Genomic DNA, 288358 nt, shown 5'->3' with positions numbered 1-288358 from the left:
CCAAGAGGAGAAGTGACTAGGATTTCCACCAAGGGGAATTCCTTGGTTGGTGTGCTCCATCTTTTCAACCTAAAGATCAACGCGGGAATAAAGGGTGATTGTTCCGTTTAAAATAAATTTTTAACGACGCTTTAGACACAACTTGCTTTTTCACTTTTAAAGAGTCGAGAAAAAGCTAAATATGACTCTAGTCTCCTTCGATGTTTTAACGAGCCCGAAGTGACAAATGCTCGGATGGACTTTTTCTGTTATAGAGTCTGAAAAAGGCCAAAAGAAACTGCTCTGGAGTTCTAGGCAGAGGGTGTGCCAAACTTTTCGCAAAACCGCAGAATACTTTTTAAGGTACGGGCGGTCGATCTTCCTGAATGCTGTGTTCAGTGCATTGCGATCAGTAGGGCGGCCGACACGGCTTCCTAAGGATAAAGGTTATATTCCTATAGGGGTCTCCCAATATATACGCAATGGTACGTGGGAGCACAATCCGTACTGGCGCTATCGTCCCTCAGGAGGAATCACCCACCTTCCACGAGATCGACAGTCACCAGGCTTAACGACGTCGGAACACGTCTCTAGCCTAGACCTCTATGTTGTGTGTTATGTTGCAAAGCGTTGTTAAGTTCATTCAGTTTATTTTAAGTTGATCTTTTTAGAAGTTTGCCTTTCTGGATCACCACGAGATGTATGGTACAATTCCTAAATGCAGTCTAAGATGATAAGCAAGCTTTATATCTTTTCAACTTTGAAAATCCTAGCTACTAAGGGAAAAGAAAGACACCATCTTTTCTCAAAGAGCAATCAGCACACTCTAATGCACTTTTCCTAAATCAAGCATGCAAACTATCAAAATGCAAATGCACAGTGCAGGTGTTTGTTTTCCGCTTTCTTAGTATTGATGCCTACAAAGAAAGCTTTTTGTACAACTTTGAATTTGCTTTTAAATGACAAGTACAAACAAGTTTACTTTTTCGAAATCAGAAAGGGTAGAAGAGATTACAACACTTTGTGACTTTTGAAATGAACACTTGTTTCGACACTTAAAAGAGACAAACTCAAACCAATAAGCAAAAGCAAATGTATAATCAACTGTAAACAGTCAATGAACTCTCTCCTAAGATCACAATCAACAAATCTGAATCAAGGGCTACAGGATGATTATTTCACTCATGCAAAGGAAAACTGTAAATGACGCCACAAACACATAAAAACACTCACAGTCTTTTTGTACAAAAGGAGGCGGAATTTAAGCAAAGAAAAGGAGTTATCAGACTGGTACCTATGCTAGTTACAGGCTGCAAAAATCAGAGATCAAAACAGGGCAACAGAGAGTAGAGAACCTCAGCTGCACAAGGCAAAACTGGTTCAACGCAACCTCAACACTGGGGTTTTGACATTCAGCGTAGGTGGCCTTCACGGGACCTGCGTTGAAATGCAGAATCCTTTCACAGGGTTCGCGCTGAATGAGAAATGAGAGTTTCTCACTGGGTTCTGGGTCACAGATTGCTAATTAATCAACGGTTTCAGGCCAAATAAAAGCAACAAGCAAGGTACAACCAAAGGGATGCTTTGAGGGGGTACTAAGATCTATCACAAAGTATCATCAAATCATTTGTGAGTCCATTGTTCAGATCATAGACAAATCCAATGATTGGATCAAGGCAGCAACTGTCTACTTTGCAACTGAGAATAGCAGAAGCAGTTCAATTGTTGTTGTTGAGTCTATGAAACAAACAATGATAGAGACACAAATAAAATGACTAAAACAAATCTCGCCAGTGGAGTCGCCAATTTGTTGTGGGGAAAAATGCCTATGCAGGATGATCCTATCCACCTAAGGTGTGACAGTGCCTTAGCAACAAACAGAGACAGCTATTCTAGTATTCTTCCTTTATGAATTAAGAATGAAGAGAGATGAATGGACTAACCGGTGTCTTCCGTTTGTCCCTCGATCTAGTTTCTCTTCTCTTTGGGTGTTCACAGCTACTTGCCTTCTCGCTCGCCCAGCTTCAACAGGTCTTTGCAAGATTACAAGAGAAGAACACTACACAAAGACATAGATTCATAAACATAACTAGTTCAGGATTAGAAGTAAACTAAACATACTAATGCAATCATACATCAAAGATACATCAGTATATAGGAGAAAACCAAGATAGATTTATTGATGAATAACAAGGTTCAGGAAGAGATACAACCCAGAGGGCTCCAATCCAGCATCTCCTTCCCAGCAAAATGGAATTCCTATCTTCACCTCCCTTCAAAGCATTAAGCACCCAATGATTCCAGTCTCAAACCAACAACAATTCTTTGCAATAACAAAATTCCAGCCTCTAGATCTCATGGAGGAGAGATCCATATATAGATGTTTGGAGAGAGGATGAGTCAGCTTGAGATCTGACTAGTGTCCTCTCCCTCTGTCAATTCTTGATTCCACTTGGAGGTTCTTGCTTCCACTTGGAGATTTGGAACCTCTTACTCATTACCAGTCGAATTCCCTGAGGCAAGTGTCATTTTGGAAGCTTCCTGGGTTTTGACACCTTGAGAAATGAGCTTGCCACATGTCCACTCTCGCTCAGCGCAGGTAGCCAGTGTTGGCTTTGACATTCAGCGTAGGTAGTAAGTGTTGCCATTGACATTCAGCGCAAACAGCCAGTGGAGCCATTGACATGATCCTGAATTGACTTGTTTTTGAGCAGTTTCTGGTGGAGAACTTCTGTGAATTGCTGTGGTTTGTTAGCCTTGTTCCTCTAGGGGTAGGAACAACATGTTTAGGGACTTTGGATCCCTTAGATTATGGAAATTTCATGCTCAATGCTGTAAGGCACAAAAATGTCTATAACAGTAGTGGGGGTGGGGATAAGCAACAGAATTTGAATTTTGGCCGGATCTACCTGAATTCCAGCTGCTGAGACGAAATGTCCTAGAATGAGCCCTTCAGTCATCATCATATAACATTTTTCATGGCTTAAACAAAGCCTGGTATCAATGCAACGCTGTAGGAATTTTTCTAAAGTGTCCAGAGCTGGATCAAAATCATCTCCGTATGGTGTAAAATCATCCATGTATACTTCAAGCCCATCATTTATTAAATCTGCAAAGATGCTAAGAATGGCCCTTTGGAATGTGGCAGGAGCATTACATAGGCCAAAGGGTAGAACTCTATAGGCGAACGTTCCCCAAGGACAAGTAAAGGTAGTTTTATCCTGGTCTTCAGGGGCAATCTGAATCTGATTGTATCCGCTGAAGCCATCCAGGAAAGAAAAGAATTTCTTTCCTGCTAACGTGTCCAATACTTGGTCTATGAATGGGAGGAGAAAATGGTCTTTTTGTGTGGCTTTGTTTAACTCTCTATAATCCACACAAATCCTCCATTTCCCATTCTTCTTAGGTACAACCACAAGTGGAGAGACCCACTTACTATCAGAAATAGGATAGATAAAATTAACATCTAAAAGCTTCTGAAGTTCTGCTTTTACAACATCTTTTAGGTGAGGATTGAGTATTCTTTGCGGTTGACGGATAGGTCTTGCATCTTTTTCTATATAAATATGGTGGGTGCACAATTGGGGGTCAATCCCTTTCATATTGGGGTAATCCCACGCAAATGCTTCTTGATGCTTTCGTAACAGGTGGATGAGTTTTATTTCTTGGTCCGGTGTAAGGTTAGCATTGATGTTTAGTGTTTTTCCTGGTTCAATTTCCACTGCTTTAGTATTGGCAACAGAGGTCACAGGTATCGTTTGGTCATGTGTATCTTTCAAGGGGTCTTCTTCTAGTTCGTTCTCGAATGCAACTTCTATCATAAAACACTGTGCATGAGGTCTAGATTCAGTTTGACTAACAAATTTATTGATGGCATCATCTTCTGTTTGGTCTTTAAAGTCTAGGGCCTTCTGTATAGTCAATGGTGATCTGATATTGTCAGTAAGGTATGATACAGGGTGTTGGTTAGTTTTTATCATTGTAAGACTTGGCTGTGCTGGAGGGTATAGAACTAGATTTTTAATATCTGGTCCTCTGGTTATGGTCATATTCCCTTGCCGGCAACCAATGTAGGCATCGGCGGTAGCAAGCCAAGGTCTACCTAAAATTAGCGGGTGTCCATCCAGTAGGATTTTTGGATTAATTACCAGGAAATCAGTTGGATATTCCCAAGAATCTATAGAGACCATAACATCGTATAGAGTTCCTTCCGGTCGAACTACAGATCGGTCAGCCAATTCTAACAAAGTAGAAGTGGGTTCTACTGATGTAATACCGAGCTTTTGGCAAGTAGAAGTTGTCAGAATATTGATTGCGGCTCCTAAATCAACTAAAGCATTAGTCAGGGTCTGACCATAGATTTGGACAGTTACGATTAGATTTCCTGGATTGTCATATTTAATGGTTGATCCTGTTAAAAGGTCGGATAAAGTACCGACTACTTGGACTCTTGGGTTAGTGGTTACATTCCTCCTTGGTTTCTTTATGCACAATTCTTTTATAGTTTTTGCATATATAGGGATGTCTTGAATGGCTTGGAGGAAAGGAATTCGTATGTACAGGTTTTGTAGCTCTCCCAGAATGTCAAAGTCTGAATGTTGTACAGGTCGTGGTATGACTAATCGTTCTGGGAAGGGAGGAGAGGGTGTATTTGCTTGATGATGAGTCTGTTCCTTATTTGCACCCTCTTGTTGTAACGGTTGTTCTATTGGTAACTGATCTTCAATGTGAATTGTTTTATCTCCCTCTGTTTCTATTATACGTCCAGATCTTAACTGAAGATCATTGCACTCCCTTAGTTCAGGTCCAATTTCTGCTGATTCAATAATTTGAAGGGATTGGACTGGCCTATTATTAGGATTAGGATTGGGTTGGGTTGGGAGTTGCGGTCTCAGATTAGACTGGGGATTTTGTTGCAAAGTTGGCAGAGTCGGTTGAGGGAGCAGAATAGTTCCTGTTGGCTGATATGTCGATCTTGGCCAATTTGTCTGCCAGGGTGAACTTTGTGAAGTAGGGTGGGTCCATTGTGGAGGGTATGAGCCATTCTGCCAATATGGTCGGGTGTAAGGAAAATTCGGCCAACCAAATTGGCTTGGCTGAATTTTCCATGGATTTGGAGATGGAAATGGTTGCGATGTCCAGTTCGGGAATGGGGGTTGAGATTGATTTTTCCACATACTATATTGCTGAGCATTATACTGTGGAGGCTGAAAAGAAGAAGTTGGGTCTGAAAACATACCTGATTGCCTTTGTTGCCATTGGCGACGCTGGTTAACGAAGTATGCTGATTCTGGCTCTTCTTCTGCTTCCTTATATACTGCTTTCAATCCAGGAAGTGAGGGGCAACTTTCAGTAAGATGATCTTTTGTACAGATGGCACATGTTTGAACTGCATCCAGCGGACATTCCTTGTGGCTATGTTTTCTTCTACATCGGGGGCAGAAGATCGCCAAATTCTGTTCTGCCTCTATCTGCTTCTGTTTAGCCTGCACAATATCAAGTTGTGTAGTTAATGTCCCCAGGATATCAGTTTTAAAATTTTCTAATAAATTCCCAAGTTCTACACGTGTTACTCCTTCTGTTGATATTTTGTTATCTCTGACAAACCGATCGTTATTTGTTGATTTTATCCTCGTTCTGCCTCTTGAGCTCCTGATACATAAATCAATGATGTCAGCAAAATTTTCCTGATAGATATCCCCTTTTCCCATGATATTTAATGTTTCAATCCATTGTTCCTTCATGCCTCTAATCAATGTTGTTTTTAGCACATTATCAGGCAGAGGTAATGATGCATATGGAGATCTCTGCAAATTATATTGAAAACGTTCTACATATTCTTCTAGTGTTTTGTTTGGTCTAGCTGCCATTTGAAATATTTCATCCTTCAGTTCTCTAGACCTACAATAATCTTGATATTTCTTTAGAAAGGATTCTTTCATTTGCTCCCAGTTATTTATAACCCCACCACCTAAACCCATAAACCATCTTAAAGCTGCTCCTTTCAAAGTGGAGGGGAACAACTTTAGTTTCTGGGGGTCAGTGGTGTAATCATATCCCCTGCATAATACATCAAATTCAAATAAGAATGCATCAGGATCCTCTGATGTAAGTCGATGAAATGTAGGAATGTGTTGAAGGGGAATTGCTTTCATAGGAGCATTTGTTGCGGAATCTACAACAGGATATTGTAATGTAGAAGTTTGAGTATTTGGCTGATTCTGTGCCATGGGATCGAATATGTGCCAGTAACCTTCCTGGATCTCTAAGAGGGTGTTCTTAGGCAGAGAAGGAACGGCTTTAACAGGGATTATTTTAGTAGCACTTCCTTTGTCTGGAACAACGAGAATCCCTATTACTTGAGGGGATTGAATCCCTTCAACAATGGTTTTTACAGCACTTCCTTTATCTGGGCTTTTTATTGGATGGATTATCCTAAGAGGAGATCCTGGCTCCTCAACTTCTCCTGTTTCCCCTTCTCCTTCACAAAGATTGCTTAGATTCCCTTCCTGCAGTCGTTCTGGAATAGAATTTTCAATTTCTTGAAAGTCCTGTTCATCAGTCTGACTATGCACCTCAGCGAAGGCTACAGATGGTGATCCTGCAGCCTGAAGGGGGCTAGTAGGTTGTTTAGAATTGGTTTTCCTAAACCCTACTGATGGCTGAGATTCAGTTTTCTTATAGATTTCGTCTATGAAGGTTGTTCAGCCAAGGGTCACCGGCCCTTTGGCTTTTTCGGGTTTGAACGGAGGTTTGATAATTTTTTCTGGCTTTTTCTGCTTAGTCATGCACTCGTTAACTACCAAATTCTATTCAACCCACAATTCTGCCAGGAAAGCGGACGGTGGAGCAGGGCTTTTACATGCTCCGTACGCAGGTTCTTACCTTCCGTTTTTAAAATCCAACTCTCCCCTAGCAGATTTGTACACTACTCTGTAAAAGACAAATGGTTGTACTCTTTCCCTGGCAACGGCGCCAAAATGTAGAGTTGTAACAAGGGTCTCTTTCACCTCTGGTTATGCCACATTAATAAGTCAATCCGGGAATGCTTTGTTATTGCAAAGAGTATCTCAATCCGAGGATATTCGTCAGAGTAATGCTTCGTAGTACAGTGTCTAGGAAATACAAGGGTAAACGGATGCTAAACCTACGACTAAATTACTTAAAAGAATAAAATCACACAAAGTAACTTATCAGTCGAGGGTGCGGAAGCGATAACCCATCCCTCTAGAATCTGATGAAAAGGAAATTAGAGCATGGACCATAGGTCTGGGAGCTAGGCAGTGACTTGCTGAGGCTCTCTACAGCCTTAGACCGTCTCTCACACCAAAACAGTAAGTGCAAGTAAATGGAACGGCAGAAAGTAAAATGGAACAGCAAACAGGAAATGGAACAGCAAATCTGAAATGGAACAGCAATCCAATAAACAAAATCTCGCGAGTCAGACTAGCTTGCTCTATTGAATTAAACTCTCATTCTGCAATCAAACAGCAATCCTTTCTTGAAAACAACTTCAATGAATCATACTTCATGGAGCAGTATTCACAAATGAATTATGGAACAGTAATCATCAAACATATATACACAACATGCGTACTATAACAACCTGACTTAAAGAGAATGTGACTATGCTTCCAAATAGAATGATATCACTTTAGGATTCCAACAATTGAGATTTCAAATGAATCTACTACAGCAATATTCAATATGAAGGCTCTGCAACGGAAATGGTTGGCATGCAATCAACTTTGAAAAGATTCACTCATACAATTCAGAATTACTTCTTGAAAGAAACCATTAATGAATTAATTGTAACAGAGCATGGAATAGCATATGAAAAACGCGTCAGATTACCAAACTGTAAAGATAAACAAACCACACGGAAACCAAATTATAATGATACAAAAGCAAGTGTCCTTCGGAGCCGGGCCCTTAGCTTCCAATGGTACACCGCCTTAGATTACTTCAGACGCAGAGATGAAATAAATACCAGGTCTTTTGTATTAACACATCAACAATTGTACAACAAAACAAGTCTTAGTAAGAGTCGATGATCAAAGTCGAATCTGAGATTCACAGTTACATATATCAAAAAAGGTCCCCTTGCTTAACACTGTTGTCCCTTTTTATATGAGTAACGACGGAGGTATCTAGGTAGCAAAAATAAGCAAAATAGCGATCCCTCAGGATCTTTGATCCTGAGGGATTCGCCAATCCGTTAGCCCTTTACTTTTCTTCCCCTGTTCCGCCGAGCTGATGATCCTTCTTTCTTTCCAGGGTCATCTTGCTTCGATTTGTTCGATCTTTTTCGCATCCGGTTCCCTTCTAAAGGGACAGCAATTATTGCTTCCTTGTCTTTTTCTTTCGAATGGCAGTCCTTCGTTTCCACCCTTTTCTGCATGGAAAAATAACGATTATCAACAATTAAGCTTTCCATACTAATTCTTACATGTTCTATTAAAACTCTTTATTTCTTTAAGCTCGTTATGCAAAAAGGGTTACAATTGCTACTGAAAAGTCACTAAATTGTTCATCAAAAACATACTTTTCTAGTGCTCCACAGTTATTCACATGTTTATGGAATTTTTTATTTAGTAAATGAAAAAGTTTGGGAAAATAGTATTATACATACTTTTAGTTAAGTCACTCTTGTTCTCAATTATTTTATTTTATTTTTCAAACAAAAAAGAGATTATAATAGCCTTTTTTTCAAACAAAAAAAAAGATTATAATAGCTTCTCCATTGTAAATGAAAAATCACATTTTATGAAGGAGTCAATGTAATGAATCAATTCCTTATTGGAATAAGATATATATATGTTTCATGAAGTCTCTTTATTCCACTTAGAGGGGCTTTAAGTACAACTACATCCCTCAACCAATGAAGTTCAAGATTCAAATCTTCTACTTTATCTCGTTAGGAAGGATTGGGATTCCCAATTAGTGCTTATTGTTGCTAATTTGCCTCATTTTAATCATACTCATAATCCAACACCAATTATTCCAAAATATTTCAAATTTGTTTATTTTCATTTGGTGTCATTTTTTTGGATCCCCACTTAGTGCTTCTTGTTACTAAATGGCCTCATTCTAATCATAGTCATTATCCAACACCAATTATTCTAGACAATTTCAAGTTTTTTATGTTTAGTTGGTCTCTTTTTTCTTGAAGGATGATCTTATACATGGAGACAAGTATCTTTTAGATATTATGTACGTAAATAGATCTAACACCAAATTGTTATGTTCTCCTAATTGAATACTTGACTTTATTTATTTATTATTATTGTTTTTTAATTCGAGAATAATTTTATAAACACATCCAGTAAGGTTTGTCTCAACATAAACACTAGCTTCATGTGCACAATCTCACAACCGCTCTCTCAGTCTCACCATAGCTCTCCAAGACATGATTTTATGTAGGTATCCAAATTATTCCCACTGTTAAATATAAAATTGATAAATACTAGAAATGTAATGGCCAAATGGGGAGGAAAAATCAAATTGACATTCTAATAATTGACATAGAGTTAGAATTAAATTATGTAAACCAAGGGTTTATTAAAAGTTTTACTCCTACCAAAAAACATGGACCCTCCTCAAACACTTTCTTATGATTATCATGATTATATAACTAACCAATACAAAAACCTTTGGAATAATGGAGGACCTCCCAATTGTTTGTCCAAGTTGAGTGGGTCCATTGGTACAAAGCCAATGAAGTAGGTGAATACCCATTAAATATGCAAAAACTACATCGATTTTAAACATTGAATGTAGATGGGGGGATATTTCATGCTCAGATCTCCACTTTTCTCCTCTTCATCTTTTTCCACTATATGTGCACCAACAGAAGAGGGGATTAATGAGTTAAAGTGGACTATTTTTTTTCCTAACCACATCTTTAGAAGACATAGTGTGGAGATTGGAGGACCCCTAAAAATAGGCATTCCTCCACACAACCATAGCACCAAAAAGAGAGTTGAATATTTACCACATAATAGATATAGAATGGATTTTGATCCTCAAGTTGTTTTCCTTCATAGAGAAAACTTTGAGCCACATGAATTCCTTGTGGTAGCTCCAATTTGGGCTTGATATCCACCACAAAATCAATAGAAGTTACCCATAGATAAAGGATTTTCCTAGAAAGTGTTTGTCATTGGCTAAAATATTATTGTGGCATTAGAAACTAGTGCCTTGTTAGTATCCTTGAGAGCAAGCTAAATTGGCATATATTTTTCATATAGGCATTGCATCAAACACTTTGAATATAAATGTTTCATGAATCCCTTTGCATGGGTCTTTAATACCAAATTGTATTACCACCACCAACACCAAAAAAGTGTTGAGAAACCATGGCCTCCTTCTATCCATGAGCACCTTCACAAACCTTGGTAGAAAAAACCCTCCACTGAACAAGAAGAGTATCTATTACCAACCTCCTTGCAACAAAAAATTCATAAATGGTAACAACCTATGGAAAATAGATTATGTCTCAACCTTTGACAAGACTTGTCCCACTCTCACCTTTATGGGATAAATAATGATTGTTACTATCCCCTTTTGTTGAAAAAACATGACCCTATGCAAACCAATATGTAAGATCTCATTCATTTTAAAAACATCAAACACAATCTTAATTCATCGTAATAACCACCCCACTATCACCACTAAGGCTCTCATCCTTTGTAAAAAGAATGGACTCATTGTCAATCAATGGAAATACACATCCTAGTATCACAAACCCTCCAACAAGTTCCTTTTAATGGTTTTGTTTACCTATTTTAAATAGTTCTCATTCTAAAATGGGTATATGAGGCAATAAAATTTTAATCTAGTGGAATACATCCAAGGTATTAATTTTGAAAGGCTATTCCCCACGATGGGTGCCCATTATTGACAGATTTCAGCATGCATTCATGGCTGGAAGTGATCAGCAGCCATATGGACACAATGATATCCCTCTAACATGCTTGGAAGAATGTTGAAATGAAACCCACAATGTTGAAATCTCGGTCATCGTACATTATTGTCCATTCGCCATGTGGGATCATAATGGTTGATCATGAGAGTTAGCAAGACAAGGGTGGTTTCATGGCATGTTGACGCCCTCCCTCAAGTTTATTTCTATCCAAATCCGCCTCAATTGGAAGCAAGTGATCTGAGAAAATGTTGGGTGTAAGTTTAATGCATAACAAATATTCCTCTGATGTTGCTCCTTTCATCACACTCGGTCATTGGCCCGTTCCTGAGTATTTTATGGTTGTCTTGGAGGTGGAACTTTCGTATTGAAATTGGGTGGACTCTCATCCCTCCCCAACCTCTAGTTTTTGTAGGATGATTTTGGCACCTGTAATGGCCTCCTAGGCTCACAATATTTTTCCGACCCTCCAAAAACCTTATATGTTTCCTTATCCTACACGAGATGTAGTTCCAGAGAGCCATGGCTCGATTTAGTTCATCAATTTCCCTACTTTTAAGTCGATGGAGAAATTTGATAAGAGACGATGAAATGGGAGCAAGGTGATAGAGCTCCATGGGAGAAATTGGGATTAGCTCAATAACTCAGAAAGATCACATAAATTTGCGGCTTTCAAATTCCACTCTCTGGCTCATAAACACACATGGTATGCACCATGACACAATCAATTTCAATTTACCATGTCTAGTTTGCTCATGGGACCATGATGGTGTTGGTTGGAACCACACGAAACACCCTCTCTACACATAATCTGGAAGAACTACTTGCACTACAAACAACTGCAATGAAGTCCCAATGGTTGCTTAATGGTGTCTGGTCATGACTGTAAGGAAATTCATGGAAATCCATCTCAAGGTATCAGTTGGAAGCACTGATAGAATCTCTCTCTTTAGACACATTGGCCTCAAAGGACATGGATATCACTTGGGTCTCAGATCTCCATGCGATGGTCCATGGCAATGCCTCAAGGGTCCAACTTGACAACGATAGAAGGTGGATGGTCAAAGACCCAAGTCAACAACAACCTTCGATGAGTGATCGTTGGTCAATACCTATTTAGTTTTTTAATATCGTTAGTCTCTAAAATGTTTCAAACTAGCTATGGAATGGTTAATTTCTTTTTTGTCCTAATTCATGTGACTCTCACGAGAAGAGCCACACTTTTTGTACCGAAATGCATAGTAAATCATGTAAAGGTCCTCCTTTTTTGTTTGATACATTAGTTAAGATTCTTGAAAATTAGTAATCTCAAGAAACTCACTTTGTATTACTGGGTTGATTTCCTAGCTTGACGACCAATAGTACAAAAGAAAACCATATGTATCTTTTGGACCCAGTAATATAAAGACGAGCATTACACACAAAAAGAAAGGCTACGATAATGTGAGATATTGATATAGTGGGAGGATCCAAATCATGAACTTGATCTATTTTGTTGAATGATCATCTAAGTTTCATGTGAAATCCTAACTACTATTTTACCTTAATCTCATCTCTCTACATCATGACTCTTAAGTTTAAGATACAAAATGAAAATTCTTCCCATAAAGAAGAATGTTTTTATATTATCTTAATATACCTAACCAATACTTATTTTAAATACGATGACACATATAATTTAAAATATTTAACATTTATCACATCATAAACTAATCTAATAAAATATATTCATTCTAATAACTTAAAGATAACACATAAATCATTTTAACAAGTAAAGCTAGACAACTTGGTCCCTGCCACTCAAGATAGAAACCAATCGAGTTAGAAATTATGCTCTTACAAAAATTGCATATAAAATAGTTTGTCCAAATTATCTTAGAATCATTTGATGGGTATGCAAAATTTGAGCTTGAGCTATAATTAATAGGAATTTTGAAGAGTTAGCGGAATTAGAGAATGCAAGAAGATTGAAAATATTAAATGATTATGTGTTAATCACAACACAAAAAGTTTCTAACAGAGTATATTCCCAAATTCTTCTTTCCATCTTGTGATGTCTTTCAGCTCGTGTGTTCCCTTTCAAGCTACGTGCTATCATAGGCTTCTAAGGGGCGCACTCTTCTCCCCTTCTGTGTATTATAGCTTTTTATGTATCTTCCCTGACTTGCTGCAAGGTCACACCCTTGCTTCCAACAAGGACATCTTACTTACCTCTACAAGCAACCGCAGTCAAGGCAATCCCATACTACCCACTGTTAGGACTCCTACTCCAAATGGTTTGAGGTCGAGTTGAGACTTCTTACTGGGGATATCCCCTGGCAAGTTGGTGGGTCTAGCACCGTCACCACTCCTACAAGTAGTAGTGAAATCACAATGATGTAATTTGAGAACTGTCTTATAAGGCATAAAAACAAATAACGCTAGTGATATAGTGGGTTAGTTGGAGGAGTTAGGATGAATGATCCAAAACACACTCATGGAATAACCATGACCATTGATGGCCCATCACATATCATCTCTACAGAGGCATAGCTAACACAACAAAAAAATATGGAAAATGTATGATTTGGTAACCATCGAAAACAATCATGACCGCTATGGGTGGCGATGAATTGGGAGGAAGCTATTTCTCTATAAAATCATTTTCTTGTGAATATGAGAATTGATGTTGTTGACAAAGTCGTTTCACATCGTTTGATTTTATAATGATTGATTGTCCAACATTGTTATTTTCAAACTTAGTCTATAATAAGCAATAGGGGAATTTTGAGGTCTAAAGTGGGGCTCTAAAGAAATTAATAGAATTATAGTTAAACTAATAAAATAAGAAATATATATTTTTAAAGAAAAATAAAATAAACTACTTTTTAATTATTATTTTGGTTGATCTCTTTATATGTTTACTCAAATGTCAAGTGTAAACACTCGTTGAACGTAGAATCAAATTCCATATCCAATGAGTATCCACTCCACATACTTCTAAGCTGACAAAAATTGAAGAGAACAAAACGTTGGAGCAGAGGACTTGCTCTTCTCAGTATTACAAATCAGTTAAATAAGATTACATTGGAAATATCAGTAATAAATCACTGGAGTTAAACTTGACTTACACTCGACTAACTCAAACTAAACTAGGACACTTGGATGGACGGTTTTGACACCTGACAGGTGGTTGGAATTATATTCTCCAACACTCCCACTCAATTACAACTACATAAAATTTTAATTAAGATACCTACTAGTCTATGTCTCAGCTAGGCTTACAATTAAAAAAATTGACTTCAACTGCATTTACTTTTCTTCTTGTCTTCTTCCAAATCTTGTAGCCTCTAAATTGTTTTAACTCTTTCTTCTTGTTGTATCCTTCAAAGCTCAGTTTCTTCATTTACTAGTGCAGGTCTTCCATTCTTCTAGGTTGTTTAAGCATATCCTGAACTTCTTCAAAAAACAACTTGTATGTGGGTTGCTACTACATATCATCTTCTGTAGTGCACTTTTCATCATCAATGTGTTGCAACATAAGACCATAATACAATTTCATCTCTTCAGGACTCCAATACCTAAATATTTCATTAATTTCTTCATTATGCATGTTGTTTTCAACATTCATTTCTGCAACTTCTATGCAGACTTCATCTAGACATGGTGTTGCAAGCCATGCTTCAAGGAAATTTAAATGTTATTCAACATCATTCTTTGTACCTGCACACTCGAAATCAATATTAGAATTAAAAATACTTACAGAACCAGATTGGTTCTGTTTCTTCTGCTCTACAATGAGAGTTTTCTCCTGTTGTGCTTCCTTCTGTGCTTATGTTTCTATCTTTGTTTTCTCTTTATGGGCTTCTTTCTTTGTCTTTATCTCCGTTTTTGTTGTCTCTATCTCTTCCACTTTTGTACTAACCTGTGTTATTGTAGACATGGTGTCTTTCACTATCTCACCAAATATCATCATGTTGATATGATGTTTTTGTTGCATCACATGCAACCATTCGTCATTAGTCAATACATCTTCATCAAACTTTACATCAGGAATATTAATTCCTGGATCCACCATAACATTGACTTCTTCAATGATAGTTTCATTGTCATTCGCAAGCTCTGTTACTGGATTCACCAAACTTTTATGAACAAGCTTTGTTGTTGGATTCACCATATTGTCATCAATAAGCTCTGTTGTTGGATTCACCAAACTTTCATCAACAAGTTCTATTGTTGGATTCGCCATATTGTCATCAAAAAGCTTTGTTGTTGGATTTACAAAGTTTTCATCAACAAGTTTTGTTGTTGGTTTTACGAAATCTTCATGAGCAAGCTCTGTCGCTGGATTTACCAAACTTTTATCAGCAAGCTCTATTGGTGGTTCTACCAAATATTCATCAGCAAGATCTGTTGCTGGATTTACCAATTTTTCATCCACTTGCGGTTGTTCATAGTGGGGTTCTTGCTTCTACGACTTCTTCACAAACATCATCCACTTGTGATTGAGCATAGTGGGATTCAACGATCCTTTCATCTAGATGTCGATCTGCAACTATAGATCCACCTTCATCTTCAACTTCAATGCTCCCCCTTACACCAAAACACCTCTCAAGGGAATCTCAGGCCTCCTTGGCTGTCTTGGCTTTTGAAATCAAGGGAAGCCTCTTGGATTTTCCCATTTGTTGAGTGTTGGCTCACTACGACTAAACAAACTGGAGACGTCACATCTAACTGCAATAAAAACGCCTATGCTTCTTGGCTTCCACAAACAAATGAGTCTACAAATTTTCACAAACGATTGTACAAAAACTTTTACAAAAAAAATCACAATGCCCAGAATCAATTGAAACAATACACCCTTTTTCTTTTTAATCTCCTTTTTAAAACTTAATAAAAAAAAAAAAATTCTATACCTTTCTAAAATAAACTTCAAAAAATCGTTTCTTAAAAGATTCCACGACTCTTTAACAATACCACCACATTTCAAATATCATACAAACTCCTTTAAAATAACATTACATGCACCTCCTTTAAAAAAGGAAAAACTCTTTTTTTAAATCATAAGTCTCCAAAAAGTTCATTAAACAAACAAACCTATTTTGAAATGACTCACGAGTACCTTTCTTAAAACTCGTGAACTTTGACTTGTCAATAAAAAACTCGAGCATTTTTTGTTGGACCTTTGTCATATGTAACTATAATGCACTGTTCGTGGTTTGGAAGGAGCGTTAGGCCGGAAAACATGCAAGTATAGTCGACTAACACGACTCTTAAATCTTCTTTGCTGCGTTATAATGCTTAACGCTTCTGCTAAATTTTTAGATTGTGTTAATAACGCAGTGGATTAATTACAGTACATGCAGGTGAATTGTTTTTTTAAATCTCGACTCTTTTCAAGTCTTCTTCTTCGCAGTAGGCTTTTTTAAATTTTCGCTGCTCTGTCAAAGAGTCTTATGCTGGCTCACCTATTCTCTGTGCTTCTCTCTCTTCGCTCATGTTGCTGATCTCTCAGCGAGTCTTATGCAAATTAGCTTATCTTCTCTTCTGCTATTCTCAAGGAATCTCACGCAAGCTTAGCTCTGATATCATGACAATAATTGAAGAGAAAAAACGTTGAAGTAGAGGACTTGCTCTTCTCAGTATTACGAAGCAGTGAAATAAGATTACATTGGAAACTCCAGTAATAAATGATTAGAGTTAAACTCGAATAACTCAAACTGAACGAGGACACTTGGAGGGATGGTTTTGACACCTAACAGGTGGTTGGAATTAGATTCTCCAAAATAAGCATACCCACATAAAAAAAATGAAAATATATGAAAAAAAGTGTGTTTATATAGTTTTATTTTTCAATGTGAATCTACTAAAAAATATGCAAAGTGGGTACTCTTTGAATGTGGATTTTGGTTTTACTTTGAATAAACCTCAAAAAAGATAAACAAAAAATACAATTAAAAAAAAAAATTCTTCTTTTAATTATTTTAAAGCCTCTTTTTACATTAAATTTTTCCTAATAAAACATAGAGTGTCTCTCTTACCCTGCAAAAATTGCCCCCAAAATTGGTTGGAACTTGAAGTTAAAATTCGACCCCATTACTGTAAGCATTTTGCGTACACCATTTCCCCAAAAAAATTTGGTAAAATGTGATTTCAACGCTTCTTATGAAATGCCTCACATGTCTCACCATTGTTCTAGGCAATTATTAGAGACCAAGTCAAAAACAAGCCAACGCTTCTTACCAAATGCCTCACATGCCTCATCATTGATCTATGCAATTATTAGAAACCAACTAAAAAAAGTTAAAAATAATTAGTATTATTTTTGTATTAATGGAGAAAATGGTTACATTGTTGTAACTTTCTCCCTAGTTTAGGATTAGTTCCTATAGTTATGGGGTTTGGGTGCAACTTCCTATTTCCTAGTATTCTATTTAATAATGTAATCTTTGATTGATTGGATATAGAGTGGACGAGAGTGATCTCTCAAGTTTGATGAGTGTAGTCTCCAGGTGCAGGCCACACCTGAGAGCTACATCTCTTTCTTTTCAATTCTATTCACATTTTATCTTCGTATCAGAGCTCAGATTGAGTGAGCCTGATCTTTTGTCACCTCTGAGGCTGAAGTGCCTGTAGTAGCTAGCTTGCCTATGTGGCTGGAATAGCCTGTATGGCTTGAAGTGCCTTTGTGGCTGTGTGTACACGAGAGCTCTGTGCTCGATTGAGTAGGTGGACTGCAGAACACCTGGCTCCGACTCGAAAATTTTGGCGTGGATTTTGCACGGATTGGCGCAGATTTTACGCTGACAGTCGCGCCAGAAGAGGAATTAGCGCGGATTTTGAGGAATAAACTATGCCAGAGTGCCAAAAAACCCGATTAACGTGGGATTTTACCGGGAAAGTCGCGCCAATTAAAATACTCTAAGCGATTTTGAATTAGCGCGGATTTTTCGCTTGGGGTAGCGCCAAGGGGATCTGTGAATAGCTTGAACTTCATTTGGCGGTCTGCAAATGGTGTAGATCGGCGGAGTTGTAGATCCGTCCGGGAGAGACAGATCGGGAAAGCACCAGAGGAGATCTGTGGGAAACCTCGACTTCATTTGGCAATCTGCAGGGAGAGCAGGATCGACGAAGTGGCAGATCAATCCGGGAGAGGTGGATCGGATCAATAGTGATCAGATCATTGTTTCGGCTGTGTTGGAAACACCGAATTTGCTCATTGGAGCGGGAGTGCCAGACACTGCAGATTGGTGGCAGAGGTGACAGATCGATCTGACAGGTATTGTTTTTGTTGTTAAGTAGATTCACAATGAGTAATACGATGGAATCTTACCTTAACGAGTCTGGTAAACTCAACGGGTCTAAATTCACGAATTGGAAGTTTAAGATCCAGACCCTGCTCGAAGGTGCGAATGCTTGGACTATAGTGACAGGCGATGAGCAAAAGCCGACTGCAACCACACAGAAGGAAGACTGGGAAAAACGAGAAAACAAGGCCAAAGTCCTGTTGAAGATGTCTGTGAAAGACAATGCCATTGCACACATCAGAGACTGTAAAACGTCCGCAGAGATTTGGATGAAAATCAAGAATCTGTATGAAACCCAAAATGCAAACAGAGTTTTGGCTCTGAAAAGAAAGCTATTTTCAATGAGGATGGACGAAAGGGAGTCTGCTACTGCATTTGTCACGCGAATTAAGGATGTTAAAGACGGATTGGTGGCCATTGGAGTGGCGGTGGCTGATGAAGATCTTGTTGCAATCACAATGAATGGTATGCGTGATGATTTCCAAACCTTCATCACTGGAGTCTCGGCAAGGGAGAAAACACCCAAGTTTGATGATCTCACTGCGATCTTGCAGCAAGAGGAAGAGCGACGGCAGAACCTGAATCTGAACCCCCAAAGTGGCGATCTCGCGCTGGTGGCAAAACGAGGACTATCTAAAGGGAAGCAGTCACAACAGAAATCAATCCAGAAAGGAGGAACAACACACAAACATCACTGCTATAAAGGTATGCTTGCAAATCAGTCTGAAAAGAAATGCTTTTATTGTGGAAAGAAGGGTCATATACAAAGAGATTGTTATTATAAGAAGCAGGCTGATGAGGCAAGGAGGAGACAGGTAAATCCAAAACACAGAGGATATTTTGTTGAAGAAGAAGACTTCAGTCATGAATTTCGACTGTTCACAGTCGACTGTGCCCTTTCAGCATCGAATGAAGATGACATCTGGTATGTCGATTCCGGAGCATCCTCTCACATGACAGGTAATAAGGAATTTTTTGATAGTCTTGAAGAAATTATAAATGGATCAAAAATATATCTAGGGGATGATAATGGATATCAAATTAAAGGTCATGGGGTGATTTCAGTTAAGTTACCAAATGGAAAAATTAGTCACCTTTCAAATGTTTTATATGTACCTGGAATAAAGAAAAACCTGATATCTGTATCCATGATGGCTGATCAAGATATGCATGTCGAATTCTTCAAGACTCACTGTGTGATAAAGGATTGCAGGAATGAAATTGTTGCAACAGGCATGCGATTTGGAAGCCTATATAGATTGGATGCAAAAATTATATCAAAGCAAGCCATGGTTGCAAGAGAGTCGACAACTGAACAACTCTGGCATCAGAGGTTTGGTCATCTGAATCTGCAGGATCTCATGTTGTTACAAAAGAAAGGTAAGGTCGAAGGTCTCCCCATATTTCGTAACATTCAGTTAAACTGTGATGGTTGTGCCTTAGGAAAGATGCACAGAGAACAATTCCTTGTGCATGATAGGAGGAGGCAAACAGAAATCTTAGAGCTAGTGCACACTGATGTATGTGGTCCCATGCAGAAAAGGTCGCTAGGGGGAGCATACTATTTTTTGTTGTTTACTGATGACTGCACTAGGTATTCATGGATTTATTTTTAAACAAGAAAAGTCAGACTTTCCAATGTTTTATAGATTTCAAAACCCTGGTGGAAAAACAGTTTGGAAAAAGTATTAAAATTATCCGATCTGATCAAGGAGGAGAATACAAATTAAAAGAATTCATGAAATACTGCAAATCTCACGGGATTGTTCAGCAGTATACAGTGCCACACACACCACAGCAAAACGGAGTTGCAGAGCGTAAAAAAAGAACCTTAGTAGAGTGCACAAGGAGCATGCTGCAAGGTAAGGGTCTATCTAATACTTTTTGGACAGAAGCGATAAATACTGTTATATATTTAAAAGATAGAAGTCCTACTAGGTTTCTTGGCTTCAAAACCCCTTTTGAAGCCTTATATGGATTTAAACCAGCAGTAAACCACTTAAGAGTCTTTGGGTCAAAGGCATTTGCACATGTACCCAAAGCTGATAGAAAGAAACTAGACCCTAAGGTAGTCAAATGCATCTTTGTTGGTTATGGCACAGAGTTTAAAGCATACAAACTGTTCAATCCTGAGTCTCGTAAGACATTTGCAAGTAGAGATGTAGTCTTTCATGAACAGGTACAGGAAAGGAAAGCTGATGTTGGAGATGATTGGCACATTCCATTGCTGTTGGAGGAAAGCAGCAAGGATGAAAGGGAGCAGGAACAGGAGCAGAAAGAAGAGAATGAAGAAGAACAACAAGAAGGTGAAAAAGCAGGCCCAGTTATTGCAGAGGAAAACAAATTTGAGGTAAGTCCCCTACCAAGGAGGTCAGGTAGGAAGACTCAATTACCATTGAAGTTGAGAAACTATGCTTTGATGTCAAAAGTTTTGAACATTATAGAGCCCTCTAATTATAAAGAAGCTAGTCAATTTAAGGAATGGAGAGCTGCAATGAATGAGGAAATGGAATCAATTCTTAGAAATGATACTTGGGATTTAGTTGAGCTGCCTAAAAACAAAACACCCATAGGATGCAAGTGGCTGTTTAAACCCAAAATTAATGCAGATGGAAGTATAGATAAGTTAAAAGCTAGGTTGGTTGCAAAAGGATACTCACAGCAGGAAGGTATAGATTTTGATGATACTTTTGCACCTGTAGCAAAGCTAAATACAATCAGAATGCTTATTGCTTTAGCTACTAAATGTAATTGGGAATTACACCAGCTTGATGTTAAATCTGCATTTTTAAATGGTGATTTAAAAGAGGAAATTTACTTAGTACAGCCAGAAGGATATGTAAAGCAGGGGCAGGAACATCTTGTTTGCAGATTGAAAAAGGCTTTATATGGTTTAAAGCAAGCACCCAGGTCTTGGTACGAAAAGGTTGATTCTTTCTTTGTAGAGTATGGTTTCCATAGAAGCTTAAATGACCCAAATTTGTATACCAAGTACAATAATCAGGGGCAGATTATTTTGATTTCTTTGTATGTGGATGACATGATTATAACAGGAAATGTAGATGATTTAATCAAAGGAATCAAAAGGCTTATGGCACAAGTTTTTGAAATGAAGGATCTCGGAAGCCTTCACTATTGTCTGGGATTAGAAGTATTCAGAGATACTGGGCAAACTTTTCTTACCCAAGGGAAGTATGCTAGAAATCTGTTGGAAAAGTTTGGTATGGATCAGTGTAGAACAGCAGCGACACCTTTGCAGCAGAATCTGAAATTGAGCAGTGATGATGGCACTAAGGAGGTTGATGCCACAATGTACAGACAACTGGTTGGTAGCCTGATATATCTTACAACAACCAGACCCGACTTGGCATACTTTGTTAGTGTGTTGAGCCAATTTATGTCAAAACCGCTTGAAAGTCACTGGATAGCAGCAAAGAGCGTGTTAAGGTATCTTTGTGGTACTGTTAATTATGGTATTTTATACACTGATGTATCTGATGTTACTCTAGCAGGTTTTTTAGACTCAAACTGGGCAGGTAACCTGGATGATCGGAGGTCCATCACAGGTTATGCATTCAACATAGGTTCCGGGGTCATAGCTTGGAGCAGCAAGAAACAGAGTATTGTAGCTCTGTCGTCATGTGAAGCTGAGTATCAAGCATTGTGTGCAGGAACGTGTGAAGTGATCTGGTTGAGAAGGCTTCTTAAAGATGCAGGAAAAGAACAGAAAAATCCCACTTCCATCAAAAGCGACAACCAGAGCACCATTAAATTAGCATACAATCGAGTGTTTCACAAAAACACCAAACATATAGGCACTCAGTTCCATTTTGTTAGAGAGAAAATACAGTCTAAAGAAATTGTTGTTGTATATTGTAAAACTTGTGACAATGTGGTTGATATTTTCACAAAGCCTCTTGCACGAGTGAAATTTGAATTGTTTAGAAAGATGCTAGGAATCCAGGAGAACTCTTTCTCCATTAAGAGGGGGAGTTAAAAATAATTAGTATTATTTTTGTATTAATGGAGAAAATGGTTACATTGTTGTAACTTTCTCCCTAGTTTAGGATTAGTTCCTATAGTTATGGGGTTTGGGTGCAACTTCCTATTTCCTAGTATTCTATTTAATAATGTAATCTTTGATTGATTGGATATAGAGTGGACGAGAGTGATCTCTCAAGTTTGATGAGTGTAGTCTCCAGGTGCAGGCCACACCTGAGAGCTACATCTCTTTCTTTTCAATTCTGTTCACATTTTATCTAAAAAACAAGCCACTTGTTGCCAATAAACCTTCCACCAAAACACAAAGTATAATAAAAAAATTAAGTGTTTCAACCATGTTTCAACTTTGCTGTAAACCTCATGTACATTCTTCCGTGTGCCTTTTCATGCCTTACCCTCCTCCCTTACATTTCGCTAGAACGTCTACGCACTAGCAAAAAGTCATTGTGTTGTGTCCCTTGCATTCAATTACAACACTGCCAAAAAGTCAAGATGTTACCTTCGTCTTTTCTCCTCGACTTAGTCATCGTGTCATAGGCTCGAGAACTAAAGTGAATGGCCATGCAGATTCACTTCCACGCAAATTATATTACCAGCAACAAAACTCATTTTCACACCATTACAATTTGCAACTTACATGCAATTGATGGTATTAATATCGGGCAAAAGCATTAATACAACAATATATTTGTTGACTAAGAGTATCTTTGATAGAATTGTGTCAACTGCACCTTTACAAAATGCAGTATATGTGAAGTAATTGTCCTATGACTAAACTGGATAAAAAGAGACAAGTGGGTCAATATCTTAGCTGGGTCATCTTAATAGATCCTCTCTTGATCGCTAAACGCCTTGTAACCATTCAGAGAACATGAACATAGATATCTACATAAACCTGAGAATAGATAACATAAATTTGTGTCGGTGTTGTTGGTAGAGCAAATGGATTACAAGTTCTTAGTTTTACGGTTCCAGAATGATTAATAGCTATACACATGTTCTGCCATAGTCAATGATTTGTTCATCGTCAAATACATATTTGTCAAATGAGGGTTCTTGTGAAAACATCTCCATAATGAAGTTTCAAACTGCCGTATAAGGTTTCCGAGAAACTTAAGTAATGCTGCTAGACGTGTTCACTGCGTTTATTTCCAAAGATGTTCAATGCCATTGACAATGAAGTGTACAACGCGTGTGTTTATTAAGTTGATATTCATACCTATTTCAACTTGTGGATGTTTGTGTGCGAAACTTAATGTGTTTTTTTAATCAATGGACGATATTGGATTTCAAAGGAATATGTTTAGTTTGATAATCAGGTGAAGATATCTTTGCATAGTTTCATTTCTGTTTCATCTCATTGCCATTTTTTTACGCTGTTTTCGTTTCATTGTTATTTCTCATTGCCATTTTTTTACGCTGTTTTCGTTTCATTGTTATTTGTTTATGTTTTTTCTTTACACCAAAATTAGCAGGCAATAATAAATTTTTAGTCCAAGTGATTGATTTCCAACTAGTTGAGTGTGAAAATCCAAGACACTTCACTGATTTTCAACTAGTTGAGTGTGAAAATCAAACCGCCACCTAATTGATTCCCAACTAGTTGAGTGTGAAAATCAAACCGCCACATGATTGATTCCCAACTAGTTGAGTGTGAAAATCCAACACCCTCCCTCAAACCCAAATAAAGGAATCAAATTTGGGCCAAGGCTCTCATACCATGTTGAGTTTTCAGTTACATCAAAACCAGCAGGCAATAGTAAACTTCCAAACCATTATCACTTTTATGAGAGGTCCCAAATCCCATAGTGGCGATTAGTCCAAATGATCAATTCACAAAAAAATGATTATAAAAATTAAGATGCCTAATCTTCTACATTTTCGTGTGCAACAATAGTTTAAGATAATCTGTGCGATTGTTCCATATTCTTTTCTAACCGATTTGGTCAATCCGTGACGCAGCTCGGTTGCTAGTTGCCATTGCAATTTTGTAGTTCTTTGATGCATAAGCATGTCTTTGAAAATAGGAAAAACGTTGCAATTTTGTGGTGAAAACACGAGTTTTCATAAAGATTATAGATCATGTGTCAAACATTGTTTTTTTTTTTAAATCAATGGCTATAAATGTAATTTTAAGGATTGCCACAACTCTTCACATAATTCTTTAAATTGTGCTTGCTCAATGGAAGAGCATCTGCCTTACAAGCAGGAAGTTGGTGGTCCGATTCCACTATGTGCTAACATGAATTAATCAACAATTTTGTAGTTTATTTTTAATTAAATGTTTTTTATAGCAATTTATTTCAATGGTGAGATATTTCTTGATTCGTTGTTTTATATTGTCTCTAAATAGAAAAAAGTGATCTTTAAGTAAATTTTTTATTGTCTCCAGAGAGAAAATAGCTAGTATTAAAGATACATTGTCTCTAATCCAAGCGTTGTCTCTAGAGAGACAAAAATGAAATTGTCTCCTAAGAGACAATAATGCTTGTGTTATATATTGTCTTTTAGAGACAATATTTTTTAAGACAATAATCTTTAAGACAATCATTTTTAAGACAATCATTTTTGAGACACCCGCTTGAAGACAATATTTAAGACAATACACAAGCTTTTTTTTTGTCTTAAGTTAAGACAATTTACCCAAAAATTGTCTCAAATATTGTCTTAAAACCCTCATTTATGTAGTAGTGACATTTTTGTGACAAGGATGAGATACTTTACAGCATCATGGCTCGTTGAACTTCATGGCATTGCCAAAGAATGGGGTATGCCAACAACAACATATCTCTTCTATCTGAGCTCACCAGAAATATTAACAAGAACAATAAATGACCATTTGTTTTCCTAATTAAATCATGCTATTAATATTTGTGAAAACTGGTTTTTAGTGCAACCAATATATATTTACGCCCCTCTGAAATGAACTCCCCCAAATGCCTTTCTATCCTAATCTTAATCGTTAGATCCATTGTTAGACAATTCAAAAATAATATGTCGTCCAATTTAATTAAAAAACATTAAAAAACTCTTCACGTAATTAGTTATTAGTTAATATTTAATTAAAAAAAATTAATCAATTGTCATTTTCGTTCTATTACCCTACCCAACCCGTTCGTCTACCCAGCTAGTCCGTCATGTGCACGTGGATAGCCGCGTTTTATCCAGAGGAGGGTGGGGGACATGCAGAGGAGGGGGTAGGTGAATACTTTTATTGTGGAGGATTGCTACAGGAGGATGAGGAGGGCTAAAGAGGATGGGGGCCTTCTTCTTGGCTGCACGAGGATGAGGAGGGCTGTGTAGGCCGCTTTTTTGTGGTAGGAGGAGGGCTAGGGGGATGAGGAGGGTTAGAATGAGAATTAATCAGTTGATATTTTTTCCCTGCATTTGAATTTGGCGGCCTCTACATCAGGATCAGTTATGGTGGTAGTTATTAGGTTATGGTATACATTATGGGGTTACTGTTCTCATTTCTCATCTCATATTTTGCTTCCTGTTGCCTGCCTTTACTATTGTCAACCACTGTTCCATTTTGATTATATGCATTGCTATTCCTGAGAACCTGCAACTCAGCTGTATGGAGTGTTTTCTTGTCTTGTTTATTTAAAATTTTGTTATTTTGTTGTTTGAAACCATTGAAATTGATTATTGGACATGAGGTTTCCACTCGGTCTATTTCCTAGTTGTCGGTTTTTTTATGCGGCTTCTTTAAACAATGTTTGCAATATTCAATGATCAGGTTAAATGTCTATGTTTTGTAGGATTGTAAATCTTTTATGGAAATCAAGGCTCAGGTTAATTGTTTCTGTTATGCCTCAGGACAAAGCTCCAGTTCTTTTCGAAAAAATATCTTCACCAATGTATTAGGAATAGGAAAGTTATTACAAGATACCTACTGATAAGCTTCCCTCTTCCCCTGAAAGCCTACGCCTATACTCGCAACAAGCTAGAAACAAGAAACAAAACTAAACAAGTGTGTGTTTCATTTTGAACCTAACACATTTTATATTCTAGCAATTGCACATGAGGTTGCCACTCGGTCCGTTTCCTGGTTGTGGGGTTTTTTATGCAGGTTATTTAAAAAATGTTTGCAATATTCAAGGCTCAAGTTAAATGTCTATGTTTTCTATGATATCAAGGCTCACGTTAAATGTCTATGTTTTGTAGGATTGTAAATATTAGGTCATTTTTACATAGTCACTATTGTATACCTATCTTCCTGTCATTTTTATCCACAACTAACTTGCATACGGTGGGGAGCCAACAACCTAGCTCTGTCAAGTAGTTCTCCATGGGCATCAAATAGGAAAAATAGCTAGAAACAACAAACAAAACTAAATAGGTGTGTGTTTCATTTCGAACCTAACATGTTTTATATTCCAACATGCTAATATATCTTCCTATTCTAACATAGGCATAGTACGTCTAATTCATTCTCTATACTCAAATATAAGAGACTTGGTAGAAGGTATTTTCTATTCCATCCAAACTTACCAACTAAAAATGCATTCGTTTAAACCCTAACCACATTTTTATATCCTGGTTATGGGCTTCCAAATCTATCCCAGGGCATTTTTACACAGTCACTATTGTATAGCTGTCCTCCTCTCCTCTCTCTATGGGAGATGAGACCAAGTAAATTGATTGATAAGTTAGACTATGTCTATCTCATCTCATATGCTTCCAAATAGTAACCTTAATCATCTTTGAAGTGGTGTAATTACAACATCCAAACTTTTTTACACAGTGAGAATTATTCTCCACCTAGGATACTTAGGGAACATGGGAGTTTACTTAAATAGGTTTGGTTTACTTAGATGGACTCATCAAAATAAAACACCAACAGTTAGATACATTAGATAGCTTAGGTCGTGATGATCCTTTGAGTTTGGCCATATTCATTGAATCTAAGAAGTATATGGAGTCATTTTAGATAAGTATGAGGGATGATCCATGACCAATTGGCAAATTCTTTGTTTTTAGGTGTAAAATTTATAAGATTTAAATCTCTTCAACATGTCAAAGGTCAAGGTTAAAAACTAAATCCACACAAACAACAACTGGGTATCTATATGGATGGATTTGGGAACCAAACCCATTGTACAATTCAGTACGTTTTACCTATGGTACAACAATTGACCTATTTTTATTTAATCAAACTATCAATGTCTAGAGGAGCTTATTTATGCATGATGATATTGCTTTCATGAAAAGCAACACAACATTCAACGAACATGGGAGTTTATTTAAATAGGTTTAGGTTTAGAAACAGAACCTTCACCAATATAGAGAATCAAAGAGAGAACCATCCAGTTCTGTTTCTTCTGAAAGTTGTCTCCTCCGGAAGCCAATATGGGGATATTCCCTAAGAATCATCACAATAAAGTGAATAATTTTTAAACAGTCACTATTATATACCTATCCTCCTCTCCTCTCTATGGGAGATGACACCAAGTAAATTGACTGATAAGTTAGACTATGTATATCTCATCTCATATGCTTCAGAATAGTAACCTTAATCATATTTGACACTTTAATAACATGATATAAAACTTAACAATATAAACATAAAAATATTAAATAAAGTAACATAAATATAGAGATATTGATTGGTTTCATTATTTTCATTATTTTACTTTTGGTGTGATTTATATTTGTTTATAAAAACATTTTGACATTTTAAAGTAATATATGGTAAAATTTAGAAGTATTGGTTAATACATTTATTTTTGTATTTATATAAAATATATACAATATTTATTTGAGAAATTATTTCTGTAAATAAATTTATATTAGCTAAATGTTCAAGATAATATAAAATCTTAAATAAAATAACATTAAGCTAGACACTTTAATAATGCAATATAAAATTTTATACTATAAACATAAGAAATATTAAATAAAGTAACGTAAGTACAGAAATATTGCTTTTACTCATTAGTTTCATTATTTTATTTTTGGTGTGATCTAAATTTGTTTATAAAATAAAAATTGACATTTTAGAGTAATATATGGTAAAATTTAGAAGTATTGGTTAATATATTTATTTTTGTATTTATATAAAGTATATAAATATTTATTTGAGAAATTATTTATGTAAATAAAGTTATGTTACCTAACCATTCAAGATCATATGGTGTTTTTCTTAATTTGGTATTTTGGTTTCATAAAGATAGATATTTCATATCTTTATAACATGAAATGGCTTAAATCTAAATATGACATTTCTAATTAATTTGCAAAGTGAATTTCTAATTAATATGTAAATTGAAGAGTCTTTGAATTTTTACATAGTAAAAAGATTATTAAAATAATTTATTTATAATGTTCATTAATTTAATATATTTATTATAATTTTTAATTTAAAATAATAAAATAAAATAAAATATTAAGTGTATTATATTTTTCAATCCACATAATTATTGTTTTGATTTTTTGAAAGTGAGAGTAATTAGAAGTATTTAAATAACTCACAAAAGTTATTTAAATGAGCTTTGTGCATAATTCTATACTAAGGTTGTCATATGCAGATTTAATGGTTTTTGGCCCAAATCAGATGCATTACATCAATGGATCTATACCACATGGACTACAAATTGTGATATCCATCTATGCTCTAAGGGGTTTTTTATTGTCAAATTCGACACAGTCAAAGACAAGGAATATGCACTCAATGAGGGACCATGGTTCTGGGGCAACACAGGACTTTTCATGATCCCTTGGTTCCTAGGATTTGATGCCAATACTATGGTGGTATCTAAAATACCTGTCTGGGTCAGGTTACACAATCTCCCACTACATTTCTGGCACCTCAAAGTATTAGAAGGAATGGGGAATGCACTAGGCAAATTTCTCAAGAAAAAGTCTCAAGAGGCATATTCACCTTCGCCAGAATATGTGTTGAGGTAGATCTTAGTCAAGGATTACCTGACAACATTATTCTGATCCATAACAATACACAGTGGAATCAGCCACTAGATTATGAAAACACGGCATTCCGGTGCCATGGCTACCAACAAACAGGTCACCTTCTCAGCACCTGCCCACATGCTAAAAAATACACCAAAAGAAACAAGAAACCATCACAAAAACCAAAAGGTTGGCAATGCACAGAGCATCCAGATGAAACAACAGAAGAAGAGGAGACAACAAAGAACACTACAGACAATATGGAGCAGACTGTACAGATTAATCCACAGAAGGATAACACAGAGCACAACTCAGCATTAATACAACGATCCAACAATACTCTACAGCAGTACGAGCAACACACAATAGAAGCTAGTGGCAACAAATGATTACATGGTTCAAAAGGATCTGACTCTGACAAAGAAGGACAAGCTAATATCAATGAGAATCAAATGTCTATTGTAACATCCACTCCCAACATTGGTGGTTGGCGAAAAGTGGAAAAAAAGAAAGGTAGGAAAGAATAGATTAGTCTTTTATGGATTCTGAGAAATCAGAACCTGCTATTATTGCATATGCTCTTCAGCATCTACAACATGTAATTTTGATCATTTTTAATGAATAAAATTACGATTTTTCTAGGGGAAAAAACTCACAATTTTTTTTTTTTTTTTAAATTCCCATCTATTATTATTTTTTTAAGCTTTATCCACAATATTAAATTTGTGTCATTATGATTTTTTAAACAATTTTAATAACAAAATTATTAATATCTTAATTATATTTATTCTTATTTAAACTAAGCGGCAATACTCACTACTAATGATACAAATTTAATATAGTATATAAAGCTTAAAAAAATAATAATAGATTGAAATTTAAAACATTAAAAAAAGTTATAATGATACAAATTTAATATTGTGGATAAAGCTTAAAAAAATAATAGTAGATGGAAATTTAAAACATCAAAAAATAATTAAAATAACTTTGGTGAATTATTTAAATAATTCTAATTACTCTCACTTAAAAAAAATCAAAACAATAATAATGTGGATTGAAAAATATAATACACTTAATACTTTAATTTATTTTATTTTATTATTTTAAATTAAAAATTATAATAAATATACTAAATGAGGCAACATTATAAGTAATTATTTTAATAATCTTTATACTATGTAAAAATTCAAAGACTCTTCAATTTACATATTAATTAGAAATTCACTTTGCAAATTAATTAGAAATGTCATATTTAAATTTAAGCTATTTCATGTTATAAAGATATGAAATATCTATCTTTATGAAACCAAGATACAAAATTAAGAAAAGCACCATATGAATTGAACTGTTAGGTAACATAAATTTATTTACATAAATAATTTCTCAAATAAATATTTTATATACTTTATCATAAATACAAAAATAAATGTATTAACAAATACTTCTAAATTTTACCATATATTATTTTAAAATGTCAATTTTTTTTTTTATAAATTGGTCAATGCAAGTCATTCAAACAAATTTGTAAATACCTTTTAGTATTTTGAAAACAAATTCACAAATTCGTGGTTGTCGTGAGTGGGGTTGTCTGCTAGAATAGAATTCATCATGCACCTTTTTTATTTCTTAAATAAATTTCAAAACTTTTAAACTTAGTGCTCTCCTATATGGTTGTTATCTTCATCATCCATTCAGATGCCTCTCTTCACACTTTCACAGTCGGTATTCTTTTGGTTTCTTGCGCTAGCAATGCTGACTTAACATGACATGATGTACTAAAGAAAAGTGAAAACGTATTTACAAAGAAAATATCAGAACCCACTTTCTAATTAAAAACTTCATGTAAAGTAGAATTGTCTCTCATTACCCGGATGCGGGTGATCATAATGCAATTAATGTTGATTAGATGGAAGGACGGCGGGTGGCTTGGCCACATGGCCGCTCGCGTCCCCTCCCAGGACATATTAAGGCACATTCATGGCGACTTGCAGGCATCATTAATATGGTGCTCAAGTCGAGAATACTGTAATGAGAATAAGGAAATGGCCTCCATAAACCATAACTCATTCTTCCCTCCTCTGATAAACAACACTTTCCCTCCTCAGGCTGAGAAGCCAAGCTCTCACACCGTCACTAGCAGACGATGTTGGCTACTCAGCTGCGTGGATGTGGGAAATGGGTATCATTTCTCCCAAACGACGCACTGTAAGTTGATTCAAGCTCAAAACCCCTTTGTTTTCCCTCTGAACAACCATTCTAGTCCCAGTAATTCCTCTGATTCCCCAAGTGTTAGCTCTGAGACTAATTCAGTCATGGCGCGCATTCGACACCACATGCGCAGCAGAAGAGGGGGCAGTCGTGGCGGAAGCATTCGTCCTCCCGCTACGCCCAGCCCTGAATCTGCTTCTCCCTCCTCTTCTCCAGACATTACTCATCCCCATGGCACCTTCTCTGACAGATATCCAGACACGCGCAGTGGCAGAGGGCGGTTTCAGCTCCAGGGTGACCGCAGAATGAACGCAGTTATCCATACTGCCAATTTTCCCCTTCCCCCTCATCCCTCTCCTCATACGACTCAATTCTGCTTCTAGATATCTCTTCACCGGACCATCATCACCGCCACTATTACCATTACCTTCACTAAGGGAATTGATCCGTAGGAAGCTCAACCAGGAAACAACGGTGAGCAGTAGAGGGCCGCTCAACGGAACAGGAATGCCCGAGATCCAGGAAGGCAGCAGATGGTTGAGTACTCTGCCACCCCGCATGGCGAGGAGTTGGTTGGCAGCCAACATGCCACAGATGGTAGAGCAGGAGACACAAAGGCAATTGGTGACGTCCAGGACAACACGTCAGGCAAGCATGCAGCAAAGGGCAGCTATGCTGGCACCCAACCAGTTCGTGGAATATTGCGCGGCACGTCAGCAGAGGATGAGGAGTGGTACAAGTATGCATGTCGAATTGTTGAAGAAGCTGCTACAAATGACCTCCAGGGGGTCCATCCTGACTAACAACTGGACTGCCAGGTGTTGCCTTGCTGCTAGCTGGAAATCTCATATGTTGTTGTCTCATTTTTTGCTACGTTATGTTTTGAAAACATTCCTTCTGTTTTTTATGCTAAAACTTGTGACCCCTACATGGGTCTTTTTTTCTGGTTTCACGGACTGGTTTCCCCCTTGATGGGGCGGCCGCGTTTAGGTTTGTGATAGTTTTTAACAAATTCTTTTAAGCACTGCAGAGGCCAGCGCCTAGTTGTATTTTTATTTTTTTCATATCAATAGAATAGTATTACTTAGAAAAAAAAAATTGTCTCTCATTGAAAAGTTTATGGAGTACAACATTACGTCACAGAGTGTGTAAAACCATAACTGTCTAGTCAAGGTATTTTCTTTAATGAAAATATTCATTAAACTCTCCAATAAAAATGTTTATATTGGGGGATCGTTTCTAGTTTTATCACCATAAACAAATTACCTTATTTACATCTTCAATAATGATCTTTAATCATATAACTAAATGTATGCAAAAATAATGTTTTAAGAAGCTGTAACATGCCTACCATAAACTCTTATTTAAAACTCATATATTTACTACGTTTAATATTATGAAGAATCAGTTGAAATCAATAACCGTTTTGATTAGTTTAGTACTAATTTAGTTTGTCATATTTGTCTTTAGTTTTCGATGGCTAATATGGTGGGATTGGTTGGGAACGGATTGGACAAATAATCGAAAATGATATTATAGTTATCATCTTGCCCAAGAAATTCGTTGCCTCAACTATCTTAACAGTTTTTTTTAGTCTCAACATAATGAGCCATCAATGAATTTAATAGATGGGATCAATGCCACCAACGAGACCTTATCAAGACAGACGTATGTATTCTCCTCAGTGCTCTCCTTACTCGAGCATCGATTCTAGAAGAGATCGATTCCATAAGAGATCGTTCACGCATTTATCCTTCTTAAGAAAGTCGAGTGCGAGGCCGTAGCGGTTATCATTCTTTTTTTGACAGATGAAGATAAACCTTGCATCAAGGAATAAATTACTGTGATCGAAGATGTGATCTTAGTTGCAAGGCTAATTTACAGAGGTAGAAACAGATCTTTATATCCCATGGACATGTTCTCAGTAAAGCTCAGTAAGATGGTTATTTGGTTGTCTTTCTTAACTATTATTAACTAGGCACACCTACTCTTTTTACCTTTACTTACATGTTTCTTTATATTTCAAGATTATACATGCACCATGATCTGATATGTGAATGTGTATAAGGGGAACTCACACTATTTTTCTTAGTAAAGAAAATATATCTCTACATATAGATCAAGATTGTGATTATATATTTTTTCTTGTTAAAAAAAATATATTACTACATGTAGATAAAGATTGTGATTATATATTTTTCTTGGGTAAGAAAATATATTATTGCATGGAGATAAAGATTGTAATTATATATTTTTCTTGGTTAAGAAAATGTTGTGATTATATATTTTTCTTCGTTAAGAAAATGTATTACTGCATGGAGATAAAGATTGTGATTATATATTTTTTTTGGTAAAGGAAATATATTACTCCATGTACATAAATATGGTGATTATATATTTTTCTAGGAATAGAAAATCTATTAGATAAAGATTGGTATGACTATATATAGAAAAATATGGCTATTATATATATTTGCAACATTAAAAGATAACATTTCTCGTCATTATATAACACACATATGTCTTTTATGTACGAAAAGATAGGATGAATTCTCTTTTCTTCAAAAGGGATTTCATAGTCATTTTCGTGGAAGTGAATATAGATTAAAGAGGGTAATTTGTGAAATATTCTCATGGGTAAGAGAGTTTTTTTGAAAAAGAATACTTAGTTATGAGAAAATATAATAACCTATGCATAGATGAAATGCAAAGAGATAATATAATTCATAGGAATCTTCTTTGGAAAGAATATATCTTTCTTTGCGTGAAAGATAAGTTAATTGTGTTAATTCCTTTGCAAGAGTTTGCAAAAGTTACATGTTTTGGTGAGTAAAAAGGTAAATGATTTATGTGTTGCATATTGGATAGTTTGATTTAATTGCATGATTTAATGCATAAAGGGTTACCATTATTGTTATCTTATTTCTCCTACTGAAAAGAAAGGTTGATTATGATACTCTCTTGAAAACATATGCATGAGAACTTTCTTATGATACTTTCTTGGAAACAAATGCATAATAACTTTGTACATAAATGATAGAGAAACTATGTTGGGTCCTTGAAAATAACTATGTGAAAAGAACACATATGCAGAAGCATAGAAACAATAGTTTATTACATGTATGAAGATATAACTATTGTGTTATGTATCTTAAAGAGAAACATGGATTTGTAGAACTATTGGGTTAGATATTTTAAAGAGAAATATGGATTTGTGTGAATAAGTATTGTGGAAAGTAAAAAAAGTATTTACTTGAATAAATTTACTATCTTTCCTATGTAAAATACATATATCTGCATGCAAGAAATAATGACTAACACAGTTCTGCTCTAGAGTAATTCATATCTTTGTGCATACAATAGATTTTGTAAATAGCTCTATCTTGGGAAATATTCTTTTCGAAAAGATTGCTTGCACAATAATAATGTCTATCACGTTAGTATTTCCTTATAAGGTAAATGTATTTTTATGTATTATAATAATATCTATTGTATTGGAAAGATTACTTAGTTACATGCACAAAGAAGAAGCTAAGGGGTTAGTTCTCTTTGAATAATTTTTTATCTAATTACATGCACGAAAAACAAAGGTAAGTTGCTAGTATCCTTTAATGGAAAGATTACTTAGTTACATGTACAAAGAAGAAGCTAAGGGGTTAGTTCTCTTTGAATAAGTTTGTATTGGAAAGATTACTTAGTTACATGCACAAAGAAGAAGCTAAGGGGTTAGTTCTCTTTGAATAAGTTTTTATCTAATTACATGCACAAAAAACAAAGGTAAGTTGCTAGTGTCCTTTAATGGAAAAAATGGTTACAGTGGTATCCTTTGGATATGAACATGTGCTGGTGCAAGAATGATCATAGCAACATGGTAATTATTATGACATGCTTGATAATTATTTGTTTATACATGCACAATGTTGTTAGAAGAAGCATGTTGTGATATTATATTTACATCTCATGTATGCACATGAATAGATGTTAAAAGATCGCTTTTAGAGATTGATTATTGATTGATTAATATTTTATCTAATCTTGTTACCAAAGCTTGTTGATGACAACAATGATAGGAAATGATGGCGGTTTGTGCCAAAGACAAATTATGTTTAACATTGTAGTAGATAAAGAACTAACGGTCCATGCTCATGAGTACGAGTTGTAGGATGGTACATTGATGGAGCAATCATGCCACAAGGATGTAGAGAGTGGTGATATGTAGGTAAATGGTTTCATGACAATTGTAATAGCTTTTAGCTAGGTATGTGGTATTTTAATGATATTTCATTGTAATATTTTATAACAATGGATAAGGGATGGAATCCCTTATAAGCCATTAAGTGAGGGGTGAACACCCTCATGAGCGTTTAATAATAAAAATTAAATGTTTGCTGGTTTTCACCCTACGAGGTTTCTAGGGTATATCGGTGTTCAATGATGTGATTGATTATTGTGTCAGTTTGATGATGTTGATTCCTTGATGACATTGATTCCTTATCTGATGTGATAATCATAATGTCAAGTATGTGATTAATTAATTTGGTTAAGGGAATCATGAAATGGATGCAAGGTTCATCACACAATTTATGTTAATATACTACAATAGTACTACAACAGTGGTTGTTAATGGTTATGCAACTTATTGTCTTCTATTGAAAGTTACTTTATGTACTAATGAACATTCTATCTAATGGTTAATGAGGAATGTGGAATAGTGATTTGGATAATTACTTGTGGGTAATTTGTGTAAAAAAAATTCTAACTCCCTGCATTTTCATGTGAGGTTACCGGGGTATGTTACAAGTGGTATCAGAGCTAAAGGTTGCAGCACTGGTGCCTTTGGGAATTTTTAAGCAGAAAGGAAATCGAGGTATGCTACTAGTGAGCATTAACTCAGGTATGAGTCTAACAACCTACATATTGATATATGCAGTAGACTACTTTTGACATGATATGTGTGATTCATGTTTATAACTGCAATGAGTAGTAAGTAATAAAGTTTGTTACAAAACTATGTTCATGACATTTAAATCCTTATGGCGATAAAGGACAATAAAAATTTTGTCACACTTATGCACAATCTTGAACACTCACTAAGGAAAGTGACAATTAACTACCAAATTTTGCAAATATGGAAATATTAATGATACTTTTGATGAGCATGACCGAAGTTAGAATGCACTACTTTTAATGAGAAAATGCATGAATGTAAATATGGGGAACATCCTTGAATAGGAAGATAGAGTGTTTTAAAAGGGACGCTGGAAGAACCCCTTTAGATATTGAAAATAAGCAATAAGTCAAGTAGTGAGACTTGATTGTAATAACTAATCGTTGATTAAGTTTTTCCATGGCTGCATTAAGATGGTTGGTAGATGTGATTGGTTAGTGTTGCATGAATAACTAATAAAACTTATATGCATGAATTGAATTTGATTTAAGCTTATTACAATTTGTAAACAAGTGATTATGGTAGTTACTTCATGTATCGGTTTGTTAATGACAATACACTGTGGAAATTGGAAATGATTTAGAATGTGAATACTTGTTAAATGATGCATATTTATGACTAACATTGCTGATGGGATTAAGTAGTGGTAGCTTAATGGCCACAAGAAAACTTGTCAAGGTAAAATCACATTGCAACCGTAAATGAGAAAGTATAATGTTATATGATATGCATGATTGTGTTACTTGGAAAATCAGAATGAATACAACATGTATGTTTCCTGTCAATCTAGATATTGTGGACCCATGTTGAGGGTTAAGTATAAATCCATGGTGTACATGAATGTTTCTTTTGTTAATGCTAATGTGCATATGGTTCATTATGTAAATTATTGTGGAAAAGAGTGCTAAAAGATAAATTTAACATGCCAGACAGTTGTTGACAATTGTGAAAGGCCATAAGGCCTTGGGTTGATGGCGGTTGCCTACCCGGAGGGGTTGATGGAACTTGCCTGCCCAGATTTCCTCTCCCTAGAGATAAATGATCTTAGTAAGGGAAAAGAGTTGGCCAAGATGGTGAAGAGGGTAAAAATCCTAAGGCAACTCTGTTGATTTGGAGCCTATTGGAGGAGGCCCAAAATTCCTCATAGATGGTATGTGATCAGAGGAATAGGTAGGGCGCTGCCAGAGGAATCCTATATTGGATCCTATGTGATCATTGGAATTCTTGAGCTAGTTGGCCAGTCGAATTCCGTACTAGACTTGGTATGGTCTTTGTTAAAGAACAGTTTGGCTGCGAAAAATGACTCGATTTGGTTGGGGAAACCAGTTCCCATGGGTTTGGGGGAGCATTCTTTAGCCTATTATGGTTCTCATAGATATATTTTTATTCTTTTTAACTAATCAACTATGTGTTATGTTAAAAACGAATTTTATATATAATTATGTAAATATTTTCTATACATTTTTGACATAAAAGGAGCTTAGTGCTCAGTAAGGAGTTATTGGAATTTTAGTTCCTTTATTGTCTTACCAATCTTGTGAACGTCTTAGTAGGGGCTAAGACAATTTGCACTTATTGCAATTATTGATTGTTTTGATGATTAGAGAGTTAGGTTCTCTTGGGGTACTTTTAGAAGTATTGTGTGGATGTCTTTAGCGGAAGTTAAGACAGTGTGCATGTGGTGCAGTGATTTATCATTTTGCTTATTCAAGTGTTAGTGCTCTCTAAGTACTTGTAAAAGCACTGTGATTTAAATATCACCTGATATTGCATAATTGATTGATAGTTAAAAATATTCCATTTGATTAAAATGTTGTGACTAATGTGATTGAATTTGTTAGTCATACATTACAGGCTACTTGCCATGGAATATTGATGGGTCATCTAATCACTCTTAAAGTGCATACATGAAAGTGATCATGATTTTCAAGAGTAATTGGTAAGTAATGGTAGGTTGATATAGACATTGTTTTTGTATAGTATGACTTTGAAAAAGCGTCAGGTGATGTCTTTTGAACTTGCATATTTTTGCAGTTATGAATGCTTATGACTATTGATTTTTATTATGTTATAACATTACTATTAATTATTTATTGGCATTTCTTGGAATGAAATATTTCATTTTAAAGAGGAAGGATCCCCTTTTGTGTGCTTTAGATTGTTATATCAGGAGTAAAAGCTAAAGTTCCAATGAGAGATGAACACCGAGGACACTATTTTCTTAGGGGGGGAGTATGTAACATGCCTACCATAAATTCTTATTTAAAGCTCACATATTTACTAAGTTTAATATTATGAAGAATGAGTTGAAATCAATGACCGTTTTGTTTAGTTTATTACTAATTTAGTTTGTCATATTTGTCTTTAGTTTTCGATGGCTAATATAGTGGGATTGGTTGGGAATGGGTTGGAAAAATAACTGAAAATGAGATTATAGTTATCATCTTGCCCAAGAAATTCGTTGCCTCAACTATCTTAACAATTTTTTTAGTCTCAACATAATGAGCCATCAACGAATTTAATAGATGGGATCAATGCCACCAATGGGACCTTATCAAGACAAACATATGTATTCTCCTCGGTGCCCTCCTTACTCAAGCATCGATTCCAGAAGGGATTGGTTCCAGAAGATATTGTTCACACATTTCTCCTTCTTAAGAGAGCCCAGTGTGAGGCTGTAGTGGTTATGATTCTTATTTTGACAGATGAAGATAAATCTTCCATCGAGCAATAAATGAATATGATCGAAGATGGGATGTTAGTTGCAAGGATGATTTACAGAGGTAGAAACACATCTTTATATCCCACGAACATGTTCTCAGTAAATCTTAGAAACATGGTTATTTGGTTGTCTTTCTTGACTATTATTAACTAGGTATGCCTACTTTTTTTACCTTTACTTGCATGTTTCTTTATATTTCAAGATTATACATGCACCATGATCTGACATGTGAATGTGTATAAGAAGAAATCACACTATTTTCTTAGTGAAGAAAATATATCTCCATATAGATCAAGATTGTGATTATATATTTTTTCTTGTTAAAGAAAATATATTACTGCATGTAGATAAAGATGGTGATTATATATTTTTCTTGGGTAAGAAAATATATTACTGCATGGAGATAAAGATTGTGATTATATATTTTTCTTGGTTAAGAAAATGTTGTGATTATATATTTTTCTTGGTAAAGGAAATATATTACTCCATGTAGATAAAAATGATGATTATATATTTTTCTAGGTAAAGAAAATATATTAGATAAAGATTGCTATTACTATATATAGAAAAAGATGGTTATTATATATATTTGCAACATTAAAAGATAATTAACATTTCTTGTCCTTATATAACATGCATATGCCTTTTATGTAAGAAAAGATAGGATGAATTCTCTTTTCTTAAAAAGGGATTTCGTAGTCATTTTCTTGAAAGTGAATATAGATTAAAGAGGGTAATTTGTGAAATATTCTCATGGCTAAGAGAGTTATTTTGAAAAATAATACTTAGTTATGAGAAAATATAATAACCTATGCATAGATGAAATGCAGAGAGATAATATAAGTCATAGGAATATTCTTTGGAAAGAATATATCTTTCTTTGCATGAAGGATAAGTTAATTGTGTTAATTCCTTTGCAAGAGTTTGCAAAAGTTACATGTTTTGGTGAGTAAAAAGGTAAATGATTGGTGTGTTGCATATTAGATAGTTTGATTTAATTGCATGGTTTGATGCATAAAGGGTTACCATTATTGTTTTCTTATTTCTTATGCCCGAAAGAAAGGTTGATTATGATACTTTCTTGAAAGCAAATGCATGAGAATTGTTATGCTACTTTCTTGGAAACAACTTCATAATAACTTTGTACATAAATGATAGAGAAACTATGTTGGGTTCTTGAAAATAACTATGTGAAAAGAACACATATGTAGAAGCATAGAAACAATAGTTTATTACATGTATGAAAATATAAATATTGTGTTATATATCTTAAAGAGAAAAATGGATTTGTAGAACTATTGGGTTATATATTTTAAAGAGAAATATGGATTTGTTTGAATAATTATTGTGGAAAGTAAAACATTTATTTACTTGAATAAGTGTACTAGCTTTGGTTAGATCTTTTAAAGAGAAATATGGATTTGTGTGAATAAGTATTGTGGATAGTAAAACAAGTATTTACTTGAATAAATGTACTATCTTTCCTTTGTAAAATACATATATCCACATGCAAGAAATAATGACTAACACATTAGTTCTGGTTTAGAGCAATGCATATCTTTGTGCATACAATAGATTTTGTAAATAACTCTATCTTGGGAAAGATGATTTTCGAAAAGGGACTTGTAATTGCTTGCATGATAATAATGTCTATCATGTTAGTCTTTCCTTATAAGAGACATGTATTTTTATGTATTATAATAATATCTATTGTATTGGAAAGATTACTTAGTTACATGCACAAAGAAGAAGCTAAGGGGTTAGTTCTCTTTGAATAAGTTTTTATCTAATTACATGCACGAAAAACAAAGATAAGTTGCTAGTATCCTTTAATGGAAGGAATGGTTACAGTGGTATCGTTTGGATATGAACATGTGCTGGTGTGAGAATGATCATAGCAACGTGGTAATTATTATGACATGCTTGATAATTATTTGTTTATATATGCACAATGTTGTTAGAAGAAGCATGTTGTGATATTATATTTACATCTCATGTATGCACATGAGTAGATGTTAAAAGATCGCTTTTAGGGACTGATTATTGATTGATTAATATTTTATCTAATCTTGTTACCAAAGCTTGTTGACGACAACAATGACAAGAAATGATGGTAGTTTGTGCCAAAGACAAATTATGTTTAACATTGTGGTAGATAAAGAACTAATGGTCCATGCTCATGAGTACGAGTTGCGGGATCGTACATTGATGGAGAAATCATGCCACAAGGATGTAGAGAGTGGTGATATGTAGGTAAATGGTTTCATGACAATTGTAATAGCTTTTAGCTAGGTATGTGGTATTTTAATGATATTTCATTGTAATATTTTATAACAATGGATAAGGGATGGAATCCCTTATAAGCCATTGAGTGAGGGGTGAACACCCTCACGAGCGTTTAATAATAAAATTAAATGTTTGCTGGTTTTCACCCTATGGGGTTTCCAGGGTATATCAGTGTTCAATGATGTGATTGATTATTGTGTCAGTTTGATGATGTTGATTCCTTATCTGATGTGATAATCATAATGTCAAGTATGTGATTAATTAATCTGGTTAAGGGAATCATGAAATGGATGCAAGGTTCATTACACAATTTATGTTAATATACTACAACAGTACTACAAGAGTGGTTATTAATGGTTATGCAACTTATTGTCTTCTATTGAAAGTTACTTTATGTACTAATGAACATTCTATCTAATGGTTAATGAGGAATGGGGAATAGTTATTTGGATAACTACTTGTGGGTAATTTGTGTAAAACAAATTCTAACTCGCATTTTCGTGTGAGGTTACCGGGGTATGTTACAGAAGCTAATGAAACTGGCCATATGTCACTGACGCAATTCAAATGTTAATGTATTCAAAAATATCCACGTGTCATAAATGTAACATTTATATTAAAATCGTCTTTGATCGCTTATTGTACTTTCTTTTAGTTATGTAGTTATTCTCTAAAATTACTTACACAAAGAAGCATCTTGTAATGCAATACAATTGACAAATTATAAAATAAGATAAATGTGTCATAAAATAAAATATTATCATTATGTCTTTGTAATTTATTTATTATAATTGGTTAATATTACTATTATTGCCATCTATGAAACATGATTTACTCATATTAATAAAAAATACACATTTAATATTGAGTAAACAAAATTGATTATTAATATAATACATATTTATAATCATTGAATTTAATTAATAAAAATTGGCATATGTAATCTCAATTTGAGAGCATTCTTGCACATTGAGTTGAGTTTTTTTCGAACAACAAGTTGATGAGATCAAATGACACCAACAGACCAGTAACTCCATGCTTCATGCCATTGTTTTACTTAACTATTGATGGAATGGAATTGCTAAGATGACAAAATGTCAAAGTAAAAGATTATAAAGATTTGGAAAAATGGAAGTCTACAAAATTATGTGGAGAACCCTACTAAAGCTAGAAGAAAAAGAAGTAAAAATGGAAAATAAGAGATTAGTAAAAAAAAGAAGGGCTATTCAGTTGTTCATAAATATTCATCAACTAATTATTAAATGGTTATTGGGTTATTAACCATAAAATTGAATAAATAGTTATGAAACTTGTAATATGAATATATGTGATATAGATATTGTTCTTAATTTTATAAATTAAAGCCCAAAACAAAATTGGTTTTAATTTTAGCAAAATTCTTAATTATATTGGATTTAATTTTTTGTTATTATATAAAAATTAAGTAATTTTTAAATGGTTATTAAACATGTAAATTTAAAACCTAACATATTTTTCAAAATTTATGTTCTAGGTTGTAATTTGTGCATTTTCTTTCATTGTAATATTTTATATGTATGGTTTTTATTTTATTTTTTATGTTCTAGGTTGTAATTTGTGCATTTTCTTTCATTGTAATATTTTATATGTATGTTTTCTATTTTATTTTTTATTTTTGGATATATTTTTGAATTAATTTTGTCTAAATTTTAGTAAGAATTTGTTGAAATTGTAAATTTAAGTTATATAGTTTTTACCATTCAAAATTTTCAATTTTTTTGAGTTAAATTTATTTGTACATTAAAAATGCAATTTAATTAACTAAAAATTATAATTAAATTATCATACCATAAAAAATAAAAAATTGTGTTACCACATTTCTATTAAAAAAAAAACATAAAAGAATTAGACTATATTTTTGTCTTTTCATGAAATTCAATTTTCTAATAATTAAATTAACTGAAATTGCATATGTTTGGTAGAAACACATATTCCACAGTTTTGAAAATTTTAAAAACATAAACATTATATCATTTATAAATCTATTATTACATAGGATTACATTATTATTTCAACATATAAGTAAAATGTGGTACATTATTTTACTCCACCAAATATATATGTGAAACAATTTGTCTGAGGTTGTTTACATTGTATGTACTATGGATATTAGAGTAGTACAATGTAAATGAATGAATCTCTAGAAAAGATAAGCGAGTAGTTGTATTTGTCTTTCTTTTAAGGAAGAGACCTAGATGATGGTTGGTTGGCCAATGTTAGTATTTGAAAATTACCTTAATATGTCAAAATGACAATTTCAAGTCTTTGACCATGGCTGCAGAGTTGGAAAATCCACTATAATATAGGGTATATTTTTAAGTGCAATTTATTTAAATTTAGTTAATAAACATATAAAAACATAATACTTATAATAAACTCTATAAAATCATAACATTTCATAATTTTATGTTTAGAATTAGTGAATAAAAACATAATACTTACCATAAATTCTATATATATATATATATATATATATATATAATAATATGTTATTTATAAATTGAAAAATTAAATTAAAAATATATAATATATCAAAAAAAATATTTTATTTATATATATTAATTAAAAGAAATCTATATTATATAATAAACATTTCAAAAAAAATTTACTCATTTTTTTAATTTAAAAAAAGCGTTATATAAAATAAATTTCAAAATCTATTTTTTTTGCCATTTTAATGAAGTAAAAGCATTATTTAACAGACAAAATAAAATATAATATAATAAACTCAAATGTTTTATGCTTTATATGTATCTAAATTGTTTAAGTCGTTCAATAACACATTGTTAAGTGCCAGAAAATAAATTTGCCACTGACGAGATAGTGCACATAAAGAGGCAACGATAATACAACAATGTACATAAAGAGGCAACAATAATATAACTAATTAAATCCAAAAATATGTTAACAGGCAACGATAATACAACAATGTACCTAAAGAGGCAACAATAATATAACTAATTAAATCCAAAAATATGTTAACAAAAAATTGAGAGGAAAAAACCTAAAACCTTCCAATTGAGCCACACCATCAAAATCGAGCTAGGTTGGTATAGCTAGTTAGAGATCATTGTTTTATTATCTTATTCCTTTGGTTTCTTGCGCTAGCAATGCTGACTTAACATGACAGGACAAGTGGAAAAGTAAAACTTAATGCTGACTTAAAGAAAAGTAGAAACATATTAACATGACAGGACAAGTGGAAAAGTGGAAACTTAATGATGACTTGAAGAAAAGTAGAAACGTATTAAGCCCGACTTTCTAATTAAAAACTTCGTGTAAAGTAAAACGGTTTATTAATAAAAGGTTAGTAATAATAGTAAATAAATCAAAAGCTTATTAGTAGTCATAAATAAAATGGGTTAAAAAAATAAAATTTTGAAATCATAAGATACATTTAGTTATTATATTTTTTATTGTTTTTTTAGTGAAATGTGATAAAATAATTTTTTATCAAATTATAATAATCAATATTAATCAAATATCATAAATATTTTAATTTCTTAATATTAATATTTTAATTCACAAAATTTTATATTAATTATAATATTAAAATTAAAATATAATCACTATTTAAATTAAAATACGATAAATATTTAAAATATTAAAAAAAATGGTTTATAACTTTAATAAACTAATGATTCATCAAACATTTAGATAATAATCACAACATTAAGAAATCCTCCCTGTCATAAACATAACGTTCATATTAAAATCGTCTTTGATCCCTTATTGTACTTTCTTTTAGTTATGTATATCTCTAAAATTACTTATACAATGAAGCATCTTGTAATGCAATGTAATTGAGAAATCATAAAATAAGATAAATGTGTTATAAAATAAAATGGAATGAAATGAAATATTATCAGTATGCTTCTGTAATTTATTTATTATAATTCGTTAATATTACTATTATAGTTATTTATGAAACATGATTTACTCATATTAATAAAAAATACACCTTTAATAATGAGTAAATAAAATTAAATACACATTTAATAATAGTAAATAAAATTAATTATTATGTAGTATATATTTATAATTATTAAATTTAATTAATAAAAATTGGCATATGTAATCTTAATTTGAGAGCATTCTTGCACATTGAGGTGAGTTTTTTTGAACAATGAGTTGATGAGATCAAATGGCACCGACAGAGCAGTAACTCCATTTTTCATGGCATTTTTTTATTTAACTATTGATGACATGGAATTTCTAAGATGACGAAATGTCAAAGTCATCAAACTCCATGCTTCATGCCATTTATTATTTATTATTTAACTATTGATGGCATAGAATTTCTAAGATGACAAAATGTCAAAGTCATCAAACCTTTGTTTTAGTGGCTTAAAATTCAATACAACATTACACCATCTTGGAGGATACACTTATGCTCTTTGATTCAACTATGTTGACATTCAACGTCTTTAGCATTATAAATAACAAAGTTCATGACACGAGGAATGGCACCAAAAAGTCTAAGTTTATTAAATATGACCATAATGTTGTTATACACAATTTTATTACAATTAAAATTATATATATATATATATATATATATATATATATATATATATATATTAATTAGATTATTTTAATTGATAGACATTTATCATATAATCAATTTCCAACTATATGATTATAAAGAAAGAAAGACAAAGAAGGAATAACATATTATTAAATATATATGATAAGTAACATTTAAACAATAAAGTCTTACCTAGTTTTTCTTTAAAGTAAAATAATAAATAAATAAAGTTTTCAAATAATATATAAATGAGTTCTTACTGTCATTTTCATTAGAATAGCAAAAAAAAATATGTTTTAAAATTTACTTTATACAACATTTTTTAAAATTAAGATTTTTTTAAATGTTTATTATATAATATAAATTTCTTTTAATTACAAATTTATTGGAAATTAATTTTTTCGGCAATATATATATAGAGAGAGAATTTATGGTAAGTATTATGTTTTTATGTTTTTATTTACTAATTCTAAACATAAAATTATGAAATGTTATGATTTTATAGAGTTTATTATAAGTATTATATTTTTATATGTTTATTAACTAAATTTAAATAAATTGCACTTAAAAATATACCCTATATTATAGTGAATTTTCTAACTCTGCAATTCCTACTTTCATGGTCAAGGACTTGAAATTGTCATTTTGACAGATTAAGGTAATTTTCAAATACTAACATTGGCCAAGCAACCATCATCTAGATCTCTTCCTTAAAAGAAAGACAAATACAACTACTGGCTTATCTTTTCTAGAGATTCATTCATTTACATTGTACTACTCTAATATCCATAGTACATACAATGTAAACAACCTCATAGAGATTGTTTCACACATATATTTGATGGAGTAAAATAATGTACCACATTTTACTTACATATATGTTGAAATAATAATGTAATCCTATGTAATAATAGATTTATAAATGATATAATGTTTATGTTTTTTAAATTTTCAAAACTGTGGAATCTCTGTTTTTGTCAAACATATGCAATTTCAATTAATATAATTATTAGAAAATTGAATTTCATGAAAAAACAAAAATACAGTCTAATTCTTTTATTTTTATTTTTTTTAAATAGAAATGTGGTAACACAACCTTTTATATTTATTTATTTAATAGAAATTTGGTAACACAATTTTTGATGGTATGATAATTTAATTATAATTTTTAGTTAATTAAATTACATTTTTAATGTACAAATAAATTTAACTCCAAAAAAATTGAAAATTTTGAATGGTAAAAACTATATAACTTAAATTTACAATTTCAACAAATTCTTACTAAAATTTAGACAAAATTCAAAAATATATCAAAATAAAAATAGAAAACATACATATAAAATATTACAATGAAAGAAAATGCACAAATTACAACCTAGAATATAAACTTTGAAAAATATGTTAGGTTTTAAATTTACACATTTAATAACCATTTAAAAATTACTTAATTTTTATATAATAACAAAAAATTAAATCCAATATAATTAAGAATTTTGCTAAAATTAAAACCAGTTTTATTTTGGGTTTTAATTTATAAAATTAAGAACAATATCTATATCATATATATTTGTATTACAAGTTTCATAACTATTTATTCAATTTTATTGTTAATATCCAATAACTATTTAATAATTAGTTGATGAATATTTATGAATAACTGGAATAGCCCTTCTATTTCTTCCTAATCACTTGTTTTTTATTTTTACCTCTCTTTCTTCCAGTTTTAATTTAAGGTTCTCCATACAGTTTTGTAAGCTTCCATTATGCCAAAACTTTATAATCTTTTATTTTAATTGAACTATATTTAAACAAAACGACAGATACTTACTACTATGTAAATTATTGTAACCATACGACAGATACTTACTACTATGTAAATTATTGTAGCTATGGTTATGTAGAATCACTTTAACCACTTTTCTTTTTTCAATAAAAAAAAATCCTATGAAAACTATTTTAGGAAAACTATTTAATTAAAAATAACTATTTGTAAAAATTATATATATTCATTTGTTCCCATGTACAGACACTTTTCTTTTTTCAACTAAAGAAGTCATGTGAAAACTATTTAACTAAAAAAACTATTTGTAAAAGCTATTTATATTCCTTTGTTCCAATCTCCAACCACTTTTCTTCTTTCAACGGAAGAAATCGTGTGAAAGCTATTTAACTAAAAAGATTCTGGAAGAATAGCTTTCAGGTATATAAAATTCTGCTCGACATTAAACTACAAAATTTGTAAGACTAAATCTCTTTACTTAACTATTAGCCCATATCCAAAAACTTACAACCACAACCCCTCTATAGTCAAATTGATCCATAATACTCAACTAATTACATTTATAAAACTCGACTAATTACATTTATAATACTCTTGACAGCAAAGATAGTATAGGTGAAAATTAATAAGATTTAGTTGTCAGTGACGGTGGGAAATGAATAATCATCTACTACACCTTTTCCTTTACTATCGAAATCCCCAGTTGATTGTAATGCGTTTACTATCTTATTTCCCCTTTCAGTTGTTACGCGTTTGTTACGCGTTTCCACTTCGTGATTGAAAATGTTTCCTTTGGTAATCTGTAAGCAGCTCCATCATTTTATTCGTGGGTCCATTATCTTATTTTTTTATCAGAAAAAGTGCATTTTCAATATTTTTCACATATATATTTTATTCATAATTTTAAAAGTTTCAATTTTTTTATTAATAATAATAATAAGTCTTTTGTATTGGTAAGAAAATTTATTATAGTTTAATTGTTAAATTAATAGTGAAAATTTATTATAATTTAATTGTTAAATTAACATTGAATCATCATCTTTTTACTGTTATTTATGACTCATTACCCATTATTCTCATGCCATTTAGAATGAATGACTTTACTGGTTATCCATAATGAGTCAGGTTTGATACATTCTGTACCATTAACTTATTTTTTTACATCCGACAAAAAAAAAACCTTTTAACTAAACTATAAACAATTTTAAAACAAACTCTCAACTTTCCTTTTTATTACACGTGAGGAGGTTTTCCGAAGCTATGAATGTTTTTGATGTTTTCCATCTGAAGGCTGAAGCAATGTAGTTTTATGGTCGGCGTGAATCTTGTGAGAGGCCTATTGAACAAAGAATCCCACCTAATATTGTTTTCACATGAGTTTCCACTTGGCATCGATGAGCTAGGTAAAACTTATCGTTCAATCTTATTATGCCTCCCTCCAGCGGGTATTACGCATTTGATTTTAGGCTGACCATCTACTATTTTAGTCAAACATGTATCCTTTTGAATTTAACAAAGTTTAATTTCACAAATTATTTTTGTATTTATTATAATATTTTTATTAGTATCTATCTCTAATTCTATTTGCTATGACTTTGAAGATGTTATTGGGGCATGCTTCTTAATTCGTGATAGAATATTTATGATGCAATAAAAGTACCTGGTACTTGTATATTCAACTTTATTCTTGGTACGTACACAAACTTTAATACTTACATCCAAGATTAAACATCCAATCATAACCGCGAACGAATTATAGACAGCTCCACCAATTATAGCTGCAAACCAATATTATATCAAGGGTTGCAATGAATGAATATTATATCAACATATAGTTATATATTATTGTTATGTGGATTATGACCGTGGTCGCATCCTTATTACGGTTTGTTGTTCCACAAAAAAATGCATGACTTGGCTCAACATTCATCGGCTAAATAATCACGTTTGGTGTTTTTATATATATACTAATCTTCCCTAAAGTTTAATCCCCTAGCATCCTCCATGCCATTTAAAGATACCAAGTTGAAGATGTGCATTCTTAAAGATATATACCCAATTTCTTCTATACACGAAAGCTATGATTCATTTGAACACTTTTCACTTAATGCACTGCTCAATTACATCTATGAAAAAAAAAAAAAACTTATGGTTCACAATTTAGAATATATAATCAATTTCATTCATAGTAAACCTAAAGAATAATAATAAATGGTGCATTGTTTAAAGTTCACAATTATATAAAAATAATCATTTAAATAAAATTTATAAAATTATTTAAATAACATCTCCCTAAAAAATTGAAGGTTAACTTTCATCTTTAGTGAACCTATAGAATAAGAACAATGCAAAGTTGAAAGGATAGGTCGCCATTTCATATTTTGGTGAAAATAAAAAATAGCGTTTTATAATTTTGATTCTTTAAAGAACATTTACCTATACATTCTAAAATTCGCTTTCATTTTTAGTAAATATGAAGAATAATATGCAATGTTTAAAATATATATAGATACCTCAATTTACCAATTAATAGAATCTAAATTGACATGATTCTAAATATTAACACTAACTTGAATTTAATATTTTTTATTTGAATTTAATTACATTTAAATTAAGATAGAAGCACTAGCTACTATATAACCCTTGTTTATAAATGAAATATTATCCCTCAAATAATCTTTGAAAGAGCGTCAAAAAATAATTAATATAGGATATCAAGAAATTCTAATGCAACTACAAATTGAAGCGTGATAAATATAGTAAAGCATGTCGAGGCCACATAGAGAATATTATCATAATATACTTTCAAGTGTTTCCATAAATGTAATGAAAAATGAAAAATATTTTCACACATATTAATGAATGCAGCAAAGCACAACCAAAGAGATGATTTTCAAAAAATTGTCAAATTGGATAGAAAACAAGCTTTTGTACATGCTTGAAGCATCTAGTCCAACACTCACGTAGGGAGGTCAAACAAAACAACATAAAGCATTATATTAATCATCACATTACCTCTGAGGAAATTGTTTTCATATGTAATGTTATACAAGGAAACTAAGTTGAGCACCATAACATACATCTTCCCAAATTGGAACACCCTCTTCATGAAATTCAAGAATGAATAGTATCTTGAGTCAACACTACATAATGACCTTTCTCTTAGGGAGATAGATGATTAGGTTTCTACAAATATTAGGAACTATAGCTTACACTTAGTAAGAGCAAGGGAACTAGTATCTCCTTGTCTCAAAGATCTAGAATGGATCATGAACCACACTAACTACGAAAATTGTTTTGCTACATTCAAAGAGGAGTGTATCAAGACATTTCCTCCATAGAGGTTCACCAAATACTACAAATTTCGTGATGTTGATGACTTACTTAAGAATGATTTTATAGTTACTTCTACTAGAAATATGATACGGGAAAAAATTTCTCCAACTAGTGGAAAGAAGAAAAAAAAAATCTTCAAGGGGTCTAAAGATTGATATACTATGACAAGAGTAGAAATTCAATGTGTAGATATGTAACTGCTCATGTAATTTACTAAACCACAAGACTCAAATCTACTTTCCTCATTTGCGGAATTTAGTTCACGATCGCGAGCACAAATCATAAAAATGCATCAAGATTAAACACAAATACACAGAGATTTATCTAGGGGAAAACAATTTCTCAAAACCTCTTCCTATCTGTATTGCATTAATCAATGAATAGAGATGAAGTGCAATTCTTTCCCAAGCTTGAGAACACCCTACAAATGTATAGTCCATCTGTCTGCCTAACTAACTGACTCTGGTCAATACTTAGCCAATTTTTCTGTCGTCCAAGTTCCTATTTCCTTGCGTTCTTCCTATAGGAATTAGGCCCCTACTAATTAGGCATTCCATCCACACTGATCCTCTAACTACATGCACCACCTCTACACTTTGGAATAGTCTACAACTGATAGTACCCTACCTTGGAACCTTCACCTCATCGAGTAACTCGTATTCTCTACATGCAACAATTATTTTGGGTTGATTGATTAGTTAAGTGGTTGATCATTGAGTGTGGCTGAAATCACACTTCACAACTTGACCTTCCACTAGTTCCTCTAATAGTTAGAACTAGTTTAACTGACAATAATGCAATTTAACTGATTTAGTTTGATAGAAATTAGCAATCACTCATACTGAACTGACCTAAACTCTTCCAACTTGAATTATCTAAGCTAATTGGGTGACACAAGCCATGTCACTCAAGTTATTTTATCCAAGTTGTATGTTGAAATGGAAATTTGATTTTCTCTAGTTTGACTAAGGCAAATCAAACTGAGAATGTTCTTGTTGCATTTTAAACACTCCCTCTCAACAAGAAATGGATTGTCATATACCCCAATCCTGCCTCTATGGAACTCAAATTTACCCTTTTACAAAGCCTTTGTCAAAATATTTGGATCTTGTTCCTTTGTTGGAATGCAATCAAGCAACATGATCCTCCTCTGCACATAATCCCGTAAATGGCAATACCAGATATATATATATATATATATATATATATATATATATATATATATATATATATATAGATATATATATATATGCTTGGATTGATCGTAAAATATTGGGTTTTTCAGAGAGTTTGATGCAACTCTGATTATCACAGTAGGATCCATCATCCGACCAAACAATCCCACGAGAATCTATCTCATCCGGATTGCCTCACATGTTGTTTGACTTGCAACCATGTATTTTCCTTATGGTGAGCTGAGTGCCACTGATATTTTCTTCTTTCCATACCAAGAAACCATTGCAAACCCAACACTAAAAATTCCTCCTTGTGTATTCTTCATGTCTAGTGGACTCCCCTCTCAATCTACATCAGTGAAGCCACATAGCTTCACAGACTTTGTTCATCTGTACCATAGCCCAAACTGGGTGGTGCCTCTAAGGTACCTTATAACATGCTTAGCTTCGCTCCAAAACAATTTGGTTGTCCTAACCATAGATTGACTATGTTGGTTCACTGCATAGCATATATCTAGTCATGTGTTCACCAAATACAATAGTAAACCCACAAGTTTTCGATAGATGGTAGCCTCCACTACTTCCCTGTAAGATTCTACCTTGATAAACTTATGATTTTTCTTTAAAAAATTCTACGTTTGTATAAGTTCGTATGTGAGACCTTTCTTCGAACAATTTGTGTGAAAAGTGTTGTAAGTTTTTTCTTAATAATTTTCACTTCAGAAAATATATATAGTGGACAAATAACATCCAAATGAGGCCTCTAAAGAGTCAAATATGACATCTTCATTACTCAGAAAATTACTCACTGCCATTATACATAATTATGGCCATATTATTATCACAATACCACAGTAAAAAGATGTAGGATTCCCTCATGTATATTCTCTTAATTTCCAATAAAATTTTGAGTCTGTGCGAAGGTTACAGTGATCCCTTTTTCACATCAGTTTGTTATCTGTTGATTGTAGGTGCACAATGTTCCACTATATTTCCAGTTAAATGATAACAAAACCAAACAATTGAGCTCAAGTGGTTATATATACCATTCACAATTATTCAACAAGGAATACACTACTATTAAACACCATGTGATGAGGAACTGAACATATTTCATCAAGGAGAATAACCAAAAATTGCAACAACCATTAACTCATTCATATACAGGCATATAAATAATTGATATAATGCATAGAACTTAAGTTTGGAACCTGGAATGTGCTCTGGCAACAGATCTAGAAACAATATTTCACTTGATGTGGATATCAGCTCCTTGGTAGTGAAATAGTCAATAGGAACCGATGCATAAAAATTATCAGATCTATGGAATAATGCTCCAACACTTGCATAGGATATATGTTTCCTAGAAATTGATACGCAGGTTCACACTGTACTCAGGTCTTTGTATCAAAACCAGGCCATTCAAATATGTCCCTGAGGTAATACGCATACCCTCCAGTAAAGCTACAACAACAAATAAAGGTGAGGAAATGGCTTTCGAACTCCTCAATATGATTTTCAGAACTCGTGGGCCCACACAGCAATAGAATGCAGCCTCTTTAGGGATTAGTTTGTGCACAGATATGAAATACGACCTGCCTGAGACAGTACTTCACCCTTGCAACCCATACGCTACAGCCATTGAGTGATACGCAACCCAGATAGAAGGGAGACTCAGTTAGTGGTGAAGTGTGCTCTCAGCCATGACTGTAAATTAGAACTGTTCATCCCAAAAGGTGAATCGAACCACCAGCACCTTAAAATATCCTTCATGTTGTGAGCAGCACCTTAAAAAAAAACAAACTCGACCTCTGCTTGGCTAAGGGACTTGATTTCCAAGGCTCAAATTTGGGCTTGTGTGCTCAAACTTTCATGAAATTATTCTACCTGCCAAAATGATATAGACATACCAACTAAGCTCCTAAAATCAACTGATAAAACTTGGGTACCTTAATATTTTTTGCAAATCTTGTTCTCAATTGAAGCACAATGGTGAAATTTGAGTGATTTCACTCACAAATCCCAAACTAGGGTGCCTTTTTGCAACGCCAAAGTCTCTCCAAGAGCTCTTTCTCCAGACTCACACACAATGCATGAATGAGGCGATTCTCCTCATGTTCCTTATTTAATGAGTTTATGGTTGTCTTTTCACCTTCATTTTTCCCTTTTTTTGTCTTTTTTTCTTTTTTTTTTAATAACTTGCTTACCTTTTCCCTCCAATTAAGTATTTAATTAAAAGCACTTTTCCTTTCTTTATTTAATAAAGTGACTTTTATAAACTAATTAAAGTCACTTGTAATGCTGGAAAAAAATGCTTAATTCGCCTATGCGGTCAAATTGGCCACCCAAAGCCCATTTTTATCATTCTTCCCTGTAGATATTTTCACCCTGATTCCAATGATCTATTACACTAAGGTGTTTCTCCAAGTAATCAACCTGAAACAACACCTTAAGCATAAATAATTAAAATATGTTTGTTATTAATTCCATTTTACGAAAAAACGTTGAAATGCAATGTAACTAAGAGAAAACCATGCGGAGTTGATCTCGATGATGAAATATGGTAATTGATCCTAGTCTCTACAACCCTCTGGGCCCACAAATGGAGTAATCCTGCTTCGATGACTAAGCTGACACAAGCTCTGGAAAACCCTCCTAACCACATCGCCTAGTAATCCAAAATTTGGGGACATTACAGTCTCTCCTCACAAAAATTGTGTGCCTTCAAGCAATGGGATCGCATGTTGTCGCTCCACAAGTTTATCCAAATGAATACCAAGTTCCCAAACCATCCTACTCATCGTGAAGCATCTCTCACTCCACTCACTCACCAACAAGGAATACAAACTAGAGGCCCTCTACATATTGCCAATAAGTAGAGCATCTTGATACTGTGAAAATTTGACCAACTCCTCAAGAATTTTCTCTACAAGAAAACCAATCTCGTGCACCTCACAAGTGAAATCCTCCAAGTACCTTCCAAAACCTACTAAAAATGATCCTCGCCCACAACAACTAACCACTACCACCTTTGATACTCCCAATGAATCACTGAGAAGTGAAATTCCCTCCTCTAAATTGAAGTCCAATGGAATATCCGAATGATCTTCCCCTGTAAAGACCAACTCACCCATAATGGTGGTTGAGCTGTCAAGTATTGTAATGCTAGGGTCCCATGCAAATCCCAAAAGGAAACAGCCATGTTGTCATTGCACCACTCTGATCGTAACTAACTACTACATAAAAGCACTACTAACTGTTGGCTTTCATCTGTGCCCCATCACTAATCCATGTATTAAACCAATAGATGGACACCATGTATCATGAATCAATCTGATGCAAGATAAACTTCCCTACTCTTGCCTAATCAGACATCAGACTATGCTATGTTGTCTCTTGGTGATGTAATCAATTATTTCCTGGAGACCACATGCCTTCTTGTAAAAGAGGCTTGCCATCCACTGTGCCCCATACTCATAAAATTCCTTGAAATGTCCTACCAAAGGTATGTCATGTAACTCTATCTTGGTCATCTCCCTAAGTGTGTACTCAAGGGTAGGACATATGTTGCCTCTGCAGTGGGTGACGCCAACCCTAATCATGTATCTGTCAACTCACACTCCTACCATATGCCTTAGCTGGGAAGTCATTATCGTGTCCATGATGCATTGTGTCTCACCCAACTGCCTCAGGTGATACCCGTGTGTCTTTCTATATGTGATGAGAGCATCAAAGAGCAACATCAGAAGCCTCTATAATAGTATGTTGGATTGGAAAGTGTCCAATGCATGGATCAATCCCAAAGGCGAGATCAAGAACCCATATGGATACCCATGGGTAGTCATGCGAGTATCCTGCTCTCTAACTCTAATCAGGTGATGCTCCAATTGAAGATCAAACTTCAAGGAATGCAATGCTCCTTGATGCTCATCCATCCATTCATCGATCTCGGTTAAGCCATGCCCATTGGTATGCCCGATGTCCCAATCAATTTGTCTCCCCAGAAGAAATGCTCTGAGATCTCATTGTGCATCACCATACACCACTACATAAAACCATGCATCACCGTACTCCTCTACATACCCCTGCACACCATGGCATATCCATGTACCCCACTAGCTATCTTCATCTGCTATTGATGCACCCTGTATGATTCAGTATCCTAAATGTATCTGCCATCCTACTGGTGTACCCACCATGATGTGAGTCGTATCTCCGCTATCCTGGTCAACTTGAGTGGCATGACTCCTCACATGCTAATGGGGATTTCATTGTTGTGCAGATCCTCAGTGGCTCATGTGCCCAATACATCAATGGAAGAACATCATCCCCATATACCACTCTATTTGGTGGCACGTAAATGCCATACCATCTTAATAACTCCTATCAGGGCATGTTGACCACCCTGCAACCGCCGATGTACCAAGACATCTCCCGAAGTATACACACTCCTACATCAAACAAACTCGCCACTAGCATTGAAAATAACTCTGATGGAAGTGTGAAGGAACATGAATGCTTGGTCACTAGGCCAATCACCCTATCAATGCCATAGTCATCTTTCATACCTAGTAAATGATTGAAAACCCCACATAGATCCCAATGCCAACTAGGGTTTCCAGTATCCGCTCCACTCATGGAAATTGAACCTGGATCCTAGATGGATGTATCCTCATCTGAAATATTTTTATATCTACATCCCGTGGGTGTATAATCATAAACCTCTCAAACATGCATCTCTACAAGTGTCAGTTCATTTGGGCACTCCTCATGCTCCATTATCACAGGAGGCTCCTCTATCAAATCATGAGTGTCCCTAAAAGCCTCTTGTGTGATCATTTCTGTAGAAGAATCTACACAATTCAACTCCATACAAAGTTGTTCAACCTGCAACTCTAATTCTTGAAGGTCCACTTGAGCGTTCTTCAAGGACTCTTGGGAAATCTTAAGCTTATAAGTAATATTTTTTACTTCCTCCTCTTTCCCTACTAGTGCATCATGATATATCTCAGTAAGCATGAGTAGGTGATCTCTATCTGAAAGGAGGTATAGGTAGTTAGATTTCATCTCTACCAATGCCTTCCTAAGAGTCTGAAAATCTATAAGTGAAGGCTCTCCTCCTAAACTGTCATGTGCCACTGCACTTCTCCAACAATAATTTGTCACCAATACCAGTGCATCATCATATTGCCTTGTGGCTGCCCTAATCTTGTCTGTGTCCATCTTCAATTGGTTTTCCAAGTTATAGGCATAAGTAGACTTGTGAGCAACATTTACCTCATCAACTGATGGGACTGAGTTTGCACCATCGACCACTTGTGTGTTATCATCTTTGCACACCTCTTGGGAATCATCAATTGTTGTGGCCTCATGATTTTCTTTGTACTCATCATCTAACTCAACAATCTCGCTAAGTGATGACAAGCATTCTGTAGCAATTTCTGATTCCCTTTCATCCCAAACTCTTGTTCCAACCTATTGGGGTGAACCTGTGATAGCTTCATTTTCAATGGGTGTGACTTTTCTCAAATTCATCTTGGAAAGTTTTTTTATGGTTTTCATCTTCAATCCTTGTTTCCTGGTCCTTAACTACCTTTTCATCTTTGGATTTTCTATTCCTTTTCCTATTTACTGCATTTGATGACACCCATGCATCCATGTCCTCTACCACATTTTCAAAGGTTTTGATATAAATTTCAAATTGTTTGGAAAATAATTATTCTTGACTTAGAATCACTTTTCCCTTGTTCTAATCTTCCCTTTGAACCCAACAACTATATCTTGACACCTTCGAAATAAATTCCCTGAACTTGGATTTTCAAAGATAACCCACAGTTAAACCAAGATCAATGCTCTGACACGACTGTAAGATTCCACCTTAACAAACTTATGATTTTTCTTTAAAAAACTCTGGGTTTGTATAAGTTCTTCTATGAGACCTTTCTTTGAACAGTTTGTGTGAAAACTGATGTAGATGTTTTCTTAATAATTTTCACCTCAGAAAATATATATAGTGGACAAATAACATCCAAATGAGGCCTCTAAAGAGTCAGATATGATATCTTCATTAATGACAACTGCTATACATAATTTTAGCCATATTATTATCACAATACCACGGTAAAAAGATGTAGGATTCCCTCCTATATATTCTCTTAATTTCCAATAAATTTTTGAGTCTGTGTGAAGGTTACAGTGATCCATTTTTCACATCAGTTTGTTATCTATTAGTTGTAGGTGCACAGTGTTCCACTAAATTTCTGGTTAAATGATAACAAAACCAGACAATTGAGCTCAAGTGGTTATATATACCATTCACAAATATTCAACAAGGAATACACTACTATTAAACACCATGTGACGAGGAATTGAACATCTTTCATCAAGGAGAATAACCCAGAATTGCAACAGCCATTAACTCATTCATATACAGGCATATAAATAACTGATATAATGCATAGAACTTAAGTTTGGAACCTGGAATGTGCTCTGGCAACAGATCTGGAAACAATAGTTCACTTGGCGTGGATATCAGCTCCTTGGTAGTGAAACAGTCAATAGGAATGGATGCATACACAATTATCAGACCTTTGGAACAATGCTCCAACACTTGTTTAGGATATACGTTGCCCAGAAATTGATACACAGGTTCACACTGTACCCAGGTCTTTGTATCAGCACCAAGCCATTCAAATATGTCCCTGAGGTAATACGCATACCCTCCAGTAAAGCTACAACAGCAAATAAAGGTGAGGAAATGGCTTTCAAACTCCTCAATATTATTTTCAAAACTCGTTGGCCCACACAACAATAGAAGGTAGCCTCTTTGGGGATTAATTTGTGCCCATATATGAAATACTACCTTCCTGAGACAATACTTCACCCTTGCAATTCATACACTATAGCCATTGAGTGATATGTAGCTTAGATAGAAGGGAGACTCAATTAGTGGTGAAGTGTGCTCGCAGACGTGACTATAAATTAGAATTGTTCATCCCAAAAGGTGAACTGAACCACCAACACCTTAAAATATCCTTCATGTTGTGAGTAGCACCTTAAAATAAATAAACTCAACCTTTGCTTGGCTAAGGGACTCGATTTCCAAGGTTCATATTTAAGCTTGTATGCTCAGACTTTCATGAAGTTCTTCTACCTGCCAAAACAATATATAAGTACTAACTAGGCTCCTAAAATCAACTAAAAAAACTTAGGTAACTCAATGTTTCTTGCAAATCTTGTTCTCTGCTGAAGCGCAGTGGTGAAATTTGAGTGATTTCAATCAAGATTCAAAAATCTCAAACTAGGTGTTGAAATGTGGCAACAAGAATTTTGACTTAATTAGTTGGAGAAATTCAAGTTAGAAGTCTTTCTGAAGTCATGCAAGAGTTATCCGTTAAATTAAGGAAATAAGTCTTAAATTAAGGAGATAAGATTGAGTTATATTTGAGTTGTAATTAGTTAAATCAGTTTACTGAGTTAAGTCTAGTTAAATTAGTTCCACACTGGTTGAGGAACTAATGGTGAGTTAACAGTTAGTTGATGCATGCATGTACTCAACTAGTGTACTCCAGTTAACTGAAGATTCCCTCATCATAAACTCATGCATGTCTATTCTAAGAAAGACCTAGTTCAGATTAAAGTCAAGGACAGTGTACTATTAGTTGCATGTGTTTTCTTATAAAGAAAACTCATGCCTGGTCAAGGAATCAATTCCTTGAGGATTGTGCAGTTCTCACAGTGTGTGAGATCAGGTGATCATCCACTGGGTAGAAGAGATTTTCCACTTGGTTGAAGGAGAATCATCCCAGAGGAACTGCGCAAGGAAATAGGAGCTTGGAGGGCAGAGAGGAAGGTTGATGAGAAGCCAGGATTGCCTGTGAGCATCTTTGAGGATTGTACTGAGAGCTAAGGATTTGTATAATTCCTATGTATTTTCACCTTGTATGATAATACAGATAGTGGGGTTTTTAGCTGAGGCTTTCCCCAAAGTATTTTCATGTGTATTGTGCATTGATTTTTCTTCTTATGGTTATATTGTTCAGCTCTATCTTTAAGCTTCTGCAAATTGATAGTAGAAGCAGGTTATAGTATTTTGCTTTGATTTATATTGCATTATTGGGTTAACCTACATAACATATTTTCTACACTAGGGTGTCTCGTTGCAACACCAAATTATACTATGGTATCTAGGGTTCCAAACTCTCATCTTCTCCTTCAAACTCACTCCAAGAGCTCTTTCTCCAAACTCACACAGAATGCACGAATGAGGAGAGTATCTTCAGGTTCTTTATTTAATGAGTTTAGGGTTGTCTTTTCACCTTCACCTTTCCCTATTTTTTTCTTTTTGTTTTTTTATAACTCACTTACCTTTTCCCTCTAATTAATTATATAAAAGCACTTTTCCTTTCTTTATTTAATAAAGTTACTTTCATTGAATTGAGGATTCTTTGATCCATATCAAATTTTTAATTAACTAATAGAATTAACTAATTAGATTAAACATAATATACTATATTATGAGTTATTTTATTAGTAAAGCTAATGAGGGTAATCAAAATAATTTTAATTAGATTTATTTAGGTTCATATGAATTAAAAATGATTATTAAAGAGTTTAGACTTCTGTGATCCATACTTTTATTGTGAGAATAATTGTCACGATCTCAACTCAATATGCCAACACACATAAAAAAAAAAAAAAATTATTTACTTATTACCTATCTCTACCTTGAGTCATCGATACAGATGATACCTGGTCTATAAAGTAAATAGTTCTTAACATGACTATAATCATCTATGTTTGAAACCCTTACACGCACATATGTATAAATCTTGGCATGTTAATATATGTTCACTTTAAAGACCCTTGCACATTCATATGATACGTGGGTTACACGTCTATCACCCGCACTTTCACTTAACTGTACTGATATTTGATGGTATGCATTAATTTGAATGCCACTTGGTGAGCGGAGGGAATTCCAACTCACTGCTCCGTGGCCAGGTGGCTGTGAGCCATGTGAACGCATGTGATCAAGCGGGCGGGTTGACCTTAGGTATACGAGCCACACTCCCGCTCAAACGAAGGGCGGAGATCTCTTTTCCAGATTGGACGGTGCGGATCATTCCTAGGGTTTGGTTGACAATATATGTTGCCGGGTTCTTCGGTTTTGGCTCATTTTCAACAACGCTTCAGCCTCTCCTCCGACAGTGCCCTTCCCTCTGCAGTATGGTTTCTTGCGCAGGTATGGAAGCATCCGCCATGGCAATCCTCCAAGAGTTATTGATAGCTGTTTATGTTTTGATTTCGGTTCTTGCTATGCTCGTTATTTGCCTGTGCCGTTGCTAACAATGACTATCTCGTGCAGGAAGTTTGGTCTCAGCGAGATTTACTGATAGCTGTTTATGTTTTGATTTCGGTTCTTGCTATGCTTGTTATTTACCTGCGCCGTTGCTAACAATGACTATCTCGTGCAGGGGTTTGGTCTCAGCGTCTGCCATCATCCGGAAAGGTTTCAGGTCACTCCGCTTACTACCGGGTAAGTCTTTGGCGTTGGGTGTATTACCCCTTAGGGTTTATTGTATTGAAAGGTTGGCAGCTCCTTCTGGCCGAGACTAGGCTCATGCCTGTGCTATTGTGTCTCAGGTCGAATTACCCTGCTCACAACTGGGTATGGCTTTACAGGCGGCGTTTCATCCTGTACTGTAAAACCATGAATCCCTGTGGTGAAGTCGCTCTCTGTTTACGCCCTCGGGCCCTAATGAGGGTTGACTGTTTGTCTTAAGTTTTTAATCAGTTGTAAAGAGTTTTATGTAGTACTTCTCCTTATCTGTGCATTGTTACTGTATTCGGTTTTACCCAACCGACATGTTCTTAACCGTTCTCGATACAGTTATTATTTTGATTAACTGATGGCCTTACCTTACGGCCCCTTTACAGTAATGAATATATATTCGGAATCTGCTTATTTGTTCTATTCTGGACATTTCTTAGTTTCTAATCCGCTCTTGTATCATGTATTATGTCTTATTATTCGTACTCATGGTTTTAAACAGTTTATGTTTCCATTCTCTTTACGGCGGAATCAGGGTTATGGCTTGCTCCTGGAATAATGGGAGCAAGCATCCCCTTCTCGCTCGCATATATGTTAAAGGAATGGTGTTGTAATCCTAATGGTTAATAATGTATGCAATTCCAGTTCTCTGAATTCGTTTCTGATTCCAATATTGTTATTTGTGTTTGTTGGTCCGCGACTAATTTCATTATTATCTCGCTTGTTATATATATAAATTCGTTCACAGTGTAAGAGTAAAGAAGGGTTTACCTGTGGATAACCCTTTTCAGCGAACCGGCCTCGTTGCTCTACCAGCAACCTAGGCTTGCCAGCCGAGTTCTTACAAATTTCTGTTTAAGCGAATAGCTCTCGATGTTAAGCACTTGCTACAACTGTAGGTTAAATCAAGTTATATCTGAGATACTGGTTCCTTTTCTTGCATGCATTCGTATCTTTATGTGAACGCACCACTGTATTGTTTATTTCATACATTATACAGTCACGGCCGCTTCAGATATAACCCTGTTGTCTTGTCTCTCATAACCGTTTCTACGTTTAGTTTGTTTATACACCCAGAGACTGGGTGTAGGGTAATCTTGTTATCGGCTATGGTTATTGAAACACTTCTGTCGAATAGTTATTTACTTGTTCACTACGACTGTTGTTATATGATATCATTCACTGTTATGTTAATCATTTGCTCAGTAGCGAATAACATATTCTGCTATTAAAAGTCTTCTATGTGTTAATAACCAGGGTGTCACAGTCCACCGTATGTGCGAAAGCTGTATTTTCTTGAAATTATACAGGAACTTGACATTTATAATTTGTATTTAAATATTTCCTACTTAATGCAGAGATTCATCTACCCGCATTACATAGTTCTATTTCTTATGTAATAAATGAAACTCAGACATTCATATTTGCTTACATAATCTCTTACTTTACTAGGAATGCTACACCACTGTAGTTTGATGGTATGCCGACTTTACCTGTTTCTCAATTAACTGTTAAAGGTACATACCTGGTAGTCTGCTACTGTTGCTTGACCTTCAGCTCCCACCTGTTACAATATAGCTCTTAACCTCCCAACCTTGAGATCCACTGCACTGGATTCTCCCCCCGAGCCGTCTTGCAGGCCTGCAGCCTCCACAAGACTCATGCACCACTGTGCTGGTTATCTGATCACAATCAGACTTAACCTCAATTATGCATTCTGCTCTCTCTGGAATCTTTCCCTGCCTGTTCATCAACAGCCCAGGGGTTTTCCTCCCCAGGACCTTTTCCTTGGGTCAGAGGCAGTTTCTTTTTCAGTTCCATAACTGATTTTATTTTCTTTTAATAGAAAATCCTCCTTTTTGGAGACTGCCAGCATTTCATCATTTCATCAATACACATGTGCAAAATAATCTCTTATATTTATATTAAAACTAATAATGTCTTTAATAAAACAAATTATCACTCATATTGTTTTACCACAGTAACTATCTGGAATTACAAATTACCGAGTCATTACATCTTCCCCCCCTGGGATTGGACATCGTCCCGATGTCCTTTCTCATTAAATAAATTCGGGTAGGCCTTTTTAAAAGGTTCCTCGTCTTCCCACGTAGCCTCCTCAGGGCCATAGTGCTGCCACAGCACTTTAATTTGGGTAATAACCCGTTTCCGCAGCCGCACTTCTCTCCGGTCGAGAATGCTCTGTGGTTCGACCAGAACCTCGCCTTCCGGTTCGACCTGCAAACAACCAGCACATAATCAATCTCCCATTGAATAAAGCTGCATAATCGAAACAACCGGATTAATTCTTACCCGCACATCTTGCCATTGAATAACATGTTTTGGGTCATATACATATTTCTTTAGGACAGAAACATGAAACACATTGTGAATCCTAATGTGACTGGGTAAAGCTAGTTGGTAGGCCACAGGCCCCACTCTAGCTAAAATCTGAAACGGTCCAAAGTATCGAGGAGCCAGCTTGGCGCAACCACTCCACTGTAGTGTACTCCTTCGGGTTTGAATCCTTACAAACACATGGTCGCCAACATTGTACTCTGCGAACCTTCTTTTCCTATCTGCAAAGCTTTTCTGTCTGTCTTGTGCAGCCTTTAAATTTGCTCGCACTCTTTTTACCATTTCTTCCATATCTTTCAACATTTCCGGACCCAAACTCAGCTTATCCTCCAGTCCACTCCAACTTGAGGGTGTGTGGCACTTTCGCCCATATAGGACCTCAAAGGGACTTAGCTGAGTTGAAGTATGATACCCATTATTGTAGGCAAATTCAATCAAATGCAAATACTCTTCCCACTGTCCAGGCTTTAACATTACATTCGCTCGCAACATGTCTTCCAACACCTGATTGACTCGCTCGGTTTGGCCATCGGTCTGTGGGTGATAAGCCGTGCTGAAATTCAATCGAGTGCCTAACTCGGCAAACAATGTCCTCCAAAAGGTGGACGTGAATTTCACATCCCGGTCTGATATAATTACCTTTGGCATTCCATGCAAGCGGAACACGTGTTGCATAAAGAGATGCGCGATTTGTACCGCCTTGTAAGTAGACTGCACCGGTATGAAGTGCGCTGCTTTACTCAATTTATCAACCACGACCATAATTGAATCATTGCCCTTCTTCGTTCGTGGTAGCCCGGTTATAAAATCCATAGAAATGGTTTCCCATTTCCATTCCGGGATAGGCAGAGGCTGTAACAGTCCCGCTGGGTGTTGATGTTCAGCCTTAATTTGCTGGCATTCCAGACATCTTGCCAAGTATTCCACTATCTGCTTTTTCATTCCTGGCCAGTAATACTCCTTCTTAAGTGCTGTAACCATCTTTTGGTACCCTGGATGACCAGTGTAGTGACTGATATGAAACTCATCTAAAATCAGCTTCTTAAGGTCATTTGAATCGGGCACATACATTCTTTTATTAAAATACAGCATTCCAACATTATCCAATGTGTACCCTTGTTGTAACTTTTCATTATCAGATTGCTGAACCTGCTGTTTTAGATGCTGATATTCAGAATCATCATTGGCTGCTGTTCTTATCTGTTCAACCAGCGTACTTCGCCATTTACTGGCTGAAAGTTCACATAAACAGTGAACCTTTCGACTTAAGGCATCTGCTACTCGATTTTCTTTGCCCTTTAAATGCTTTATTTCAAAGTCAAATCCACTTAGAAAATCTGCCCAACGACCTTGCCTTGCATTCAAGGTAGGTTGGCTGAAATAATGCGTCAAACTGTGATGATCAGTTAACAACAGAAATTTCTTTCCAAGAAGATAATGTCGCCACATCTTTAGTGCGTGAATCACAGCAGTTAACTCTAAATCATACGCAGAGTATCTTTGCTCATGTTCTTTTAGTTTCCTTGATTCATATGCTATAACCTTTCCTTCCTGCATTAGTACTCCTCCCACGCCCTCCTTGCTTGCGTCGGTACACACCACATAGTCCTTACTAGGATCAGCAATCCTCAGAATAGGTGCGGTGGTGAGAAGATGCTTTAAACGGTCAAAACTCTGTTGACACTCTGCTGTCCATTTGAATATTTTTCCTTTCTTTTGCAAGGAGGTGATAGGATAGGCTATCCTAGAAAAACCTTCCACAAATCTCCGGTAATAACCAGCTAACCCCATGAAGGATCTGATATCAGCAACGTCCTTAGGTATAGGCCACTCCATAATAGATTTTATCTTCTCAGGGTCGACCGCAATTCCCTCCTTCGTAATCACGTGGCCCAAGTACTGAATTTCTTCTTTGAAGAAATCACATTTGCTAAACTTAGCATATAGCTGATGCTCCCGGAGTGTTTGCAATACCAATCTAAGATGCTCCTCATGTTCCTGTTGGGAACGAGAATATATCAATATGTCGTCAATGAATATCAATACAAACTTGTCCAAAAATCTGTGAAACACGCTATTCATCATGCACATAAAAGTAGCAGGTGCATTGGTCAGCCCAAAAGGTAGCACTACAAATTCGTAGTGCCCATAGCGTGTCCTAAAAGCAGTTTTGGCAATGTCCTCATCCTTAATCCTGATCTGATGGTAACCAGATCGCAGGTCAATTTTGGAAAACACTTTTGCCCCTTTCACTTGGTCAAAGAGTTCATCTATTCTGGGCAAAGGGTACTTGTTTTTGACCGTAAGCTTATTCAGCTGCCGATAATCTATGCACATGCGCAGAGTTCCGTCCTTCTTTTTTACAAACAATACTGGTGCTCCCCAGGGTGACACACTGGGTCGAATGTACTGTTTCTCCAACAGCTCCTGGAGCTGCATTTTCAACTCTGTTAACTCTGGTATGCTCATCCGGTATGGTGCTCGCGATACTGGTGCCGCCCCCGGTATCAACTCTATGGTGAAGTCTATGTCCCTTCTTGGAGGCAAACCCGGTACCTCTTCAGGAAAGACATCTGTAAATTCCTGTACCACAGGAATGTCATCTATTGCAGACATCTTATTCTTCTGATTCGCATAGCCTACTTGTATGGCATAGACCTGACATTTCTTCCGAATGCATTTAGCTAGCTGAGTTGCAGTGATAGGTCGTATCTGAACCGGATGTTTAATTCCCTGCAATTCTTGTTGCTGCCCCAAATCATCTTTATAGTATATGGTCTTGGTTTTACAATTTACCAACGACCAGTGCTTTTCCAACCAATCCATACCAATAAGAATGTCGTAGGAGCCTAACGGAAGTACATTCAAGTCTGCTGTTACAGGCTGTCCGGCTATGCTGAAAGAACAGTTATTGACTTTAGCTAAAACCCGCCTTTTGGCTCCCGTAGCTAACTGGACCAACCATGGGTTTTTGAACTTTTCTGGTGGTAGCTTACAGTGTTCCACTACTTTTGGGCTAACATAACTTAAAGTAGCTCCTGGATCAATAAGTACAGCTACAGAAAGGTGGGAAATCTTACCTTCGAATTCCACCATGGAAGGTTGGTATTCCGCCTGCCGGTCTTCTAATGCTGCATTGATCCTTGGTACGCTGCGCGCCACATCCCCAACAGTTGAAGCTTCATGAACTTGAGATATTTGCTCAGTTCTTTTACGCTGTGGACAATTCCTAGCATAATGTGGTCCTTCACATATCCAGCACTGAACTGAAGGTCTGTTCCCTTCACCTTCCGATTTAGCAGGAGGTTCGCTGATCCTGCTCTCGCTTGGCTTAGGCCGGAAGGTACCCTTGTTTGTGCTTCTGTTAAGTTGCCCCTTTCCAGCTCCTTTACCACCATCTCTGCGGCTGCCTTTGTTGTTTCCAGCAATTCTGCTACCTTTTCTTTCATTCCATTTTCTGTTTGGAACTTCTCCCTTTAGTTTGTTCTGTTGGTAGCAAATTCTAGCCTTCCGAATTGCCTCATCCATAGTCCGGGGATTGTCAAATTCAATCCGTTCCCTTATGTAGGCCGGTAAACTACTCACGAACCTCTGTACCTTAGCCTTCTCCTCTTTAATGTAAGGCACATAACGAAGCAGAGAGGTGAAACGATTTATAAATTCATCCATGGACTGCTGTCCTAGGCGTAAGTCATGGAATTCTCGCGCCTTCTCATCGTAAAAGCGCTCAGTTAAATACCTTTCCTTAAAATATTTCTGGAATTTCTCCCAGGTTATGCTCTGCTCACTTACTCCCTTCACAATTTTAATTTCTTCCCACCATAAGGTGGCCTTGCCTTGCAACTGAAAGATAGCCAGCCGTGCCTTCAGATTTTGGTCATATTCGTAAAGTTGAAAATATTTATTAATATTAATCAACCAGGCTTCTGCTGCTTCTTCCTGCTCTCCATCAAAGAGTGGAGGTTTGATTTTTCGGAATTCCCCTTGTAACTCCACTTTCTGCCTCTTGAAGGTTTGTTGTTCTTGTACATTATCAGAATGATCTTCCTGCTCTTCAGAAAGCCCAGGTGCATAATCCCGTTCCTCAGTGCCCCTTTGCTGTTCTGCACTAGGGCTGGCCAAGGGTGGGTTTTGTTTATCTGACAAGCTCTTTAGTATCCTTTCTTGTTCCATAGTTAATCGCGCATTATCCTCTCGCAGGCGTGCCATCTCCCCTTTCAGCTCCTGAACAGTTTGCAATATTGCTTGATTGGTACTTCGTGTCTCAGCACCAAGCTGTACCCACAACCCTTCATTTTCCGGAGGGCTGCCGCCAGCTCCCGGCATTTCTTCCATCTTCTTTTACTGTTAACAGGTAACTGTCTTTATTTGGTTCTCCTGGTAGTACACAAGAAGGACAATTAATTACTTGTTACTATGTAAACTTTTCAATTAGTTTTTGCTGTCCCAGAGGCCACAGTTTTGAAACCTCTGCTCTGATACCACATTGTCACGATCTCAACTCAATATGCCAACACACATAAAAAAAAAAAAAATTATTTACTTAATACCTATCTCTACCTTGAGTCATTGATATAGATGATACCTGGTCTGTGAGGTAAAGTTCTTAACATAACTATAATCATCTATGTTTTGAAACCCTTACACGCACATATGTATAAATCTTGGCATGATAATATATGTTTATCTTTAAAGACCCTTACACATTGATATGATACGTGGGTAACACATCTACCACCCGCACTTTCACTTAGCAGTATTAATGTTTGATGGGATGCATTAACTTGAATGCCACTTGGTGAGCGGAGGTGATTCCAACTCACTGCTCCGTGGCCAGGTGGCTGTGAGCCATGTGAACGCTTGTAATCACGCGGGCGGATTGACCTTCGGTATACGAGCCACACTCCCGCTCAAACGAACGGTGGAGATCTCCTTTCCAGATTGGATGGTGCGGATTAATCCTAGGGTTTGGTTGACAATATATGTTGCCGGGTTCTTCGGTTTTGGCTCATTTTCAACAATGCTTCAGCCTCTCCTCCGACAGTGTCCCTCTCTCTGCAGCCTGGTTCCTTGCGCAGGTATGGAATCTTACCACCATGGCAATCCTCCAAGAGTTACTGATAGCTGTTTATGTTTTGATTCGGTTCTTGCTATGCTCGTTATTTGCCTGTGCCGTTGCTAACAATGACTATCTCGTGCAGGGGTTTGGTCTCAGCGTCTGCCATCATCCGGAAAGGTTCCAGGTCATTCCGCTTACTCCCGGGTAAGTCTTTGGCGTTGGGTGTATTACCCCTTAGGGTTTATTGTAATGTAAGGTTGGCAGCTCCCTCTGGCCGAGACTAGGCTCATGCCTGTGCTATTGTGTCTCAGGTCGATTAACCCTGCTCACAACTGGGTATGGCTTTACAGGCGGCGTTTCATCCTGTACTGTAAAACCATGTAACCCTGTGGTGAAGTCGTTTTCTGTTTACGCCCTCGGGCCCTAATGAGGGTTGACTGTTTGTCTTTAAGTTTAAAATCAGTTGTAAAGAGTTTTATGTAGTACTTCTCCTTATCTGTGCATTGTTACTGTATTCGGTTTTACCCAACCGACATGTTCTTAACCGTTCTCGATACAGCTATTATTTTGATTAACTAATGGCCTTACCTTACGGCCCCTTTACAGTAATGAACATATATTCGGAATCTGCTTATTTGTTCCATTCTGGACATTTCTTAGTTTCTAATCCGCTCTTGTATCATGTATTATGTCTATTTATTCGTACTCATGGTTTTCAACAGTTTATGTTTCCATTCTCTTTACGGCGGAATCAGGGTTATGGCTTGCTCCTGGAATAATGGGAGCAAGCATCCCCTTCTCGCTCGCATATATGTTTAAAGATTGATGTTGTGATCCCAATGGTTAATAACGTATGCAATTCCAGTTCTCTGATTCGTTTCTCAATCCAATATTGTTATTTGTGTTTATTGGTCCGCGGCTAATATCATTAATCTCTTGCTGGTTATAATATAAATTCGTTCACAGTGTAAGAGTAAAGAAGGGTTTACCTGTGGATAACCCTTTTCAGCTAACCGGCCTCGTTTCTCTACCAGCAACCTAGGCTTGCCAGCCGAGTTCTTACAAATTTCTGTTTAAGAGAATTGCTCTCACTGTTAAGCACTTGCTACGACTGTAGATTAAATCAAGTTATAACTGAGATACTGGTTCCTTTTCTTGCATGCATTCGTTTCTTTATGTGAACGCACCACTGTATTATTTATTTGGTACATTACCCGGTCACGGCCGCTTCAGATATAACCCTGTTGTCTTGTCTCTCATAACCGTTTCTACGTTTAGTTTGTTTATACACCCAGAGACTGGGTGTAGGGTAATCTTGTTATCGGCTATGGTTATTGAAACACTTCTATCGAATAGTTATTTACTTGTTCACTACGACTGTTGTTATATGATATCATTCACTGTTATGTTAATCATTTGCTCAGTAGCGAATAACATATTCTGCTATTAAAAGTCTTCTATGTGTTAATAACCAGGGTGTCACAGTCCACCGTATGTGCGAAAGCTGTATTTTCTTGAAATTATACAGGAACTTGACATTTATAATTTGTATTTAAATATTTCCTACTTAATGCAGAGATTCATCTACCCGCATTACATAGTTCTAATTCTTATGTAATAAATGAACTCAGACATTCATATTTGCTTACATAATCTCTTACTTTACTAGGAAGGCTACACCACTGTATAAGTTTGATTGTATGCCGACTTTACCTGTTTCTCAATTAACTGTTAAAGGTACATACCTGGTAGTCTGCTACTGTTGCTTGACCTTCAGCTCCCACCTGTTACAATATAGCTCTTAACCTCCCAACCTTGAGATCCACTGCACTGGATTCTCCCCCCGAGCTGTCTTGCAGGCCTGCAGCCTCCACAAGACTCATGCACCACTGTGTTGGGTTATCTGATCACAATCAGACTTAACCTCAATTATCCATTCTGCCCTCTCTGGAAACTTTTTCCTGCCTGTTCATTAACAGCCTAGGTTTTCCTCCCCAGGACCTTTTCCTTGGGTCAGAGGCAGTTTCTTTTTCAGTTCCATAACTGATTTTATTTTCTTTTAATAGAAAATCCTCCTTTTGGAGGCTGCCAGCATTTCATCATTTCATCAATACACATGTACAAAATAATCTCTTATATTTATATTAAAACTAATAATGTCTTTAATAAAACAAATTATCACTCATATTGTTTTACCACAGTAACTATCTGGAATTACAAATTACCGAGTCATTACAATAATTTTGGCAAAATCACATAAAGAATCATTTGTCGACACGTTTCGAACCAACTAGTGTGGTTCATCGTCAGGACAAGTTGAGGAACAAATTTTAGCGATCAGTTGAGCGATCAGTTAAATAGTGCATGCAGGTCCTCCAACGGCTAACGGCTAGATTAGACCAAGGTCTAGGGGAAAGGGTCAAGGTTAGTTAAATTATTCAAATAATATTATAATTTCTAATCTTATGGTAAATCATAATTAAAGAGACTATAGTTTAATTTATTATTATTATTATCACAGTTATTAACTTCTCAAATAAATCTTATTAATCTAATAATAGACTAAATTTTATCTTATTTTATTTATTTATTAATTAATTATTTTTTTATTTTTATAATATTATCGGTAGCAATATTATTATATTAATATCAAATTTATATTAAATTATTATTATTGATAGTAATATTATTTAACTTTAAGTTAATAGTAATATTATTATATTAACTTCAGGTTAATAGCAATATTATTATATTAATTTCAAATTACTATTATTAATAATATTAGCCTAGGGTAAATTTTTTATTATAATATTATCGACAGCAACATTTTTATATTAATATCAAATTTATATTAAATTATTATTATTAACAGTGATATTATTGTATTAACTTTAAGTTAATAGTAATATTATTATATTAACTTCACGTTAATAGTAATATTATTATATTAATTTCAAATTAATATTATTAGTAACATTAGCCTAGGGTAAATTTTCTAATATATGAATAATTTGAATAATATTACAATTGCTACTATTTTACTTGTCGTTTGATGATTACTAAATAACAGTAATATTATACTTAAAACTAATAATACTGGTCTAGGGTGAATAATTAAAGATTATTAATTAATAAAGTGACTAATGTTATTAAAAGAATGAAATTATTATTATTAAACTATTGTTATCATATGAAAACAACAGACAGCTAAACAAACAGAGAGGGGTCAGGTGAAGAAGAGGCTAAGATAAAAGGGCTGGGATCCAGCAACTACTAATCTTCCAGCCGTCATCCCTATTGAGATTCACAGGTCTCTTCTCGATCTCAAGGGCTTCTCTAAATTTATGATGGTAAAAATGATTATTTTTGGTAAACTAATAAATATTTCGACTATAGTTCTTAGGTTAAAAATATTTTTAAATTAGATTTATTTAGGTTCATAGGAATTAAAAATAATTATATCTAACAAATTAATTAATGAATTAACTATCTCTTGGACCAGTCAAATATAACTGTTATCCTGTCCCTGTGGTCAATTATAGTTGTTTCTTGGTGAATTATAGTTGTTTTTTCTAACCGTTTGAAGATATGCATTCTTAAAAATATATACCCAATTTCTTCCATAAAAAAAAATCTATGATTCATTTGAACACTTTTCACTTAATGCACTGCTCAATTACATCTATCAAAAATTTTAAAAAATAATTAAAAAAAAAAACTTATGGTTCACAATTTAAAATATATAATCCATTTTATTCATAGTAAACCTAAAGAATAATAATAAAGGGTGCATAGTTTAAAGCTCACAATTATATAAAAATAATCATTTAAATAAAATTTATAAAATTATTTAAATAACATTTCCCTAAAAAGTTGAACGTTAACTTTCATCGTCTTTAGTGAACATATAGAATAACAATGCAAAGTTGAAAGCATATGTAGCCATTTCATATTTTGGTGAAAATAAAAAATAATGATTTATAGTTTTGATTCTTTAAAGAACATTTATCTATACATTCTAAAATTCGCTTTCATTTTTAGTAAATATAAAGAATAATATGCAAAGTTTAAAATATATATAGATACCTCAATTTACCAATTAATAGAATCTAAATTGACGTGATTCTAAACATTAACACTAACTTGAATTTAATTATTTTTATTTGAATTTAATTACATTTAAAGTAAGAGAGAAGCACTAGCTACTATATAACCCTTGTTTATAAATAAAATATTATCCCTTAAATAATCTTTGAAGGAGCGTAAAAAAATAATTAATATAAGATATCAAGAAATTCTAATGCAACTACAAATTGAAGCGTGATAAATATAGCAAAGCATGTAGAGGCCACATAGAGAATATTATCATAATATACTTTCAATTGTTTCCATAGATGTAATGAAAAATGAAAAATATTTTCATGGATATTGATGAGTGCAGCAGAGCACAACCAAAGAGATGATATTCAAAAGAAATTCAAATTGGATAGAAAACAAGCTTTTGTACATGCTTGAAGCATCTCGTCCAACACTCACGTAGGGGGATCAAACAAAACAACATAAAGCATTATATTAATCATCACATTACCTCTGAGGAAATTGTTTTCATATGTAATGTCATACAAGGAAACTAAGTTGAGCACCATAACATACATCTTCCCAAATTTGAACACCCTCTTCATGAAATTCAAGAATGAATAGTATCTTGAGTCGACACTACATAATGGCCTTTCTCTTAGGGAGATAGATGATCAGGTTTCTCCAAATATTAGGAACTATAGCTTACACTTAGTAAGAGCAAGGGAACTAGTATCTCCTTGTCTCAAAGATCTAGAATGGATCATGAACCACGCTAACTATGAAAATTGTTTTGTTGCATTCAAAGAGGAGTGTATCAAGACATTTCCTCCATAGAGGCTCACCAAATACTACAAATTCCGTGATGTTGATGACTTACTTAAGAATGATTTTATAGTTACTTTTACTAGAAATATGATATGGGAAAAAATTTCTCCAACTAGTGGAAAGAAGAAAAAAATCTTCAATGGGTCTAGAGATTGATATACTATGACAAGAGTAGAAATTCAATGTGTAGATATGTAACTGCTCATGTAATTTACTAAACCACAAGACTCAAATCTACTTTCCTCATCTGCGGAATTTAATTCATGATCGAATTCAATTCACGATCGCAAGCACAAATCATAAAAATGCATCAAGATTAAACACAAATACATAGAGATTTATCTAGGGGAAAACAATTTCTCAAAACCTCTTCCTATCTGTATTGCATTAATCAATGAATAGAGATGAAATACAATTCTTTCTCAAGGCTAAGAACACCCTACAAGTGTATAGTCCATCTCTTTGCCTAACTAACTGACTCTAGTCAATACTTAGCCAATTTTTCTGCTGTCCAAGTTCCTATTTCCTTGCGTTGTTCCTATAGGAATGAGGCCCCTACTAATTAGGCATTCCATCAATTGGAATTGTGCATTCCATCTAGGTTGATCCTCTCGCTGCATGCACCACCTGTACGCTTTGGAATAGTGTATAACTGATAGTACACTGCCTTGGAACCTTCACCTCATCGAGTAACTCGTATTCTCTACATGCAACAATTATTTTGGGTTGATTGATCAGTTAATTGGTTGATCACTAAGTGTGGCTGAAATCACACTTCACAACTTGACCTTCCACTAGTTCCTCTAATAGTTAGAACTAGTTTAACTAACAATAACGCAATTTAACTAATTTAGTTTGCTAGAAATTAGCAATCACTCATACTGAACTGAACTAAACTCTTCCAACTTGAATTATGTAAGCTAATTGGGTAACACAAGCCATGTCACTCAAGTTATTTTATCCAAGTTGTATGTTGAAATGGAAATTTGATTTTCTCTATTTTGACTAAGGCAAATCAAACTGAGAATGTTCTTGTTGCATTTTCAACACTCCCTCTCAGCAAGAAAGGGATTTTCATATACCCCAATCCTGCCTCTATATAACTCAAATTTACCCTTTTAGAAAGCCTTTGTCAAAATATTTTCATTTTGTTCCTTTGTTGGAATGCAATCAAGCAACATGATCCTCCTCTGCACACAATCCCATAGATGGTAATACCTGATATATATATATATATATATATATATATATATATATATATATATATATATATATATATATATATATATATATATATATATATATATATATCTATATATATATATATATATATATATATATATATATATATATATATGCTTGGATTGATCGTAAAATATGTTGAAAAGTGTGCAACAAGAAATGCTTGTTGAGAATGCAACAAGATGATGGAGCTTAGTGGAAAGGAGTCGCCTTCACTAAGTGGTCCTGCAGGCAAGTTTTGGATCAAAGTCTATTTTTAGACTATGTCTTTTTTTAGACATATGGATCATGGTCTATGAGTTGCAGTTTGTTGTTTATGGATGATTGGTCATGTTGGGAAAAATAGATGGACTTCTATTTTTGGATCACAACAGGAGTGATCAGAGTCTATTTTTAGATTGCTAGTCAAAAATAGAAAAGTCAAATATTATTGTCTCATAATAATATTTAGACTATAAACTTTATCTTATCCTCTTGGAGCACTTCAGTTTGAGCTACAGATGTGGCACATGCAACTGTCAGAAGGAAATACGCTTTCTTTGTGGGTCAGTTGAGCTATTGCATGCAGGACATCAGTTAGAACTCATGTGGTTGAGTTCTGTGGAGTTGGATGAGCAGTTAATGGAGTTGTGTTCAGTTTGACTTAGTTGAACTAGTTGTATTTAGTCTAACTGGCCAATAGACTAAGTGATGAGTTGTGTGAATTAGTTATTAATTAATTCACTAATTATTAACTCATAATGCAACTGAAGAATACATCAGTTAACTCAGTGCATGTACAGTTCAGTGGAGACAGGTGTTAGAGGTTGAGATTGCTATCAGTTGTGACTATAGTTGTGCATGAGATCTTGCACAATCAAAGGATTGAGTATGCCCATGAGAATTGCATATGCCCAGTAATATAGCCTGTGCTCACGTGATTTCCAGTGTGAGTGATTTTCCAAGGTAAATAGAACTTGGAACGAGTTTGGATTCATTCATTCTCTTGCAGGATTGTGCAGTGGAGGTAGGCAAAGCAGCGGGGGAGATTTGGAGATCAGATATGAGTTGTATTGTGTGTAACAGGTGGAGATAGTACTGAGTACTTGTGAGGAGTATTGTACTATGTATTGTTGCATGTTCTCAATCATTATAATATACAGATAGTGTGGGGTTTTCCGCTGTAAGCTTTCCCCGGGTTACATACTGTGTTAATGTGCGAATGAAATTGATGTTTCATTGTTTTTGATGCTGCTAAATTGATGATCAACGTAGAGGAGGTTATGTATTATGCATGTATTCCGCAATAGTGTATAATCGGGATAATCTCTGTTGAATATGTGTTTATTATTCAAAATTTCTACAAAATAATGGGTTTTTCAGAGAGTTTGATGCAACTCTAATTGTCATAGTAGGATCCATCATCTGACCAAACAATCCCACAAGAACCTTTCTCATCCAGAATGTCTCACATGTTGTTTAACTTGCAACCATGTATTTTCCTTATGGTGAGCTCAGTGCCACTGATATTTTCTTCTTCCCATACCAGGAAACCATTGCAAACCCAACACTAAAAATTCCTCCTTGTGTACTCTTCATGTCTAGTGGACTCCGCTCTCAATCTGCATCAGTGAAGCCACATAGCTTCACTGCCTTTGTTCATCTGTACCATAGTCCAAACTGGGTGGTGCCTCTAAGGTACCTTATAACATGCTTAGCTTCCCTCCAAAAAAATTTGGTGATCCTAACCATAGATTGACTATGTTGGTTGACTGCATAGCATATATCTAGTCGTGTGTTCACCAAATACAATAGTAAACCCACAAGTTTTCGATAGATGGTAGCCTCCACTACTTCCCTGTAAGATTCTACCTTGAAAAACTTCTGATTTTTCTTTATAAAATTCTAAGTTTGTATAAGTTCTTTTGTGAGACCTTTCTTCGAACAATTTGTGTGAAAACTATTGTAGGTGTTTTCTTAATAATTTTCACTTCAGAAAATATATATAGTGGACAAATAACATCCAAATGAGGCCTCTAAAGAGTCAAATATGATATCTTCATTACTCAGAAAATTACTCACAGTCGTTATACATAATTTTGGCCATATTATTATCACAATACCACAGTAAAAAGATGTAGGATTCCCTCCTGTATATTCTCTTAATTTCCAATAAATTTCTGAGTCTGTGTGAAGGTTATAGTGATCCCTTTTTCACATCAGTTTGTTATTTGTTGGTTGTAGGTGCACAATGTTCCACTATATTTCCAATTAAATGATAACAAAACCAAACAATTGAGCTCAAGTGGTTATATATACCATTCACAATTATTCAACAAGGAATACACTACTATTAAACACCATGTGACGAGGAACTGAACATATTTCATCGGAGAATAACCAAACATTGCAACAGCCATTAACTCATTCATATACAGGCATATAAATAATTGATATAATGCATAGAACTTAAGTTTGGAACCTGGAATGTGCTTTGGCAATAGATCTAGAAACAATATTTCACTTGGTGTGGATATCAGCTCCTTGGTAGTGAAATAGTCAATAGGAACGAATGCATACACAATTATCAGATCTTTGGAATAATGCTCCAACACTTGTATAGGATATATGTTTCCTAAAAATTGATACGCAGGTTCACACTATACTCAGGTATTTGTATCAGCACCAAGCCATTCAAATATGTCCTTGAGGTAATATGCATACCCTCTAGTAAAGCTACAACAACAAATAAAGGTGAGGAAATGGCTTTCAAACTCCTCAATATGATTTTCAGAACCCGTGGGCCGACACAGCGATAGAATGCAGCCTCTTTGGGGATTAGTTTGTGCACAGATATGAAATACGAGATGCCTGAGACATTAGTTCACCCTTGCAACCCATACACTACAGCCATTGAGTGATACATAACCCAGATAGAAGGGAAACTCAGTTAGTGGTGAAGTGTGCTCTCAACCATGACTGTAAATTAGAACAGTTCCTCCCAAAAGGTGAATTGAACCACCAGCACCTTAAAATATCCTTCATGTTGTGAGAGGAACCTTAAAAAAAACAAACTTGACCTCTGCTTGGCTAAGGGACTTGATTTCCAAGGCTCAGATTTGAGCTTGTGTGCTCAAACTTTCATGAAGTTCTTCTACCTGCCAAAACAATATAGAAATACCAACTAAGCTCCTAAAATCAACTGATAAAACTTGGGTACCTCAATATTTCTTGCAAATCTTGTTCTCCACTGAAGCACAGTGGTGAAATTTGAGTGATTTCACTCACAAATCCCAAACTAGGGTGTCTTGTTGCAATGCCAAAGTCTTTTATGGCAGCTAGGGTTCCAAACCCTCAACTTCTCCTTCAAACTCTCTCCAAGAGATCTTTCTCCAAACTCACACACAATGCATGAATGAGGCGATTCTCATCATGTTCCTTATTTATTGAGTTTATGGTTGTCTTTTCACTTTCACCTTTCCCTTTTTTGTCTTTTTTTCTTTTTTTTAATAACTCACTTACCTTTTCCCTCCAATTAAGTATTTAATTAAAAGCACTTTTCCTTTCTTTATTTAATAAATTGACTTTTATAAACTAATTAAAGTCACTTGTAATGCTGGAAAAAATGCTTAATTCACCTATGCGGTCAAATTGGCCACCCAAAGCCCATTTTTATCATTCTTCCCTGTAGATATTTTCACCCTGATTCCAATGATCTATTACACTAAGGTGTTTCTCCAAGTAATCAACCTAAAACAACACCTTAAGCATAAATAATTAAAATATATTTGTTATTAATGCCATTTTATGAAAAATCGTCGAAATGCAACGTAACTAAGAGAAAATCATGTGGAGTTGATCTCGATGATGAAATATGGTAATTGATCTCAGTCGGACACATAAAACTCCTCTACAACCCTCTGGGCCCACCAATGGAGTAATCCTGCTCCAATGACTAAGCTAACACAAGCTCTAGAAAACCCTCCTAACCATATCACCTAGTAATCCAAAATTTGGGGACATTACAGTCTCCCCTCACAAAAATTGTGCACCCTCAAGCAATGGGATCACATGTTGTCTCTCTGCAAGTTTATCCAAATGAATACCAAGTTCCCAAACCATCCTACTCATCGTGAAGCATCTCTCACTCCACTCACTCACCAACAAGGAATACAAACTAGAGGCCCTCTACATATTGCCAATAAGTAGAGCATCTTGATAATGTGAAAGTTCGACCAACTCCTCAAGGAGTTGCTCTACCAGAAAACCAATCTCGTGCACCTCACGAGTGAAATCCTCCAAGTACCTTCCAAAACCTACTAAAAAGGATCCTTGCTCACAACAACTAACCACTACCACCTTTGATACTCCCAATGAATCACTGAGAAGTGAAATTCCCTTCTCTAAATTGAAGTCCATTGGAATATCCTAGTGATCTTCCCCTATAAAGACCAACTCACCCATAATGGTGGTTGAGCTGTCAAGTATTGTAATGCTAGGGTCCCATGCAAATCCCAAAAGGAAACAACCATGTTGTCGTTGCGCCACTCTGATCGTAACTAACTACTGCATAAAAGCACTACTAACTGTTGGCTTTCATCTGTGCCCCATCACTAATCCATGTATGAAACCAATAGATGAGCACCATGTATCATGAATCAATCTAATGCAAACTAAACTTCCCTATTCCTGCCTAATCGGACATCGGACTATGCTATGTTGTCTCTTGGTGATGTGCTCAATTATTTCCTGGAGACCACATGCCTTCCTGTAAAAGAGGTTTGCCATCCACTATTCCCCATACTTGAAAAATTCCTTGAAATGTCCTACCAAAGGTGTGTCATGTAACTCTATCTTGGTCATCTCCCTAAGTGTGTACTCAGGGGCGGGACATATGTTGCCTCTGCAGTGGGTGATGCCAGCCCTAATCATGTATCTATCAACTCACACTCCTACCATATGCCTCAGCCAGGAAGTTATTATCCTGTCCATGATGCATTGTGTCTCACCCAACTGTCTCAGGTGATCCCCGTGTGTCTTTCTACATGTGATGAGAGCATCAGAGAGAAACAATAGAAGCGTCTATAATAGTATGTTGGATCGGAAAGTGTCCAATGCATGGATCAATCCCAAAGGTGAGATCAAGAAACCATATGGATACCCATGGGTAGTCATGCGAGTATCCTACTCTCTAACTCTAATCAGGTGATGCTCCAATTGAAGATAAAACTTCAAGGAACTCAATGCTCCTTGTTGCCCATCCATCCACTCATCGATGTCGGTTAAGCCATGCCCATTTGTATGCCCGATGTCCCAATCAATTTGTCTCCCCATAAGAAATGCTATGAGATCTCATTGTGCATCAACATACACCACTACATAAAACCATGCATCCCCGTACTCCTCTACATACCCCTGCACACCATGGCAAATCCATGTACCCCACTGGCTATTTTCGTCTGCTATTGACGCACCCTATATTATTCAGTATCCTACATGTGCCAATGTATCTACCATCCTACTAGTGTACCCACCATCATGTGAGTCGTATCTCCTCTATCCTGGTAAACTTGAGTGACATGACTCCTCACATGTTAATGGGGATTTCATTGTTGTGCAGATCCTCAATGGCTCATGTGCCCAATACATCAATGGAAGAACATCATCCCCATATACCACTCTATTTGGTGGCATACAAATTCCATCCCATCTGAATAACTCCTATCGGGGCATGTTGACCACCTTGCAACCGCATGCATGAACGATGTGCCAAGACATCTCCCGAAGTATACACACTCCTACATCAAACCAACTCGCCACTAGCATTGACCATAACTCTGATGGAAGTGTGAAGGAACATGAATGCTTGGTCACTAGGCCAATCACCCTGTCAATGCCATAGTCATCCTTCATACCTGGTAAATGATTGAAAACCCCACCTAGATCCCAATGCCAACTAGGGTCTCTAGTATCCACTCCACTCATGTCAATTGAACCTGGATCCTAGATGGATGTATCCTCATCTGAAATATATTTATATCTACATCCCGTGGGTGTATAATCAGAAACCTCTGGAACATGCCTCTCTGCAAGTGTCAGTTCATTTGGGTGCTCCTCGTGCTCCATTATCACAGGAGGCTCCTCTATCAAATCATGAGTGTCCCTAACATCCTCTTGTGTGATGGTTTCCATAGAAGAATGTACACAATTCAACTCCATACAAAGTTGTTCAACCTGCAACTCTAATTCTTAAAGGGCCATTTGAGCGCTCTTCAAGGACTCTTGGGAAATCTTAAGCTCATAAGTAAGATTTTTGACTTCCTCCTCTTTCCCTACTAGTGCATCATGATATATCTTAGTAAGCATGAGTAGGTGATCTCTATCTGAAAGGAGGTATAGGTAATTAGATTTCATCTCTACCAATGCCTTCCTAAGAGTCTGAAAATCTACAAGTGAAGGCTCTCCTCCTAAACTATCATGTGCCACTGCACTTCTCCAACAATAATCTGTCACCAATACCAGTGCATCATCATATTGCCTTGTTGCTGCCCTAATCTTGTCTATGTCCATCTTCAATTGGTTTTCCAAGTTATAGGCATAAGTAGACTTGTGAGCAACATTTACCTCATCAACTGATGGGACTAAGTTTGCACCGTTGTCACCTTGTGTGTTATCATCTTTGCAGACCTCTTGGGAATCATCAATTGTTGCGGCCTCATGATTTTATTTGTACTCATCATCAAACTCAACAATAGACTAATTGATGACAAGCATTTTCTGATTCACTTTCATCCCAAACTCTCATTCCAACCTATTGGGGTGAACCTGTCATAGCTTCAATTTCAATGGGCGTGACTTTTCTCAAATTCATTTTGGAAAGTTTTTTTATAGTTTTCATCTTCAATCCCTATTTCATGTTCCTTTACTACCTTTTCATCTTTGGATTTCTATTCCTTTTCCTATTTACTGCATTTGATGAAACCCATGCATCCATGTCCTCTATCACATTTTCAAAGGTTTTGTTATAATTTTGAAATTGTTTGGCAAATAATTCTTCTTAACTTAGAAGCATTTTTCTCGTGTTCAAATCTTCCCTTTGAACCCAACAACCATATCTTGACACCTTCGAAATAAATTCCCTCAACTTGGATTTTCAAAGATAACCCACAGTTAAGCCAAGATCAATGCTCTGATACCACTGTAAGATTCCACCTTGACAAACTTTTGATTTTTCTTTAAAAAATTCTGAGTTTGTATAAGTTCTTCTGTGAGACCTTTCTTTGAACAGTTTGTGTGAAAACTGATGTAGATGTTTTCTTAATAATTTTCACTTTAGAAAATATATATAGTGGACAAATAACATCCAAATGAGGCCTCTAAAGAGTCAAATATGATATCTTCATTACTCACAACCACTATACATAATTTTAGCCATATTATTATCACAATACCATGGTAAAAAGATGTAGTATTCCCTCCTGAATATTCTCTTAATTTCCAATAAATTTTTGAGTCTGTGTGAAGGTTACAGTGATCCCTTTTTCACGTCAGTTTTTTATCTATTAGTTGTAGGTGCACAATGTTCCACTATATTTCTTGTTAAATGATAATAAAACCAGAAAATTGAGCTCAAGTGGTTATATATACCATTCACAATTATTCAACGAGGAATACATTACTATTAAACACCATGTGACGAGGAATTGGACATCTTTCATTAAGGAGAATAACACAGAATTGCAAGAGCCATTAACTCATTCATATAAAGGCATATAAATAACTGATATAATGCATATAACTTAAGTTTGGAGCCTGGAATGTGCTCTGGCAAAATATCTAGAAACAATAGTTCACTTGGCGTGGATATCGACGCCTTGGTAGTGAAACAGACAATAGGAATGGATGCATACACAATTATCAAACCTTTGGAACAATGCTCCAACAATTGTATAGGATATAAGTTGCCCAGAAATTGATACACAGGTTCACACTGTACCCAGATCTTTGTATTAGCACCAAGCCATTCAAATATGTTCCTGAGGTAATACGCATACCCTCCAGTAAATCTATATCAGAAAATAAAGGTGAGGAAATGGCTTTCAAACTCCTTAATATTACTTTTAGAATTCGTGGGCCACACAACAGTAGAATGTAGCCTCTTTGGGGATTAGTTTGTGCCCATATATAAAATACGACCTGCATGAGACAATACTTTACCCTTGCAATTCATACACTATAGTCATTGAGTATATGTAGCTTAGATAGAAGGAAGACTCAATTAGTGGTGAAGTGTGCTCGCAAACGTGACTATAAATTAGAATTGTTCATCCCAAAAGGTGAATTGAACCACCAGCACCTTAAAATATCCTTCACGTTGTGAGAAGCACCTTAAAAGAAATAAACTCAACCTTTGCTTGGCTAAGGGACTTGATTTCCAAGGTTCATATTTAAGCTTGTATGCTCAGACTTTCATGAAGTTCTTCTACCTACCAAAACGATATATAAGTACTAACTAAGCTCCTAAAATCAACTAATAAAACTTGGGTAACTCAATGTTTCTTGCAAATCTTGTTCTCCGCTGAAGCGCAATGGTGAAATTTGAGTGATTTCAATCAAAAATATCAAACTAGGTGTTGAAATGTGGCAACAAGAATATTCCAATTTTAATTTGTCCTTGAATTAAATTGTGAATTAAAATTGAATTTAATCTTAACATCTACTTGAAAATAATTAATTAAGTTATTTTGACTTAATTAGCTGGATAAATTCAAGTTAGAAGTCTTTCTAAAGTCATGCAACAGTTATCCCTTAAATTAAGTAGATAAGTCTTAAATTAAGGAGATAAGATTGAGTTGTATTTGAGTTGTAATTAGTTTGTTGAGTTAAGTCTAGTTAAATTAGTTCCAAACTGGTTGAGGAACTAATGGTGAGTTAACAATCAGTTGATGCATGCATGCACTCAACTAGTGTACTCCAGTTAACTAAAGATTCCCTCATCAGAAACTCATGCATGTCTATTCTGAGAAAGACCAAGTTGAGATTAAAGTTAATGACAATGTACTATCAGTTGCATGTGTTTTTTTATAAAGAAAACTCATGCGTGGTCAAGGAATCAATTCCTTGAGGATTGCGTAGTTCTAACAGTGTGTGAGATCAGGTGATCATACACTGGGTAGAATAGGTTTTCCACTTGGTTGAAGGAGAATCATCCCAGAGGAACTGCACAAGGAAATAGGAGCTTGTAGGGTAGAGAGGAAGGCTTGTGAGAAGCCAGGATTGCTTGTGAGCATCTGTGAGGATTGTACTGAGAGTTGGCTAGCTGTGAGAGCTAAGGATTTGTATAATTCCTATGTATTTCCACCTTGTATGATAATACAGATAGTGGGGTTTTTTAGCTAAGGCTTTCCCCAAAGTATTTTCATGTGTATTGTGCATTGATTCTTCTTCTTCTAGTTATATTATTCATCTCGATATTTAAGCTTCCCCAAATTGATAGTAGAAGTAGGTTATAATATTTTGCTTTGATTTATATTGCATTATCGAGTTAACCTACATAGCACATTTTATACACTAGGGTATCTCGTTGCAACACCAAATTATACTATGGTATCTAGGGTTCCAAACCCTCATCTTCTCCTTCAAACTCACTCCAAGAGCTCTTTCTCCAAACTCACACACAATGCATGAATGAGGAGAGTCTCCTCATGTTCTTTATTTAATGAGTTTTGGGTTGTCTTTTCACCTTCACCTTTCCCTATTTTTTTTTCTTTTTGTTTTTTTATAACTCACTTACCTTTTCCCCCCAATTAATTATTTAAAAGCACTTTTCCTTTCTTTATTTAATAAAGTTATTTTTATTGAATTGAGGCTTATTTGATCCATATCAAATTTTTAATTAACTAATTAGATTAAACATAATATACTATATTATGAGTTATTTTATTAGTAAATATAATGAGGGTAATCAAAATATTTTTAATTAGATTTATTTAGATTCATATGAATTAAAAATGATTATTTTTGGAAAACTAATAAATATTTTGATTTAAATTAGATTTATTTAGGTTCATATGAATTAAAAATGATTATTTTTGGTAAACTAATAAATATTTCGATTATAGTTCCTAGGTTAAAAATATTTTTAAATTAGATTTATTTAGGTTCATATGAATTAAAAATAATTATATCTAACAAATTAATTAATGAATTAACTATCTCTTGGACCAGTCAAATATAGTTGTTACCCTGTCCCTGTGGTCAATTATAGTTGTTTCTTGGTCAATTATAGCTGTTTTTTTCTAACCATTTGAATGATCTCTCTCTATTTAAGCTATGCCTAGATCTGGTTCTTCATCTTGTCCTGATGATGAACCACACTTGTTGGTTCGAAACATGTTGACAAATGAATTTTGATGTGATTATCACTGAAAACTTGTCTCAAAAAAGTTACTTTTATAAACTAATTAAAGTCACTTTTAATGTTGGAAAATGTTTAATTTGCTTTTGTGGTCACACTGGCCACCCAAAGCCCATTTTTATCATTCTTCCATGTAGATCTTTTCACCCTGATTCCAACGAGCTATTACACTAAGGTGTTTCTCCAAGTAATCAGCCTAAAGCAACACCTTAAGCATAAATAATTAAAATATGCTTGTTATTAATGCCATTTTATGAAAAATCATCGAAATGCAATGTAACCAAGAGAAAACCATGCGGAATTGATCTCAATGATGAAATATGGTAATCGATCCCAATTGGTCACATAAAACTCCTTGACAACCCTATGGGCCCACCAATGGAGTAATCTTCCTCCTATGACTAGGTTGACATAAGCTCCCGAAAACCCTCCTAACAACCTCACCTAGTAATGTAAAATTTGGGGACATTACGGTCTCCCCTCCCGCAAATTTCTTGTCCTCAAGCAATACCATCGCATGTTTTCGCTCCAAAAGTTGATCCAAATGAATACCAGGGTCCCAAACCATTCTACTCATCATGAAACATATCTCACTCCACTCAATGAACAACAAGGAATAGACACTAAGGGCCCTCTGCATATTTCCAATAAGTAGAGCATCTTGATAATGTGAAATTTTGACCAACTCCTCAAGAAGATGCTCTATGCGAAAATGAATCTCGTGCACCTCACGAGTGAACACCTGAAAGTACCATCCAAAACCTACTAAAAATGATCCTCCCCCACAGGAACTAACCTCTACCACCTCTGATACCCCCAATGAATCACTGAGAAGTGAAACACCCTCCTCTAAATTGAAGTCCAATAGAAGATCTGAGTGATCTTCCCCTATAAATACCAACTCACCACACATGGTGGTTGAGTTGTCAAGTATTGTAATGCCAGGGTCCCATGCTAATCCCGAAAGGAAACTATCATGTTGCCGACGTGTCACTCTGATCATAACTAACTAGTACGGAAAATCACTACTAATTGTTGGCACCCATCTGTGCCCCGTCACTAACCCCTTTATGCAAGCAATATATGGACACAATGTATCATGAATCAATCCAGTGCATGCTAAACTGTATTACTCCTGCCCAATCACACATCAAACTATGTTATCATGTCTCTTGGTTATGTACTCAATTATTTCTTGGAGCCCGCATGCCTTCTTGTAAAAGAGGCCTACTCTCCATTGTGCCCCATGCTCGTACAATGCCTCGAAATTTCCTACTAGAGGTGTGTCATGCAACTCTCTCTTTATCATCTCCCTAAGTGTGTACTTAGGGGAGAGATATATGTTGCCTCTGTAGTGGGTGATGCCAGCCCTAATCATGTATCAGTTAACTCGTACTCCTACCATATGCCTCAGGTGGGAACTCAATATCATGTCCATGATGCACTGTGTCTCACCCAACTGTCTCAGGTGATCCCCATGTGTCCTGCTATATGTGATGAGAGCATCAAAGAGAAACAATAGAAGCCTCTGCAATAGTATGTTGGACTAGAAAGTGACCAATGCATGGGTCAATCCCAAAGGCGAGATCAAGAACCCATATGGATACCCATGGGTAGTCCTACGAGTATCCTGCTCTCTGAATCTAATTAGGTGATGCTCCAATTGAAGATCAAACTTCGAGGAATGCAATGCTCCTTGATGCTCATCCATCCACTCATTGATCTCAGTTAAGTCAGGCCCATTGGTATGCCCGATGTCCCAATCAATCTGTCTCCCCAGAAGCAATGCTCTGAGATCCTGTTGTGCATCACCATACACCACTGCATAAAACCATGCATCATCGTACTCCTCTACATACCCCTACACACCATGGCATATCCCTATACCCCACCTGCTATCCCTGACTGTTGCTGATGCACACTGTACCATTCGATATCCCACATGCCCCAATATATTTTCCATCCTACTAGTGGATCCACCATGATGTGAGTCGTGTCTCCTCTTTCCTGCTAGCTAGGGTTCTAAACCCTAAGCTTCTCCTTCAAAATCTCTCCAAGTGCTCTTTCTCCAAACTCACATGCAATGCATGAATGACGAGATTCTCTTCATGTTCATTACTTAATGAGTTTAGGGTTGTCTATTCAAGTTCACCTTTCCCTTTTTTCTTCTTTTTTTTTTTTTTTTTAGAACTCACTTACCTTTTCCTTCCAATTAAGTACATAAACCATTTTTCCTTTCTTTATTTAATAAAGTGACTTTTATAAACTAATTAAAGTCACTTTTAATGTTGGAAAAATTTTAATTTGCCTTTGTGGTCACATTGGCCACCCAAAGCCCCCTTTTATCATTCTTCCCTGTAGATCTTTTCACCCCGATTCCAAAGAGCTATTACACTAAGGTGTTTCTCCAAGTAATCATCATGAAACAACACCTTAAGCATAGATAATTTAAATATGTCTGTTATTAATGCCTTTTTACGAAAATCATCTAAATGCAACGTAACCAAGAGAAAACCATGCGGAATTGATCTCAATGATGAAATTTGGTAACTAATCCCATTCGGACCCATAAAATTCCTCTACAACCATCTAGGCCCACGAATGGAGTAATCCTGCTCCTATGACTAGGCTGACACAAGCTTTGGAAATCCCTCCTAACCACCTTGCCTAGTAATCTAAAATTTGGGGACATTACATTCACCTCAAGTATCATCCTCTTTCCTCCAACTGGTGGCTAGAGGTGTCTCTGTGGTTTTTCTACTCTCCATGTGAAACTTCTTCACTATATCATTAGCATACTTTCCTTAAGAGACAAACATTTCCCCATCTCCTTGCCATACTTCTAATCTGAGGAAGTACTGCATGAGTCTCATGTCCTTCATTTCAAATTCTCTTGCCAAGTCCTCTTTGCAAGATTTGATCAACTTCTCATCACTAGTTAAACTCAAATCATTAGCATATAAGACAATAATCAACAATTTTCCTTCTACCATAATATGATAAAGTTTTGTATCTACTTCAATTTTGGTGAAGCCCAAATCAGTGAGATAGATTTCAATCCTAGTGTACCAACCACAGGGTGCTTGCTTGAGACCATACAATGCTCACTTGAGTCTGCACACATGCGACTCTCAATCAAAGGTCTCAAAACTATCATGTTGCTAAAAGTACACATCTTCCTCAATAGCTCCATTGAGGAATGTTTTCTTCACATCCATCTGGTGGATCTTCCACCCCAACTACACTTACAAAGCCAGTATAGATCTAATGGATGAATACCTTACGACTGGCGCAAAGGTTTCCTCATAGTTGATTCCCTCAACTTGAAAGAGTCCCTTGGCCACAAATATGGTCTTATACTTCTCTGATATTTTGTATATTGCACGCTTTACCTCGTAAATTCATCTCGAACCCACCATTGATTTATTTGTTGGTCTTGGGACCACTTCCCAAACATTGTTCTTTACTATGGAATCATACTCCTCTACCATTGTATCAACCCATACAAGTTTCTCTACTACTTCCTCGAAAGAGGATGGATGAGTCTCAACTAACTTAGTCATTAGAGCCATGTAGCCATTGTACTGATCTAGTGACCTTCTTTGTCTGTGCTTAGAAGTGGGTTCTCCCACAATCTCTCTAGCATCATGCAATAGCCTCTTAGCTTATCTGGTTCATTTTTTTCCTTCTCTATGTTTCTATTTGAGTTTCTGTCTCCACTATTTTCTCCTCAACTTGTGGATGTTCCACAACTTCTTGAGGTTCCTCCTTTGGTGCAAAAATCTCCTGATTTGGGTACAACTAAATCTCCCTCTCAAGAGAACATCTCATTTCCTTCTCCTCATCAAACTTCACATCCCTTCTAACAATTTTCATCTTGAGGGATGGAAGGTACACATGGTACATGTGAGGAATTTATGTGTAACCCACAAATGCCCTCAACTTAGTTGCTGACTCAAGCCTCTTCCTGGAGTCTTTGGAGACGTGGCAGTAAACAAATGATCCAAAGATCCTGAAGTGAGACACATCCGACTTTCTCCCCAAAAAATCCTCCTCTAATGTAATCAGTCCTATAATTTGATGAGGACTCTAGTTCTGCAAGTATACTATTGTGTTGCATGCCTCTACCCACAAATGCAGTAGTATTCCTTGGTTATCAAACATTTCCCTCATTTCTCCCACAATGCTACGGTGCTTTCTCTCGGCTAGCCCATTTGGTTGTGGGTTGTGGGGTGCTTTCAACTCTCATCGAATGCCTTCTTTTGGAAAAAAACAATTTAAATGCATTCGACACATACTCACCTCCATTATTGTTCCTAAGATTCTTTACCTTCTTATCAATTTCCTTCTCTACCAGTGCTTTGAACTCTACAAACTTGGAGAATGTCTAATCCTTCTTTCGCATGAAGAAGATCCAACACTTCCATGATAATTCAGCTGCAAAGATAACATAATATATATTGCCTGGAAGTGGAGGCTCTCAATAAAGGTCCACATACATTAGTGTGGATCCTTTCAAGTACTGCATGTGCTTTGTTGTCCCAATCATCATGGAATGAGGCTTTTGTGTACTTACCCAAGGTACACCTTTTGCATGTATATTTATGATCAAATGATCCTTTGGGAAGGCATGTGGTTATATGTTGCATAATCTTCACGGCATCATGATGCAAATGGCCAAGTTTTCTATGCCATAATTCACCAACATCGCGACTTTGCACCTTCATGCCTAATGTAGAATAGTCTTCCACATCTATTTTGTACAGGTTCTTGACACGAACCTCGATCTGCTTCACCTGTCCGGTGGCTATGTGTATTAGGAATGCTTTCCCTTTGCTGAAGATCACATCTTAACCACGGTATTCCAACACAGCAATTGAAATGAGATTTTTCTTTAGGCCTAGAACAAACATGACATCCTTGAGTTTGAGAGGGGAGCCCAACTCCCTCTTAAAAGTAAGGTACCAATACTGGTTGCGCTATGCCTTCCATCATCTCCCATATCGATGTGCATCTGGAGGTCTTTCTCCTCCAACTCACTGAAAAATTCTTTGTTTCCCGTCATATGGAATGAGGCACTACTTTCCAAGTACCACATGCTCCCCATCACTGTTCTCACCATGCATGCAATAAGACTGAATTCAAGCTTGAACTTTGAAGCGAAGAATTCACATGTCGGTCCTCCTGAGATATTATTTCTTGTCTTCTTGTGTGGACACTTCATGGAATAATGCCTAAATTCATGACAATTGAAGCATTTGATTTTGGACAAGTCCTTCTTCTTGCCCCCATTGACTGGACTTTGGTTTGGATTGGCATTTCTTCCCTTTCCCCTTATTTTCCTTTCCATCCAAAACACAATTTTCCTCATCCTAACACTTGTATGAGTTTCCATCTCTGGTATTGTTATGAAACCAGCTCACAAAAAGATAGAAAAGATAGATCAACGCCTTAGAATTCAGCCTCTTCGAGGGGGAAACCTCCTTTACATTAAATAAATGAACAATTCTTACATGATTCAAATGACAAGACCTCCTTTCTATATATAGGATTCTAAGGGATCATAATATAATCAGAGCTGACATAACAATAATAATGTAAGGGAAAAATAATAACAATAGTGGGCTTCTATGGGGCACAATAGTAACAATATGGGGACTACATGGGTACAAAAATATAATAAGGGGGTTGTACTAATAACAATAAGGGGTTACACTAGTAGTATAGGGGCCTAACATGCCCCTCTCCTTCAAAAAGTGTTGTCCTCAATGCTTGAGTAGTTCTTGATGCTTCTGTATAAAATTCTTGTCCTCCCATGTGGAATCTTCAGCGGGTAAGTTCTTCCACTTGATGAGGTACTCTAAAATTGATCAATTTCGTAGCTGTTGGGTTCTTGTTTCTGTGACTGCTCTAGGTTCCAATATGATTTTTCCTTCCTCTTCAATTTCTGGCAATATTGTTTTAATTGGGATCTTTTGCAACTTTTGAATAACTGGCCATACTTCTTCGTCCTTCTTCCATTCATCCCTTACTTCATTTATCCAATCTGGTTGGATAATAGAAATAGTACAAAACAATGCTTCCACATCCTCATCCTTTCTTGAGAGTGCATCTGCAACAAAATTTTGCTTCCCTTTTCCATAGATGATGTCAAAGTCATAACCCGACATATTTGTGACCCATTTTTTTTTGTTCTTCAAAAGATAATAGTTGTTCTAAAAAGTATTTAAGACTATCATGATCCATTTTTACCTTGAAGTGTCTTCCCATTCGGTAAGGTTGCCATTTCTTAAGTGCATATAGTATTGCCAACATTTCCTTCTCATAAATAGCTTGCTTGAGATGTAGTAGTAAAAATACCCAATCACCTACATCAAAAAAATTTTCACTACGATGTTGATCTACCGGTTGTTTCATTCAATTTTGCACCAAAGTGGCGTTATCCTTTAAAAGTTGCAGAACTTGTTGTTGATGTTCGATGTGATCTTTCACTGCTTGAACCTTTTTCTTCTTGATATGTCCTTCTATCTTTAGAGTTTGAGGAGTGGTAATTTCTTCCAATCCTTTACAAGATATGGTCGAATTCATTTCTTGATGCTTGATGTGATATTTCACTTCTTGAACATTTTTTTTCTTGATAAGCCCTTCTATCTTGATAGTTTGAGGAGTGGTAATTCCAACCAATGAATTACAAGATATGGTTGGATTCATTTCTTCTTTCTCGATGTGATCTTTCACTTCTTGCACCTTTTTCTTCTTGATATGTCCTTCTATCTTGAGAGTTTGAGGAGTGGTAATTCTTGCCAATGCTTTACAAGATATGGTCTGATTCATTTATTCTTTCTCTGGGGTTGGGTCCTGGCGTATATCCTCCTCCATTGATGTTTCTTGATTATTTTCTTCCTCCTCTCCATACTCTATGTAAAATAATTTCTTCTCAGCACACTTATGACTTTTAGTGCATTTGCTATCACAATTGTAACAAAGCCCTTTTTCTCTTTTTTCTTCCAATTGTTGTGGTGTAACCCTTGTAGGTTGTGGAAGGCTAGAAGAAACAACACTTCCATCGTTATAGTTGTGAGGGGTAGACTTCCTTGTTGCCATAATTTTACTTTCCACACTGTAACAAAGCCCTTTTACTCTTTCCAATTGTTGTGGTGTTGCTCTAAAGAAGGTGTTGCTCTTTGTATCCTCATAATGTGCTATCATTTCCTCCGTGAAAATTGACCATGTAACAAGTTGTTTACGAGAACAAAGCCCTTTATACCATAAAAATTGATCCGGTTCTAAATATGAAGATGCAATACATACCTTTTGTAACAGTGGTACACCATGTAGATCAAAATATTGCTCCATCTAAAGTATCCTTGCCATCAAACTTCCTCATCTTGTTTTTTCTTGATTTTAGGAGCTCGATCTTGAAACGACTGTAACTCTGTACTTTCAGATCTTTAAGTTCTAAAATTGCGACCTGTGGTAACCCTCTGCGTCCTCTTTCCAATGCCACCAGTCTGATCGAATTTAGATTCTCCAAGAAAGAGTTATGCACAATCTCCCAAGATGACCTGATTATATACCTTTTCAGAAGAGCAAACTTGTATGAAGTGCCACGTGTCACTGTTTTGACCTTAGGATCTAAAAACTATATACAGGAAACTACAGTCCATCCTCTTTCTGTAACTTCTTATGAAATTTCAATCTGATGCTCAAAACAAAAGTTATGACTATTTTCCCCAGGTCACCTGTTTGGAATGTAATTAAGGAGTCTGCAAAAAGACCGACTTCCTCAGATCATATCTCCATAAATATTGCGCGAAAAGCTCTAAAATTCGGGCCCAAGGTTCAACGTAATTTCTTCTCAAATGGGTTTTGTTTGTAGCATCTGAAACATCGCAAACAAAAGTTATAGCGCAAATGCCACGATGACCTGTTTGGAGCCGCGAAACCCTAGAATTCAAAGCTCTGATACTAAACTAGCTCACAAAAAGATAGATCAATGCCTTAGAATTCAGCCTCTTTGAGGGGGAAACCTCCTTTACATTACATAAATGAAAAATTCTTACATAATTCAAATGACAAGACCTCCTTTCTATATATAGGAGTCTAAGGCATCATAATATAATCAGAGCCGACATAACATTAATAATGTAAGGGTAAAATAATAACAATCGTAGGCTTCTATGGGGCACAATAGTAACAATATGGGGACTACGTGGGTACAACAATATAATAAGGGGGTTGTACTAATAAAAATAAGGGGTTACACTAGTAGTATAGGAGCCTAATAGGTATTCCGCCTTATCTCCTCTTGTACCAAAGTGGACCATAAGTGTTCCCAATTTGGTAGTTTCTCCCTCCCATTCATCGAATCTTCGTAGCTATGCTAGCTCTTGGGAAGGCCTAGAAGGACTAGACTTACCAAATCATCATCTACAACAGTAACACCAAATCCACCAAGTTCATCACAACATTATGTGAACCTGCTCAGGTACTGCTAAATATAGTCATTCTTCTACATCTTGATATTACGAAGTTGATCCTTGAGCGCCAGTTTCATTTGGTCATTGTTGTTCTAGAAAAAATTTGTCAGTGCTTGCCACATTGCTTATGGGACTTCTTTACCATGGATATTGGATATAATGTGGTCCTTTACTCCCTCCAACATGATTATCCTCGCCTTGGATACACACCTCCTCCATTCTGTTAGATCCTTGATTTCAGCTGATCCTAGTTTTGGAATGTCTTGCTCGACAAATTCCTTCAACCTATTGTCCTCTAGTACTACCTCCATGTCTTCCTTCCAAGAAAAAAAGTTTGAGATGCCCTGAAGGGCATACTCATACCTTAGTCCATATAAAGCCATCCTGCTAGCTCTAAAGAATTGATCTTACAAATTCGATACTTTTGCAATAACAACTTCGAATTTTATGTTCTACTGTGAATCCTTCTCATAATGTGTAGATATGAAATGACTCATGTAATTTACTAAAACATAAGACTCAAATATACTCTACTCATCTGTGAAATTCAATTCACGGTCGTGAGCACAAATCATAGACATTCATCAAGATTAAATACACATACACAGAGATTTATCTAGGGGAAAGTGACAGCTCAAAACCCCTTCCTATTTCTATTGCATTAATCAAAGAATAGAGATGAAATACAATGCTTTCTCAAGCCTGAGCACACTCTGCAAGTGTATAGTTTATCTCTCTTCCAAACTGACTGACTCTATTCAATACTTAGTCAATTTTCCTACCCTCCAAGCTCCTGTTTCCTTGAGTTGTTCCTTGAGGAATTATTCCCATATTAATTAGGAATTCCCGCAATTAGAATTGTGCAATCCATTTAGGTTGATCCTCTAACTGCATGCACCACTTGTACACTTTGGAATAGTCTAGAACTGATAGTACACTGCCTTGGAACCTCCATCTCAAATGGGTAACTTGTATTATGTGCATGCAACAATTATTTTGGGCTAATTGATCAATTAACTGGTTGATCACTAAGTGTGACTAAAGTCACAGTAAGTGTGACTAAATTCACACTGCACAACTTGGCCTTCCACTAGTTCCTCTAACAATTAGAACTAGTTTAACTGACAATGACTCAATTTAATTGATTTAGATTCCTAGAAATTAACAATCACTCATATTGAACTGAACTCAAGTCTTCCAACTCAAATTATCTAAACTAACTGAGTGGCACAAGCCATGTCATGAAAGTTAACTTATATAAATTGTCTGCTGAAATGGAAATTCAATTTTCTCTAGTTTGTCCAATGCAAATCAAACTGATATTTTTCTTGCTACATTTTCAACAACAAGATTGCAAGAGTAATACATGAACATCATGATCCTACTTTGAATATTTATATGGATAAAAAGATTGCTCCAAGATCATTAATGTATGTCTTCCACTAGCCTATATAGTGGCCATAAATGAGAATAAATTCAAATAGGGATCCATAATCTCTACGTAGATCATGTAGGAATTTACAGGGTAAGTTCCTCAGAAAGAACACCAAAAGGACACCGCTCACAACCAGATCACAGATCAATACACCAGTATTTTTGACATGGTTAAAACCCTCAAAGAGGGAAACAGTCCACGGCCTGCGCCAATGTGGCTACTACAGGCAATTTATTAATCAAAGAATTAAAATTTACATAAGCTTCTCTCATGCACGGATTACCCGAACAATGACCCTCCATGCGCTTTAAATAGAACTCATGGACCAATCGGGTGTCAAGCCACGGATCAAGTGTTGGTAATACCGAGGAGAGAGTGAACCGTCGGATCACTACATATCGTGACCGTCGGATTGTAAGTTACAAAATGTACAACGGTAAAGAAACACACTTTACCTAACTCTACACTAGACCAAGTTGAACTTAACTATATCCTATGTGTCGGAATATCCTAACATCCCCCCTTAAGAACAACTTGGGATAGGATTGAAGGATTTACAAATATGACACAATAGGAGAAGGAAGGAGGCACTAGAGCCTATCCCCCCTTAGTGACAACTTCCTGAACTCCAAGCATATATCGAAGTTTAGTGAACTTCGCCTCTGTAAGAGCCTTTGTGAAGATGTCTGCAACCTGATCATCTGTTGAACAATATTGCACTTCAAGAACATGGTCATGAATGAGCTTTCTGATGAAGTGCATGTGTAGTTCAATGTGTTTGCTGCGCTGATGCTGGACTGGATCTTTGCATAGCTGAATGGCACTTTGATTATCACACCAAAGTGTGGTTGGATGCTGCTGCTCAAAGCCAAACTCTGATAGGATCTGACGAAGCCACAAGGCTTCCTTACTAGCTTCCACGGCACCACGATACTCTGCTTCTGCTGACGAAAGAGAAATGGCAGCCTGTTTCTTACAAGCCCATGTAATAGGTCCTGAACCAAGAGTGAAGACATAACCGACAGTAGACTTCCGATCATCAGGGTCACCAGCCCAATCAGAATCAGTGAAACCAACTAATAGAGGAGCTGCTTTGGCACTGTAATGAATCCCAAACTGTACTGTACCTTGAACATAACGAAGTATTTTTTTAGCTGCTTTCCAATGACTTTCACGGGGGTTTTTCATAAAACGATCAACAAGGCCAACATCAAAGGAAAGGTCAGGACGAGTATGGGTTAAATACAAGAGTTTTCCTACAAGTTGACGGTATAAGGTAGCATCAACTTCAGGAGAAGTACAAGAGACTGAAAGTTTGACTCCAGACTGAAAGGGAGAAAGGGTTGGTTTACAGTCTTCCATGTGAAAATCACGAAGAATATCACAAGCATACTTGGACTGGGAAAGGAAAATACCCTCCTTGGATTGCAAGACTTGAAGACCGAGAAAATAGTGTAAGTGTCCTAAGTCTGTCATTTCAAATTTCTTTTTAAGGCTGGACTTCACATGGTTTATAAGGTTGGGATCACTACCAGTAAGAATAAGATCATCAACATAAAGAACAAGGATGATAAGAGAGTTGCCCACTTTCTTGGTGTAGACAGTATTGTCAGAATAACACCTAGAAAAGCCAGATTCTAAAAGAAAGCTATCCATTTTGGCATACCAAGCTCGAGGAGCTTGCTTGAGACCATAAAGGGATTTCTTAAGTCGACAAACAAGGCTGGAGTCTGTTTGTATGAAGCCAATGGGTTGTTCCATATAGATTTCTTCCTGCAAGTCCCCATGCAAGAAGGCAGATTTAACATCCATCTGATGGACTTCCCATTTTAAAGAGGCAGCAAGGGAAAGAACAAGGTGGATAGAGTTCATTTTGGCAACAGGGGAGAAGGTTTCAGTGTAGTCAATGCCTTCAACCTGTGAAAAGCCCTTAGCAACAAGACGAGCTTTATGTTTATCAATTTTCCCATCTGGTCCATACTTGGTTCTGTAAACCCATTTACATCTAACAAGTTTGCGTCCCTTTGGTAGAGGAACAAGATCCCATGTATCATTTGCCAACAATGAATGATATTCTTCATTCATAGCTGCTTCCAAATGTGGATGGCCTGAAGCTTCTGCAAAAGTGTCAGGATCATGATTTACTGGAGCTTGAGCCAGTAAAGAAGAGGCTCTTTCAAACTGAGAACGTGTACGTCATTGATCTGTAGGATCACCGGCAAGATCACCTGCTGCATCCCGAGTAGCACGGACCCATCTTGGAAGTTGAGGATCCTGAGAAGGTGGGGGAGGATTATCATCCTCACTTTCATCATCTGAAGAAGAAATGTTTTCAAAAGTAGAAGAGATAGGAAGAGGTGGCACATCCGCCGGACTAGGCTCGCAGGCCGATTTATTTTCATCAAATTTTACATCTCTTCTAATGATAACATTTTTGGACTTAAATGGAATAAGTCTATAGCCTTTTACATCTTCAGAATATCCAACAAAAGTACATTTCTCACTCTTAGGTTCTAAAGCTTTATGCTTTTCATCTGGAATATGGGCCCATGCTTCACTTCCAAAAACACGAAAGTGACTTACATCTGGTTTAATGGAACTCCAAGCTTCTTCTGGAGTGATATTCTCTAGAACCTTAGTAGGAGTGCGATTGATTATATAATTTGCACAATTAATTGCTTCGGCCCAAAAACTAAGACTGAGTCCTTTAGATTGCAGCATACAATTAGCCATTTCCTTTAAGGTGCGATTTTTTCTTTCAGCTACACCATTTTGTTGTGGAGTGTATGGAACAGTATGTTGCATTTGAATTCCATTTTCGGTGCAAAAGTTGATGAATGTGTTTTTAACATATTCTCCACCATTATCAGTTCTTAGCTTAAGAATTTGATGTCCAGATTGTTTTTCAACAAAGGCTTTGAAGGCCAAAAAAGTGTTAAATACTTCGCTCTTGAGTTTTAAGAAGTATACCCAAGTGCGTCTGGAGAAATCATCAATGAAAGTTAAGAAATACTTGCAGCCAGAGAATGAAGCAACAGGAAGTGGACCACATAAATCACTGTGCACAAGCTGTAAAGGGGCTGAGGCGTGCCAAGAGGCACGTTTGTCAAAACTGTCCCGATGATGTTTTCCGAGTACACATCCGGAACAAACACCATCTCTGCAAGATACCATAGGAAGACCTGTCACCATATTTTCTTTACATAGATGCTGAAGGGAGCGATAGTTTAAGTGACCAAATCGCTCATGCCAAAGTTTGCTCACTTCATCATTATGAGCAACAAATACTGAGGGAAGATTTGATGACCCAAAGTTGTGAAACTTATACAACCTTGTGGAATCATCAGCAAGACCAGTAGCTAGAATTTGTTTAGGATCTTTTAGATCCTTGATTACAACATCATGAGGTGAAAATTCAACAATTTTACCTTCACCTGAATGAGTTATCTGATATACAGATAGAAGGTTGCAGGATAAGGTTGGAACACATAATACATCATTAAACTGACCATTGTCTAGATGAACAGTTCCAGTCCCTACAACATTAAGAGATCTATCATCACCAACATATATATTTTTTGCGTTACAATCATTTAAAGAAGAAAACATGGCTTGGTTTTTGGCCATGTGATAAGAGGCTCCAGAATCAATGAGCCACTCATGAGAATGAGAAGAAGAAGATACATTTAATGCATAACCAGACTGAGATGATTGACAACGACATGCAGAAAGTGCCATTCCTGAAGATGAAGTTGAAGTTGAAGAATGCTCCACATGGATGTTATGTTTCTTCATTGCGGCTTCCAAGGCTTCCATCTTCTTAAAGCATTTAGATTCTAAGTGGCCATCTCGATTACAAAAGTTACAATGTCTATCAGTCTTCTTCCATTTGTTTTTATTGGTCCTATCATTTTGCTGAAATGATCTTTCATTTTGAGGCTGAGTTGGTTTAGGACCATTCTTTTGAGGATATGACTTCTTAGGATTCTTTGAATTTGGTTGCTGCTGGGCGGCTAACGCTTTCGTGGAAGAGTTTCCAAGATTAAGAAGACCAAGGTGTAAGAGTTTTTCTTGTTCTCTTATTAAAGAATCACAAAAAGAGTCAAAGGAAGGGGTCTTGTAGTCTTTTCCTTGACAAATGAAAGCTTCCCTTGTAGAATGGAAGGTGGAAACAAATACAGAGTAGGCTGGTCCCAACTTAGTAAGGATGGAATAAATAAGGTTACTATCTTCTTTCTTAACCTTAACACCTTCCAAAAGATATCTAAGGGTTTTGAATTTGGACAAGAAATCTTCAATGCAAGAAAAATTATTAGGATCCAATGTAAGCAACTCATTTTCAAGTTGATGGGCTCTAATTTCATTTTTAATCCCAAAAACTTTAGTGAGTTTTTCCAATGCTTCATGAGGAGTCTCAAGTTCTGCAATATGGAATCTAAGATCAGGAGAAATAGACATCCATATCAAACCACGTGCTTGATCTTGTCTATTTTCCCATTTTGCAGCCTTGTCTTCATCTTTTGGTTTCTTCTCTTGGTCTGTGGCTATTCTGTAGAGACCTTTACTTCTAAGTAAATCTTCCATGTAGGCTATCCATTGGAAGTAGTTAGTGCTGTCAAGAATGACTTGGCATGGACTTTCCATTTTTTTTTAAAAACTGAAGCTGAAGATGCTGAAAGTAAGTGTTCCAATGGATAGATCTCGAAAAATTAGGCTGTTTTAAAAAAAACGTCTCTGAAAAAGGCTTCCGGATGAAGAAGTTATGGCTTTTTGAAAAAAATTTGTTGAAGTTGCCGGCAAAGTGCGCGAATGTGCGGGAATGAAAAAAATCCGCCCCCACAAAATGGAGACTTGAACCCAAGACCTCTACTCTCTTAAAATAGCTTTGAACCAATTGATCTATACAAAAAATTTGAGAGAGAGAGAGAGAGAGAGAGGGGGGGGGCCTTGGTTTGCGTGCTTGCCTTGAGAAAGCTCTTTTTCCCTACAAAACGCAAAACACAAAACCCAACACGAATATGCAAAGAAAAACGAACCTTGCGGCTCGAAGTTAGTTTTAGCCAAAAAACTAGATATTTTTAAAAAAATCTCAAAGTTAGCTTTAGCCGAAAAACTAAATATTTTTCTCAATGTTTCTGATTTTCCGAGATCACACTAAGGTGCAGGGAAAAGAGCATACGCATGAGAAAAATCATTCCTTTCTGTTTCTGATTTGCCCAGATCGCACAGAGTCGCAGGGCAAAGAGCATACGCAGAGATGAAAGGTATAGATCCGGTTTAAAAAAAAGGCTAAATAAACCGAAACCGAAATAAACAGAGAGAAAGTAACAGTAAACTGCAAAAACACTGTATACCTCCCGATCTGAAAAATGACGCAGCTAGGGCTACCGGAAACCTTTTCGCGTGAAACGAAAGGGGTTCCTCACTGGAACAGATGCTCCGAATGCACCAAAGCAGTCCTCTCGGCCCGAAAGCAGTCAGAAACAGCAGATCTAGGAAACGACAGCCGCATGCAGTTCTACCGGCTTCAGATTTGGATCACCAACGGACGTGGCCCTTAAAAGCTTTGATACCATGTAGGAATTTACAGGGTAAGTTCCTCAGAAAGAACACCAAAAGGACACCGCTCACAACTAGATCACAGATCAATACACCAGTATTTTTGACGTGGTTAAAACCCTCAAAGAGGGAAACAGTCCACGGCCTGCGCCAACGTGGCTACTACAGGAAATTTATTAATCAAAGAATGAAAATTTACATAAGCTTCTCTCATGCACGGATTACCCGAACAATGACCCTCCATGCGCTTTAAATAGAACTCATGGACCAATCGGGTGTCAAGCCATGGATCAAGTGTCGGTAATACCGAGGAGAGAGTGAACCGTCGGATCACTACATATCGTGACCGTCGGATTGTAAGTTACAAAATGTACAACGGTAAAGAAACACACTTTACCTAACTCTACACTAGACCAAGTTGAACTTAACTATATCCTATGTGTCGGAATATCCTAACAGCTCAACATTAGAAATGAACAAGTTTAAAACCTAAGATAGGTGTGGTGCCCTTCTTTTACGCGGATTCTTGTTTGATGAATGCGGCATGTTTGACGAATAGTTTTCTTCTAGTCTGTCTCTCAACTGGAATGTCTTAGAGTCTATGATCCACCTCTACTTTAACATCTTAGGTGAGATGTATAAAAGGGTCATATGACACAATCGATGGGATATGCCACTGGTTATATATTTGTGTCCATGATGAGAATTTGAAATTCCCTTAGCCGTGTTGTTGGTGTATCTTTCTCCCATAATGTTGCAATGGATTAAGTATACCATTGACCTACAACTATAGCAGTAGAGTAGATTACTATGGAAATTGGCCACATTCTCTCGGTAATGGGTTGGTTAGGATGTCGACAATGTCTATTGTTTCAATAGCCTAAAAAAATATCTATGAAAATAAATTGAATTGAGGAGAGGGATCTTTCAAGAATGACAAATATTCACAGCGAGAAAATAGGACAATCTAAGGTTGTTGTGAGTACTATGGAGAGTAGCTTGTAAGCACCAATAAAGGAGAAAGAAGTTTCCTAGGCTTCAAAAATAATAAGATCTTACAATAATCAAAGCTTTAAATGAAAGTTAAGTAGTAGGAGGATCTTCCAAGTCAAATAATTTGTGTGGAATGATACTTATTTCATAAAAGTATTATGCCTTAAGAAAAAAGACACATGAAGCTGAGGATAAATTATAAAGCATGATTCTTAGAAATTTTAACTCTTTGGGGATGATAATCATATTAATGTGCTTGTAGAAGTGATGGATATATATGAGTTTTTTATATTCAATAATTATTAAGGAAAAAGGGTCAAGATAGCACTCTGTAAAAAAATTGAGTAGTAGATTGAAGTGATAGATAGGACAAGGTAGTTATCAACACACTAGAAAGGAATCCCTAAGAAACATAGTATGTAACTTCAAGATAAATGGGAAAGATCGACATAGTAGTGGTGGGAGTAGTAGTTTCATTGTTATAGGAAAGAATGGAAAAAATGGGATTGCTAATAAGACGTATGGCACAACCATGAAAGTTGATTACATGTGAAAAAATTGGTGACTCTCTATTAATAGCTCTACCTTGTTTGCATGACGACATACAAAAGTGCAGGCATGGGGGTTATATGTAGGGTCACCAGTTGCCCCCTTTTTCATTAACTAAAACATATAATTTTAATCATTTCACCTTATCTCATGTAGCAACCCTTGGTTGATTTCCTATGTAAATAAATAAAAATAATAACCGAGGTCATGGGACATGTATTCCAAGCCGAATTTTGGGCAAAGACATAGTGATGGGGATCACTCATGATTAATAAATGACTATGGAAATTGAAAAGGCATTGGCAAAGGAAAATAGGTAATAATTGACATTTATTTATGTAAATAATGGAAAATAGGAGAAAAGGAAGGTGAAAGGTCACAGAATTGCATGTGAGGAAAATTGAAGGAAAGCTGAAGGGAAATGAAGAAAATAGAGGCCTAAATGATAAAAAGGCTTATGAGAATCATTTCATATCTTTTGATGGTTTAACCTTTTGTTAGTTCAGTTTTCGAGCTCTCTCTATCATACTCCTACACACTTAGAGAAATCATGGAGCATGCTTGGAGTAGTGTAGTTTACATTAGATTTGGAGAAAGAAGGCAAAGGAAAAGTAGGAAAGCACAAGGATAGTTGTATCAATAGCTAAAGCAGGTTTGTTTTCCAGATATCAAGTTGCATGTATGATTTCCTTGTTGTTTTTGGCATGCATGGTATATATATGTGGTTATTTGGTTATGATCTGTCATTGGCATGGAGGATTTCCTAGATTGACAGTGGTTTTCCTAGCCTTGCCATTTCCTAGAAAGCCATGGTTTTGTGAGTTTTTCCACTCTTGTTTCTTATTAGCACTAAGGTTCCTTATGGATGTGGGTTGAGTTATTATTTCTTGGATCTGTTGGTTCGAACAAATGCTTTAGAGCCCTGGCACAACATGGGTTGAGTTACTAGTCCTGGAGCCTTGGTTGGACAAACGCTCTTGAGCCCTCTGTGGGTTGAGTTACTAGTCTTGGAGCCTTGGTTGGACAAACACTTTGGAGCCCTGGAAGGCTATGGGTTGATTTATTAGTTCTTAGAGCCACAGTTGGGACAAATGCTCCGGGGTCCAGGAAAACTTGGGTAGAGAGTGATCTGGTTGGTGTTAGTGATGTCCGACCGTGATGTGGAATCAGTGGTTGAGGATTGAGGTGGTTTGACCTCTGGAATCCCTAGTTTGGTTATGTTTGGTTTATTCCATGAGATCCCACATTAATGCTTGGAATATTGCATGGGGGTGATTGGCTAAAAGAGAGATTTGGTTCAGCCCAATCTATGGTCGGGTGGTACACGGAAGTGCCTGTCTTGGTTGGATTTTGCATATGTTAATAACAATTATTTTCCTCTTGTATTTTCATGAGTAATTGTACTTGTTATTATTTGGATTTGATGGTTGTTGTATCATGGTGTATATTTTGTTCATTTGTTGGTTATATATTGGTTATGGCTCTTGATGTGTTTGGATATGCGGATGAATCATTAATGAATGGATGAGATAATAGATGTTATTATAGCTATTTTGAGAAGGTGTTAGACCTTGCTAATGATTCTCAAATAATTATCAGACCCCTATGTTTAGATATGCACTCATGACCTGTAGATTACATGTTCTCAATATGTTTGACAAAAGGTTTATCATGGTTAGGCCTAGTTAGGTCAGGTTTTTTGTTAGGGGTTTTTTCCTTGTGTCATTTATTATTCTGGAAAGTCTCGTAAAGTTCTGGGCAGTGGTCTAAAGACTAGCCCTAAAAAGATGGCTCAGATTTCGTAACTCCACCCTCAGAACCTGGAAATCGAGGTTGCAGTCACTTGGAGGTAGTGTTATGTATGGGACTAGAGGGTCACAGCTGCTAGCTTGTAGATTTGTGGATGCATTTAGGATCTCAAGTCAATGAAAAAAAAATCCATCTTGGGATTTGGGCACCTGGAGTGGTTATTTAGCTCTTGGGGGTCCTGAATCTCCTAAGGAAGATCAATAAAGTTTCAGTTTGTCGAATCCACTTCCTTAATGAAGCTAGGTGGTCAGGTCATTTCATACTAGTTATTCCTCTCATGTTTACCCAGGAAGGATAGTGAAACTAGGTAAATGTGGGAGGGGGTGTTACATAATGGTATTAGAGCTCTCAAGCTCAACACTTGGACTGGATGAGTGGAATGTGTTTGTCATGCATGCATGTTAGTGTGAATATGTTTGTTATGCATGTATTTTTATGGTTATGATTGTAATGTATGAGGTCATTGTATGAAATTGGTGTTTTCATGCATGATGTCATCATATTGATATGATTATGTACATATACATGTATTGTGCTAATCTGGATCTATTTTGCAGACGAGATAGCCTCCTTTGATCTTCATTGAGGTATGTTGATTATTTTTATGTTTAGTTTTTCTACTTCCTACAAGCATAACATGTTAGAACAGGAGGAAAGGACTGCCATCAATTGATAAAGAAAAAGATCAAAGATGAAAAGAAAAATAGTGGACTACAGTTCATGTGACTCTCCCTACGAATCAAACGAGAAGAATGGTGATGAGTATTCCCCTGACAGAGCAAATACATTAAGAAGTTTGAAAGAAAAGTTCAAGAGTTGTAAGGAGGATAATGACAAAATAATTCAGTCACGCGAAAGAATTTCTAGGGAACATAATAAATAAGCATAGGTTAATGCAGTGATCCTTCAGAGTTTGTCATACTTGTAGAGATAGGGATCGCTTAGGAATAGTCATGAATAGGATGAAAGTGTTGAAAAGTGTGAAACAAGAAATGCTTGTTGAGAATGCAACAAGATGATGGAGCTTAGTGGAAAGGAGTTGCCTTCACTAAGTGGTCCCGCAGGAAAGTTTTGGCGCAAAGTCTATTTTTAGACTATGTCTATTTTTAGACATATAAATCATGGTCTATGAGTTGCAGTATGTTGTTTATGGATGATTGGTCATGTTGGGAAAAATAGATGGACTTCTATTTTTGGATCACAACAGGAGTGATCAGAGTCTATTTTTAGACTGCTAGTCAAAAATAGAAAAGTCAAATATTATTGTCTCATAATAATATTTAGACTATAAACTTTATCTTATCCTCTTAGAGCACTTCAGTTTGAGCTACAGATGTGGCACATGCAGCTGTCAGAAGGAAATACACTTTCTTTGTGGGTCAGTTGAGCTATTGCATGCAGGACATCAGTTAGAACTCATGTGTTTGAGTTCTGTGGAGTTGGATGAGTAGTTAATGGAGTTGTGTTCAGTTTGACTTAGTTGAACTAGTTGTATTTAGTCTAACTGGACAATAGACTAAGTGATGAGGTTTGTGAATTAGTTATTAATTAATTCACTGATTATTAACTCATAATGCAACTAAAGAATACATCAGTTAACTCAGTGCATGTACAATTCAGTGGAGACAGGTGTTAGAGGTTGAGATTGCTATCAGTTGTGACTATAGTTGTGCATGAGACTTTGCACAATCAAAGGATTGAGTATGCCCATGAGAATTGCACATGCCCAGTGATATATTCTATGCTCACGTGATTTCCAGTGTGAGTGATTCTCCAAGGTAAATAAAACTTGGAACGAGTTTGGATTCATTCATTCTCTTGCAGGATTGTGCAGTGGAAGCAGGCAAAGCAGCGGGGGAGATTTGGAGATCAAATCTAAGCTGTATTGTGTTTAATAGGTGGAGATAGTGCTGGATACTTGTGAGGAGTATTGTACTATGTAATGTTACATGTTCTCAATAAGTGTTGTCCTCAATGCTTGAGTAGTTCTTGATGCTTCTGTATAAAATTCGTGTCTTCCCATGTGGAATCTTTAGCGGGTAAGTTCTTCCACTTGATGAGGTACTCTGAAATTGATCAATTTCGTAGCTGTCGAGTTCTTGTTTCTGTGACTGCTCCAGGTTCCAATATGATTTTTCCTTCCTCTTAAATTTCTGGCAATATTGTTTGAATTGGGATCTTTTGCAACTTTTGAATAACTGGCCATACTTCTTCGTCCTTCTTCCATTCATCCCTTACTTCATTTATCCAATCTGGTTGGATAATAGAAATAGTACAAAACAATGCTTCCACATCCTCATCCTTTCTTGAGAGTGCATCTGCAACAAAATTTTGCTTCTCTTTTCCATAGATGATGTCAAAGTCATAACCCAACATATTTGTGACCCATTTTTTTTGTTCTTCAAAAGATAATAGTTGTTCTAAAAAGTATTTAAGACTATCATGATCCATTTTTACCTTGAAGTGTCTTCCCATTTGGTAAGGTCGCCATTTCTTAAGTGCATATAGTATTGCCAACATTTCCTTCTCATAAATAGCTTGCTTGAGATGTAGTAGTAAAAATACCCAATCACCTACATCAAAACATTTTTCACTACGATGTTGATCTACTGGTTGTTTCATTCAATTTTGCACCTTCTTTGTCTCTTGCAGGATTGTGCAGTGGAGGCAGGCAAAGTAGCGGGGGAGATTTGGAGATCAAATCTGAGCTGTATTATGTGTAATAGGTGGAGATAGTGTTGGATACTTGTGAGGAGTATTTTACTATGTAATGTTACATGTTCTCAATAAGTGTTGTCCTCAATGCTTGAGTAGTTCTTGATGCTTCTGTATAAAATTTTTGTCCTCCCATGTGGAATCTTCAGCGGGTAAGTTCTTCCACTTGATGAGGTACTCTGAAATTGATCAATTTCGTAGCTGTCGGGTTCTTGTTTCTGTGACTGCTCCAGGTTCCAATATGATTTTTCCTTCCTCTTCAATTTTTGGCAATATTGTTTGAATTGGGATCTTTTGCAACTTTTGAATATGTGGCCATACTTCTTCGTCCTTCTTCCATTCATCCCTTCATTTATCCAATCTAGTTGGATAATAGAAATAGTACAAAACAATGCTTCCACATCCTCATCCTTTCTTGAGAGTGCATCTGCAACAAAATTTTGCTTCCCTTTTCCATAGATGATGTCAAAGTCATAACCCAACATATTTGTGACCCATTTTTTTTGTTCTTCGAAAGATAATAGTTGTTCTAAAAAGTATTTAAGACTATCATGATCCATTTTTACCTTGAAGTGTCTTCCCATTCGGTAAGGTCGCCATTTCTTAAGTGCACCTTCTTTGTCTCTTACAGGATTGTGCAGTGGAGGCAGGCAAAGCAGCGGGGGAGATTTTGAGATCAAATCTGAGCTGTATTGTGTGTAACAGGTGGAGATAGTGCTGGATACTTGTGAGGAGTATTGTACTATGTAATGTTACATGTTCTCAATCATTAATATACAATCATTAAAATTTACAGATGGCAGTGTATAAAAAGAAAAAATATGTTGTTTTTTATATATAAAAAGAGAATTCATATATATAGTTTTTCATCTAATGAAGTTTTGTTTTTCTCATGTAATATTTATTACTTACAATCTGTCAAAATAGACTTTTTAAGAGAATTATAGTATTTTAGAGGCATGAATAGTCCTTTCAAAAAACATATTAAGTATTCAAAACCAAAATTAGTAAGATTAGAAGATATTAAAATTGTCGAAGTCAATCTTGTTGTCATGAATGCATGAAGTATATGAGATGACCCCTGAAGTTCTTGTCACACCTCTTTTAAATACCACATCTGAAACATGGTTTTGCTCCAGAAAAATGTGTAAAAAAAAAGTGTCAAAAGTAACCCACCATATATCAAATGGGCTTTCATCGAGTATGACATCCTTGGAGGTTGAAAGCAATTTATCCTTTATAGTGTGCTCTTTCATTGGTTACGATAGATCCATCGAGATTTTAAGTGTATCTTCTGCGCACTCCATGTTCAATCTACGACACCCACCAAGTTATTATAAGAATTATTAAATTCGAACAGAAACCCAAACAAAATTTAGAACGCTTTGCGGGATTGTCGATGTGTTTCAGGATGATGCAGTCCTTTTGTCATAACTAGAATGATCCGTGCGGTGAAACGGTTTGGTGGGCATAACTCTCACCAAATTTTCTGTTTTGTGGAGTATACATGGACGGTGGATATATAACTCGCTAGGTTTGAACCATTCCAGGATTACAAATTATTGCATAATTTGACCATGATGCATTAACTTGTGTTCCCATATTTGCGACTTAACTTACATAAAATCTAACGATCGTATTTCACCTCACACGTGCATTAATAGAACAAATCATATTAAGCCATTCATTTAATTCGTCGAAATATTCATCAATAAATTTAATGAAACAACTAGCAATATCATCAACACCTGGACGACATTCAAAATTTAAAACATTTGCAGTGAATTAAAAAAAATGATGATTAGATTTATTGGTCATTTAATTGTAATGATATCAATGATATATTTCGTTTGAAATTCTTGGCAGTTTAAGTGCAGCAATGTAGTGGAAGTTGGGTGAGGTGAGGTATGTGGAGGGTCTCTTGGCCCATTGTAACACTAATGATTTCCTTTCCTGATGAGTTGAAACTGTTGATAACCCGAAGATGTGGCATATTCTCATTTATGTGGATCTCCTTAGGATACCCCATTGCCTTCAAGATAACTGCAACTTCACCTGGTTTAAGTGGACAGCGACACTCGTTTTGTTTCTGCAATGCTAGTGGCCATAAGTGGGAACAATTTTTATAACGGCCAGGCCACTCTTTTTGTCTGTAAGAAACCATCATTGTATTTTCAGCAAGGGAGCCACATTTTGATGTACTTTGAGCTTTGAAACCTCCTCTAGAATAAAAACAATCTTCTACACAAATACCCTCCTGATAAAGTGAAAATAGTCCAAAGAATATGGACTCATTGGCATTTAGGACACTAAAATAGAGTGGCAAATAGGAAGTGGAATTTATAAATATACATTGATTTAAAGGTCCTGTATATATAGTTGTTTTTCCAGAAAGATTATATTATGAAATTTTTAACTTTCAAGGCCAATTTTGAGCTTTGAAACCTCCTGTAGAACAGAAACAATCTTCTACACAAATACCCTCCTGTAGAATGAAAACAATTTTCTACACAAATACCCTCCTGATAAAGTGAAAATAGTCCAAAGAATATGGACTCATTGGCATTTAGGACACTAAAATAGAGTGGCAGATAGGAAGTGGAAGTTATAAATATACATTGATTTAAAGGTCCAGTATATATAGTTGTTTTGTGAAATTTTTAACTTTCAAGGCCAGTGATTAATTACCCTCATCTGATACCTACCTCCAAACAATATACCAATAAATAATTGTACACATTGGCCAAAGTTACAAAACCTCTTCTCATGAGAATTAAAGCAGGTAGCTTACGTGAAAACTTTTCATGCATTTCGGCACATGGTTTGCATGAAGTTGTTGCGGAGTGTGGATTCTCACTAATTGTTAGGGAAAACAAAACTATGGAATATAATCACTGAAACTTTCAATAAGGTCAGAGACAAGCCAAGTTAGAGCTAAAGCAAAATTAATTTCAAGCAGAGATAATTATCTCCTTCCCCGATGCAATTTCAGTGGACAGTAAAGAGGCTCCCAAAATTAATATTTGATTACAATAACCGGAATAAAATCATAACCTCGTGATCCTAAAAGCCAGTTATGGTCATATTTGTTAATTTGAATAAACTTTTTCATAAAGTGTGTTTAACAGAAACCTAATAGCCTGGGAAGAAGAAACGACCTACAAATTTACTTAATTAAAATCTAGCTTATTCTAGATTTATTAAAAACTTGCATAAAAGCAAAAAAATAGTTTCAGGCGCAGTCAATTCTATAAATCTGCAGATGCAATAGAAAATTACTTTTCCTGATCCAGAAAAGCAAATTCATGGGTTGATTGGTGAAACAATTACAGTCTGGAAAGAAAATGAACTTACATGTGGACAACGAAGAACAATTCCTTCTTGCACAAATATGGAGGATTTTGCACAGATCGCGTGGATTACTTCTCTATTGAACTCTAATCTAGGTGAATACATTCATTATCTCCATGTAAATATACTCCAACCTAACAAATGACTAATCGTTGGTCCCAATTTGTTAAAACCCGGTAACCTAAGTGTGATTACATGGCTAAATTTCACTCTTGTAAGCCCAGGGAGAGGTCGAGGATTGGTATCACCACTCCAGACTTCAGGGAATGGCTCCCAAGGTGTAGTGGCTCTTCCTCTACTTCAGAATGTGCCACATTATCTGAACTTTTCCCTGCTTCTAGGGTGGAACGTGGGCGAGGAAGCAGAAAACCAAACCCCCATCTGCAGAAGAGAATGAATCAAGACCGCTACAAGAGAGCCTTTCCGGGGCTCCCATGAAGGCTATTTTTGTCAAATGGTTGGAGCACCCGTAATGCCTAGCTCGAAAGAAACTGCAGAATTGACGCCATAAGAAAATCTCCGTAACTAAATCATACCAGATTTTAATCGGATGGTACACATGATTTCTATCGTCTAACATTTAAATCAAAGGCATACAAAAAGACAGGTGGCATCGGAGGGAGTTCTAGGGAAACGCCTTACAGCGTAAAAATAATAACTTGATTATAGATTTTTATATCGTTATCTCCGAGTAAGAGTATATTTCCATCAAATTTTAGATTATAAATGTTTTTTAAAATATACAACGACCTTTTTATCTAGATTATCTTTTTTATTAAAAACTAAATAAGGAATTTTATGTAAATTTTATTAGCATGAATATATGAGATCCTCATCTTCATGTACTAATGAAAATGGTATTTTTTATAAAATATAATATGATGAAAAATATTTTTTTTTAATATAACAAGCTATATCTCTAACCTCTCCATTGTAAGATTTCTTATTCTATTCTAGAGACCTTAACTTCTTAGCGCACTCAAGCTTCAAGAAGTTGTATATCAATTTTAGTTGAGAGCCAATCTATACTGCATGGAAAACTATGAAAGTTCCATGAGAGGATTTAGAGTGTTTCTAATTCATATTTATTATTGTCTCTATAGTCTTTAGAGAATTTATTATTATCTCTATAGTCTTTATCTCTAGTAATAACATTTTTATTCTTAATGTTTACATTTTTTTTTTGAATTTCTTTCTCAATTCAATTTAGTCTTCTATAATAACATCTTCATTTATAATTTTTCCCTATCCTTTTAAAATTAATTTTTTACTAAGTATAACATATTTATGGCTATTACAACTTATCTTAACTCTATTTAAGGTAACTCTATGCTCAATTACTTATCATGTTTTTTTGATTCTTTAAAAAAGTTGTATTTATAGACATTAGAACTTACATAAACTCGTAAGCGAGATTATGGTGTTTGTGGCCGAGATCCTGATGCTTCTGTTGCAGATTAGACCCTGATCTTGGACGTATTGCTGCTGAGTTTGATCCTTTTGTGCAAGACAAAAAGAAAGATTTCCATATTATCTTAGAATTGGTAAAAAGAATGTCTCCTTGTGCTTCTTGCTTGCTCGCTAGATTGATTTGATTTTTCCATAAACCCCTTCTCAACTGCAAACTGATCCAACCACTAGGTTTACCCCAATAAGGAAGTCCCTATAGCATCAATTAAACCTGTCTCTATTTGATAGAAAATAATATGAATTAACTTATATTTATCTTTATTTATTTTGTTTTCTCTATTTGCTTCTTTCCATTTGTAATTTGTTTACCAATATTTCTTTAATTATTATTATTATGTTCTTATTTTAGTGTAAATATTTTACATTTCATTAATATTTGAACTTTGCATTTCTTTAATTTTAGATATAAGAGAAAATTAAAAACATGATGAAATAACATAAGTGATGAAGATCATACTAAAAAAGATAAAAATAAAAATTGGGTATTGTAATCTTCCCTTCTTGCACAACTTTGTTGACGAAGGATTGATGGGCAGAGTCTGAGTGGAGAAGCGCCGCATCACAGCCAATCATCCAGGGTTATGGTGGACCAATTATCTTATAGCAGATGCGCGGGTAAGCTACATAACACGCATTTCTGCGCTGCATTCTCGTATTGGACACCTCTCCAGCCGTCTTCAAGGGTCGCCTCCTGGGCCTTACATCTGTAAGTATCCATTCTCCAGAGTCCCCCATTTAACATATGGCTACTTTTTGATATTATACCTCCACCAGCTTTCTCTGTGCACTCTTTCACAAGCATACATATTATGCAATTTTGTGCTGCATTCTCATTTTCGACACCTCTCCACCTGTCTTCAAGGGCCGCCTCCTGGACCTTACATCTGTAAGTATCCATTCTCCAAATGTTTCATTGGTCATCCTACTTTACACACCTGGCAACTTTTTGTTACATTTCCCCCTCGGTTCGTTTTCCTCAGCTCGTTTTCCTTTCGCCTCTATACACTCTTTCACAGGGACTTTGTTCTATTTCCATCTAGTTCACTCCTTATAACTCCCTCAGACCATAGTTCCAGTTTTCTTTCTGGGAAATTTTCGGGGAATGCATCAGTCCATTACTGTCTCTGGCGGGTGATGTTCAACTGTGGCGCTTCTCCCTCGGCTCTGGCTTCTAAGAAAGGTTAGTTTCCTCCCACCTCCTTCTGTTAGTTTCTTTTTCAGCTTTCATAAAAGTTACTGGGGATTATAGAATCCTAGAACTAGTAGATACTGGAATTCTAAAAAATATCTTTATATTTTTTAATATACGCCTGTTTACCTCTCTGGCTCCCTCTCAATGAATCTAATTATAGACTGCTGTGAGAATATGAGATAAGATAGATGAATATGTCCTGGTTTTATCCTTCAGAGAGGTTATGGTCGTCTGTGGAATATATCAAAAAGTTCTTTTTTGTTTATAGGCCTTGCTCTGATATTAGATTCAAGGTGTGCCAATGGTGGTGCATTCTTGAATTTTTCTGCTGCTGTATCGTCTGTCCCGACTCTTCCTCGTAGAACTCGCTGGTCGTTAGCACTCTGTTTAGCATCCGTTGTCGGGGGCTCCCTGTGTTCTCAATTCTTAATATTATATTTGATTGAATGTATGGGATATGATTGATACACAGACCTGGATCATTTTTATGAGAGTTTTGGGTCGTCTGTTGATTTTATCATAGATCTCTCATTGAATTATAGGCCTTGCCTGGTGTTTAGATCCATGGTGTTCCATTGTATGGAGCATTTTCGATTGTATCTACTGTTTGTATCGTCTTTTCAGCTTCGCTCTTCGCAGCTTGAATTTTCCGATCGGTCCGAACTCTGTTTTTTTTCCGTTGTCGGTAATTTCAGCTCCTGCCCATTCTCCAGCGTATTGACGTGGACTCCATTAATATCCCCTTCCTACTTTCTAACCACCATACATCGCCATTCATATTTTCCATCCTCCTTTAGGGCTTAAGACCTCCGTCATCTTCCGCATATTGACTTTTTTAGTCATTTCACAATTATCCTTTCTACCTTCTATAAATGCCTGGTGGACATGAGCCTTACCTGTTTTAGCTCCTCGTTTTTGTTGATGGTACTTTCGATCTTTCCACCCAGATTTTCCTTAAATAATACTGCCTGCCGATATCCCGAGGTGGCTTTTTGAAAACCTTCTGGTATTTACTCCCATGATCATTCTGAAAAGATTTTTCCATATTTCGATCATCCTGCCAATCAGGGGTTAAATTTGACGGGTGACCCTGCCCGTCAAGGAATTTTTTTATGACGTTTTTATTTCTAAACTGCCCATCATATGACTTTTAAAATTTATTTGTACAAGTTTCATCTAATTTCAAATTGTACTCATGATTGTTCAAATTTTTCATTTTTTTGTTATTTTGTTATAGAGTATGCATATACCTAGACATTTAATGCCTATGACACGCTGTTTAGCCCTTGCCCATTTGCGTAACTTACCGAAATAAAAAATAGAATTATTATGCATTGCTGGCCTTCTTTGACATACACATGTCGGGCTGCGGGCATGATGTGGCTTACGTTTCCAGAAAACATCTTAGAAATGGCGTATCGATAAGTATATTCCAGGTTGGCAAGACACCGAAGAAACTGCATTTAAAGACTTCACTAAAGAACAATAATTATTAATGATCTCTGAAAGAGTCGAACTCTAGACCGGTGATGATCTTCAAAAGTTCAAACCCGAGCATGCATGGTCGACTCGCGAATTGAATCTACTTCTTAAATATTATTGCATTTCACCGAGTTTTCAAAGCTGTGGAGCCCTGGGAACTATTACAGAGTCAACGGGTTCCTGCCGATCCTCCCCAAGTTACAGAGATGGTAATATCTGGTTGGAACCCTGAAACCAAATTTGATGCCATTGAAAATCCCCAACACTCTTACTAGTCATAAACCAAGGCGAGATATATTGATGTTAAAATTGAGGAAAGGGTTAACACCGGAATCGTTGGGAAGAATTTTTTTAATTGTGGATTTTTCTGCCCTGTTTCCAACTTGTGAGGCGCGGAAGGTTTAATTTCAAAATTGTTGGGAGGATAGTTCAGAGGATTACCCTAATTTAAAGTGAAACTAAAGGATGAGAAATGAGGGCCACAAGAAGCGGGAATGGTCATTTATTTTCATTTCTACGAAATTTGTTGCTCTGGGCTGATATGGGTTTTGTTTTAGATTTATAGGGTTCTGTCTTAGATTGATTTTTCTGCTTATAATCATTAATTTACGAAAAAATACACTATGATTATTTTACATGCAATGTAAACTAGTATACAGAATTTACAGATTCATTTGGGTGTTGTCTGAAATTGATTTTTCTACCGATAATACTAAATTCACTGATAATACACTACAAATTTACATCCAATCAAATATAGTATACAAAATTTATACACAGTCAGATTCATTTATTCCCTTCTTATCATTATTATCCGAATTAAAGTAGAAAAAGATGTCTGAGAAAAAAATGTATACATACCTGTAAAATGAGACGATCCATTTTTATTCTCTGCAAATTCTTCACAGCTCCTTTTTCTTCTGCAACCTGGCAGATAAGCCATAACCAACCAACACAATAACGGCCTCCTGTGTTCCATAATTTAATATTAGAATTCAATGACATTTGCAACTTATATCAAATTGTTAGAACAGGGATAAAAACACTAAAAAAAATGTGAAAATAATCATACCATTGTGCCCTGCCTCCACCGTTAGTGTTTCTTTGTCTCTCTCAGGGTTCACAGAGATAGGGTTCATGTACATAGAAATGAGACAAATCACATATTGAATACATCAATCACAGAACAATACCCACAAAAACAAACATGCAACTCCAGCATAATTAACACTCGATACGATGATGTTTCCTCCACCTGCAAGCAAAGCCCATTACCCATTACTCAAAAGGATCTTTGCGTATCCATCGGAGAACTGTGAACAATCGATGTAAGGAGATGACAACTCAAAATCGATTCAATCACGGGATAATAGCTGCAGCTGAAAATGAAACTCGCGCGGGAAACCAATTCAGATTCCACCAATTCAAATTCCAAATTCAAATCGCTGAACGAGGACGCGGGACCGCGGGTTCACGATTCGTGTGGGGAATAACAACGACTAGGGGTATGACATAAGGTTAAATATATATATAAAAGAAATTTATAAAAAAAAAATGTAAACTTTTAATTTTTAAACCTGCCAGTCAATATGACGGTTTTGGAAATTAATGGCAAGTTGCCCATGACGTGGAAATTTAAAACTCAAACATATTTTACAGGTAAAAAAGAGAAATACGGGCATACGGGCGTCAAATTTAACCCCTGCTGCCAATTTCCCGAGGTCACTCTTTATCTGGCTGTCATTTATTCCTACCTGCTTTGGCATTAACTCTCCCTGATATTGGCATTGACACGTCCGCTTGCTGACAGTAGCCATTCTCTGTCTCTGAATGGACATTCTCAACGGTGAGTCCGACACGTCGGACCTGGTAAAAGCTGCGATGGAGGCTGAAGCAAAATATCAAGGTTCTGCCAAATTATCAGACTGGAAAACTAGTTTGGTTGAGCACCTTCTTCCGACCAATCTTGTGGCTGATTTGAATGAATCCTCTCCCTCGGCTCACCGTCGCGATAAGGTTTTCTGTCCTGCAAAAATTACTCCTCCCCCTTCAGCCATATGTTTATATGGAGTCAAATTGACGAACTGAATCATTAGCCTGCAATCTAGGGCTCTCATTGGGAAGTGGCATTTTCCAGACATGACGGATGAACAGATAAGAAATTGGCTCTCTGCCAGATGGAGCCCTCTCATAGGTTATACTCCCACCATAGTCCGCCTTATGCGTGACTGGTACAACTTCCATTTTTTGGAAGTTAAAGACCTGTATATCATATGGGGTCTGTTGTGGGTTCATGGGCGGAGTTTCTTAGCACTCCACAGGTGGTCTATTGGTTTCGACCCGCTCAGAAATACTCCACAGAACAATTTCATATGGGTTAAATTACCAGCACTGCCATTAGAATTGTGGACGAAGGAATCTCTTTCCTTCATTGGAAATGCTATCGGTAAGTTTATATTTGTCGACCCCAGATGTCTAGGTGCAAAAGACAAGTGCGTTGCGTGGATTTTGATTGAGAGGGACTATAGAGATGGTTTTCTCGACCACATTGTGTTGAATTGGGGTAATTTATCTGCCAGACAAAGGTTAGATTACTGGGGAGTACCTTTTAGGTGCTCCATTTGTCATAGGACGGGCCATTTAAAAGATGGTTGTCCCCGGAAGCAACAAGGAAAGGTTTGGAAAAGAGTTAACAAGATGGAACATCTCTCCCGAGTTGCAGCTTACTCTCCTAAAAAGGATGAGGGAGATTCCTGCTATTTCAATGAAGCGACTCCCTCAATACATAACATCTCTCCACCTGTTTGTATTAATGTTCATAATTCCCCGCATTTATCAGAGAGTCTGACTCATCATCCGTTCCTTTCGCCCAGGATCATAAAATCTCCTTCCATCCCCTTCCCTAGATCATTCTCTATGGGCAATCTTAATGCTGCAAGTGACTCGACTTTTTCGCCCCAGCCTCCTCCACCGGAACCCCCGCTCGATATTCCTGTTAAATCTCCATCTTCGGTTCCATGTCTCAATGGTCTGCCCCGTATGAATGACCCCATCCATATTATCCCCTCTTCTTCATCGTCGCCTGACAGACTTGAACGCTTATTGCCGAATCACTATGATCCTAAGGGGAAAGCGCCCTTGTCCTTGATTTCCCCCTCCGCCACTCCATGCAATTCCCCCACCAACTCCATTGGGAGTGATATTGAAATGCTCCTCCGGAAATAATCTCTTCATCTGCTCCCCTTGACTATCCATAAACCCTGCTGCAAATCTTCTCCGGTCATAAGTCCCAATTCGGCTAAAAATATCACTGTGCACAGGAAAAACAACAAGGGCAGTAGACACTTTAGGGGCAGATGTGACTCTCGTAGTCTCACTTTCCAGGAGTCTTCCCTCATTGAAGTCCCCATCTCGAATTATACTGAACCCGGGCCTCTTAGAGCAGAATTTCCCGTGAAGACTTCCAGATGATGAATATTCTTTCTGTTAACATAAGGGGTCTTGGAGCTGGCCCCAAATTTTTAGCTCTAAAAGAACTTTTTTACTCTGCCCCATACAGGTTGATACTTGTCTAGGAAACAATGCATGACAGACTGGATTCAATCGCTTTCTTCAGGCGTATGCTACCATCATGGTATATGGCGGCAACGGAGGCGAATGGCCTTTCAGGTGGACTTGCTGTATTATGGGATCCGAGATGGATTAAAGCAGTTACTTTCCGTTGTCTTGGGGGAATTTTGGTGGTCGCCAAATACAGAGGATTTGCTGAAAGCTTCCACATTCTCAATGTTTATGCTCCATACAAGAACAGAGAATCCTTTTGGAACTTGTTTTTTGCCTCTGGTATTTTGGAGATAGAAACTCTCCTCATCGCTGGAGATTTAAATTGCACCTTGGGACCAGATGAAGTGTGGGGAAAGGGGAAAAATCTAATCCTATTGGGGAAAAAATCAGGGAAGCTTTGATACAAAATAATTTGATAGACATATGTCCTAACCCTTTGGCTCCCACCTGGGACAATGGTAGAGCGGGGGAAGCCTACATTGCTAAAAGGTTGGACAGATTCATATTGCATGGAAAGCTGCTAGAAAATCATGGTATTCCGAGCTCTCTCACCCTCCCTGTGTTCATTTCGGACCACAGACCGATTTCATTACAGTGGATGGAACATAATCCTCGAAAAAGCTATCCTTTTAAATTTAATAGGTATTGGCTGGAGGATGAATCTTTCAACTGCATGGTCCGTGATGTTTGGAGAGCCAAATATCCTTCATCGAAGGCTTCTTCGTCTGAAAACCTGATCAATAAAATGAGGATCCTCAGACACAGAGTTAAAGATTGGCAGATACAGAAAAAGAAAAAAAACAGTCTTGAACTGATGAAGATTGAAGAAGAGCTAAAAGAAATAGCTGAGGGTATGGCGTCCCATAAGTTTCCATGGAATAGTAGAGTGCAGATTTGGGAGCTTCGGAAAAGAAAACAGAAAATATTGCAAATGGAAGAAATATCATGGAGGCTAAAGAGCAGGGTCACTTGGCTGAGAGAAGGTGATAAAAACACAAAATTCTTCCATCGTTTTGCAAGCAAAAGGCGGGCTACAAATTCCATATGGAAAATAAATAATGAAGAAGAGGCTTACTTTCACTCCCAAGAATATATATCAAACGAAGCAAACAAATACTTTAAAAAGGCATATTCCCGGGATGCTAACAGAAGTATAGAAGATATAATGTGGGGCATTGAACCTTTCCAAAAGATGTTTGATGATGAAGATAATTTAAGGCTTTATGCAGATGTTTCAGAGGAAGAATTACTTTCTGTAATGAAATCATTTAAAAAAGACAGATGCCCTGGCCCTGATGGTTGGACCATAGACATTTTTATACATTTCTTTGAAATGATGAAATATGACATATTGGGGATGGTTGAAGAGACCAGGATCAAAGGGAAGATTCATCATATCATTTCTTCCACCTATATAGCTTTGATACCGGAAAAAAAAGAATCCTCTACCTTTGTAGATTTCAGGCTGATTTCTCTATGCAATGCCATCTATAAAATTATATCAAAATTAATAGCTAAAAGAATCCGTGGCATCTTAGCAACTCATATCTCTAAAGAACAGCATGGATTTCTGAGTGGAAGGAACATCTTAGATGCAATGGCTATTGCACAGAAAGCCTTACATTCTATGAAGACAAAAATAATTGGAGCTGCCATCCTTAAAATTGATCTAAAAAAAGCATACGATTGTTTAGATTGGGGCTATCTGAGATGCTTACTTATAAGAATCGGGTTGGATGACCGATGTACCAAATGGATCATGGCCTGTGTGGAAGAGGTAAACTTTGCCATTCTCATAAACGGATATCCCACATCCTTCTTCTCAACGGAAAGAGGCCCGCGCCAAGGTTGCTCCCTATCACCACTCTTATTCATCCTCGTCATGGATACTCTCAGTCTTCATATAAAAGAAGTGGTTGCTGAAGGAAATATTGAGCCTCTTTCAATATCTAGAGGTAACTCTTTTACACACAATCTCTTTGTGGATGATGTCTTACTCTTTGCTATGCTTTGTAGACATACATGGCTTATTATGCATGGGTTATTATTATCATTTCAAAAAGCCATGAGACTAATTATAAATGAAGTGAAATCCTCATTTCATTTCGGTGATGTTAAAATGGAGGAGATGGAATATATATCACAACTATATAACATTCAGGCGGTTTCCATTAAAGAGGGTATCAAATATCTCGGTTATCACCTCAAGCCCACGGGATACAACATATCTGATTGGGCATGGATCACCTACAGATTCTACAAGAGAATTTCGGGGTGGGAATATAAATGCCTATCCTTAGCTGGCAGAATGATACTCTCTCAATCGGTTCTAGCTTAGATTTATGTTTATTGGGCACATCTGTATTTCATACCCTCTACTATTATTAAGAAGTTAAATAGTCTAATTGCTACTTTTATTTGGGGTGGAGGTAAGGAGAAGAAGAAATATCATCTCACTAAACTTGATAACATAACTCTCCCCCAAAAAAAGGGGGATGGAGCTTAATGAATCTTCGTATTTTCGGCTTGGCGCTTCTCTTCAAAAGGTACATAATCTGGAAATTGCATACTGGAAACAATATCCTTATTGGATCTGATGCTATCATGGGGGTTGAGATGGAATCCCCGTTTCCTCCTACACTTCTCGTGCTCCTCCACCAAAAGGGTCTCTTTTATTGGGCACAAGTTATTGAAGAATGGAAGGATGCTATTCCAATATGGAAATCGGATAGAGTGTTGGGATTGCAAGGAACAATGGCTGCCCAATGAGAGAAGATTATCTAGACAATGAAAAATGCAGGGATATACAAAACTGAAGACAGAGACAGAATTGTTTGGCAGGTTAAGAAAGGTCAGCCAAATGTGTTAGTCAATGATATATATTTTTCCTTCATAGAACAGAATAGAGTATACACTCAGAAAATCTTTCCATACTCCTTTTGGAAAATTGGTTGCCCTATAAAAATAATTTTGTTTTCATGGCTTGTTTATAATAACAAAAATCTCACCTGGACTAATCTACAGAAAAGGAAATGGCAAGGTCCTGCCATATGCATAATCTGCCTCTCCAATACAGAAGATAACATGCATATTTTCTTAAGCTGTCCACTATCTCAGATTTTATGGAAGAAGATGGCATTATTCTTTGGTTTTCCTGTAGTTACTCATCCCTCCATAACAGAAGCATTCGAATGGTGGGCCTCTCAGAAATCAGTTTGGCGTCCCATTCCTTTAATTGTTAACTGGTTTATATGGAAATGGAGAAATAAGAAGATATTCCAGAACAGCAAGGAGGACTTTGGGCATATATTTGATAAGATAATCCCATACTACTATTCGATTCTTCCAATCATCCCTCAACAGAAGATGCAACAAAAAACTGTTAATGATGCCCGTCAGCTTCTTATGCCAAGGGCGCACTTCGATGGAGCAGCAAAAGATGGAAAGTGCGCATGCGGAGTATACATCTGCCTTACAAGAGAACTTCATTACTACATGTTTTGGAATGGTGGCAAAGGGTCAAATAATAAAGCGGAGGCCATGGCCCTTCATGGACTGCTTACCTTCTGCTCTTTTATGGACATCGGCCCCATTAACATCTATGGGGATTCCAAAATAATCATTGATCTTGTGAAGGGGAACCATAATATCAAAAATGACAACCTCTCGGATGGATTGGCAGGATTAAATCACTATGGAGGCCTTCACAATTCCCTATCACTCATATAATGCGGGGTCAAAATGAACAAGCAGACAAGTTATCAAAAAAGGCATTCAGTCTTCTGATGAAAAGTGGAACCTATGCATCTCTATAGAACATTTTACATGTCATACAACCTTTTTTTATGCCAGGCATATAAAAGGGCAATATCTGGTATGCACCTGGTTTCATTATTTTGGTATATGTTTTTAAAAAAAGGGTTAGGCTGTAAAATCATCTTATTCAGGTATACTCTCCAGTTTTTGAATAGGACTATAGACAGATCTCATTTCGTCTTATATATTATGGATGTAATGCTGCAAACATGATGTTTTTTTGGATACCAATCCGAGGATATAGTCGTCACATATGTATATGGAACATTTTTGAAATATAATAGAAATACTATAGCTTTTTCTTCTGAAAAAAAGAAGAAGAAGATCATACTAAAATCATATATGAAAATTTATGTTAAATTTTATTAATTAATGGAATATTTTTCTTATTTAATATTTATATGTGGGAGAGAATTTTATAATTTAAAATTTTAATTTAGATAAATGAAAATTCTAAAAAATAATGATAATAAATAGTTTCCAATGTAATATATACAAAGACATTTACCATCACTTAACATAAATATTTTTTTAGGGTGAAGAGATGAATCTCCACAGTTATTAATAAACTTTATAAATCTTATGGTTATGTTTTATTGCAATTTTTTTTTAGAGATATTCATTAAAAAATAATTCTGAACAAAAAAATTCTAAAATTTAAAACCAATTTAGATTTATTTTTACTTTAGATTTATCAAGCACTTAGAGGGATCAAATTTCTCAAGGTGCAAACTTTTCCTAAGTTTTGCACTCAAAAAAGAGGTTTAAAGATTGAAATTGAGGAAAGGTTTGCACCCAGAGAGATTTGATCCCTCTTGGGGCTTGATAGATCTCGATTTAAGATGGATCTAAGTTGGTTTACATAATGGATAATTATACTAAAATAAAGCACAGATTTTCAGATATAAAGACTATAATTACATGAATCAAAATCATTGAAATGAGATTCCTTAATTTTTTTTTTCAAAGCTTTGCCTATAAGACACCAAGGCTTTCCTAGCTTTTCAAACATAAGGACTTTTCTCAAAATATTGTTAGGAAAAAGTTAGTTCTGGATTTAAGATGGATCTAAGTTGGTTTACATAATAGATAATTATACAAAAATAAAGCATAGATTTTCAGATATGAAGACTATAATTACATGAATCAAAATCATTGAAATAAGATTCCTTAATTTTTTATTTTTTTTCAAAGCTTTGCCTATAAGACACCAAGGCTTTCCCAGATTTTCAGACATAAGGACTGTTCTCAAAATATTGTAAGGAAAAAGTTAATACAGTTTTATAAAAACACTCTCAATGTGTGAGAGGACAATAATAAATAGAGATATTTTTGGTCTGAAAATTTTATTATTATTTATACATACAGTTATTAAAAATATAATTTAAAATGAAAAATAAAAATTTTTTACTTTTATTTTAAATTTAAGAAATTATAACAAAAAAAATTATCTCTCCTTTTTTTATAAGACATTCTTATACAAAAATAAAGTCTAATTTCATGTTCTATAAGACATTCTGATACAAAAATAAAGTCTAATTTCATGTTCTAAACTGGAAGGCTTACATTTACCAATAATGACTACATACGAGATTGACAACTCAAAGTCCTAATCCCTAAATAAATTTGTGAATCTTTATGTCTATATATAGCCCTCACACCAAAATATTCAAATATCAAATTTGGCACAACTAATTGAATTTTTTTTTAAATTTACCTATAAGGAACTTTGATAGAAAAATAAAGCTTAATTTTTTAGACACGAGGACTATAAATATATGAATCAAAATCATTGAATTGGAAGATAAAAGAAATTATACAAAATTATACATGAAGACTATATAAACAGTTAAACAAAATCATTGAAATGAGATTTCCTAATCATTTTTTTTAAATTTTGCTTTGATATGAGAATTTTCTTTTATTTACACAAACTTTTGGTAAAAGATTTAAAATATAATTAAAAAATAAAAATAAAAACAAAGAATCACTTTGTGAATCTTTTGTGTCTATATAAAGCATTCACAGGAAACAAATTAAATATGACACAACATTAATTTTATTAGAATTTTATGCCTTTAAATAAGTTACATTAGAGAAAAATACCATGGAAAAAACCATGGGCTGTGAAAACCATGGGTTGGGAAAACGATGACTCAAAATGTTTACATAATGGTAAATTGACTATTTTATTTCAATTGGATAATTTCATTTTTTTTATATATATAGGCTACATTAGAGAAGAATACCATGGAAAAAACCATGGGTTGTGAAAACAGTGAGTCAAAATGTTTCAAAAGGGTAAATTGACTATTTTATTTTAATTAAATGAATTTATTTTTTTATTCTATTTTATTTTTATATTATTATTTTTTGGCTATTTCTTGTTTTATTATTTGATTTTTTGTATGTAATTATACCACGTCAAAATATTTTATCCATAATTATAAATATTATTTTTTAATTTCATTTAATTAATTTTATTTATTCAATTTTAATTTTATCATGTTTTTATGTAATTTAAGTGAGTCAAAATGTTAAATATTACATTTTAGTGTAGAGAGTTTTTAAATTTTATTTTATATAATTTGATATAGTCAAAAAATACTTAATGAGAGAACAAAACAAGACAAAATATTACAACATCTCTTTCACAACTCAAAAACACCTCTCAATATACAAAATAATCATGATTATTGATAATGTGCTTCCTCCCGTTACATTGATAATAGATATTATGCTTCATCCACGTTACATTAATTTTATTATAATTTTTTTAAAGATAAAACGTATGTCGTGCAAATTACCACTTTCTCCCTGTCGCTTAAACCACGGTGATTATAGGTCAGGTGATATGTTGATCTCAATTCAACGGCTCTCCCTGAAATTTAAAAAAATTAACTTGCTCTCCGTATCAACCTTTTATCTTTTCAATTCTGAAACCTACAATTTCTGCATAAAAGCAGACATCGGTCATGAAATAATTTCCTCGTGACCTCAATCTTGGTCAAGGTGCCAATGATGTTACGATGTTTGGTTTGCCATTGCGGTTCTTTCATTGGCATCAAAATTGACAAGATACTGTTTTCCCTCTCCAAAGTTAGACTCAGCATTATATTATTATATAACAAAAAAAATAGTATATTGTGCTTTCTAATGTTAGTGGTGTGGTACATGCTAAACTATATTAGTTACAAAGAAAACATGTTTTTGTCTATGCTGGTAGAATGTGTGATTATGGTCACCTGAAAATTGATAAAAATATTTGATAGTATTTAAAATTATATCAAATTAGTTTAATTACAAAGAAAACATGTTTTTGTCTTAGAATGTGTGATTCTTGTTACTTGAAAATTGATAAAATATCTGATAGTATCTAAAATGATATCCAAAAGTTGAGTTTTATCTAGTGAGTGAGAAACTAGTGAGTGAGAAGTAGTTTCGCTATTTCTATGACAAAATACAAATCAAACAAGACAAATATTTAATTTGATGATGAGTCCATTAAATGGTGGTGGGCAATTTTCTATTTTATATATAAGCGAATTTCATGTAGTTTTTTTTAACTTTCGTCAAGTATTTTTTGCATAATGGTTTTGCTTGTACAATTCCATGGACTAACTCTAACCAATCTTATACAAATGTTGTTAATCTTAGGGTCCAACTCCCTACTTGTTCCTTAATTTCATCTTCTGAGATAAACCTCCTCTACACCCTTGCCTCTTCCTCTATCTAGTGTCTCCCAATGAATTTCTGACACTAATAACATAAATCAAAATAGAGTTCTCTACTATACATTGAGCATGCATGAAGGGGAGATTTGATTCAATGAAGACCCCTATATCTAGTAATATGGGGAATCAACGGCATACTAAGATAGGATCAGGGAAAAAGAAATGAGGGATAGGAGTTAAAAGCTATCAAGAGAAGAAAAACTGGCCTACTACGGCGAATGGAACTTGTTTACTCAAATAAAATAGAGAACTTTTAGAGGGGGTCCTAGAGGAGCCTCAATTTGACAACCCTACTAAAAACATGACTAAAAAATACCAAGTCAAAGTCCAAATCAAATAATTCAGATTGACAATATTACTTTTGAAATGAGGTGCAAAATACATAGATTTAAATAGGAAAATGCATTTGGACATCACCCAAATATATAAACTCTTAGAACTAAGACAAATAAAACCACAAGAGGTTGCTTTGAGAGAAAATAAAGCTAATAGAACCATAGCTAGGGAGGAGAGGACACCAAAACCAATCGCCTAAAGAAGTCTATGTATAATGAGACCTGAGATACGTAGACTGAGAATGAAAATCTCAATGATCCAATGAAGTAAATAGCATTATCCAAAGGAACACACTAGTTTCCTTGACCATAAAATTCCTTTTACACCAAATTTCAACCTACACTTGAAACACATCATAGAAACCACATCAAAATTTCCTTAGCACATGCAAAAAAACTACTCTAATTAAAAAATAAGAATACAGAAGAAGCAATAATACCACATGGGGCATATTTCCTTTCTCATGATCTTGTGATTATTATTAACCATGTCTCTCTCCATCTTCGGCACCATGCTTGTGAAATCATCACTACCAATATTGGCTTCAAAGAATTAGAGAGGACCTCTAAACACACCATCTACCTTAAATTTAATGATCAATACAATTGCCTACATTAACATCTCGAGCGTTCACCAAATGTATGGATGATTGAAACCCCAATCCCCACTCTTCATCATATCTTACCCACATCTTACCCACTGTCATGGCTATATGTCACATTTGATAAGGAGACAAAATTCGATCTTGAGAGAGAGATAAAATAATAACATCTATGCTAAGGGAGATTGAGCATATATATATATATATATATATATATATATATATATATATATATAGATATGGTACCATAACATCATCATTCATTCGTTGGTGACATCTTATCCTAAATCACAAATTTTAGGAATATTTAGATGTTAGCCAGGTGTTACTATCTATCAAATTCTAAGACATTCTCCAAATCTATAATCTAAGATATATATATATATATATATATATATATATATATATATATATATATATAGCGAGAGAGAGAGAGAGAGAGAGATGCATTGACTCTGCACTGACTAGGCGAGTGGAAATGATGCACTTAGGCATCCAAACATTTGGGGATTTTTTGAAAATCATCTCCAGCAAACCTTAAAAGTACAAAATTGATTGAGATTACAAAAAAAGAAGGTGATTTGGTTATTTATGAACATTTTTTGATAGCAAGCCCCTTCGAGGCCTGCATAATTCTTTACCCAAGGTCCTTCCTTTTATTCTTCTTCATGTGGTGACAACCCTTTCTTTATGATTTTAAATCTTTATCAATGATTTCCTCCAAAACCTCATCCTCATACTTAAGAAGTGGCCCTTCTTTTCTTAATTTTCCACTTTATTTATCTATTATTTGCCCCAAGGAATCATCCTCACATTTAACTCAAAAATTATTTTATGCATCTACTCAACTCAAAGTGCCAACACCCACAAAAATAATAACAAAGTCTCGTGACTTATTCTTCCCACAATCCAAACGCCCATATAAATAGAAGCCTTATCAAAGTGGCGATGAAAACCAAACTTGAAACACTTAATTTAAACTCGCGGCGGGAGACCCTTTTTTTATTACAACACCACAGTCAACTTTATTAAATGATTATATGGTGGACCTTGCAAGGGAAAGTTAGAGGTCGGTATGTTATTCACTTGCAATTCTCTTCCCACGAGCCCAGTCTCATCAGAGGCTGACTATACTAACCTTGGGTAAGACCTGACTAGTTTCCTTTGAGGACAAGGTTCAATACAGTGACTTAAGTCAGATTCGAGGAGTTGATTTCCTCTGACTCTCTTTCTTTGCAATCAAAGCCTAACTTTTGATGGCCGCTTATGCTTTCCACAAGATCTCCTTTTCTCTTTTATTTATCTTTGAGCAAGCTAGTTATGTCCCTAGGCTAGAACATCCTTTGTTTGAGTTGGAAACACTTCCTCTTTCTCAATCCTTAAGCTCACGGGACACCATCCGATTTAGTGCCATTAATGAATCACTCTTTCAGTCACATAATATAGGGCCGACATGTTCAAGAAATTCTAGTTCCTCATGGCTCCTTCTTGTGATTTGGACCTTCAATCATTCCCCCCCAATACATTTGTCTCTACATGATCACTACCTTTTTTTTGTGCACTCCGTGATCCTCCAAGAAAACTTATTAATCCTGCAACCTTTCCAATCTATTCCCCTTTGCAAAGGTGCTATATCCTTTAATTTGGCACCTCAATGAAAAATTCCAACTATGGGATAATATTATTCTTTTCGAGAGGACCAATTTTGACTATTGAAGTGCTCAATTTGGACAAGCGAAAGTGTATTTTCGAATTAAAGCCCACATATGCATATTTGATAAGGTCGGCTCTAAAAAAAATTGGACACCCTTGGAATTCTATAAATACAAGTGAAGTAAACTTCATTTCAACATGATCGTGAGACATTATTCTATTCTCTTCTTTGGTTTGGCTCGCATAGGCCTGAGGAAAATTCACGGAGATTGGTTGGCACATGTCCGAAACTGCAGGGTTTGAAGCTCACATCTCTATTTTTAGGGTTTTGGGTCTCAGTTGTAGGCATGTCATGGAGAAATTTTGAATGTAGCCACAGGCAAATCATGGTGAAATTTCAACCGAAGAAGCCACATGCATGACACATATTCCTTGCGATTGGAACCTAAAGGTTGAAATTTTTAGTTGACCAAAGTTTTCACCCATTGACCATAGAGTTTGGCAGTTGACTACAGACAATGACAATTGACTACAAGTTCCTAAATCATGTTTTTTGGATTATTAACATGGTTAGGTTCATCGTATGGACATTTTTTAGTTGATTTTATTGGATTGTTGTATGGATGAAGATATGGATCATTGTACTCTCTTTTTATGAATCATTCAATGACAATCTAATAAGAAGAAGAATTTGAAATAGTTTTCCCCGTAGTGGGTTTTTCCTTGGTCTCTAACCAATCTTGGTGTCTCTATGTGTGAATTCTTTTCTTCCATTATTCCTTTATGTTCCGCTATATTGATGATGATGTTGTTCTTTCATATAATTGCATATGTTGCTGAATAATGTTATGATGTTATGGGGTGAATTCTATATGTAAATGATGAAATTTAACTATCAAAGCAAAGAATAATATATCCCTAAGAAAAATTAACATGGTATCAGAACTAGGTTGAATAATAGTCATTAAAGATCACCCCTATGAAGACACCATTGATGGAAGCAAGAGAAGATGGCAGAGACCTAAAAGAATACTAGGGTTTGAAGGAAACCTATGCAATTTATACATTAGGGATTGGTGGATGTTACGAGGTTAGGTTTGGAAGAAACCCTGGATTATGACAATTATTTGAGATATGAGATCTAGAAACCCTAAGATGATCAATGTGAATATGTTCAAGCACTAGTGACAAGTTTGATGTAGCCTTAGATGGGGTAGTCTCAATTAGGCCTTCATTATTGATGAAGTTGATGAACATATTGAAGGTAACAATGTTATATGGTCAATGAAAATTCATGACTCTTCAAGGCTAGTTCAAGAGGGAGTTGATATCCTCTCATTAAAAGATAAGTACCTTTTAGGTTTATGTTACCTCGTAATTTTATTCCTATTTGAGTATATTACTTTGATTATTACTTATACTTCCTACATGTATATTTGAGTATTTCGATACTTCTAACCTCTTGATGAGATGTGCTAAGTGGATCCTTCTTGGGGATCATTTGAGATGCAGGGAAAGATGGATAGTGTAGGAAGAGAAGAGCTAGCGCTAAAAAATAAGAAGGAAAGGAGGCATGTGATGGAAAAATTGAAAAATTTCTCAAGCTACCATTATCAAGGTGTACATGTATCTAAATACTACAAGATATATATGATACATTATTTCAATGTTATGTTTCGGCTGCAACATTGGATGGCTAGGTAAGCCGTAAGGTATGATGAATATCACCTTCACAAATGGCTCATGCATGCATGTGAAAGTAAGTTTGATTCATGGTACTTATGATGCGATGGTGCACTTGGTATTGGAAAAGTATATTACTTTGTATTAAGTCATGGTAAAACTACATAGAAACATTACTTTTTTGAGATATTGGTATATTATATGTTTGGAAAAGCATCTCTCATTTTAGACATAATGGATTTCCTGATCTTATAAATAATGCTAGTGGTGAGCACCAGTATTGCAACAATAATGCTGCAACTCCTGGGGCTTCCTACTTTACTTTTATCAACTCGGTAGTTCATAACAAACTTGGAAGTGACGGTGCTGTATGCACAAGTACTAGTTTTTACTGCAGGTTGTCACTTGGTCATCTGGTGCAAGATCACTAGGAGCTCAAGCCAACTTCTATGGATTCCAGAAGAAGCTTTAAATGTGATGAAAGAAAGGAAAATTTATTCTACAGAGGCTATTCTACTTGTATAAAGAGAAAGAAGACTGGAATGTAAAGCACAACCTAGCAAACCCTAATTTACCAACTAACCCTACTTTTGCAGAAAGAGAGATGAAAACCTATGAAATGAATGCCATTACCTACTGAGGAAGTAAACTACATCTATTCAAGCTATCTCTAGAAGGAAATGAGAAAAAAACATCTTTTTGGAATTTTTTTTGTATTTTATGTGAAATTGTCATGCACGTAATTTATCTGTTTGTGGATGTGGCAATGATTAGGTGGCAGTGGAGGCGACTTTGGGATTTGAAAAGGTGTAGGAAGGTGTGGAGGGATCCTAGGAGGCCTCTGGAAACCTTCTGGAGGCTTTCCTTGCAATTAGACTTCAAAAATTCACTTACAGGAAATTCTACAGGAGGCTGCAGGGAATCTACAGGAGCTTAGTGGAAAGGAGTCGCCTTCACTAAGTGGGCCCGCATGCTATTTTTGGCGCAAAGTCTATTTTTAGACTATGTCTGTTTTTAGACATATGGATCATGGTCTATGAGTTGCAGGATGCTGTTTATGGATGATTGGTCATGCTGGGAAAAATAGACGTACTTCTATTTTTGGTTCATAGCGGAGTGATCAGAGCCTATTTTTAGATTGCCGGGCTAAAAATAGAAACAATCAAATATTATTAGCCCTTAGTAACATTTGGACTCTAAGCATTATCTTATTCTCTTGGAGCACTTTAGTTCGAGCTACGGATGTGGCACATGCAGCTGACAGAAGGAATCACGTGGTTTCTTATGTGTTAGTTGAGCTATTGCATGGAGGACTTCAGTTAGAACTCATGCATGTGAGTTCTGTGGAGTTGGATGTGGAGTTGATGGAGTTGTGTTCAGTTTGACTTAGTTGAACTAGTTGTATTTAGTCTAACTAAAGAATACACTAGTGATGAGTTGTGTGAATTGATTTTTATTTAATTCACTAATTATTAACTCATAAAGCAACTAAAGAATACATCAGTTAACTCAGTGCATGGACATTTCAACAAAGACAGGTGTTAGAGGTAAGTGAAAGGGTGAGTTGTGACTATCAGTTGTGCATGAGATTTGCACATGCATGGGATTGAGTTATGCCAATGAGGACTGCGCAGTGTGGGTCAATATCAAGGCAATTGTAGCATGTGCTCACGTGCTTTTCACTTGGGATTGCGCAGTGGAGGCACGCAAAGCAGCGGAGGAGATTTGAACCTGTGACTTGTTCAGATCTGAGCTAGTTTTGTGTGTAACAGGTGGAGATAGTACTGAGTACTTGTGAGGAGTATTGTACTATGTATTGTTACATGTTCTCAATCATTATAAGATACAGATAGTGTGGGGTTTTCAGCTATATGCTTTCCCCGGGTTACATACTTTGTTAATGTGTGCATGCGATTGATGTTTCATTGTTTTTGATGCTGCTAAATTGATGATCAACGTAGAGGAGGTTATGTATTATGCATGTATTCCGCAATAGTGTATAATCGGGATAATATCTGTGAATAAGTGTTTATTATTCAAAATTTTTACATGGTATCAGAGCTGGTTGATTTGTAGAAAAAGTTATACATGATATCAAAGCGGGATTGATCATCAGATCTATTATTCAGAAAGTGTTTACATTTTATTTCTTCAGGCAGAGTCTGTAATCGGGCCAAGTAGCTTCTGGATTCATCCTCCTTTTGGAAGGTGAAATATCCCGTGAATGCCCATACAGTCAAACTCTGTACAAGAAATACTTTGTTCTCACGAATTTTAGATCAGAAGCGGTTGAGTTTTGAGTTGGTGGAATGGCGCTCAAGGATAAACTCAGAAACATCAAAGCTGAGAATGGAGATGCCACATATTGTCTGCAGAAGAAGAAAAATAAGCAAGTTGTTGGATCTACAGCAGGAGAGGCCTTAGCCTCGTAGTTTGAGCTAGATTTTTCGCTGATCACATGCTTGGTATCAAGTGTGATGGGATCTGTATGGTTCTTGGACAGTGGTGCGTCTTCTCACATGATAGGAGATCGAGATTTGTTTTCTGATCTGGATGAGAAAGATCTTGGAGTGCACATCGAGATGGGCGATGATGGTAGGTACAGTGCGACCGGTATCGGTACCATTTCCTTTGAGAGGGATTCTGGTAAACCCTTCATATTGAAGGAAGTGATGCATGTTCCAGGATTGAAGAAGAATCTTATCTCTGTGGTGATGTTAGAAGACAAGGGATATGATGTTGTCTTCAGCGAGGGAAAGGCTTTCCTACGTAGCAAGACAACTGGAGAAACCCGGAAGATAGGGGTTCGAGTCAGGAACCTTTATCAGTTGCATGTAGATGCATGAAAAGCCTTGAGCAGCAAGGCAACTGATGGAGACTTGGTGGTTGAGAGGGAGGGTATATTACCTCTCAACATGCAGAGCCATAAGAAGTCTCAGACGATTGTGGAGGAGCCACGATTGGTGCAGCAACTTCAGGAGGTTGTGGAGCAGCCACAATAAGGGAAGCTGAGAGGAGATCGAGTAGAGACATATACTCATGCAGAGATCTCCAGTAGGGGGAAACTTCGAGCCAGGTGGGCTGAGGGATCGCATGCATCCATACCTCCAGGTAGGAGGTGGGGTGATGTGGATTGATCGTCCCAAGGAGGAGGGGCAAGATCCTTGAGGTACCCAACCTCTTGGATGAGACCTTGCTACGAGAGCCCCGATGTGGAGTAGCAGGAACTGACTAATTGGGTAGAGACAGATGCAGATGGAGCGGCAAAGAGAGCGATAGTGTAGGGAATCCTAGGACAGCGCATAGCTAGCAGGCTGCAGCAATGCGAGAGGCACAAGTGTTTTGCACAGTGCTAGGTGGCACAGAGAGGTGTGCAATGGTGCGAGATGCATTGAGATGTTGCAGTATCACAGATGTCAGAGAGGGAGCACTTTTTAGCAGCAGGTAGAGCTTTAGCATCAAAGCATGTTCCTAGCCCAACGGAGTGGTCAATTGGGAGTGTTTTTGTTCCAAGTGTTGTTGGAGCAAGTGGACCGGGCAGATGTCTTGCATGCAGAACATTCCATAGTTACAGGATAGGGGTTGCTGATAATCCATATCTTGTTTAGAGGGAGTGTTGAAAATTCAACAAGATGATGGAGCTTAGTGGAAAGGAGTCGCCTTCACTAAGTGGGCCCGCAGGCTATTTTTGGCGCAAAGTTTATTTTTAGACTATGTCTATTTTTAGACATATGGATCATGGTCTATGAGTTGCAGGATGTTGTTGATGGATGATTGGTCATGTTGGGAAAAATAGATGGACTTCTACTTTTGGTTCACAACGGAGTGATCAGAGTCTATTTTTAGACTGCCAGGCTAAAAATAGAAACAGTCAAATATTATTAGCCCTTAGTAATATTTGGACTCTAAACATTATCTTATTCTCTTGGAGCACTTCAGTTCGAGCTACGGATGTGGCACATGCAGCTGATAGAAGGAATCACGTGGTTTCTTATGTGTTAGTTGAGCTATTGCATGGACGACTTCAGTTAGAACTCATGCATGTGAGTTCTGTGGAGTTGGATGTGGAGTTGATGAAGTTGTGTTCAGTTTGACTTAGTTGAACTAGTTGTATTTAGTCTAACTAAAGAATACACTAGTGATGAGTTGTGCGAATTGATTGTTAATTAATTCACTAATTATTAACTCATAAAGCAACTAAAGAATACATCAGTTAACTCAGTGCATGGACAGTTCAACAGAGACAGGTGTTAGAGGTAAGTGAAAGGGTGAGTTGTGACTACCAGTTGTGTATGAGATTTGCACATGCATGGGATTGAGTTATTCCAATGAGGACTGTGCAGTGTGGGCCAATATCAAGGCAATTGTAGCATGTGCTCACGTGCTTTTCACTTGGGATTGAACAGTGGAGGCAGGAAAAGCAGCGGAGGAGATTTGAACCTATGACTTGTTCGGATCTGAGCTAGTTGTGTGTGTAACAGGTGGAGATAGTACTAAGTACTTGTGAGGAGTATTGTACTATGTATTGTTACATGTTCTCAATCATTATAATAGACAAATAGTGTGGTGTTTTCAGCTGTATGCTTTCCCTGGGTTACATACTGTGTTAATGTGTGCATGCGATTGATGTTTCATTGTTTTTGATGCTGCTGAATTGATGATCAACGTAGAGGAGGTTATGTATTATGCATGTATTCCACAATAGTGTATAATCGGGATAATCTCTGTGAATAAGTGTTTATTATTCAAAATTTCTACATTGTCCAAAACTTTTCCTAGGCTAGATAAATCTTCTAGGAAGTTAGAACCATAAGGAGTAAAATCAACCATATATATGTCCACTGCATCATGAACTAGTTCAGAAAATATACTCAATACTGCTCTGTGGAAAGTGATGGGAGCATTGCACAAACCAAAAGGAAGGAACCGATATGCAAAGGTACCCCAAGGACAAGTGAACCCATCTAGGAAGGAGAAAAACTTTGTCCCTGCCAGACCATATAACACATGATCTATGAAAGGCAAAGGAAAAAGGTCATTTTCAGTGGCCTTGTTCAATTCCCGATAATCGACATAGATTCTCCACTTACCATTTTTCTTTGGCACTAACACCAAAGGAGAGACCCATTCACTGTCAAAGATGGGGTAGATGAATCCTGCATCCAGTAACTTTTGCAATTCTTCCCTGACAATGTCTTTGAGGGCTGGATTCATCCTCCTTTGAGGCTGCCTGACTGGCTTGCAATCTTCCTTAATGTAAATGTGATGAGTACAAACTGAAGGGTGCACTCCCTTCATCTCCTTATAGCTCCAGGCGAAAGCATCTAAATGTTTTCTCAATAAGCTACACAGTTCCTTCTCCTGGGAGGTGGATAGGGATGAGTTGATTTTCAAGGTTCTTTCTGGGCCGAACTCTATATTCTTAACACGGAGAGAGGTCAGGTCAGCCCCACAGAGATCAGTTAAGGGATTGTCTTGGGTTTCTTTCACTAGATCTTCTAATGGCAAAACAGAGGGAGGTGGATTCTAAATTAAATTTTCAATGATATCATCCTCAATTTGCGGTTCCCCCCCATGACAGTTTCTATTGCACACAGTGGTGTAGAATAGACTTCATCCTCATCCTCCTCCTCCAACCAGAGAGGTAGATCATGTTCTAGCAAGGGTTGGGCAGGAGGGTATAGGATTAGCTGCTTGGACATATGCCCGTTCTTGATAGTCATGTTCCCAGCTTGACAATTAATGTAAGAATCGGCAGTGGCCAACCAGGGTCTTCCCAGGATGAGAGGATACCCAGTGAGCTTTGCTTTCAGCTGGAGAACCAAAAAATCAGCACGGTACTCCCAAGAATCAATGGAGACCATCACATCCTCCACAATCCCCTCAGGGGTCACGGTGGAGCGGTCTGCTAGCTGCAGTACTGTCGTGGTTTTTCTCAAGGAGCCCTGGAGTTTGAGCTTGAGCATGGTGTTCTTTGTCATCACATTAATGGCAGCTCCCAGATCAATCAAGGTATGTGGGATCATGGTGCCATTGATGTGGACATCAACTATTGGACTTCCACGGTCTAAATATTTCGGACAGATTACCTGCCCCGACATTAGGTGAGACAATTGTCCTATGACATTGATGGTTGGGGAATCTCTCTTGCGCTTGCCTGGATGCCTGAAGCACTTCTCTTTGCTCATATTATTGTATATGGCACATCCTTTATGGCTTGGCGAAGTGGTATCTTTATACATAATTGTTTCAATTCTCCCAGAATTTCAGTTTCTTCTAGGGTGGGTTGTGTTGTCCCGGATAGTCTCTCAGGAAAGGGTAGATTTGCTTTTGGTTCACTTTCCTCTTTATCTTCCTCAACCTCCTGAGGGGGAGGCTGGCTATGTGGGAGGACCTTCCCAGATCGTAAGTTAATCTCCTGGATCTCCACAACATAGGTTGGGCATGATGGTCCCCGTTGTATACTTGTTGAGCCTATCTTTCTGTTGGGGTTTGGGTTCGGTTGAGCAGGCATTTGGGGTTGCCTTGATGGAGCAAGAGGCAATGGTTGCGGTTGAGCAGGTGGTGGAGGTAAAAGAGTGGGAGGAGAGTTGTAGTGGGGCCTCCATCCGTGATGAGATGCATTCCACTGAGGTTGTGGCTGAATATAGGAGTGGAATGAATGAGCTGCTAGTTGAGCATGATATTGAGATGGATATGACCAAGGAGGAGGTGTGGACTAGGAAGGATGAGCAGGAGGACCCCAAGAAGGTATGGAAGTGGCTTTATTGGTGTTATAGTATGCCTGAGATGTCCCTTGCATTCCCTATTGGTATGGTCTAGGTCCATGCGGTCTCCTTTGGTTCATGAAATAAAGTGGTTCAGTAGCTCCTTCGACCCCTTGGTATACAGCTTTAAGTCGAGCAAGGAAGGGCACTTATTTGTAGAATGATATTCTTCACATACTGAGCAAACCTCTATGGAGTTCAATGGACATTCGTTCCTAGGATGCCTTCTGGTGCACCTAGGACAAGAAATGGCCAAAGCCCTCTCTGCTTCCTCTTGTTTCCTTTTGATATGCAAGGTATCCATTTGCATGGCAAGAGTTTGCAACATCTCACTCTTGAAGTCTTCCAGCATGTTTCCAAATTCACCTTTGAGGGATGAACTGGATGAGGAGGTATTGGCCATGGGTTGACTCCCCCTACCTCTCTTTCTGGCTGCCCTAGAATGGTTTCTAAAAACAGTCTTTATGTCTTCATAAGGTAGTTGGTAGATGTCTCCCCCGGCTAGTAAATGGAGGGTGTCTAGAAGGTCTTATGGAATTCCTTTGAGCAGGACCAACTTCAAAGATCCAGGGTCAAGTGTGCACCTGGCCCTTTTATAACTAAGTTGGAACCTTTCTTCATAATCTTCCAAGGATTCATCACTTCCCATGGTCATTTAGAAGATTTCTTCCTTGGCATATTTTGACCTACAATAGTCTCGATATTTGTTATTAAAAGATTTTTGCATCTGAGCCCAAGTTGTGATTTTTTTTCCACGTAACCCCATGAACCAGCGCAATGCTCCATCCTTGAGGGTATAAGGAAACAGTTTCAACGATTTCCTCCAAAAACCTCATCCTCATACTTAAGAAGTGGCCCTTCTTTTCTTATTTTTCCAATTTATTTATCTATTATTTGCCCCAAGGAACCATCCTCACATTTAACTCAAAATTTATTTTATGCATCTACTCAACTCAAAGTTCCAACACCCACAAATATAATAACAAAGTCTCGTGACTTATTCTTCCCACAATCAAAATGACCATATAAATAGAAGCCTTATCAAAATGGTGATGAAAACCAAACTTGAAACACCTAATTTAAACTCACGACGGAAGACCCTTTTTTTAATACAACAACACAGTCAACTTTATTAAATGATTATATGGTGGACCTACAAGGGAAAGTCAGAGGTCGGTATGTTATTCACTTGCGATTCTCTTCCCACGAGCCCAATCTCATCAGAGGCTGACTATACTAACCTAGGGTAAGACCTAACTAGTTTCCTTTGAGGATGAGGTTCGATACAATGACTTAAGTCAGATTCGAGGAGTTGATTTCCTCAGACTCTCTTTCTTTGTGATCAAAGTATAACTTTTGATGGCCGCTTATGATTTCCACAAGATCTCCTTTTCTCTTTTATTTATCTTTGATCAAGCTAGTTATGTCCCTAGGCCAGAACATCCTTTGTTTGAGTTGGAAACACTTCCTCTTTCTCAATCCTTAAGCTCACGAGACACCATCTGATTTAGTGCCATTAATGAATCACTCTTTCAGTCACATAATATAGGGCCAACATGTTCAAGAAATGCTAGTTCCTCATGGTTCCTTCTTGTGACTTGGACCTTCAATCATGGCCCCCCCCAATACATTTGTCTCTGCATGATCACTACTTTTTTTTTGTGCACTCTGTGATCCTCCAAGAAAACTTATTAATCCTGCAACCTTTCCAATCTATTCCCCTTTGTAAAGGTGCTCTATTTTTTAATTTGGAACCTCAATGAAAAATTCAAACTATGGGATAATATTATTCTTTTCGAGAGGACCAATTTTGACTATTGAAGTGCTCAATTTGGACAAGAGAAAGTGTATTTTCGAATTAAAGCCCACATATGCACATTTGATAAGGTCGGCCCTAAAAAAAATTGGACACACGGAATTCTATAAATACAAGTGAAGTCAACTTCATTTCAACATGATCGTGAGACATTATTCTATTCTCTTCTTTGGTTTGTCTCGCATAGGCTTGAGGCAAGTTCACGGAGATTGGTTGGCACATGTCTGAAACTGCAGGGTTTGAAGCTCACATCTCTATTTTTAGGGTTTTGGGTCTCAGCCGTAGGCATGTCATGGAGAAGTTTTGACTATAGCCATAGGCATATCATGGAGAAATTTCAACTGAAGCAGCTGCATGCATGACACATATTCCTTGCGATTGGAACCTAAAGTTTGAAATTTTCAGTTGACCAAAGTTTTCACCCATTGACCATAGAGTTTGGCAGTTGACTATAGACAATGACAATTGACTACAAGTTCCTGAATCATGTTTTTTGGATTATTTACATGGTTAGGTTCATCATATGGACATTTTTAAGTTGATTTTATTGGATTGTTGTATGGATGAAGATAAGCATCATTGTACTCTCTTTTGTTTAATCATTCAATGACAATCTAATAAGAGGAAGAATTTGAAAGAGTTTTCCCCATAGTGGGTTTTTCCTTGGTCTCTAACCAATCCTGGTGTCTCTATGTGTGAATGCTTTTCTTCCATTATTCCTTTATGCTCTGCTACATTGACGATGATGTTGTTCTTTTCATATAATTTCATATGTTGTTGAATAATGTTATGATGTTATGGGGTGAATTCTATATGTAAATGATGAAATGTAATTATCAAAGCAAAGAATAATATATCCCTAAGAAAAATTAACATGGTATCAGAGCTGGGTTGAATAATAGTCATTAAAGATCACCCCTATGAAGACACCCTTGATGGAAGCAAGAGAAGATGGCAGAGATCACCTAAAAGAATACTAGGGTTTGAAGGAAACCTATGCAATTTATGCATTAGGGATTGGTGGATGTTACAAGGTTAGGGTTTGGAAGAAACCCTGGATTATGACAATTATTTGAGATATGAGATCTAGAAACCATAACATGATCAATGTGAATATGTTAAATCACTGGTGACAAGTTTGATGTAGCCTTAGATGGGGTTGTCTCAATTAGGCCTTCATTAATGACGAAGTTGATGAACATATTGAAGGCAAGAATGTTATATTGTCAATGGAAATTGATGACTCTTCAAGGCTGGTTCAAGAGGGAGTTGATATCCTCTCGTTAAAAGATAAGTACCTTTTAGATTAATTTTACCTCGTAATTTTATTCCTGTTTGAGTATATTACTTTGATTATTACTTATACTTCCTGCATGTATATTTGAGAATTTGGATACCTCTAACCTCTTGATGAGATGTGCTAAGTGGATCCTTCTTGGGGATCATCTGAGATGCAGGGAAAGATGGATAGTGTAGGAAGAGAAGAGCTAGCGCTAAAAAATAAGAAGGAAAGGAGGCACCTGATGAAAAAATTGACAAAGTTCTCAAGCTGCCATTATCAAGGTGTACATGTATCTAAATACTACAAGATATATATGATACATTGTTTCAATGTTATGTTTCAGCTGCAACATTGGATGGCTAGGTAAGTCGTAAGGTATGATGAATATCACCTTCACAAATGGCTCATGCATGCATGTGAAAGTATGTTTGATTCATGGTACTTATGATGCGATGGTGCACTTGGTATTGTAAAAGTATATTATGTTTTATTAAGTCATGGTAAAGCTACATAGAAACAATAATTTTTTGAGATATTGGTATATTTTATGTTTGGAAAAGCATCTCTCATTTTAGACATAATGGATTTCCTGATCTTATAAATAAGGTTAGTGGTGAGCACCAGTATTGCAACAATAACGCTGCAACTCCTGGGGCTTCCTACTTTACTTTTATCAACCTGGTAGTTCGTAACAAACTTGGAAGTGACGGTGTTGTATGCACAAGTACTAGTTCTTATTGCAGGCTGTCACTTGGTCAACTGGTGCAAGATCACTAGGAGATCAAGCCAACTTCTATGGATTTCAGAAGAAGCTTTAAATGTGATTAAAGAAGGGAAATCTTACTCTACAATGGCTACTCTATTTGCAGAAAGAGAAAGAAGACTGGAATGTAAAGCACAACCTAGCAAACCCTAATTTACCAACTAACCCTACTTTTGCAAAAAGAGAGATGAAAACCTATGAAATGAATTCCATTACCTACTGAGGAAGTAAAATACATCTATTCAAGCTATCTCTAGAAGGAAATGAGAAAAAAACATCTTTTTGGATTTTTTTATGTATTTTATGTGAAATTGTCATGCATGTAATTTATCTATTTGTGGATGTGGTAGCGATTAGGTGGCGGTGTAGGAGACTTTGGGATTTCCAGAGGTGTGGGAAGGTGTGGAGGGATCCTAGGAGGCCTCTGGAAAACTTCTGGAGGCTTTCCCTGCAATCGGACTTCAAAAAGTCACTTACGGGAAATTCTACAAGAGGTTGCAGGGGATCTACAAGAGGATCTACAGGAAGATGCTGAGGGCTGTTTTAGTGGCTTTAATGGTAGAAAAATGGTGGGAAAGGGTAACTGAAGACTATAGGGAGGATTTATAGTGTCTGAATTTCATCCAGGATGATTAGGAAAGAAAATGATGGTTGGATTTGTTCAAGGGATGAAAGGGAAGATTATGAGAAAAGTGTAGAAATTAGGGCAGATTTGTGAAGGGCTGCGAATGACTTGTGAAATATGTAGAAAAAGAGATGGTGATGGCTGATTTATTGGCTTATTATGAGCAGAGATGTACTGTAAGAGAGCTGCAAATCAAACACTAAAACTGAGCAAGAAAAGAACTAGTTGTACCAAGAAAAACAGAACTATATCTCATGTCAACCTAAATTCTGATCTAGAAAAATAAAATGTTGAACAATGCTTATATGGAAAGGAAACAATGGAGAGAGATTTATTTCAAAAATAGAAATGAGTATGGCAAAATGGATCTGAAGCAAAACATTAACCTCTAAATCAAACTGTAACACTAGAAATTGCATGGAGGAAGAAAAACTGTGTTTTTGTGGCAGCAAGAGTGTCTTGACCTCAGCTCATGGTCCCAAAGGGAGGAAAGGAGGTCAAGGCTCTGTTAATGGCCTTTTGGTATCTTTTCCTATCACTATTTAACCTACTTCAGCAAACTGAAATGGATACAGTTATGTAAATCACCAAAAAGCAACCTATTCTAACCAAGGAAGAAATCTATCTAACAACAACTAATTCATAAACTGAAACAAAAACATATAAATACAAAAAAAGAGGTACTGGGTAGCTTGGGTTGGGCCCTAACCCAAGAGCTTCAGCCCTCTGAAAGAACTCAGTGCTGGCTCAGAAAATATTTCATCTCCATTATCAAAATAACTGTCACGTTACATAAAACTGTTAACAAAAGTAAGCTCGAAATGAGCTGAGCAAGAGCTGCAAAAAAAATTGAAAAAATTTGATTAACATCAAACAACCTAATGACACCCTAAGCCTCTCTATTTATGCAACTGGAGCCCCCAACAGATCTCCTAAAATCAAGGAGGCTTGGCTCCCAAGACTTGAGATATATAGCAGTTATTCTTCACTTGCTCGACTGCCCCTTTGATGCATTGATGTGGTTGCTTGTGCTCTGAGCTTTTTGAAGGAGGATTTGAAGGAGGGATTCATCAATGAGGGGGACACCCTCCTATAAATCCTCTCCCTTGTCTTCCTCGAATATTGACTGCCAAATGCTCATTAAACCTTTGACTTTGTCTCAAAATTGACCAAAAATCTACATAAAGCACACATTAGACTTCATGGCATAATGACTAACCCAACTCACTCTATTAGCATAAATATAATCCAAAACATACAATAAACTAATGAGAATGGTGGATTAAGCTAAGTTAGGAGGCAAAATGAGCCCATATAATTACCCATTTTTTGGGCTCATCATCACCCCCTACTGAATGCGTTGCTCATCCTCTGAGCAACTAGTCCATCTCTTCGTCTTTGATGGCCCTGATGGCCTCCCTGACATTCCATGCTTCTGATGTGAGATCCTCTTCTTTATCATGAAATCCTGCCTTTCTGTCTACTTCTTCCCACTGCTATTTTTATTCTTCCTCTTTTCTGTCCTCTAGCAATCCTAGCAACAGTGGGGGACTTAGTTTGAGGCCAATCTAATTGGCCCTCAAACTTTGCATAGAGTGCTTGTTTCATCCTAGTTGGGGAGTGATACTCCCTAATCTGCAAGCTCTGTGGCAGTGTATTCCACCTCCTCATGCAGGCATGGATGCAATCATCTCTAAGCAATCTTTCCATGTCCTCAAAATGATAGTCTGGGCCTGATCATTGACGTACTTACTAGCCCTTTGAGGATCATTTGCAAAAAGCTGGTGGGTGCTAATGAGAGCCATAGGGTCTAATGGCTCTGCTCTAATCATCAAGGGCTCATTTTGTTCTTTTTCCATCAAATTCTTGACTTTTGTTGCCCTTTTCTCCTCATGACTCATCCATGATGCCATGGCCATTAGCTGCAAGTCCCCTAACCTAGCATTGGGGTCCCATAGGTTCATATCAGTGAGGGCCATGTTATTCAAATAAAACTCTGCCAACTCTGTCTTGTCTTCCTTTGAACTGTGATCACATAGATCCATGAACTGTCTATAATCCTGAAAAGGCATGGTGCCCTTCTGTGCCAGAGTCTTGATCTGGAACTGTAGCCACTGGTCTTTGAGGTATACCCCATATGATTTGACTGGTTGTCTGCACTGCAGTGCCTTCATAGACCAGTTGGCCATGCATGCCAGTTGTGTGTCCTTTTCTTACAGCTTTTTTCTTAACATTTCATTTTCTGCCTCCAAGTGAGATCTTCTGATTGCTTCTATATGTATTATAGTGCTTAATTCCTTACCCATTTCTCTTATCTTGTTCTCCATGTGGCCAATGTCTTCCACCCCTTTGGACTTGGCGATCTAAATCCATCAATGGCTCCTTACCCTTTCTTTTTCCAGTTCAAAGAAAAGTGGGACTGCAAATTTCTGTGGAATAATTTTCCCCCCTTCAATAAGATTGTAATAAGAGCCCAAACTAGGCCCGGCATCAAGTTCTTGTGTCTCTATTGCCTTATCCTTCCCCTTGGTCTACTCTTTTGCCATTTTCTCAAGTTTCTCAGTATCCTGTAGCTTTGTTAGGGTCTCTTGTAGAGCAGTTTGTGCCTCCTGTAGGATTGTCTTTGAGTCCTGTAGCTTTATTCTTTCCTTCCAAGTGGAAGATCTAGGGTTGCCTCTTTCATAAGTAATGGGGGTTTTGGATGGAGATTCTTCCCTTTTGACAGTAGGGGAATCTTCAATTATGATAGGCTCTTTTGATGATGGTTGTGGCTTCCCTATTTTTATTCTTGTGCTTTTTCGAGCCCTCAAATACATTGATGGTTTCCTTTTCCTCTTTTATTTTGGTTTAATTAGGGTGCTAAGGGCAGCAAGAACAGTTGTTGCCTCCCTTTCTAGTGTCTTAGGAGACACTTCTATCTTCCTTGCCCCTTTTTCTTCTTCTTTTGTCTTTTCTGCATTTGCTAGCTTTGTTTCCTCTAGCTCTAGTTTGGTTTCCTTCTTATCTTGTTTAGTTTCTGCCTTTTCTACTTTAGTCTTTCTCTTCTCTGGTTTAGTCTTTTTCTTTTCCATTTTAGTCTTTTTCTCTTCTATCCTAGGTTCCTTCTTCTCTGCTTTGGTCTTTTCCTCCTCTATTTCAGGTTCTTCCTTCTCTGTTTTGGTGTCCTCTTCCTCTATTTTGGTTTCCTCCTCATCTTCCCCTTTTTTCTCTTCCCCCTCACTTTCAGAAGGACTGAGGTCATATGTGAGGGCTTTTATATCATCTTCTCCTGTCATATTTCTGAATATCTCTCAGGCTATGGGGACTGTGAAGGTGTGGAAGGCTCCTTCCATCAGTATTTTAATTAGTCCTTGGTGAGCCAATTGATCTGGACCTCCTGCCTTCAATTTAATGCTGGAATCTATAAGGCACTGTAGGAGAAAATAGGGAATACTGAGTTTTTTGGGTGCGGGAGTATCCATTCCATATCTCAACTCATGCAGAAGTCTGAAATGGTAACCATAAACTATGTTATACCTCCCTTCATGGGAAATGTACTTGATAATTTGGTAACTAACCTCATCCCAAGGGTAAGGTATGCTTGTTCTTTTGATGCCATTTTTGTCCTCTACAGGATGCTCATTTGGTTGGAAGAAGGTTTTCTTGGCAACTTGACCTAGTGGATTTTCTTCTTTGCTCCAGGGTAGTCCAAGTGGAAGACTGGTAACCCTAATAATAAACTCTAGGGTGATTTCCATGGTGAGACCTCTGAAAGTAATAGTGGCATGGGTCTTTGAATGGGGTACCAAGGAAAGGGAAAACTCCTGAGTCATTTCTTCATCATACCCTCTAAATTTTTCGAAGAATGGCATCCAATTGGCTCTGGTAAAAATGGCTACTACCTTAGGATGTTCATGGAGCCTGACTGAATTTAGGGGTTCCTTCCTCATGAATCCCCCTATCATTATGTTTATAATCTTTTGGAACACCTCAGGTGGAGAAGGAGACAACAATTTTTCAAAAATAGGAAACAGAGAAAAAAACTGTGTTTTTCTTTAAGAAACAGGCATAATTTTGTAAGGCAATTCCTCTTCTTTTCAGGCTTAATTCTTCCCTAAAACTTTATCACTCCTTGTATATATGAATATCCAAGGTGGGTTTGTACAGAGCCTACCTCTTCAGGTCCAAATTTGAGCGAAAACCCTATGTTCTCTCCTAGAAAACTACTTACTGGCCCTCATGTAGAAATGGTTGGAGGTTCTCCTGTAGAACCTGTTCCTGCTCCCGTAGAGCCCGATAAGAGGAGTTCTGAAAATGACAGAGAGTGATGGGTTTGAGGCTATGGAGGTGGTATGGAGCTTGTTGTAATCATGGGGACGATGATAAAATGGAAACAAAGGTGGTGAACAAGTTCGAGAGAGAGTACTTATGCTGACATGAGATATTTCCGGCGATGATGTGAGGTGGCAAAAGGGGCACGTTGCCATTATTTGGATCGTTGGCCCCCACTGCTGTGTCATCATGAGTCTTCATGCCTTCTACCTGCAATCACTTCCCATCATTTGCATCTGAGTTTATGCACCCGCCACTACCTGTCTTTTTTTATTTTTTTGTGAGTTTACTAGGCACACGTGTGTGGGATCTCCGATAAGTGCAGTTGAACTGGATGAGGGTGGCCAGTTAAATAGCCACTTTTCTGGTTTAATCCCAACCATTTCATTCATTCATGCAGTTTTTGAATTATACAGATGCAATAGAGAAGAGGGTTAGACACTTACCTGTAGGTTGAATGCTCAAGCTGCAGTGCTACTAGGTTCTGTTGCTGCATGCTTGTATCCCCTCTGCGATATGCTTTTTTGCTTCTTGATATGTGCTCGTTTGTCTTGTACAGGTGCCCCTTAGCTGAATCTTGCTTTGGACATCCTCTGCATTCCTGTGGCTGCACCTATTTTGCTGTTGTAGCTTGATTTTAAGGGGATCAGCTGCTACAAGAAATCCTACAGGAGCTCTTGTAGCTGCTTCTCCCTCTAAAATTTTTAGCTAATGCTTGTGTTGGGAGCTGTGAGGATACTACTAAGGATTCTGATGGAAATGGAGAGGGATTTGGTAAGCTGCAGGTGAGTTGTGGAGGTTTTGTTATTTTATTTGCTTATTTTTTTTAAAACTGGTCTCTGTGTTTTCGCTGCAGTATTGAAAGAAATCAATGGAAATGATGTAGTGTAGGGGTGGGATGAAGGGTTAGGATGGTGGATAGTTGTAGGATGGCCTACATGCCCTCCAAGAAAATTCCCCAGCTCCTCAAACTGTTACTAGACTTCATTTTGAGCTCTCTGTGATTTATACAGGAGCCTCCTGTAGGATGCACAGTCTTCAGAAAAAACACAGAGAGGTAGAGAAAAAAATTAGAAATGATTGGAGAAAATTATAGGGGATGCGTAATAGGCTTTATGGCATTTCCTTTTTCTTCCTGTGGTCCACTTGTAACCTGCAATTCATTTTAAAAGTCAATTTCTTGTTCCTTTTTTTTTTTTGAAAAAGACAACTAGGGCGCCTCCAGGAGGTTTTCACCCTACTTTCCTGCCTAGGCGCCTCCAAGGGAGGTTTTCACCCAGGGATCTTATTCTTCCTCTCTTTTTTTGTTTTTGTCATCACTGGGCCACCTCAAAAGAGGTTTTCAACCCAATGATGGGACTCAAGCACCTAATAGAGGTTTTCACTTGAGTCCTTCTTATTTTTTCTTTTTTCTCTCAGTGAGTGGGTGGAGTGGAGGCTAAGACTTGCTCCACTACCAGCACTATTTTATTCAGATCTTCAATGAAATCTCACTTGGAGAGGGGCTTCTTGTAAATTTTCAACCTATGTCCATTGACAAGCATGGGGATGTCTTCCTCATCAATGGTTCTGATCAAAATTGAACCATTGTCATTGCATTTTTCTACCTTGATTCATAGAGCAACGCCCAATCTCCTTCTTGGAATTGCTTCTCCTTGATATTTTTTTCGTGCCATATCTTCCTTTGAAGCTGGACTACCTCTATGTGGAGAAGGGCCTGCAATCTTTGTTCATCCAATCCATTGAGCTAGAGTAACCTTTCCCTTTGTGCATGGCTGAGGTCTAGGTCCAGCTGAGCTACCATCCTTAGTGTATTGTATTCAAACTCTATTGACAGCAAAGCCTTCTTCCCATATACCAGTTCATAGGGTGTAAACCCTGTGGTGGTCTTCCATGTGGTGTTGTAGGCCGAAGTGGCCTCAACCAGTCTATCTGCCCAATATTTTCTGCTGCTGCTCACTACCTTCGTTAGAATTTCTTCCAAAGCTCTATTAGTGACTTCCACTTGCCCATTGGCTTGTGGATGGTAAGGGGTGGAAGTTTTGTGCTCGATTTTATGATGTGTGAGCAGGTCTTCAATCAAATTGGAAGTGAATTAACTGCCTTGATTTGTAACTAGTTCTCTTAGATACCCGAACTTATAGAAGATGTTCTCTCTTAAAAACTCAGCTACTTTTTCTTCTGTTGCTGCCTTGATTGCCTTTGTCTCTGCCCATTTTGTCAGATAATTGGTGCACACAATGATGTATTGCTTCTGTTTTGAAGGAGGGTTGATAGGACCCACAAAGTCCATGCCCAACTTCTCAAATGGCTCAAAATTCACTTGAGGTTGCATGGGCATCTCATCCTTTGGAGTAGGTTTCCCCATCCTTTGGCACCGATCACATTGGCTAATATATCTCTTCACATCTTGATGAATAGTAGGCTAATAGTAACCTATTTGTAGAATTTTGAAGGCAGTCCTCTTTGCTGCAAAATGGCCTCCACAAGGCTCATCATGACAGGTCAAGAGAATGTCAAAAACTTCCCCCTCCCTCACACATCTTCTCAAGATCTAATCTGGGCCAAGTTTGAAGATATTGCCCCCAATCCAGGTGAAAGGGACGCTTTCCCTCACGATCTTGCTCTTCTCTTTTGAGGACAAGTGTGGTGGGAACTGTGCTGAAACCAAATAATTTGCTATATCGGCAAACCACAAAGAGAGTACTGAGATAGAAAATAGGTGCTCATATAGCATTTGATCATCCACCATTCCTTCCTCCCCTGCGGGCAAATCTATTCTAGACAAAAAGTCAGCAACAACATTTTCTTTACGAGGATTATCAACAATGGTTAAATCAAACTGTTGCAGTAAAAGCAACCATCTAATAATGCAAGCATTTACATCTAGTTTATTCATTAGATACCTAATTGCAGCATGATCGGTGTGTACAAAGGTTTGCTAGCCTATGATGTAATGTCAAAACTTATTTAAGGAATGCACTATAGCTAGGAGTTCCTTCTTGGTTACCGTGTACTTTAACTCTGCCTTTGACAAATTTTTAATTATAAAGCATATGGCATAAGGTAACTTTTCATCAACTTACCCTAAGGCTGCTCATATTGCTTTGTTCGAGGCATCTGTGTGAATGTGGAAAGGTAGGGCCCAGTTTGGACTTCTCAAAATTGGGGCAGTCACAAGTTTACTTTTCAAGGTATCTAAGGCTTCTTAACAGTTGTCAGTCCATATGAACTCGACATCTTTTCCCAAAAGACCAAACAATAGGAAGGCTAACTTACTGAAATCTTTAATGAATCTTCTGTAATATCCTGCTAAGCCTAGGAAACTTCGGACATCTCTCACCTTTTAAGGAGGTGGGATCCTTTGGATGATGGTAATTTTGTTGGGGTCCACCTACAATCCTTGTTGAGATATTACATGACCTAGCACGGTCCCTTCAGTCATCAAGAATTCACATTTTTCCGGACTAAGGGACAGGTTCATTTCAATACACTTCTCCAAAACTTTTCTCAGGTTAGATAAAGCTTCCTAGAAGTTAGAACCATAAGGAGTAAAATCATCCATATATATTTCCACTGCATCATGAACTAGTTCAGAAAGTATACTCAATACTGCTCTCTGGAAAGTGGCGGGAGCATTACACAAAGCAAAAGGAAGGACCCGATCTGTAAAGGTACCCCAAGGACAAGTGAAAGTGGTCTTATCTTGGTCTTCGAGGCTGATTTGGATCTGATTGTACCCATTGAACCCATCTAGGAAGGAGACAAACTTTTTCCCCGCCAGCCCATCTAACACTTGATCTATGAAAGGCAAAGGAAAATGGTCCTTTTTAGTGGCCTTGTTCATTTCCTGATAATCGACACAGATTCTCCACTTACCATTTTTCTTTGGTACTAACACCAAAGGAGAGACCCATTCACTGTCAGAGATGGTGTAGATGAATCCTGCATCCAGTAACTTTTGCAATTCTTCCCTGACAATGTCTTTGAGGGCTGGATTCATCCTCCTTTGAGGTTGCCTAACTGGCTTTCAATCTTCCTTAATGTAAATATGATGAGTATAAACTAAAGGGTGCACTCCCTTCATCTCCTTATAGCTCCAGGCGAAGGCATCTAAATGTTTTCTCAATAAGTTGCACAGTTCCTTCTCCTGGGAGGTGGATAGGGATGAGTTGATTTTCAAGGTTCTTTTTGGGCCGAACTCTATATTCTTAACACAGAGAGAGGTCGGGTCGGCCCCATAGATATCAGTTAAGGGATTGTCTTGGGTTTCTTTTACTAGATCTTCTAATGGAAAAATACTGGGAGGTGGATTCTGAATTAAATTTTCAATGATATCATCCTCATTTTGCGGTTTCCCCCCATGACAGTTTCTATTGCACATAGTGGTGCAAAATAGACTTCATCCTCATCCTCCTCCTCCAACCAGAGAGGTATATCATGTTATAACAAGGGTTGGGCAGGAGGGTATAGGATTAGCTGCTTGGACATATGCCCATTCTTGATAGTCATGTTCCTAGCTCGACAACTGATGTAAGAATCGGCAGTGGCCAACCAGGGTCTCCCCAGGATGAGAGGATACCTAGTGAGCTTTTCTTTCAACTAGAGAACCAAAAAACGAGCAAGGTACTCCCAAGAATCAATGGAGACCATCACATCCTCCACAATCCCCTCATGGGTCATGGTGGAGCGGTCTACTAGCTGCAGTACTGTCGTGGTTTTTCTCAAGGATCCCTGGAGTTTGAGCTTGAGCATGGTGTCCTTTGTCATCACATTAATGGCGGCTCTCAAATCAATCAAGGTATGTGGGATCATGGTGCCATTGATGTGGACATCAACTATTGGGCTTCTAGGGTCTAAATATTTCGGACAGATTACCTGCCCCAACATTAGGTCAGATAGTTGTCCTATGACATTGATGGTTGGGGCATCTCTCTTGCGCCTGCCTGGATGCCCGAAGCACTTCTCTTTGATCATATTATTGTATATGGGCACATCCTTTATGGCTTGGCAAAGTGGTATCTTTACACATAATTGTTTCAATTCTCCCAGAAGTTCAATTTATTTTTGGGTGGGCTATGTTGTCCCGGATAGTCTCTCAAGAAAAGGTGGATTTTCTTTTGGTTCACTTTACTCTTTATCTTCCTCAACCTCCTGAGGCGTAGGTTGGCTATCTGGGAGGACCTTCCCAGATCGTAAGTTAATCTCCTGGATCTCCACAGCATAGGTTGGGCATGATGGTTCCCCGCTGTTACTTGTTGAGCCTGTCTGTTGTTCAGGGTCAGGTTCAGTTGAGCAGGCATTTGGGGTTGCCTTGGTGGAGCAAGAAGTAATGGTTGCAGTTGAGCAGGTGGTGGAGGAAAAAGAGCGGGAGAAGAGTTGTACTGGGGCCTCCACCCTTGATGAGATGCATTCCACTAAGGTTGTGGCTGAGTATAGGAGTGGAATGAATGAGCAGCTGGTTGGGCATGATATTGAGATGGATATGACCAAGGAGGAGGTGTGGACCAGGAAGGATGAGCAGGGGGACCCCAAGAAGGTATGGAAGTGGCTTGATTGGGGTTGTAGTATGCCTGAGATGTCCCTTGCATTCCTTGCTAGTATGGTCTAGGTCCATGCGGTCTCCTTTGGTTCATGAAATAGAGTGGTTCAGTGGCTCCTTCAGCCCCTTGGTATACAACTTTAAGTCCAAGCAAGGAAGGGCACTTATTTGTAGAATGATCTTCTTCATAGACTCAACAAACCTCTATGGAGTTCAATGGACATTCGTTCCTAGGATTCCTTCTGGTGCACCTAGGACAAAAAATGGCCAAAGCCCTCTCTCCTTCCTCTTGTTTCCTTTTGATATGCAAGGTATCTATTTGCATGGCAAGAGTCTGCAACATCTCACTCTTGAAGTCTTCTAGCATGTTTCCAAATTCACCTTTGAGGGATGAACTGGATGAGGAGGTACTGGCCATGGGTTGACTCCCCCTACCTCTCTTTTTGGCTGCCCTAGAATGGTTTCTAAAAACAATATTTATGTCTTCATAAGGTAGTTGGTAGATGTCTCCCCTAGCCAGTAAATGGAGGGTGTCTATAAGGTCTTCCAGAATTCCTCTGAGTAGGACCAACTTCAGAGATTTGGGGTCAAGTGTGCACCTGGCCCTTTTATAACTAAGTTAGAACCTTTCTTCATAATCTTCCAAGGATTCATCACTTCCCATGGTCATTCGAAAGATTTCTTCCTTGGTATCTTTTAACCTACAGTAGTCTCGATATTTGTCATTAAAGGCTTATTGCATCTGAAACCAAGTTGTGATGTTATTGCCAGGTAACCCCATGAACCATCTCAATGCTACATCCTTGAGGGTAGAAGGAAACAATTTCAACTTCTATTCATATTCTACATAGTCATAGGTTCGACAGATAACAGCAAACTCAAACAGGAAGGTGTCAGGATCTTCTGTAGTCAATCCATGGAAGTGAGGTAGGGTTGAAGGGCTTATGTTCTTCATTTTAGTTTCCCCATTAGTCTCTTGGATGGGAAAGGTACCCTCTACTCTTTCTCCATTCCCCCTAGCATTTATGTTTTCAGCCATTGTCTCAAGGGGGATGTTTTATTCCTCTTCTTCTTCTCCTATAGGTTCTTCAAATATCTCTGGTTGTTCACCTAAAGGTTCTTCTAGATCACTGCCACCGAAGAAGAGAGAAGGGTGGATTTGTGATGTGGTGGGGGTGTTGGGTAGGAATTTCCCTGAATTATCTATGTTCCTACAATGCATGAAATGAAATCTTTGTTGGGTGATTTTTGTTTTCTCTGCTTGTACCTGCAAAACTGAAATTGATTGAACAAATGAATTGCAACTACTAAAATAAACTTGGTGAAAGGAAATTGCAGAATTGAAATGAAAGAAAGGAAATGACTAATCTGGAATGAAAATTGCATAATTGAAAGGACTAATCTACTTTTGCTTAAATGAAAATTGCAAAATTGAAAGGGCTAATCTACTTTTGCTGAAATGAAAATTGTTGAATTGAAAGGGCTAATCTACTTTTGCTGGAATGGAATTTGCAGAATTGAAATGAAAGCAAGGAAATGCAGAAATTGAAAGAAACAACTACTCTAATTTTGCTTAAATGAACTACTTAGCAGAATGTTGCAGTAGAAAAGAGAAGAAAAGTAGTAATCACAAAATACTCTGACGCTTCCCTGGCAACGGCGCCAAAAAGTGGTGAGCATCAGTATGCAGCAATAATGCTGCAACTCCTGGGGCTTCCTACTTTACTTTTATCAACTCGGTAGTTCGTAACACTCTTGGAAGTGACGGTGCTGTATGCATAAGTACTAGTTCTTACTGCAGGCTATCACTTGGTCAGTTGGCACAAGATCACTAGGAGCTCAAGCTAACTTCTATGGATTCCAGAAGAAGCTTTAAATGTGATGAAAGAAAGGAAAGCTTACTCTGTAGAAGCTATTCTACTTGCAGAAAGAGAAAGAAGAATGGAATGTAAAGCACAACCTAGCAAACCCTAATTTACCAACTAACCCTACTTTTGCAGAAAGAGAGATGAAAACCTATGAAATGAATGCCATTACCTACTGAGGAAGTAAACTACATCTATTCAAGCTATCTCTAGAAGGAAATGAGAAAAAAAAAACAACTTTTTGGATTTTTTTATGTATTTTATGTGAAATTGTCATGCATGTAATTTATATGTTTGTGGATGTGGCAGTGATTAGGTGGCAGTGGAGGTGACTTTGTGATTTTCAGAGGTGTAGGAAGGTTTGGAGGGATCCTAGGGGCATCTGGCAACCTTCTGGAGGCTTTCCCTGCAATCGGACTTCAAAAAGTCACTTACAGGAAATTCTACAGGAGGCTGTAGAGGATCTACAAGAGGATGCCGAGGGTTGTTTTAGAGGTTTTAAAGGTGGAAAAATGGTGGGAAAGGGTAGCTAAAGACTAGAGGGAGGTGTTAAGGTGTCTGAAGTTCATCAAGGATGATTAGGAAAGAAAATGATGGTTGGATTTGTTCAAGAGACGAGAGGAAAGCTTATGAGAAAAGTGTAGAAATTAGGGCAGATTTGTGAAGGGTTGTGAATGACCTGTGAAACATGTAGCAAAAGAGATGGTGATGGCTGCTTTATTGGCTTATTATGAGCAAAGATGTACTGTAAGAGAGCTGCAAATCAAACACTGAAACTGAGCAAGAAAAGAACTAGCTGTACCAAGAAAAACAAAACTATATCTCATGTTAACCTAAATTCTGATCTAGAAAAATAAAATGCTGAACAATGCTATATGGAAAGGAAAGCATGGAAAGAGATTTATTGCAGAAATAGAAATGAGTATGGAAAAATGGATCTGAAGCAAAACATTAACCTCTAAATCAAACTGTAACACTAGAAATTGCATGGAGGAAGCAAAACTGTGTTTTTGTGGCAGCAAGAGTGTCTTGACCTCAGCTCATGGTCCCAAAGGGAGGAAAGGAGGTCAAGGCTCTATTGATGGCCTTTTGGTATCTTTGCCTATCACTATTTAACCTACTTCAGCAAACTGAAATGGAAACAACTATGTAAATCACCAAAAAGCAACCTATTCTAACCAAGGAAGAAATCTATCTAACAACAACTAATTCATAAACTGAAACAAAAACATATAAATACAAAACAAGAGGTGTTGGAAAGCTTGGGTTGGGCCCTAACCCAAGAGCTTCAGCCCTCTAAAAGAACTCAGTGCTGGCTGAGAAAATATTTCATCTCCATTATCAAAATAACAGTCACGTTACATAAAACTGTTCACAAAAGTAAGCTTGAAATGAGCTGAGAAAGAGCTGCAACAAAAGTGTGAATATTTGACTAACATCCAACAACCTAATGAGCCCCTGAGCCTCTCTATTTATACAACTGGGGCCCCCAACAGCTCTCCTAAAATCAAGGAGGCTTGGCTCACAAGACTTGAGATAGACAACAATTATTCTTCACTTGCTCGGCTACCCCTTTGATGCATTGATGTGGTTGTTTGTGCTTCGAGCTTTCTGAAGGAGGATTCGAAGAGGGAGTCATAAATGAGGGGGAAACCATCCTATAAATCCTCTCCCTTGTCTTCCTCGAATATTGACTGCCAAATGCTCATTAAACCTTTGACTTTGTCTCAAAATTGACCAAAAATCTGCATAAAGCACACATTAGACTTCATGGCATAATGACTAACACAACTCACTCTATTAGCATAAATATAATAAAAAACATGCAATAAACTAATGAGAATGGTGGATTAAGCTAATTTAGGAGGCAAAATGAGCCCATATAATTACCCATTTCTGGGGCTTATCAGCTAGCACATTGATTCTTATATATGGTAGCTTGATACTATTGATAGTTTTTGTAACAAGCATGGTAACCATGATGATAGAAGTATAATAATAAGATTGATATTCACGAACTTTTTTTTGACCTTGTTTAGGTTTTGATAAGCTTAATGAATTGGATAATGTGATAAATATGGATGCCCTAAGCTGATGATTGAATTATATAATAAAAAACAAGTGATGTAGTAATTATGATCTTTGAAGTATGATGATAAACCTGTTGGTTGCCCTAATCATAAGATTCTAACTGTTGATGAAATTTGATGTCATGTGATGATGAAGTAGCTGAAGAAAACATGTTATGACCATGATGGATATATGTTTTAGAACCTGATATAGTTGGATTTAATCATCTAACAATTCTGCTGATGCTTCACAGTGTTATAGACAAGTTGATGACTTGAATGATGATAGCTAAAGTGGTTTGCTCATTAAGGGGGAGAAAATTTTCATGAGATCCATGCACCTATTATAATTTTTATTAAAAGTATATAAGATTCTTTATTATTGAATTAAATAGACAAATATGTTATGTTGTTGGCCTGCAACAAGTTCTGCTCTAGGCATAGAAGGGTTCTCCTAGTCGAAGCCACGACAACATGGAAGAAGTCCTATGGGTGTGGTAGTGCCTATAGGTCACAATATCTGAAGCCTCATGCATGAAATCAGAAGTGCACATGGAGTATGACAACCCTATAGATCTGGAGCAGATATCAAAAGGTTCTATGAGCAGGAAAGTTTGAATATTTGACTTACTGTAGATAATGTGAATGTGTTGATTAAAATTGTGTTTGTAGGTGATCGGAATATGCATGTCAATATGCCATTTTGATTTAACCATTGAAGCTAGTGTATGAAAATATTTGATAACAATTGTAAGGTTTTGACAAGATTTCAATGATTGGTATAGATAAGCAATGTTTGGAGTTTTGACATGATGCTTGATAGTTCATAAATATGCTCTAGAACATTGGCATGATGCTTCATATGTTTTTGGCTTATGGATTGATTAAAAATAATGTGATAACAAATTAGGGTTTTGACTTGATGACTAATGATTTGACTTGATATCTGATGACTTTCCTTGATGATAGTGTTATGTGAGCATATTAACTTTCAGTGACTAATGTTGGTATTCAACAGTGATTTTGTATTGGCCTCATATTTCAAAGTATAAATAGTTTTGATTCAGTATGCAATAATATCACAATGAATGGAGCTTATATGACTAATTCTTGGTGTGCATGAAACTTATATGACTTGTCCCTAATGTATGCATTCATATTTAGTGGCATAAATGATTCATGCTATAACCATAAGGATGGATTGATGAAATTTGATATTTCTTAATAACAACTTGTTGACATGACGATAGATGAAGTCATGACTTGAGGATGTGAGCTCGACCTAATATTTGGTCTGAAAAGGTTGTCACGAAAAGGTTGTCACAGGGATATTGGAAGAAACTTTTATGATTTTGATATTAGTTTTGATTTGACATCTAAGGATTAATAAGCTAACTTAGTTGTTTTGATTTCACAATATTGATTTGTGTAAGGATGATCATATTGGTTTGGTCAAGTGTTATGTTTACAGAAAGCATTGTATGTAGGAAAGTTTCCCAAGCTTGGTATGTATACATTGACAGTTATATGGTGAAGGTAGGAATATGTCTCAATCCAACAAACCTCTACTTCAAAAGTGGTCTAATGTATGGCTTTAATTTTAACGGCCTATTCTTGACAGGTAATGAGCCTATGATGATCAAAGTAAGAGGGAGATGGCCTCTGATGTTTGAAATGAAGAATCATGACATGATGACTAACATTTTGAAGTTTGTAAAAGAAAATATATATTGTGAAGCTATTGAAGAGTTTTTGAAAGGTGGAAATCCTTAGACATTCCAATTGAATTTCTAGAATTTGTGAAGAGATATTAATAAACCTGATTTGGAAACTGACAGTTGATTGAAGCATTAATGTTTGGTGTGATCACTCATCTGTATATATGTTTTTCATAGAATCTGACTCAATTCATGATTGAGCTACATCATACAGATTGAGTTGCCACCAAGAACCGTTCAATATATTTGCATGGGGCGATCTATTTTTGGTCTGATATATTGTTCCTATGATATGTGACAACATGGATAGATATTGATGAGATGAAAACATACAAGCGTTGTAGTAGATCTTACCTGCAAATATATTATAATGCAAATATACCCAAAAACTACAAATAATCCCAAGATAAACAAAGTATAAAAACTTCATATCTTTATTAATCAAAACTCTTGAGATAGGGTAACACCATACAATTACTCCTTAAAGAAGGAGATCACTCCACAAGCCATATTCTTGTCAATACAATAATCCTTGACATCCCATAATGAAAAGTCTCTAGCATCTATATAGACTTCATACATACAACACCATGGGTCTCTCAATACCATATATCTAATACAATGATCTTATCACATTATTCCTAACTACTTGTAGTCCCTTACATTATGTGGGTTAACCACTTTAATTATTAACTATTTCCCATCACATTATTACATTATTCTCTTTGATACCTCCATATGTACCCCATAATATCCCCCCTAGGTATACCACATTCCACCCCCCTTAAACATGTTTTGTCCCTGAAACATAAGAAAAATACAAATAATAAGATGTACTCAAAAGAGAATTCCACTGGTACCATGCACGTGCATCTATCCATCCAAGAGAAAGGTGATTACTCGATCTAGCCAATGCGTCACTCGCTTGAGATGGGGGTTGATTCGGGCAATTCCTCTATGTTGATGTGTTGTGGGTGGATCGTCACACCTATTTATCTATTGTGCAGGGGTTTTTGTCCTTGTTTCTAATTCATTTCCATCTTGTTGGTTGTTTTCTTGCTAGGTGATGTGGGTAGTGATATGCTGAAGTTTTAATCAAAGGTGTATCTTTCTTTAATTCACCACCTAATGGATCTTGAATGGTATCTGGTATTTGTTGTGGCACTTGTGGTTTTTGCTTATCTTCCAGTATTACTTCAACCACAAAATCCTCATTTGATGTGTCAGTACCTGCAACATTTTCTGCTTCAGCCTCCTTGGACTCTACCTGTTTATTGATGGAAATATCCAGTAATATAATTTTCCTCTTTTATACCAGAGCTTCAAGAATTTCTTCCGCACATTAATATTGATAGTACCAACATATTCCATCCAAGGGTATCCCAAAACAACATCCACATTAGCCATATCTGAAGCATAAAAATCAGAATGCAATACATATTTATCCATAGAAATCTTCAAATCTTTATAAAATCGCACCTCCTCAGTATTAACATGTGTGTGCTCCATTTGTCTGGGTTGGACTTGCAATCTTTTAGCCAAATGAACATTAATAAAATTATGCTTGCAGTTAATATTGATAGACACAATGATCTTTTATTTTTGAATACATCCATGAACCTGTAATAAGGAGATACTAGCAGAAAATAACCCCTTATGTTTCTCATTATCCTATTTTTTAGCATGAGACCATTTGTCCAGAAGGACTTTTTCAAATTCTTCATCAGGAAGGTTTACTAACTTCTGGCTGTCAAATGAGTCCCACCATTTGGCCACCTCATTTTTCAAATAAAGTCATGTTGCATCTTTCCAAAGTGTCATCCATGCTAACTTAATATTTTTTATAAATTCTTCAATAGTGAGACCATTATCAAGTCCTATAAAAATCATCTCAGTAGAAGCCATGGAATAGAATGAGGGTTTTGAAAAAAATTAACTACTTTATGTGGAAAATTTAAAATGGTCACAACTAAGTCAATATAGTTCAGAATCGTTATTATAACATATGTTTGGAAATGGAACGGTCATTTTGCATCTTCCAATGTAATTGAAATTTCGATCTAGGAACTTTGGAACTCAGATTCGCGCTGCAACTGTCCCATCACATTATTACATTATTCCCTTTGGTACCTCCCTATGTACCCCATAATATCCCCCGTAGGTATACTACATTCCACCCCCCTTAAACATGTTTCATCCTCGAAACATAAGAAAAACACAAATAATAAGATCTACTCAAAAGAGCAGTCCACTGGTACCATGCATGTGCATCTATCCATCTAAGAGAAAGGTGATTACTCGATCTAGCTAGTGCCTCACTCGCTTGAGATGGGAGTTGATCCTGGTGGTTCCTCTCTGTTGATGTGTTGTGGCTGGATCGTCACACCTCTTTATCTATTGTGCATTGGTTGTTGTCTTTGTTTCTAATTCATATCCATCTTGTTGGTTGTTTTCTTGCTAGGTGATGTGGGTAGTGATATGTTGAAGTTTTAATTAAAGGTGTATCTTTCTTTAATTCACCACCTAATGGATCCTGATTGGTATCTGGTACCTATTTTGGCACTTGTGGTTGTTGCTTAACTTCTAGTATTACTTCAACCACAAAATTCTCATCTGATGTGTCAGTACCTGCAACATTTTCTGCTTCAGCCTCCTTAGACTCTACTTATTTATTGATGGAAATATCTAGTAATGTAATTTTCTTATTTTAACCAGAGCTTCAAGAATTTCTTTCACACATTAATATTGATAGTACCAACAAATACCATCCAAGGGTATCCCAAAACAACATCCTATAGATTTTGTAGAATTTTTCTACAAATCAGTCAACTCTGATACCATGTAGAAATTTCCCACCTGTAGATCAACCTGGTAATGCAATGTACTAAAGAAAAACACTTGATATACATCTACAAACAATTTAACAAAAGCTTAATAAACCGTGAGAAACATCAATAAGAATACATATAACTGATAAGAAGGAATCAATCACACATAACATAGAAGAATTTACCCGGGGAAAGCACCTGCCTAAAACCCCATCTCTGTATTATCATACAAGTGGAAATATAGTCCAGATTACACAAAGCCTTAGCTCAGAATCTATCCAGCTCTTAGTACAATCCCTCTGCTGCTCATAGATAGTCAAAGGCTTCTCACAAACCTTCTCCTCTTCCCACCAAGCCTCCTGTTTCCTTGTGCAGTTTCCTTGGGGTCCAGTGCTGCCACCTGTGTGAATTGGCCTCTTCACACACTCACTAACCTCTGATCTAACTGCACAAACTTGAAGGAGATAAATTCTCATCATGGATGAGCTTCCTTTATAGGAAAAATATTCATCCAACTAATAGTACAATATCCCTTCTCTGATCTCAACTAGGTCTCTGTCTGAACTGCCATGCATCAGTTATCCATGAGTGAATACTCATTTATCTGAAAATAACAGTTGTCACATGCATGCAAGCATTAACAAATTGTATCTCATTAATTTAACAACTTGTTAAATTAATCTAATTGAACTTGACTAAGTTAAACTAAGTCAACTGATCCTCTCAATATAGAACTCATCCTTAATTCCTCAATTAGTAGAGCAAATCAAGGACACATTCCCTAATCAGTGGAGAATCATTGCATGTTCTCACAAAGACTTCAAGTTTGATTTTCCTTAACTAATTAACTCATGGAGAATTAATTAATTAATATTCAAACTGCTGGTAAGACCAAATTCAAATTTTACTTCCTATTTTAGACCAAGGACTGTCTAAAAATAGGAATCCAACTTGAACTACTAAAAATAGAACTTCTATTTTTAGCATTTCCATTTTTCATTCCCTATTTCCCAATCCAGCATTGATGCCCAAACTGCTATTTTTAGCAGTGCTATTTTTAACACTTCTATTTTTAGCAATTTCTTGTTGCCAATTTTCAACACTCCCTCTCAACAAGAAAGGCTTCCTCTCGAACCCGATCCTGTACCTCTAGAATGTTCTGCATGCAACACATCTACCAAGTGTGGTTGCTCCAACAACTCTCGAAACAAAAAAAACTCCCAACTGACCACTCTATTGGGCTAGAAACATACTCTGATGTTGAAGCTCTACTTGCTGCTGACAAGTGCTCCCTCTCTGACCTCTGCACTACTGCAACATCTCCATGCATCTCGCACCATTGCACCCTTCTCTGTGCTACCCTGCACAATGCAACACACTTGTGCCTCTTGCATTGCTGTAGCCTGCATGCTCTGCGCTGTCCTGGGATTCCCTACAATGTAGCTCTCTTTGCCACTCCATCCGCATCTGTCTCTACCCAATCAGTCAGTTCTTGCTACTCCACATCGAGGCTCCCGTAGCAAGGTCTCATCCAAGAGGTTGGGTACTTCAAGGATCTTGCCCCTCCTCCATGGGACGATCACTCCACATCGTCCCACCTCCTACCTAGAGGTATCGCTGCATGTGATCCCTCTACCCACCTGGCTCGAAGTTCCCTCATACTGGAGGTCTCTGCATGAGTAGACGTCTCTACTCGATCTCCTCTCTGCTTACGCTATTGTGTCTACTCCACAACCTCCTGAAGCTGTTGCACCAATCGTGGCTCGTCCATAATTTTCTGAGACTTCTTTTGGCGCTACATGTTGAGAGGTAATATACTCTCCCTCTCGACCACCAAGTCTCCAACCTTTGCCTTGCTCCTCAAGTTTTTGCATGCATCTTGTACCTCAAGTGTATACAAGGTCTTGGCTAGCACACCAATCTATTTCTACTTTCCCACCATCACGAAATTTTCTAGAAAAAGCGCTGATTTTAAATCAGTGATATCTCCCTCATCCGAACTCCGATTCAGCCGATTTTTTTTTTTTGATTTTGGGTATTTTTCCGCAAGGAATTCAAATCTTATATTTATTTATGAAAATTTTGTACAGAAATTTTCAGATCTTCTCTGTAAACTCTAGGCCCAAAACTCAAAACTTTGAAATCTCCTCTCAGTATATTGTTCTCTCCTTGATCACCTGTCCTCTAATACCATGTAGATTTTGTAGAATTTTTCTACAAATCAGTCAACTCTGATACCATGTAGAAATTTCCCACCTATAGATCAACCTAGTAATGCAATGTACTAAAGTAAAACACTTGATATACTTCTACAAACAATTTAGTGGAAGCTTAATCAACCATGAGAAACATCAATAAGAACACATATAACTGATAAGAAGGAATCAATCACACATAACACAGAAGAATTTACCCGGGGAAAGCACTTGCCTAAAACCCCATCTCTGTATTATCATACAAGTGGAAATATAGTCCAGATTACACAAAGCCTTAGCTCAGAAGCTATCCAGCTCTCAATACAATCCCTTTGCTACTCATAGACAGCCAAAGGCTTCTCACAAACCTTCTCCTCTGCCCTCCAACCCTCCTACTTCCTTGTCCAGTTTCCTTGGGGTCCAGTGTTGCCACCTGTGTGAATTGGCCTCTTCACACACTCACTAACCTCTTATCTAACTGCACAAACTTGAAGGAGATAAATCCTCATCATGGATGAGCTTCTTTTATAGGAAAAATATTCATCCAACTGATAGTACACTGTCCCTTCTCTGATCTCAATTGGGTCTTTGTCTGAACTGCCATGCATCAATTATCCATGAGAGAATACTCAGTTATCTGAAAATAATAGTTGTCACATGCATGCAAGAATTAACAAACTGCATCTCATTAATTCAACAACTTGTTAAATTAATCTAACTTAACTTGACTAAGTTAAACTAAGTCAACTGATCCTCTCAATATAGAACTCATCCTTAATTCCTCAATCAGTGGAGCAAATCAAGGACACATTCCCCAATCAATGGAGAAATTATTGCATGTTCTCACAAAGACTTCAAGTTTGATTTCTTTAACTAATTAACTCATGGAGAATTAATTAATTAATATTCAAACTGTTGGTAAGACCAAATTCGAATTTTACTTCCTATTTTAAACCAGGGACTGTCTAAAAATAGAAATCCAACTTGAACTGCTAAAAATAGAACTTCTATTTTTAACAATTCCATTTTTCATTCCCGGTTGCCCAATCCAGCACTAATGTCCAAACTACTATTTTTAGTAGTGCTATTTTTATCACTTCTATTTTTAGCAATTTCTTGTTGCCAATTTTCAAAACATCCACATTAGCCATATCTGAAGCATAAAAATCAGAATGCAATACATACATATCCATATAAATCTTCAAATATTTATAAAATCGCACCTCCTCATTATTAACCTGTGTGTGCTCCATTTGTTTGGGTTGGACTTGCAATCTTTTAGCCAAATGAACATTAATAAAAGTATGCTTGCAATTAAGATTCATAGACACAATGATCTTCTCTTTTTGAATACATCCATGAACCTGTAATAAGGAGATACAAACAGAAAATAACCCCTTATGTTTCTCATTATCCTATTTTCTAGCATGAGATCATTTGTCTAAAAGGACTTTATCAAATTCTTCATCAGGAAGGTTTACTAACTTCTCGCTGTCAAATGAGTCACACCATTTGGTTGCCTCATTTTTCAAATAAAGTCATGTGTGTCAGTCTTTCCAGCCTTCCTCTAGTGATCAAACGTGCTCTTACAAAGTGATTTTGAAGTGACAAGGTCAAATTTTATCATTTCAGTGAGTCTTCAAGCAAAATTTGGTCACTAGGCATTAGGTCTAGGGTTTGCTTTCACTCCTTCTAAAAGTTCTCCAAATGCCAATCTATGTCACTATTCAGCTGAGTCTATCATCATTCATAGGATTTTCAGTATCATCTCAGTGTATAATGAGTCATTTTACACCTTGTTCATGCTTAAGTTGCCCCCAGGCAAGGTCATTTCCCTCTCCTAGGGTTTTGAAAGGCGATTTCTCTTGGACGGTCAAATCATCAACAAAACTAGTATCCTGATGTTCATACACCTTCCCCTATCCTTAAAGTACCTTATCAAATGCTTCCCATCACTTAGATCCCGCAAATTCCTCATTTTCACACAAACCCTTGTTTCTAGCTACAACCTGGCAATTTTCTAGGTTTGGCCTGTGTTTTTCCCTTTTGGACCCCTTCCCCTCGCTCAATCTCTGATATTCCACTTTCCCCTACTTCCTAACATCCCTCTCTACTCCAAAAAATTTCCCCAAGAATTTAGAAGCCCCTTATCCCCTTCATTTCGCTTCATTTCGACACAATTCTTGTTTCACACATCGGGATAAGTTTCACTCAAAAGATTTTTTAGAGAAATAAAAGATGAATTTTCGGAAACTGAGAGAGGTTTTGGTCCACAACATGCCAAAGAAGAAAAACCTCCTTCACTTTTTGCACAGGTGTCATGGTTTGAGAGAAATGTCAAGAATACCGTTGCCTCAGGAGAATCAAATACACCTCTGAAGTGACCTTGGGAAAATAACATTTTCTCCTAGCTTGGTTAGCCAAATGATTTTCTTGATGGGTAAATGATAAATAGACACAAATATCTTTCCAATGAGCTATCATGAGCTCAATTTGGGGTTGAGGAAGGCATTCAAAAGTTGACTGCAACAACACTCTTCCTTGAGGCAGCCTCATTTGGCACTTTTTGACCAGTCTTGGGAGATTTGATTTTTGACAGGGAAAATGAACTCCAAATTGAAAATTTCTAGTCGGGTTGGAAACTAGACTCAAATACCTTTCTAACAAGCTATCCTGCACCTGATTCCTACACTGGGAAGGCCTCTAAAAGCCTCCTGCAAAAGTGAGCGACCTGTTGGGAGCGCGCGACCTATCAGGGGGGTTCATCCAGTTAAAAAAATACACTGGCGCGACCTATCAGCACCTGCGCGTGACCTATCAGCACCTGCGAGCGACCTGTTGGGAATTCATCTAAAAAATCGCCAGTAAACTCCCAAACGACCCCAAAAATCTTCAATATTGCAGGGGTGGATTTTATATTGTCATCTGAAAGTATTGCTCAAGCAACAGGAATATCAAATGTGGGAGAAGAGTGGAACGGACAGATTTCATTATGAGCCCTTCGTTAAACCTGCCTACATGAGGTCCATAACTGGTATGTTTCCTTTCAGATTTTTGAGGGATGAGTATGCTCCCATGGTGAGGCTCATCATGCTCTATTTCACCTGTGAGGGCAGGTTTGCATATTTGTATTCGTACCATATCCGCTTGTTGATGCATTTCACACTGGTACGAATGATGAACATACCATGGTTCATGTGCCGGGATACTGAGAGGATGGTGCCCTTGGTGTAGAGAAGGAGCCCAGCACAGCAACATAGGAGCATTTATCATTATGGTTTGATCCAGCTTGTGGTCATGCATCAGTTGGCTCAGCAGGGTATCCCATGGGAGAATTTTATCTCTCAGGATTTTTTCACAGCATCAGCATCATCTCCCCCTGAGGTTGTTCATGAGGAGGGAGGGCCTTCACAGCAGCATGATAGTCCTGAGACCAGACATGTCAGCTCTCCTCCATTGGTCACTTATCAGAGAGGCCACAGAGCCTTATTTGCATCAGCTAGGCGAGTATTATCTCCACACCAGGTGGAAGGGGTCTCGCCTTCTTCATCAACACCACGAGTGTTATCTCCACACCAGGTGGAAGGGGCCTCGTCGCCGACAGCAACAGAGGTATCAGAGAGGGGAGAACAGCACAGGATTGATGAGGGGCCATCAGGTGTTCCAGACATAGAGATTGTTGACCTTGATATCAGTTCTCCTAGCCTAGAGTCAAAGGAGATCATTCAGCACCTAAGAGCTGAAAATGATTCATTGCAGTGAAGATTGGAAGGAGGAAAATGGACGATCACATATTTAGAGCAGCGCAACAAGCAGTTGGAGGATGAGCACACTCTTGATGAGTTGTGGAGGATTCATGAGGACCGCAACTTGGCTCGAAAGAGACCCTGCGATTTGGTACCAGTTGAGCGAGAGGCTATGCTTCTCCGGGTCAATGCTCATTTGGAGAGGTTTCTGGTTAAGGCCAACAAAGATAAGGACCTGCTCCGAAACATGAAAAAGCACTATTGGGCCCGAATGCACGTATGCAAGGCGAAAATGAAGGTGATTCAAGGGCGGTTGGCCAAGGCACTAAAACGACGGAGAAGGCCCGGTCCCCTCCACATCTTGGCTGAGGCTTCCTTGAAGGAGCATGATATTAAATGACCTCACTACAACACAAATTTCAAAAAATTTTGAGTATTTTTGGTCACTTATGAATTTTTGGGCAAAAAACAGGTTTTTCTCATTGATAGGTCGCGCGCCACGTGCGACCTATCCGATGGGCAACTTCATTTTGGGAAAACTCATCATTTCTGGATTTTTCATGCAAAGATACATTTGTTCAGCAATTACCAAGGGATTTCATCAAGTTTTGAGCCTCTAGAAGGTCAAAAAACATGCAAAAATTGACTTTCTGCCACCTTTTTGACAAACAGGGAGCCGTCTTGGGAGATTGCAATTTTGGAGGGGAAAATTGCCACCAAATTCAGAAATTATAGTTGGGTTGGAAAGTAGACATCCAGACCTTTCCAAAAATCCCACTTTTGCCTCATTTAAACACCTGGAAGTGCCTCAAACGGAGCTCCAAAGTGGCGCGACCTATCAGGATTAAGGGCGCGACCTATCAGGCAATTTTCATAATTTTTCACCTACAGCTCAGCAATTCGCCCAGCTTCGGCCAGTTTTGACTTGGGTTGGGATTTTTCACCCTCTTTGATGTAATTAATGTATTTTCATGTTGTTATGACACTTATTTACCTATTCTAGAAGATTCATTCATGAAATAGCAAACATTTAATGAATGAACTGGTTTCCTAGCTTATAGAGGCAAGTTGTTTTGACTGCCTAGATTTTAGTGCTCAGTTTAGAATTAGTTGAAACAGCTCCTAGAAGGATGAGCTCGACCCCTAGAGGCAAGGAAAGATGTTAGATTGCCTATATTATGTACTTTCTTGGTCATTTTCATGGTTGGACTCTTGAGGGAGAAAGCTCTTTTGTATTATTCATTGTATCTCTGCAATTTTGGCAAAGGAAGAAAGACCAGGGTTTTGCAGTCCTTTTTGGGATTCTTGTGGTCACATGTATTGATGGTGTGTTTCTCTTTGTACTTGTAAGTGTGTTATGTGAATCATTTCCTTACTTTTCTTTCTGCAAATTAGGCAAATGAAGTGTTAAAGTAGAATTCGTGACTGTCATGCTCTGCTTTTAAGTTTGCTTAATATCAATGTTTTCAACTGTTTAAGGGGAATTCAAGGTTATTGCTTGCTCTCCTTAACTCCTCACCTATCATTCTCATCCATCCACCTCTATCAAAGGCATCAATATTGTTTCCTACCTCGCCCCAAAGAACCCCCTGCAGAAACTGTGTCCAATCCCCGCACCAAAATTTGCCCTTCCCCAACTTTCCACCAAAACCCTAAAAATCCCAAATTAAACCTTTTGATCAGTTTACTAGCCTAAAATCAGTGTTTCCTCATTGGCTATCTCACCCGTTGAAGATCTTTACCGAGATAGACCGGAGAGAGCCCTCTCCTGCCCCGTAGGGCTAGCTACGAGGCTAAGTGGTTTGATGTTGCCTTGGAGTTTACCTTTTTCAGCCTGAGGTGAAATTTCAAGCGCTAACATATTGGCGACCATACTGGGGAGAACAAACTTGTCTGTGGATTGATGTGTTTGTTTCATAAGTCTTAGACGGAGCCTGAAGTTATGCCAGGTAGCCTTCGAAACGCTTTTTCTTTGCATAAGCGGAAGTAGATAAACGCTGCTTCAGTCAATCTCCGTGAGCTTGTGAATACAACACTTCATTTGCATTTTACCACAGTACATGTATCAAGTTCAAATCTGATTGTTGATGATGGACAACGATCAGACACTTGAAAGGCTGAAATCATTCACTTGGCGACTCTAAATCATTTTCGATATCAGATCCAAAGACTCCACTGGAGGATGATCCCGACCAGCAAAAACATGAAAGGACAACATGGACAGATAAGGTATTCAAGTTGGAATTTCATCCAAGACATTTTGTTCCTTGTCATAAATTATTTTTTCTCTTTTCCCAAGAATGTCAAGAAGGACTTGCAAAGTATACTGTATTTGAGAAGAGATCCTCGGCCTGTAGTTGATTCTTTCCCTTTGAAGATTGTGAATACCAAAGATTTGCATGTCTTTGAGCTTGATCAGGATCCTTTTTCCGAATTTTGTGATGACCATCTTCAAATTGATGAAACTCAAAAGACTAATTCTATACTTGTTGTACATACCCCTACACCTTGTAAAATTCCAGATCGGTATAAACCTCTTGTTTTACCTTCTGTTCTTCATGCTTTCCCCAAAAATTATGATCTATACTTACCGAGGTTTGATGGTGAAAGTAAGAATGTTAACGCTGAGCAACATGTGCAGAATTTTGAGTCTTTTCTAGACCTTTTTGAAGTTGATAGCGAATATGTTAGTATAAGGCTTTTTGCTCTTTCTTTGCAAGCCAAAGTGAAGAGTTGGTTCAAAACCCTGCCTGATGCAAGCATCTCAGATTTCCAGCAGTTCGTTAAAGTTTTTCTCGATAGGTGGATGATTGGGCAGAACCTTTTCCTTATTATAGAAGAGTATAATCAGCTGAAAAGATTGTCAGGGGAGAGAGTACAACAGTTTTCAGCCAGATTTAACCAAGTTTATTATTCGATGCCAGTTGATATAAGACCTTCTCCTAGATCTGCTCTCTTGCACTATCCGGGTGCCTTTGATCCGGAGATGGAGTTTTAGTTGAGAGAAAGGGATATTGCAATGCTTCATGAGATGCAAAACAGTGCAGTAAATGTAGAGGCGCATCTGCTGATCCGACGGGCAAGATTGAAGGAAGAAGAGATGAAAAACATAGATCCAGAAAAATCAACATCTCTAGAGGTGAAGCTTGACATTTTGGTAAGTGCTGTGGAAAAAATGATGGACAAGATCAACACAAGGAATGATTATGATGTTCAAGGCTCGCTAATTGAAGAAGAACAAGTTGTTGATCCAAAACATCTTCTTTCTTATCCCAGTTGTCATAGAGCTGATAATGATTGTCTTATAGATCATCTTGGAGAAGAGAGATCTATTGATATGACATGTATGATTGATGATGTGTTTTATAGTGATGATTTGCCTCATTTTTATCAGTATGATGATGATTATGTTCTCCAAAAAGAAGCTAATTTTGCAGACGAACCAGTAGCTAGTTTGTGGGAGGAAAAAGTTCATTTTCAGCAGCTTGAATACAATGTTCAACCATCACATATCAGCTATGACATTGACGAGGAAAGTGCATCAAGGTTTGAAGTAAGTGGTGGATCTTTGCCTTTTTGTTTTGATTCGTTTCAGTTCATCAGAGATAACTACCATGCAATCAGAAATCAAATGTCAAAAAGTCTTGATTTGAATCATCTTGAGAGCAATGAAAATTTTGTTCAAGACTTCTCATATTCAGATTTGCAACCCCCGAAAGCCATTGATTGTCAAGTTGCAGCTGAAGACTTGGAAGTGGACACACATGATTTAATGATTCAAGGTAACTCTGTACCATTCTGTTTCGAATCATTTCAGTTTTTGAAGGGTAGATTGCATAGTAGATCTTTAAATGAACAGCCTATAACAAATCAGCAATCTCTCAGTGTTAATGTTGAGGATGAGACATATAACAAAATTCTTGAGCAGCCTGTAGCATCAGATTTTCAGCCACCAAATGAAACTGAAGGGCAGATTACAGATGAAGTTGTGGAAGATGAAATACATGATTTGATGATGCAGGAAGATTCTATACCCTTTTGTTTCGAAGCATTTCAATTTATAAGGCAGAATCTTCCTAAAATCTCTCAAGTAAAAGATGAACAGCTAGAAGGATGTCATACATTTTCAATGGATACATTACAACAATCTTTTCAAGTTTTTCCTGATCCAATAGCTGATGTTTTGGATGAGGTTTGCAATCAAAGTCTTTCTCCATTGACTATATGTGAGCCTGAAACGTGTATTGATACAAATTTGATCCGGCAGCCGGTTTCTTTGTCATTTTCAGCAGAGGTCTCATCACAAGGCTCAGATCAAAGTTTGCATTCATGGTATGAGGAGAAGAGAAGTAATCCATTGGATGAGCTAAGTCCCAGTGTGCATGAACTTCAAGATCCTTATGCAGTGTTTTTGGAGGTGGATAGAGAATTCATATCATTCAACGGATCTGTTTCTAAGTTATCATGGGAGTTTCCTTTCAGTAGTTCTCTCTTGTTATTCATAAGTGAGCACTTGCAGAGAATTCAAACAGCAAATGGAATACTTACTTGGTTGCATTGGTTGTTTCATTTCACTTGATCAGGTGATGAATGAAACTGTTAGAGTAGGTTGTGATGAATAAGCTCCACTTTGAGCATCATTTTCAGTTTGTCGGTTGTGTTTAAGTATTGAGTCAGTTTTTAGTTGAGTCATGAGTCATTTGTGAGTCAATTTGTGTTGTCAATTCATCAGTTTTAAGTCATGTATTTCAGCTTGAGTTTATGACTCCATTGCCCAATGATTGTAAGGCACTGGTCTGCTCTCCCAGAGGTCTAAGGTTGTTGGCACCTCCAAGGAGCTACCATCCCCATTGGAGCCAATGTTAGTGTCAGTCTTTCCAGCCTTCCTCCAGTGATCAAACGTGCTCTTACAAAGTGATTTTGAAGTGACAAGGTCAAATTTTGTCATTTCAGTGAGTCTTCAAGCAAAATTTGGTCACTAGGCATTAGGTCTAGGGTTTGCTTTCACTCCTTCTAAAAGTTGTCCAAATGCCAATCTATGTCACTATTCAGCTGAGTCTATCATCATTCATAGGATTTTCATTATCATCTCAGTGTCTAATGAGTCATTTTACACCTTGTTCATGCTTCAGTTGCGCCCAGGCAAGGTCATTTCCCTCTCCTAGGGTTTTGAAAGGCGATTTCTCTTGGACGGTCAAATCATCAGCAAAACTTGTATCCTGATGTTCATACACCTTCCCCTATCCTTAAAGTACCTTATCAAATGCTTCCCATCACTTAGATCCCGCAAATTCCTCATTTTCGCACAAACCCTAGTTTCTAGCTACAACCTGGCAATTTTCTAGGTTTGGCCTATGTTTTGCCCTTTTGGACCTTGTTATCACTGAAAAGATTTCAAAGGAAAAAGGTAAGGTAAGAAAGATTTGGTCTTGGTTATTCTCATGCTCCTTTCATGCATAAGAAGCACTTGACAAACCTCAGATCTAGGATCAAAGTAATGAAGAAACAAATTGAAGACTTAAAGATACAATTGAGCCAGCAAAAAGAATCTCCATAAAGAAATCTCACTTCAAGTAAGGTTATGATGGTTTTGCTTGGTATAACCTTTATTGAAGAATCAAACATTCCCATTCAGTTTTGAAAGGTCTTGGAGCTGTTGAAAAAAATCTTAAATAGTAAAAGGCTCAAAATGGCAAAATTATGGTTGAAACTGTGTTTTTGAAATTACACAGCAGTTTCGTAGCGCGCTACGAAACTCCTGTAGCTGCATGTTATAATTCAGTTGATCAATTATGAGTGACAAAGGGAAAATCACTAACAAATTATCAAATCATCAGCAAAACTTGTATCCTGATGTTCATACACCTTCCCCTATCCTTAAAGTACCTTATCAAATGCTTCCCATCACTTAGATCCCGCAAATTCCTCATTTTCGCACAAACCCTAGTTTCTAGCTACAACCTGGCAATTTTCTAGGTTTGGCCTGTGTTTTGCCCTTTTGGACCTTGTTATCACTGAAAAGATTTCAAAGGAAAAAGGTAAGGTAAGAAAGATTTGGTCTTGGTTATTCTCATGCTCCTTTCATGCATAAGAAGCACTTGACAAACCTCAGATCTAGGATCAAAGTAATGAAGAAACAAATTGAAGACTTAAAGATACAATTGAGCCAGCAAAAAGAATCTCCATAAAGAAATCTCACTTCAAGTAAGGTTATGATGGTTTTGCTTGGTATAACCTTTATTGAAGAATCAAACATTCCCATTCAGTTTTGAAAGGTCTTGGAGCTGTTGAAAAAAATCTTAAATAGTAAAAGGCTCAAAATGGCAAAATTATGGTTGAAACTGTGTTTTTGAAATTACACAGCAGTTTCGTAGCGCACTACGAAACTCCTGTAGCTGCATGTTATAATTCAGTTGATCAATTATGAGTGACAAAGGGAAAATCACTAACAAATTATGAGCATCCAGCAAAGGCAGAACAAGTAGAGGAAGGACATATATGAACCATAAGCCATGTGTTATAAAAGTGATCACAGCTACTCTTGTTCATCATACTTCAGGCAGCTTTAAAGAGGTATACCAGTCAACTTCTAGAAGAGCTTCTGAGTAGTTAAAAACTCATCTCTGAAAATTGAAAGAGGTTTTCATTCCTAAGATACTAAAGTACAAAAACCTCTTCCACTTTCTTCAAATCCATTATGAGCTGGGAGAAACGGGTGACTAAAACTTGCGCTACGAAACTGCTGTAGGTGCAAGTTTTTCACAGGCATATGTCTCTGTTTGACACCCGTTTTTCAAAGACTTATTTTGGGCGGTAGGAAAGATGTTTCAAAAAACCCAGAGAGGTTTTTGTTCAGAATGGATTGTTTCAAAAAAACCTCCTTCAGTTTTCTCAAATCCATTATTATCTGAGAGAAAGTAGTGACCAAAGTTGCGCTACGAAATTGTTGTAGGTGCAGTTCTTCATCTCCTGTTTGACACCTGTTTTTCAAGGATCGATTCTGGGCAGCTGGAGTAGTGTTTCAAAAAAAAAAAGAGGTTTTTGTTCCGCATGAATTGGTTCACAAAAACCTCCTTCATTTTTTCCAAATACATTTTGTACGAGAAGTTATGACCTCTGTCCAAAGACCTATTTTTCAGCCAGAACAGAGCAAGGGACAGTTACCTGTTTGACACGTGTTTTTCAAAGACAGATTCTGAACAGCTGGAGGAATGTTTTAAAAACCAGGAGAGGTTTTCGTTCTAGACAACATGGGCTACAAAAACCTCCTTCATTTTCGTAAAATGTGTCATGGATGAAGAGATAAAGGCTCTGTCCCACGTGCCATTTTCAGGGATCCTAAACCTAAAAACAAGGAAACATGTTCCCTAATTTCTAGGGTTTGTCTTCAGCAGTCAGATGACCACGTGGGAGGCTTCATCAAATTCGACTTCTTGTGGTTTCAAGTTGTCAAATAATGCTTTAAATGCTTGGATAAGGTTGTTGAATCATGATAAGGAGTTACACTCCTAGTTGTATTAGGTCTCTAGGACTACTAGTTAGGTGTCATTTGCATTTAATAGTTAGTTTTGAGTGTCATTAGGTGTCATAGTAGGATGAATTTGAATTCCCCTCATGTTGGAGGAGGAATCTTCGTTATGTAAAGAGCTCTATATATAGCAGAAGAGCTGAGGTACAAAGGGTTGGAAATTTCATGAACATAGCTTGTATTTGGCTTATGTAAAGACACATTTCAGTAATATAAGTTGGCTGCTTTTCTTCTCAGGATTCATAAAGGATTTCCATGTTCAGAATGGTGATTTTATTATTTCCTTCATGTCTTTCACAGTTGCATATATGTGTAATCACTCAGAATTCATTGATCATGCTTTGACTTCCTGTATGCATGTATGAATTGTAGTTTTATATGAGTTGTGTTCTGAACATCTAAATGCTAAGTGCCCTGACTTCTATGTAAAGGCAGTCTCATTATTTACTGAAGTATGATTGACTCCATAGGCCCAATGGAAATTAGTTTAATGTTTGTCCAGCCTTCATATTTGTTAATGTTATTCCACAAGGGTTAGCCATCTTATTAATAGTCAAAATCAATAACCCTTTGAGAGAGCCCTCTCAGGCTAAGGAGGCTAAGCCTTAGTCAAAAGATTGGTTTGAAACAGTTACTTGAAGTCCTCCTGGTCTGCAGCCTTCCAGGGTTTGATTTTGAGATAACATTTTGGTGCGTCTGCCGGGAGTCTGAAGATTATTCATTCCCAAAATCAATGGCTGAACTTCTGAAGGTAGCAGGAGCTCAAACATCTTTTTGAGGCTGCAAAACTACCTTGGCGACTCCACACATTGAATAAGAAATTGGAAGGTGACTCCACTGCTAGAAGATCAGTAGCTTGATGAAGTTTCAAGATGAGTTCCACTGCAAGAATGAATGCCAGGTATGCTCCTATGAATCGGTCTCATATCCCTGGTTTTCCAAATCCTATGCCAAAGGTTGATTGGTTAGATGATCTTCCAATATTCAAAGATGAAAAGAAGGACAATGCTGCTCTTCATTTGGTTAGATTTCATATGCATGTACGCAGTCTTAAGGTTCATTTCCCTGAAGATTGTCTCATGAGGATGTTTATGACCACTTTAGAAGGAAAAGCATGGTCTTGGTATAAAATTTTGGAAAATGGTTCATTATATTCTCTTGCTGATTTCCATGATGTGTTCTATGACATGTATAAAGAGTGTCATCCCTCCTTATTGTTGCTCAAAGATTGTTGTAGACATTATTTAAGTCTTATTCAGTACTTGGAGGATTGTTATGATGATGATGAATTTATGGATGAAGAAATTTTAGAGGCTCTTCATAACAATGCATTTCAACACCAAGAAGAAAGTATAACATCTCATGAAACGCAACATGAAGAGCAGCAGGGATTTACTTGTGAAAACCATGTTTCATCCTTTGATATGAATGAAGAGATGCAGTAGTATTCTCAGTCTTCGAATCATAATGAAGATAAAAATGATTACACACAACAAGAAGAAATATTGGAAGAAAATTTTTATAGCCCTCAGGCAGAGGAAAAGGTTGTTCAATTTTGTAATTACTTGCAGCAGCTTACTTCAAAGAATGATCATAATAGTGAGGAAAATTACATTGTTTGTAGGCATCATTCAGAAAAGAAGTTGGATAGCATATCAAAAGAATCTTGTGTGGTTGAGAATCAGTTGTCTGAATATGTAAAGTGTTATGATGATCATCAAAATAACCATGTCTTCTTTGACCCTATAAGTGAATACATGGCAAAGCTTTGCACACCAGTATTTCATTTTCATTTGCATTATGAAGATCAAGCATATTATGAGTTGATTTGGTCATCTCACTACCATGGTTATTTTGAGGTTGAATGCAGTCAAGAGCCTCCAATATCAGAGAAGACAATTGATTGGCTTTATTGGAAATATCATGTTGCTTGAGCTACAAGTGGAGCTTGCAGCTGATAGGGTAGGTAGATAGGAAAATGCAAATAAGCTCAAGGTTGACTGAGCATTTTTTTTAGTAGATGTAGATTTCTTTTTCCTATAGTGATCATCAAGCTTAAGCCTGAGGTGAAGGCCCAAGAAGTTGGAAAGGAATGCTCATCAAGCAAGTAAATCTAGGTTTTTCATAAAATGGATAAGGCACTGGACCTGCGAGTTCTTAGTGTACCACAAGGGCACACTATCCCAAGTGGAGCCACTGTTATCACTGAAAAGATTTCAAAGGAAAAAGGTAAGGTAAGAAAGATTTGGTCTTGGTTATTCTCATGCTCCTTTCATGCATAAGAAGTAATGAAGAAACAAATTGAAGACTTAAAGATACAATTGAGCCAGCAAAAAGAATCTCCATAAAGAAATCTCACTTCAAGTAAGGTTATGATGGTTTTGCTTGGTATAATATTTATTGAAGAATCAAACATTCCCATTCAGTTTTGAAAGGTCTTGGAGCTGTTGAAAAAATGCTTAAATAGTAAAAGGCTCAAAATGGCAAAATTATGGTTGAAACTGTGTTTTTGAAATTACACAGCAGTTTCGTAGCGCGCTACGAAACTGCTGTAGCTGCATGTTATAATTCAGTTGATCAATTGTGAGTGAAAAAGGGAAAATCACTAACAAAATATGAGCATCCAGCAAAGGCAGAACAAGTAGAGGAAGGAAATATATGAACGATAAGCCATGTGTTATAAAAGTGATCACAGCTACTCTTGTTCATCATACTTCAAGCAACTTTGAAGAGGTATACCAGTCAACTTCTAGAAGAGCTTCTGAGTAGTTAAAAATGCATCTCTGAAAATTGAAAGAGGTTTTCATTCCTAAGATACTAAAGTACAAAAACCTCTTCCACTTTCTTCAAATTGATTATGAGCTGGGAGAAACGGGTGACTAAAACTTGCGCTACGAAACTGCAGTAGGTGCAATTTTTTCACAGGCATATGTCTCTGTTTGACACCCGTTTTTCAAAGACTTATTTTGGGCGGTAGGAAATATTTTTCAAAAAACCCAGAGAGGTTTGTGTTCAGAATGGATTGGTTCAAAAAAACCTCCTTCAGTTTTCTCAAATCCATTATTATCTGAGAGAAATTAGTGACCAAAGTTGCGCTACGAAACTGCTATAGGTGCAGTTTTTCATCTCCTGTTTGACACCTGTTTTTCAAGGATCGATTCTAGGAAGCTGGAGTAGTGTTTCAAAAAAAAAAGAGGTTTTTGTTCAGAATGAATTGGTTCACAAAAACCTCCTTCAGTTTTTCCAAATACATTTTGTACGAGAAGTTATGACCTCTGTCCAAAGACCTATTTTTCAGCCAGAACAGAGCAAGGGACAGTTACCTGTTTGACACGTGTTTTTCAAAGACAGATTCTGAACAGCTGGAGGAATGTTTTAAACAACAAGGAGAGATTTTTGTTCTAGACAACATGGGCTACAAAAACCTCCTTCAGTTTCGTAAAATGTGTCATGGATGAAGAGATAAAGGCTCTGTCCCACGTGCCATTTTCAGGGATCCTAAACCTAAAAACAAGGAAACATATTCCCTAATTTCTAGGGTTTGTCTTCAGCAGTCAGATGACCACGTGGGAGGCTTCATCAAATTAGAATTCTTGAGGTTGAAAGTTGTCAAATAATGCTTTAAATGCTTGGATAAGGTTGTTGAATCATGATAAGGAGTTACACTCCTAGTTGTATTAGGTCTCTAGGACTACTAGTTAGGTGTCATTTGCATTTAATAGTTAGTTTTGAGTGTCATTAGGTGTCATAGTAGGATGAATTCGAATTCCCCTCATGCTGGAGGAGGAATCTTAGTTATGTAAAGAGCTCTATATATAGCAGAAGAGCTGAGGTACAAAGGGTTGGAAATTTCATGAACATAGCTTGTATTTGGCTTATGTAAAGACACAATTCAGTAATATAAGTTGGCTGCTTTTCTTCTCAGGATTCATAAAGGATTTCCATGTTCAAAATGGTGATTTTATTCTTTCCTTCATGTCTTTCACAGTTTCATATATGTGTAATCACTCAAAATTCATTGATCATGCTCTGACTTCCTGTATGCATGTATGAACTGTAGTTTTATATGAGTTGTGTTCTGAACATCTAAATGCTAAGTTCCCTGACTTCTATGTAAAGGCAGTCTCATTATTTACTGAAGTATGATTGACTCCATAGGCCCAATGGAAATTAGTTTAATGTTTGTCCAGCCTTCATATTTGTTAATGTTATTCCACAAGAGTTAGCCATCTTATTAATAGTCAAAATCAATAACCCTTTGAGAGAGCCCTCTCAGGCTAAGGAGGCTAAGCCTTAGTCAAAAGATTGGTTTGAAACAGTTACTTGAAGTCTTCCTGGTCTGCAGCCTTCCAGGGTTTGATTTTGAGATAACAGACCCCTTCCCCTTGCTCAATCTCTGAGATTCCACTTTCCCCTGCTTCCTAACATCCCTCCCTACTCCCAAAAATTTCCCCAAGAATTTAGAAGCCACTTATCCCCTTCATTTCGCTTCATTTCGACAAAATTCTTGTTTCACACATCGGGATAAGTTTCACTCAAAAGATGTTTTAGAGAAATCAAAGATGAATTTTGGGAAACTGAGAGAGGTTTTTGTCCACAACATGCCAAAGGAGAAAACCCTCCTTCACTTTTTTCACAGGTGTCATGGTTTGAGATAAATGTCAAGAATATCGTTGCCTCAGGAGAATCAAAGACACCTCTGAAGTGACCTTGGGAAAATCAAGTTTTCTCCTAGCTTGGTTGGAAAAATTATTTTCTTGATGGGTAAATGATAACTATACACAACGAGCTTTCCAATGAGCTATCATGAGCTCAATTTGGGGTTGAGAAAGGCATTCAAAAGTTGATTGCAACAGCACTCTTCCTTGAGGCAGCCTCATTTGGCACTTTTTGACCAGTCTTGGGAGATTTGATTTTTGAAAGGGAAAATGAACTCCAAATTGAAAAGTTCTAGTTGGGTTGGAAAGTATACTCAAATACCTTTCCAATGAGCTATATTGCACCCGATTCTGACACTGGGAAGGCCTCCAAAAGCATCCTGCAAAAGTGCGCGACCTGTTGGGAGCACGCGACCTATCAAGGGGGTTCATCCAGTTAAAAAAATACACTGGCGCGACCTATCAAGCGCGCGCGACCTATCAGCACCTGCGCGCGACCTGTTGGGAATTCATCTACAAAAATCGCCAGTAAACTCCCAAACGACCCCAAAATTCTTCAAGATTGCAGGGGTGGATTTTATATTGTCATCTGAAAGTATTGCTCAAGCAACAGGAATACCAAATGTGGGAGAAGAGTGGAACAAACGCAAAGTGTTGGACAGATTTCATTATGAGCCCTTCGTTAAACCTGCCTACATGAGGTCCATAACTGGTATGTTTCCTTTCATATTTTTGAGGGATGAGTATGCTCCCAAGGTGAGGCTCATCGTGCTCTATTTCACCTGTGAGGGCAGGTTTGCATATTTGTATTCGTACCATATTCGCTTGTTGATGCATTCCACACGGGTACGAATGATGAACATACCATGGTTCATGTGCCGGGATATTGAGAGGATGGTGCCCTTGGTTCAGAGAAGGAGCCCAGCACAGCAACATAGGAGCATTTATCATTATGGTTTGATCCAGCTTGTGGTCATGCATCAGTTGGCTCAGCAGGGTATCCCATGGGAGAATTTTATCTCTCGGGATTTTTTCACACCATCAGCATCATCTCCCCCTGAGGTTGTTCATGAGGAGGGAGGGCCTTCACAGCAGCATGATAGTCCTGAGACCAGACATGTCAGCTCTCCTCCATTGGTCACTTATCAGAGAGGCCACAGAGCCTTATTTGCATTAGCTAGGCGAGTATTATCTCCACACCAGGTGGAAGGGGTCTCGCCTTCTTCCAGCACCACGAGTGTTATCTCCACACCAGGTGGAAGGGGTCTTGTCGCTGACAGCAGCACATGTATCAGAGAGGGGCAAACAGCCGAGGATTGATGAGGGGCCATCAGGTGTTCCAGACATGGAGATTGTTGACCTTGATATCAGTTCTCCTAGCCTAGAGTCAAAGGAGATCATTCAGCACCTAAGAGCTGAAAATGATTCATTGCAGCGAAGATTGGAAGGAGCACAATGGACGATCACATATTTAGAGCAGCGCAACAAGTAGTTGGAGGATGAGCACACTCTTGATGAGTTGCGGAGGATTCATGAGGACCGCAACTTGGCTCGAAAGAGACCCGGCGATTTGGTACCAGTTGAGCGAGAGGCTATGCTTCTCCGGGTCAATGCTCATTTGGAGAGGTTTCTGGTTAAGGCCAACAAAGATAAGGACATGCTCCGAAACATGAAAAACCACTTTTGGGCCCGAATGCACGTATGCAAGGCGAAAATGAAGGTGGTTCAAGGGCGATTGGCCAAGGCACTAAAACGACGGAGAAGGCCCGGTCCCCTCCACATCTTGGCTAAAACTTCCTTGAAGGAGCATGATATTAAATGACCTCACTATAGCACAAATTTCAAAACATTTTGAGTATTTTTGGTCACTTATGAACTTTTGGGCAAAAAAAAGGTTTTTCTCATTGATAGGTCGCGCGCCGCGCGCAACCTATCCGATGGGCAACTTCATTTTGGGAAAACTCAGCATTTCTGGATTTTTCATGCAAAGATACATTTGTTCAGCAATTACCAAGGGATTTCATCAAGTTTTGAGCCTCCAGAAGGTCAAAAAACATGCAAAAATTGACTTTCTGCCACCTTTTTGACAAACAGGGAGCAATCTTGGGAGATTGCAATTTTGGAGGGGTAAATGGCCCCCAAATTCAGAAATTCTAATTGGGTTGGAAAGTAGACATCTAGACCTTTCCAACAAGCCCACTTTGCCTCATTTGGACACCTGGAAGTGCCTCAAACGGAGCTCCAAAGTGGTGTGACCTGTCAGGATTAAGGGCGCGACCTATCAGGCAATTTTCATAATGTTTCACCTACAGCTCAGCAATTCGCCCAGCTTCGGCCAGTTTTGACTTGGGTCGGGATTTTTCACCCTCTTTGATGTAATTAATTTATTTTCATGTTGTTATGACACTTATTTACCTTTTCTAGAATATTCATTCATGAAATAGCAAACATTTAATGAAAGAATTGGTTTCCTAGCTTATAGAGGCAAGTTGTTTTGACTGCCTAGATTTTAGTGCTCAGTTTAGAATTAGTTGAAACAGCTCCTAGAAGGATGAGCTTGACCCCTAGAGGCAAGGAAAGATGTTATATTGCCTATATTATGTACTTTCTTGGTCATTTTCATGGTTGGACTCTTGAGGGAGAAAGCTCTTTTGTATTATTCATTGTATCTCTACAATTTTGGCAAAGGAAGAAAGACCAGGGTTTTGCAGTCCGTTTTGGGATTCTTGTGGTCACATGTATTGATGGTGTGTTTCTCTTTGTACTTGTAAGTGTGTTATGTGAATCATTTCCTTACTTTTCTTTCTGCAAATTAGGCAAATGAAGTGTTAAAGTAGAATTCATGACTATCATGCTCTGCTTTTAAGTTTGCTTAATATCAATGTTTTCAACTGTTTAAGGGGAATTCAAGGTTATTGCTTGCTCTCCTTAACTCCTCACCGATCATTCTCATCCATCCACCTCTATCAAAGGCATCAATACTGTTTCCTACCTCGCCCCAAAGAACCCCCTGCAGAAACTGTGTCCAATCCCCGCACCAACATTTGCCCTTCCCCAACTTTCCACCAGAACCCTAAAAATCCCAAATTAAACCTTTTGATCAGTTTACTAGCCTAAAATCAGTGTTTCCTCATTGGCTATCTCGCCCGCTGAAGATCTTTACCGAGATAGACCGGAGAGAGCCCTCTCCTGCCCCGTAGGGCTAGCTACGAGGCTAAGTGGTTTGATGTTGCCTTGGAGTTTACCTTTTTCAGCCTGAGGTGAAATTTCAAGCGCTAACAGGTTGGACTTGCAATCTTTTAGCCAAATGAACATTAATAAAAGTATGCTTGCAATTAAGGTTGATAGACACAATGATCTTCTCTTTTTGAATACATCCATGAACCTGTAATAAGGAGATACCAACAGAAAATAACCCCTTATGTTTCTCATTATCCTGTTTTCTAGCATGAGATCATTTGTCTAAAATGACTTTATCAAATTCTTCATCAGGAAGGTTTACTAACTTCTGGCTGTCAAATGAGTCCCACCATTTGGTTGCCTCATTTTTCAAATAAAGTCATGTTGCATCTTTCCAAAGTGTCATCCATGCTAACTGAATATTTTTTAGAAATTCTTCAATAGTGATACCATTATCAAGTCCTGTAAAAATCATCTCAGTAGAAGCCATGGAATAGAATGAGGGTTTTGAAAAAAATTACCTACTTTATGTGGCAAATTTAAAATGGTCACAACTCGGTCAATATAGTTCAGAATCGTTATTATAAACTGTTTTTGGAAATGGAACAGTCATTTTGCATCTTCCAATGTAATTGAAATTTCGATCTAGGAACTTTGGAACTCAGATTTGTGCTATAACGTTCTGTCGTCACAAAAATTCTGAAAATAAATAAATAAATAAATAATAATAATAATAATAAAATAAAAATAAAAATAAAATGAAGAAGAAGTTGATTTTAAATCAGCGATATCTCCCCCATCCGGACTCTAGTTCAACCGATGTTTTTTCAAATTGGGTAATTTTTCAAGAGGAGGTCAATCTGTTTTTTGAAATTCAACACAAAAACTCCAAAAATTAAGAAGAGATCTGTCGTCCACGAATTGTCGTCAGAAAAATTTCGGCAACGCAATTGATTTTAAATCAATGATACCTCCCTCATCCGGACTCCGACTCGGCTGATTTTTTTTTGAATTTGAGTCTTTTTCTGCAAAGAATCTAAATATTCTATTTTTGTTTGTAAATTTTTCACCAAAATTTTCATATATGATCTGAAAACTCTCCTCCCAAAAAATCCTACAAAAAATGAAAAATAGAATAAAAATTGCTTCCCCTCTCCACCAAAGAAAGTGATTTGATATCACTTGTAGTAGATATGACCTGAAAATATATTAAAATAGAAAATATACCCAGAAATAACAAGATCAATCGAAAAATATAAATATAAATACTATTTTATTAATATCAAAACCCTTGAGGTAGGGTAACACCATACAATCACTCCTTAAGAAAAGAGAACACTCCACAAGCCATATGCTTGGAAATACAATAATCATTGACATCCCATAACAAGGAGTCTCTAGCCTCTATATTGAATTCATACATACAATATCATGGATCTCTCAATATCATACATCTAATACAATGGTCTTATCACATTATTCCTAACTACTTGTGGTCCCTTACATTATGTGGGTTAACCGCTTTATTTATTAACTATGGCCCATCACATTATTACATTATTCCTTTGGGTACCTCTCTCTATACCCAATAATATTCCCCCTAGGTATACTACATGCATTGCCTTAGTATGAGATCTTCCATGATATTTTTGACGGGAAGTTCATAGCTTTAAGCACGACCAAGGTTAAGTATGATGTTGCCGGCATGGATAGCTATGAGGCAGGTTGAAGAAGCTCTTTCAGAGATGTTTGAGCATATTTTGGATATGATAGGGATACATTTCAATAATATTGAGTGTGATCTGGTGGACAGAGAATCGCGTAAATAGTGGATACCTTCTTATATTGAGACAATGTTGTTGTACAATACAAGGCTAGGCTTGTGCTTGCTGCCTCCATGAGAGGGAGTTTGAACAAGGTATCCTTTTCATGATATATATATATATATATATATATATATATATATATATATATATATATATATATATATATATATATATATATATATAGATATATATATATATACATAGATATATATATATATATATATATATATATATATATATATATATATATATATATTAATATTATTTGATTTGATGTCCTGTATGAACAAGACACTGCTTCTATTGAGAGAGGATGATTACCATATATGAGCACGATGATATGTTTCTGATCTACAGAGCGCAGAACTGATCGAGAACACTAAGCTAGTCCCCCCCCCCCCCCCCCCCGTCTGAGCTCCAAGGGTGAGGATTTGAGATAGAGGTATCTTGAGGTTAAGGAAACTATGGACAATAGGTGTGTGTGATCCCTACTCTTACAGTAGGTCGAGTATATCCCTTATTGTTGCCCATAGGGTGTGTGTGATACTTGTACGTTTTCACAAGTTGGGTATCTCCCCCTATCTCGGTCTATGCAGAGTATACCCAAGTTGACATCATACCCACAAGTCAAGCTTGTTTGGATTGTCCCTCCCCATTTGGTCAATGGGTTGAGGAGGTTTGGGGGTGTGTGATCCTTAACTTTGGTAATTTAGGTATCTCACCCAAGCTTAGATTATGATGCAAGTGTTCTACCACATAGCTATTGAGGGTCATTGTTGGGAAGATCATTAGGAAATAAGATGGGTTGAGATGTGCTGCCCTATATGACATATTTCCCGATGTGGAGTTGAAGATTTTTTTCTCCCCCATGAGATTTTGGGTTGATATGTGCTCCTCAATGTGTTTTTGGGGTTGAGATATGCTCCCCTATACTATTCTGGGTTAAGACTAAGCTCCCCAACATGGTTTTAGGTTGAGATGTGATCCCAATGTTGTTCTAGATTGCACTAGGCTCTTTGATGTTCATGTGCGTCATAGAATTGGCTTCCCAATGATGTTTCCTGGGTATAGAATTGGGCTCCCCACTGGCAGTGATTTCGGGTGGTAGCAATGGCTCCCCAATGAATAGAGGGTGGTAGGTTAGTCTCCCCTTCAACATCAAATGATTCTTCCTTTAGATTCAAGAATGTTCAACATATGAGCATAGACAAGCAAGAGATAAGTAGGAAGAAACATAGATGAACTGAGATTACTAGTGATGACATTTGATGTTGAGATACTTGAGGTTTGATATGATTTGATGAAAGGATACTTGCAATGATTCATGATGTAGTTGGAATTTCTCCCTAGTTGAGAGAGAGAGTTAATTTGGAAGCTTTGTGACAAATTCCAACCATGCTATAATATTCCTCTTTTCGAGAGGAGCAATTTTGGCTATTGAAGTGCTCAATTTGGACAAGGGAAAGTGTATTTTTTATTTAAAGCCCACATGTGCATATTTGATCAGGTCGATCCTAAACAAATTGGACACCCTTGGAAGGCTATAAATGCAATTAACCTCAATCTCATATGGACATGATCATAAGACATGCTTCTATTCTATTCTTTCGTTTGGCTCACACAGGTCAGAGGCAAGTTTGCATAAATTGGTTGGCATAGGTCCGAAATTGTAGGGTCTGAAGCTCACATCTCAATTTTTAGGGTTTTGGGTCTCAATCGTAGGAATTTCATGGAGAAATTTCGACCGAAGCCTTTCAACTGTATGCATGATACATATTCCCCGCGAATGGAACCTAAAGGTTGAATTTTTTAGGTGATTGAAGTTTTTTCCCATTGACCGTAGAGTTCGACAGTGACTACAAACAATGACAATTGATTGTAAGTTCCTGAATTGGGGATTTTGGATTATTAGCATGGTTGGGTTCATCTTATGGATATTGTTTATTTGATTTTGCTGGAGAGTTGTATGGATGAAGTGATGGATCATTGTGCTCTCTTTTGCTAAATCATTCAATGATAATCTAATAAGAAGACTAATTTGAAAGGGTTTTCCTTGTAGTGTGTTTTTCCCTGGTCTTCAACCAATCCTAGTGTCTCTATGTTCAAATTCTTTTCTTCTGTTGTTCCTTTATGTTCCGTTGCATTGATGATGATGTTGTTCTTTCTGTATAATTGCATATGATGCTGAATAATGTTATGATGTTATGGGGTGAATTATATATGTAAATGATGAAATTCAATTATCAAAGCAAAGAATAATATAGCCCTAAGAAAAATTAACACTACAATCCTTCTACCATTATGTATAAACACACCCACCCTGTTGTAATTCCTTCTAGAATAAGTTTTTGGAACTTGGAACACAAAGTAGTCTTCTCCTCTTTCTTGGTCTCTCAATATAAATTAAAACTACGCCAAATACACTACTCTAAGATTGTTTCAACATAAGATACACACCCACTCGGAGAGGCCTCAATTGTATAATCCTTTTCTCATGAAAAGTAATACAAGACACATTAATTTTGACACGAATCAAACATAATAATCATTCTATTAAAATTCAAAAGGAGTATTTACAAGGGATTCATGACTCGCTACCCCGAGCTTCTATGTCTCTTGGAGAGCTCTTCATAATATTTAAAACAAGTAAAATATATCAACAAAAATTTAGACAAATTGGACACCTATTGGCTACTCTAAATTTATTTAACACCTCAATTGGCCTCAAATAAAAACTCATCAAACTAACTAACAACTTGGGAATCCCTAAATTCTTCCAGAATTTGGATACTTGGCTCTAAAATAAACCCTGCTAATTTTAATTTAAACAAAAATTATAATTGGAAGAAATTTGGAAATGTACATGACCCCTTTTGGGTCTAGATCAAAATGTGTTGCTTGGAGACGGATGCTCCTACATCAAACTCCCCATGTAAATAATTTTTGATCTCCTGGTCAAATGTATTTAATTTGTCGAATCCTCTAGGGTCCCAAACCTTATGTTGTAGTTGACTACTCACATCGTTGTCTTGTTGTCACTTGCCAAAATCCCAAGTTCTATGTTTTAGCTGAGTGTCCACACTTTGATAATATTTGATTGATGTTAAATATTATGATTGTTCTATGTTGTATCAATTACTTTAGCCCAATATATCTTTTCATTAACAATGCATCTAATTATTAACAATATAATCAATCATAAAAGTAATTGAAGAAAGAACATGTATACAACGAAAAATAAGACAACAACACAACCATAAAAGGCAACAGATTGGTCCAAGACTAGGGAAAAACCCCACTAGGGGGAAACCCTTTCAAATCTTCTTCTTTAGTAGATTGTCATAAAAAGATTTCAGTAGAGAGTACAATGAGCCCAATACATGTAATTGCAGTGGATAATAACAAATTAGATCTACAGATCTGTGTAACAACAGATAGAAACCCAGATCTACCAAATCATTGAAGTTAACTGAAGCCAAGATGTCAAAGCTTAGATATGAATTGGGTCGCTCTCATCAACACTGTCAGTAAGAAAATGAAACTCTTGGGTCACTCTCTCGGATATTGTATGCGAGCCACTATGACTGTTGAGTCACTCTCAAGAGGCCTTCAGGTGTGAGACTGTTGCATAATAAGGCTGAAACCCATAGTCACTCCCTTCTTGTTATTTTGCGTGCAACTGAGGTGGTAGGGTCACTCCCTTATTGATGTTGTGTGATTGACTAAGATGGTGGGGTCACTCCCAGGGCTACCATGTGCGAGCAACAGGGGATCAGAACCTTCCGATCTTCCTCTGAACCCAGAGTCACTCCCATTGAATTGTCTCTGAGTGGCTAGAGAGCTAGAGTCACTCCCTTGTCTACTCTGTGCCTGAGATTGGGGACGAAAAACTTCTATTCTGAGCTAGTGTCTGAGATCCAGAAAACCCTAACCCAAAGTGAACCTTTCTCCTGTAATTTCAGACCCTGTGCGAACTCCTTTCGACGTACGTGTACGAGCCAAGAGAAAATAGAAGAATAGAAAGATGATGATGTGTATTGAAATGAACTCAAGGTTTCCAAGGTGTATGAGTTCCTGAGGGTTAACTTGGGGTTAAGATTGACCCAAGCAGTTGCCCATGTGGTTAGGGCTAACCCATTCCATATTGTATGCATGAATAAAATAATTCAAAACTTAACTTCTGTTTAACCAAATTAGGTCATATTTAGGTCAATTTTAGTCCTCTCGAAAAGAGAGATTTAATGTAGACATCATCTTGGTGATTTGAGTTTTCCAATGTGGAATTTTACCCTAGTTTCAAAAATTAAAACTCCCTCTCAACTAGGAAGACTTCCACCTCTTAATATCTGTCAGTTGATCAACTTGTCAAGACTCTCTGCTCAACTCTATCTTCTGAAACTTTCTCAGGTCTAGAAAAATAATCAAGGAGTAATAGGTTCCACCCTTATCTAGTAATAGGATGACTCATCATACAGAGGAGTAAACACTCAACCCTGGAATCTCATCAGGGAGCTTGACCCTCAACCCAAAATTTCATCGGGGAGCTTTACCCTCAACCCATAATTTCATCGAGGATCTTTACCCTCAACTTGGAATCCTATTGCCTATTGATCTTCCCAACAATGACTCTTAGTAGTCATGTGGTAGAACACCTTCATCATAATCATCTAGGGTTGTACACCCCAAGCACACCCTCAAGTCGTTGGCCAAACAAGGAGTAAAATTCCCAACAGCATTGCTTGTGGGTATGATGCCAAATGGGGTATACTTTGCAAAGACCAGATAAGGGAGTAAATCCCTCAGGTCAATGGGTTAAAAATAGGGGAGTGCCCTATTTTCTAGAGTTCCCTCAACCCCAAGAGCCATTTTCCCTTGATTCCTCACCATGGGAGCTCAAACAAGGGGGAAGCGTTGGCTTAATGTTCTCAATCAGCGCTGCCCCTTATTCGGAGGGGCCACATCCATCAGTCCAAGCTTCTCTCTGAAGACCAAGAACTTTCCTTTTGGTAATGCCTTGGAGAGAATATCAAAAATCTGTCCATATGTCAATATGTGATGGAGCTTGACAGCTCCTCTCTATACCATGTCTCAAGTGAAGTGACATTGAATCTCAATATGCTTGGACTTTTCATGAAACACGTGCTTTTCTGCCAAATGAATCCCACTCTTGTTGTCATAGTATATCACTGTAGTATCCAGAACCTGTTCAAATAGCTCTCCAAAGATATTTCTCAACCAAACTACTTTTAGCTAACCATGCTAGCAACAACGTATTCTGCTTTGGCTATGCTTAATGCTACAAAATTTTGTTTCCTACTCATCCACGATATCATGGAAGATCCAAGGCTAAAGCAACATCCATATGTACTTATTCTGTCGATAGCATTTCTGGCCCAATCAACATCAGTCTATCCATGAAGTTGAACATTTCCAACAGAATATCTTAGGACAAGTGTGATCGACCCCTACAAATATCCCAATATGTGTCTAGCAGCTATCCAATGTATGTGGAGGGGCTTGGTCATGAATTGACTCAATGTGTTTATTGCATAACATATGTATGGACAAGTGTTCACAAGGAACATCAGAGCCCCAATCAATTGTTTATAATGGGATGTGGTTTCTAAGTATGTGTTGATGCCTCTAAAATCCTAGCACCAACATTGGGGAAAACCACCCAGTCCAGACCTTAGTACAACTCCTTTTCTGTTTGGTGTGGTGGCTTCGACTGGATATGGGACCAATTTCCCATATAATGAATGGTTTGATGGGTGATTGGTTTATAATGTATAATAAGGATGATAAGTGTTTTAACCTATGACTTAAAAATATACAAATATTCTTATCTAACTTGGGTAATGTATTAACAATGTGATTTCTGATTATTTCTAACAGACAAATAATCATATAGATGAATTACTAATCGATAGAAAGATGCATTCATAGATAATGATTACTTTGTTTAAGAAATTAAACAAAGTAATTATTAATAAAAACATATCGCATTCATAACAATGTATATATCGCTGACATATATCTGTAAAGTATAACAATTCTAAATCTTCAAAAATGACATGATAAAGAATCAACAATAGCAACTTTTAAAATGAATGCTTCATCACATAAGGAAACAAGACAGAAAAATAGTGATAAAAATACCGCATGCATTTGAGTCTTTCCAATGTGAATAACACTCCGATTCCACTTTCTTGTTTGAGAAAACCTTCTAGGAGATAAAAAAGTGCAAGTCTTTGAAAAGATTTCTTCACAAAATTGTAGAACCTTGATCCACTATTGATAAAAATATATAGAGAAGTACAAAAGTGCAACTTCTCAAGTCAAATCTTATACAAATTGAGGACCCTTTCTTCAAATACATGAAAGGGTTTAAATAATAAAATAGAAACTAACTATGAATACAAATCGCTTTGTGTTGTTGAAACTGCAAACATGAAAATCTGGAGTTTGATTTATGAAAATATCAGTGTGATAGCCTGTTAACTGATCCGTTGTATCTACTTCTCCTCTTGCACCTGCAGCTGACAAATTGAGAGCATTTTCTGAATTTCCAGAGGGTGACTCAGCCTAGAATGTAGCTGAGATGTGTACGTAGCATCTGAAAGTTTGAGAATCATGAGATTGATAGCATGGGAAAGGCATTTGGTGGCCATCTGCTGGCTGTGTGGCTTTACAAGGAAAAACCGAAATGCATCCCTAGTCAAGTTTTGCACTTTGCCGATTTGTTCCTCTCTGTTGGCCAGAGCCTGTCTCCATTGATCTTCTAGCACTTTTGCCTTAGGGAGCTTTCCTAGAGAGCAATCAGATATCAATTTAGTTAGATATAAGCTGTCATTTACCAACTTGATCACACTGTTCTTTGTAGCCCTGGCTCTGGAAGTAGCTCTTTCGACCTTTATTAGCTATGATTCCCACTCCGAAAACAAGATTTCTTTGTGCGATTCTTGGATTTTCGGTAGATTAGCAGCCATGCCTTCTTTTGAACTTTGCCAAGAGAGGAATTTTGTTACCTTATCATCTACACTTTCAAATTCCAGCCTGGTGTCAACTACTTATTCAATGAGTGATGCAGTGATAGTACATAATGGGTCAACCAATGATATCTTATGGCAAAGGATATTTAGTTGCCGAGATAAGGCTTTAGTCACTTCCAGGGCTTCTTTCTTGAATTCATCAACCTTCGGATAATCCTTGAATTTTTCTACCTGTAATTGCAGTTGTGCAAGTTGTTCTTCTTTAGTTTTCTTTTCCTGCTGAATTGCCATTCAAAGCTTGTTGAGTTCTTGAGACAACTTTTGTTGTTTCTGGAGAGCCTGCTGGTCGATATTTTGTTTCTCCATACTTAGCTTTTCTTTTAGTTGCTCATTCTGCTATTTTTGCTCTGCTAGCTGTTGCTCAAGCTGACTAATCTTATGTTGTTCTTCTGCTATTTGCTCTTCAAGTTGAGTGATCCTTAGATCGTTTTCCTTGATTAGTTGGCTAACTTCGAAAGCCTTATTCATTGTGGCAGCTGAATGGGCACCTACATATTGGGAAAGCTTGGTTAAATCCTTAAAAGGATTGACTTTTGAGTCTTTCCATACCACATTCATCAGTTTAGATTGAGGAATTGAGAATGGTCCCTGGTCAATTTTTCTCTTTTTCCTCTATTTTTTAACCATAGCCCTATGCTTTGGACTGTAAAATACATCCAGGGGTGGTATTTCCTCAACCTTCAATACAATATCTTGGGAGGGATTCTCCGGGATTATTTCAATATCATGTTGAATATTCATTGTGCCGACTGCTCCTTCAACTATAGTACTAGTAACACTAGGTTCCTGAGTTGCGGGAAATTTTGGCCTAGCGATGTTTTTGGAGTCATTCTTATTCTTGATCATTTGATCAAACTGCTCCCATTCCTTGATTAAGTTGGAATCAATATTTACATCAGTGTCTAGGAGCTCGCCGGTCTTTTCCTTTGTCTGCTCCTTTTCAGGACTCTGCTCCTTTTCAAGACTCTGCTCCTTTTCAGGAGTCTTCTCCTTTTCAGGACTCTTCTCCTTTTTAGGAGACTTCTCATTTTCAGGAGTCTTCTCAGCAGTTTGTTCTTGAGTGTGGCCCTCTTGCTGCACCATAGGGGTAGTGGCCAATAAATCCAAAGGGAGTGTTTGTAACCTCTGTGTTCTGAACTGCATAAACTTATCTACTTCCCCTGCTCCTAATTTGATCTTTGCTAAATGTTTTATCCTTGAAAGTGACTGAGCTGAAGAGAAAAAGTCATCATAGTCATCTTTCTCATGTTCAAATTTGGAAATTTTCACCTGAGTGGTAAAGTTGTAAGCCACTGCTTTTGGATCATATTGTCTTTTAGGAATGACTGCCAACTTTAGAATTTTTATTTTCCCTACTTCTTTCTCTGCATGTTTGAAATCATGCAGTGAATAAGTACCACATCGTAGGGGAAATGAAGGCCACATTTGTTTCTTGGAATCTTTGAGGTTCTTGGACATTCCTGTTTCTGTTATCTGGTAAGCTATTTCTCTAGCCAATAACTTATCAGGAATGTACAAGGGGAGAACATGTGGATCTGTAGTGCTGCCAAAAATTCTGATATAGGTGAACTTTTCTTCACAAAACCAACTACTGATTGATGTTAGGTCGATGTTGGCCTCATCGAATAACCTAGGGGCAAGTCTGTTGAATATGGCCTGATGGACAGGTAAAACAAAACCATGGCAAATTCTATATATATGATCTTTATAATGGGCCTTCCACAAATACTTATGATAAATGTGAATAGGAGTTGGGTCTTGAGGAGTCCATTTCCAACCTAGAATGGGGTAGTCAGAATTGAAACAAATGGTATCCATGATGTAGGCGCTCATATAAAATGGGGGTATTGTCCGGGTAATTACAAACCTATTTCTTCTATAGTCAAAAATTTGGTTGGCCATTTTATCTGATAAAATGGTTGCCTAGTCCATGATATAATAATTAATTGCTGCTTCCATTAAAGGCAACATTTCAATTGAAAACCTCGCTGAATCAGAGTCTCCAAAGAGTCTACATATCATAACGCCAGCATAGCAATAAGGAGATGCTAAGGATTCTACAGAGTACATACCAGAAGATTCGTGCTTATGCTTGTTTGGGAAATGCCTCCGTTGCCTGATAGGGTTCGACTCTATATCGTTCTCCTTGGCGAAAGCTTCTAAAAATGCTTTGTTGTAATGTTTCTGCGGGTCCAGAAAATGATACATCTTCTTGATATCTTCTGCTTTGAATGCCCCGAACATCCTTCCATCAGCTGTATAGAAGGCTCTGTTGGTTATGTTGATACTTTCTATAACCCGTCTCACCAAGTCATTGTATGGTAACACTTTCACGCGGGTTGCTATTCCATGGAGGAAGGAGCTGGCTAAATCATTAAGAGTATTTTCTGATTTATCAGTTGAACCAGCCATTGCTTCTTCTTCTTCAATTTCAGATGGATCCTTGGCTTCGAGTAGATTATATATGCCCTCCCATGAAGTCTTTCCAAGGCCTGAATAGGTAGTATCAACTATCAGTACCAACTTCGCTGGTTCATCTTTCGCTATGACGAGGGCTTTTCCTTTCCGAGATTTCTTAGACATTTTTGCTGGACTGATAACTTCTGAGTCGCTCTACAAAATGAAACAGAAGGACATAATAGTGGAAAAACTTTTTCAAGGCTAATACATAGTGCACTGGACTAACATCAATTAAGCGTAATAGATGTTATGGATCTATGATATGTTAAGTCCCCACAGATGAATTTCTCGAAGGATTCGACCATAACTGCTTATTAATGATTTCCCCGTAACTTCCAATGTGTAACATTAATGCTGTGATAATATGTCGCATCAAAAATTTATAACAAGCCTTTATAATATGGGTATCATGACTTTCCGATCAGCGATTATCAATAATCGCATATCGCAGATCGGGAGTTACAAGTACCGTGCTTAAATGTTTCCTTTGCATGGTTGTGATTGCGATCATTGGTGAGTTGGCATGGGGATACGGCATGTTTTTTAAAATTAATAAATCGTTGAAATTTTCTTTATAATTGACTTATAACTCTAAACAGCACAAGTTCGTGATATTTCATGTTTTGCCTTTTATTGAAAGCATGCTTTACAATAATAATATCGCATCGGCAGATTTCAATGAAACTTTTTGGGATGTGTTTTATGATTTTGGCAATGTGTGATTGCGATCGGCTTATCGCATCGCAAGTTCTCAAATGGGACACTTGACGCGATTTGTTGATGAGTAGCGATATGTGATTTTCGATAGAGTTATCGCATTGGCGGATCTCAATGGAACACTTTGAGTACAAAAGGATGTGCGCAATGTGACATATTCTTTTTATAATCGTTTTCTTAAAATAAAGCTTTATGATAAGGTTTTATTATATTTCAAATTGGATCAGGCCTTATCAATAGGATTTTCATGGGTTTTATAGATTTTCAAATTGTGATTGCAATTTAACCTATCCTAAAAGTAAATTTTATATGATCTATGATAAAAATTTATTTTCAAACGTTTTATTGATTTTATTTATATTCTAAAAGGGGACCCATTTCTTACTAAAGTTTTATATGAAAATTTTGAAATGGGGAGGGTTGTTGTATAGCACAACAGTATGGTCCCGCAACATCTCCACATAACTTCTTGAAGTTCATTTCCATCGGTGTAACCATGGATCTATATTCATTCATTCCAAATATTTTCAGTAATTTTACAAAGTATTTTACTTATGAAAGGAAAATGTCACCGTGTCTTTGCCACACCTCAAGTCCCAAAAAGTAGTGCGTGGGACGAATATCTTTCATCATAAATTCAGAGGCTAGCTTCCTCTTACACTCGATCATCAAAGGCTCACTACCTATCAAGAATAGATCATCAACATATAAAACCAAAATCAATGGCATACCTTGAACTATCTTGAAGTACAGGTTGGGATCGACATTTATTTTTGTGAATCTCAACTTCACTAAGTAAATTCCATTGCATGCATACCAAAGTCGGGGAGCTTTCTTCAAACCATACATTTCCTTCTTCAACCTCCAAACATGAGTTCTTCGATCTTCCGCTTCAAATCCCTGTGGTTGTTCAACATATACTTCTTCTTGTAACATGCCATGGAGGAATGCAGTCTTTACATCCATTTGATAGAGAGTCCATCCCTGACTTGAAGCAAGGGAAATTATAGAACATATGGTTGTATATCGAGCTACGGGAGCAAATATGTCATCATAGTCTTGTCCCTCTTTCTGAGAGAAGCCTAGGGATACGAAGCTGGCTTTATATTTCTCAATGTTGCCATCAATTCCATGTTTGATTTTGAATAGCCATTTTGAAGTCGGAACAGATTTCCCCTTCGGCCTAGGTACAACATCCCATACATTGTTTTTCATAATTGATTCATATTCTTCAGCCATAGTATCCTTCCAAACTTTTTCTTTTATAACTTCTTCGAATGAGGATGCTTCAGCTTGAATCATAGTACTCATAGCAGAAACATATTCCTGATACTTGCATGGTTGTTTCCTTTCTCTGAATGATCTGCGAATGGGGACATTTCTTTCAGTATATTATAAAGTATCCTGGAGCCAAAGTAATCTCTTTTCAGAGGTAGGATCACTTGGAGGAGGATCTAACAAATCCATAGGCTCTATGGACTCATCAACCATATCAAACTCAGGCATGGACGAACCATCCAGAATATCCCAGTCATCATTCTCTTCCTTGGGAGGAGGAGGTGGAGGAAGATCTCTAGCTTTTCCAAGAGTTGCATCTTCATCAAATGTTACATCCCTACTAATCTCAACCTTCCTCTGACCAGGAATATAAATTCTACATGCTTTAGAATTTTCACAATAACCCACAAATGTAACTTTTCTTCCAGTAGCTTCCAATTTGTTCCTTTTGCCTTTCAGCACATGAAAATATACAAGGCATCCAAATATATGAAGATGACTGATATCGGGCTAAATACTTATGAATATTTCTTCAAGAGTCTTGTTTTCTAATGCTTGATGAGGCACCTAGTTCTGAACATATACAATAGTAAATGTTGCTTCGGCCCAAAGTGATCCGAATTTAAACAGGAATGCAAAAAATTATGGATATAACCATAAATACATAGATTCAACAGAAATAACACTTCCTTTGATGAATATCAAGTAATGAAATATTCTTACAAACAATATGGAAATGAGACTAGCTCGGTGATGGTATCTTATCTCTGAGAAGAGATGTGGTGGCAACACGCTCTGAACTCTGTTATAATGAGGCTCAAGGGCCTTTTTATTATTTAACAATAAGAGCAAACCCTAAACAACCAAAACCCTAACCCGAGGAGATGTAACACCAAGAGTTTACAAGCCCCGTTGGTGTTAGTTGGACAACAAACTTCCTGGGGTCGTGACTTGGTCATATTATATTTGTTTGACATGCATGATAACCCATTGGAAAGATCTCTCTGAGGACTATGACGGAAAAAATGATTTTATAAAAAAATCAGTAGTGGTAGATTGCAAAAAAAAATGTCGTTTAGGGCCTCAAAACAGCTCTAGAAGTTTAGGACCCAAAAAGCTGCTAAAAATAGTAAACTATGCTACAATTAAAGAAACTAAAAAAATGAAAGAAACAATGGTGGGGGTCCAAGTGGAATTGGCGGGAGGCCACCAATATCCACCTAGATCATTCCTCCTCCCTTAGGAAGCAATGGTCCCCACTGTGTTGAGTTCCTCCATGAGATGAGGAAACTTCTGCTGAACTTGGTCTTAGTAAGCCACTTGCCCTAACGAAGGAGTTGGCCTGCTTTGACAACTTGATACAATTGGATCTTCTGTTGGCGAGTGTGCTTGATCTACGTGTCCATGATCCGATCAGTTGTAGCTTGTTCCATGCAATCTGGATTTAACTCTGTTGGTGTGAGTTGTTCTCTAATGTCGTATGTGTCTAGTAATGGTGGAAAGTATGGCCGAAGGCGATCCACATTAAACACTAGGTGTAGGCCAAGGAATGGGGGAATGATGAGCTCAAAAGAATTATCTCCCATAGTCTTGGTGATGGTGTATGGCCCATATCAGAGCGGGAAAATCTTGCGGTGGGGCCCAACGAGGCGCTCCTTCTGCAAATTCAGCCATTATCGCCCACCTGGAACTTTTGTGGCAACCGATGCTGATCATGTCAATGCTTGTACTTAGCATTGGTTTTGTCCAATATGTCATGGAACTATTGGTAGATGTGTTGAATATTCTCAATGAACTTATTTGCCTTGTCGGCTTCAGACTGGACATGAGCCGAATCTCCCTGAGTTGCCACATCTGGTATGGCCACATCAATGGGACATAGTGGTTGGAATCCCAATCCCACCTGAAAGGGGTTGTGGCCATTCGAGCTGCGGAGAGCCCAATTGTAGCTATGCTGGACATAGGGGAGGCTCTCATCCCATGTGCATGGATGCTTTGAGTTGTACATGCACAGAATGTGTATGATCATCCTGTTGATGACCTCTGTCTGGCCATCAGTTTGGGGATGGAAAGTTATGGACATAGTGAGCTTGGTGTCCAACATCAACTAGAGACTAGACCAAAATGTACTGAGGAACCTGCTGTCTATGAGATGATAGACTATGGGATCCCAAAGTGTACCGACACTCGTTCAAAGAAGAGATTAGGAGTGGATTCTGTTGTGATACTCTTCTTGCAGGTTTCCATAATGGCCATCTTCGAGAATTGGTCGACAATCACAAAAACACAGTCATTGCCATACTTAGTAGAAGGAAGGCCTAACATGTAATCCATGGATTCCGAAGGACAACTAGGGGTAGGCAATGGAGTATAGATACCTTACTTCTTGATGGTCGGTTTGGAAATGGCGCAAGTAGTGCAGGATCTGATGTACTTCCTGACATCTTGTCGAATATTCGGTCAATATAAATACTTCTGTAGTATTTCCACTGTTTTTTTGACCCCGAAATGCCCACCATCCTGACTGTAGTGTTCTTTCCAAATCATCTTCACATGCTCGATTGAAGGAACACAAAGGTGTCCCATATGACAAAACAACGCATCCTAGAGGTGAAAACCCGGAACTTGCTGACCCCCCAAGAGAATATGATATGTGTGGCTGAATTCTGGGTTGCTTTTGTAGAGAAGTGGCCAATCAGAAGTCTCATGCCCACAAGAGTTGAGCACAGTAGTTAACGCCATGATCGATGGTCGACTGAGGCAGTCTGCAACATTATTTGTGCTGCCCTTCTTGTACATGATATTCAAATGGAACTGTTGCAGGTATGTGGACCATTTCTGATGGCGATCATCATGCAACTTCCCTTGCGTCTGTATGAATTGCAGGGGTTGGTGGTCTGTGTGGATGACCGTTTCCTTCCCTAAAATGTAATGCTTCCATTATCGATAGTCTTGCACAATGGAATACATCTCTTTATCATAAGTGGGATAATTTTGGACTGTGTCTGAAAGTGTCTCACTGTGATATGCCACTGGATGCCCCTGTTGGGTAATGATTGCCCCAATATCATAGTCAGAGGAACCTGTCTCAATCTAAAATGGTTGTTGCAAGTCTAATAATGTGAGCACAGGTGCAGAGTAGAGGCGATGTTTCAACTCTGCGAATGCCTTCTTTTGAGATTCAAACCAAAATAATTTTGCTTTTGCTCCTCCTTTGGTGACTTGAATCAAGGGCCGAGTGATATGAGAGAACCTCAACACGAACCTACGGTAGAAATTGGTAAGACCCAGAAAGCTGCAGATCTCTATCAGAGTGGTTGGGGCTGGCCAATCCCGAATGACTTGGATCTTGGTTGGATCCACTGCACCCCCCATTCATGAATAATGTATCCCAGATATTGAACCTGGGTCATGCCAAAAGTATATTTCTCCAAATTGGCACACAACTTGTGTTGCTGTAGTGTTTTGAGAACCTGTCGGATGTGGTGGAGGTGCTCTTCCCAACTCTAGCTAAAGATCAGGATGTCATCCAAGTATACCACTGCAAATGAGTTGGTGAATGGTTGTAAGATGTCATCCATGAGTCTCATCAAGGTTACAAGAGAATTCGTCAATCCGAAAGGCATAACCAACCATTCGAAAAGGCTCTCCTTGGCTTTGAAAGCAGTCTTCCACACATCAGAAGGTTCGATTGGTACCTAGTGATATATGAACTTCTTGTCGATCTTGCTGAAATATTTTTTTCCCATGAGTTGGTCTAGAAGGTCATCAATCTGTGGGATCGGGTACCTATTCCGGAAAGTGATCTTGTTCAGCGCCCGATAGGCAATACAGAGTCTCCAAGTCCCATCCTTCTTCTATACCAACACGATCGGGCTCCCACAGGGTGATGAACTTGGCTGAATGTGACCTTTCTGCAGTAGCTCCTGAATTCTCCTCTTGATTTCATCGTTCTCTAGAATGGAGCATCGATAGATTGGTCCATTGGGTAATGGTGCACCTGGGGTTAGATCAATGGAGTGCTTGATTTGATAGTGCAGAGGCACCCCTACGGGGGAGGTGAAGATGTCCTTGTACTCCTCCACGACCTTGTCCATCTATTGTTGTCATGTAGAGGGGCGTTGTCTGGAGTTCGTGGCCACTATCTTCTTATTTCCTTGAGGGCGTATCATCAGGAAAACAAATTTCACTATTTTTGAAATTAGTCTACTGCATTGTTTTACAGTAACCAAAGAGATGGCGGTAGGCGGGGCTACCTCCAGTATCTTGTACAACTTATTTCCTAATGTAACAATAACATCGCGGGGCCTTGACTCATACACAACATGTCGCTTCCACAAGTATGATTGGCCTAATAATACATTACAAACATCAAGGGGAGCAACGTCACATAATACCTCATCCGTGAAGGGATTAATGCTGTATGGAAGGCGGCATTGTTGGCTCAAGCGTAGATCTCATCCTTGGTGAAGCCACCCGATGGTGTACGGTTGTGGGTGTGCTGTGGTTGGTAAGCCTAGCCGCTTCACGACCTCTGCTGCAATGAGGTTATTTTGGCTCCCGTTGTCGATAATGAATTGTAGTGGGTGATGAGCCCCATAAATGGGTAATTATATGGGCTCATTTTACCTCCTAACATAGTCAAATCAACCATTCTCTTAGCTTATTGTATGCTTTTTTATTATATTTATGCTTATGGAGTGAGTTGAATTAGTTATGATGTCATGTGGTATAATGTGTGTTTAACACAGCTTATTGTTGAATTTTGAAGACAAAGTCAAAGATTCAGTGGAAAAATGGTAGCAATAACTCGAAGTGGACAAAGGAGAGGACTTATAGGAGGGAATCCCCCTCATTTATTACTCCAAACTTCGAATTCCCCTTCATTCAGCTCGGAGTACACACAACCAAATCAATGCACTAGGAGGCAACCAAGCAAGTGGAGGATAACTGATGATTATCTCGAATTTTGGGAGCCAAGCCTCCCTAATTTTAAGGAAGATGTCGGTAGCTTCAATTGTATAAGTAGAGAGGCTTAGGGCCTCAATAGGGTCAGATTTTTGTTGGATTTTTGCTACAGTATTGCTTATGTAAACTCTGCTCAACTTTGAACTTATTACCTTTGACAATTCATGTAATCTTGTTATTTTTTGATAATAAAGATGGAATACTTTTTGGGCTAGCACTGAGTTACCTTAGAGGGTTGAAGCTCTTGGGCTAGGGCCTAATCCAAGCAGCCAAGCTCCTCTTTACTTGTATTTGTATTTTTCATTTAAGTTTGTAGAATAGGTTGCTCCTAGATGTATTTGTTTCATGGTTAAGAATAGTTTTTTTTTATGGTTCAATAGTTTGCTTTCATTTGTGCTTTCTATAGCAGATTAAGTAGTGATAAAGAAAAGATCAAAAAGGCTAGCAACAGTGCCTTGGCCTCTCTTCCTCCCTTTGTGTTATAGACAATTTTGTGCCTTGCAGCATCAGGCATGAATTGTCAATAATCCAAGGGATCCAAAGTTCCCTAAACATGATGTTCCTACCCCTAGAGGAACAAGGTCAGCAAACCAACAGCTCTCAGATCAGTTCTCCACCTAAAAACACTCAAAAACAAGCAATCCTGAAATCAAAGCAGGTGCTCCACTAGGCTTCTGCGCTGAAACAAAACTCCTCCATGGTGTACCTGCGTTGCAAAGCAGGTAGAACAAAGGCCACCTGCGTTGAGTGAGATTGGACAAGTGGCACACTGAGTCATTGCTCCAAAAATGACACTTGGATTAGGGATTTCGCCTTGTGATGAGTCAGAGGCTCTATTTCTCCAAGTGGAAGCAAGGTTCTCCAAGTGGACTCAAGAACTGAAGATCAACTGAAGAGAGAGAGGACACAAGGCAGCTACACATCAATTGCAAGCTGACTCATCCTTTCTCAATTCATCTATATATTGAGCTCTCTCCTATGAGCTCAGGAGGCTGGAATTTTGTGCAAAGTAATGATATGCTGTTGGTTTCACTATAGAGCTATTGGGTGATTGCTTGAGGGAGGTGAAGAGGAGAAATTCTTTCTGCTGGGAGGTGTTGCTGGATTGGGGCCTTCAATGGTTGTAACACTCTCAGAACCTTTACTTCTTCATTAATAAAAGCTATTGAGGTTCTTCTATATGCTCTTGTTTCAATGATGTATTGCGATAATTGTATATTTGGTTTATACTAATCCTTGAACCAGTTATGATTGCATGCTTCTTGTAGTTTCCTTCTTTTTTATTTTGCAGGATCTCATTGTAGCTGGGTCAGCAAAAGAGCAAGGAGCTGGGAGCAAGCAGCCAAAGAGAAGAGTTTGGATTCGACATTAAGCGCAAGGCAATGGTTAGTGCATTTCTCCATTCTCTTTTTCTTTCATAAAGAAGTAAACCTTCAGTAGTTTTCTTTACAGTTGTTGCTAAGGTACTATCACCCTTAGAGTGGGATAGGGTCATCCGAATCGGATACTTTTCCCTACAACAAACTGGCGACTCCACTAGGGATCGTATCTGTTTGATTGTGTTTGTAGTATTTTGGTATTCATTTCCTGAACAAAAGAGTACCAAATCGAAAAGCTTTTGACTATATCAAAAGCGAAGTAGAGGGCAGCTACTCTAGCTCATTTCTGAGCATGTTCATGATTTGAAGAGCTGATCTACAAGGATCCTTGTAAGCTCTTAGTGATAGCTTTTCACCTTCCTTGTCATCCCTTTGAGTGTGCTTGACTGATTGCTTCTGATTTGAGCAAAAACTGTGCATTTTTTAGAAAATTGTGACCCGGAAACTGGGAAAACGCAACTTTCGTTTTCCAAAGCAGGTAGTACACAAGCTACCTGCTCTGCAACGCAGGTCCCGAAGGGGCTACCTGTGCTGAGAGCTAGACTGGCTGTGCAGCACCTGCGTTGGCCCAATTTTTCCTAGTGCAATTGGGGTTTCCTCCCTTTCTCTTGCCTGTTTCCACCATAGATTTGGCTGCCAGTCACCAGTCTTGTACCTGTTCTGAAACCAACATTACTTGCCATCATTCCGCCTCTGTTATATAACGAAATTGTACTTGTTCTTTTGTATTTCTTATTTCATTTATAATTTCCCATAACGAAGAGTAAACTAGTCTTGCTTTGGCCTCTTAGATCTGAACATGTGTTAGGCATTTTGCTGGTCTAAAGAGTTAGCTTGTTTGTTGTCCATAGCTGATTAGTCATTTTACTTTCGTCATTATGGTTTGATTTCATGCATTTCTAGTGATTAAACAAGTAAATCTTAAGGTGTCTTTTGATTTTGGACAAGCTTGTTTACTTTTCGCTTTAAATCGAAATCAAAGTTATATAACAACTTTCTTTTTGTAACCCATCAACATTAAGAAAGGGAAAAGAAAATACATGCATTGTGCATTTTGCATTTGACTGTTTGCTTGACGATTTAGGAAAAATTTGCATTTAGTGTGTGCTCTATGATCTGTGTGAAAAGATTTGCCTTTCTTTTCCCTCAGTAGTTAAGATTTTCAAAGTTGAAAGATTGAAAAGATTGCTTCTCATCTTAGACTGCATTCAGGAATTTGTTACATACATCTCGTGGTGATCCTTAAAGGCAAACTACTAAACAAGATCAACATTAAAATAAATTCAATTTACATAACAACGCTTTGTAACATAACGCAAACATATACAGGTCTAGGTAGAGACGTGTTCCGGCGTCATTAAACATAGTGACTGTCGATCTCTACAAAGGTGGGTGATTCCTCCTGAGAGTCGGTGGCACTAATACAGACTTGTGCTCCCACGTACCGTCGAGTATATATTGGGAGACCCCTATAGGAACAAATCCTTTATCCTTAGGAAGCCGTGTCGGCCGCCCTACTGATCGCAATGCAGTGAACACAGCATTCACGAAGATTGACCACACGTACCGTAAAACGTATTCCGTGGTTTTGCGAAAGGTTTGGCACACCCTCTGCCTAGAACTCCAGAGAAGTTTCTTTTGGCCTTTTTCAAACTCTATAACTGAAAAAGTCCAACCGAGCATTTGTCACTTCGGGCTCGTTAATACATCGAAGGAGACTAGAGTCATCTTTAGCTTTTTCTCGACTCTTAAAACATGAAAAAGCAAGTTTGTGTCTAAAGCGTCGTTAATAAAATTTATTTTAATCGGAACATAATCACCTGTTATTCCCACGTTGATCTTTCAGTTGAAAAGTATGGAGCCCGCCAACCAAGGAAATAACCTTGGTGGAAGTCCAAATCCCTTCTCCTCTTGGGGAGATGTTGGTGTGCCTCATATGGCCACATTGTCACTTCCAGGATTGACAATTGGCCTACCTGTATGGCTCTTTTCAACTAATGTAGTTCAGATCACCACTAATCCTGAGCAGTCGAATCAACAGTCAAAACAGTCTAGAGCCACCCACCAGCCTTCCACTTCTTATAATTCTTCCTCTGATCCTTCATCTTCACAAGGTAGAGCCGGCAAAAGTCAGCCTCCCATGGAGAAGAAGGAAAAGAGGAAGAGAGAAAAGAAGCAGAAGGGGCCTATGGCGAAGGCGACTGGGGGCAAGCAAAAGACATCTGACAAAAATCCACACACTGCACCGACCGGGCCTAAATCGCCATGTGTCATTTGCAAAGGGACCCACTTCCATCGTGATTGTCCTTGTATTCCCCGGATACTAAGGGACTGGTCCCCCAAGTTGCACAATCCGGTAGCATCAACCTCTAGTAGTCATGTTGATTGCAGTCCGTCAACTAGCGAGAGTGAAGGACGAAAAGGGAGACCAAGATCACCCTGTATGTTGTGTGAAGGCGATCACGCCATCCACCGATGTCCATTCTTAGATGAGGCAAAGAGAGTTTTGGAAGATCGTCCGGTTTCACCGTTACGACTTCCTCCTGGATACCAAAAACTCGCGCCTAATCCATCGATAGTTGAAAATCCAGCTGACCCGCTCAAGTGGTCAGCTGAAGTGTCGGTCATTGAGAATGAACCTACTGAATCCAGACCAGACGAAAGTCTAAAGTTCAAAACGGCAGTTGACCCGGTTCTTCCTTCAGAGGTTTCATCTTCCAATGACTCCGTCATTGAAGACCCATCTTCAAATGACACTCTCACTGAAGAGGATAAGGATGACACCGTCCATATTCTTTTCATCAACATAGACTCTGATGAGCATCAGGGCAATGTGCCCATTCCTTTATCGCAGGAAGGAACATCGTCAGGGTCGTATCTGGCCGTGTATTCGGTCCCACCACCAAGCAACCTGGTTGTATCCTTTGATTGGAATCAACTAGGCAGATCCCGGTTACCAGCCAGTATCCCATTCAGAATCATAGTCCAAATCTACAGAATGGTGATGGCTGGAACTATCATTGATGAAGGGGCATCTGTGAGTATCCTTTCCTCTATTGCTTGGAAAGCACTGGGTTGCCCGGCGCTTTTACCTGAGGTGAGAAATCTATCAGGTTTTGATAAAGGAACCAGTCACCCGTTAGGGATTCTCCCCAATGTTCCAATTACATTGAAAGGGAAGACAATTCATATGAACGTCATGGTCGTCCAGGGACCCTTGGTGTATAGCTTACTCCTTGGACAAGACTATATATATTGCATGGAGGCAATAGTGTCCTCGCTCTTTAGAGTCATGTGTTTTCTGCACGAAGGAAGAATGGTCAAGCTCGTAGACCAACTTTCATTTCCAGGATCACGCATCGCAACTAGTCAAATACGATCCCTTAACGGTTTGTTCACTCAAGGAATGCCTCCACCCCCGGTTCTACTTCCCGATGAATGCGAGTGATTCGGAAAGAAAGAACTAGGACCCAGGGGGCATGCACCCTGGCCTGCCTTGGGCAGAGAAAACCTTGGGTATAAAGTTAATTTCCGCAGAAGAATGGACTAGTCCGTACCCCGTCCGAAAAAAGGAAGAGAGGGTTGTTCTAGGATAAAATTCTTTTGTCAAAGTTATGTGAGCGAAAAGATCGACTCCCTTTGTCTAAAAAAGTAGGCTCTCCTAAGGAGGAGATCCATTTGTGGTGGCAAGTAGCCACCATCTTTGAATGTCAAGCCTCACCCATTAAAACATATGTTTTGAAGGATGAGTAGGGGCAGTCTCCAAAGAAAGAGATGAAATTGCTGCAACAAGTAGTCACCATCCTTAGCAACCTAATGATAGACATCGCCGAAAAGAGAGTTTAGTTTGCGGCAGCAAACAAAACCATTTTTCGGATAATAAGTAAGAGGAAAGAACCTTGAAATTATACTTTATACCTGGGGGCATGCGAACCTTTTGGAGTGCAAGCACGGGACGACTATTTATTTTTTAAATTTTTAGGTCCTCCCTTTAAACCTGTAGGTCTAACCCATTAAACTCGTAGGATTAGCCGTTTCCAGCTTGCATAAAGAAAGGATGTGGGGCAAAAGTTAAAACTTGCCAAATTGGAGTAATTAGTGAGGTATCGCTCCTTAAATAAGATTACCTCACCTAAGGCATTCCTTGTATTAAGACTGGTATAATTGAGCAAGGTTTGAACGCATTCAAGCTCGTTAAAAAATGAACTGCCCCTTAAAGTTTAGGGGGCATATGCCTCGTCTGCATTATTATGCTGGGGGCATCTATAATCGAGCAGTTTTTGTACAGAGTTCATGCTCGTTAAAAAATAAACATAAATTGTGAGCAATCTTTCCCTACAGTTCAAGCTCATCCAGAAAAAATGAACCGGTAAATAACCTTGAGAAATGTAACCTTTGAAAGCCATATTAAAGCCCTTGGTCGTGTTCTTGCAGTCTCACCTCCATCCGTTCATTTGGCCAATCGTTCATCTCCATATGTTTGTTTACCCTTTTTGAGGAACAGCTGCGAAGAGTGATTTCACTTAGCCATCCTTGTGACACTGCCGTGATTGGAAAATTCCAACCTGTACCTGGAATCTGCTGCTATCCCTGTTCATCACTCGTTCCTCAAAAGACGAGTCTTCTTTGAGCTCTTTTCACTGACTCGTAAAAAATGAAAAGTTTGCCGAGTTTTGGCCTTCCAGCTCGTTAAAAGGACCGGAAGAGCTGTCCCTCCTCTAGATTTTAATCTTTTTGGACCTGAGGGATTATTGCGCAAAAAGATCGAGCGCTTGTTTTGTTCGGCTCGTTAAAGAAATCGAAAATTCATCCCTTCTGTATTGTTTTATACTTTTTCGGACTTAAGGGATTAGATGACGAAAAAGGAATTTTGGAGTTAACTTTCCGTACCTTTTCAGACTCTCTAAAAATGAAAAGGACCGAGTTTTCCTTATCGTTAGACTCGTTAAAATGATTAAATAGCGACAAACTTGTCTTTAGACGAGAACGAGTTTCCCTATCGCTAAGCTCGTTAAAACATAGCGATGGGCTTGCCCGAAGGGCAGGTTATAGAACAAGCATATGTTATCCTCCTCAAGCTTGACAAAAATAAAGAGGTACTGGTCAGCAATGACTGGGGAAAAATTGGGAGAACCTCACAGCTTCAATGGTAGCAAGTCGCTCTTGAACATGACACTTTGTCCTCCGTATCACATCGGGTTGGGTTGTTTCATTCACCGGTCTCATAACCATGGTCCTCGCCACACCATCCACATTTGGGGTAATGCTACCAATCCATCACATCAGTGTCGTTATATGTTCAAGAGATGTCGTTCTGCAAAGAGTCAACCGTGTCCCATCCACTGCCATACATTATCCTTCATCCATTTCATGACCGCCACCCTGAATCATACATCACAGTTTGTTTTCACCTCATCACAATCACTAGCTCCGTTCCGTGTCACTGACGTGGGATTCATTAAGGCCCTCCTTTGACGGATCACTCCTTGTCGACATCAGCTCATTATCCAAGGAGTTGATCTAGGAACACACCCTTCAGTACTTTGAAGCTTGCATGCCTCAATGGCAAGTTTCTCAATTCCGGCGACAGGTATACATCAATGACCTTCGACCAGAAGATTTTGCATGGTGGTCGACGCCAAGTCCTTTATTCCCACCATGTGAATTGTACTGTCGTACCTTGAGGGTCATCATCCTTATCGGTGATTCCTCTCGCGCTTGTTAACGGTTTACATCATTGACCGGTAATCAAGCGATGTCTTTCCATGTTCGACTTCAAGAAATTCTCACATGGATCAACTTGTACATCGAGTGAAGATCGGAAGAGATTGAAGACCCCGGATCTAGTTTCATCCATCCGGGCTGCGATATATATTCAGGATATAAAGACATTTGATATGTACATCATTACAGCAGATGATCATCCTTCTCAAAGGATGATAATTTCAGCAGAGAATTATCAGTCTACCATCAGACGATCGTCTGTTCTATGTACCAAAATGTATTTATAAAGCTGAGCATGGGAATGCCCGCCTCAGCTAGATCATGAAAATGTATGAAAAATAATGTATTGTATTGTATCTTATTACAGGACACTTCTCAGCAGATTGAATGAACTTCGGATCCTCTCAATAAAGCATTTCACCTGATAAACGACCTCATACTTTAGGGGGCATCTGTTATAGACAATTTTGTGCCTTACAGCATCAGGCATGAATTGTCAGTAATCCAAGGGATCCAAAGTTCCCTAAACATGATGTTCCTACCCCTAGAGGAACAAGGTCAGCAAACCAACAGCTCTCAGATCAGTTCTCCACCTGAAAACACTCAAAAACAAGCAATCCTGAAATCAAAGCAGGTGCTCCACTAGGCTTCTGCGCTCAAACACAACTCCTCCATGGCGTACCTGCGTTGCAAAGCAGGTAGAACAAAGGCCACCTGCGTTGAGCGAGATTGGACAAGTGGCACACTGAGTCATTGCTCCAAAAATGACACTTGGATCAGGGATTTCGCCTTGTGATGAGTCAGAGGCTCTGTTTCTCCAAGTGGAAGCAAGGTTCTCCAAGTGGACTCAAGAACTGAAGATCAACTGAAGAGAGAGAGGACACAAGGCAGCTACACATCAATTGCAAGCTGACTCATCCTTTCTCAATTCATCTATATATTGAGCTCTCTCCTATGAGCTCAGGAGGCTGGAATTTTGTGCAAAGTAATGATATGCTGTTGGTTTCACTATAGAGCTATTGGGTGATTGCTTGAGGGAGGTGAAGAGGAGAAATTCTTTCTGCTGGGAGGTGTTGCTGGATTGGGGCCTTCAATGGTTGTAACACTCTCAGAACCTTTACTTCTTCATTAATAAAAGCTATTGAGGTTCTTCTATATGCTCTTGTTTCAATGATGTATTGTGATAATTGTATATTTGGTTTATACTAATCCTTGAACCAGTTATGATTGCATGCTTCTTGTAGTTTCCTTCTTTTTTATTTTGCAGGATCTCATTGTAGCTGGGTCAGCAAAAGAGCAAGGAGCTGGGAGCAAGCAACCAAAGAGAAGAGTTTGGATTCGACATTAATCGCAAGGCAACGGTTAGTGCATTTCTCCATTCTCTTTTGCTTTCATAAAGAAGTAAACCTTCAGTAGTTTTCTTTACAGTTGTTGCTAAGGTACTATCACCCTTAGAGTGGGATAGGGTCATCCGAATCGGATACTTTTCCCTACAACACTTTGGGACCATGATTTGAGGCAAAGTCCCTCTTGCTGCCCCAAAAACACATATTTTCTTCATTCATAGGATCTCTAGTGTTTGCAGCTTCTTAGTTGGTTCATAATCTAGTTTAGCTTTGCTTCAGAACTTCTTCATCATGCTTTTTTCCTTATTTTTAACAATCTTCTTTCATGCTTCATTTTCCTGCAATGGTTATCAGCATTCCCTTTCATAGATCATAGTTTACTTGATGCAAAATCTCTTTTTTATATATACTTATTTCCTTGCTTGCTTAATCTCATTTGTTGCCTATCAATTGTTTATGCAGTAAATATCTTCGAACAGTAGGCCAGCCTATCAGCCATTCCATTCTCCATCTGATCCATGCCCTACAGGACACCCAAGTCTCCCCTCAATTCTGCCTTAGTTTCCTGCATTTTCCATAGAATTCCTTCTTCTCTCCTTGAGTAGATCCTATCATATTTCTCTCTCTTAAAGATTCTTGGTAGACCCTAGGTGCCCTAACACTTCATTTCAACCTTCATTCACCTTTTCCACCCACTCTCACACCCTCAAAATAGCCAAAACTGCTCTCGACCTCCTCCTGTAGACCCCCTGTAGATCCCTTGTGTCCTCTTGTAGATTTTCCTATAGGCTTTCTTTTGAAGGCTAAGTGTGGGAAAAGCCTCCAGAAGGCCACCTAAGACCTCCTAGAACCCATCCACACCATCCTACATCCTCTCATGTCCCAAATTCACCCTTCAACCCCACTTCTTCGCTGCCACATTCACAAACAAATAAATTACATGCATGACACATTCACATAAAAATCCAAAAAGATGTTTTTTTGATCATTTACTTCCAGAAATAGCTTGAGTAGGTGTTGTTTACTTCCTTGAGTAGGTAATGGCATTCATTTCATGGTTTTCATAGTGCTTTCTACAAAAGTAGGATTAATTGGTTAATTAGGGTTTACTAGGTTTGCTTTACATTTCAGTCTTCCTCTCTACAAATAGAATAGCATCAAAAGAGTAATCTCTCTCTTTTTCCTTTCATCACATATAGAGCTTCTTCTAGAATCCATAGAAGTTGGCTTGAGGTCCTAGTGATCTTGCCCCGGCTGACGAAATGACAACCTGCAGTAAGAACTAGTACTTGTGCATATAGCACCATCGCTCCCAAGTTTGTTATGAACTACCGGGTTGATAAGAGTAAAGTAGGCAGCCCAGGAGCTGTAGCATTATTACTGCAATACTGGTTCACACCACTTTTTGGCACCGTTTCCGGGGAAGCATCAGAGTATTCTGTGATTACTGCTTTCTTCTCTTTTCTTCTTGCAACATTCTGCTAATAGTTTATTTCAGCAAAAGTAGAATAGTCATTTCCTTTCTTTCAGTTCTGCATTTCCTTGCTTTCCTTTTCAATTCTGCAAATTTCATTTCAGCAAGAGTAGACTAGTCATTTCTTTTCCTTCAAATTTTTCATCTCCTTGCTTTCCTTTTCAATTCTGCATTTCCTTGCTTTCCTTTTCAATTCTGCATTTCCTTGCTTTCCTTTTCAATTCTGCAAATTTCATTTCAGCAAGTTCATTTCAGTTAGTTGCAATTTGTTTTGTTCAATCAATTTCAGTTTTGCAGGTACAATCAGTGTGGGGAAAATGAAACAAAAACCAACCAAAAATATTTCCTTTCATGCCTCGTAGGAATAGAGATAATTCAGGAAAAAAATTTCCCAACACCCCCACTACCTCACACAGCCAACCTTCTCTCTTCTTCGGTGGCAGTGATCAAGAAGAACCTTTAGGTGATCAACCTGAGATATTTGAAGAGCCTATAGGGGAAGAAGAAGAAGAAGACATTCCTTTAGGGCCAATGGTTGAACACAGAAATGCTAGGGGGAACGGAGAAATAATAGAGGGTACCTTTCCCATTCGGGAGACCAATGGGGACATCAAAATGAAGAATATAAGCCCTTTCGCCCTACCTCATTTCCATGGTTTGACTACAGAAGATCCTGACATCTTCTTGTTTGAGTTTTTTGTCATCTGTCGAACCTATGACTATGCAGAAGACGAGCAAAAGTTGAAACTATTCCCTTTTACTCTCAAGGATGCAGCATTGCGCTGGTTCATGGGGTTACCTGGCAATAGCATCACAACTTGTGCTTAGATGCAGCAGGGCTTTAATGACAAGTATCGAGACTACTGTAGGTCAAGAGATACCAAAGAAGAAATCTTCCAAATGACCATGGGAGGTGTTGAATCCTTGGAAGATTATGAAGAGAGGTTCCAACTCAGTTACAAAAGGGCTAGGTGTACACTTGACCCTGAATTTTTGAAGTTGGTCCTGCTTAGGGGAATTCCGGAAGACCTTCTAGACACCCTCCATCTGCTGGCCAGGGGATACATCTACCAACTATATTATGAGGACACAAAGACTATTTTTAGAAGTCATTCTAGAGCAGCCAGAAAGAAAGGTAGGGGAGTCAACCCATAGCCAGTACCTCTTCTTCCAATTCATCCATTCAAGGAGAAATTGGAAACATGTTGGAAGACTTCAAGAGTGAGATGTTGCAGACTCTTGCAATGCAAATGGATACCTTATATATCAAAAGAAAACAAAGGGAAGCAGAGAAGGCTTTGGCCATTTTTTTTCCTAGATGCACCAGGAGGCATCCTAGGAACGAATGTCTATTGAACTCTATAGAGGTTTGTTCAGTCTGTGAAGAAGATCATACTACAGATAAGTGCCCTTCCTTGCCCGAACTTAAAGTGGTATACCAAGGGGCTGAAGGGGCCACTGAACCACTCTATTTCATAAACCAAATGAGACCACATGGACCTAGACCATACTAGCAGGGGATGCAAGGGACATCTTAGGCATACTACCACCCCAACCAAGTCACTTTAGTACCTTCTTGGGGCCCTCCTGCTCATCCTTCCTGGTCCACACCTCCTCCTTGGTCCTTCACTTCTCCATATCATGCCCAACCATCCAACCATTCATTCCAATCCTATGCTCAGGCGTAGCCTCAGTGGAATGCATCTCATCAGGGGAGGCCCCAATACAACTCTTCCCCCACTCTTTTTTCCTCCACCACCTACCCAACCACAACTGTTGCCTCCTGCTCCACTAAAGAAACCCCAAATGCTTCCCTAGCCAAACTCGAACCCAAACAACAGACAGGCTCAACAAGTGTATAGTGGGGAACCATCATGCCCAACTTATGTTGTGGAGATTCAGGAGGTTAACCTGCGATTTGGGAAGGTTCTCCCAAATAGCCAGCCTCCACCCAGGGAGGTTGAGGAAGATAAAGAGGAAAGTGAACCCAAAGAAAATCCACCCTTTCCTGAGAGACTATCTGCAACAACACAGCCTATCCCAGAAGAAATTGAACTCCTGGGAGAATTGAAACAGTTATGTGTGAAGATACCACTTCTCCAAGCCATAAAAGATGTGCCTATCTATAATAGGTTGATCAAAGAGAAGTGCTTTAGGCATCCAGGAAGGTGCAAGAGAGATGCCCCAACCATCAATGTCGTAGGACAACTATCCGACCTAATGTTGGGGCAGGTAATCTGTCCAAAATATCTAGACCCTGGAATCCCAGTAGTTGATGTCCACATCAATGGCACCATGATCCCAGATACCTTGATTGATCTAGGAGCTGCCATTAATGTGATGACAAAGGACACAGTGCTCAAACTTAACCTCCAGGGCTCCTTTAGGAAGACCACGACAGTACTGTAGCTATCAGACCATTCCACCATGACCCTTGAAGGGATTGTGGAAGATGTGATGGTCTCCATTGATTCTTGGGAGTACCCTGCTGATTTCTTAGTTCTCCAGCCGAAGGAAAATCTCACTGGGTATCCTCTCATCCTGGGAAGACCCTGGATGGCTACCGCTGATGCCTACATTAGTTGTCGAGTTGGGAACATGACCATAAAGAATGGGCATATGTCCAAGCAGTTAATCCTATACCCTCCTACCCAACCGTTGCTAGAACATGATCTACCTCTCTGGTTGGAGGAGGAGGATGAGGATGAAGTCTATTCTGCACCACTTTTTGCATTAGAAATCGTCATGGGAGGAAAACTGTAAGATGAGGATGATATGATTGAAAATTTGATTCAGAATCCACCTCCCAGTGTATTACCCTTAGAGGACATAGTGATAGAAACCCAAAACAACCCCTCAACTAATCTCTATGTGGACGACCTGACCTCTCTCCGTGTTAAGAATATAGAGTTCGGCCCAAAAAGAAACTTGAAAATCAATCCATCCCTATCCACTTCCTAAGAGAAGGAGCTGTGCAACTTACTGAGAAAACAATTATATGCCTTCGCCTAAAGTTATAAGGAGATGAATGGAGTGCACCCTTCAGTATGTACTCATAATATATACATTAAGGAAGATTGCAAACCAGCAAGATAGCCTCAAAGGAGGATGAATCTAGCACTTAAAGATATTGTGAAGGAAGAACTGCAGAAATTTCTTGATGGAGGATTCATCTATCCTATCTCTGATAGTGCATGGGTCTCTCCTTTGGTGCTAGTGCCAAAGAAAAATGGCAAGTAGAGAATCTGTGTAGACTATCAGGAATTGAAAAAAGCCACTAAAAAGGACCATTTTCCTTTACCTTTCATAGATCAAGTATTAGATGGTCTGGCAGGGAAAAAGATTTTCTCTTTCCTAGATGGGTTTAGCGGGTGTTTAGTCAATTTAGTGTTCCTAAATTGATATCATTAATTGTCAACCCGGGGCTCGTAAGCTGATGAAGTGAGGGTGTACTATATGTACTTAAGCAACTTTCTTAGAGCTTTTGTCATTTGGGGGGTTGTTTATGGTTAACTTATCTTCTTAATGATGGAGTGATGATTATAGACAGATGAGTGCAAGTGTGTGAAAAGTGAGTTCTAGATGAGTGAAAGTGTGTGTGATTAGTGATTTCTAATTACTTGCTGAATTTGTAAAGGAAAAGAACTTGAAAGAAATAAATAAATTGAAATGACTTGAAAGTAAATGACCACGTTCTAATGGCATTAGTCTCTATCCATATTGCTGCAAATAAAAGAAATGTTAATGATTATCTCCTCCTAACTCCCTGCTTCTACCACATAGTACTGCGTAAAACACGATTAGGAGGTAGCTGAAGACAAATCCAAGAATTGATAAAAACTCTAATCTACTCTAATTGACAAATTGTAACACTACTAAGCCTTTTCCAACATACTGCTTCCTACATATGTGATTATGTGTAACAAGTGGAAAAAGTGTTAGTATCACAAGTCAAGACTACTCAAATACAAGCTGCAATTAATTAGTGTTCTGTTCTCTTGAAATATAAGCCATTCATGATAAAGAGAGCATAAATTAGTTACAATCCAACTTGTAAAACTAAGCTAAAACTAGTCTAGAAAACAGAGTAAAAAGGGCAGCATCATGAACAAGACAACTGCAACTACCATTAGATATTAAAGAAAACGCAACACACCTAATCCCGGGTGAAAACCTGCAAAGAAGTAAATCTGATCAGTGAAAATAAAGGCTGCAGCAATGAAAAGAAATCAAGTTGTACATAACTCAAGAAAGGAAATTCTGTTTGTAAAATAAAGAAATTGCAGAAGTATAAACATAAAAATACTTTACACGGCTAATACGAACAGGGGCCCTCCATTCATATCATCCACAAAAACTCAGATGCTCTTAAGTCTTCAAAACAGCGTTTCCATTACTTTATATGCAAGGATACATAATAAAAAAGTGATGGAACAGCTCTTATAAAAATAGAGTTTGAAAACGTGCAAAAATTCTCACGAGTACATACACTACAGCATCTAAAAAGGGTAACATAAGCGTACGCAGACGCAAATATATATAGGCATCTGCAAGATAGCCTGATACGTAAAGCATAAAACAGAAAATAACTGAAAAGCATGCGTATTGAAGGTGCAGTTAACACGTCATAGGTTTCGTGGTCAAGCTGGAGGTCCTGGTCGATATGGGCAATGAATCTAACATTAGATCATGTCCCCCACGGCTTTCAAAACACGGACAGGTCACCTTTTCCACTGACGTGATCAAACAGCTTACGTATCCACGTTAAGCTGCCTTTATTTGACCGAAACTTGACCCCCTTTGACCGGAGGTACAAATGACGTGGCCGGCTGAACTGATGGCACAGGAACCTCGAGCACGTATATTCCAACATGCCCACGTGGCTCATTCTGCAAAATAGCACGTGGAACCTTGAAATCAACAAAATGGCTGCGGGATCATCAGATGGCTGCGAAATCAGCAGATGGCTGCGGAATCAGCAGAAAGCTGCGGAATACCTGCAAGTATGTCAAAAACTAAACAAAACAATCACCCATTAGCAAAGCTCACTTGATCATGTTTAATGACAACTAATGTAATGATCTGGGTGGAAAATGAGGCAAAAGAGAGAGGAAAGTGATGAAAACAGTAGGTAATGATGGATGATAAGGTGTAAAGTAGGGACTCTACATACCCCCACTACGAGGGCATTGCATGTCCTCATGCAAAAACACTGATCAATCAACCTGCTGTGATGCTTCTGCCAAGACATCCAATCTCCTCTTCTTTCTCTGTGTAGACACATTTACCCTTGGCTTCTTTACTAAGCATCTGAACTTTAAGTTGATCAAGGCTCTGTTTAGCTTTTTGCATCTCTTTCTTAACTTTTTGTTATTTCTTTGCCACAGGCCCAAATGTAACATGGTGTTATCATGAATCATCTTATCCAATTTGTCTTTCTCTTTCAACTTCTCATTTTCTTGCATGATATGTCGATTTAGAACCTTAATCTCAAAAAGTTCCTGTTTCAAGGAGTGGACTTGTTGTTCTAAAGGCTGAACATTACTAGGGCCAGCGGCTGCTTGCTCTAATGTTTCCAGATAATTATACACTTTTTGTTGCTCCGGGTCCACTTCAGGTGACTTTTTGGGACTTGGTTCATAATCAAATTCAGATCCAGGTTCATGCTCAAGTTCATGTTCAAACGGGCTTTCCTCACGTGGAGGAGTAGTCTCAATGTGCTCAGCGTGTGGAGGACTTGTAGCACCTTTTTGAGGTGAGCTTAAGTCAATGAAGAATGACTGTTTACCCTTTGTGGCCCCTACTTTTCTATTTTGCAATCTGCTGCTCCTTCTTACAGAGGTGGTACTCTGTTCTCCTTTTGGTACTTTCTGCTGTTTTTCTTTTGGTACTTTTTGCTTCTGTTTTTCCTCCTTTTTGGAAAGAGAAATTTTGTGAAGTTTGGCCATTCTCTGAGCTAAGGATTGAGTGTCTTCCTCACTAGTATCCTCAGGAGTGAGGGGAGTTTCTTGGACTACAGATTTACCTTTATCTTGCTTACGTTTCTTCTTCCCTTCCTTCCTTTTCTGAGCAATTTCTTGAGCAAGTTCTGAAAGGGTTTCAGAGATAATTCCTTAGGCTGCTTGGTTATCACCTTCAGTAAATCCAGGATCAATATCCTGTTCAGAATGCTGTATATCAGTTTCCTCATCAAACTGGTCTTGAACTGTTTCCTCTTGGGCAGTTGTTTCAGGCATAGTAGTATCAGGAACAGTGGTTTCTGTTTGGGCAGTGGTTTCTTGGTTAACCCCCTCTCCTCTTTTCCTTCTACTTCTTTTTGGAACTTGAGGGGACCCTACAAAATTTTCTCCTAATTCTTGAAAATGGTTTCTTATGAGAAACCTCTCCCATGTGTCTCTTTTTGATTTTAATTGTTCCTCTACCAGCAATTTCACAAGACCGTGATGACATAAATGTGCTTCAACATTTCTAGGGTTCTTTTGGACCATTGCACACATTTTCTTAAGACTTGAAAATAGAAAGTAAGGGAGGTTAATATCATCTCCTAGAAAATGCATCATCACCTTTGCATGATAAACATATAAGACCCCAAATATTCCTTCACAAGTGAAAAATTTCTGCACTAACAAGAGTAAAGTGGTCCACTCTTCTTTAACATAAGAAACCGGAATCCCTTTGGTAAAGATACTTGTGTCCATACCTGGGGTTTTCAAAATTCGTTTCCACTGCTGATCTTGAACTGCCCGGTTCTTAAACCACCTTTCTCCGGTCTGTGGAAGTGAGGTAGCTTGAGCTATGCTGCTTTCATTGACTGTGAATTGTAAGTCTCCTATCTCCACGTGACCATCTTTTTCTCTGAAGGACCTTGCAAAGGCCTTTGTCACCTCCTTATGGTAGCCTTTGAACTTCTGTACGCATTGTAACCAATTTGCCTTTTGTAATGCCTCCTTGACCTGAGGATAACCCTCCAAAAACTTTGAACCTTCCGGTTCTGCCCTCAAGAGCTTTCCCATTGGCTTTTACGGCTCTGTTCTAGTTGAAACACGGCTTCAAAACGGCTTCACACAGTCAATTCACGGCTTTGGTTTCAGAACACGGCTTCAACAAGGGTTTTACACAGTAAATTCACAGCTCTGTTCTGGAACACGGCTTCAACAAGGGTATTACACAGTGAATTCACGGCTCTGTTTTGGAGCTCGGCTTTAAAATGGCCTTACACAGTGAATTTACGGCCTCAACACAGTGGATTATGGGTTCAGCTTTGAATACGGCCGTAACAGACCTCCACTGGTGTTTAGAATTAGCGGAGAGGGAAAAACAGAGTATGGTGAATGGCAGCGTAGTGAGCACAGCATAACAGAGTGTGGTGAATGGCAGCGTAGATGGAATGAAACATATGAGTGGAAATGGGAGTGAAATGATATGAGCGTAAGAGGGTAGAAGGGTTAATGAATGAACAACGGCTATGTCCTTAGATCTCAGCTTCAGAATTACACTTGGTTGCATGAGTTAATGTCGTGGAGACGTAGTACATTAGGTTACGTCACCTAAGTACGAGATCTTAATGAAAGAAGCAGCCGCAAGTGAAATTTGAAATCATGGTAATCAAGGACTGATAGTCGTGGATGATACGTGGGTATATGGTCTCATGGCTGGTAATCATTACACTTAGTGGCAAGAAACACAACTTAGAAAACTTTGCATAATGGAATAACTGTAAGCTTAGGATTTGAAACATACCTCAGATTCCCGCTTAGATTTTCCTTTGATGACTTGCCACTTAACCCTTCACTGACTTATGACTGTTGCATGATTATTTTCCATTTATTATTGATGACTACTGCTGTAGAGAAATTTCAAACAGACTGTGTTTTTTATTTATGCAGGTACAGAGAGCTGCGGAATCGTTAGTTGGCTGCAGAATCCTCAGATGGCTGCGGAATCTGCAGTAGTGGCCTCCGATTGCACAAAAAACTTTAGTTGTAAAAAAAAATGACTTTATTGATGGAATGGAGTGTAGTGGGTGGATGGATGAATGAAAACAAATGAGGTGGAGTGGAAAATGAATGAAATGGTGGGTGAAATGGTGGTGATGATGAAATGAAATGAAATAAGGGAAGAAAGAGAATTTTTTTTTCTTTTAGAAAACATGAGGTGTCAGGTGACCCTGATTTTCACCTCAAGTTTTCTGTATGAGACTGCCAATCAGAGATTGGTTTTCAGGCTCATACATTTATTCTTTTTTTTCCTTTTTTCTTTTTCTTTTTTTTTTCTTTTTTTTTTCTTTTTTTTCTTCTTTTTTTTTCAAAAACCAAAGCTTTAGGCTGATGGAGGAGAAGAATCCTTCTCCACCAGCCTGATTGCAGAATCTTCCTTGAACAATTTGACAAACTCTTCTTTTGAGAATGGCTTCTAGTAGATTTTCAAGCGGTGGCCATTCACAATAAGAGGAGTATGAAATTCATCGATAGTTTTTACTCGAACTGCTCCATTGCTAAAGACTTCATCGATCTCATATGGCCCAAGCCAATGAGTTTGAAACTTTCCTTTGAAGTCTTTGAATTTTGAATCAAACAATAGAGCCCAATCTCCTTTCTGAAACTTTCTTTCTTTGATATGACGATCATGCCATTTAGATCTTTGGTGTTGAACTAGATCGGTCCTTAGAATTGCATCTTGTCTCATTTCATCTAGCTCATTTAGCTGGTCCATTATGTGTCTTTGAGCTTCTAAGAGGCTCATTCCCAATTGGACTGCCATCTTGAAGGTCTTGATTTGGAACTCAATAGGAAGCAGGACTTCCTTCCCATAAACAAGTTCATAGGGAGAATGTCCTGTTGTGTTCTTCCATGTGGTCCTATAGGCCCATAAGGCTTCAGGGAGCCTTTCCACCCAATCTCTTCTATGAGGATGAACAGTCTTGGTGATAATGCCTTCAAGAACTTTATTGGTAGATTCCACTTGACCATTAGATTGCGGATGGTAGGGAGTAGATGTTTTGTGCTTGATCTTATATTCCTCCATCAGCTTCTCCATCAAATTAGATGTAAACTGGCTGCCTTGATCTGTCACAATTTCCCTTGGGACACCAAAACGAGTGAAGATATCCTCAAAAAGAAATTGAACAACTGAATTTTCAGTGGCAGAAGGCAATGCTTTTGCTTCTACCCACTTAGTAACATAATCAGTACAAACCAGTATATATTTCTTTTGCTTTGATGGTGGATTAATTGGTCCAACGAAATCTAGAGCCCATTTCTCAAAGGGTTCGATGCATACCTGAGGCTATAGAGGCATTTCATTTGAAGGAGTTGGTTTCCCAACTCTTTGGCAGCTGTCACACCTTTTAACATACTGCTTTGCATCTTTAAAGAGAGAAGGCCAATAATATCCTAGAGAAAGGATTTTATAGGCTGTCCTCTTGTCCGCAAAGTGCCCGCCGCATGGTTCATCATGACATGCCTTAAGGATGTCAGGCATTTCATCTTCCCGAACACACCTTTTGATTATACAATCTGGCCCTGTTTTGAACAATTCATTAGAAATCCAAGAATAATGTGAACTCTCCTGAATGATTTTATTTTTCTCATTAGGAAATAAGTGTAGAGGAAGTTTCCCTGTAACAAGATAATTAGCCATATCTGCATACCAAGGTGTCTTGGTAGTCACTGCAAACAAGTATTCATCTGGAAACTTATCTTCTACTGGAGAATCCTCATTAGTGTTTTGGATTCTAGACAAGAAATCAGCTACTGTGTTTTGCTTTCCAGGTCTATCTAACACAGTAATGTTGAATTCTTGCAAGAGTAAAAGCCATCTTGTAACTCTACCATTAGTGACAGGTTTGTTCATTAAGTATCTTATGGCAGAGTGATCAGTATGGACAAAGGTTTCATAGCCGGTTATGTAATGTCTAAACTTGTTGATTGCATGTACCACAGCTAAGAACTCTTTTTCTGTAACAGTATAATTTAACTCAGTAGGAGTCAAATTCTTACTTGTGTAATAAATGGCATAAGGGATCAAATCCTTTTGTCCCAAAACAGCTCCTAGAGCTGTATCTGAAGCATCAGTAGAGATGTGGAAAGGGAGTTTCCAATTTGGCCCCCTTAAGATGGGTGCTTCAGATATTCTATACTTTAAGGCTTCAAAGGCAGATTGACACTCAGGATCCCATTTAAACTCACAGTCCTTGGTAAGCAATTTGAAAAGAGGAGATGTTATCCTAGTGAAGTTTTCGATAAATCTTCTGTAATACCCAGTAAACCCAAGAAAACTTCTAACATCCTTTTGGCAATTTGGAACAGGTAACTTAGAGATGACTTCGACTTTGGATTTATCAACCTTGATCCCATCTCCTGAAATATGATGTCCTAAAACAATCCCTTCAGTAAACATCATAAAACACTTTTAATGACTTAAAGAAAGATTTGTTTCCTTACATCTTACCAGTACTTTTTCCAAATTTTCCAAAGCTTCTTCAAATGTATTACCATAAACTGTGAAATCGTCCATGTATACCTCTACACAATCATGAATCAGATCTGAAAAGATTCCTAATACAGCCCTTTGAAATGTAGCAGGTGCATTGCACAATCCAAAAGGGAGTACTCGGTAGGCAAAATTTCCCCAAGGACAAGTAAATGTGGTTTTGTCTTGATCTTCAGGTGCTACCTGAATTTGATTGTACCCACTAAAACCATCCAAGAATGAGAAATACTTTTTACCTGCTAAAGTGTCTAGTACCTGATCAATAAAAGGTAAAGGAAAATGATCCTTTAAGGTTTCCTTGTTCAATTCTCGATAATCAATGCAAACTCTCCATTTACCATTCTTTTTGGGCACTATAACCAAGGGAGAAACCCATTGGCTATCTGAGATGGGGTAAATGAAGTTTACCTTGAGCAATTTCTGCAGTTCTTCTTTCACAATTTCCCTAAGGTTTGGATTCATCCTTCTTTGTGGTTGCCTAATAGGTCTGCTATTCTCTTCAATGTAAATGTGATGAATACCAGTCTTAGGATCGATTCCTTTCATGTCAGTGTATTCCCATGCAAAGGCAGTGGAATGTTTTTGCAACAGTTTAGTTAATTCTTCTTGTTGTGGTCTTCCCAAGTTTTTGTTAATGTTTAATGTTTTTCCTGGGAGGATTTCAACTGTAGAACTACCAAACTCTTCCATTGAGAAGAGAGACATTTGTCTAGAGGAGAGATATTCAATGTTTGCATCTATCTGAAAATGTTCAGAGTCATATTCTAAAGATACTTCAAAATTTTCTAATGTATTTAGAATTTGACTATCCTCACTGATCTCAGAGATGGTTAGAACTGGTTGTATAGTATCTTCATCCTCTACCCATTCATCTTCTCCTATTTCTGTTATAGCTTTTGCTGGGGGATACAAGTTGAACTTCTTGGTGGAATTACCATCTGATATATACATGTCTCCAGACCTACAGCTTATGAAAGCATCAGCTGTGGCCAGCCAAGGTCTTCCTAAAATAAGAGGATGTCCTCCTAGATTGTTCTTGGGAGTTAAAATCATAAAATCAACAGGATATTCCCAAGAATCTAGAGAGACTGGAATGTCTTCCAATACACCATCAGGTTTAATGATTGATCTATCTGCAAGCTGCAGTAGAGTGGGTGTAAAGAGAAGGTTAGGAAGCTTTAACTGATCCATGGTCTGTCTACTCATGATGTTGATCGCGGCTCCTAAGTCAATCAGAGTATTTGGGATTTCAACCCCATTAATATGAGTTTTGACAATAGGGCTACCGGGATCTACATACTTTTGCATGGTAATCTTACCCATCATTATGTCTGCAATTTTTCCAACTAGATGTATCCTTTTAGTATCTCTGGTTCTTTTTACTGTTTTCTTCAAACTCAACTCCTTTATTGTCTTCGCTAGAATGGGAATTTCCTTAATGGCCTGTAACAAGGGGATCTTGATACATACATTTTTTAATTCATCTAGGAAGTTATAGTCAGGCACCCATATCTGCTTTTCCACCCCTTTATCAATTTGCAATCTTTCAGGAAAGGGAGGTGTAGCTGTAGGTGTAGGTTGCTCAACTAGGGGAGTTGTAGAGATTGATTCTTTTTCTTTTTCTTTTTGGATATTTTGATTTTGAAGTGATACTTCAGAACCTTTATTGACTTTGAGAGATTCCTCCTCAGAAATGCTTGGTTGTTGAACACTTGTGGAAGGTTGATCTAGGATTCTACCTGATCTAAGTTGTACTTCATTAAGAGGAACAACCATATAGGTAGGGAATGGTTGACCTTCCATCATGTAAGCATTTTGAGGGTTCCTATTATTTGGATTTGGTAATGGCTGAGAGGGAAGTTGATTAGATTTCTGCTGGGATTGAAGTGCTAATTGAGAATTTTGATTTTGTGGAGGAGTTTGTTGTTGTTGAGGGTATGGCAATGATAGTTGTTGACCTTGGTTTGGAAGTTGTGGAGCTTGCTGATTATCAAATGATGGAGAATATTGATAGAATTGTGCAAATCTCCCATAAGGATTTTGCATGCTTTGCATCCACGCTTGGAAATCATTTTGAGGTTGAGGCCAAGGTTGTTGCCAAGGATTCCAACTTGGTTGGGATTGAGAATTCATAGAGTTGTTAAACCCTTGATTCTGTTGTCCTTGCCAAGGTCTCCTTGCAATAAAACAGAGAGATTCGAGTGTATCTGGATCCTCTTGAAAGACTGCTTTGAGGCCAGGGATTGAAGGACAATCCTTGGTCTCATGAGTTTCTGAGCAAATTACACATATTTCTACAACGTGTGCATCTAAGGGACATTCCCTTAAAGCATGTTTCTTTCTACATTTCGGGCAAAAGATAGCCAAAGCTTCAGCTTCTGCTTTTTGTTTATTGTGAATCTTAAGGGTATCAAGTTGTTCACTAAGACTCCCTAAGATGTCAGTTTTAAATTCATCAAGCATACTGCCGATTTCAGCCCTACTCACTGATCCTGTTGCAGATTTATTCGCCCTAAGGAGAGAAGGATCTCTAGGCCCTTTTTGAGTTTTTTATTTGCCCCTTGAGAGATGGATACAAAGTTCTGCTATGTCATTGAGAGAAAGTTGAGAAATATCCCCTTTCCCCATCATGTTTAAGATGTCTATCCATTCATCCCTGATGGCTTTTAATAAGAGGGCTTTTAAGGTCTCTTCATCCAAGGTATTCATTTTTGCTCTTTTCAAGTTATATTGAAACCTTTCAAGTAAATCTTCTAGACTCTCATCTTCTTTTTGTACCATTTTAAAAACCTCGTCCTTGTGATTAGTAGGCATGCAATAGTCTAAATACCTATCCAAAAATGTCTGTTTCATCTCATCCCAAGTCCTAATGGATTGAGTGAGTAACCCCATGAACCATTTCAAGGCTTGATCCTTCAGTGTTGAAGGGAACAACTTGAGTTTCTGAGAGTCATCCAGGTAGTCATAAGTTCGACACACCACTTCAAACTCAAATAAGAATGTTTCAGGGTCCTCAGTCCTTAACCCATGGAAGTTAGGGAGGACAGATGGTGATATGTTTTTCATAGTGGCTCGGGAATCCTCATTAACAATGGGAAACCCAAATGAATTATCCCCATTTCTATTTCCTCCTCCTATGGGACCTCTACCTCCATTATTGTTATTGTTATTTCCTCCTCCTCCTCTACCTCTACCTCTACTTCCTCCTTCTTCCTCTGCCATGATGATTCTCCTAGGGATTTCAAAATCTTCTGGTTCCTTTAAAAAAGGTGAATGAGAAGAGATTTCTCCTTCTTCTTCAGATGATTCCAATTCCTCAATTACAATTGGTCTTCCTGTAGGAGAAAGAGAAGAGTCTCTTCCTGGTTCAAACTCAATAGAAGGTGTAGGAGAGTCAACTCTTGGCTCTTGAATTCCAGGAATTCTAGGACTAGGAGTTTCGGTTGGAGATAAGGGGGGTGTCTCTTGTCTATCCCTTGAAGCAGGTGGACTTGTAAAAATTGAACTTCAAGCTCTAGCTAAAAACCGTCCTCTAGAATCTCTAGCTCTATGCATGTCATTTTTTATTTTTTCTTCAAATCAAGTTAATAGTTCTTTTTCTGATCTTCCAGTTCACTCTAGGTGCAAGAAGAGAGCATACTCAAGAGACTACTAAATCAATAACTTTCTCCTTTCTGATCCTCCAGATCACTTTAAAGTGCAAGAGGAGAGCATACTTGGATAGGTTATTAACTTCTTTCCTTGAAATTTTTTTATGTTTTTTTTTCTCTAAGTATGGCTACTTAATTTCACTTCCCCGGCAACGGCGCCAAAATGTTTAGTCAATTTAGTGTTCCTAAATTGATATCATTAATTGTCAACCCGGGGCTTGTAAGCTGATGAAGTGAGGGTGTACTATATGTACTTAAGCAACTTTCTTAGAGCTTTTGTCGTTTGGGGGGTTGTTTATGGTTAACTTATCTTCCTAATGATGGAGTGATGATTATAGACAGATGAGTGCAAGTGTGTGAAAAGTGAGTTCTAGATGAGTGAAAGTGTGTGTGATTAGTGATTTCTAATTACTTGCTGAATTTGTAAAGGAAAAGAACTTGAAAGAAATAAATAAATTGAAATGACTTGAAAGTAAATGACCACGTTCTAATGGCATTAGTCTCTATCCATATTGCTGCAAATAAAAGAAACAAGAAAATCACTTCAAGGATTGATGTTAATGATTATCTCCTCCTAACTCCCTGCTTCTACCACATAGTACTACGTAAAACACGATTAGGAGGTAGCTGAAGACAAATCCAAGAATTGATAAAAACTCTAATCTACTCTAATTGACAAATTGTAACACTACTAAGCCTTTTCCAACATACTGCTTCCTACATATGTGATTATGTGTAACAAGTGGAAAAAGTGTTAGTATCACAAGTCAAGACTACTCAAATACAAGCTGCAATTAATTAGTGTTATGTTCTCTTGAAATATAAGCCATTCATGATAAAGAGAGCATAAATTAGTTAGCATCCAACTTGTAAAACTAAGCTAAAACTAGTCTAGAAAACAGAGTAAAAAGGGCAGCATCATGAACAAGACAACTGCAACTACCATTAGATATTAAAGCAAACACAACACACTTAATCCCAGGTGAAAACCTGCAAAGAAGTAAATCTAATCAGTCAAAATAAAGGCCGCAGCAATGAAAAGAAATCAAGCTGTACATAACTCAAGAAAGGAAATTATGTTTGTAAAATAAAGAAATTGCAGAAGTATAAACATAAAAATACTTTACACGGCTAATACGAACAGGGGCCCTCCATTCATATCATCCACAAAAACTCAGATGCTCTTAAGTCTTCAAAACAGCGTTTCCATTACTTTATATGCAAAGATACATAATCAAAAAGTGCTGGAACAGCTCTTATAAAAACAGAGTTTGAAAACGTGCCAAAATTCTCACGAGTACATACACTACAGCATCTAAAAAGGCTAACATCGGCGTACGCAGACGCAAATATATATAGGCATATGCAAGATAGCCTGATACGTAAATCATAAAACAGAAAATAATTGAAAAGCATGCATATTGAAGGTGCAGTTAACACGTCATAGGTTTCGTGGTCAAGCTGGAGGTCCTGGTCGATATGGGCAATGAATCTAACATTAGATCATGTCCCCCACGGCTTTCAAAACACGGACAGGTCACCTTTTCCACCGACGTGATCAAACAGCTTACGTATCCACGTTAAGCTGCCTTTATTTGACCGAAACTTGACCCCCTTTGACCGGAGGTACAAATGACGTGGCCGGCTGAACTGATGGCACAGGAACTTCGAGCACGTATATTCCAACATGCCCACGTGGCTCATTCTGCAAAATAGCACGTGGAACCTTGAAATCAACAAAATGGCTGCAGGATCATCAGATGGCTGCGGAATCAGCAGATGGCTGCGGAATCAACAGAAAGTTGCGGAATACCTGCAAGTATGTCAAAAACTAAACAAAACAATCACCCATTAGCAAAGCTCACTTGATCATGTTTAATGACAACTAATGTAATGATCTGGGTGGAAAATGAGGCAAAAGAGAGAGGAAAGTGATGAAAACAGTAGGTAATGATGGATGATAAGGTGTAAAGTAGGGACTCTACAGCGGGTACAATAAGATTCAAATCAACCCGAAAGACCAAGATAAGACCACTTTCACTTGTCCTTGGGGTACCTTTGCATATCGGGTCCTTCCTTTTGGTTTGTGTAATGCTCCAGCCACTTTCCAAAGAGCGGTATTGAGTATATTCTCTGAATTAGTCCATGATGCAGTGGAAATATACATGGATGATTTTACTCCTTACGGTTTTGACTTTCAAGAAGCTTTATCTAACCTAGGAAAAGTTCTAGACAAGTGTATTGAGATGAACCTATCCCTATGTCCAAAAAAATGCAAATTTTTTTATGACTGAAGGGACTGTGTTAGGTCATGCAATATCTCAACAAGGACTACAGGTGGACCCCAACAAGATTGCCATCATCCAAAGGGTCCCACCTCCTCAAAAGGTGAGAGATGTCAGAATTTTCCTAGGCTTAGCTGGGTATTATAGAAGATTCATTAAAGATTTTAGTAAGTTAGCCTCTCCTTTATTTGGCCTCTTAGGCAAAGATGTAGAGTTCATATGGTCTGAAAACTGTCAAGAAGCCCTAGATACCTTGAAGAGCAAGTTAGTAACTGCCCCAATTCTCAGAGGCCCAAACTGAGCCCTACCTTCCCACATTCACATTGATGCCTCGAACAAAGCGATAGGAGCAGCCTTGGGACAAATTGATGAAAAGTTGCCTTATGCCATATACTTTATAAGAAAAAACTTGTCAAAGGCAGAGCTAAACTATACAGTCACCGAAAAGGAACTCCTAGCTGTCGTACATTCCTTAAACAAATTCAGACATTACATCAAAGCCTATCAAACCTTTGTGCACACTGATCATGCTGCAATTAGATATTTAATGAACAAACCGGATGTGAATGCTCGCATTATTAGATGGTTTCTTTTACTGCAGCAGTTTGATTTGACCATTGTTGATAAGCCTGGTAAAGAAAATGTTGTTGTTGACTTTTTGTCTAGAGTAAATTTGCCTGCAGGTGAAGAAGGAATGGTGGATGATCAAATTCCAGATGAACCCCTGTTTGCTATCTCAGTACTCTCTCCATGGTTTGCTGATATAGCCAACTACTTGGTTTCAGCACAGTTCCTACCAAACTTATCCTCAAAAGAGAAGAGCAAGATAGTAAGGAAAAGCGCCCCTTCACCTGGATTAGAGGCAATCTCTTCAAACTTGGCCCAGATCAGATCTTGAGAAGATGTGTCAGGGAGGAGGAATTTTTTGACATCTTCCTGACTTGTCATGATGGGCCTTGTGGAGGTCATTTCGTAGCAAAAAGAACTGCTTTCAAGATACTGCAAGCAGACTACTATTGGCCCACTCTTCATCAGGATGTGAGGAGATATACCAGCCAGTGTGATTGATGTCAAAGGATGGGGAAACCTACTCCAAAGGATGAAATTCCCATGCAACCTCAAGTGACCTTTGAGCCATTTGAGAAGTGGGGCATGGACTTTGTGGGGCCTATCAGCCCTCCTTCAAAGCAGAAGCAATACATCATTGTGTGCATCGATTACCTGAAAAAGTGGGCAGAGGCAAAAGCAATCAAAGTAGCGACAGAGGAAAAAGTAGTTGAATTTTTGAGAGAGAACATATTCTACAAGTTCGAGTATCCAAGAGAGTTGGTCACAGATCAAGGTAGCCAGTTCACTTCCAATTTGATTGAAGACCTGCTCACACATCATAAAATCAAGCACAGGACTTCCACCCCTTACCATCCACAAGCCAATGGGTAGGTGAAAGTCACTAACAAAGATTTTGAAGGGATCCAGACCAAGTGTTATAGACATTTTTGTGCCTTACAGCTATAAGCATGAAATGTCCATAAACCAAGGGATCCTAAGTCCCTAAAGATGTTGTTACAACTCCTAAAGAAACAAGGTCAACAAATTACAGCTTCTCCCAGAAGTTCTCCACCATAAACTGCTCAAAACTAGTCAAAACATGATCATTTCAAGTGCTCCACTAGTTGGCTGCATTGCAAAGCACCCAAATACACTGGCTAGGTGTGTTGCAACGCACTTGAATGCACTACCAGGGTGTGTTGAGCGGGAAATGACAAGTGGCAGAGTCATTCAACGAGGTGGAGAGACAATGGAAGCTTCCAGAATCTTCTCCAATGACACTTGCCTCACTGAATTCGACCAGTGATGAGTAATAAGCTCTCAGTCTCAAAGTGGAAGCAAGAACTGACAGAGAGAAGCCACTAATCAATTCATGAGCTAACTCATCCTCTTTGCATACATCTATATGGATCCCTCATCAAGAGATCCAGAGGCTGGAATTTTGTACATTGCAGAGAATTGTTGTTGGTTTTGTGATTGATATCAGAGTATTAGGTGATTTATGCTTTGTTGGAGGTGAAGAAGGGATTCTATGTTGGGAGGCTGATCCTGGATCAGGACTCATCGGTTGTAACTCCTCCTGGATCTTCTTGTTTTATCAATAAAACTACCTGAGTTTCTCCTACATGCTTGTATATCTGATGTGTGTTATATTTGTATGTTTAGCTTAAATCTGATCCTAAGCTTTTTATGAACACAAATCTATGTCTTTGTGTAGTTTCTCTCTTCTGTGAACTTGCAGGAACTTGGTGACGCTGGGCAAGTGAGGGAGCAGATCGGTGGAAGCTGGCAAAGAGAAGATAGATTGAATCGAACAACTAGCGCAAGGCACAGGTCGGTTCATCTTAATCATCTTCGTTTATAGTTCATAAAGAAGAATACAAGAGTAGTTTTCCTTGTTTGTTTCTAAAGTCTCTGTCACAACCCTGTGGGATAGGGTCATTCTGAATAGACACTTTTCCCGAAAACAAAATGGCGACTCCGCTGGGGATCATGTCTAGTTAGTTTATTTGTGTTTCTATTGTTGTTCATCTCATAAACTTAGGAGTGGTGAATCGAACTGCATTTGCCATTTACAAACGCAAAGTAGACATCTGCTACTCTAGTCCATTCACTGAGCCTGTTTATGATCTAAACAGTTGACTCACAAATGATCTGATTACCCTTTGTGATAGCTCTCAAACCTCTTGTAAATCAACCCTCTGATTGTGCACATTTGATTGCTTTTATCCGGCCAAAAACCATAGATTAAACTGCAAACCGTGACCCAGAACCCAGAGAAAATTCTCGTTTCTGCTTCAGCGCAGGCTCTGTGAAGAGACTTTGCATTTCAGCGCAGTTCCCGAGAGGGCTACCTGCATTGCAATTCAGTTTCTCTATGTAGCAGGTGCATTGATCAGCCTAGCCCTGCCTAGCTGAGGTTCTTTTCTCATCTTTTCCAGTTTTGCCTCTGATTTTTGCAGCCTGTGATCAGTGTGTTTGTCTGTTTAAAAGCCCCTTTTCTTTGCCTTAATTCCGCCTCAGTTGTATAAAAGAAATTGTATTTGTTTTTGTGTATTTGTTACGTCATTTACAATTTCCCATTGCAAAAGTAAACTGGTCATACTGTCGCCCTTAGATCTAGATCTGTCGTAAGTGTCGTTTTGATCTTAGGAGAAAGTTTATTTGCTGTTGACAGTTGATTACGATTTTACTTTTGCCTTTGGTTTGAATTTGTGAATTTCTACTGTCGAAACAAGTGTTTACTTCAAAATCATAAAGTGTCATAATCGTCTCTACCTTTTGATTTCAAAAAGAAGCTTGTTTGTGTTTTTCACTTGAAATCGAATTCAAATTTGTGCAACAAATTTCTTTTCAGGCATCAATATTAAGAAAGTGAAAAACAAATACATGCACAAGTGCATTTACATATTGACAGTTTGTATGGCTTGATTTAGGAAAAGTGCATTTACGGTGTGCTCTTTGCTCTTTGAGAAAAGATTGTGTCTTTCTTTTCCCCTTGTAGCTAGGATTTTCATTGCTGAAAAGAGATAAAAGCTTGCTTATCATATTTAGATTGCATTTTAGGAATTACATCTACATCTCGTGGTGAACCCAAAAGGAAAACTTCATAAGAAAGATCAACCTAAAATAAATTCAATGAACTTAACAATGCTTTGTAACTTAACGCACAACATCTAGAGGTTTAGGCTAGAGACATATTCCGGCGTCGTAAAGCCTGGTAACTGTTGTCCTCACTGTTGGTTGGGTGATTCCTCCACTTTGAGACGATAAGTGCCAATACGTACTTGTGCTCCCACGTACCGTCGAGTATATATTGGGAGACCCCTATAGGCATAAAACCTTTATCCATAGGAAGCTGTGTCGGCCGCCCTACTGATCACAATGCACTGAACACAGCATTCAGGAAGATTGACCACCGTACCCTAAAAAGTATTCTGCGGTTTTGCGATTGGTTTGGCACTCCCTCTACCTAGACCTCCAGAGCAGTCCCTTTCGTTCCTTTTCAGACTCCTTAATGGAAAAGGTCCATCTGAGCACTTGTCACTTCAGGCTCATTAAAAATCGAAGGAGACTAGAGTCATCTTTTGTTTTTTCTCGACTCTTTAAAACTGAAAAAGAAAGTTGTGTCAAAAGCGTCTAAAATTCATTTAACATGGAAACATACTTTCCCTTTTATTTTAGTTGATCGAGTAATCCGCAATTGTGGAAGAAAGTCAATTGAAACCCCGTCGTTCGCGGAGGCTTACGAGTCAACCGTCTTTGTCTCCGGAAGCGAAACCAGTACGGACAAATCGGACTCGTTTAACCGGATCCAAGTCTCCAATCAAAGTTAGAACAAGTGTTTCAATGACATTAGAGACTCTGGTTACTCCAAGCATTTCTGGAATCCCTGCCTCAACAGAAGAAGTTCGACAGCCACAGAAGGACAGTGATACTGATCCTAGTTTGAGAACAAGCACTTGTGTTACTGAACCAGTTCCATCTATAACCGGTTCAGAGAGTCTTACTTTTCAAACATCTGTCGCTGCCTCTTCGGCACCAGAAATATTTTACGAACCTGACGGTACTCCCCTTCCACCTAGTTTGATTACGATAGAGGAAATTGTAGAAGATCCGCAAGCAAGTACTCCAACACATTTTGGAGTCGGGGTCACTCTATTTCCTTCAACATCAGAAGTTAGTCTACCACAAGCGGAAGTTCCTATAGAATCGCTAGGTAATCTTTTGGATAGACTACAAATGTCTGAACAACCGTCAACATCTAGGACTGTGTCTTCTGACACAGCGACGGTGGAGCTCCCTGCTGTCACTCCAACAATGTTTGCCGGCGTACCATCTGTCCCAACTAGCTCACAACTGCTAGAAGGAGTCCATCCAGGGGCTATTTCGACAGTCTGGTCCGTTCCTATTTGTTCATCCGGAATTATACCCGGAAACTCTTATGTTGATTCTCAAAAAATTGATCCATTTGGAGGTCAATTTGGGCAGTCCGGTCCCTAAGGGCAAACAATTCCCTTGAGTTCTGGATTACCACCATATGGGGGGCAATACGCCCTTTCGTTACCACCTCCGGGAGGATATCCATACGGGAGTTCACAACAGCATTCAGGTTATACTGGAATTACATCAAGTGGTTGGGTACCTATACTACCCCAACAACCAAGGGTTGTATATTCGATGCAACAATGCGTACCTGTGTCGAACATACCCACTACGCCAGCTATTGTGACTGTGTCGCAAGTTCAAGCACTGCCTGTTGTGTGTCAACCTCAAGTTTCTCAGGTTGTAATACAACAGCCTGTTGACCCTGCGACTCAACCACAATCGCCAACTAGTGGGGCGACACAGGCCCAGACGGGTACAATTACCCCTCACCTTGGTCAAACGGTTAGTATCGGGCAACAACACTTGGCTTCACAACCGTGGCTGGTGCAATACCAACAACCACAATTCCAACAAGTATACCAAGGTGCTGAGCAACAGATCTTTGCAAACAGTGGACAGTCGTACATTCAAAACGGTTAAAATCAACCATTTTATAATGGTCAAGTCCACCAACCTTACCAAACATATCAGCATCAAATGCATTATGCTGGTATGCAAAGACCAACTGCTCAAGCAATTCCGTCGTATCCTGGGTATGCTTCACCTAGCCTGAATAAACAGTTACCATTCGTGGCAACGTTAGAGTTACCTGATTTAAACCGGCTAACAAACGATCCAATTGCTTACGCCCCTTGGTGGCTAGCGATTCCACACAAACTTCCATCAGATATTCCTAAATTTAATGGAAATCCGGGTGAAGATCCATCGAATCACGTGATGACATTTCATCTATGGTGTTCATCAAACACTTTAAATGATGATTTGATAAGGCTTCGCCTTTTTCAGAGGAAATTAACAGGTCTGGCGGCAAAATGGTACATTGAATTGCCTAGAGCTTCGTTCGACAACTTCAGCACCTTAGCCACAACCTTTTTAACCCATTTTCAATTACCGATAAGGTATGAAACGGGAACAGAACTGCTTACCAACTTTAAACAGACAACAGCCACTCACATATCTGATCATATACAAGAGTGGCGGCGTCGTCGTAGGATGGTAAAAACGTACATTCCCGATCAGCTATTAGCTGAATGGTTTATCAAGTCATTACTGCCTTCCATCACGGAAGATGTGGCAAAGGGGGGGGTCGTAATAGAAGAGCAAGTGATCGCTCGTGCACAATATCTGGATTTTATTTACACTCAATCCGGCACGCTCTACGACAAAATACCTGATGCCCCTAGACCGGAATCCTCGATTCCTCCTCCTCCTAAATCAAACAATGACTCTCATGCCAGCGATGGCATGATTGGCACGACAGACGCGAAATTGACAAAGGCCACATCCAAAAAGGCCCGTAAGGTTTCAGGTCAAAATGCAAAAGACGAACCTCTTGCTTCGGAAGTAAATGTTGTATCGACAGATAAAGGCAAAGAAACCAAACAACCAGGAAGCAAGAAGAAAGGAAAAGGGAAGAAGAAGAAACGGGATGAGAAATCTCCCGAAAAATCTTCTTCAAACCCTCCTGGAAATAGGAAACCCTCTACAGGATGCATGATATGCGACGAGGATCATTGGACAAGAGAATGTCCATATAAAGTTGAGCTTAAGAGATTCTTTAAAAGTTTGAAAACCTCAGCAGTGTTAACCAATCCGTTTCCGAATCCAGGAACAAATATGGTTGAAAGTGGAAATGCTTCCCCATCTCAAGTGCTAATGTTGTCGATTTCGAAACAGCAAAATGATGCTTTGATTTCGACAAGGAGCAAAGATTACGGGAATCCTCAGCTGTTGAACAACAAGGACAAATATCAACCAAGTAGTTCGACAAAAAATTCGACAGAAGTTGTACCACCCACCATCCCTGAATTGACAATAAAACCGCCAAAGGGAGTAGTACACAAGTCGACATTTAATCCTCGTGCTAGAGCAGCACAACATTATAACATAGTGGAAGATTTGGCCCAATCGCCATCCGCTATGTCGACTCTTGAAGTACTGCAAAACTGCCCATCCCAAAGGCAGACTTTGTTATCAGCCATTGGTGGGATTGATCCAAAGGATTCCAATCTTGTATCCTTTGACCACAAAGGGTACGATCCTCAGTTACCAGCTCAATTAGCTTTCCTTGTTCAAGTGAAAGCCCTCAACAAAACTGTTCACCGAACGATTATTGATGAGAGGGCATCTACATGTATCATGTCGATGAGCTGCTGGAAAACTTTAGGATCTCCAACCTTGTCACGATCTGCGACAACATTAAAAGCATTCGACGGAAGGACATATACCCCATACGGTATCCTAAATAACTTGAAAGTCGAACTAGGAGGAAAAACAGTAGAAATAGATGTTGAAGTCATCGATGGGAATCTTGATTACAACATCCTACTAGGAAGACTGTGGATATATGCCATGGCAGCTATTGTGTCGACCTATTTTAGAAAGATTGCATTTCCCTTTCAGGGGGGAATTACAATCGTCGACCAACAAAACTTCCTCCCCAATGGTTCACAAGTTACAGGAAGCATTCCCATGATCCATGGAAGCCCCCATTCGCTTCAGAATATCGGAGTAGGCCTACTAAAAGATCCTATACTAATGGGAACTTTCGCTCTTCCACCTCCAATGGATTTGGCGGAAGTAGCGTCGATAGGAACCTGCAATATGATATCTTCCGCAAAGATCTCAGAAAACGATATCCACATGGATCATGCAATGGTTTTGCCCCCGAGCCCAATAGAAATATTATAGCAATCAATGTTTCTGGCATGGGAGGAAAACCCAAATCAACGCTCATCAAGCGTTTGGATGGATAGGTCTAGAGAATATGGTACTCCTTCAGATCCTTGGTCGCAAGTGCATGACACCGACGAAGGAATTCTCCAAGCAATGGTAGTTGAAGGAGCGCCATGGAATGATTCCCACCATTGTTCTCTTCTTCCAAATTACGAATAAGATACTCAAAATGACCTATACCATTCTTTAGTAATTGATTTTCTATCAAATACTGTAAATACGGTGGATTCCGAGCGAAACTTGTCCAACATTGAAGAGAATATAGCCATAAATATCTCGACCAAAACAAATATTGTAGAGAATATTTATGTTGACAAATGTTGTTCTCCTTCAGAACTGGAAATATATAACGCTCTTTTCCGCGAATTCAGAGATGTCTTTGCCTGGTCATACAGTGAAATGCCAGGCATCGACTCGAGTATCGTTGAACACGAAATCAAGATGTATCCACATGTTAAACCGGTACGGCAACGACTGAGGGAGGTGCACCCCAAGAAAGCCGCTGCCATCAAGGCAAAAGTCGAAAAACTCCTGCATGCTGGTTTCATCTACCCGGTTCCGCTAACCGATTGGGTATCGAACATTGTCCCAGTTATGAAAAAACAGGGGACAAGTAGAGTGTGCGTCGATTATAGGGATGTATATCAAGCCTGTCCAAAAGACAACTATCCTACACCCTTCATTGACCAGATAATTGACGAATGCGCCGAATGCGAAATCTTTTCATTCATGGATGGATTTTCCGGGTATAATCAAATAAATATCCGCCCACAGGACTAGTCAAAGACTGCATTCATTTGTCCGTGGGGCACATTCGCATATCGAAAATTACCCTTTGGTTTAAAGAACGCAGGGGTGACGTTTCAGAGGGCAATGAATTATGCCTTCCATGACATCAAAAACATCGTTCAACCCTATCTTGACGACCTTCTGGCTCATTCGCGAAAGCGGACTGATCATCTGCAACATTTAAGAGCGATTTTTCTACGTTGCTGACACTACAAGATACGACTCAATCTGCACAAATGTGTATTTTGCATCAGTTCTGGTCATTTACTTGGCTTTGTAGTCTCAAAGGATGGGATTCGTCTCGACCCTTGTAAGGTCCAGGCAATCATAAATTTGCCTCCACCTTCGAATTTGCTTCAAATTCAGAAACTCCAAGGGAAAGCAAACTTTCTGAGGAGGTTCATTCCAAATTACGCCGAACTTGCTAAAGGTTATACACGTCTTTTGAAAAAGGGGGTAACCCTTAACTGGGATCAGGTCGTGCAAACTTCCTTTGATGCTTTAAAATATTCCCTAATGAAAGCATCATTAATGTATGCCCCTGATTATCAAAGAGACTTTAACCTGTATCTGGCTGCAGCAGATATGACCATCGCAATGGTTTTAGTTCAAGAAGTCGATGGAATAGAACATCCAATTTATTATTTAAGTAAGAACTTAAATGATACAGAAAGCAAATATTCTTATGTTGAAAAACTAGCGCTTTCAGCGGTTCAAGCGATACAAAGATTTTGACACTATGTCCTCTTTCGGAAAACTACCATTATGTCATATTGCAACCCCATGACTTATATATTGTCGCGACAGTTGCTGGGGGGAAATATTCAAAATGGATAGCAATCCTTCAAGAGTTTGATCTGGAATTTGTAAAATCCAAGTCAAAGAAAGCTCTAGTTTTCGGAGAATTATTATGCGATCTCCCATCGTCGTCTAACGATGAAACATCCGAAGAATCAATCATGGATGAAAGTTTGTTTCTTATATCCGCAAGCAATGAGTGGTATGGAGATATAATCATTTATCTCCAGACCCAAAAATTCAGGCCAAATGCCTCTCACTCTGAACAAAACGTATTCGATACCAAGCAAAAGACTACATGATCGTCGGTGATACACTTTACTGTCCTGGTATTGATACAGTTCTGAGGAGGTGCCTCACCCATGAGGAAGCCGAAAATGCCCTGAATGAGTTTCATTCAGGCGTGTGTGGGGGGCACCAATCTGGATATGCTACAACACAAAAAATCTTACGAGCAGGATACTTCTGGCCAACCATGTTCAAGGATTGCATATCGCAGTCAGAAGTTGCCATGCTTGTCAAATTTTTGATAGCAAAACCAGAAGACCACCCGCACCTTTACAACCAATAGTTGTTGTTGGGCCATTCGCCAAATGGGGCATCGATTTCATGACATGTAACCCCACCTCGACCGGGGGGCATGGGTATATTATAGTCGCTATGGGCTATTTTACCAAATGGGCGGAGGCGATGCCTACATTAGATAATACTGGTGAAACAGCTGCCCTTTTCTTTTTCAATCATGTAGTCGCCAGATTCGACGTACCACAGGCTATAGTCACAGATCATGGATCGCATTTTCGCAATCACATGATGGTTGAATTAGTTGCCAAACTAGGGCTATCTCACGACAGCTCTACTCCATATTATCCGCAGGCCAACGAACAAGTTGAAGCGATCAACAAGGTCCTGAAACGCATGCTGCAAAAGATGATTAGAGTTCACAAAAGAAGATGGCACCTAATCCTGTACTCAGCTTTGTGGTCTTACCGAACGTCGGTAAGGAATGCGACCGGGTTCATGCCCTTCCAACTGGTATATGGCCTGGAAGCAATCTTACCAGTCCAGTGTGAAATCTCGTCTCTCAAACTCGCAATCGATCTCCTCCCTGGAACTTCAGAAGAGGAAGCTCGTTTCTTGGAATTAATCCAATTGGATGAAACCAGTCGTGACACCACGTTGGCTAACGAAGCCCATAAGAAACGAGTCAAGGCACAGTTTGACAAAAATGTCAAACCCCGTGTCTTCTCGGAAGGTGACTTGGTCCTGCTTTACGACCAAGAATCCGATAAACTGGGAGCAGGTAAATTTAACTCTTTATGGATGGGCCCCTACATTGTTAAGCGGGTGTTAGCAAAAGGATCCTACGAGTTGATGGATTACGATGGGATTCCACTGGCGCAACCTCGTAATGGGTTGTACCTCAAGCGTTACTACGCCTAGTAGTAACCAATATGTTTTTGTTATATTTTTGTTTTCGCTAAGAGTGTTTGTTTTGGTCAAGTAATCCACCTTTTTACATTTATTGCAGATGTCAAACCTATTGGAACCATGTGTTGGATACGCCGACGGAGCAAGTCGTAGTTCGCAGAACCTATCCTCTGCAGCCTGGGCCATTTTTTATCCAAGTGGCGAGTTAGTAAGTTTCAGAGGTGTATGTATTGGTCAATCAACAAACAATATCACTAAATATAGTGCATTGATAGAACTTCTCTCTAATGCCATCACTCATGGTATACGTCGGCTAATCGTCAGGCTAGACTCACAGCTCGTAATACTACAGCTCAATGGTATATATTCCGTCTGAAACCCGGCTATTTATCGCATGTTCCTAAGGGTTAAGATTTTGGAAAGACAATTTGATCTTATTCAATACCAGCATATTTCCAGAAACTTAAACACATTAACCGACTCATTAGCAAACTATGTGTTAGATAGACATTTGCAACATTTATAAAAAGAAACACATCATCAATGTTCTACATGTGGATCACATAACTCAATCAGAATAAAACTCCGAAAATCAAAAATACATATATAGTTGTTTATGGTTTACACATAATGTTCTGTAACCAAGGCAAAAATCGGTCACACGACCCAAAACTCAAAATGCTAGGGGATGCCCTAGTCTAATGATGCTCGTGATAGCAAGTCACGGCCTGTGTGATCATGCGTAAGAGACGAGTCCATCGTCGAGGCACACCAGTAGTATGTCGCTGTAACTGCAAAGGTAGCTCGTCAATCCTCACATCCGGGATACCGAGAGTAAGGCTCTCCACCTGCTCCTGCACAGCTGTAAGAGTCTCGGCCACATCAAGGTCACGAAGAATAACCCTTCGGGTGGCCTCTCTTCCTGGGACAACAGCTGGTACTCTCACGCGAGCTACTAGACAAACAGGACCGACATCTGCATGTACACATGAGTTTGATTAGAGTCTTGATAGAAAAAAGCACAAGGACATTATAGACAAAAAAAGTAAACAGCAATATGGTCAGAGATTTTACCAATAGCACCCCACTGCTCGCCACCTGGCAGTACCAAATCTGGATCACCCCGGAAGTCCATACCGGCATATGGATACTCGGAATAGACCATATCCTGACGATCAAACCACCTGAAGAAGGTATCGGAAAACGAAATCTGAGATTGACCAGCATGCCTAGACATATGGTCAACCCATCTCTGCATGCGTGGTTCAGTAGGAGAAGGTAAGTCGAGTGCAATGTACTGCGGCTACATCAGTGGTATCTTCTCCAAGGAAAAGGCAGTCAAAATGGAACCGAACCCAAAGTTCTTCAACTTCTTGTTCTTTATCTTGGTCAACTGCTCTTTCATAACAAGAAGTACTGCATCGCACCAGTTGAACACCTTCAGTTGAAGGCATTCCAAGGCATGTTGCATATAGGATCTGTTGGCTACATGAAGAGATGCGCTACCGGCCATCCTACCAAAAGTAAATAGGATAGTCCTAAGGGACCTATCAGTGACATCACGGATGATGATCTTGCCGTCTTTACTCGGCTGAGATCCTTCCCTGCAATACTGACAGACATAATCTCTCACAGAATCGCCTCCTCGGACCGAACCTGACAAAGAGATAGGGGCACCCCGCCTCGACAAGCCAGTCAAGAAATAGATGTCTACTACGGTCAAGGGGATAGATTTGCCCCTAATCTGGAAAACCTGGTTGATAGGGTCCCAAGAGTCAAGCAAATACTTCAGCAAGTTAATCTGTTGTCTCATGCTAGAGATACGGAAGAACTTCAACAAGCCACAGTTCCGCAGCGCGTTCACTGTAACAGGATCATGTAGGGAAATCATGTCCTCTTCTTCATGTTCTCGTTCTCGCCATGTAAGGGTAATTTTGCTCCAATATCTCTGTAAAAACAAACAAGAGAGGAGATTAGATCCTGATTTTGATGAGAAACAGGGGAAAATTCCATTAAAAACTGTGCAACAACTTTCCTTTCTGCGCCCAACGCACCTGCACATGTGTTACAGGTGCGTTGAATGTCAAGTTACCTTCATGAGGACCCACATTCAGCGCAGGTTTCGATGTACCCAGGGTGCGTTGATGGCAGAACGAGCCCATCAAACCCCAGGGGCTCAGAAAAGCAGGGAACAGGGCACAAAATGCAAAAAGGAAACCATGAAATGAAAGGGCTCGGGTTTAGCTCCTACCTGGTCCAGACGGTGCTGAGAATCGTCCACAGAATCTCCCGAAATCAGCTGATGAAAATCGAGGGGGAAAACACCTCCAAAGCTCCAACAAACCAAGTTCAAATGAAATGGTAAAATGAGAGGTAAAAAACACTTTTTAATTACTTTCACGTAGTTCGGAGTAAGGTATTAGTGTTTTAATCTCATTTTCAAAGCAAATGTTTCTAACTAGTTTGATGAAGCAGTTGAAAAATACAGTACTATCTTTGGAAGGACAGAGCTATCTATGGTAAAAATCAAAATAAGACCACTTAATCGAGCAGTTTTAGCGCATAGTTCAAGCTCGTTAAAAAATAAACATAAGATCGAGCAAATGTTTCCACCCGCGTTTAAGCTCGTTAAAAAATGAACTATCCTCCGGTAAATAACCACCGTGAATGAAGCATTTTCAGCCATTAAAGCCTTGGTCGTGTTTGCACCGTCACCTCCACTTTTCATTTGGCCGATCATTCACCTCCATTTGATTGTTTACCCATTTTGAGGAACAGCTGCGAATAGTGATTTCACTAGCCATGCTTCTGACACTGTCGTGATTGGAAAATTCCAAACCTTACCTGGAATCAGCTGCTACCCGTCTTATCACTCGTTCCTCAAAAGACGAGTCTTCTTTAAGCTCTTTTCATCTAACTCGTAAAATATGAAAAGATTGCCGAGTTTTGGCCTTCCAGCTCGTTAACACGACAGGAAGTGCTATCCCTCCTCTAGATTTTAATCTTTTTGGACTTGAGGGATTATTGCACAAAAATATTGAGCGCTTATTTTGTTCGGCTCGTTAAAACTATCGAAAATTCATCCCTTCTGTATTGTTTTATAGTTTTTCGGACTTAAGGGATTAGATGACGAAAAAGGAATTCCGGAGTTATCTTTACGTACCTTTTCAGACTCCCTAAAAAGGAAAAGGACTGAGTTATCTTTGTCGTTAGGCTCGTTAAAAATATTAATAGCGACAAACTTGTCTTTAGACGAGAACGAGTTTCACTATCGCTAGGCTCGTTAAAACATAGCGATGGGTTTTCCCGAAGGGAAAATTATAGAACAAGCATATGTTATCCTCCTCAAGCTTGACAAAAATAAAGAGGTACTGGTCAGAAATGACTGGGGAAAAATTGGGAAGAAAACTCAAAGAAACTTTATTGGTAGCAAGTCGCTCTTGAACATGACACTTCCACTCCGTGCCAGAGTCGGGTTGGGTTGTTTCATTCACCGGTCACATCACCATGGTCACGCCATACCATCCACATTTGGGGTAAATGCTACCGATTCATCACATAAGTGTCGCCGACATGTTCAAGAGAAGTCATCCAGAGAAGTCACCTGTGTCCCGACTCCCATCCACTACCATACATTATACTTCACTCTTTCATGACCGCCACCCTCAACCGTATGTCACCAGATCGTTTTCACCTCCATCAAAATCATTTGCTCCGTTCCGTGTCATTGATGTGGGATTCATTAAGGCCCTCCTTTGATGGATCGCTTCTTGTCGACATCAGCTCATTATCCAAGAAGTTGATCTAGGAACACCCCTCCAGTACTTTGAAGCTTGCATGCCTCAATGGCAAGTTTCTCACTTCCGGCGACAGGTATACATCAATGACCTTCGACTGAAAGATTTTGCGTGGTGTTCGACGCCAAGTCCTTTATTCACACCACGTGAATTGTACTGCAGTACCTTGAGGGTCATTATCATTATCGGTGATTCCTCTCGCGCTTGTTAACAGTTTACATCATTGACCGGTAATCAAGCGATGTCTTTCCATGTTCGACTTCAAAACATTTCTCACATGGATCGACTTATACTTAGAGTGAAGATCGGACGAGATTGAAGACCCCGGATCTAGTTTCATCCATCCAGGCTGCGATATATATTCAGGAAAAATAAAGACATTGAAATTTACAACATTGCAGCATAGATAATCATCCTACCAAAAGGATGATGACTTCACTAGAATCATCAGTCTACCATCAGACGATTGTCTGTCCTATGTACATAAAAATGAATTTATAAAGCTGAGCATGGGAATGCCCGCCTCAGCTAAATCATGAAAACAGTATGAAAATAATGTATTGTATTGTATCTCATTACAGGTCTCCTCTCCAGCATTAGGAGAACTTCGGATCCTCCTAATAAAGCATTTCAGCCGATAAACGGCCTCATACTTTAGGGGGCAACTGTTATAGACATTTTTGTGCCTTGCAGCTATAAGCATGAAATGTCCATAAACCAAGGGATCCTAAGTCCCTAAAGATGTTGTTCCAGCTCCTAAAGAAACGAGGTCAACAAATTACAGCTTCTCCTAGAAGTTCTCCACCAGAAACTGCTCAAAACTAGTCAAAACAAGATCATTTCAAGTGCTCCACTAGCTGGCTGCATTGCAAAGCACCCAAATACACTGGCTAGGTGCATTGCAACGCACTTGAATGCACTACCAGGGTGCGTTGAGCGGGAAATGACAAGTGGCAGAGTCATTCAACGAGGTGGAGAGACAATGGAAGCTTCTAGAATCTTCTCCAATGACACTTGCCTCACTGAATTCGACCAGTGATGAGTAAGAGGCTCTCAGTCTCCAAGTGGAAGCAAGAACTGACAGAGAGAAGCCACTAATCAATTCATGAGCTGACTCATCCTCTTTTTATACATCTATATATGGATCCCTCACCAAGAGATCCAGAGGCTGGAATTTTGTACAGTGCAGAGAATTGCTGTTGGTTTTGTGATTGATATCAGAGTATTGGGTGATATGCTTTGTTGGAGGTGAAGAAGGGATTCTATGCTGGGAGGCTGATGCTAGATCAGGACTCATCGGTTGTAACTCCTCCTGGATCTTCTTGTTTTATCAATAAAACTACCTGAGTTTCTCCTACATGCTTGTATATCTGATGTGTGTTATATTTGTATGTTTAGCTTAAATCTGATCCTAAGCTTTTTATGAACATAAATCTGTGTCTTTGTTTAGTTTCTCTCTTCTGTGAACTTGCAGGAACTTGGTGACGCTGGGCAAGTGAGGGAGCAAATTGGTGGAAGCTGGCAAAGAGAAGATAGATTGGATCAAACAACTAGCGCAAGACACAGGTCGGTTCATCTTAATCATCTTCGTTTATAGTTCATAAAGAAGAATACAAGAGTAGTTTTCCTTGTTTGTTTCTGAGGTCTCTGTCACAACCCTGTGGGATAGGGTCGTTCTGAATAGACACTTTTCCCGAAAACACTAAGGTAGTGAATAGTAGTAGAAAAGATTGGGCGATTAGATTAGTCGAGGCCACCTGGGCCTAAAACACAACATGGAAGACCACTACAGGGTTCACACCCTATGAACTAGTCTATGGGAAGAAGTCTTTGCTATCAATAGAATTTGAATTCAATACACTAAGGCTGGCAGCTTAGCTGGACCTAGACCTCAGCCATGCACAAAAGGAAAGATTACTCCAGCTCAATGGATTGGATGAACAAAGATTGTAGGCCCTTCTCCACACAGAGGTAGTTCAGCTTCAGAGGAATATATGGCATGACAAAAATATCAAGGAGAAGCAATTTCAAGAGGGAGATTGGGAACTACTCTATGATTCAAGATATAAATATTTCAAAGGCAAGCTGAGGACAAGATGGCTGGGAACCTACACTGGGGAAAAATGCAATGACAATGGTTTAGTTCTCATCAGAACCATTGATGATGAAGCCATCCCCATGCTTGTCAATAGACATTGGTTGAAAGTTTAAAAGAAGCCCCTCTCCAAGCAAGAGTTCATTAAAGATTTGAATATGAAAGTGACGGTAGTGGAGCATGTCTTAGCCTCCACTTCACCCACTCACTGAAGGAAAAGAAAAAATAAGGACTCAAGTGAAAACCTCCATGAGGCGTTTGAGTCCCATCATTGGGTTCAAAACCTCTCCTGACGCGACCCAATGATGACAAAAGAAAAAGAGAATAAGATCCCTAGGTGAAAACCTCCCTTGGAGGTGCCAAGGGCAGGAATTTAGGGTGAAAACCTCCTTGAGGCGCCCTAGTTGTTTTCAAAAAAAAAAGGAAGAAAAGAAAAAAGAAAATTGAATTTTAATGTGCATTGCAGGCTTGCAGGAGGACTACGAGAGCAAGAGAAGATACAACAGAGCCCTGACAGTCACACCAGCACCTATATTATCTCCTCCACACGCTTCTCCATCATTTATGACATTTCTTTCACCCCACTGTGCTTCTTTTTCAGAAACTGTGTGTTCTACAAGAGGCTTTGTGTTTTCTACAGGAGGTTCTTGTAGGAATTACAGAGAGCCAGAAATGAATATAAGAACCAGTTTGAGGGGTAGGGAAGCTTCAAGAATAACATATAAACCCTCCTACAATCTTAAATCCTCATTTCCATCCATTCCACACTTGCATCACACCCCAATCATCATTTTTTCTTCCTGTCCAAGGAAAACATAGAAAAAAACAGTTTTTAGTAAAGAGAAAAAAAAAAACAAAAATAAGAGAGGAAGCAGTGCCTTAAATCTCACCTGCAGCCTACCTATTACCTCTCCATCTCCATTTTCATCTCTAGCATCATCCTCACAGCTCCCAGCACAGAAAGAATCTGAAGATTCAAGGGGAGAAGAAGCTACAGGAGCTCCTGTAGGAATTCCTGTAGCAGTTGATCCCATTAAAATCCAGCCACAACAGCAAAAGAAGTGCAACCATGAGGATTGAAGGAGACATCTGAAGCTTAGATCCAACCAAAGGATACCTACATAAGACAAACAGCCACACATCAGCAAGCAGACAACATGCATCAAAGGAAATACAGGCATGCAGTAGTAGAAAGAGCCAAAATACCTCACAGCACATGCATTTGAATCACAGGTAAGTGACTAACCTGCTCCTCTGTTTGCATTTGTGTAATTGAAATATATGCATGAGAAATGAGATGTTTGAGGTTGAACAAGGAAAATGTGACCACTTAACTTGGCCACCTTCATCTAGTTGACTGCACTCATCCAAAGATGTCACCCACACGTGCACACAATCAACTCAAGAGAGATGTCAAGGACAGGTAGTGGAGGGTGTGTAAACTCTGATGTAATGATGAGAGGTGATTGCAAGGAGAAACCATGATAACAAGATAGGTGGGGACCAACGGTCCAAATATGGCCAACATACACTTTTGCCAACTCACCCCATCACTGGAAATATCCAAAAAGAGTAATAGGCACTCCTCCTCGAGCACTCTCACCACCTTTTCCTTCATTCTCTCCTCGTAAACTAAGCTACAGTGGACTCCTTGTGCCCCCGCAGCCTCGAAACCATCATTCTCCATCGACCTCTCCCATCCTCCTGCTATCGGCGTTCTCTATAAGAGCACTTACAGGTTCTACAGGAGCAACTATAGGTAGTTCTACAGGAGGGGCAGTGAGTTGTTTTGAAGAAGAAAACACGGGTTTTTAGCACGATTTCTGGCCTGAGGAGGTAGGTTCCATGCATACCCACCTTGATTATCAGTATATGCAAGAAATGATATCAATTTAAGGAGGAATTAAGTCCATAGAAGAAGGAGAAATACATAAAAATTTCTGCCTGTTTTCTTAAAAAAAAAAAAAACACAGTTTTCCTCTATTTTCTTGTTTTCTTCAAAAATATTGTCTCCATCTCCACATTTGGTGTTCCAAAGGGGTATAAAAACAATGACATAAGGGTTCATTAAGAAGGAGCCTACTAATTCCACCAGGTTCCATGAACATCCCCAAGTAGTGGCCATATTCACAAGGGCAAATTGGATGAACTTTTTTGAGAAATTCTGAGGGTTTGATGAGGAAATTGCCCAAGAATTTGCCCTCTCCTTAGTCCCTCACTCAAGAACACATTCCACTGTCACTTTTAGAGGTCTTTCCATGGAGATAACCCCTGAATTTATTAGTAGGGTTACTACCCTTCCTCTTGGATTACCTTGGAGAAAATATGAAAAACCAATTGGACAGGCTGCCAAGAAAAACTTCTTCCAAAACAATGAAGCCCCTGTAGAGGATAAAAATGGCATTAGAAGGGCTAGCATACCATACTCTTGGGATGAGGTTAGTTACCAAATCATCGAATACATTTCCTGTAAAGGGAGGTACAACATAGTCTACGGTTACCATTTTAGAATCCTTCATGAACTAAGATATGGCATGGACACTCCAACACCTGACAAACTCAGCATCCCCTATTTCCTCCTGCAATCCCTCATAGACTCCAGCATTAAGGTTAAGATAGGGAATTCAGATCAGCTGGCTCACCATGGGTTAATCAAAATTTTAGTGGAAGAAGCCCTCCATACATTCACACTCCCTATAGCATGGGAAGTCTTCTGAAACATGACAGCAGAAGATGACATAAAGGCCCTCACCTATGGTATCAGTCCTTCTGACATTGAGGAGAAAGAGAAGAAAGGGGGAGAAGGTGAAGCAACTGATGACTCAACAGGACAATAAAGGGAGGAGGAAGAAACTAAGATAGAAGAGGGGAAGGGTGAAGAAACAGAACGGGAAGAAACAAAGCAAACAAAGAAAGAGAAAGAGACAAAGGGAGGAGAAAAAGAGACAACAAAGGCAAAACAAAGAGAAGGGTCCCCTGAGACTCTGGAAAGGGAGGAAGTAGCTACACTCACTACCCTGAGCACACCAATTAAGCCAAAAGAAAAGAGAAAAAGGCAGGCCTCCATGTATTTCAAGGTCGGGAAAAGCACAATGACCAAAACAGGGAAATCCTAGCCATCTTCAACAGTGCCAAGTACAATTGAAGATTCACCCTCTATCAAAGGGGAAGGATATCATTCCAAAACACCTATCACATATGATAGAGGTACTCCTAGATCTTCCACCTGGAAGGACAAAGTGAAACTACAGGACCCAAAAATAGTCCTACAGGAGGCTTAGACAGTTCTAAAGGAGACACTGTCAAAATTACAGGAGACCCAACAGCTTGAAAAGAGAATAGAAGAACATCCAAAAGGGAAGGAGGAAGATACAAAGCTACAAGAACCTGATCCCCAGCCCAGCCTTGCCTCCTATTACCATCTTCTTGAAGAAGGTAGGATAATTCCACAAACATTTGCAGTTCCACTATTCTTTGAATTAGAAAAGGAAAGAATAAGAACACATTGGTGGATGCAAATAGCCAAATCCAAGGGATTTGAGGATATTGGCCATATGGAAAATAAACTTAGAGAAATGGGTAGAGAGTTAAGTGCTGCCAGACATAGACAAGCAATTGTAAGAAGCCAACTAGAAACTAAAAATGAATTGCTAAGGAGGCAGCTAAAGGAGAAAGAAACCCAACTGGCATGCATGGCCAGCTTATCCATGGAGGCATTGCAGTGTAGAACACCAACAAAATCCTATGGCTTATATCTCAAGGACCAATGGCTACAATTTCAGATCAAGACTTTGGCACAAAGAGGCACAATGCCTTTTCAAGATTACAGGCAGTTTATGGACCTGTGTGACCAAAGCACAATAAAAGATAAGGCAAAGATGGCAGAATTTTACCTGCATAATATGGCCCTCACAGACATGAATGTGTGGGATCCCAATGCTAGGCTAGGGAACCTACAACTAATTTCCATGGCCTCATGGATGAACCATGAAGAGTCGAGGGCAAAAGAAGTTAAAAGGTTGATGATAAGAGAGCAGAATGAGCCATTAATGATCAGAGCTAAGCCATCAGATCCCATGGAACTCATCAGAACACACTAGCTGCTTGCCAATAATCCTCAAATTGCCCCTAGATATATAAGTGATCAAGCACAAGCCATTGCACTTTTTGAGGACATGGAAAGGCTACTTGGGGATGATTGTGTGCATGCATGTATGAGAAGATGGAAAACCTTACCACACAGTCTGAAGATCAAGGAATATCATTCCCCCATGAGGATGAAGGAGGCACTAAGGAGAGTGCCAATGTACAAACACTCCATGCAGAGGCTACAGGTGAACTGGATTGGCCTCAAACTAAGTCTCCCACTGCTGGTAGGCATGCTAGAAGGAAGAATAAAAGAAGAAGAGAAGAAGCAGTGGGAAGAGATAGACAGAAAGGCGGGCTTCTATGAAAAAGAAGAGGAAACAACATCAGAAGCTTGGGATGCTAGAGAGGCCACTAGGGCCATAAAAAAAGAGGATATGGACTAAGTTGCTCAAAGGATGAGCAACACCTTCAGTAGGGGGGTGATGATGAGCCCCATAAATGGGTAATTATATGGGCTCATTTTACCTCCTAACATAGTCAAATCAACCATTCTCTTATCTTATTGTATTTTTTTTAATTATATTTATTCTTATGGAGTGAGTTGAGTTAGTTATGATGCCATGTGGTCTAATGTGTGTTTAATGCAGCTTATTGTTGAATTTTGAATACAAGTTCAAAGATTCAGTGGACAAATGGCAACAATAACTCGAAGTGGACAAAGGAGAGGACTTATAGGAGGGAATCCCCCTCATTTATTACTCCCCACTTCGAATTCCCCTTCATTTAGCTCGGAGGACACACAGCCAAATCAATGCACTAGGAGGCAACCGAGCAAGTGGAGGATAACTGATGATTATCTCGAGTTTTGGGAGCCAAGCCTCCCTGATTTTAAGGAAGATGTTGGTAGCTTCAGTTGTATAAGTAGAGAGGCTTAGGGCCTCACTAGGGTTGGATTTTTGTTGGATTTTTGCTGCAGTATTTCTTATGTAAACTCTGCTCAACTTCGAGCTTATTATTTTTGACAATTCATGTAATCTTGTTATTTTTTGATAATAAAGATGGAATACTTTTTGGGCTAGCACTGAGTTACCTCAGGGTTGAAGCTCTTGGGTTAGGGCCCAATCCAAGTAGCCAAACTCCTCTTTACTTTTATTTGTATTTTTCATTTAAGTTTGTAGAATAGGTTGCTGCTAGATGTATTTCTTTCATGGTTAAGAATAGGTTGCTTTTGATGGTTTAGTAGTTTGCTTTCATTTGTGATTTCTATAGTAGATTAAGTAGTGATAAAGAAAATATCCAAAAGGCTAGCAACAGTGCCTTGGCCTCTCTTCCTCCCTTTGGGACCATGATTTGAGGCAAAGTCCCTCTTTCTGCCCCAAAAACACAGATTTTCTTCATTCATAGGATCTCTAGTGTTTGTAGCTTCTTAGTTGGTTCATAATCTAGTTTAGCTTTGCTTCAGAACTTCTTCATCATGCTCATTTCCTTATTTTCAACAGTCTTCTTTCATGCTTCATTTTTCTGCAATGGTTATCAACATTCTCTTTCATAGATCATAGTTTACTTGATGCAAAAACTCTTTTTTATATATATACTTATTTCCTTGCTTGCTTAGTCTCATCGGTTTCCTGTCAGTTGTTTATGTAGTATATATCTTCTAATAGTAGGCCAGCCTATCAGCCATTCCATTCTCCATCTGATCCATGCCCTACAGGTCGCCCAAGTCTCCCCTCAATTCTGCCTTAGTTTCCTGCATTTTCCATAGAATTCCTTCTTCTCTCCTTGAGTAGATCCTATCATATTTCTCTCTCCTAATGATTCTTGGTAGACCCTAGGTGCCCTAACACTTCATTCCAACCTTCATTCACCTTTTCCACCCACTCTCACACCCTCAAAATAGCCAAAACTGCTCTTGGCCTCCTCCTCTAGACCTCTTATAGATCTCCTGTGTCCTCCTGTAGATTTTCCTGTAGGATTTCTTTTGAAGGCCAAGTGTGGGAAAAGCCTCCATAAGGCCACCTAAGACCTCCTGGGACCCATCCACACCATCCTATATCCTCTCATGTCCCAAATTCACCCTTCAACCCCACTTATTCGCTGCCACATTCACAAACAAATAAATTACATGCATGACACATTCACATAAAAATACATAAAAATCCAAAAAGATGTTTTTTTATCATTTACTTCCAGAAATAGCTTGAGTAGATGTTGTTTACTTCCTTGAGTAGGTAATGGCATTCATTTCATGGTTTTCATAGTGCTTTCTGCAAAAGTAGGATTAGTTGGTTAATTAGGGTTTACTAGGTTTGCTTTACATTTCTGTCTTCCTCTCTGCAAATAGAATAGCATCAGTAGAGTAATCTCTCTCTTTTTCCTTTCATCACATATAGAGCTTCTTCTAGAATCCATAGAAATTAGCTTGAGCTCCTAGTGATCTTGTGCTGGCTAACCAAGTGACAATTTGCAATAAGAACTAGTACTTGTGCATATAGCACCGTTGCTTCCAAGTTTGTTACAAACTACCGGGTTGATAAGAGTAAAGTAGGTAGCCCAAGAGTTGCAACATTATTGTTACAATACTAGTTCTCACCAGTGGGGAACCCTTCACCCACATCTGGGAGTGGAAGAGATGGTCCTCCTCCTCTGGATCTTCGGGTTCCTCCTTATCGATCTTTATGGTGGTGATGGTGGCGTTAGGCTCCGCATCAATAATCTATTTCCCCTTGTTATTTTCCTTGTCGGGTTCTGACTTAGAGTTAGAACATGCATCTGATTCTGAAGCCTTTAGTTCAGCCACCAGTGATTTCTTGGCCCGACACTCGCTTGTGTTTTGGGTGGAGCTCTTATGGAACTCACACTAATTTCCTATGTCCTTCTTTGGTTTTGCAGTGTTGTCCTTTGCTTGTGGCCTTGGCAAGTTTTCCTGGGCCGTCCCGCCTTGGCTTTTTCATTTGTTCTGTGGTTTGGGGGCACCTTTCCCTTGCTTCGGATTCACAAATCCAAAGTCTCGCTTCTTCTGTTTAAACTTCTGCTCAATCTTGACAGCGTATTGGTATGTCGTGCCGAGCGAGGAGATGTCCAGGAACTCCATCTCGTCCTGGATGTATCTATGTAGGCAACCGCGGTACTTGAGTACCAAATGTTTCTCAGAATCCTTGATGCCCAACTTCGTGCACAGGGTATGAAAAACATTGGTAAAATCTGGCACATCTTGGTCCCTTCCTTGTCGCAACTTGGTCCACTTTATGTATTTGTCCTCATAGCTCCCAAAAGGGTAGTACTACTCCTTGATGGCGTCCCAGAATGAATTCCAAGTGGGAGCAGCTGAAAACAGTGAGTTTGTACTTTCATCCTTCTGCTCACAATAGGTTTCCCACCAATGCTTGACGTGGGGGGCGGCTTCGAGAAGAGAAAAAGTAATCTTTTCTCGGCTAGAAAAATCATGAACAAAAAATATCCTTCTAACAGATTCAACCATTTATTTACGACGTTTTCATCTATTTGGCCCTCAAACATGGTAATGTCAAAGTTGACTTGTACCTTAAAAGGTGTGGAGCCTCCAGAGTGGCTATTGGATGTGGATGCGTCGCCGATGGGCAACCGTTGAAGGATCTGAGAAAATTTATCCATCATCACATTCCTTTGTTTCTCAAGGAACTCCTCGAGCAATATTTTGATAGGATCTCCTACTCTCTCGTCTTCCTTTTCTTCCTCCATGGGAGGCCGTAGGGATTTATGAGGTTGGTCTTGCAAAGGTTCGACCAGTTCGAGCCCTAACTCCTTATATCTAGACCTCGTTGGGGACATGCAAAGAAAAACAGAGAAAGAGTAGACCACTTTGATACCACTGATCTAAATTTAAACAGGAACACAAAAAATAACATATATAACCATAAATGCAGTGATGCTACAGAAATAACACTTCTTTTGATTAATATCAAATAATGAAATATGCTTACAAACAATATGGAAATGAGACTAGCTCGACAATGGTAGCTTATCTATGAGAAGAGATGTGGTGGCTACATGCCTTTGAACTATGTTACAATGAGGCTCAGGGGCCTTTTTATTATTGAACAATAAGATCAAACCCTAAACAACAAAAACCCTAACTCGAGGACATGTAACACCAAGAGTTTATGGGCCCCGTTGGGGATAGTTGGACAACCAACTTCCTAGGGTCGTGACTTGGTCATATTATCTCCATTTGATGCGCATGATACCCAGTTGGATAGATCTCTCCGAGGAATACGACAGAGAAGATGATTTTATTAGAAAATTGTTGGCGATTGATTGCCAAAGAAACGTCATTTAGGGCCTCAAAATGGCTCCAGAAGTTTAGGACCCAAAGAAATGCTAAAAATAGTAAATTGTGCTACAATTAAGGAAAATGAAAAACTGAAAGAAACAATGGTGGGGGTCCAAGTGGAATTTCCGGGTGGCCACCAATATCCACTTGGATCACAAAGGAACTTTGGAACCTTTTGATCATGGATCATAGCATGAACAACTTCTAATATAGACCTGTTCTTCCTTTCAGCTAGATCGTTATGTTAAGGAGTATATGGCACAATCGTTTCCTTCTTGATAATGTCTTTCTTGCAAAATGATATGAATTCTTTTGACAGGTATTCTCCTCCATTTTCGGACCTAAAGACTTTGATTCTCTTTCCTGATTGATTTTCGAACAAGGATTTGAATTCCTTGAAAGTTTCGAAGGCTTCATCCTTGTGCTTAAGATAATATATCCATGTATTTCTTGATACGTAATCACTAAATGTGATGTAGTAGGGATGACCACCAACAGAATGTATAGGCATAGGACCACATATATCGGAATTAATGAGACAAAGGATGTCATTTGTCTTGTTCTTACTAGAGGGAAATGGTCCCCTTGTTTTGTTTCCACTTGCACAACTTGGACAAACTCCACCGTGATGAGCTTGAACATCAGGAATATCAGAGACCAATTTATTCAATTTTGGAAGTGCATCATAGTGAAGATGAACCAATCTATGGTGCCATAATTCACTCAAATGATTGGTATTATGAACCAATTCTAGAAGAGGTCTTCCAGTGATTATATAAAGTCCTTCAAATCTCAATCCTAATGTGAACGCATCTTTCATAGGTGAATCAACAAGCCAAGTTAAAACTTTCCCTTTGATGACAGCAAACCTCATCCCTTTATATTCCAAAGCGGATACAGATACTTGATTCTTCATTAATCCTGGCACATACATAACATCATGCAGCAGAACTGATTTCCCCAAATTCAACTGGAATTTGATGGACCCAAAGCCTTTCATGAGATGAGTGGATTTGTCTCCAAGAATGATCTTTAGCTTAGTCTCCCTCTCTACCAAATTAGAGAGGACTTCCTTGTAACCAGAGAAATGATGAGTGGCCCCACTATCAACCAACCAACTATCCCACGAATCCGGTGGAGAAGAACTAGTAAGAGTAGAAATAAGAATGTATTCAGATTTATTTACAACATTACTTTCATACCTTGGAGCCTTCGATTTCTTTTGAGGAGGATGATTTTATTCATGGTCACTTGAGGAGTCTCTTATTCTTCTTTCATATCTCCTATCATGGTTCTTATTTTGATATTCCTTTCTTATTTTGTTGATGAAGTTCCATCTTGTGTTCTAGTGATGTCTTTTGTTCCTTTCGGGACAATCACGAGCATAATGACCTGTCTTGTGACAATTGAAGCATTCAACATGAGATAATGATTTGTCATATATTCCTTTTGAATTCTGAGAAGGAGGCTTCCTTGATGGACCTCCTTTTTCCTTCTTCCTTTTGTCATAAGAGATATATGCAACGAGTTCTCCCTCTTCATGTTTTTGAATCCTTCCTCTTGCAATAATTCTTGAATCTTTTTGAGTGGGCTTTCCAACAATTTATTAATCAAGTTTTTGAAGGGAATTGCTATTGCTAATTGTAGTAATGAAGATTTCCCAAATAGGAAGGAGACCTCTAAGAGTCACAACTATTGGCTCCCTGTCAGACACATTTTCTCCAACTCTTTGCAATTGATCTCTAAGGTGAGAGATCCTCATAATGTAGGATTGAACAATTTTCCCTTTGTTCATGTTAGTTTCCTTGAGTTGATATTTTAGAGTGATGATCTCATTCAAGTTGTTTACTTATGGCTATCTTGTCATACATATCTTTGGAATTTCTTAAATTCTCTACATGTGAAAGTAAAGGATCTTGTAAGCCATGAACTATAGTTTTCTTTTCTTTGGACTCACCTTTCTTGTACCTATTCTTGAGGGAAGCAAAATCATTTTCTGAAGGCTCGAGCATTCTTCCTTGGATGTATTCCAACACATCATTATTGTTAGCTATGATCTCCAATTTGACTTTCCATGCAGCAAGTTTGATGCATCACCCAACTTTTCATGCTCCTTGAATGTAGAAGATGACACCTTGACCTTGATCCGGTAATTTGTTATTTGAAAGAGAGGGCTTCAATGCTTGTCTTCTTTTGGTCTTTCCCTTCACCTTAGCTCCGACTCCATGTTAAATTTTTTATTGTTCTATGTTGTATCAGTTACTTTAGCCTAACATATATTTTCATTAACTATGCATCCAATTAATAGCAGTATAATCAATCATAAAAGTAATTGAAGAAAGAACAATGTATGCAATGACAAAGAAGACAACAACACAACCATAAGAGACAGCAGATCAATCCAAGATTAGGGGAAAACCCCACTAGGGGGAAACCCTTTCAAATCATCTTCTTTAGTAGATCGTCATAAAAATATTTCAGCATAGAGTACAATGAGCACAACACATGTAATTTTCGTGAATAATAACAAATAAGATCTACAAATCTGTGTAATAGTATATAAAAATCCAGATCTACTAGATCAATGAAGTTGACTGAAGCCAAGATGTCAAATATTAGATCTGATTTGGGTCACTCTTATCAACATTTTCTATGAGCAACTGAAACTCTTGGGTTTCTCTCTCAGATACTGTATGCGAGCGACTGTGATTGCAGAGTCGCTCTGAGGGGGCCTTCATGCATGCAAAAGTGGCATAATATAGCTGGAACCTAGAGTCACTCCCTTCTTTTTGTTTTGCGTGCGACCAAGGTGGGAGGGTCACTCCCTTACTGATGTTGTGTGAGCGATTGAGATGGCAGGGTTGCTCCCATGGCTACCCTTTGCGAGCAACCGGGGACCAGAACCTTCCGATCTTCCTCTGAACCCAGAGTCGCTCCCACTGAACTATCTCCGAGTGACTAGAGAGCCAGATTTTTTCCCTTTCATACTCTGTTCTTGCGATCGACGACAAAAAAAAAATTGTTCTGTGCCAGCAACCAAGATCCAGAAAACCCTAACCCAGAGCAAACCTTTCACCTATAATTTCGGACCATGTGCAAACTCCTTTCGATGTACTTGTGTGAGCCAAGACAAAATAAAAGAATAGAAAGATGATGATGTGTATTCAAATGAACTTGAGGTTGCTTCCTTTTATAGGCTTTCTTGAAGGTTAACTTGGGGTTAAGATTGACCCAAGCAGTTACCCATGTGGTTAGGGCTGACCCATTCCATAATGTATGCATGAATACAATAATTCAAAATTAAATTTCGTTTAACCAAATTAGCTGATCTTTAGGTGAATTTTGGTCCTCTCGAAAAAAGGAATTTAATGAAGACATCATCTTGGCCATCTGAGTTGTCCAATGTGGAATTTGACCCTAGCTAAAAAAATTAACAATTGGTTCTTCTATTGTCATTTCTGACAGTCATTCTTTCACACTTTATTTTGCAACCTCCTATACATTTTGATGTATATTTGTGCAGTCAACTAGATCATGTTGTTGATAATATTCTCCTCGCTACATTACTTTATTTTAGTTATCATTTCCATCAACCTCCTTACTTCTTCAATCTCAGTGTTCAACTTGTCTCCTTGCTGAAACATACCACTAACACTACTCAATTGCATTAGTAAGAATTCCATGGTTGTTATCCTCATTTCATCATCTCCACATTCATTCACATTTGCATGCTTTCTCCCTAGATGCCTTATGGGAGACTTGATCTCATTTTCTACACATTCTTTACAATAAGTTATTTACTTTTCAAGTTCAAATTGATCACCTTGTTTAGTGTTTGCAAACTCTCGATTATCTTCCAAAACAACCCCACAGTTAGCATCCCTTTGCTGGAAATGAAACAAAAATTCATTTTTATGGGACCGACTTATCCCTTCTCCTCTCATCTCATCAATTACAGCTTCACACTCCTTTTCTCTAGTTCTTGCAAGTATATAAGCAGTTTGAAAACTGATATTTTCCTTCATTTATTGGATGCAATGAGAACCCCTTCTAGGCTAGGGTCTATTCCTCTTAGGATGTGTTCTCAGGTCTTGTAATATCTCTCGAGTAATTTTATCTCTTCTTTAAATTTTAGGAGAATTTCATCTGAATGCTTCTTCTTGTCTTTATCTTCCTGGCCTATTTCTACTATGTTCTGTTCACCAACGAGTCCTTGCAATCATGCTCCTATAGTAGTATTTATCCATGGTGTATCTTGATCATATTTATGAAATAATGATATTTTATCTACATCCATAATAGAAAAGAATTTTTGGCCTTTCCTTAAGCCTTTAAAAATCATACCTCCATCATATTCATTCTATGTATGGCCACTTGCATAAACCAACTTCATTCTTTGTAGATACAATTCCTACATTTTTATGGCAGGACTCACTTTTATGGCTCATTGAAGGTGGATCTATTTGTCCATACTCATGCTTATGAAAAGTCTTGCTTGCAATCTTGAAATTAGTCAACACAAATTTATTTTCAGAGGGTAAATACATTACCTAGAGATTTGCAATTCCTTTCTTCACACATTCCTTGGTTGTATTTTCCAGGAAGTCTTCTCCATTCTTGGAGTTGCCCAACCAGTCCTCTAAAAATTTTAATTGCTATTATTTCTCTTCATTGCATGGGTTATCACAACTTTTTTTCCTATCTCCATTTTACCTTATAGTTGCCTCTTTATTCTCATTCTCCCTTTGAACAACATGATTTTGACATTTATGCGACAATGGTGCATCATCCCTTTCCTCTGTGGCAATTTTCTAGTCACTTTTTCCATCCATAATTCTTATGAAAACTTTAGAGGGTTGCCCATTATCTACAAATATTAGGCTATATCATATGCTCCTCCTTCAATATACTAGTCACATCTCTCAGCCAATTCTCCACTATTTCCTTTTAGAGAAAACTTGACAGTCTCTTCATCCTTTATGACAACTTGTGATGGTGTCCCTGCTTCATGATCTGCACATAAACAAAGTTGATTAGTTTTAAAAGAATTAGTCTCTTGAGCCTCTATTTATGCTTCTAACACTAGTTGTAGAATTGTACTTATCTCACAGTCCATGAGACCTTTAGTTAGTCCCATCTCTTCTCCTTCATCACCTTCATTGGCAAAACTTGCATTTAGACAAAATTTTCTAGTTTAAAAGATGCAAGAATTTCTAGCCCCCTCTTCTATCAACAACTACCCTTGTTGGTTTGGACTCTTCACATAGTCCTCATCATCATCATTGTCTTCCCCAAGGATTTTTCCTTTTTTGGTCTGCAGAGTCGAGCATTTTTATTATCTCCTTCTCCCTTAGACCTTCCACAAGTCCCTTACCTTCAAGGAGTGACCCTTCTTCAAGTCAACAACAATGAACTGCACCTTCCTTAGACTTAGCTATTCTGAGCTCTACTTCCTCCATCTAGGCTTTTATCAAAGGTCTTACCCTTCTTTTCCTTATTTCTCTAACTTTTGGGGATTTCTTCTTGAAATCCTTGTGTCTAACAAATAATTTAAACCTCCTTCTTAGGTTCCATCTCTCCTTCTCTTGTAGAAATTGCATAAATTAAGTCGTGCATTCAAATCAATCATCTCCTTTTCAAATTCTCCATCACTCAACCTCCTCATGCCATTTCTCTTGGCATCCTTCTCTCCTTTACTATGGCTCTTACGCTAACCTTCACCATGACCTGCAATGGGCACCTTCTTCCTTCTCTTTATGGGCTCCTCCACGCTCATTGTGAGTTGCAAACCTCACTCGTTACCTGAACACCTCACCTCTTCTTGGCTATTTGTGTTTCTTTGGTTCCCTCCATTGGAACCTCTTGAGCACTCCTTACTCCTCTCTGTTGTTGTACTTTGTTCACTTCTTGAGGACTTCCTTTGTCCCCTTCCCTCTTTTCCAACCTCAACTGGAATCCTTCTTTCTTTATGTAGCCCTTTTGCTGCAAGGTTCTTCGCCACATTTCATTGCCCCTATCCAAGAAATTTTCTCATTTACAACACCTTTGGTTGTATAGGCTGCTACATGCAATTTGTCAATTCCCTTATGAATTAAATTAAAAGTTAAAGACCATATTTACTAACTAGGTCTTTAATTATAATATCCTCAATCTTGCTTCTAACTCGTACTCTCTATTCACTTCCAATCTTCTTCTCTACCTTGACTTCACGAGCATCCTCTTTCATATCTCTTTGTCTCTACAATGGTTCCAGTTCCTATATTTTTTTCTTCTCATGTTTTCCACTGAGCACCTCCTTATCCTATCTTCAATAAGGTTGACTAAAATCATTCTGCATTCTCAGAGCATACTATGCTATGATACCACATGATAGTGAGCCCCTTTGGTGGCCCACATAAATATTTACCCAGGATCCTTCATTTTATTTTTCTTCTTGTGATAATTATCCTTTCTTTATGATTTTATCTCTTTATCAACAATTTGCTCCAAAAACTTGTCCTTGTACTCAGTGGGTGGCCATTCTTTTATTTTTTCTCCACTCTCTCTATATATCATTTGCCCCAAGAACTCGTCCTCGCATTTAACTCAAAATTTCTTTTATGCATCTACTCAACTCAAAGTCCCAATGCCCATAAAAAGAATACACAAGGTCTCACTAATTATTTCACCCATAGTACAAACACCCATATTAAAAGAAGCCTTACCAAAGTTGTGGCGAAAACAAAAATCCACACACCTAATTCAAACTCACATTAAAAAACACTTTTTTTTATTACAGCACCACAACTATATTTCTTAAACATATATTTCTTAAACAAGTATATGGTGCACCTCTAATCCAGGTTCGGGTGTGAAGAAGGACCCTTCCAAGACCTTTTACTTTCGTGATGTGTTAAATTGCATTTTAAAAGAACATTAATGAATACATCTGCATGCGGAAAAGAAGAGGAACATAACAATCATTAGCACATGAAAACATAAGCTGTTGATAACGGAGTTCGTCCAGGAGGGACTACGTCTTCGGGCCCCAGTGTCAAGATGGTGTAGGCCGCTGCATTATGTGTTGTCAATAAAGATGATGTACACAGAGATGATGTCTCGATCATACAAGGAAGAATGCCCTCACACAGGAGTGGCTCTAAGATATGTTCCACAGCTAGAACTCTCAATCAAAAGCCTCCTATCAGTATGACACAAAAACAAGCATGGTGCGCATCCTGCCAACATGGCACAAAAGGGATGTCAAAGCAAAACACATGCATGACGACAACAAGACTATCCCAACAACATACAACAAGAGATCTCAAAGCATAACATAAAGAGCTATGACAGAAAGTACATCACATAGAAATATTCCGCATCAAATCAAATAAGGAATCATGACAACATGTAATAAACAAGATCCTGCATCAACATCAATCATGGATCTGTACAACATAATGCAGAAAGAAGAAGTACATGAACACATCATATACCTCACCACCAAGGGCCATCTGAAGCAAAGGCTGTCAAAGTGTTGAAGCTTTCTGAAACATCGATCTCATAGCATCGATCGCAAGAAGAACACTGTTCGCACATGAAGATGGACATCTGCACTGGCATTTAGAAAAGTGACTGAAAGAAGAAATGAGAGAAAAACAAATCTGAATACACCATCAGATTTGTGGCGTCGAGTAATGCTGAAACGACTGTCCAAAATCTGAATTCTGAGAAGTTAAAAATTTAGAGCTCAAGGAATCTTTTAGATTCCCTTGGGATTCCTCAAAGATTTTGTTTCAGGGATGAGCTGAAAATCTGTTGCTCAGATGTCAAATCTGATTTCACCATTAGGATCCCTGCGGAAAACCATGAAAAACAAGTATAAACTTGACCATATTTTGACAAATTGAAATTTTACCTCCTTGGGAAAATTTCATTTCTCATGGTTCCACTCCCTTTTTTAACTGAAATCATGGTTCCCCGTGCATTCTAGAATTGACTAGAAGATGCATAACTCAAATTGAAAAACGGATAGCGCCATCTTGTTCATGGCTACGAGAAGTGTAAAATCCATATAAAATTTGTCAATTTTTGAGAAGTTGAAAATTTTGCCTTCCTACAAAATTCATAGTCCCTGATCGTTAAAAAATTATTAAACTGACTCGAAATCTGTGCCCGCTCCTATTTCGAAATTTCGAAATTCGTGCTGTCCTTCTCCTCCCAACTCTAGGAAAAACTGAGTTATTAAATAATTTCACTATAGCATAGTTGACAAATAGTTAATTTAGCATGGAGAAAGTTATGGGGTCAAATTACACCTCCACAAATCTCATTTTTGTTTTATAACCCAACCAATATACACCATATATATACATATATATATTTTGTTTTAAAATAAACCATTCCAACTTTAATCTCCATTCTCGATTCGCGTGAAGGCTGTTTGGATTTTTCGTTGACCATATCCATTAAACCGTATTAACCCATCACTCCTTAAAATAATATGGAGTTTGGTTCACGTGATGGTTGGTTTTCGTATATATATAACCAAACTTTATATACCCATACTCCTTTTAACATTCACGTGACATCACCCTTTAGTTATATTTAAACTTTTAATATAACTCAGCTCCCAAGAAAGTCACGTGGCTGGATTTTGCATATTCCTTGGAGTTGGTTGATGAGGTTAGTTTTCATAAATTATAATATGACCCCCTTTTAAAATAAAGTTTGTTTTTAATAACCACCGTAACTTTTTAAATATAAAACCAATCCGTTGGTTATATACCTATATGGATTTTGACTTTGATTTTTGAAATCCATATCTATTAATTTTATCATATGGTTGGTTGATATATTAACTTTTTTTGAATTTAGTTAATATATTTTTGTTTGTATTTTTATATAGTTAATTTAATAACTATATTAAAATTATTTCTGTTTCTTGTGCAGGTTTAGGTGGCCAATGACGGACTGCCATGTGTCAATGGCTGAGGGGCTGCCATGTGGGTCCCACTTGCTTACTGGGATGCCATGTGGCACACTGTGGGCCCCACTTTTTCCCTGTTATGTCAAACTTTGAAGAGCTCTATCTTTTGCATACGAGCTCGGTTTGACGAACCGTTCACACCTCTGCGATCAGGACGACGAGGTCTTCGATCTGGTCCTAGTTTGAGCACAATCCAAACACTTTGGTTTTTGAGCCATCTTTGTCCTATGTGTCTCTCTGGAGCCTCCTGGATCAATCCTCCCCACTAAGGAGCTTTTGGTCCTCCAAAAGCATGAAAAAATAATCTGCACTTTCTCTCTGTACCCTGTTTGCATCACAAGAGTCCTGAAAAGGTCTCGCTTCCATCTCCTTCACCTTTGTTCTTCAGAGCCTTAAGTGACGAACCAACACCTGCTACTTCTACAACCTGTAGTACATTGTTTGCAAATCACATGCTTTGAATAACATGACCAAACTAAAGACCCAAACGTCCCATACTTGCCATGAGTTTATAACACATACTTGATGGTCAAGTTTACAACAAGATGGACGTAATACCCCAGCTATGACAACAAGGCCAACTCATCATGGTTGCTTCAAAAAGTGATGGAAAACACATCATCACTGCAACACATGATTTACATTCATAAGGCCAAACACTATTGTTTTGACAAGTGACGGAAACATAACATCACTTTCAGAGTTTTAACATGTGACTCAAAAGACGACTCAAAACATGACTAGACATCATTGTTGCTGACCAAGTGAGGGTAACACATCATCACTTTTACACTTTAAGATGCAACAAATGATTTACAAAGAATGACCATAAAATGACATCATGTCAAAAAAACCATTTCTCACTGATCAATGTGAATGGGTCACCTCCTTGAGGTTGTTTTGCTTGTTGAACAACTGCGCTTCCTGGTTCATGCATCAACGCTTTGTCTTTAAGGCACTGCTCTAGATGGAGCTTCCAACAAGTGGCTCTCTGATGGCCATTTCTATCACAATGACTGCAGTAGCCTTTCTTCCTCCATATCTGCTTAACCTTCTTCTTTTCATGCTGTTGAGAGGGTCTTTCATGCCTCATGAATGCTACTATTCTTTTCCAACACTTGGAAAATGTATGGTTAGGTAAACCACAAAAAGTACATGTTTTTCGATGCCTTGATCTTCATTCATTATTAAAAACATGATCATAATCAAAATGAACATTCAAAGATCGAAAGTGATTATAACTGCCTTTGATGTTTCTGATGTCAGCATGGCGATGAGAGTTTGCCTCAGCTCTCTCCCTGTGATGGAAACTGCCATGGGATGATGGGGATGTTTTCCTATCATTATCTTTCCTCGACGATGTCTCAGACGACTCTGACACCTTTGAGCACTCTCCTTTAGTGTATCTCGATCCTGCAAATAGATGCTCATGCACAACCTCCAAATGTTGAGTGATGCCTTGGTTATTAACACCAAGTTTTTTCTCCTCGTGCCTTGTCTTTGTAAGGAGCCTCATATTTGTCCCTATAACTGGGATCTCCACATCTCCAAAAGACGTCATACTATGAGAAGATGAAAACGAAAGGAAATCAACATTTGTTACCTTCTCTTTCGATTTGGAAAGAATTGATGAGGGCTACTCATCATCCGTCGTTGGTGGTTTGCTAACTGTCTTAGCACATTCCTCAACTTCTTTCCTGGCATACCCAAGTCCTACTTGACAGGGTAATTCCTCTACTTTGATGGGGTTGACAATGCCTTGGCCATTAATGCCCAAGCCTTTTACTTCATACCCCCTTCTCTTCAACAGTTTGGAGCCAATTCCTATGGTGTGATTTTCAAACACAGCGAAATCATCATCACGAAACATACATGAAGACGGAGAACTACTTTTTACCTCACATGAGTCACGCTCTAGCTTTTCCAAGGCCTCGTCCTTTTCTTGCAGTTGTTGTAGCAAACTTTGTTTTTCTTTTTTCTCTTCATGTAGGTGCATCTTCAATTCATCGTTCTCTATTTGAAGATTATGTTTGTTTTGCTTTAGTTCTTCCATGGCCTCTTCTGTGGCTTGCAACTGAAGCTGCAATCGCTCATTTTCCTCTGTCTCTTTCTGTAGAGTTTCATACACGATTTCCACTTTCTTGGAAATGTTGACCATGGTCTCGTACATTGCTCTTTCATTCTCTGTCGCTGCAAGTTCCATTGTTCACACTGCAATTCACATACACGTAAAGACTGCTCTGATACCACTTGATCCAAGTCTAGGTGTGAAGAAGGACCCTTCCAAGACCTTTTACTTTCGTGATGTGTTAAATTGCATTTTAAAAGAACATTAATGAATACATCTACATGTGGAAAAGAAGAGGAACATAAAAATCATCAGCACATGAAAACATAAGCCGTTGATAACGGAGTTCGTCCAGAAGGGACTACGTCTCCGGGCCCCGATGTCAAGATGGTGTAGACCACTACATTATGTGTTGTCAATAAAGATGATGTACACAGAGATGATGTCTTGATCATACAAGGAAGAATGCCCTCACATAGGAGTGGTTCTAAGAGATGCTCCACAGCTAGAACTCTCAATCAAAAGTCTCCTATCAATATGACACAAAAACAAGAATGGTGCGCATCCCGCCAACATGGCACAAAAGGGATGTCAAAGCAAAACACATGCATGACGACAACAAGAGTATCCCAACAACATACAACAAGGGATCTCAAAGCATAACATAAAGAGTTATGACAGAAAGTACATCACATAGAAAGATTCCGCATCAAATCAAACAAGGAATCATGACAACATGTAATAAACAAGATCTTGCATCAACATCAATCATGGATTTGTACAACATAATGTAGAAAGAAGAAGTACATGAACACATCATATACCTCACCACCAAGGGCCATCTGAAGCAAAGGCTGTCAAAGTGCTGAAGCTTGCTGAAACATCGATCTCACAACATCGATCGCAAGAAGAACACTGTTCGCACATGAAGATGGACATCTGCACTGGCACTTAGAAGAATGACTAAAATAAGAAATGAGAGAAAGACAAATCTGAATACACCATCATATTTGTGGTGTCGAGTAGTGCTGAAACGACTGTCCAAAATCCAAATTCTGAGAAGTTGAAAATTCGGAGCTCAAGGAATCTTTTAGATTCCCTCGGGATTCCTCAAAGATTTTGTTTCAAGGATGAGCTGAAAATCTGTTGCTCAGATGTCAAATCTGATTTCACCATTAGGATCCCTGCGGAAAACCATGAAAAACAAGTATAAACTTGACCATATTCTGACAAAGTGAAATTTTACCTCTTTGGGAAAATTTCATGGCTCATGGTTCCGCTCCCTGTGTTCACTGAAATCATGGTTCCGTGTGCATTCTGGAATTCACTGGAAGATGTAGAACTCATATTGAAAAACAGATAGTGCCATCGTGTTCATGGCGACGAGAGGTGTAAAATCCATATGAAATTTGTCAATTTCTGAAAAGTTGAAAATTTTGCCCCCGACAAAATTCATGGTCTTTGCATTAAAAAATTATTTTAATACCTCGAAATCTATACACACTCCTGTCTCGAAATTCGTGCAATCCTTCTCCTCCCAACTCTCGGAAACACAATTCTTAAATAATTTCATTGTGGCATAGTTGGTAAATGGTTAATTTAATGCGGGGGAAGTTATGTGGTCAAAATGCACCTCCACAAATCTCATTTTTGTTTTATAGCGCAACCAATATACACCATATATATTTTTTTGTTTTAAAATAAACCATTCTAACTTTAATCTCCATTCTCGATTCGCGTGAAGGCTGTTTGGATTTTTTGGTTGGTTTTCGTATATATATAACCAACTTTATATACCCATACTCCTTTTAACATTCATGTGACATCACCCTTTAGTTATATTTAAACTTTTAATATAACTCAGCTCCCAAGAAAGTCACGTGGCTGGATTTTGCATATTCCGTGGAGTTGGTTGATTATGTTGGTTTTCATAAATCATAATATGACCCCCTTTTAAAATAAAGTTTGTTTTTAATAACCACCCTAACTTTTTAAATATAAAACCAATCTGTTGGTTATATACCTATATGGATTTTGACTTTGATTTTTGAAATCCATATCTATTAATTTTATCATATGGTTGGTTGATATATTAACTTTTTTTTTTTTGAATTTAGTTAATAAATATTATTTTTTTGATATGGTTTTTTTAATAATGATTTTTGTTTGTAGTTTTATAGGGTTAATTTAATAACTATATTAAAATTATTTCTGTTTTTTGTGTAGGTTTAGGTGGTCAATGACGGATTGCCATGTGTCAATGGTTGAGGAGCTGCCATGTGGGTCCCACTTGCTTACTAGGATGCCATGTGGCACACTGTGGGTCCCACTTTTTCCCTGTTATGTCAAACTTTGAAGAGTTCTATCTTTTGTATACAAGCTCAGTTTGACGAACCGTTCACATCTTTGCTATCAGGACGACGGGGTCTTCGATCTAGTCCTAGTTTGAGTACAATCCAAACACTTTGGTTTTTGAGCCATCTTTGTCCTGTGTGTCTCTCTGGAGCTTCCTGGATCAACGTCGTGAAGGAAGGTCAGAGGTCAGTATGTTCTTCACAGCAAAGCTTATTTACCAGTCTATAGATATTGAATGTGGTTGGGCTGTATATGCCCACCGTTAGATTTATACTTCTTTAAACCTATCGATGGACTTATACAACCCAACCACATTAAATATCCTATAGACTCGTAAATATTGTTTTCCGTTCTTCACTTATGATTCTCTTCCCACAAGCTTGACCTCACCAGAGGTCGACTATACTAACCTACCCAACTAGTCTCCTTTGATAATGGGGTTCGGTACAATATCTTCAGTTAGGTTCGGAGATTCGATTTCCTCTTACTCCCTATCTTTTCCATCAAAGCCCGACTCTCGATGACCACTTATGCTTTCCATAGGCTCTCCTTTTCTCTTTTATTTGCCATCGAACCCTGACTCTTGATGACCACTTATGCTTTCCATAGGCTCTCCTTTTCTCTTTTGTTTCTCTTCAGGCAACTCAGTTAAGTCCCCAGGCTAGAATGTCCTTTGTTTGAGTTGGCAACATATCCGCTCTCTCATTACTCAAGCTCACAACACACCATTCGACTAAAAGCCATTAAAAATTAACTATTAATAATAGACATACAACATTACACATCATACTGAACTAAAATATAGAATGAAACTCTCAACTTTATAATCATTCTATTAAAATTCAAAATAATTATTTATACGCGATTCTTGGCTCACTAACCGGAACTTCTGCACCTCTTCTATACTTCAAAATATTTGCAACCAAGAAATATTTCAACAGAACTTTGAACAAATTTGCAACCAAGAAATATTTCAACAGAACTTTGAACAAATAAAACACTAGTCCGCACGTTAAAGTTATTTAACACCTCAACAGATATTGTTTACACATGTAAAGACCCAATTAGCCTCAAATAACAACTTAATAAACTCACAACGTGCTGGTCCTGAATTTGAACACTTGGCTGTAAACTAAACCCTACTAATTTTAATTTACTCAAGTTTATCACGGAGGAAATTTGGAAATTTACAAACAAAATGCGTTGCTCCTACATCATTTTCGATATACGAATTTAGTAGAATACAAATTGTTTAAAATGTAGTTTACTGTACTAACTTTCCATACATATAACTTAGCTTAGGTTTTAACTTTTATGCATCCAGTGTTACACAGTTGGCAGGAAATTATATTAGAGAGTATAGGATCAAGTCGTGGGTAACTGCAAGTAGGAATATAATCAAAAGGATCACAACAAAATAATGTTTGAGGATCCAAGCCAAACGAATCTACATTATTCGGTTATTAGTTAAAAGTATTATATATCTAATATTTTAATATTATACTTTATTTAAAATTATATTAATAAAAAAATATATTTTAATATGGATATTGTGAATAATAAATCATTTTAAATTTATTTTAGTTTTGGATTTATTAAATTATTAAAGTGATCAAATAGCTTTACATATATATATTTTCAGTGTAAAATTTGAAGAAAGATTTGCACCTTGAAAAATTCGATCTCGTGATAAATCTGAAATGAAAATGAATCTTAACGCCATAAAAGATTTCAATGTGAATTATATCTCTATATATATATATATATAAGTTAATTGGAAATTTTCTTGTGCTAAATTTTAGTTTTCTTGGAAATATATTTCTCCAATAAATTTTTGTGAATAAAGATTTGAAGAAATTATATGTTCAAGTTGTGTAGTTTGCATAATATTAATATTAATAGGTAAGTGATTTTTAAGAATTATATGTCAAAACAATGTTCAAAATAAAAAAGATGTTTAATTCCTTCTATATTTAACATGAAATTTTTATATATATATAAATGAAAAAACCAACCAACTTAATTATATTTTAACTCCACATATCATTTCTACCCGCCACTCAAACTCTAACATATAATTTTCACTAGTAAACAAACTATGTCTCAGTGCAGAGAATAAATAGCTTGCCAATGGACATTAAATGCGCAGGGGTTGTATATACTCATGGTTAAATTTTGACAGGCCAATTATCCAACTATGAGTATATACAACCCCACATATTTAATATCCATTAATAAAAGCACTTATTTATTACCACGCCTCAAAATACTTACACTAACAAATTAAATAACGATAATTGACGAGTCATATTGATGACAACCTTTAATTAAATGCCCATAATTGACGGGTCATATCGATGACAACCTTTAATTAAACACCCATAATTGACGGGTCATATCGATGACAACCTTTTATTAAATGCCCATAATTGACGGGTCATATCGATAACAACCTTTAATGTATCACATTAACTTAAGTGCGCTGAACACAAGTCTTACTTTGGGCAAGAGCTAACCAGCCTGCTATCGGGCATTTAATGCACCCGATAGCAGCTCCACCATACCATGCACCATGTGTATAGTCCCGATTCCCCCGCTAATTCCTAGTGACTCGACTACCTTTCTATTCCCACAGGGTAACAGATCGTTGTACTTGATGCAGTTAATACAGGTTGGAGACAAGGGAAAGAGCTAACTAGCCTGCTATCAGGCATTTAATGCACCCGATAGCAACTCCACCATACCATGCCCATAACATGCACCATGTGTATAGTCCCGATTCCCCGGCTAATTCCCGACAAATCGACCGCCTTCCTATTCCCGCAGGGTAACAACTCGTTGTACTTGATGCAGTTAAATGCCCAATAGCAGGCTGGTTAGCTCTTGCCGATTAGGACTAACATATAATCCATAACTTGCAAAACCTCGTAAGCTCCTTGCCAATTTATATTTAATACACAAGGGTAACCCATACGGAATATACATTCCTTCAATTATGCATAAAATACCATAGTGGCTATTCATCCTCATATTATCTGGAAATTAAGCATATATATATATATATATATATATATATATAGTGAAGTACCATGGGAATTGCAAACATTTTAAACCAAAGGCATATTTAATACACAAGGGTAACCCATACGAAATAATACATTCCTTGGATTACGCATAAAATACCATAGTGGCTATTCATCCTCATATTCTATGGAAATTAATCATATATATATATATATATATATATATATATATATAGATGCACAGTGAAGTACCATACGAATTATTAACATTTTAAGCCAAATCCTTAAATCTAGGGTTTCAGATTACAACTCCAAAAATGAAATACGACATAGTAAATACATTGCACCATGAAATATACAATAAATACAAACATTCTATTTGTATATGACTAGCATTTGTATCTAATGTTGCAAAGGAAATGTAGTAAGGCATAGAGTGTGGAAGAATAGTGACATCTGAATGGGCATTGTTGAAAGCAAGGGTCGATGATAATGAGTTTCAATTGAAATTGTTAGTTATGTGTATGTTGAATATGGATATTTTGTAAATGAAATTAGTGTGTAGAAGAATAGTGACATATAAATGAACATTGTTGAAAGCAAGGGGTGGATCATATTGAGTTACGGTTGAAAGTATTAGTTATGTTTGTTTTGAATATGGATAGTTTGTAAGTAATAGTAGTGTTTGGAAAAATAGCAACATTTGAATGGACATTCTTGAAAGCAATGGTGGATGATAATGAGTTATAGTTAATGTCATGTAGAGGTTATCCATTATCCATGTAGTAGTTGTTGTTTATGTGAACATGTTTTTGTTCATTATTGTAAATTTTTTTTTGTATTTGGAGATTATGTTTTTCCATATGTTACATATTTATGGCGTTATTAAAAAATACTAGTGGATTGCAATGAAAGAGTTGAAATAAGCATTACGGCATTGTGAACAACCTCATGGTTGTCATTTTGTAGTTGAATTTTTTTATTTTATTAAAGTGATGTAGAAGTATTATTAATATTTGGAATATGTAAGCCCCAAGAGTTAGCTCAATCGGTCAAATCAAGTGCCTCGCCAATGGGAGGTCACAGGGTCGAATCCCGAAAGCTCTTGGGGTTAGGTCAGTAAATAGGCCGAGGGGTGTTGATGCCCTTCGGGTGGCGTCCACTTAGTGTTTAAAACCCTGGACGTAGCGGCTACCCACTGACCTGGGTATCCGTGAACCAGTAAGTGAAAAAAAAAAAATTGGAATATGTAAATTAATTGTGGAAATTCATTAGTAGTAGTTTACATGGGAAAGGTTATTGATAATAATATTTAATAAACAAGATTGCATGTAACGGTGGAAGATGAAGCCAAGTGATATACATTAGGTGGAATTTACAGAAAGTACAATGTTTGTAATGAAGAATGTCTCTTGATCTTCAAAGATCCTTTTTCAAGTTTCAATTGAAAAATACAAGTAGTAGATTGTAATGGATGAGGTCAGAAAAGAAATATAATATTGTGAAGAACATTGTGGTTGTCTTTCTATATTTGAAGATGCATTGAAATTTTTGGAGGCGAAGACCTGAAGAAGTAGCAATGAACCTAGAAAATGTATATTTTGTTAAAATTTCTAATATGTAAATTAATTGTGGAAATTTATTAGTAATAGTTTGCATGTGAATTGTGTTAAATGGAAATTGGAATGAATGGAAATGAACTTACCTTTGTCATGGGGATTTAAAAATTGTTAGTCAAAGATGCAAGGTGAATGATGGCATATCGAACACCATTGGAGATTTATGCGTAAATGGAGATGCATATTTCTTGATTGCCATTCCGCCCGTGTTTTTCGCATTTTGTCACATTGATGAATGTCATTTATGCGTTTCAGGGAAGATTTAATTTGTAGTAATAATTGTATAGTTGGACGGAGGCGGTATAATGGTACTGCTAGATTCGGTACCGTAAGAAATATGTTTTGTGTATGTTGCAATGTAAGTATTGATGCCTCAATTTCATCCCAATAGTTATATAGTTGTGCTATTTCTGAGTCCATATGGCCTGTTGCAAAAGAAAGAAAATGTTAGAATCAAGTGTATAGAAAATATAATGAAAATGTAATATTTGCAACCATGTATTAATAATGATTAGATTTGATTATTGTCCAAAGGTATGAAAGGTATGTTATGAAATAGTTTGAGTTTAATAAATAAAAGAAACCTTTTGGTGATGTTAATGTATGGATTAGAGCAGATTGTCTGGAGGTGGCATTGAACAAAGAATTTCTTCTGCATGTTTTTTGCGAGCAATGTTTTTGTTGTCCTTCATTTTATTGTAACGATCGAAACTGAATGTGGGGAAAATATAGAGATCTTGTAGAGAAGGTACCCTTGAAATTTTTGTGAATGTGAGACCCTGACATTTAGTTTTACCAATGTCAATTGTTACTTTTGGCAGTGTCATACCTTGAGATTTATGTATGGTTAATGCCCAAGCCATCTTTAGTGGAATTTCCATGTCCATTTCTTTTTAATGCTGGAACAGGCAAGTGAGTGGGGTTTCTTTCATCCCAAGGAGGCCCAATGTATTTGGGAAAAGATACGAAAACAAATGTTGGAAGTTGTGGAGGTGCAGTTGATTCTTTGTAAAAGATGGTTATAATTTCTCCGAGGGAACAATTAACAAGTCTGGTTGAAACCCAAAGGTTGGAAGTTAGAATCACTTTTTGCCCATTGCATCGTAACACAATTCGCTCAAGTTGCTCGTCTTCTGAGGAAATGTTGGAATATGTGTTGTCATCTTCAGCAATGGATCTTGTGACCGGAGTGTTTAGAGATTTTATCATTTGCTTATTATGGGTCGTTGCTTGAGCATTTGTTGGAAATAGATGCATGGAATCATGGAAGTAATGTATTTCATCTTCTAATAAGAAGGAATCTCGCGACATGAGTATGTTGTAGTTGTCAATTGTTGGATTTGCATTTCTAATGTTCTGGAGGATGTTCTTGAAGGTAACAACAACCACTGAAAGGAGTGTTTCTTTACAGTGGAAATTCCTCTCGAAGACGGTTGTCAATATGGATGAGAATCTTTGGCCCAATGAAGCTCATTTCATCGATTAGTATGTACCTTATATGCTTGAGTTCTTCTTGGAATTTCACAATAGCATTGCCTTCTAAGGGCGTAAGATCTTGTTGATGGTGCTAGACCCACCGACATGTCAAGGGGATATCCCCAGTAAGAAGTCCCAATTAGACCTCAAACCGTTTGGTGTAGGAGTCCTAGTAGTGGGTCATAAGGTAATGCCTTGACCGCGAAGTCGCACAGAGCCAAGTAAGATAACTCTATCAGTAGTAAGGGTGTGACTGATGCAGTGAGTCAAGGAAGGTGTATGAGAGATTCTAACACTTCGAAGGGAGAAGGAGGTAAAGGTGAGTTCTAGGTTGAAAGGGATCAATCCCAACTTGGCTAGGAACACACAACACAAAGGACATGCACAGATTCTGGCGAAGCAATCCACTTGAATGTGGTAGTCACATCATACAAGGTAAGATAACACGAACAACACTCACGGATCAGTCTGAGACGAGTGTGATGGTTGTTATAGAAAGGTTCATGTGAAAGGTATGTCTGATGTCTGGCAGAGCAGTCAACACGGACAATGACAACATTAATAACATATACAACACATTAACAACAATATTCATATAATTGCATGTGAATCAGTTCATACGTAAGTATGTAAGATAAACAACATATATCATTAAGGCAACCGGAGCAGTCCAACTACAATAACAACATATGCATGAAAATGTGTTGGCTCTTATTATATAAAGAAGTTTAAGTCACAATCATACAATACATCCATGTAAACCTGCTAACCCCAACAGTGGAAACTTACATCCACATCCACCTTCTCCTCCAAAGAGATGTACTAGCTCTGTGCAGTGGAGAATGTTGGGTGTGGAGCCTGATTATCTTCTATAGTACCGGCATTTTGGACCCCAGTTCAAAATGGGGCGGCAACGCCGCCCGTAAAATGATCGCTGCCACCCCCCCTTGGCCCGTAAAATTGCCTTGTAAAAGTATAGTAATTTCTAGTCAATCTGGGCCGTTCATTAGGCGGATGATCTGACGGTAGAACTTATGTTTAGTTTAGGGTTTTTTGCCCTAGAAGGAAACCCCTCTCTTTATATGAGGGCATTGTATTTGAGGCTGAGATATAGATGTGTATTCGGTGAGCGAGAAACATAGAGGTGAGACTGTGAGAGAAAAAAGAGGATATTACAGCGGTTTTGCTGTAGGTTGTATCTCTTCATTTTGCTGGATAATAGAAAGGAAGGACTGGCTGTTCGAGGTGGACATAGCCCAAACTGGGTGAACCACGTATATCTGTGTCTCTCTTGTTTTGTGTGTTTTCTGTGTTTATATTTATGCAATATTTTATGTGTTCCATTGCTCCGTAATATATAATTTTCTAACAACTGGTATCAGAGCCGAAGGTCTATTTGGCTGATAAACTCGCAGGAAAGAAGGGTTCCTAGTTCGAGTGGGAGCAATGGCGGAAGATGGTAAGTTTAGGGTCGAGAAATGTAACGGCCAAAACTTCTCGCTGTGGAAGATGCAGATGGAAGATTATCTGTATCAGAAAGATCTATACCTACCATTGGGCGGAAAAACAAAGATGCCGACGGGTATGAAAGACGAAGAATGGAACCTTCTCGATAGAAAGGCACTCGGAACAATACGGTTGTGTCTTGCTGCGTCAGTCGCCTTCAACATTTCGAAGGAAACCACGACAGAGGGTTTGATGCAGACGTTGTCGAAACTATATGAAAAACCCTCGGCCTCAAACAAGGTATTTCTTATGAAACGGTTATTTAATATGAATATGTCGGAAGGTGGATCTGTTACAAACCATTTAAATGATTTTAATACAGTTACAAGCCAGTTAAGTTCTGTAGGGGTAAACTTTGATGATGAAGTTAGAGCTCTGTTATTCTTGTGCTCATTACCAGAAAGTTGGAATGGTTTGGTAATGGCCATTAGTAACTCCGTTTCTGGATCTAGTACTTTAAAGTTTGATGATGTTGTCGGTGCTATCCTTAGCGAGGAAATGCGACGGAAAAGCTCCGGTGAGACATCAGGAAATGCTTTGAGTGCAGAGTCTAGAGGAAGAAAAATGGAAAGAGGAAAGAGCTCAAGATATCGCAGTAAATCAAGGAAAGGCAGATCCAAGTCCAGATCGGGGACAGTGTGCTGGAAATGTGGAAAGAAAGGACACCTAAAGAAAGACTGTAGACCTTGGAAGGGAAAAGAAGGAGATGCACAGCAAGAAAACAATCATGAAGCAAATGTGACAGGTGAGGTGTTACAAGATGCTTTGATTCTTTCTTTCGAAAATATTACTGATTCCTGGGTGGTAGATTCAGGGGCCTCATTCCATGCCACACCTGAAAAGAAATACTTTTATGACTATGTTCAAGGAGATTTTGGACAAGTTCATCTGGGTGATGACAAACCCTGTAAAATTGTTGGAATGGGTAAGGTTCTTGTAAAACAACAGAATGGAAACCAATGGCTACTAAAGGAGGTAAGGCATGTTCCAGATCTAAAGAAAAGTCTGATTTCAACAGGGCAGTTAGGCAGTGAAGGTTGTGTGACAACTTTCACAGATAAAGCTTGGAAGGTCACAAAAGGAGCCCTGGTAATAGCAAAAGGTGAAAAGGTTGGTACATTGTATTTATGCAATGGTATTTCTAACTATGTCAATGCTTTGACTTCCAAAGGAGCAGATGCAGCATTATGGCATCATAGGCTCGGACACATGAGTGAAAAAGGGATGAAGATTCTTCACTCAAGGAATTTGTTGCCAGGTTTGAAGAATGTTGATTTGGACTTCTGTGAGAACTGCATTTATGGAAAACAGAAGAGAGTCAGATTTCTCAGAGTTGGGAAAGAAAAGAAGAACGAAAAATTAGAGCTTGTGCATACAGACGTATGGGGACCTGCTCAGGTATCATCTCTTGGTGGCTCTCGTTATTATGTTACCTTTATTGATGATGCAACTAGAAAAACTTGGATTTATTGTATTAAGAATAAATCTGATGTATTTGATACTTTCAAGAAATGGAAAGCTTTGGTTGAGATTGAGACAGGAAAGAAATTGAAGTGTCTTAGATCAGACAATGGAGGTGAATATTGCAGCAAAGAGTTTGATAGGTACTGTTCAGAGCATGGAATTCGCAGAGAGAAGACAGTTCCAAGAACACCACAAGAAAATGGTGTGTCAGAAAGGATGAACAGAACAATCATGGAGCGTGCAAGGTGCATGAGATTGCATGCAGGATTGCCTTTACAGTTTTGGGCAGATGCTGTAGATACTGCTGTTTATCTAATAAACAGAGGGCCTTCAAGTTCCTTGGATGGTGGTGTTCCAGAGGAAGCATGGACAGGTAAAAAGGTAAACTACTCTATTTTAAAGCCTTTTGGTTGTGAGGCCTTTGTCCATATTGATAAAGAAAATAGAACAAAGCTTGAGGCAAAGTCAAAGAAATGTACCTTTATTGGATATGGTGTTAATGATTTTGGTTATCGCTTATATGATTACGAAAATCACAAAATCATTAGGAGCAGAGATGTAATATTCAATGAAAAGGTCTTGTATAAGAATCAGTTGCAGGAAAAGAAACAGGAAAAGGAAAACAAGGAATACGCAGTCCTTGATGAAATCACTGAAAAAGTAAAGGTGCCTGAAAATAATAATAATCAACAACCACAACAGCAGCAACCACCACAACAGCAACAGGCACCCCAAACACCTGAAAGTGGTGTTAGAAGATCTACCAGGATAGGTAGACCTCCTGAACGATACTCTCCTTCATTATATTATTTATTGTTGACTGATTCCGATGAACCTGAATGTTATGAAGAAGCAATGCAGGTTGAAAACAAGAAGAAGTGGGAGGTAGCCATTGAAGAAGAGATGGACTCCTTAATGCATAACCAGACTTAGGATTTAGTTAGGTTGCCTGCAGGAAAAACTACATTGAAGAATATATGGGTTTACAGGCTAAAGGAAGAAGATGGAGGAAAGCAAAGGTACAAAGCTAGACTTGTGGTGAAGGGGTTTGCACAGAAGAAAGGTATTGATTTTGATGAAATATTTTCTCCTGTTGTTAAAATGACTTCAAATAGAACTATTTTAGGTCTTGTAGCAGCTGAAGATTTGCATCTTGAGCAGTTAGATGTAAAGACAGCCTTTCTCCATGGGGATTTGGAGGAAGAGATATATATGCAGCAGCCACAAGGATATGAGGTGAAAGGGAAGGAGAAACTTGTGTGCAGGTTGAAGAAGAGCTTGTATGGTTTAAAACAGGCTCCAAGGCAGTGGTATCTAAAATTTGACAAGTTTATGTCTAAACAAGGTTATACTAGATGTCACTCTGATCATTGTGTTTATCTGAAAAAGCAAAATGATGGCAGCTATATTATATTGTTATTGTATGTAGATGACATGCTTGTTGCAGGATCTAACATGCAGGAAATAAATGTGCTCAAAAGAAAATTGGCAAATTCATTTGCAATGAAGGATTTGGGTGCTGCAAAGCAAATCCTTGGTATGAGAATAACTAGAGACAGGAAAAATAGAAAATTAACATTGTCTCGGAATGAGTACATACAAAAGGTGTTGAAAAGATTTAACATGGAAAATGCAAAACCAGTTAGTACACCTTTTGCTAGCCATTTCAAACTTAGCAAAGAAATGTGCCCAAAGACCCAAGAAGACATGGATTATATGTCTAAAGTTCCATATGCATCAGCAGTTGGAAGTTTAATGTATGCAATGGTCTGCACAAGGCCTGATATTGCACATGCAGTGGGAGTTGTAAGCAGGTACATGAACAATCCAGGAAAGGAACATTGGATGGCAGTGAAATGGATTCTCAGATATTTGAGATGTACCACAAATAAGGCATTATGCTTTGGTGGTTCAAACATATCCCTACAAGGATATGTTGATGCAGATATGGCAGGTGACAGAGATAATAGGAGGAGCACTACAGGATATGTATTTACTGTCGGAGGAACAGCTGTCAGTTGGGTTTCAAAAATCCAAAGTGTTGTTGCACTTTCAACAACAGAAGCAAAGTATGTTGCTGCTACAGAGGCTAGTAAAGAAATGATTTGGTTACAAAGGTTTATGGGTGAATTGGGTAAGGAGCATGATACGGGCACGTTATACAGTGATAGTCAAAGTGCCATTCATCTTGCAAAGAACTCAGCATTTCATTCCAGGACAAAACACATACAGCTCAAGTACCATTTCATACGATCAGTGTTGGAAGATGGAGAGTTGAAGCTGGAAAAGATACACACTAGCCAGAACCCTGCAGATATGCTAACAAAAGTTGTAACCAGGGAGAAACTGAGAATATGCTCAGTTTCAGTTGGTCTTCAAGGATGACGATGAAGATGAGAAACAGCCAGGTCCAAAGAGGAGTCATTGTCCAGCAAATGGAGCAGCGGTGGAGTTGCTACAATCAGTCTCCAAGTGGGAGATTGTTGGGTGTGGAGCCTGATTATCTTCTATAGTACCGGCATTTTGGACCCCAGTTCAAAATGGGGCGGCAACGCCGCCCGTAAAATGATCGCTGCCGCCCCCCCCCTGGCGGGGGGTTTCGGGGTCAGCGCCCCCAAAGCTAAAAACAGCTGTAAAATTGCCTTGTAAAAGTATAGTAATTTCTAGTCAATCTGGGCCGTTCATTAGGCAGATGATCTGACGGTAGAACTTATGTTTAGTTTAGGGTTTTTTGCCCTAGAAGGAAACCCCTCTCTTTATATGAGGGCATTGTATTTGAGGCTGAGATATAGATGTGTATTCGGTGAGCGAGAAACATAGAGGTGAGACTGTGAGAGAAAACAGAGGATATTACAGCGGTTTTGCTGTAGGTTGTATCTCTTCATTTTGCTGGATAATAGAAAGGAAGGACTGGCTGTTCGAGGTGGACATAGCCCAAACTGGGTGAACCACGTATATCTGTGTCTCTCTTGTTTTATGTGTTTTGTGTGTTTATATTTATGCAATATTTTATGTGTTCCATTGCTCCGTAATATATAATTTTCTAACAGAGAAGCCAAGGCATGTTACAATATTGTCCAAGCCTTCTTCAAGATAGTCTTATTAGAAGCTTGGCTGACCAAAAGCCTATACAATGAGTTATGAGGGACTATTTATAGCAAAGGGTGGGGTGACCCTTGACATTCCCCTTTGTGATAGTTCAACTACCCTCATGAATCTTCACCTACTCTATGACTATTACATCCAACTGTTGACACTTGACTTACACTTGACATGACTCAACATTACAATGCACATGTACTCATGTGAGACAACATGGCTTGAGCAAGCCTTGCAAGACATCACTGACACTCAGTACACTGTGGTGAGGCCAACTCTTTGACATGCTTGTGATGGTGGAGCTAGTGAGCTGATGCCAAGCTTGGTCATCCGTGATGGTGCGCATGCACCTCATGGTGACATCTTGCTGAAGTGAACTCTTGCCTCCATTGCAATCAGTGCATTGGTTCGGCCCATTCATCTAACTCGTCTGCTAACATGCGAATGGTCTTCTTGGGTATGGTTGAACCGACAACACACCAGCTACCTTATGATGAAATAAAGACTTTATTTAGAAACCATTTGATGCATAGTGTCCGTGTTAATCTTCAAGTGTGTCTTGGTGGTCATGCGTATCAACTTTCCGAAATACATGTTCAGCTCCAGTTGGACTTGCTTCTTGTCTTCGCCTTGGTGAGTGTGTTGAATGGGTTGGATTTCATGTGTGCGCTCAAAGACATGCATGCTGATGAATCCCTTGCATGTGATCAATAACACTACTCACCATGTCTGCTCTGTGTCAGCTGTTGGGATGGATCTTTAACTTGTACAGGGGTAGTTTCTTCTATGAGTGCATGTTGCACCCACTATTGTTCCTGATCCTACTGCAACTCATTCATCTGTTTATTTAGCTACATGTTCTTCCTTGAGTTGCTACTTCAACCCATGCAACTCCTTCTTCATTCTGTTCTCTATCTTCGTGTGATCTTCATGTCGTGCCATCACCTCATAGCCTGGATCTCCAAAGTCGCTTTCATTATCAATGGATCTGCTTGATCTTGCAACTGTGTTCCACCTTTGTGTTGTAAACAACCTTCATCTTGCACTCGATGTATTCACTACGTTCATTTAATTCACTGCATTTGGTGTGCTTCTTGCAGCTATTTTTCATGATGTTGGTCGTTGTGATGTTGCTGCTTGATGTCCTTGTCTACGAACAACTTGATGTCTTCGTGAGTAGGAAAGCTCATAGACACTTGATTGATTGCATATCCAAGCGTGCTCTAAACGGTGTCTTCATCTCTGCTCTCCTAGAAACCATTGTACTTGTACTGCTGAGAGGCATATGAACACCTGCGATACCTGGAGATATGGAAACACTCATAGCAAGCAACTTGTCAGTCAAAAACCAAAATGAACATGAGAACTAACTTGTAACATACCTGGGTGAATGAGCATGAAGGTTGTGCAATTTTGGTCGGGAGGTCAGGAAAATGACTACCAAGACTGATTAGGGTAAAGTCTGTCCTGTTGGGAGACTGGATGACTGTTGGAACTGCGTAATGCACAGTCCAGTCTAATTGTTGACTGTTGGGATTGCATAATGCACAATTCCAGCTGGGAAGGGTTGCTCGCCTAGGGACAGATTTGCGCAATTTCTTGGGCCAAGCAGCCACTGTCCTCTAGAAATGCGTAAAATATTCCTGGAGGCTAGTGTTGGGCAGGAATGTGCAAATATGGAGAGGAAGGTGAGCCTTCCTTCCCCAAATTGCGCAATGCAGCCTTGGTGAAGGCAAAGTCTAGACCAAGGTTGGCCCGACTCGCCGACGGGAAACTGAAAGCAACTAAGACAGTAAATGCATGGCGAAACTAAGTGATAGTAGAAGTGATTGACAGTGCATGAAAAACATGAATGAAAGATTCAGCAAACAGATCAACATGCATGTGGGTGAGGCAGTTTGCCGGTTGGGTGAACATCTGTGCAAAACAGTTTCATGCATGCAACAGTAGTGAGATAGAAACAAAAACCAAAACAAAGCTAGGACAAGATAATATATATTTAAACAACAACAAGCATTCAAATAAATCAAGAAAATAGTACTCCCACAAGCGAAAAAACAAAAGGCGACAGAAATGCAGCACAAGGGATGGGAAGCGGGCTTACCCAAAAAAAGCTAAGAAGAATGTGCCGATTGCTCCTAGATGTGATGTGGGATGTTAGAGCTATAAGGTTGATGTGAGGAATGAGCTCTGTAGCATTTGGTTGATGATTTTTTATAACCTCGAGGTTGTGATGCGCATGCCATGAATCTAAGGGAAGCGACACTTGGTGGGAGGTTTTGTAATTGCTCCTTGCATGCAACCACCAACTACAAAACATAGATCCCTGAAACAAGGGATGCCTTTGCATGCTACCTTGGAGAAGAAGCCCATGCATGCAAGTTTGTTTTGCTTAGTCCCGGAGGGAACCAGTCAACTCAGCTGCACATGCAAGAGACTGCTCGACTGCTAGAGAAAAATGTGCATTTCTGGTTGGGAGATGGGTTGACTGCCCAGGAGGTTTGGACAATTTCTGGGTAGAGTAGCTAACTGCTGACCAGATTTGCGCAAATCCTGGGTTGAACAACCTACTGCTAGGAAAATTGCACAATCCTGGAGCCCAGCAGGTTGTCAGAGAGGATTGCGCAATTCCTGGAGGGAAGGTTGATTTCCCTCCAAGAATGCGCAATTTTTAAGGGGAAATTGCTTAGCCTGCAGCTGGACCAAGTCCAGGTGAAAATCCTGTGAGGGGAATGGATCAAGTTGTGACCAAAAGGCTGCCTTTGTGCAAGAAAGACACTGAAGCTTGTGAACTTGAAGAAGCAAGGCAAGCTGCTGTGAAGGTTGGAAGGGAGGCTCCAAAACGAGGCTAAAGAAAAATTTTGGAGCATGGTTGTAGCCGCTACAACACTTGGCAACACACTAGTAGAACTCCAACTCTCTGAATGGACCTTTTTCATGGAAAGCAAGTCTAACACCTTCGGAAGTATTGTTCATCTCTCAGCTCATCTTGGCTTCACACTATCTTAATTGTAAGGTGTAGCATCTACCTGACTCTTGGTCGATTGATGATGCAGGAGCATTCAGCCTAAGGAAAAACATTGTAAATAGTAGACATAGGGTGCCATGCATTTTAGGAAATAGTTTTCCTAAGTATCAAGTTAAGGCAATATTTAGGCCTTTAAGTGTGATTTAATTAGATAATGGGAGAATATGTAAATGCTCTCAAAAATAAATAAATGACAACATCAATGGTAGAAATCAAATCCAACTCTTAAACAGTTCCATGATTCTAGGAACAAGAAAGAGCTTTTAGTCATTAAATGGGACGCTGATAAGAAGACTTTTCTGTTTCAAAATAGAGGAAAAGATGGAATGGATAAAGTCTCAAGGATACTTATCTGCCACATACGTATGCATGCAGAGAGATTTAGGGCTTTTTCTAGAGGGGTGATCGGATCCTCCAATGATCCAATCCAATGCATTCTTATAAATAAGTGAAGCAGTGCATTCAATAGGAGGAGGCCACTAATAGGAAATCAAGCCTGTGTGTGTGAGAGACCGAAGAGTCTCAAATGTAATCATTGCTCTTTATATTAATATAGGTAGAGTTATTTCCTCAATGTGTCAGAATATTAAAGTATTCCATGTATGAGGTTACTGTGAATTCGTAGGTTGTGCAACATGTTGCAGGCAAAATTTTGAAGGAAATAGAGGGACTGATTGATTAAGAGGAATCGCAATGGATTTCAAATCCAAGTGAAGAGACAGAGGAAGCTCTGGAGGAATGGCATAGCAAGGATGCGCTTAAGAGTTAAGCTCAGAGATGCTAATCCGTGGGAGGCGGAGTTCTGAAGAACAAGTAGAGAAAGAGAAGCACGATTTAGAAGAATCGAAAGGGGCCATCGGGTCTAATTGGAGCATCAGAGCGGATCTCTTAAGTGAAGGAGTGAAGTTAAGCCCTAGTGAGAATGAGTTGAGCAGTAGAAGAGTGGAAAATAGAACCTTTGAAGAAGCCGAACTACAAAGAAGAAACTGAAGAAAACGTGGAAAAACTAAGTATAGAGAGTCGAGTGGAAAAGTGAAGCATGGACGCTCAGCAGCTGTTGGATCATTAAGATCAATGACTGAGATTAAATCACAACGGCGGAAAGCATTTTAAAGTCTTCGGAGCAAGTCATTGAGTTATAGCGATGAGCAATTGCCAATGAAATGAGGATCATCGGATCAAGATCCAGATCGACAGTACAAATCTAATCACAAATCGCATATCGGAGCCGGAAAAGGACTAGCGATAGTGGATTAAGCAAGGGTCGATTGCCGATAGTGATAAAGCGAATCGGAGGTATCGAGATATCAGAATCAACGTATGGAGAAGAATTCCGATAATACAAAGGGCCAATGGGTAGCGGACCCGACACATTTATAGACACGGGTTCAATGGATTTGAAGTCTGATATATATGTTTTTGGGGTGTTTTCCTTTGTAAACAGGATAGCAAAGAATAAAGCGCCGATAGTGTATTTCCCAGGTTTGTAGGGAAATCGCATATCGGGAAATGGAACGCATATATATATGTATGGACATGGAATATAGCCGATAGCGATTGCGATGAGGTTTAGCATCGAAATCTGCGCCAAAGCCATACGTAAAGTGGAAAAGAGTATATTTGCGTAAGTTTCCTTTGTAAAGGTATTTACGCATATAGAATGGTTTTATGTGTTAAATATGTATTAGCCAAAGGTTGAGAGGACTATATATATATATGAAGAAAATGCTTCATTAAGTCTCATATGAAAGTTATAAGAGTGGATAGAGTTCCGATAGGAGATAATGGCGGGGTGATTGGGTTCTGATTCAAAGGAACTGGTGGTGAAGGGCCTTAACCATATATAAATATGAAGTTTGACTCCTTTGTGAGTCTATTGTCTGGGATAGTTGTGTTAGGCACTCTTATGAAATATATGGGTATGGGTATGGGTGTAGCCCTACACCATTAGTGGTATCAGAGCAGAATTGAGGTCAAAGAAGAATTACTATCAGAGTAGAAATAAAGCGGGGAAGATTTCTGCGAAAAGGAATTTTCACACAGGAAAAGGTAATGTGTTGAATGATAAATACTATAGTGGGAGATTGTAGCAGTTCTAGCAGAGGCTTGGAGTAAGCAGGAACAGAGGATTCCTTGAAGGAAAGAGAAAGCAAGATTTCTTAGCGCAAGTTTTGAAGGAAAGAGGACTTGGAGACAAAACAGAGGACAATCCATTCAAAGGACAGCTGGAATGGTGAAACAAGATCATGCTGAGATCTTGGAAGTGAGGTAATGTGTTCTGTTTTAAATTAGGAATGTGTGTTTTTTATACTAATGCACAGGTGACAGCAAGAGAAGCTGTGAGAAGAACAGGTGAGTTCTTAAAGATAGAGTAAGGAGAATACTCTAAAGGAGAAGTGGCAGTGAACCTGAAGAATCCAACAAGAGATTGGATAGAGAGGACAGCTGAAGTGTTCTCAAGAGAAAGTGAGAGATTGCAGAAGCCTAGAAGGAGCAAAGGTGTTGCTCAAGAAGAGGTTCCAGATAGAGGACCTGTGCTTACCAAAAGACTGAGTGAGGAGAGCTTAGTGAGGTAAGATTGTAGCCAGGAGGACTAGTTGTTGTAGAGGCTTGTTGCAAAAGAGCTCATGAAGAAAGAAGATAAGAAGATGACTAATGATAGTCATAGCAGAGGTTCAGAGAGAAGCCATAATAGAAGATATGAGAAGAAGGATGCCAAGGAAAATTGCAAGAAGACGAGTCAAAAGGAAATTGACAAAGAGGTTGCTGAATTAAAAGAACAACTCAATGCATTAAGGAGAATGCTTGAGGAAAGCCAGAGACTAGGTTGGGTCTTGAGGAAGAAGCCAGTAGAATGGCATGAGATGTAGAGAAGGCTGCAACAAAAGAAAGTGAAGTGGTTGAAGGGAAAACTCAAGGAAGTTGAGTTAGAAATGGAAGAATCCATTTGTGAACCAGAACAAGGAGAATTTCTGGGAGATAGTGAAGATGAATCTTGAAGACTAAAACTTCAAGTAAGGCTGAAGGGTCACATGGTTTTAAATCTGAAAATTTGTGTATGTTTGCAGGTGAAGGAAAATTGGTTGATAGTTTCATGAAGAAGGAAAAATACCAGCAGAATCAAGATTCTGTTCTGGAAGAAGATGAGGTAGATAGATCTCATATACAGTTGGTGGAAGATGTCAAGCAACTAAGTGAAGGGCTTGAGGATATTGAAGAAGAGACCATCAAAGAATTTCTGAATCATATGAATGATTGATAAAAACAAGAAGATATGATGGCTGAACCATCAAGTGAGACCATAGGGTCTTATATTTTTAAAACTTATAGTTTATGTATGATGGCAGATATTGCAGGAGAAAAACAACCATTTCAAGATATCTTCAGAGGAGATAAATAGCAAGGGACTGAAGGAAAACTTGAGGAAGAGACTATGTTAGTTGAAAACATAGTAAAGGATCATCAATTCACTATGATGATAGGCACAATAGAGATAGCCATGGAAACTGTTGAGATAGATAGTAGGGAAGAAGGACATCTACTGAAGGATGTTAAGAAGGAGGAACCCTATGCAAAGGATTTAACCTTGGGAAAAGGGACACTAACAAAGGAGTGTTTTGAAGATATCGAAAGTTTGGAGGAGTACTCTAGGAGAACAGAGTATGATGGAGAAGACCTCTTCAATGAGGGATGTAGTGATTTGCTACAACAAAAAGACCTTGAGATTACAAGGATCAAAGGAAGATAGTGTTTTAATACTGTAACACAGCATGTAAAGGATGAATCTGGAAGAAGAGAGCATTGTGATGAAGTGCTTGCTAAGTGTGAAGAAGAGATTAAACTGCTAGAGAAACTGATGAGAGAACCTGACAGTAGAACAGAAGCTGCAGTTACAGTTTCTAAAGAAGAAGATGTGTCTCAAGTAGGCATGGAGACAGGAAGATGCAATAATTTGTTTGCAAGTTCATTAAACAACATGAATGAGTATGAGTATGTGATCAAAGAGATTGAGCAGAGATTTTTTGAACATGGTAAAGAGGCGGTAAGAATCAAACAATTTCAAAGTAAAGATAACTAGCAGCAGGTTAAAGGAGGAGGAGTTCACTACAGTGGACAAGAGCAAGAAGGCATCATTAGAACAAATGGTGTGGAAGAGAGACTAATGGACAATCTAATGAATTCTGCTGAGAATTTGAATTAGCATAATGATATGCTGACAAAGGAAGAGGAAATAGAGCAACAAATTGAAATGTTGCCAAAGAAAGAAGAGGCACCAAGGCCTTATGTTTCTAATTTTAACAAGTGCTTTGTGAATGCAAGTTTTTTTGCAATTGCTGGAGGAGATTTGGCACAGGTGAGCAGCCAAGTAAAAAATGAAAGAAGACGACTTCATGGAAGAATTCAATCCATGGAACAAAGATGTTAAATTGCTGGAGAAAATGTTGAATAGACATGATTCAATCACGAAAGAGGGTAAGGATGATAGGGAGGCAAGAAAAATGGCAGCAAGTAAAGCAAGAGAAAGTAAATCAAAGAATGAAGCAAGTAAAATAAAAGTCATCATAGAAGATAGCAATAGTAACCTGAAACAAAGAGAAGAAGATAGAAGTAAGAAGCAGAAGATGGACCAGCCCAAAGATATGCTGGACATAGAAATTGAAGAAATATTGTAGTAGGTGATGAAGCAATTCAAATGGAGGAAAATGGTAACAGTAGCAAGCAAGATCAATCAGAAGTTGAACATAATTGACTGGAAGAAGAAAATGGAGCAAAAGACAGCAGAAGTGCAGTGGCAGAAAAGGAATAAAGCATCTGGATAGTTACAGAACAAAGTGTGGGATCCAGGAAGACCAAGACCAGAAGACACATGATCAGGAGATCATGAATATTTTCTACTTTGGGAGTCTGATGCAGGAGAGTTCAGCCCAAGGAAAATCATTGTAAATAGTGGACATAAGGGGTTGTGCATTTTAGGAAATAATTTTCCTAAGTATCAATTTAAGGAAATATTTAGGCCTTTAAGTGTGATTTAATTTGATAATGGGAGAATATGTGAATGCTCTCAAAAATAAATAAATGAGAACATGAGTGGTAGAAGCCAAATCCAACTCTTAAAAAATTCCATGGATTTAGGAACAAGAGAGAGCTTTTAGGCATTAAATGGGAAGCTGATAAGAAGACTTTTCTGTTTTAAAACAAAGGAAAAGATGGAATGGATAAAGTCTCAAGGAGACTTATCTGCCACATATGTATGCATGGAGAGAGCTTTAGGGCTTTTGTTAGAGGGGTGATCAGATCCTCCAATGATCCAATCCAATGCATTCTTATAAATAAGTGAACCTGCACGTTCAATAGGAGGCGACCACTAATAGGAAATCAGGCATGTGTGTGTGTATGTGCGAGACTGAAGAGGCTCAAATGTAATCATTACTTTTTATATTAATATAGGTAAAGTTATTTCCTCATTATGTCAGAATATTAAAGTATTCCATGTATGAGTTTACTGTGAATTCGTAGGTTCTGCAATAGGTTGTAGGCATAATTCTGAACGACGCAGAGGGACGGATTGATTCAGAGGAATCACAATGGATTTCAAATCCAAGTGAAGAGACAAAGGAAGCTTTGGAGGAATGGCATAGCAAGTATGTGCTTAAGATCTAAGCTTAGAGAAGTTGATCCGTGGAAGGCAGAGTTCTAAAGAACAAGCATAGAAAGAGAAACATGATTCAGAAGAATCGAAAGGGGCCATCGAGCCCAATTGGAGCATCAAAGCGGAGCTCTGAAGAGAAGGAATGAAGTTAAGCCCTAGCTCGAATGAGTTGAGCAGTAGAAGAGTGGAAAGTAGAACCTTTGAAGAAGCCAAACTACAAAGAAGAAACTGAAGAAAACGTGGAAAAAATAAGTACATAGAGTCAAGTGGAAAAGTGAAGGATGGATGCTCAGCAGCCGTTGGATCATTAAGATCAATGACTGAGATTAAATTGCAGCGGGGAAAATCCTTTTAAAGTCTTCGGGGCGAGTCATTGAGTTATAGCGATGAGTGATTGCTGATGAAATGAGGACCATTGGATCAAGATCCAGATTGACGGTCCAGATCTAATCGCATATCGAAGCTGACAAAGGACTGGAAACAATGGATTAAGCAAGCACCGATCGCCGATAGCGATAAAGCGAATCAGAGGTATCAGAATATCAGAATCGGTGTATGGAGAAGACTTGCGATAATACAAAGGGCGATGGGTAGTGGTCCTAACGCATTTATAAACGCGGGTTCAATGGATTTGAAGTCCGATATATATGTTTTGGGGTGTTTTCCTTTGTAAACAGGATAGCAAAGAATAAAGTGTCGATAGTGTATTTCCCGGTTTTGTAGGGAAATAACATATCAGGGAATGGAAGGTATATATATATGTATGGCTGTGGAATATAACCGATAGCAATTGAGATGATTTTTAGCCTCGAAATTTGTGCTGAAGCCGTATGTAAAGCGGAAAAGGGTATATTTGTGTAAGCTTCCTTTGTAAAGATATTTACACATATAGAATGGTTTTATGTGTTAAATATGTATTAGCCAAAGGTTGAGAGGACTAGTTATATATATATATATATATATATATATATATATATATGTCTAACGATGGAGGGATATGAAGAAAAGGTTTCGTTAAGTCTCATATGAAGGTTATAAGAGCGGATAGAGTTCCGATAGGAGATAATTGGGGGGTGATTAGGTTTCGATTCAAAGGAACTAGTGGTGAAGGGCCTTAACCATATATAAATGTGAAGTTTGACTCCTTTGTGAGTCTATTGCCTGGGACAGTTGTGTTAGGCACTCTTATGAAATATGTGGGTATGGGTGCAGGTGTAGCCCTATACCAATTGACACACATTCCAAGCCAAGGCAACACAGCTGTTTCGATTGGGGTTGAGGGGTATATAGGTGCACAAGCAGTATAGCCGTCAGAGTCTTAGTTTCATATCTAGTGTTGCTCCATTGCCAGCAAGCTTGGACAGTACCTTAGTGGAGTCACATAGGGACACAAGCATGGCTTTGCTGCCAACAAGCCTTGTCAGTACGCGGCGGAGTTACTTTCATCACCTCCCTGCACAGGAATCCTTTCTCTTCTTTCGCCTTATTCGTTTTTCATTTTGAATTTTTTGACATTTCATTTTTCCATTTTTCACCGTGCATAACACTTATTCATTTCAGAGGCAGAAGAGGGATCCTAACTTATTGAGAGTAGAAGAGGTTGTTCCAATAGAGAAGTAGTTTATTATATCTCTGACGTGCTTGTTAAGGTTTTCCACCTCACCTTACTCTACTTTACTGAGATGACAAGGGTTAACCCAAAAATAATCGGCTAGAGAAGGTGACCCTAGTTAGCGCACAAGCATTGTGTTTTCACCAAGGTTCACTTCTAACAGTATGTGCTTTCATTCGACGCATCATGGACTAGAAGTAACAAGCTCATCATACAGAGGAAAGAGGACAGATAACCAAGTATTGATAGTTGTACAAGCCCTCTTGTACTTTACCCAACTCGCTTCAAGAGCCATACATGGTTGCATAGATGAAGACACACATGAAAAATCATGGATGGCAGGTTCACCAACGATGTTAGAAAAGAATGGAGGGGGATCGAATGGAAGGGAGTCATCCTTTACCAAGTGTTGATGCTCAAGCTCCCACTCATACTCTTCATGAACAATAGTGCATGTTGGTTGTGCAACACCAACTCCGTCAGTGGGTTGTTCCTCATTCACAACAAGTGAAGAGTTTGGAATGGACGAACACAAGACAACATCATTTGGAGGAACACCCGGGTGTGAAGACGGAGGTCGAAGAAAAGAATGCATATGAGAACTCAAAGGACTCACAACCAAATCTACGCGAAAATTGAGTGGAGTGATGTTGGGAGAGTGTTAAGGATGAACAAGTGTGCAAACATGATCCTTAGCATGATTGGGCGATGGTGGAACTGTTGAATGAGAGGGAGGCAGATATTTCGTTGAGATAGTGCCTGCTCCCACATGAGATTGTGTAGTTCCATCAACGAAGATGGTTGAGCGAGGCTTGATCTCAAGCATCCTCTTGGGACTAGCATATTTCTTAAGACAATATTCGAACCAGTCCCAGAGATAAGCAAACTTCATCTAGCTCCTCGGAGCTTGAAACTGCAAGTCACGGAAGTGCTGCCAAAAATCAATAATGGATTCATGCGGAGCCCTTTGTTGTTGTAATAGTTTCTGGTCAAGGTGGTCTGGATCAAAATGATAGAATGTGTCTTCAATAAGATCACAGAAGTGCGCACATGAGTGCACGGTGTCAGCCTTAGGCTGAGCACCCAACGAAATGGAGATTCGTAAAGTGTGTATGCAAGCAGCAAACCGACATGTTCATCACTAACTCATCTTCCTCATAAATCATGGAAATAAAGTTATGTAAGTGCTCAAGGCAGGCCACTTCGCCTTCATCATACATGTGAGAGGACAAGAGATTGAAAAGCTTCCCCAAGATGGAGACATCTTCATGATTCAAAAAAGACCTCGGGGGAAGAAGAGTGCAAGAGTCCATGAAACATATGTAAAGGTTCAAAACTGGATGAGAGGACACAGCTTGTCATCAGGCCCTCCTTCTAACACCAGAAATGTTGACGGTGCTGGACCCGGCAACATGTCAATGGGATCTCCTTGATAAGAATTCCCAATTAGACCTTAGACCATTTGGTGTAGGAGTCCCAGCAGTGGTTTGTAAGTTAATGCCTTGACCGTGAATTTGCACAAAGGCAAGTAAGATAACTCTGTTAGTAGCAAGGGTGTGACTGATGCAGTGAGTCAAGAAAGGTGTATGAGAGGTTCTAACACTTCGAAGGGAGAAGGAGGTGAAGGTGAGTTCTAGGTTGAAAGGGATCAGTCCCAAATCGGTTAGGAACACACAACAGAAAGGA

The sequence above is a fragment of the Pinus tabuliformis genome, chromosome 5_1 (genome assembly GCF_031772625.1).
Source record: "Pinus tabuliformis cultivar Carrire ecotype Pingquan chromosome 5_1, CPIR1, whole genome shotgun sequence".
Classification (NCBI taxonomy): Eukaryota; Viridiplantae; Streptophyta; class Pinopsida; order Pinales; family Pinaceae; genus Pinus; species Pinus tabuliformis.
The sequence above is the reverse complement of the archived record's forward strand: the minus strand, read 5'-3'. Positions refer to the sequence as shown.